Source organism: Molothrus aeneus, chromosome 7, assembly GCF_037042795.1.
Source record: "Molothrus aeneus isolate 106 chromosome 7, BPBGC_Maene_1.0, whole genome shotgun sequence".
Taxonomy (NCBI): domain Eukaryota; kingdom Metazoa; phylum Chordata; class Aves; order Passeriformes; family Icteridae; genus Molothrus; species Molothrus aeneus.
Window position 1 is genome coordinate 29,772,206 of NC_089652.1, and position 247,795 is coordinate 30,020,000.

General features: G+C 45.5%; 9 protein-coding genes across 13 annotated transcripts; 4 read left to right on the forward strand and 5 right to left on the reverse strand.

Annotated features, from left to right (window-relative positions):
• Window positions 1-14,015: 14,015 nt before the first annotated feature.
• CFAP221 (cilia and flagella associated protein 221) lies at window positions 14,016-33,517 on the reverse strand. Its single transcript, XM_066553581.1, has 26 exons — window positions 32,920-33,517; window positions 32,348-32,438; window positions 31,585-31,766; window positions 31,054-31,154; window positions 29,974-30,060; window positions 29,773-29,868; window positions 28,783-28,883; window positions 27,760-27,863; window positions 26,696-26,855; window positions 26,159-26,276; window positions 25,961-26,072; window positions 25,634-25,742; window positions 24,798-24,885; window positions 24,213-24,302; window positions 23,247-23,342; window positions 21,973-22,063; window positions 20,266-20,393; window positions 19,745-19,825; window positions 19,217-19,324; window positions 18,944-19,099; window positions 17,318-17,476; window positions 16,841-16,935; window positions 16,229-16,318; window positions 15,929-16,045; window positions 15,071-15,100; window positions 14,016-14,468 (listed from the first exon to the last, which is right to left on the reverse strand). Exons 3-26 carry the CDS (start codon window positions 31,718-31,720, stop codon window positions 14,345-14,347), a joined length of 2,577 nt encoding a protein of 858 aa, XP_066409678.1. The 5' UTR covers window positions 31,721-31,766; window positions 32,348-32,438; window positions 32,920-33,517; the 3' UTR covers window positions 14,016-14,344.
• A 3,884-nt stretch (window positions 33,518-37,401) lies between these two features.
• Window positions 37,402-59,193, forward strand: SCTR (secretin receptor). 2 transcript variants are annotated; one of them, XM_066553336.1, is made up of 13 exons: window positions 37,402-37,591; window positions 41,093-41,219; window positions 45,415-45,525; window positions 49,439-49,542; window positions 49,836-49,933; window positions 50,917-51,049; window positions 51,879-52,032; window positions 52,122-52,182; window positions 52,719-52,788; window positions 55,426-55,517; window positions 55,616-55,754; window positions 55,937-55,978; window positions 56,992-59,193. In XM_066553336.1, exons 1-13 carry the CDS (start codon window positions 37,550-37,552, stop codon window positions 57,166-57,168), a joined length of 1,350 nt encoding a protein of 449 aa, XP_066409433.1. In that variant the 5' UTR covers window positions 37,402-37,549; the 3' UTR covers window positions 57,169-59,193. The 2 variants fall into 2 exon arrangements, with proteins under 2 accessions (XP_066409433.1, XP_066409434.1); XM_066553337.1 differs by having other exon boundaries at window positions 56,998-59,193.
• A 2,440-nt stretch (window positions 59,194-61,633) lies between these two features.
• TMEM37 (transmembrane protein 37) lies at window positions 61,634-65,756 on the reverse strand. The gene is made up of 2 exons (XM_066553424.1): window positions 65,681-65,756; window positions 61,634-64,874 (listed from the first exon to the last, which is right to left on the reverse strand). Exons 1-2 carry the CDS (start codon window positions 65,699-65,701, stop codon window positions 64,302-64,304), a joined length of 594 nt encoding a protein of 197 aa, XP_066409521.1. The 5' UTR covers window positions 65,702-65,756; the 3' UTR covers window positions 61,634-64,301.
• On the forward strand, window positions 65,700-66,182 carry LOC136559115 (uncharacterized). The gene has a single exon (XM_066554046.1). The coding sequence runs from the start codon at window positions 65,700-65,702 to the stop codon at window positions 66,180-66,182; it is 483 nt and encodes a 160-aa protein (XP_066410143.1).
• An 8,051-nt stretch (window positions 66,183-74,233) lies between these two features.
• Window positions 74,234-77,282, reverse strand: DBI (diazepam binding inhibitor, acyl-CoA binding protein). The gene is made up of 4 exons (XM_066553851.1): window positions 77,215-77,282; window positions 77,014-77,131; window positions 75,228-75,290; window positions 74,234-74,522 (listed from the first exon to the last, which is right to left on the reverse strand). The coding sequence occupies exons 1-4, from the start codon at window positions 77,221-77,223 to the stop codon at window positions 74,449-74,451; spliced, it is 264 nt and encodes an 87-aa protein (XP_066409948.1). The 5' UTR covers window positions 77,224-77,282; the 3' UTR covers window positions 74,234-74,448.
• A 337-nt stretch (window positions 77,283-77,619) lies between these two features.
• Window positions 77,620-113,289, forward strand: C7H2orf76 (chromosome 7 C2orf76 homolog). 2 transcript variants are annotated; one of them, XM_066553969.1, is made up of 7 exons: window positions 77,620-77,858; window positions 80,268-80,420; window positions 82,774-82,824; window positions 86,326-86,363; window positions 86,490-86,571; window positions 92,943-93,034; window positions 113,178-113,289. In XM_066553969.1, the coding sequence occupies exons 2-7, from the start codon at window positions 80,288-80,290 to the stop codon at window positions 113,193-113,195; spliced, it is 414 nt and encodes a 137-aa protein (XP_066410066.1). In that variant the 5' UTR covers window positions 77,620-77,858; window positions 80,268-80,287; the 3' UTR covers window positions 113,196-113,289. The 2 variants fall into 2 exon arrangements, with proteins under 2 accessions (XP_066410066.1, XP_066410067.1); XM_066553970.1 differs by lacking the exons at window positions 92,943-93,034; window positions 113,178-113,289 and adding an exon at window positions 89,577-92,709 and having other exon boundaries at window positions 77,624-77,858.
• On the reverse strand, window positions 98,201-111,647 carry STEAP3 (STEAP3 metalloreductase). Of its 3 annotated transcripts, XM_066553831.1 has the most exons (5): window positions 110,022-111,647; window positions 109,041-109,568; window positions 107,328-107,492; window positions 101,317-101,538; window positions 98,201-100,868 (listed from the first exon to the last, which is right to left on the reverse strand). In XM_066553831.1, the coding sequence occupies exons 1-5, from the start codon at window positions 110,505-110,507 to the stop codon at window positions 100,788-100,790; spliced, it is 1,482 nt and encodes a 493-aa protein (XP_066409928.1). In that variant the 5' UTR covers window positions 110,508-111,647; the 3' UTR covers window positions 98,201-100,787. The 3 variants fall into 3 exon arrangements, with proteins under 3 accessions (XP_066409928.1, XP_066409926.1, XP_066409927.1); XM_066553829.1 differs by lacking the exon at window positions 98,201-100,868 and having other exon boundaries at window positions 101,112-101,538; XM_066553830.1 differs by lacking the exons at window positions 98,201-100,868; window positions 107,328-107,492 and having other exon boundaries at window positions 101,112-101,538.
• Window positions 113,290-153,251: 39,962 nt separating the features above from the next.
• On the forward strand, window positions 153,252-155,243 carry C1QL2 (complement C1q like 2). The gene is made up of 2 exons (XM_066553497.1): window positions 153,252-154,021; window positions 154,453-155,243. Exons 1-2 carry the CDS (start codon window positions 153,383-153,385, stop codon window positions 154,630-154,632), a joined length of 819 nt encoding a protein of 272 aa, XP_066409594.1. The 5' UTR covers window positions 153,252-153,382; the 3' UTR covers window positions 154,633-155,243.
• A 53,053-nt stretch (window positions 155,244-208,296) lies between these two features.
• MARCO (macrophage receptor with collagenous structure) lies at window positions 208,297-218,565 on the reverse strand. The gene is made up of 15 exons (XM_066553720.1): window positions 218,451-218,565; window positions 217,311-217,412; window positions 216,694-216,930; window positions 215,907-215,942; window positions 214,933-214,968; window positions 214,457-214,564; window positions 213,051-213,162; window positions 212,925-212,965; window positions 212,279-212,377; window positions 212,130-212,183; window positions 211,595-211,639; window positions 211,334-211,441; window positions 210,099-210,140; window positions 209,606-209,782; window positions 208,297-209,305 (listed from the first exon to the last, which is right to left on the reverse strand). The coding sequence occupies exons 1-15, from the start codon at window positions 218,563-218,565 to the stop codon at window positions 209,175-209,177; spliced, it is 1,443 nt and encodes a 480-aa protein (XP_066409817.1). The 3' UTR covers window positions 208,297-209,174.
• Between the last annotated feature and the right edge of the window lie 29,230 nt (window positions 218,566-247,795).

Below are 247,795 nucleotides of genomic sequence, written 5' to 3' on the forward strand. Positions count from 1 at the left end.
ATGAGGCTTGGCCATCCTGCTGCTAATTACCACAAACTGTGTAACTACAGAAAAAAGCTGTGCCTTGTATATGCACAAATTATGTGACTGCAGAGGTGAGGCACAAGAATGTGAAAGAATACAAGCACAAGATATGATGGCATAAGAGAGAGGAAAAAAATAAAACTTCCCTTACAGTGAGGAGGGCATTATCCAGGGCTGCTGGAGGTGGCCTAGGTGGAGCTGTCACTTCCCTGGCTCTGGGTACCACTCACATTTTCACACAAGGCACATGAGCACACCCTGGTGTCATCCTGGAGCCAGCACTGGCCATAGGGAGCTGGTGCCACCTGCTGAATATTACAACATTTATAATCTGGATTGAGGAAAAATAAATTCCCACCAGAAAAGTCAAATCTTGCTGAAATTAGACTATATTTTACACACAGAAGAATCAAAGAGCTGCAATGAGCCCGAGACAATTCAGTTTCTTTTTTAAAGTCTTTGTCAAGTACAACTTCTATTGTTGTACTATGTACTTCAATCTCAGAAGCAAAGCCTGTTAAATCTGTTTGGTTTAAATTTTTGCCATTGTCATAACATGAATTTATTAAATTTTTCTGTTTGAACAACTGTTTCTGCAACAGGATTTGTGAGCACACTATATAAAATCTTTGGTCTAAAGTTTGCACAACACATTTCTTGGAGGATAAAATATTTTATAGATTTTGTTTTCAGTTAGTGAAAAGCAAGCAATAAAACCCTAGGAAAAAAATTGTCTTACTATTCTTTTAAATCCTTCTGATTCTGCTAAGTGAAAGAGCTTGCTGGTACAGGCTACTGATAGATATTAGGGTATAAAAATTGCCTTTCAAGTGCATGATGAATTTCCAGAACAATCTTATTAATAATCTACAGTTTAGTCTCTAATCTGCACAATTTAGATCTTGCCATGTATCAAGTGCTTAAAGAACTTGCCTGAGCTCACAGAATCATCTAAAGGAATTTGAGTGCTCAGCCTTCACAAAATACATTGAAAGTGCATCTTGTTTAGCTGGCACCTTCCACTTGAAGGGGTGTTTCTCAATAGACTGGATCTTATGGTTCTTCACAGCTACTTGAAAGGAGGTTGTAGCAATTTTTCTCTTATAATTAAGTGACAAGATGAGAGAAAAGGGTAAGTTGTGCCAGGGGAGCTTTAAATTGTATTTTAGGAAAATTTTCTTCACTGGAAGGGTTTTCAAGCACTGCAACAGGCAGCCCAGGGAAGTGGCTGAGTCACTATCCCTAGAGGAGTTTAAAGGATGTGTAGAAGTGGCACTTTGGGACATGGTTAGTGGTGGGCTCAGCAGCACTGAGTTACTCATTGGACTTGATGATCCTAGAGGTCTTTTCCAATCTAAATGATTTTATGATTTTATGCCTTACCTAATAACACTACCCCTCTTCCACTAGTGTTTTTCACACTCAGGCTTTGAAGAAGTAGTGGATACATTATCTGCTACTTTCTCCCTCCAGATTGAAAGGAGAGAGGTAAAACCTGACACTTTCTGCTCCTCTCTGTCTTCTGCAGGATTCAGATATAATAGCACCTTTAAAGTGCATTGAAAGCTCAGATTTGCCAGAGGATTCTCCATGTCTGTGGTCTGTGCTTGACTCAGCAAGGGACACAGATCACATCCAGACCTACAGAGTGACAACAGGGGCAGTGCATGTGAAACTGTGAGGAATTCTGTCCCCAGTTTTGCCTGCTCAACATCCCTTCCCTGTAATGGATCCTGACACAGGAACATCCTGCCTGCCATCTCCCACTGGGAGTGTGGGCTGCTAAGGACAGCACAGGCAGAGTTTGCAATGGCACACCAGGCTGGCACAGGGCTGGGAATCCACTCAAAGCCTCTTTCCTTGAGCCAACTTCTTGCAGAAGAGCAATGACAGCATCTTGCCTCTCTGTGAGGCTGCATCTCCCAGCTCTGCTGAGCTTCTGCTTAGTGAGTTTAGCCTTTTCAGCTGACTGCACCAAACTGCATGGTGTAGTTACAGAGTCCTCCACAGCACTGGGCACAAGTAAAAGAGTATCTTGGAACTCTTTATAAAAAGAGTTTTTCCCTCTGCACCTGCTCCAGCTCATTGCTGGCAAGTACCAGCCTACATAGAGAGCAAATCAGCAGTAAAGGCAATATTCACCCAAAGGTTATTTTGAAAATCTTGGGAAGTTTGAAAAACCTCCCAAAGATTCCTTCTTTTTGGGAAAATCCTGATCCACATCCCAGATACTATCTCTTCAGCAGTGAGCATGCTGAACTACAAGGCCTCCAGGATCCTGTAGTGATCGTTTAGTGGCCTCTGCTGGCCAGGACTGAGATCCCGGCATCTGTTTAAGTGTCACCAGTCCCGAATCCAGCTAAGAATTACATAGATATTTTATTGGTGACAGCAGCAGAGACAACATCACCAGGACTGTATTAATCATCAGCTGAAAGTTCTCACTGTATATCACTGTTCCACTATAGCTGCTTGTTTTAGGCTTGAAATATTTATGGCAAAAAAAAATCTTGATGGGCACAAATGAAAATCGCTGAAGACAAACTTTGGATGTGACTGCTGCCTTTGGATTTGAAACTGAGTCATCTGTTAAACCTTCAGCTTCATGTGGTGTTGAAGGAATAGCCCAAAAGAAGACAGACTGGCAGTGTGCATGGCTGGGAGTGATCTACTTTTCCAAGAACAGCACTTTTATGGTAAAGATGTGAGCAGAAGTGCTCCCAAAGATATGGAAAATATAATTCTGATTACTCAGCACTTCAGGAAAGATCTTGGGGAAGAAAGAAAAAGTATAAAGCATATGTCTGCTGTTTTCTGTCAGAAAAATAGAGCTGCTTTCCTGGTCTTCTCCCTTAGTGTAAATTCAGTTTTCCAGCCTCTATTTTACTTTTCTAGAGAGTGTAAATTCTCTGCAGCTAGAAGAACATAAAGTTATGATAATAAACAGGCATTTTCCTCTTTATTTCTCTGTGGGAGTTTGCTGGTCTTTCACGGAAGGATTTATCTTTGAGAGGTATCATAGCTCCAGGCTCTTTCACTTACCTTCCAATCTGTTTCCATTCTCTTACAGGCTTGACTCCACTAGTTGCCTATGAAAAGCCTGTTGATACAGAAAACAGAAAGGTTAATTGTTTTGTTAAAAAATGATGATAATGAAACCCCCTCCTCTTCTGCTCAAGAGAATTCCTACAAAATTTGTGTTTCATATACTATAAATAAAACCCAATAAAGTCGTGATTGATTTCAAACTGGAAACACAACAGTAGCACTAATTCTTCTCTCTGTCCAAGTTTTTTTGCATCTTTTCCTCTTTCTGAAAATTAGCTTGGAAATTAGCTTAGAAATTAGATTAGAAAAACCTTTTTTTCAGTCCTGCATTTGTTTCTAATGTGTTTGTTACTACAAAATCTTTTGTTCAGAGGAGCAGGGCAAAGGCCCACAAGTTATAATTATCCCCTTCAAAACTATTCAGCTTTTCCAGGAGTACTGTGTGATTTTGTATGGTTTTTTTTCAATAATGTTTTTTCCTAAAGGGAATTCAAGTCAGACCAAAGTGCAGAAAATACATCCACTGGAGGGCAGGCCTGAATCTAGCAGAATATGCTGGAAAGGCCTAGGAGGAAAGATACCAAAGTTCCATTTTGCTGAATGAAAGCTGTCATGAATCAGTCAGGACTGGATAGTGAAGAACTAGGAGATGGCCTTTTTTCTGAAGGGATTAATGACTACGAATTTGTCGCCTATAAAACAGGCTCAAATAAGAGTTCATGTCTAATAAGAAGGGCCCTAGATGAAGCTTCTGACATAGACTAAAATTAACATTGACTAAAATAAACCTAACATGACAATTATTAGTTGAAGTCAGCAAATCCCAACAGGACTGATCCCCATGGTGCTGATCAGACAACACCAACTGCAATCAGTGGAGCTGAATTCCAGCCTGACCTTGGCCCATAGGCTCCCTGTGCTCCCATGGCAGCACCACCCTCCTCGGGACTTGTGATCTGAGCTCTCTGGGGTGAAAAGTGTCTCCTGGGGGGTCCTTTCCATGCAGTGCAGGCAAAGCAGAGGCACAGGGGATGTGCACAGGCAGGAGTGGAGTCTGGCTCCACCTCATGCTCACAGCTAGACCAGCCCCTGGGCAGGCTCAGCAAAGAACTGCTCTGGGTAGGCACCTGATGCCCTCTCTCTGGACTTGCAATCTGTGCACTCTTTACTGCCAGCTCCCCTGCTTCCAGCGAGGTGGCTGTGCCTCACCGTTAATTACATGTGACTGGACCAAGTACTTCATGCAGTCCTTGTTTCTAGCAAGGACTCAGTCTCAATCACCACTTAGAGATGTTAAACTTTTGACACTCCAGACATAATTTTTGACTTTAAGTGCTATCAAAATCACAACAAAAGGAAAGAGTTTATTTTATGTGGCAGCTGAAGATGCCGTATTTAATGCTGGCTGATTTTATCAACCCTTTGTTTTCTTTCAGACAAACTGAAAACTCAGTTTTCTTTTTGCAGTTTTTATGGGAGCACATTAAATGAACTTCCTCCTTTCATCAGTGACTCACTCCTAGAAAGGCTATTTCACAAATAGTATCTCCATTCCAAAGGAAACAAGCTGTTCCCTCTTACATTACTCAAGTAGCTGCAGACAAACTAAAATACATTAAGTTAAAAGATTTCAAAATGCATTAGAAACATAGCTCAGAGACAGTCAGCCTCATTTCAAGTAGTTTTCTGATGTAATTGCTACCCTTTAATGAAATCAATCAAGCCAAATATTAAAATCAACTAGAAATTCTCAGGGTCTGGCTGGAGACACTTTACAACCCATGGAGTCTCTAAGTTCATAGACGTCTCATAGTATTTAATAGTGGTCACACAAAATATTTAGAGTCTGTGTTAATCAGAATCAGGATATAAATCAGAACAACTCCAATCTGAAATTACTAAAAGCCACTGAGACATCTGTTCAAGTCAACAGCTGCAGTTTTTACATGTACTATAATCTGTTTCCTGTAATGAGAATTGAAGCCTTGCCTGGAGATGTGAATAAGGTGATGATATTGGTGCTTTCATTAGGAATAACTCTGGATGTGTTTAGAATTGAGTTGCTGTGGCTTATTTTATGAAAGAAAACACACTAAAAAATTTCTCAAACAAACAGTTAAATCCCCAAATAAACAGTTGAAAGTATGTTATCTTAAAGGCACGGGTCGGAGAGACAGTCAGGCTTTCCACATAGAAGAAACCCAGAAGTATAATAATAATTTTAAACAAAGATAAAAGAGAGAGATTTTATAAAAATACAAAATATCTCCCTGAAAGTGTTTAGGATAACACAAGAAAATGCAAAACCAGCGTGTTACATGTCAGTCACAGGAAGAAGGTATTTGAAAAAGACTCTTCTGGGGAATATTTGTAAAAGGTAACACTCCTTAAAGCATTCAGAGGTGCAAGACTGTCCTTCTAGCTGAAGGACAGTCCAAGAAGCTGTCTGAGATCTGACTACCATGGGTGAAATCAAAGGACTGGTAATTCCAGTATTACATTGAGTGATTAAAAAAAAAAAAATATTAGGGTCTTCTCTATGAAACTCTAAGATTGTCCTACTGTTGGCAGTGTAAGAATTTACCTCAGGTACACTACCTGTAAGTAGGCCTTCCAAGAGTGTTCCATGCCAAGGAACATTTTTATTCATGACACTGTTTCTGTTACCCATTGCAAGTGCAACAAATACTCAAAGGGAACAAGATAAGAGGTATGCAAATGTTGAAATTACAAAACCAAACAAGAGTCTGGACATATGCAAGACTTTCCAGCGCTAAGCTATGTATAAATGACTTCAGGTTGATCTGAGTTCTGCCTGCAGGTTAAAAAAATAATAGCTCATAAATAGCTATTTTTGTCTCTGTGTCATTGTGTCTGGATTTCTTTACTTTCAGAGGCCTGAAATCAGATTGCAAACATCACCTCACATTTGCATAGTTTAACAGGGACAGACTTGTATATATTCTCTTATCTTAATGATAAAAGACTGTCACAACCTCTTGCATGGTCAATGTGTTCAGTCTCATCCAGTAACTTCTGCATAAAGCCAAAAAATCCAATGATCAAACACAGGCACCTTTTTCCATCACAGATGCTCCCTTTTGGTTTTCTTTATGAACATTTTATCAGACTTGGGATTATTCTGATTTGACGAAGAGACCCTTTGGGAAGATATTTTTCATGTGGGCCACTCTTGTGGTCTTTATTTTCACTTCATCCTTTTGGAAAGCACTTTCTTCCACTATCTATCCCCCGTACCATGAATATTTGTTTTAATCTAGTACATAAAGTCCACCTCAGCAGTGACATTCAATTGTACATCCATCTCCAACTCCTGCAACAAACATTCACTTAAATAATAATCATAAGCACAGCAGTAACTTGTTACTTCTTTCCTCTGAGTACAAGAATAGTTTTACTTCTCCCATGTGAGACATCAGCAGTACACAGAGTATGGAATTTTGATGTCCTTCAGGGTACTTAAAAAATTCTGTCACCATGTTTTGCTAAAAAGGAGATTTTCACTGTGATGTGCTGTATTTACAGGGGAGCAGATAGGATCATTGTGCTTTCCCACTGTCTCTTCCCTGATAATTTTCTACAGCTTGTTGGTTATTTTTAGAGTGATTAGTATAAATTAGTAATGTCCTTCTGTCCCTTTGGGAGTCTAGAACACTCCAGAGCAATAAGCACAAACAACCTGTGGGGTCTGAGAGGCTGAAAGGAGGACTGTCCACAATCAGCAAGCTGCTGTAATGCCTGAGATTAAAGACTCCTTTGTTTGCATTCTGGCACAGCTCTTACTCTCAGATCTATGAAGATATTTGGATGCTTCATTGCCAGGAGCATCAGAGGGAGACAGGACTTGAATTCTTTGCCATCTGCTCCCTCAGCATATGATGCCATCTTAAACACACAAGATTTAATGGAGAACATTTAGCAGCATTTAACAGCAGAACAAAGTAAAGGTTTTCCAAGGGAAGCAGGCTATTGTCAGGCCCCTTCTGTGTAATTCCAGCCTAGCAGGTGAAGTGATCCCTCAGGAACCAAGTTCCACTCTATCACCTTAAATACAGGACTGTGTCCATGGCAAATGTTTAATGCAGTGAGAAACATCCAAACATGAAAGGGCTAATGCAAATGGCATTGATGCCAGTGACACAATGCTCTTTGTTTTCAGCCAAGGCACATCAGAACTGAAATTCAGAACTTCTGAAGACACTTCAGTATGTGGCTTTTGTAAAGCTAACTTTCCTTTTATCTGTCTACTGGTATAAACAATATTCTAAATAATACATCAGGATAATGTATCCAATAATGACTAGAAATAGCCACAATGATCAAGATGTGACCAGGAACTTGTGACCAACAGTGTTAGAGTCTCCACAGGAAATGGCAGAAAAGCAGTTTTAATGCTAATAGAGCTCCCGCTGTTTACAGTTTATTTCTTAGAGAGGTGCTCTGTTGAAGTTTCCTTGAGGGCTGCTACTCCCTTCCTGCACCTTCTTTGGACCAGAAAGCACCAAGGATGACAGCCAGTGTTGAAAGAACCAACACTGACAGACAGAAGGCATCTATATATGTAAACATGCTCACTCTTCAGAGGCTCATTTAATTCCATAAAAATGGGATCTGATCCTAAACCAGTCCTTAGCTGAAGCTTCATCTTGATTGATACTAGAGAAGAAATACCAGTTTTAGGACAACAGCAGTAACAGTAACTGTCTGGTGTTATAAATAACTATTTTGCAGATGATTAAGCAATACATCTTATAATATAAATTAAATCAAGGTTCTAGCTTTCACAGCTTCAGAAAGGGCTTTAAAACTTGGAGCAGAACCTGCAGCTCAGAAACCAAAATTAAAAGAGAAAGAAGTACAGATTGATTAAATATAATTCCAGCATTCTGGATAGCTGTCTTGGGTTTTAAATGTCTGTGTTTGGCATTACTGAGTACACTGGGTAAGATCTGGGCAGCAGTTTTGTCTAAGTGTGAACTACACCAACACACACAAAATCTGTGTGTTCTCCAGAGGGCTGGATCAGTTTGCATCAGCTGAAGCTTCATGGTGATACCCAGGGGTGCTCTTTCAGATCTCCTCTCTTTTTTCCTGCTGGTTAATTGAGTAATCAGGATCACTCATAATGTATGTTATTAGCCACTGTTAACTTTTAATTCTGAAGAACCAGAGTTGCACTCCAAAATGCAGAATCTTCAAGCATGTCTCTTCTAAGGTGGGAGGTCTGACTGCAGCACTAAAAGCTGCCCATGCCAGTTTCAACCAAGGTTGATTTAAATGTGAGCACCATGAGCCAGCCTTCTTGGACACGGATGCTCATGACCAGTCTGCACTGAAGCCTTTGTTACTACCAGGATTGGAACTGTTCAGGTAGGTTGGACCACTCCTCTCAGCAAGTGTGTGAATATCAGTACCATGAATAGAAGCTCACAGCCTCTTTATCACCTGCTTTTAGCAAGGCAAGAATGTGACTATACTAATTTGAGTGACAGTAAAATGATGGATGATGCACTGGGATATAAATCACTATTTATATCCCACTAGTTCCATAAATCACTATTTCCAGTGGCACAGATTAAAAGGGAAGGCTGCAGACAGGAAAACCTTGCTGGGTTAGGACCTCAACACTATGAGGCAGGTTTGAAAGACAACTCATCAGTAGGATTTTCAGCATTTTACAGGAGGAAGGATCCACAGAGGAAGGGTTTATCCAGGCAGCTGGACAGGTGCTTACAGAAGGGATAAGTGAATGACCAAGGTGGATTTTACTGTCATAGCAGACGCAGCTGTTTGTTCCCTTTCAGCTGCTCTACAGTGTTACTAAACAGCTACTGCAAATTATGCTGTGTTCCAGCAGAGGATGGCAATACTCCTCACATTGACACAGAGGGGTTATTAGCAGGAAGAACCAAACTTCAAATCTGAGATTCTCAGGTCTGTATCCTACACAAGGAATCAGAAGATTTTCAGTCACTAGCTCTGGTGGTGGACAGAGTTCAGCAACACTTTGCAGCATCCTGATTTTCCTGTACCAGTATGGAAAACAACTATCTGTGATTGCTGACAGTACCTGCACAGGGACATCTGTTCCTGCTGTGTCACCAGAAGTAGGAAGGAGGTTGAAATGTGATGCTGCCTGCAGGGAAAGGTACTTCAGAGGCAGGGAAGCAAAAAGAGAATTGTTTGAAAGCAATTCTCTCTTGATACTTGATGTCCATTTTCAGGATAACATACAGAGAAGTAATCATGCAAATCCAAACTCAAGGGAAATAAGCCTTGGTTTCTTCATCTGGTGTTCTGAAATTCAGCCAGTAACACATATAGCCAAAATCCCTGAGGTGACACAGTGCATTCTTGTTTTATAGGCAATGCATATTGGATTACTGGAGATTCCACACTGTGAAATTATTATAAACCAGTAATTAGCTGGTAATGGTGATAATTTGGTTCAGAATTCTGAAGCCAAATAAAATGAACTGATTAAAAATAATGCACTGTTAACTTGGTCTCTTGTGCAATTAAAAACTCAGAGAAACTGACTGAAGTATTGAGAAACATAAGGAAAAACTGTAACCATTTAAAAATGTGCTCAGCTAAAAATAGGTTTGGGTCCTGAACTGGAAATTTTAATTCTTTCAAGGCAGAAGGACGTGTTTTTGTTCTTCACCTTGGAGAGCTCTCACTCACTTAAACAGTTTAACCTTTGGATGGTAAAACATGAACATGCTGGAATTAAACCATGCCTGGCACAAGTGAGAAACTCATCAGAAGATGTTTTCTGATGTACCAGTGCTTTGGAAAAATACTTCCTGCAGGTGCTCTGAAATCACCTGGAGTTTTTCAGGAGCTGCTTGATTTAATTTTCAAGTCCCTGCTGTGGTCATACAGATATAATCTGGGAGGTCCCTCATGACCAATTACCTTCTGCAGGTGTTAAGTGGTAAAGATAGCCCTGTCAGATGTGCCTGGCTTCTTTTTTGGCCAAATTCAGCTTTCTTGGAGGACACAGAGGAACACAGCCAATGAATGGCTCAGTAAAGCAATATTTATGGGAGACTTCTGACCAATTCCAGCTTTGGAGAAATGATACATTATTTGAGAGGTCCATAAAAATGAAGACTCAGAAGACAATTCTGACCAAGTCCTTCAGTCTGTGGGAGTGATATGAATGGAACTGCATTCCTGGGAATGACAGGAGGTCCTTCTGAGCAACTCAAGAGACCCTGCTACTGACAATATCCCAAACCACAAGGCCCAGAGAAGGATTGTGTGAGTGTAGCACTGTACTCCTGATGGCTCTCCAGGCCCCATACCAAAGCAGCTACCACTGACCACACTTCGGCAGCAGACAGAGCTAGAGGACGCCAAGGAGGTGCTCAGGCTGGAAGAGCTGATTCCATACCAGACCAAACAGTTGCAGGCACTGGTCACCGCTTAGATTCCTCTCTGAAGGCTTTTTATACTTCTATAAAAAATCCCAAACAAAACATTTTGAGAAAGCTGTCTTATCAAGCTGCATTTGCTTGAAGAAAAGGACTTATTCCAAACAACCAGTGCTGGTACCCAGTGCACACACAGGCTGACAACAGGAGAAGAAAACAGAGGAAAAACTCCAACTTTTAAACCAATTCTGCCTTAAAATAACTTCTATACAAAACCTAGGTACATCAGTGAGAGATGTGATTTTCAAAGATCACAGAATCCCTCATATGGGCTGCTTGGTGTCTGTAAAGGAACCATAAGAATTCATGCACTCACAGATTGCAGAGCAGCACTTTACAATAACATTTGCAAAGAAATTTACCCACACTTGTACACAGAGAAGTCCTTATTCTCTATCCACCCTCCTAAGGAAATGACACCATTTGCATATCCCCCAATAAATTATAAACCTGCCTGCTGTTTTCAGCTAAACAGAAAGAGCAGGAGAGGGCTCAGCAAGAGCTAAAATTCTCCATGTTTAAACAGCTGGAGAGAAGCATTTGAGGTGTTTCCATAAGGCCAAGGATTATGCAGTGTGAGCATAGACAGAAGAAAACCTATGCAGAAAAAAAAACAGATGATAAAAAAACCTTCAACTGAACCTTGGAATAACTGAACCTTGCATTACAAATTCAAAGGTAACAAGGTTTCTTTAGTTTATGAAATATTCTTATGAGCTGAGAATATAATGTCACCCATTTCTTTACATCAGACACATTGCTGTTTTCCTCACAGCCTTCTAATAAAATATAATTAATTTACATTTTAAAGACCTTGATGGGTTTTCTCATCATGGAACAGTAAGTGAGATTAATAATCCTGTTACTGAGCACTTAAGCTCATGGATCATTTCCACAGTAACATCTGCTTAATTTTTAAAATGTACCTTTTATTTGATTTAGAGGTTAGGGCTAATTTATGTAATAAGAGGGAGAGAAAGCTGAAGAGTGAGTCAGTGTTTATTAACCCTGCTAATAGGACAGGCTTTTTCAGGCAAAATGGATATATTTTAATTAGTAAAACGGTTGCATTGTCATTTAGCCAATTAATCCTTTCCAAACAAGGGAAGCAGTAGCAATTTTACTTGCAGTGAATGAAGTAAACTTGGCTGAAGCGGTGCAGCTGGAGAAGATTGTCCCTGCTGGGTATCCAGCACCACTGGCAGTACGGGGGCACTGTCCCGGTCTCCGTGGTTCGGGACAGCGCCTCAGGCAGACGCTCTGTGCTGTGACAGCAGCGGGACCTTGTGGTGGGACATGGCTTGGCTTGTGGTACAGTCAGCAGGAATCAGAGAGCGCTCTCCAGCTGTGGTGAATACAGGTTTATTGGGTACCAGGGTAAACTGACAACCAAAGAGAAGGAGGGAAGGGTTGCAGCAGCTTATAAGGAGGGAGGGACACAGGGGAGGAGTCAGTCCTTGGACGAATAGGGTTTCAGAGGGGAGTGGGATACAAAAGATTGACTTAGGGAAAACCCCAATGGGGATAACTTGGGGTGGGGCCCCAGCCCCTGAGCCAATCACTCGATGCTCTAGCTGGAAGTTTCTAGAGAGTTCTAGAGAGAAGGGTGGGAGTGCCGAGTGACGGACAGGGCACCGGGGAGGGATTTGAGAAAGGGTACATTGATCTCCAAGGCAACTGGGGAGGAGTTGGGATAACTGGCAGCACAAGGGAGGGAAGGGAGAACCAGGGCAGAACCGTTGCATGACAGGGGGAACAGAACCAACTTATACAGACACAACACAACACTTGCCTGCACATTCTGCACATCAATTTACACATTTTGACTTTCCCACTTGCATCAGTAAAAATGCAGCCCTTAGATTCCCTAAATAAGGCACATTTTCCATTATATCCTTTTTCTTCCAATTAATTTTCTATAACATTTCAGTCCTTTTCATCAAACATTGAACACAGAACTGTGAAAAGCCACCAACTGCAGGTTATAATTATTAAGGTTTATGTCCCATTTCTGGAAGTGTTCAGTAGTCAACCAGGGGTTGACTTAAGTGGTCTCATGAAAACCTAAGACTTCAGATTATTCAGCCAAATTTCATGTTCTTAGACACAGCTGGACTGACTCTGATGGTTTATCACCTCCATAACCTGGATTGATATAATGCACAGACATCTGTACACTGCCATCAGTCCCTTTGAATTTTAGAAAGATTTTAGTGCAAGGTAATGGATTTTCTTACCTTCTCCGCACACTGAAACCTGGCCCCTAAAAGCCTTAAAACATAGAAAGGAGGATGACTTCTCAGAAAGGGAGTTGATCTCTTTGAAAGGTTGGTGTCTTTCACTGGACAATGGAGAAGCATGATTAATTTCCATTGGGATGACCAGGAAACTGTTCTGGAGAAGGAAGGCAGGGTGATACTGCTGTAAGAAAAAGAGATTAACTTTGTTTAATCACTGTTGTTTTGGGACACTTATTCCATCTTTACTAGACTAGATATTTAGCTGATAGATAACAGTTCCAAAGAATTATCTGTTTGATTTACCTAAGCAGTGAATTATGAACTGTGAATGCTTTCACGGTAAACTCTGATAATGTTTTTGTCATGGTCATGTTAAAAGACATACACAACTCTTAGCTCATCTCTTGTAAGATCAACTGCTTCCCTCAGAACTCCTAGAAGAAAAAAAGCAGTGTGTACAAGTTCAGGCAGTTGTTTGTAGTTAGAGAAATCTGCAGATATCCAGACCTGCATTCTGAACAATCCCTTGTCAATTAGACAGTTAGCAGAAACTTAGCAGCTTTTTATTTCTTTGAAGTAAGCAGAGATAGTTTGTAGCTAGTATAATACAGGCTATTCTACAGCTTTTTCACCCTGCTTTCCCATTTTCTATCTCCCTGGGCTTTTTACAGCTTGTCCACACTGATCACTCTCTGAAATAAACTTCTTTTCCTAGGCGCTTTAAGTATGCCTGGGAAGAAGCATGGCTCCTAGGAATGTAGTGGGTATTGCTGCAATTTCCATGCCTTTTAGTACAGAAGATTTGTGCTTTTCAGCACAAACAGCCTGGAGCACTCTGTAAAATGAGCAATCAATTCACTATGGATAAAAACAATTTTGTCTGAAGTCCAGCTTGCTGACAAGAAAGTAGGAGACATCTTAGCTGCAAGATGATATGCTGAGAAATCTCCCTTCCTAGGAAATAGACCCAGAGCATTACAGGTTTCTCGTGAGGCTCTGCCGTTCATTCACTCAACTCATGCATGCTTTTGCCAAGACCTGTGCACTGAATTAAATCCCTGAACAGCTAACGAGACTTGTTTGGACATTGTCTTTGCAGACAGTAATGGTGTTCAAGGCTTCCTTTTCCTTAAAAATATCACATGTATGGTTTACTGTCAAGTCTGAGATTTAGCAACTTACCTGCAAAAATTCAAGGACAGGTCATAACTAAAAAAACAAAATCAGAAGATTTTGGTCATGAGGTCTTTTCATATTTTATTTGAAAACTATGGGCTGTAAACTAACTACCAAACTATTTACATGGTAGTACTAAGGTTTTCCGGTCCTTCACACCCCAACAAAATAAGCAGGTCCAAGGATGAGGTTTCTCACTGGAGTAATTATTGTGGTTGGGGTAGTGAGCACAGTGAGAGTCCTTGACAGAGGTGGCATTACTGGTGGTTCTCTTCTCTTTGCATATGAAGTTGCTGACCTCACTGAACAAAAAATAAATGTAGCTGGGACGGGAGAGGCCTCATACATTAACAGGATAAGCAGGGCCAGGCCATGAACTTTGTAAAATTATTTTTATCCCAGAATAAGGGTTTTATTAAGTGCTTTCAGCTTCAATGTCTCCAGATGTTTTCGAATTTTCTCTCCGATCTCACTGTTCTGGAGTTGAAAATGTCCATCTGGACCATTTTGTGGGTCTCTGCAAGAAATTTAAAGCATCATTTGTATTTATAATAATCAGGGAAACTACTTAGGAATGTCTTCAAAATCCAATGAAAGAGGCACTCGTGATTTCTTTTCTCATAATGAACACAAGGTATTCCATCACTGATGCAGAACAGAAAAGGTATTGAAACTGTGGAAAGAACAGTTAACTCTTGGCTTGGCCAGTCAGGAAAGTTAGCCATCTGACAGGTAACACAAACTGACTGAGTATTACATTTTATCAATGTAGGGACACATGCTGTGATTGCCAGAACAAGGGCAGCCACATGAAAACCTAGTTTGCCTTAAGGACAAAAATGCTGAAACTGCTGCAGAGAAGCAATATGTTCTTTGTCGTCCAGTGAAACACCATCCCCTCAATAACAACAAAGAACCTTTCAGTGAAAACATAAAGGATTGGGACTTCATTGTTTGCTAAGAAATTTTTGCTTCCCCCTTTACAGACCCAAAATAATAGGGAATATTTCAACAAGTAAATATCAATACCTGGAGTTCTCTAATATTGAAAATTATTTTAATTTTTTTTCTGAAAACATCTAAGATTTAAGAAAGAAAGAAGGTTATAAAATGACTCACCCAGGAAAAGCACCATCCAGCCCTATATCACTGTGGGAGAAAAAGATCATTCTTTAGTTACTCAAGCTGTCCCAAATCCCCATGTTCTGACAACCAGTGTCATAAAATGTAAAAACCAGCACTGAGTGCAACACATCTATATTTTTACAGCAAATTCTTCCCGTGTAAAAGTAAAGCAGACATTCAAATTCTTGATTTTTACACTTCCCGTGTAAAAGTAAAGCAGATATTCAAATTCTTGATAGCTCTGAAAGTTTGAGGTTATCTTGAACATCCTGGTATCTAAGCCACATCATGACCACTTTAAAGAGGGGACAACTGTTGGACAGAAATGAATTCACTTGCTCCAAGGTTAGAACTCAGCACTTTTACCTGTGTTGCTCTGCATCACTTATCACCCACACTGCCTGCTGAGGTGTGAACTGGGGGAGTGTGAAGTTTGAGCAGAGCAAACATGAAACACTCCTAAGAAAAGCCAGAGAAAAAAGTACCATGCCAAGGGGAAATTCTAAGGGCCCTTTTCTCTGCCAGCATGAATAAATATCTAACCAAAAGGGTCAATGAAAAGCAAAAGTCACTGGTCCAAGAATGTTGAACATCTCTGAGAAAGCAAGCAAACTGCCTCAAGTGTTAGATCATGCTGATATAACCGTAGTCAGAGATCCAGGCCAATGCTTTCTGAAGTAAAATCCAGAGACTGAATTTGCAGTGCAAATTTGCTCAAAGTACTAGGTCTGCATTGCACTTGTGATGGAGCCCCTAAAACATCTCAGTATGACTCTCTATGCAATTCTGAAAAAATTTCTCATGCTTGACTTTAGATTCCATTTCTCTCTTCTTATTTCAAAATATACCTACCTTTCTATTTTTATTGATTGTTCTTCATCTTCTGAGAGTGCCCCCTCAATCTGTGGAAATTCAGCTTTCACCATCTCTGGAGTAAGAATCATGTTGAACTCAGCTTCATCTGTCCCACTAAAATGAATAAGATGATGAACAATTTGCCTTTGTCCTTTTGAAAGAACAGAAGTATGTTTTATGCAAAAGAGACTTTGTGCTTTTGCCTTTGAGGATCTCCTGGGACAGGTTTTGACACATCCATACAAGTGGTTTAGACCCAGTCAATAACAGCATATACACAATAGAGGAGAAACTTACTGGTCAATTATGTTCTCCTTGTCTCTCTCAAGTAAGTCATTCAGCACTGGTGGTAGATCTGTTGGAAGCATATCTGAACTGTAAGGATCCCTGTGATGGAAATTGTATTAGTTTAATGTATTAATATTAATGGTATTTTCATATTTTGAAGCTTCACAGCAGTTGCGGTTACCATGAAGATGATGTACTTTTAAATGTTTGTGGAAAATCTGGCTGCACCAGAAACTGCTGTGATATGAGAGAATGTGAGCCTGAGAGATGTTGGCTACCACTGGCTGCAAGTGTTCATAAGTTAAAGGTTCTACAGACAGACAGAGTTTGTAGCTCCTGGGGTCTTCTAGGACTGAGTCAACAAGCTTTCAGGAGAGATGTTATAGAAAGCCCAGACTGGAATTCTCCTTCCTGGGCTAGTAATTTCTTTTAATGATATTGCTCTTAATCCACCCTTCTAGGAGTTCAGTAGGAGTTTTTTTTCCTGTTGGTTTTGGATTTCTGAGCAGCAATTAATTCCACTTGTAGGCCCACTTATGGGAGTACTGACTGATCAATATAGTTACAGGCAGCAGAAACTAGTGCAGGACAGAGGATTTGTGTTTTCAAATTCTTTCTTACCTAAGTACTGTATTTGTTAATGTGGGAATGTTAGAAAAAGTGGAATACTCCAGTGGTGAGAATTTTCTCCATTCCATTACTCCACAAATCACTTCCTGAAATGACAAGTGATACACAATCAGACCTCTAATACATAATGCTGTGGGGAAAGAGGCTAGCAGGACAGGGCATCTTGGCTGAGAATTGAATTTGGGGAGCTGAATATTTCAAAGATCCTTCCAAGGACATGAAAATACAACAGTGAATACATTGGAAGAGCAAAGAAACACGAAGGCATAAGCAAGAGACATGCATAAAGCCTAAGTAGAATTAGTTATTCTGACCCATCTACTGACTATTTAGGTGCATGCATAATTTATATTTGAAAATATTTTCTATCTAGAATGACTTCACCTTCCATTTTGATTCCTTAGAGCAAGTTCTCAGGAAGAACATACCCAAGATGGGTACTCATACAATAAACCCAAAAGGCCATACCTTGTGATCCAGAAATTTCTTTTGTGTGACTGGAATACTGGATCCTCTGGGGCATTCCTTGGTAACAGTATATTTTGGATGAGGACAAAGATGATATTCAATATCTGATTCACAATAGGCTAAAGGAAGTAAAAATGGCACTAATCCTGGAATGGGGTTCTAAAAACAATGAAGAGATTATTTTAATAAATTGTTCTGAGTACCATAACAAATCTAATTAATGAAAATTCAGTTCTTACAACTAATGTAGTCTCCCCAGATTCACAGCTTTGTCTTACTCTGACTGCTCTGTTTGGTATGATACTTCACTTTCTGTATCTTACCCTCATCCTACAGTGTTGTCTGATTTATTCATGCTCCCTACTGTCTAAAACACAGCAATTTAGCTGTTGTCTCCAAGTCTGGAAGAAAAAACTATTGCCTAATTATTCTGAAATCCATTGCTGATTCCCTGAATAGTTCAGAATCCAAGAAGGGAAAATGGACTTGCTATGGTGGAAGCCACAGCACACATGGCTTCACATTTTGCCATCCATTTCCTTGCATTAGCATCTGTTTCTGGATAAAGCCCAGTGCTGGGTAGTGTGGGATCAAGCTGTGCCTGGCTCTCACACTGCTATGACAGAGGGATGAAAGAGATGCACACAGGAACTCATCAGCACATCCACTGGAGTCCTGGCTGTGTGTGAGGAGGACGAGTGTGTATCATAGATGATATGCCAAGGTCACCAGGCCAGCAGAGTGGGCAGGGCTGGGAGCCAGAGCCACCCACAGCAGGCACAGTGCCATGCTGGGGGGAGATCTGCCTGTGCCCATGCACAGCCCTGCACGGAGCCCTACAGCTGTCTCTGCCTGCTCAGAGGCACCTCGGGACCTCCAGGCTGTGCTGCACTGTGGGAAATACCTCCTGCAGCTGGTGCCACAAAGCACAATCTACACGACAACAGTAAGAGAAAACCCTCCCATGCAAGAGGCAGTGATTTTTTGAATCTCTGTGCCTAACAACTTGGAAATGTAGTTTGGGATGCTGTGAGAATTCTTAGAAACTGTAAGGCAGCAGGATGCAACATGAGCAGAGTTTGACTTCACTTTTCTGTTTACCCAAGGATTAGGCAGATCTGTAGTCACCCACCTGAACAGCAGGAAAAGACTGCACCTATCCTACCTACCTGGGCAAGAATGTGAGGTTACAGATGGACTGAGATGCCAAGATTATGGCCTTTCCTCTAACACATCCAAATGGGGAAACAAATGGAGAAGAAGGAAGTGTTCCATGGTGTTCCCAGAAATCTCGTGATCATTGATCATTTGTGGAGTGTGAGACTGGAAGAGTCTCCCATTCTCTGCTTTCACTGCAATTTTGAATTTTCATCTCTCCTCTTAACTGATCAAAATCCACTCTAAACTGAAATAGTGTCCCTCTCAGTGGGATGAACTCTGTGATTCCTATCCATCAGAGCTCTATGATTCCTATCTATCAGAGCTTGCACCATGAAGGATTATGCTCACTGGATAGCTTTAAAATCAGTCTGAGTAAGAAAACTGCTCACAAATTCCACATCAGGCTTCTGATGAAACACTTCTGTTCCTTTCTTACGTTCTTTACGGAAGCCAACTCCTACTTACAAAAATTCGAAGTGGGTTGCTCTCTCTTGGGTGGACTAAAGCTTGGGGAGGAACCAGGTTTAACAGACTGATATCCCCTTCTGCTGCTTCTTTGTCAAAATCTCTCCTCTGAGAGTCCTGCCCCTCAGGAGAAGGAGCTACTTGAATCAATTCATCCTTTAAAAACACAGACATCAAAGATTTTTAGAGTATAGTAAATCTTTCAGTATAAAACGTTGAGGCAAAATTAATCAAATAATTGTGGAAATGTAGGGTTGGGAGTGACTTTGTTACCTGGGCTCCCTGTCTCAGTGGTCGGGAAAGTTTTACAGGTTTGTAACTTGTAGCTGCATAGTGTGTACAAAATGGCTGATACTTCATAATCTTGCAATGCTGAGGAACCTAAGTGCAAAGAAAAAAGATGTGCTGCAGAAAGTGACAATAATCACTTCCAGTTAACTCATAAATGGAGTGGAACATTTGGCTTTATTATGGACACATCACATCTCCATGGTAAAAGACACTTGGAGCACTCTCCCAGGACATGGTACATAACCAAAACTTTGAGAAGCCATACTTCACCAGGACTTTGATCTTTGAGATACAATAATTTCAGCTGAGGCGATTCATCTCTGTCTGGAGAGAGGGGAATATTGCTGGCTATATATAAGTAAGTTGGTTACTTATGGAAACCGGTGAGCTTTGGTTTTAATAAAAGCATGCTAATCATACAGCCTTATTAAAGCAACATTTTTACTGGGCTGTGCAGAGGCCATTTAACTGCACAGGTAAGAGAAACATGGGGGAGCTATACTGACTCACCTTCAAGTCATAAAAAGGAAGGATGTGTTCAACTTTCACGTCTACAGATTCAATAGGAACTGGGCCAAGAGCATCAGGTGCCTGAAACAGAACAGTATTAAAAACCAGTAATATGGTGGGCATTTTGTTTTGTATTGGCAGCAATCCATGACAGCTAATTGAAAACGTATGGAAATAATTATGCAAATATTTACTTTATGCAGTTTGATATTTCTGTTGTTCTTTCTTGGACTCCAGCATTTCAGTTATTTTTTTCTTTGCTTCTGAAAAATGGATGTTAACTAACTCTGAGCATTAATGTATTGCTCACAATTTTAGGATACAATTAAGAGAATGAAAAGATTTTTTTACTGTTTTCAGCAGAACCCTTAGTAAATCTGAAGTCCTGAATTAATTTGCCAGAACCCTGGAACACCAGTCACACTGTGAAATTTTAATAAAAGGACTATCAGCTCTGGGGCCAACATCTTCAACAAAAGTCTATCTAGAGTGCTGACTAATATTTGAGTTACTGTACCTACCAAATAATTGTGTAGTTCATGGGACCTGTAAAAGGGGAATTCAAAAGGCAATATACGATCTTCACTTATTCTGGAAGAAAAGTCCTTATGTTCTTCACTCTTCTCTGCTTTGCTGAAACTCCTGCTTTCTGTCATGAGTGGAAACCAAATATTAAGATTTTGTAATATATCTTAATACACTGTTTCAGAAATAGAATCAAGCCACAAAATGTATTTAACATTTTCCTAAACCAGGATGTCTAGAAATTTAAATATAAAAAGTAAGGTAATACTTCCTAAAGACTTTAAATGTCACATCTATAAAATATGAGCACAATACCTTGAATAGCAGACAGATTTAATTTCCCCTTTCCTAAAAAGACATCACAGCCCACTCCTTCCAGCATGGTTCACAGCAAGGCTGAGACAAGTCAGAGGCCTCTCTTACACTAAATGTCATTACACCTTCTATTTGCAGCATCCCTGCATCTCCTGCATCCTGGGAATTAAAAGTCCCTATTTGCAGAAGGAGGAAAAGGCCTAATATGGAACAGTGTGTCACAGGAGCTGTCAAATTGTGTGTGTCTACAAGGGAGTGGGAAATAGGAGACTCAAATTCTTCTCTGTCTCCTATTTACCCAACTGTGACTCCCATCCAAAGCCACTTTTCTTCTATGATGTTAAGTAACAAGTCACTTTTCCAGACCAGCACTTTCATTTCCATGTAAAAAACCCAATTGATTAAAAACACTTCTATGAGAAAACAATGAGGACAAAAACTCAACCCAGTACTGGCTACCTGGCAATGTGTCTCATGGTTCCTACTGTCTCATTTCACTGAGTTCAGACATCTTGCCTTCATCACATTCAGGTGTCTTTCCCCCTTCGATCCCCCCTGCATTAAGCTCCTCTCATCCTGTGACTCTCACCTCTTGGGATCCACCTGATCTGTTCATCTCCCTGTCTCTCACACAGTCCCCTCTGTCCTTTCATTGCTCCTCAGGCCTACACACAGAACCACAGAATGGTTTGGGTTAGAAGGGGCCTCTAAAGACCACCTAGTCCAACCCTTCTGCCAGGGGCAGGGACATCTATCACCACATCAAGTTGCCCAAAGCCCCACCCAACCTGGCCTTGAACAGTTCCAATGATGGAGTGAGTATCCACAGCTTCTGCCCTGTTATTAAGTAGATAAATAAAAACTGCAAGGTTCCTAAGAATAGTTGATCACATTTCTTAAACATGGTAAATAATGTGTATGGAAAATACATGTATCTTGAGTACAGCCATTTCTACCTTTTAGCAGGGCCTGTTGCCATAGGACAAGAAGTAATGGTTTTGAACTAAAATAAGGCAGTTTCAGACTAGATATAAGGAAGAATTCTTTTGCAACAAGGATAGTAAAACACTGGAACAAGTTGCCCAAAGATGTGGTGGATGTCCCATCCCTGAAAAGATTTAAGGTCAGGCTGGACAGGGCTCTGAGCAACCTGCTCTCATTGAAGACGTCCCTGCTTATTGCAGGGAGGTTGGACTGGATGGCCTTTAAAGGCCATCCAATCCAAATCTCTCTATGCCTCTACCTTGTCACACTTTATTTCCCTCTGGAAGACTCCTTTATAAGGACTCTGTCTTTATGTTTATATGTAATGCACCTGACACACTGCAGCACGACCTGAATTATCATAGCCCGTGGTCAAAATATCAACTTGTTCTTTTAATCCTTACCAGACCCACAGCCTTCCTCCAGACCTCTGGCCTCCCTGGGCAGTCCACGGAACAGAAGCAATAAACGTTTTAGACGAATCTGTACCAAAATCTGAGAGAATGATTTTTAAATTTCAGTCAAACACCCTAAGATTTACAGCCATAGAAATACTGTATATGTTACACGTGTATTTATTCTCCAGAGCTTACTCAGACATCTCTATTTGAGAATTTTTAATATAGTTTTCTGTTCAGAGAAAGTGGGAAGGAAAGATGCACAATGGATCTCAACTCTATAATGACACAACACAATAAATACAGTTAATTTTTTTAATTTAGTCTTACAGGTAAATCAGATAATTTTTTTTTGGCTAGGTCTTTTGCTAGGTGTTTACTGGCATATACAGTCAGTTTACCAGGGCTATATGAATTTTTGTAGCTCTGAGAATGAGGAGAGTAAACAACAACCTGCACTGTGTTCTTGTCCATACCCTACACAGTAAAAATTAAGAATCCTTGGTTTTAATACCAGATGGAGCCATTTGGTCACCTCTTTATTTGTACAATAAAAAAGAGTATTTAATTTCAAGACCTCAGTATTATGAATAGATTGAAGGATATCCAAACTGGACACTAGAAGAGCAGAACGTTTCCATCTTCCTTGCTACATTAAGATTTACTGAGGAAAGAGCAGTGCTGATGCAAGATAATATTTAAACCAAATTAAATAAGCGATTTTACTGATTTAGTCTTTAGTTTCCAGGTCTATACCTTCCCTATTTGAATTTCTACCTATTGTTTCCATGTTCCCATCATGCACCATTGCAAAGATCCTCCATCATCAGTAACCTCAGAGGAACTGGAAGGTGTTGTTCTCTCCCTCTACTTTCCCTCTCCAGTTTGTCTCCTTACAGAGTAATTGCTCTAAGCCCTGAACATCTTGGTGGCTCTACACAGAACTCACTCCAGCTTGTTAAATTCTTTCTTGTACTAGGGGCCCAATACAGGGTGCAGTATTCTATATGCATTTCCAAATCTTTTTTGTACAGAAGTATTTTATACTTTAAAAAAAATCTGAATTTATCTGCATTTGTTTAGTATCAATTGCAATATGAAAGATGAATTGAATACAAAACTTACTCCAGATCCTTATTTCCTGATGAGGTAGGGGCATATTTATCAAATTACCAAATCCCTTGCTAGCTGTGAACAGTCCTCACATGCTGGTTGCATGTTCTTTTGTGCTGCTTCACAGGTGTCATGCCCTCACACTACATTCTGGTTGTTCACTTTACCTTGTATGCTGCTTGTTGGAATTTCCTGAACATCCTTCTTCTGCTGTCCCAAGGGTCATTATGGAGCAAGTTGAATGTGGGATGGACACTTGGTTGCTGCACAGTATATTTTTAAAAAAGGAAAGAGAAAAGAAAAAGGACAATCCTTTTTACAACTAGATAAGGTAGAACTTTTCTCCATCCCAAGCCATACTTTGGCCTGAATTCGTATGTTATTTCTAAATACTGAAAATGGTCCAGTGAAAATATTTGCATCACTGGCATTTAACCAGAAACCTTCACTGCAGGGCTTAATGGGAGGTAATCACCAAGTATTTGCAGATGGAACACAGAGAATGCAGAGATAACGTGGCATGGTCTGCATCCACACAAATGACCAACACAGACCAGGACTGCAGTGCACTCCATGGGCAGTTGGACAGCAGAGAGAATGGACAGGGGTTCTAACAAAAACACAATTTATCTTGCACAGACATGAAGCTGAAACAGCTGTAAGGACTCAAATCAGGCACCCAGCAAAACCAGTATCCTTTCTCCATAATGGCACATACCCAAAGGAGAGTGAAAGACACCAAAGAGAAGGGCAAAAAAATCTAAGTACTAGAAAGGTTCCTGTCAATCTGGCCTGCAGGTAAAAACTGGAAATCTTGTGATATGCTTAACCTTACAATGAGATATGAGAAAGCTTCTCCTGAGAGATCTTTCAGAAACAAGCAGTACAAATCTCAGGTTAGGCCTGCAGATTTCCACTTGACTCTCATATTAGATCAGACCATTAGAAGATGAGCTGTGCATGTAGCACGGTGCTTGCCCTACCTAAAAGTAAAATGGGAAACAAGGCACTGACACAGAAATAGGAATATCAGGAGGAAAAGTATTCAGTGTCAAACATCTATGGCTATTTGTTAGCTTGGGAGGTGATAATTTAGCATGCATATAGCAGGCTCTAAAAACATATGAACAAACCTGGTCAACATGCCGGGTAACACGTCTGGAGGAAACTTCTACTTCACCCCTCTGAAATTCCTGTTCTATGATAGGATCTCCTCTTTGGAGCTAATTTAAAGAAAAATCACATTAGCACAAAGCATCCAGTGAATTATTTCTTCCATTACAATCAGGGAAACTCACAATGCAACACTCTGGAGGTGTTTAACGAAACACAGACTTCATTCCCTTTTAGGGTGTGATTATTGCAACCCTTAAGCAAGGCAAACAAAGTAAAATAATGTCTTTTCAGGTCTGAGTTTCAATCAAATCTCTGTCCTAATGAAACATGGGTGCAAATCTGCTCACTTGGGCAAATACTGTTACATTTCTGATAATACTTTACCCTTCTCTCTGTCTACCTTCAAAATAAAAACACCCCTGAAAACAGTGAAGCACAGGCACAATAAAGATATGACTGCAGTAACAAGCACAACTAGCAGAGGTTTGCATTGATTAATGAAGAAAAACTGAACATGTAGAGAGCTTGATACAATTCACAGTGCACTACATAATCTTAAAGTATAAGATTTTAAATTTACAGAAAAACCATAAAAGGCTAACCTTGTATTGCTCTTCTTCCCTTTGTCGGCTTTCAATAATTTTATTTTTAAACTCCACAGAGATTGGATCACTTCCCTTATGAACTTGCCTGCATTTACAGTGGAGACAAGAAAAATGCTTCACTTAATGCACAGTTTGCTTTACTCTAAGGCAAGCAGACTTACTCCCCTCTTCCTGAGGTGCCTAGGTGTCCATGACATTCTGTGTATAAGACAATCTCTTATTTCAAATTAATGATTTCAAATGAAACCATCATGTGCTTAAAGATCCAACTGTGTTCTGCTTTGCACCAGTTGATGTACAATAGAATAATAAAATCATTAAGGTTGGAAAAATCCTCTAAAATCTTCGAGTCCAGCCATTAACCTAACACTGCCTAACACTTCACTAAACTATGTCCACATCTATCAGCACTACATCTACATGTTTTTTGAACACTTTCAAGTGTAATTCTGCTCTTACTCCATTGTTCATTTTAGCCTCAATTTATTGACAGCCATGACAAAATCTTCCTTTGGCCTTAAGAGCACAGGATGAGATGCCTGAGAACAAGGTTAGGCAAACCAGGTTTACAGCAGCTTTCTTTTTGAATGGAACAACAAGGCAATCAAAGTCCTCATGGGGGACTACTATGGATGCTACTGAGTCAGCTCTTAAGCAGGAGAGAAAAAAAATAAACAAAACATCAGTAATTTAGGCTTAAACCAAACGTATTGAGACACAAAATGGCAGCATTCTGCACTAGTGGACATTGTATACATCATTCATAAAGGCCTTGGTTAAGCAAATTCCAGTCTTGTTAACATGGTTAATTTACATGGTTAACTAGCACTTACCACTTTAGATGATTTGCTTCCTCTTCTTGAACATTTTGTTTGACTTTTAGTTGAAATATAGCATCCTTCATCTGTCTTGTTTTTTTTCCTTCTTTGCCTTGGGACAGGGCTGCAGGAACATCGGAAAGCCATATCACACCTCAGTCTAGATTGGATTTTTAATTGCAAATAACATCCATTAAGGTAACTGTACCCATTAATACATAAAGCTAAGGAGAGAGTTCTCGCAGAAACAATAGTCACATCACATCAGCAATTCTGAAGCCAAGCTCCTCATCAAGCTACAAATAATGCTAAAACCAAGTTTATGCTGCTTAATTACTTTACCTTCTTTTACATCCTTTAACTTCAATTTGCCTGGTTCCTGAATCAAAACAGTAGCTACAGCATACGGATTTGACAAGTCTGTGGGGAATCTGAGGTTCTGATATTCAATTTCCTATGAGATATAAATTAATAGGAAGAAACAGAAACATGGAAGATTTCCAGCCCAGAAAAGTACTTGTAATTATTATCTTTTCACACCTTTAGTTTTTGAACAGGCTTCGACTGTAGTTGGCTGAACTGGTCTCTTCTCCACAACACAGGTTTTCCAGACACTTTTTTCTCTGGATGACTTTTTTGTTCATCAATATATTCTTTTCTAGATGTCAGAAGGACACATATTCCTTTCATAAGAATTCTCTAAATGACATATAAGTCTAATTTTTTCACAAAAAAATTAAGTACAGTCCAAAAGGCTCAAAGCCCCCTGCATCTTGCAAGGCCTCAACAATAACGAGTGGGAATGATAGAAGCTGAGGATGCTCACATTTCTTTAAGGATATGTAACTTCTCATTATATTTATTTTGAGTTTTTTTATTTAATGTGGATTAAGGATGTTATAATCAAACAGTGTAAAAAAGCAGGTACATGTATCAACAGTAGAATTTCTTCAGTGCATTGTAAGTCTCCAAAGAAACCAATGCTTAAAAAGATCATAGCAAAATGGTATGAAATTCTATTACATTAGTATCTATAGAACTGGGCAAAACCACTCAAGACCAGTCAGCCACACATACATCAGAGCCACATGTGGTATTGATGTTCCTGTGAATACACACACATAGGGTTTTGAGTGAAACTCTGAAATCCGTAACTGCATTGCCATTTGCGCTGTTCCATATTCAAGTGGGGAATACTTCACAGTTACTTTGACTTTTCCATTGGCTGGAATGATTCCTGTGATTAGAGGAGAAAAACAGTAAGAGTCCATATAACATGAGCCCACTTAAGTGTACTGGAAGTAATTCTGGGCTACTTTTTTAAAACAACTTAACTGTTTGAATGGATAGCAGTAGGCATGGAAAATCTTTCTGGTCTCAAAGCATCTTTCAAAAACTATGTCTTGCTGCCAGATAATAGAAGATATTTTGCAATAGCAGAGAGACTTGACAGTAGGGCTATAATATTTCATACTGCTGGGAAAATGACTGCCTGTTTATATGTAGAAATTCTGCACTTGCATCTGCTAGTCTTAAGTCTTTGGCACTTTCTGCTTTCATGGGCAAAGCATTTATAAACATATTCCTCTGAGCTTTTCCAAGCTAGGGGACTCATCTGGATTTGATGCATTACCTGTCTCTGCTTGACCTTATTTCCTTACTACTTATTCCATTATTTTCTCAAACACTTTAATCACCATTCAGATCCCTAAACATTCAGGGCCTTTCCCAACCTTAGTGATTCTATGATACTATGATTACTCTGAGCACAATGGCTTTGAGTAGGAGCTGAAACTTTTTAGTGCTTTTCAGATGGCCTTCAGCCATAGTTTCAGGCTACCAAAATTTCTGACTTAAGTTTTACTGCATGACCCTATTTCAGGGATATTCTTCTGGGAAAATAAAGGCTGCACGGACCATTTGGAACATCTTGGATTTTGTCAAAGCTGGACATTGCCTAAAGAAACTTACAGCCAAGATAGCTATTTGCCATGAGGCTGAAAATGACTGGCAGCATTTACCTGCAAAAGCTTTGCCTGAGGAAGAGGTTTTTTTCTGTACAGCACTGAATACACTGTCACAAGTAACTACACTTAATAAACAGAGATTTAACATTTAGAATTTTAAAGAAGTCAGTCTACCAAATATTGGCTGGACAGTGAAGGCTCTGTGAGGCTGAATAATATCAATGTGGAATTCAAAATCTATGGGACAGCTGCACTGCAGTGGGATAACATACTCCTTACTGAAAAGAGAGAAAGGAAAAATTATGTTAATCAAAGTACAGTTGTTCATAATTTACAAATTGTATTATACACACCACACACTAAATTACCTGCATTCAGAAGGGTGGGTTACTTATTAATGTGAAAATCATAATTTCTCACTGTGCCAAAATAGCAAAATATTTCAGATCTTCATCCCCCCAGGAAATAAGAGTTAAATCTTGATTTGAATGTTGGACATTACTTTCTCCTACCCATACATAATTTGATTATGGAAAAAATTTTTAAAATTACTTTTTGGAGGTTATTTATGCCCATCCTCAAATTCTTACAGACTGTAATATCTAGCAAGTACAAACAATGCAAACTGGAGCAACAATGAGTACAGAACCAGAAATCAGCCTTTTGCCATGGTCCTCCTCATGAAAAACGATGAGAAAAGAAAGTGTTGAAAACTCCAACACATCAGAATGACTGAACTTTAACCACCATAGAAATAACGATGCTGGGGCCTAATTTTCAGAAATCACCATAATTACAACAAATATAGCAAATATACTGCACAACTAGGCCTTAATAAACTGAATCTGCCTTCTCCTTTCCCCCTTCTCAGTTCCTATTAACAACTCTTACTGATTAGTTAATGAGAACAGTCAGTGCTGTATCCATGAAATAGACAAAGGAAAATGAAGTCTAGCTCATTAAATACTTTTAAATACAAGAAGCAAAAATAACCAGCTCCATCTTCATATATGCTTAGTTTGCACAGCATTTATGTTATGGTGAATGTGTACCCTAAACAGTTCATATAGAGAATTATTTTGCAGTCCAGACAGTAGCTGAGTTTCCTAAGGCTTTCAACATTATGTTGTATGAATAGAGGAAAATGGGTTTGGGCATGTCTTGCAAAATGTAGACAAATGTCTGTCCTTAACTCACCTCTGACCAATTGATACATCAGACAGATTTATAAATGATGGAAATTCTACAACGTTCACAGCAGGGTAAGCATGTATGGGAACAACTAGGGTATCATCTCCCTGCAAACAAACAAACAAAAAACAAACAAACAAGTGCAAATATTTCTATCTTACAATTAGTAAATCATAGAATCATATAATGTTAAGAGTTGGAAGGAACTTTAAGGATTATCCAGTCCCAACACCCCCTGCCATTGGCAGGGATACCTCACATACACTGAGCTGACCAAGGCCTTATCCAACGTGGCCTTGAACACTGCCAGGGTTGGGGCAAACACAGCCCTCCTGGGCAACTGCTCCAGTGCCTCATCACCCCCCCAATAAAAAATGTTTTCCTAATATCTAACCTAAATTTCCTGTCTTTCAGTTTGTACCCATTACTCCTTGTTCTATCACTACAGTTCCTGATGAAGAGTCCCTCTCCAGCTTCCTTGTAGTTCCTTTCAGATACTGGAAGGCTGCTATGAGGTCTCCATGCAACCTTCTCTTCCCCAGGCTGAACAGCCCCAACTTTCTCAGCCTATTATGGAAATAAAAAGTTTCTCTAGTAGTTGGCCAGTAAGTTGGCATAAAACATCAAAATTATCACTGTGTTGTACCTCAGAACATTAATATTCTATCTGCTTTCAGTATCTTTCTGTCTTTCCATATTTTATGCAACTTTCTAGAGTTCCTCCGAGCTGCTCAGCTAAGTCATTACCTCAGTGTGGCACAAAGACTGATCTACTGGCAAAGAATAGCAGAATAAGTCATATAATCTTTCTTACTGCTCTGGGATGTTTGCAGAGAAAAATTTTTAATGCTTTAAGTTCAATACTCCAATCAAGACTCACTGGGAATAAATCTGTGTGTCTCTAGAAGATTAACTATACCTTTATCTTTACCATCATGCCCTAATACTTGTTTTATTCCATTACAACTCTAACTATGTTTTGCAATGAATGCTCACCTCACAGTGAATTCGGATGCAGTCATAGTAATACCTCCATTCATCAGGGCAAAAATCAACAGCAACCACAAGGGACAAACCAGGAACAAGCCGGTGCTAGAAAATGACCCAAAACAAGATAGAGGCCATGTAAAAGCTGCTTATATGGCACAAAACCTGTGCTGAGTGCAAAGAGCAGTGTGAGGACTTTCTGGCACTTACTGTTTTGTTGTATTTGATCTGAAAATACATAGTCTGGGGTGGTATTATGTGAAGGTTTACTGCACTGGTAGAAATATTTATCAGCTTCTGCAGAACAAAAGAAAACAAAAACCACAAAGCACTTTACAATATAAGAGGTCAGTTAAGAATACCAATTATACTTTTTGTAAAACCTTCCATAGCAAGAAGTAATAATTTTTACTTTAGCAGAAATAATTCTAAATATGCTCTGAATTTAAAATAAAACTATGCAAAACTTACATCTTGCATTTTTATTCTTTGGAAACAAGTCCCGATTTTTAACCAAGGAGTAACAGTTTTGCTAGAAAGATGCTACTATTGAATCAAATTCTGATGCTGTTTTGTTTATATGCAAAAGGAACAAATATTTTATTTGCAACAAACAATTTATTGATCACTTTTAGGGACATCTGAACCAACAAGAATTACATAATACTTCATGGTTCTGTTTTGGTGTATAACCAACAGACTTTCGGACAGTGACAGTTCAGCCTGCAAAGCCTCCTGCATTTGTTTACTTTCATTACATTCAGAGAACCTAGTCCAATATAACTAGCAAACTCTGTCTCAATACACTTAAAACATGAATAACAAAGACACACAAAGGGAAAGCAGAGAGTTGAAAAGGAAATACCCAAACCATTCACAAGGAAAAGCAATCAAATTTATGCACAGAATTTCCTTTCTCAGAATAAATTGTTCTTGGCAAAAGACCAGAGGTGCTTTCAAAACTTTCCCACCAGTAAACATGTTTGCAGACACAGTGACAGTCCAAGGACATTTTGAAAACAAGTCTCTTGTGGAGTTAAAGCCCAAATCCTCTATTCATAATGTACAAGTCACATATCACAAACACTGATGCAGACATGGGAAACAGGGAGTATGAAGGAGGGTGATGCTTACAGCCTGGTACTCATCTCTTTGTTACCACAGGACCACTGAATTTAAGTGCTGCTTTTAAGAGCACTCCACAGGGCAAAGGCCTCATGACCACAAGGAGTCAACTCAGATTCTGCTTCCTTTTATGAGCCCCAAGGGGATCCCTACTCCAGAACTTACCAGCATCTGTTGGTGATGTTTCCCAATTTCATAACCTCCATAGTGTAACACGGCAGGCTCAGCCTGTACAACCCTGCTCCTCTGATGCTCTGAATAAATCTCTTACAGATCACAAAACAGGGAGAAAAAGAGACCAGAAACACACATGAGTGGTACTTACATTGAAACAGTCTAGTTATGCTATACTGATTGATTATCAAGGAAAAAAAAAAAAAAAACAAAAAAGATTATTTTTTCTTTTAAGCCGGCATGAATTTATAAATGGAAAGTTATGCAACCATCCACTACTCCAGCAGATCCATGATCCTGCCACCAGTTCATCTCTTGGCATCGTGGCTTCAACAAGCCACCCAAAACTTTAGGGTCAGCCAGGATCAGCACAGCAACTATTTCTTTCCTGACTACCTCTTCCATGATTTTGGCTCTCAGGAAGCTGCAATTTAGGCAACAGGATGGGAGTTGCAAAAAAAATAACCAAGTGTGTCCTAGAATTGCCACAAGGTTGGGACCAGTCAGAGAGCAGGAACTTACTTGATTCCAGCAGGTGATGGGGGACAGCAGGTCTTTTTTTAGGTTCCTCCACGAGGCTGCTAAGGACACTGGGAACTTTCTTCAAGGACCCCCGAGCGACTGTGATGTCTGGGGAGGCTGACTGAACCAGGTCCATGTTAAGACACAAACAGGCTCTCAATGGCACTAAAATTCTTCAGTGTCTATGGACAAATGAAAACAATATAATAATCAAAATATCTTCTTTCACACTGGTACTACCTGTTGCTTAAAACTGCCTAAAAACATTTAGGAGAGGGAGCTACATTTTTCCCCTGATGAAGTAGATTACTCTGTGTGTGCTAAGTATAAGGAGAGAAGGATTCCAGAAAACCTTGCTCCCACTGCAAGGCCTAGCATTTTGGGCATCTGTTCTAAGGCTTGCTGGGGACATTTGCCTTTCAGGTCTGTGTATAACATCTCTGTCTTCCTTCATGTCTCGCAGCAGAGAGAAAGGAAGCAGGTACTGTTAATTCCACTATCTGAACTGATTTCTGCAGACATGTTCTTTCAATCTCTCCTGGGTGTTTGAGCTGTTAACTTGCAGATTAATTTTTAATTTTAAATATTAATATGAGGGATAAGAAATCTGGCATTTGAATATTTCATTTGGATAGCATCATCTGGGTCATTTGTTCAGTGAAGATAACTGTAAACACAGAAAGCCACAGGCATTAGAGATCCTGTGTTAAGTATACAGAGTTATCAGAACATAAACTTCTCTAATGACAAGTGCAAATCTTACGTAATAAAGACACCAGGCATGAACCATCCACCAGAAATTATCTTCATAAATAGAGCACACAGAGCCCTTGGCTCTTGTATGAACTGGAGAACTGCATGGAGACAAAGACACAATACTTTTGGAACAAATACTGAATTCAAAAGCTGTGCTGAGATTTTCAGCCCTCAAGCAGGCAGCACTCAACAGTTTTGAAGTGGAATCATTACTCCACCTCCCCCATTACATTTTATGGTCTCATCTCTTGGTATTTGTCTGATTTTCCAGTCTGCTTTAGATCTTTCAGGCACAACTTGAGAGGTGCTTCAAGCTCATAAAGTGCTGTTTTGATTTATGGTTTTGTACAGTTTTAAATAATAAATAAGCAAGAAGCTTAAAATAATGTGCTGCTAGGACCCTGGCCTTCATAATATTTTCCACTCAGTAACACCAAGCACAAATTTTCCACTCACAACAGAAAACCTTCAAGAGGAGCTGCATTATTGTGCACAACAGTAAATTCCTTCTGATGTAGCAAGACCAAACTCAGACAAAAAACACCACAAAAGATTTCTAAACATAAGGATCAAGCTTACATTTTTTCCACTTGTGTTCTTCAACTTTAATTTACACCACTGCCACCCTCCTTCTCCTGGTCAGGATTCCACTTCAGGAACGCAAGGTTGGAAAAGGTGTAGGCAGACATAAGTCTCCTCAAAGGATTCCTGGTATAACCTTTTCAGTAACTTACAGTGATGGTGCCATCAATAACACACTGCGTGTTGCTCAAAGGGCTAATACAGGACAAATCCTTAAGGTCCTGGAATGACAGAATACCTGATGTTCTTAAATTTTCCACCTGTGTCTTTCAAGACTTTGTGTGTGTGTGTGTGTGTGTGTGCGTGTGAGTAGAAGTGTGAAACCCTGGGAGCCCATGACAAAACTCGCCCCAAACGCCCTCAGACCAGGTTATCGCCTCCTCCTTGCCAGCGCTCGGGCTTTCTAATCCCTTATTGCGTGTCGAAGCTCCTCGCACACCTCACCACACCGAAGGACGCCCATTACAGCTGCGAAAGGCTGGAAAAGGCATCGCTGTGCACAACCCGTACCTGCCGCTGCCACGGCCCCCAGCCCGAGAGAGCCCCGGCACGGCCCGGCTGTCCCTGTCAGCCCTCCCGGAGCCCCGGCACGGCCCGGCTGTCCCTGTCAGCCCTCCCGGAGCCCCGGCACAGCCCGGCTGTCCCTGTCAGCCCTCACGGAGCCCCGGCACGGCCCGGCTGTCCCTGTCAGCCCTCCCAGAGCCCCGGCACAGTCCGGTTGCCCCTGTCAGCCCTCACGGAGCCCCGGCACAGCCCGGCTGCCCCGGCCAGCCCACCCGGAGCCCCGCGGCCTGGCCCGGCCCGGCCCGGCCCTGCCCTCACGGCGGCCCCGCGGCGGTCGCTCGGCAACGGGGCAGCCGCGCTGGGCCGCACCACTCGCGGCTGGGCTGGGCAGGATGCCAACAGCAGCACTCCGGCTCCTCTGACAGCGAAAAGTACCAAAAAAAAAGAATAAAAGACACCCCTCTCCCCCCCCCCCTTTTTTTTTTCTACTTCTCCCCAATAAGCGTCGTTTTCAGTATTCTCAGTGTGGCCTCAGACAGAGCAGAGGCACTTCTGTCCCTTTAAAAACTCTCATCTATTAACACCTAAATTGTTCTTACTTGGTTCAAAACAGATTTTGAAAGGTTTATTACAATATTGGTTTTTTTTTAAAAAAACCTCTTTTTCTTTTCCCCTCCCTTCTCCTTTCCCTTCCCCACTTTTAGGCTCTTGCTTTCAGCATTAAAGGACCATCCCTTGGAAAGTACTCCTGGAAACCTTTCTTCAGTGTATTTTTAATACCATCCATAAATGGTATAAAAAATGGGATGAGGGTTTTTCCCCAAATAGGTACAGGAGAGAAGAGAAAGCAAAGAAAACAAAGTTTTCTTCCTTTTTTTTTTCCTTTTCCCTTCAGACAGGTGATCTGGATTAAGAACAAAATAATTTATCTTCAGTTTTTCTAACACAGGGGTAAAATGTGTCCAAAAGTAGTGCATTCATTTTGGATAAAAATGGAAGCAAGAAAAGCTTCAGATCATAAAATTCAGATCCCGGAACACAGTTCCCATACTTAATAAGATGTAATTTCTTATGGTTAGAAAAAACTATTCCTATACTCTTGACATGATATCTTAAATATAGGCTTAATATAGAAAGCCAGAATTGTTTCCACAATGAGTTTTTTTTCTTTCATATTCTAAGAATAAAAGTGTTCACTTTCAGTTTTTCTAACATAGAAGTAAAATAGAGCATATTTCTCCTCACAATTCACATGTACACCAGTCTGTTTGGACAGTGATAGCTGAGTGCAAACCAAAAACCATGTCTGCTTCCACATCAGAGGGTCTAAACATGATGTGCCTCTGGAGAAGCACTCTGTAAAGTCTCCTGGGAAGCAGCAAATGAGTGGGAAAGGTAGGTGAAAAGAGTGGGTTATCAGCCAACAAACCTTCAGATTTCCTTGGGAAGGCTGATATAAATAAAGAATGTTAACCAGGGTTTAGATAGGTGATTCTTGCCTCACTTTCATCTCTGTATTCCAAATGTCAGATGAAAAGTGTGTATGGCCTGATTGCAAGCTGTAGTAAAGTCATTGCAAACAATTCAATTATTTAGCAAAGGGAGGAGAAAATTTAGTTGTTTCAAGCACTAATGGAATTTTAAAGTATTAATAAATAAATATTTACAATCGAAGTTGGTAAGTGTTTGATAAGTAAACAATCCTACAATTAGAATAGCACAAAGCAATTTATTTTACTTACTCCTAAAGTTAAAGTGAAAAGTCTTTTGAAATTGTGTGAACAAATTCAGATGTTTCTTTCCTGGTTCAGATATCAGACTTGAAAAAATTCCAGCTGTGACAAATTTACGAGAGGTATACATAGTAGGTATAAAAGCAAATGCACACAGCTATTGCTTAATTAAACAAACATCTCATTTGGGGTTCTGTGAAATCTTGGTAATAATTCTTTGTAGTCTGCTGCTGCTGTTAGGTTTCCCAGCTCTCCCCGTCTGTCCCACTGGGCTGACATTTGCTATGAGTCAAGCAATGGTTTGCACAGGTGAGAATCTCCCAGGTTTTATTTTGCATCCATCTTCTTTCAAACACTCAGCCTGCATGTGAATAAAGTGGGAGGATCACAAAATATTAATTCACACTGTTGGTGTTTAAATCCAACATTGGCTCTCCAGACTCCTGGGCCTATTTTGGAAAAAGTGCCACACTCCAAAGTACATTCAGAAGCAAAGCTCTCTCAATTACATAAATGCAAGAAAGAGTGCTGGCTTTCAGGGGAAGATGCTTCAATATGAATGGAATAATAAAATATTCCTTCAGCCAAAGGACGAGAGAGAAGGACTTGGCGCCCCACCGAGATGATGCAGCATTGTCAGTGTGGTTTCTTCAGACTATACAGCAACCATTGTCTGTCTGCCTCTCAGACCCCCTCTCAACAGTTTGCTTAACCCTTTGATATTTTCAACCACACTCTGGGGAAGCAGATGTCTTCGAGAAATGAAAATCACTACAAGTTAAGTGTGGACTGGGGGAAGGAAAACTGAAGCATTTGCCATTTGTGGGGGAAAGGATGCTGTGTGAGTGTGGTGGATGAGTGAGACAGAGCCAGTGTGGGTTTCAGCAAATGCTGCTGCTTGCCTGACTGCTGCTCTGGGACTGTGGGGAGAGATGAGGGTGGTGTGCAGGGAAAGAGGGAGCATTGCAACTCATTGATCTTCATGACCACATATAGAGATGAGCTGGAGTCAGGATGGGCATGGAAAGGGCAGCACTTGCTAGGCAGCCCAAATTCCTTCATTTTTTTGTGCTGCTCAGTGGATAACTTGTTTAATCCAATGGCAGGATTTTCAGTGCACAGGCAATTAGCCATATATTTTTCCTAGTCATTGACTTTACTGGTAAACCTGGATCACGTCTGTGTTCTGGGCAGCACTTCATTAAATTTGACCTGTCTGGTGATGGGAAATTGGAATAGGTGGTAAAAGATGTTTTGAGACAAGCTGAGGACTGCTGTGCTTTCAGAAAGAGCCCTGGTACACAGTGCAAACTTTGGCTCTCTTTTGAAGCTGTATTCAGTATTGTGCTAGAAGTGAATGTGACCCGCAAGGGTTTGGAGTGCCTGCCTTGGCAGCTGGGAGCTCACACCCAGCTAAGCACACAGCCCCTTCACAATAGTTTTGCCACAGAAACAAAACCAGGAACAACAAAGAGTGCTCTGCTGACAGGTGAGGCGACTGCCAAGGAACTATCTTTGGAAAACCCAGGATGTCTGAATCTACATCCCAGCAACAAGGTACCAGTGGGACCCAAATGCAATGACACCTTGTAGCCTATAGCATTTGGATGAAATGCAGACTGGCTGTTTCTTCAGATGCTGGATAAGAGGATGAAATCTAGGGAATATTTGGAGTCCTCTCTGGAAGGGAAGAGCAGATTCCCTGTTTATCCTAGACTAGAAGTTGTCTTTGGCTCTGGCAGCTGTGCTCAGCTGGGCTTGGTGGGACATGCAGGCAGCTGGCTCACCTGCAGCAGGGTCTGCCAGCTTCCTGATTTCTGCCTCTCAGGGATGTGTGCTCCCTGTGGGAAGCATCTGCAGAGCTATCGAGAGCAGAAGCAGTGCAGGCAGCCTGAAACACATTCCTCCAACTCGGTTTCTCAGCAGAGAACTTATTCCAGAGCTGTACTTCCCCTTGTCTGTTTGCCCCTGCCATTGTGGGGCTGACATCTTACAGGGCAGTCCTGCTTGGTCCCTTATCATGGGAGCATGAGGAACGATCATTGCCCAGCAACACCCATCGATAACAGTGAATAATAGCCAGGAAGGGAGGCAGACAGCAGTAGGAACATGCTCAAGAGAAGTGCTGTAATTCTTGGGACAGGGCGCTTCTGCAGAGGAGGAGGAGAGTTGCAGGGTGGACAGGAGGGGGGGTCCTGTAACTGCTGATGCTCTCTAGAGCTCAGCAGCTGGAAAGAAACATTGGCTAAGGATGGTCAAAGCTGGGAAGGGAAAAAGGCAAGGAGGGAAAAGGATGAAGTGAAAAGAGCTAGGAGCCACGCTGGAGAGCATACAAACAGCATGCTGACTTCTGATGCATGAGGCATGAAGGAAACAGACTGTGATTGACTATGTGGACCATCTGGGTGATCTTCTGGATTTCAACTGTCCCGGTAGGTGCCCAGATGTATTTATTCCCGTTTGCATGGAATCACTGTTATCTGAGTAATGCTGAGCACCTCTATTTCATGAAGTTGTGGTGTCTCTGTTTAAAAAGATCTGTGTAGAACCTGGGATTTTTTAATTTTCTTCTTGCTTTTGCTGCTTCCTGCACTAACTGACAGTGGCTAGATGACTAGATGCTGGAGTCCTCAGTTTCCCCACCTTTATAAAGACAGAAGTGTTACTAGCACACTTTGACAAACACAGCAGGTGCTGTGTTGAAGGAGAAAAGATTTAACTCCATTCAGAGAAGCTTTACTGATTTACACCAGCAATCAATCCCTTAAGGAGCAATGCCCACATCTAGCAGTGCCTCCCTGGACTCAGATTGAAGGAATGTGAAGCGATGTTTATATACCACAAAGTTTGTCTTATTTTTTTCACCTTTATCACTTTACTGAGATTTATGTGGCAGATTGTCACTGCTGAGCTACAGGTGCTTGGATCAGTCAGAAAGGAGAGTGAATCTGGGCTGTGATCTCCAGGTGCAGCTCAGGTTATTCAGATTTTGAATGCATATAAAACAAGGGGTGAAATATGTCTACCTTGGGTGTGAGAAGTTAGGATAGGATCAAATCACTGTTTCATTGCAACAAATGGAAAAATCAATTTATTTGTCCCAGTAGGGAATTTGGCTCCAACTGTGAGAAAACCTGAGCTCTGCCTAGACATTTTAATTGCAGAGTGGATGCAATCTTCAAACCTTTTGCCTTTTGATCATCTTCTGCAATAAAAATTGTGACTGTGATGATTTTCTTGTAATTTTGGTTTCTTGTTCTTAGTACTACCTAAAGGACTTTGTAAATAGATGTCATTGCTCAGGGTGTCCCAAACAGCACCTATTTCTATTGGTTCTTCTAATGATTGAAAATACCTGTTTTGATTTTGCCAGGCATCTTTTGCTCCTTAAATCCTTAAATGCTTATTATACCAAATCCACTTATTTTAAAATGAAATGGCTGTGAATTCTGGATAATGTTTAGATTCACTCATTTCACACTTTAAAAACTGTGTTAGCTGTTGCTGTCAATGTTGCAGAATTTTGCCTGTTCTAGAGATCTATTAATCACAGTTATCTCTGTTTGGAATGGGATTGGTATCTTGTCTTTTAACAAAATATGAAGAGGGTTTTCTCTCTGTCCTGGTTTCAGTTGGGAGAGAGTTAATGATCCTTTTAGTAGCTGGTGAAGTGTCAAGGAGATCACAACTGTTTCAGGGAACTGTTTAGGAAGAGACATAGAAACGGCACGTAGAGGAGCCCCTTTTCCTCCTCGCTCTCCAGCAGTGGGGGCAGGCTGTTTGCTCCCACTTGTGGATGGTAAACACGAGTGAGACTGAGCACAGCTGCTGGCAGAGTGGGGTTATCCGGCCGCGCCATGGGAAGCGGCTTTCGCATCGCTCCGCAAACATCCGAGCGCGCGCACCCAGCCTGCCCCCTCGGATGCCTGTGTTGGCACACACTGGCTCAGGGACAGGGCTGGTGGAAAACAAGGTCTTTAAACCCACGCCTGGAAGCTCTCTGCTTTCCCTGGGCTTAAAATCCTCTTAGTTGCACATCTATTCCCAGGAATGGTATCCAGCTGATTAGAAGGATAGGGTGGACATCACTTTGTGGGGTAAAACAGTAATTGTAAGGCACTGCCTGTGCTGTACTCCTGCTTGAACAACACATTTAGTGTAAGAAAGTAATGCTGTATCGGATCATCAGGGTGATCTTCACAACTGTGTGTGCTAAAAGTGTGTGGCCTCACTCTAGCTGTAATGAAATAACACAGAATTTAAATTTTTGTAAAACAAAAACTTTCTTAGGACCCACATTTCTTAAAGAAAAACAGTGCCCACACAATGTAAAGGCTTTTTTAAGATGGAGTATTCCCCTGTTTCTGAGATCATTGTTAACATGTTTCCTTGCATTTATTTTTGCACATGTTCAGTATCATCTTAGCAACCCAGACTGGTTCTGTTGGCCACTTCAAATGCTCAGCATTCAAATCCTGGCATCAGAAGAGGGTTTCTCTCATATAAAGTCTTTGCATGTGTGATTCCAGAAAATTTATTACATTGTGCAAAACCAGGTGATTTCTAGTTCATTTATTTCATGACACACAAAGACAAGGGAGGAGGATACTGAAGTTAAACACAAGTTTACACACCAGACCAATTAGGTGAGGTATGATAACACTGCTGAAAAGATCAAACTTTGTTCAGAAATACAATACTCAAAAAATTTCCAACCAATATAGTGGGAATATTGTCTCTAATGTCTGGTAGCTAAAATTTAATTGTAGAAAAGTAATAGCTCTCATTACAAGGTTTTCAGGGATTGTTCTTTCTCCAAAATCTAATCTGAAAGTGATCAGCAATACTACAAGATTTATTAGGTTGAGCAGTAATGTTATGCTGCAGGGTTAACTTTCTTGAACAAAGAACATATAAACAAAGTCTATCTGATAATTTTCAACTAATAGAGCCTGATGACTGGCTTCTAATCTCTTCATGATGCATGTACATACGTATGCCTTTATGTATATGTACATAAAAGTTCCACAGTGAGAATTTATAGAGATTTTGGGTTTATCCATTAGACAGAATTTATCTAATTCATTATAATGGGCATTCACTTACATTCAGGTTTCTTGTGTAAAAAGAATAGACACTGGTAAAAATACCCTGAAAAGGGTAAAAATCCTTTTTTTCTGAACAACATAACTGTTAAGACGTTGTCCTGCAAATAATTTTGTAATGATTTTCAATATTTGTCATTTTAATGGTCTGTAGCTGTTCGGTTTTTTCACTGTTTTTGGTCCAGCTGTATTAAACATAAACACACATTTAATTGCTACATCAGGATTGAGTGAATATTAACATTCCCACACGGTTTTATGAGAAAGGAGGCTGGGAATATATGAAAATGACCTTAGGACAAATTGCCATCTAGGTTCTCATGAAAATCTGGGTGAGATTCTGCTTTCAGGTGGGCTCCTGCAGCTACCAGATGGTAGCAGGGAAACAGGCTTGGGTGGTCTGCCACCAGTGGGCATATTTGGATCACTTTTGCCCAGGAAAATGACTTGCCAGGTGTATGGTTTAACACAGCCATGGGTGAGTGATTAATTCTCTGTTACTCTAGGAGACTCCAGCAGTGTCCTGGATGTTTCTGCAGTCTTTTGGAAGAGCATCCTGTTCATGTACTTAATTTAGCAGAATAACACATTTTTCTCAATGTCAGTAATGTCAGCAAAAGGGAGAAGACATAAACGCAGTCTGTGTTCGCCTGCTGCTACTACAAAAATGAAGACTAAACTGGGAAAATTGTCTGTGTTTCAAGGAAATATTGCTCACAATCAAGTGATAAATTTGCATGGGGAATATGAGCATAAAAAGGATAGATTCTGTTGAGATTTTATAAGTTTTAAGAGGAAAAGTGATTCCACTGCTTTTAAAATTTGTAGATCAAAGCTATTCCACCTGTCTGTGACCTTCTGAGTGTCCTGAAAAGGGAGGAAGAAAAGTGTGTGGAGACTCTTTCCCTGGAGGCAAGGAACAGAACGACTGAAAATGATCTGCTCCTGAGCTCAGGTAAAGGCTGAACAAATGCACACGATAAAACCTGCTATCACATGAACTGGGGGCCTCAAATTCAGATACCCTGGCATCCCTTCCCATAGGAGGTATGCACTTAGAATACATCTCTCCTTTAAGAGCAGAAAAACAGGTAAGATCTGTTACAAGGCTTTGAGAGTGGGATTTTGACCTTACTGTGACAGGAAGAATTGTGGGAACTTTCTAACCCAGTTGCTTGACTGCAATCCTCACAACTAGGGAACACACCAGCAACAAAATCTTGCAAATTGCAATAATGTCTTCTTGGAAAAGGATAATTTAAAAAGTCACCCTGGCAACTGCAAATTTACTTAACTATATTTACCTTAAAAATCAATGAAGACCAGCAGCCAACATTTCAATCACGTGGCTTGAAGGTCTTCATTGCTTCCTCCTTGTTCCAAGTTACTGTCACCTAACAGAGTTCTTGAATTTCAGTGAGGATTTATCATCATACAAAGGAGCTTTTTGGCCTGGGAAAGTTGTGGTACTGAGTCCTCATCATGTAGACAGCTTTGCTTTCACAGCTGAGCAACAGGGGTCATGTGCAAGAGATTATTAAACCTTGCCTGTGAACTGCATGTTATTTCCCCCAGGCAGCTGCTGGGTCAGCATCTCAGAGAGAACACTGGGTGTAGGCAACACAAGTGACTATTTTTAGTGTGTGACCAGCCATCATCACTGAGGATGGGGTTGTGTCACTCACAGAATCCTGCAGACTGAACTGATTCTGGGTGACTTTTGTGCACTGTAACATGGGCAAGGTTCTTACCCAGCATGAGAAGGGAAGGAGCTCCCATAGATGTGCTGTATGCAGGCTATCCTGCCCACAGATAGGCTGCCACGTGGAGCTAGAGTTACTTAAGGTGTTTTCTTAGTTTCAAAGCCTTCCTCTCTAACAGAGAGTGTTGGAGACACAGAACAATTTCACTATGACCTGGCCCAAGGACAGAACTCAAGAGGGAAGGTCCATTGCCTGGTTTCTTAGGATGCCTTGCATTTTTCTCTGTTACTGTTTTATCCCTGTCCCTTGCAGACTGATGGGTGTGAGCACAGCTTCAGGGCAGTACAGCCACATGGCAGTGACAGGATACCTTATGGCAGACATCCAGGTACTCCACAAGGCAGATCTGCATGTAAGAACTAATAAATCAGTATAGTTTATTTCCTTCAGTGAAGAGCAGGTTGGTTTGTCAGACTATTTCTTTTTCTGCTTTGATCCTGTGATATGGCTCTAACGTTCAGCTCTGTGTTTCCTTGGCACCAGAGCTCCACAGCAGATGCAGACAAGTAAAACTCCACAGGACCATGCTAGTGTGTACCTGCAGTAGCATTAGCAGGCAGTACCATTTTACAGATGGTCTTGCTTTATCTCAGTCAAATAGTAGCTTCTCAGCAGAGACTTAATCCAATTTTAAACTGGATCCACACCTTAAAATTCACCCAAGGCCTTTCATTATTGGAATTTTTAAATGGGATAATTCTACCTAAAATTCTACCAAACTCTAAGAGAGGTTTGTTACCTTGGTAAATTAGGGAGTAATGCTTCTATTCTGGGAAATAACACACCTGAAAATACCTCCAGCCTTTAAGGTATCTGCATGCCTGTAGTCCCTGTGGAGAAAACCCCATACAAGGATTTCAGTTTGAAGAAGAGAGAAACAAAGCTGAGGAATTCAGTGCAGACCCTTGGTGGGTCATGCAGGGAGGAATAAAGGTGGCTTTGCAGGGTGTGGGGCACCTTTCACACCTCATCCTTCCTGCACCTGCCCCAGAAGCTTTGACTGGCACAGGCAGGAAAATGGAAAAAGCAGGGGACAAGCTCCCACCATGCCATCTCTGCTGCAGTGCTCACTTCTCTGTGAAGATGGCACAAACAAAGGAATTCATTGCTGGGGAATCAGGCACCAAGTACCTGAGCAGTGAGTGTTTCTTATCCTCCAGCAGTAAAAGGGAAAAGGGACTCTGCCCTTATGGTAACATTAGCTTGGGAAAGGGAGCAGTGTAATATTAACATAACCCAAGTCACAGTTATGGTCTTTTTAGGGCATGAGTGAGGACAAGGAAGTTCTCTTGGGAGCAAGGAGCAGGGCAGAGAAGCTACTGGAGACCTGGAACCCCTGATCATGTATTGCTGCCAGGAGAAAGCTCTGAGTGCTGCTTGAGGGAGATCCCAAAGAGCACAGGGCTCTGTGAGGGAGATGTTGCTGTGCTTTGTCTCCACCCTGAGGCTCTTTATCTAGCCAGGGGTGGGAGACTCCAGCATTTATCCATGAGGACTGGCAAGAAGCTCACCTACAGGAGGAGTAGCTCAGCTGGTTTTTGTTTTCTCTTCCTGGATGGAAACCACCCAACATCATAATTTTGCCAGGATTTTCTATACATTGGGTCTGATTTTTATGATTTTTATGCCCATGGTGTTGACATGAAGGTTCGATAAACCAAACAATGCAGCATGTTAAGTCATAAATATCACCCAAGGTGAAGCTTTGCTTGCCTTTAAACTTTTGCTTTGAAGTAAATCCTTTCCAAGACTTAAAAACATTGGCACAGGGAGGACACCAGGGCTGAGGTGCTGCCCTGGCTGTGAACAGCTCTGTATTTTCAGGGACTAGGACTGTCGCACAGAAGGAAATCAATACATTTCTAGAAATGTAAATATTTTTGTCAGGCTAATGGAGGCTGGCCTTATAAAGCATGAAGTGTTTGAGGAGAGTGCTTGGTCAGCACTTCCTCCCCTCAGCTTTCAGGGAGCATGCAGGGCAGACGGCACAGGTCTGGATACAGCAGGCACAGAGTAGTCCTGACATGCCCCAGTGGCCTTTTCCCCCCTGTTTTGTTGCAGAAACCTCAAAGCAGGCTGTGCTAAAACCATTGACAGGGAGTGGAGGCAAAAGGGAATGAATCTGAATGATTTTAGCCTGTACCTGGGGAAGAGCAAAATAAGAAATGGTAGGATTGCAGTTTCCCTTTGGTACAAAGAGATCAAATGTAGGTCTTCTCCACTAACACTCTGCATCTCAGGCCAAAATTAATCCATGCCAGCATCCAGCACCAGAGCAAGATGTCTAAGTAGAAATCACCATCATACTCTGCTCCACTGGCCACCAGATGAGCTCCCTGATGCATCTCTACCAGCCCTGCCAGAAGGCAATGCAGTCAAGCTGAGGGTGCAGCTGGAAAAGTCTCCCTCCCTCCCTGACTGTGAGAAGGGACCATGACAAGCTCATCCTTAAAATAAGCACCAAACTGAAATGGGGTGAGTCTGGGCAGCCAAGCTCAGTGAGTGGTCTGATAGCGTTGTTCACTTCACTGCAGCCTGAGCACAGTGAAAGAGGGAAGTATTTATGGTAATAAAAAGAAGACATTGATGCTATTCCTCTCTATCCTTTCCCCGGTATGATGAGACTAGTTCAACTGGTTAAAACATAGTGCTCTATAGTGCTAATAATGCCTAGGTTGTGGGTGTGATCCCCAAATGGGCCATTCACTAAAGAGTTGTACTCTCTTTGTGGGTCCCTTGCAACTCAGAATAGTCTGTGATTTAAGTGATCTGTGGTTTAAGCATCATTCTGAAGCTTTTTAAATTCCTAGTCACAGAATCACAGAATGGGTGAGGTTGGAAAAGACCTATGGATCATCTGGTCAAACCTCCCTGCTCAAGCAGGGTCATCCAGTTGCATTTTTTCATATTTACAAAAATATTATGTAAGGAAAACATTAGAATGACTCAAAGTGAAAGCTTTAGAAAGACTGAAAATAAGTTTAAAAATTCCCATCTGATTTCTTTCATCTTTCCAGGGCCACTCAGTAGTTACCAGCAAACAGTTAGGTAGCAAAAGACCTGATGTGAAGTTCAGAATGACTCTAATTGCTATTTGTGTGTCTAGTAGAGACCAGTGGGATCAATGACAAGACTGGGACCAGTCTGGGAGCTTGCTGGGGCTGGTTTGAAGCAATCAGGACCTTCTCTGTCCTATCCAGGTCTCAGCAGGACATGGTCTGTCTCATCCAGCTTGCTTTTCGGAGCACTGAGCATCTTTGTTCCTGTAGCTGCCTTGGTCCATGGGAGATGCTTGGAGATGTCTCCCAGTGTTTCATTGCTGGAAGAAGTTTCATGGTGTTATGTCCCTGGGAGATGCTCTATGGTATTCCCTTGTTGTCCCCCCAGGCAGATGTGCTGGAATGTGGGACAACATGAGCTGCTGGCCTTCATCCACTGTGGGACAGACTGTCAATGCTCACTGCCCTGAATTCTTTCAGATGCTGACTGGGAAAAAAGGTAATGCTAAAATAATGCTTTTCTCACCCAGATGTTTTTTTATTAAACACTTATTTATTAAACACTTTATTTTTTATTTCTTTACAAAGATGCCACACTCAGGTCTGAACTTGAAATTAATATTTTTCCCTCCTGCTTTTGAAGAACAATAGTTACTTAGCAGGTCTGTTTCCCCCTCTAAGGTGAACATGAAAAAGCTTGGAATAAAAGTAGCAAGATCTTTTATCTGTTTCCCCCTCTAAGGTGAACATGAAAAAGCCTGGAATTAAAATAGCAAGATCTTTTAAGTGTTTGTGTTTTCTAGACAGATAGAAAAAAGTGCAGGAATTAAATGCTATCCTGAAAAGCAGGTTTTTAGCATGGTTTCTCAAGGAAAAGTGTTTTCTCCACTCAACTTTTTTGTATTCCTGTCTTTCCCTTTTAATAACTCCTAGAGCCAGTGGCTGGCCCCAGAGAAGCTTGATGGGGACAAAACTTCACACAGCATTAGGTTCACATGAGTTTTGGCAAAACATCCAGCTAGGCAGGCAGAAAAGATCCCTTTTTTTGCTTTCATTAAGAGGAAATCTGCTCTGGAGATTTCTCTCTTGCCTGTGACAGGATCCATACAAGCGACACAATCTCATGGAAATTCAGGTTTCATGGCTCACCAAACAATTCACTCAAACAGAGGTGAGCTCAAGCAATGTTTTTTGTCCTTTTTTTCTGGGATATCTAAGCTAGAAATGAAGTGAATTTTACTCCCAGTAGACTACAGTAATCATGAGCTATTAAGTAAGCCTGCTTTCTGTTCATTTCTGCTTTTCAGTAATGCCGAAGAAATGTGTTTATGTTTCTCTTTCAGGAGTTAATGATTCAAATGAGAAGAGGGCTTTGCATTCTTCAGTTATAGGGCACAGATTAATGAGGTCCAGTACTTACAGAAAAGCAGACAGATTCATTTTATGAAGGGAGGAACAGGAGACAAAGTATTAGATTGTCTAATAAAGATTACATAACTCAAAGGAGAAGCACTTAGTGCTCTTTAAATGAAATCAGACATGAGCCACTCAGATTAAAATAAAAACCTTGCTACTTTCTGTACACACGAACATTGTCTGCCCTTTGAGCCCTTTAAGCTGGTTTAAAGCCAAAGGATAAACTACACAAAGGCTTAGATCGCTGAGGAAACCATCCGTCTGGCATCTACTTCAGCAGAGTGATCCCGGCCCTCAAATGTAGGAACTGAAATCCCTGCTGGTCCAGCCACTAGAGGGAACTGCTCCCTGCCTCTGGCCTCCTCACCGGGGAAGAAAGCAGGAATTTGTACATCCAAAGGTCATAATTACATCTCAGATGTTCACTCCCTGATCTTGGAGATAGTCAGCTTAAACTTTAGTTGCCCTCTTTATCGAGAAGCTGATAAATAGTAATCAGAGTGACAGTGTTCAAAACAGAGCCCCAAGACCTGGTCCATCATCGTTAGCATCTTATTTCAGTCTCTGCATCTGGCATTTTGGGTCAAAGTCAGCAATAGTTTAACCTCATTCTCATGGCCACCTTCTTCTTTGGTTTTATACTGTGGTTGGCTTGTGACTCCAGAGTTTGTTTACTGCTACAGTCATTGCCCTGTTTGAAACAGTTTTGAAAAAGAAAAACAAAGATCTGCTCGCTTCAAAAGAAAAGAAAAGGTTTTCTCTCCTCACCACTTACAAAGCAGATGAGCAGCCACAAATGCCAAAGGCCCATATGTTAAGCCTTGTGGATGGCGCTGAGCTCTGCCCAAACCCTGGTCTCTGTGCCCACTTTTAGACTTGGATTTGCAGCCCAGACTGTCTGGTCCCTTTCTACATAGCAGACCAAAGAAACAAAATTATCTGGAACCGAGTAACAGAACTGAGCATGGTGTCTTAGGCAAGGAATGAAGGAAGGTGTGACAATCATGATGATTCAGAGGCAAAGGCCATATCAGATAGCCTCAGTCCCACAGCCATCCCTTTAGCCAGAGTTCCTACTTGCCTAGGCAATTCCAAAGTACCAGTAAACACCAAGCCAAATCCTTAGACAGATTGCAGACACCCAGTCTGCTCTGAGTGGGGCATGCTGCAGTTTCCCCAGTGTGTGTGTATAATAACCTATAACTCAGGAGCATTGTAAAAATTTTCCTTGTGCCCATCCATATGATGTGCCTGGCACAATCTCTTGTGCAATAGCATGTGCACACCCACACAGAACTTCACCTCCTCTTGTCTGATCTGCTTTGACAGCCTCGAGCACCAAACAGTCACAGGCATGTTTACAAGCACAGTGCTTTGCTCCAAGTTAAGTAAGTGTGTCTTAATAGCTGATGCTGAAGTAGAGAATCTCCCACCACACCACCCCCTTGCTGGGTGCCAAGATAGAAGCACCTTTTGGGAGAGCTGCTTCTTTCCTGTTGTTGCTGCACTGCAGCAAAACGTAGAAAACCTGGCTCATAAAGCAAGCCTGGCCTTTTCAAAGATGCAAAGTTGGAACAAGATGTTCAAAACAGCGTCAGAATAATAGTCTGATAAGGACACACCCAGAGCTCTTTCCACTCAGGGTTCTAAGCCTGTTTGCTGTGCCTTGCAGGTTTACAGAGGTGAGTTCAAATCAAGTGCAGACATGCTGTCAGGTCACCAGCATTAGCCCAGAGGTAGCAGGAGCCCTGATTCTGTCCTGACAATTCCAGCAGGGCTCCAAAGAGGATAAACCATTGCCAAACACTGCTGGATATGCATCTCCCTCAGTTCCCTCAGCACTGCATGGGTGTTTTGCAAGAGCCAGACACCCTAAAGTCCTCATGGCTAAATGTGTGGGAAAAAAATGGACTTTTATGGTGCCCTCTGGAAAGGCTTGTACTAAGAAGGACTGCTGGTTTCACATCTCCTTTAAATACCTGCTAGCATTGCCATCACTGCAACAAAGCCAGGATTTCACTCCATGTTTCTGAAGTATGATTCTTACCAGGCAGATCAATGTGATTAGGACAGTGGGAAGTTGTTTTACTTCTTTGTAAAAGTTTCTCTTCAGCACATAACATGCCTACTAGGGCCACTTTCTTCCAATGACATTGTAAGTGGTGTTGCCCAGGACTTCACACTTCCACTTTAGAGCCAAACTTAATGTAGACAAGTTCAAAACTATCCTGTTAAGCCATGTGCAGCTTGCTGGGCATTCATCTCACTCATCATTAGGAGTCTAAAAGTCAGACATCCCAGCAGAAAAGGGTCAGACAAACTGCCCTTTGTGGATACCAGTATGAAAAATGAGTTGAATTCTGCAAATGTCTATTTTTCTCTGAAGACAACTCCAACGGACACAGTTGGACTCCAGTACTCAGCTTTCCAGAAGCTGAGTTTAAGAGGGGAATTTCTTCCTAACCTTTAATTTGCAAGCAAACAAGGAAATCAACTGTGTAAAATAATGCCCAGTATAGGGAAAAGACTTTTAGTATTTATTTAAATCTTACTGAAAATCTGTGACCATCTACAGTTTTGTGTTCTATTTGGAGCATGACAAACCACAGTAAGGAGGTGGAAGCATTCAGCAGAGTATCAGGTTTGCATGGAGCTTGAATCTGTGACTGAACAAGTCATGTGTTTGCTGATCTTGGAATAGTGGCCAAGAAACACCAGATGTACTGAGCAGTATTATTTATGTTGCAATTTATAAAAACACATCCATCACAATCATCCCTGAGTGGGCAAACAATATTATGACCCACACAAGTACACTGGGCAAGTATCAACAGAATCAGCTCAGCTGCATTTTGCCTCCAGCTATGCAGAGAGCACTGCCTGGGGCAACACACTCTCCTGGCTCTTGAGGCAACCCTACATGGTGACTGAGGACAACAAAGATAAAACTGGAAATGGTCATAACCCATTCTGTGCTTTTTATTGTTACCACACAGGTTTTGTGTACCGAAACTGTACAAGTGAGGGCTGGTCAGAGCCGTACCCAAGACCTGACATTGCTTGTGGCTACAATGTCAACGACACCACCAACGAGGCCAGAGTGAGTCTGAGTGCCATGAGCACAGATCTGCTGCTCTGGGGCCCTGGGGAGAAACACTTTTAGGAGATACTGATTGATGTTGTGATTTAACACAGGTGGGGTTATTGCTATTGGTGGTTTTCAGCATGAATACTTCCTGCAAATGATTGGAAGTGGTTGCTCAAGGTGGAATTTCAGTAGCTGATTTTACAAGAAAATATATTCATTAAGAAGGAGGAAGGATCCTTCATTTGTTATGGGCTGATGTCTACCAGGCAGGCGAGGTAAAGATGTGATTATATGTTCCCCTGCAGCGTTCCTATTTCATGACCCTGAAGACCATGTACACCATCGGATACTGCACCTCCCTTGTGACGTTGATGATAGCTTTGGTGGTCCTGGCCTCCTTTAGGTGAGGAGACCCATCTCTGGTTTGTGCTTGGTTGGGACTTCTGGTCATCTCAGCTGACAAAATCCTTCTATTGACTTCCTGGACAAACTAAAAATTGAAGTATATCTGAAAACCTTTACAGAAATCAGTACAAAATTTATCTCTGAACCTGGTCTCCCAGAAAATGTCAGGGCTGCTCATTATATTGTGCTCTCCTTTTCTTTCCAAATCACAGCTGGATGCATGTTGCAAATGGCATTTGCACCAACTCCCTGATGAGGTCTTCCCATGATTTCAGTGTCCCTTGGGCAGAGTGTCTTTCCCCCTGCTGCTCTTTTCCCCACTTGAGGCTGTGGCTAAAACTTCGTTCTAAGTGCCACTGCACTGATTTGCAGTAAAGTGCTTCAGGTTTCTATTAGCAATCTGACATGCAGCTTATCTTCACTCATCCCTGTAACCTGGAATTTGTACTGTGCTGCTTATTCAGTGAAATAATTTCCCTTACAGTAAATGTCAGGGCGGCACCTCTGGGCAAAGGAAACCCAACTACTTTGCAAATTTATATTCAGGCTGCACAGCCTCTGGACACAGACTATGTGAAGATTTAATACAGAAAACACTGCAGGCACAAGTGCACTGTGCTGGCAGAATAAATAAATTCATCCAGGTGTGAATAAACACCTTGGGTTCATGTTACTACAGAAAGGAGAGAGGGAGGGAGGGATGCTAGAACAAGCATATTGGCATGAAGTCACAATTTTCCTGGCAACATTCAGCTTGTTTTAGTACCCAAGTGGAGCAGATATGACTGTAGCTTTTTAAGGTCTTCTCTAGGATATCCCTCTTGGGAAATGCATTAGTCTTCCTTTCACAAACAGAACAACACTGTTCTTCATTTGTCAGTTTATCACTACTAAGGATTGAAATCTGTTGTTTACAGCCACAGGTTCCTTACATTGGTGAGGAATGTCACTTCACTGGATCTCTCTCTTCTGTTTTTGCAGAAGGCTTCGCTGCACAAGGAACTACATCCACATGCATCTCTTCACATCATTCATTTTGCGAGCCTCATCCAACTTCATCAAGGATGCAGTCTTGTTTTCCTCTGAGGACACAAATTACTGTGGGGCATACACGGTAACCCTCTGCTCACCAGCTTGCTCCACCCCTCAATTTCCCAGCAGGATCCTAGCAGGATATTTAGTGTACAGGGAGGGAAATCTCCATCCCAGCTTTATGTTCATCATGAGGAGTTATGGGAGAAGAGAGGTGTGCTCTGCCCCTTCTCTGAGAACACATTAAATATTGCTAATTTACACTGCAGTGTGAGGCCTGATAATAAGACATGGCTTGCACTCAGACAGTCTGGGACCTCCCAAATTTTGAAATGTTTTTGCTTTTTTCTTTTTATTGGCAGCAAACTATTTTGAAAATTTGGGTGTGAGGAGGGGTGAGCAACACTGTAGATGATGGTGAATGGTTTAAACTAAAAGATAAGAATTAGGGAGAGGAACAAAAATAGGCTTGTTTTGTTTTGTTTTATTTTATCCCACTGGTTTTGCTGGGTATTTGCAGAAAAAAAACATTTTGAAAACATTTTAGTTTGTCTTTATCAACTGCTTTTCTTGGGAAAAAGAAAAGGATTGATAATACATTCATATCCTTCTCTAAGGTGATATTTGTGTTACTGGTACTAGGAAGATAGTAATAGTGAAATTCCCCTGGGACAGTAACCTGAATCCAAGTGTCCGTGACACATTCAGTTCTTCTAGTGAGGCAGTTGATTAATGCATTTAGGAATGCCAGCTCTGCTTTCTTGTCATGTGAACCCCTGTCTCGAGGACACCCATTTAGTCCCCTAATTGCTTTAAAATCTCTATTTGCCAAGATTAATTTACAGCTTGCTATCTCTGCTAGAAGGTAGGAACAAACCCAGGCAGGAGCTAATTATCCTCTCTTTCCTCAGGCTGGCTGTAAGCTCACCATGGTCTTCTTTCAGTATTGCATCATGTCTAACTACAGCTGGCTCCTGGTGGAAGGACTGTACCTCCACACTCTCCTGGTGATTTCCTTCTTCTCGGAAAGAAAGTTCCTCTTGTGGTTCATCGCCCTCGGATGGGGTACTGGTTCTCCCTTCAGTGAGGACAACTGGGTTTTTTCTGCCTTTGGCATGGACTTGTGAAGCAGTAACTGGTTTTTCCAATTGCAGGTGCCCCAGCGGTGTTTGTGGCTGCATGGGCGACTGCTCGGCAGCTCCATGAAAATATTGGGTAAGTGGTGTGGAGTGGGGAAGCTGGCATGCCAGGGGGAGCATGCAGGCCCTGTGCAGGCTGTTCCATGGGATCCTGCTCATTTCTAATTGCTGGGAGCAAGTAAATCAATCAACACCCTGCTGTGGTGGGAGCCTGCATCCTAGTGTGGGTGTGAGTAGAGAGGTACAGCTGAGCAACACGAGGAAAAGCTTCCAATTCCATTTGAGCATTTTCAAGCGTAGGAGGTAGCCTTCAGGTATGAATTCAGACCATATGTTTTCAGTATCTGTATTTAACTTCCTGAACAGTTAAACTTTGTTTCTTTATCTTCTCCCTTTCAAAATTTGAACAGTGTTTGTGCTTTAAGGGAGGGACTTGTTTCTGTCCCGTGCAAGTGGGCAGTTTTCTGTCAGACACGTTGTACCACTCAGTGAGAACAGGAAATTAGTTTTGCAGAAAAGAGAATAGGGGCCTATCTAAGGTGCAAAACAGACTAAACCTGTTTGAAAAGATACCAATGTTTTGATAACTGACTGCACCTTCTATTTTTACAGGTGTTGGGACATTAACACTGATGCCAATACCTGGTGGATCATTAGAGGCCCTATAGTTGTGTCTATATTTGTAAGTCTTTTCTGAGACAACCAGATTCAAACTGTATTTTCAAATACTGTGAAGTCACAGCTCATCTACTCAACATGCTTTAGAAGTGTGTTAATGAACTGATCTTAGGCATGTGTCTGAACTGGTGTGACCCATGAGTTACTGCTTAAGCAACTTCTGCTCAGCAGGACTTAGTAACTAATGCCCCAAAGCTAAATGCACAAGAAAAGCTAGAGTGTCCTTCCAAGAAGCAAGTGCCTGAAGAAGATCAGGTTTCCACATCCTGTTGATTTCACATGAACTTGGCTGTTTTGTGGAAGCTTGTTTTGGACTGTTTCAAGGAAAGCTCCGGAGGAGAAATGAGTGGCTCGACAGTTCAGTACAATTACTTTTGTGTCTTCTGGTCAATGCCTCTCTCAGCAAAGCCAAAACCAACTTGCTTTACATGACCATTGGCTTTTGTTTTCAGGAATGAAAACAGTTCACAGGCTGCACGCATCACATATTAGTGGGCAGCACTGAGGCACTGCTCAGAGAATTAGGGCACAGGCATTGGAAGTCAGAGTGAGCCTGCCCAGTGCAAGGCAGTAGTGATGACAAGAGCAGTTTGGTGTGTATAATACTCAGTACCTGTGTTTTGAGCATTTGCTGGTACTCTTCTTCAGAGCCTTAGGTACCAGGGGGTGGGAGCTGCTGCTTGGGATAGCTCTGCCCGATGAAGATGCTCTGAGTCAGACCGTGCTGCAATGACCTGTCTGAAACCCTCCCCCAAAAATTGGGTTTTCTCAATTTACTGACACCCCAAGGGTGTGAAACCTCAAGGGCTGGTTGAGGTTTCATCTCTGCAGTAAGAAGCATTTGGTTTGCAAAACACAAACTACAACACTTGCACACTTCTCAGAAAGCCAGGCAGCAGAGATGGTGGGTTAACGTTCTGCTCCTATTGACCAGTGAGCAACCTGCATCCCTACAAGACAAGCAGCAGAACGCACAAGTGACTTGGGGTCATGGCATTTATTTTTCTTTATGAAACAACCCTCATGCTAGGAGCCACTGAGTTATATATAAAAGCCAACGAGACCCAGGCAAGACAAAAAGCACAAGCTTAATTTGTCTTTTGGCAGCCTCCACCCGCTATCGCCTCCCAAGTGTCCTCAAATGCTGATCCTGCCTTGTTTAGCTACTGAGGGCAGAAGCCACCTGCGTGACTCTGCAGGTTTTCCTCAAAAGAGGCTTTACTCAAGCCCATAACCAAACCAACAGCCAGATCTTAAAAACCCAGATCTAATCTCTGTATTCCTCACAGCCTTCAGCAGTTGAAAGGGCAGAAAACCAGCACTGATAAACACCTTTGTGCTCCCAGGCTCTCGCTCATTTCTGCGCTGCCCGCGGGCAATTCCTCCGGGCAGGAATCCCAACGCTTCCCCTTCCCTTGTGGTTTTTATCAGTGAAAAGCCCTGGTCAACCTACACGGCTCTTCCCTGGCCTAATGGGTTAAAAATCCCAGCACACCCTGACCTGAACCTCCTTTGCTTCCCACCCCCCCTGAAGTATTTCTTTCCTTCATGCTCCCCACCTCTAGCTCCCCCCAGCTCTACTCCTTTCCTCCTCTCTCCCCAACTTCCGCGAATTTCCATCCCTCTCCAGACTCCCTCAGCGGCCACAGCTGCTCCCTTTCCATCTGGTAACTTTAAGGAACTCAGGCACTAGCTGTGTCTGTCCCATCTCCAGCAGACCCCGTTTTTTAGGGAGACTCACACCCCAGAGTGCTGCTGCCATGCCCCCAGCACGCTGGACCCACCATGAAGAGGATGCACCTCTGCAATGGTGTTTCCCGGCTCAGGGAAGGGTTAAGGGCCAGCCACAGAGCAGGGTGCTGCAGAAGGGACACAGCTCTGCAGGCTGGGCAAGCCAAGGGCAGATCAGCCCGAGGTCGCTCCCCACGGGACAGACAGACAGACAGACACGCTCAGGCGGCTCTACCTCCCCTGCAACTCCCACTCTTTGCCTGAGGGTCCAACGAGCAGAAACAGCTATTGCCTCATCTGCTCCCAAACTGAGCAGATCAGCATTTTTATCTGATATCCACCCTTCCAGAGGGGGAAAATGCAAAAGGAAGAACTCCAGTGTCGATTCTCTCCTCTCCCCACTTTTAACTATTCTGTCTCGTGATCCCAAACCACATGGAGTGTTTTTAGCAGGGAACAAAGAGCACTCGTAGTCCCAGTTGGCAAGTGATAGCTCCAGTGCTGCCCCTTTGCCGGCATCCAAAGTGGGGCCAGACTGTGCAGAGGCTGTCAGAACCCCACAGCCAGGTGTGACAAACCCCATGCTCCTGGTTTACCTGCCCTTTGGTGATTTGTCTGGATAACAAGCCCTGACCATCTCCATAACTAAAGCTGCAGCAAACCAGCAGGGAAAGCAGCCAGCATCCCAGCCCAGGGTGGCCGAGCAGGCTGGAGAAGCAGGAATAGAGACTGGGATGGGAACATGGACTGAGGCAGGCCAGACCCAACCCCTCTATTCTTTCTGCTCTGTCCAAATCCCCCAAAGTGGCTCTGCTGATACCTGCCAGTTACATAAGTGGATAATGGGTTTGTTGTTTGGTGGGTTGCTTTTGTATCCTTACTTTGTTTTTTTTTTTTTTTTTTTTTTCAGATTAATTTCATCCTCTTTGTCAACATTTTAAGAATCCTGATGAGGAAGCTCAGCTCCCCTGAAAAACGGAGCAGTGATTTCAACCAATACAAGTATGTCCCTTACATCCCTTATAAGACATTCAAGGCCACCTGAGCATTTCTTGCTCCTTCTACACCAGCTTTTCCCTTTTTTCTGTTTTCATTCTCAGGAGACTTGCAAAGTCAACACTCCTCCTCATCCCTCTCTTTGGGGTCCACTATATCATCTTTGCTTTTTTCCCTGAGGATGCAAACAGTGGCACAATGGAAATTCAGCTGTTTTTTGAATTGGCTCTTGGATCATTCCAGGTAATATCTGAGAAGCTATTATTTCTTTAAAATAAGAAAAAGAGGTAGAACATATAACTCTGCAACAGACTTGAGTTTCCAATGGCAAAGCCAAGCTGATTTCCCTTGAGATGCCTCATCCCCATTCAAAAGCTGAAACTGCAATCCTGTGACCATGGTTCTTTGGTTCTTTTATCTTTTAGGGCTTTGTTGTGGCTGTACTTTATTGTTTTCTTAATGGTGAGGTGAGTTTCGTGTGTATAACATTCTTTTTTATTGCTGAAGCATGCCTCGTTAATCAGTGGGATACATCCCCCAATGAATTACACGTTTTGTCTGAGGGTTTTCTTCCCAGCTACCTAACATCACTCTTGAAATTCCTCCTAGACCAGGCAAGCTTAGGTAATTGTATGCCAGATGCAAACTTCACCTCTCAACTACTGCAACCCTTTCATAAATCAGATAACATTATTAGCATCTGGGAACTGAGGGTGGGAGCACCATCCCTCACAGTCACACTGACAGCCGATGGTTCTGACGTATGACACCATTATCTGCCACCCCATCCATGGCTGCTTTATTTACTCAATCCTTAGGAGGGAATTTATCAAAAGCTATACCCAGTCCAAGTTTATTAGGATTCTTATAAGGTAAAGCTTTTGGTAGAGGGATTGCTTCCATTATAGTTGCATGACAACTCCCAGGCTTCTGGGCTAGAACTTGCACTCTGAAATGCTGCTGCTGGTAGAGGTGGGGGGAAACATACAAACATACAAACCTGGAAGAAGTAGAGCTAATTGGAAGGGAAAAAAAGGAAGCCAGTGCCTAAGAAAGTCACTTTGAAATAAAGGAGGGTTTTGAAATACTCAGACTGATCTGTCAACAGGGTTCAGAAAAAAGTGGTTTTGAAAAGAAATCTGCGGGGGTTTTTTTGTTACTTTAGAGTGCCAAAATGTCCTGGTTTTATATCTAAAATTAGAATTCTGGAAAATCTAAACCAAACACTTCCTAAGGCCAGCTAGATTCTGTGAACAGTTTCACCTGCAATTAAATAGAAAGTTGTATGGCTGCAACAACAGTATCACTAGAAGTGTCAAGAAACAGGTCCTACCTTAACCCCTTAAACTGGGGTTTAAATAACTAAGCCCAAACCTTGCCAAAGGTAACCCACTCTCCTTTTCCTGTTACCCTGCTTTCTGCAGTGCAGGCCTCCAACATAAACTAGCTGAACTAAGTATTTTGTGATCTTCCTACCTAGGTTCAGCTGGAAGTTCAGAGAAAGTGGAGGCAGTGGCATTTAAGCAAGCACTGGCGACAGCACCTCAGCACTTCAGCGAGTAATGGAGGGAGTGGCTTGACCCAAGAGATGCAGATGGTGAGGTCCAGCCCAGCAGAGCACAGGAGAGGAACCCTCCAAAGGTCAAGTGTGCTGTAATTCTGTGCACCTGAGGCTACCCCCACGCTCAGATACACATGGCTGAGTCCCATGGACTGAGCTGGGAGCCCTGTGTCCATATCCAAAGCGGGACTTGGCTGTGGATCAGAGGTTCTTGGAGCACATCTCTTCGTGTATATCCTGTGCAGCACCATGGTTATTCTGCAAAGCAAAATGGGCCAAAATATTATGCTCTTCCTTGAGTTTCTGCCCACAGTAATTTGTGTTTCTTTCTGCACCTGCTGCTACCTTAAATGTGACCTTCCATTTTCCATGTGGCTCTCCAGCGTATTCCAGGCTAAGTCAGGCTGGTGGTTTTTTTTGATGTTCATTATTTTTTTCTGCTGCAGAAGCTGGGAGGACATTGAATTTTATATGATGAAGGTTACATGCCAGCTTCCATGGGTTTGAAATGCAAAATTAATTATTCCCTAGAATTCATCAAGGTTCAAAGCCTCTCTGTTGTGGTGATGGATGAATGGATGATGGGCACTGAGAACATAAGGCACAACTGAGCTCCAGTTTCCTCTCTGTATATCCATTGCTCCAGTGACAGTAGCTCAGACAGGTTTTTGCCTTTGCCTCTTTTAGCGGTGGAGACCTTGGGAACAACAGTGGTCCAATTTGGATATCTGTATTTTGAATTGGTAACAAAGCTATCACAACATATTCCAAGGGTGACCAAAAAAACTTCAGTAAAATAGCTCATCCTTATTGTGTCTGTACTTCTGAGACTTGACCAGCTTGTATTTGAAGGGAAGAAATGAAAGCTCTTGAGACATCTGAAGGTCAATTGAACTGGACAGTAGAAACTATCTGGTGAAAAACAACACCATAGTGGCGACCAAAAATCTCTTTAGAGTCTACAGTCCCTCTGTGTACTGAAATCTGCAAGGCTGTGCACTGTAACAAGCTGTCAAAAAGTATCTAAGCTATCACAGCTTTATGATCTTAAGGACATAATTAAGCAGATTTCCATGTTTCGAGTAGGGAAGGGATAAAATAATTCATTTGACAAATGAAATCAAATCTCCTACTTGATTTTGTATCCACATTTCCCTAGTTGGGGTGATTTTTGGCTGGGTTTCTTCAAGGGAATAGATGCTTGAACTGAAAGCAAATGGTGTTTATCACTTCTCTCTCCTCCCGATCACCTCCAAGACATTGGCAAAACATGCATGGCATGTCAAATGCTGCCTGAGCAACATTCCCCAATCCCCTCTGCCAAAACTGCTCCAACGAGCTTTTAATCACACCAAATGCCTACATGGCAGGCTTCTGCCATTTTATCAGAAGACAAACATGCAGAGAAGTTCAAAGGATACATTCAAGCTTAAATTACCTGTACTGAAGCAGGTTTTTGAGCGATGTTAGCTCTCTTTGAAACTCTGAGATTCAGGAAAAAAATGGTTTTTTTTTTCACTGGCAGTGCTGACAGTTATCCCACAGCCTCCCTGGTGCTGCAGGTGCTGCAGGCAGCAGCACACGGAGGGCAGCCAGGGGAGGAAGGGCACTCAGCAGCAGGGAGAGCTTGGTGGTTGCTCCTGCCTGCCCTGCCTGGTTGGCTTTCTTGGCTCATGCAGGTCACCCAGCAGAAGGAGAGTTGAACCTCTTTACAACGAGGAAAAAAACAACGAGATGTAAAGCTGTAAATGGCAAGTGTTTCAAGGAATTCTTTAAACTTATATTTTTGGAAATAGCAAGGTTTCAAGTTGGCTTTGTCCTTTAAAAATCAGCCAGAACAAGTGGAAGGAAGAACAAAAGCAGGATGAGTCCCATGACCGAAGGAGAAGTGAAAGCCCCTCCCTGAAGGTTGGAATTAAACATCTCACTTTTTGCTGACTCACCCAAGCCAAGCAGAGCCTCCAAACTTGTCAGGGATTCACTCTGTCCCAGTGCATTTAGCAAGTCAGATACTTCCGAAAAAATGTAACCTTAAATTTTCTCTCTGGCCTAAGAATGAGACCAAGGAAGGTGAAACAACTTGTATGTTCCCTCTCTGAGAATTAAACATTCATCCTTCAAGCCAAAGCAGCTGTTTGTTTTAAATGCAAGTGCCTCCATCCAGCATAACTGAAGAAATACAGATTCAGAGATACAATAACATGTAATTAATTAGATCTGATGCAATTATTGGCTCTTACACAAGCCAGTGTAAGAGCTCAGCCCTGCAGTGCATAGTTAGAACCAGCACAAGACTGGGAGGAGACCAGGCTTAGCATGATACCTATTTGTACAGGGGCCTGCCATATGCCTCAGAAAAAAATACTGCTGGCTTTTATATTTAAAACCCCCCAATTCTAGCATAAATTATTGTTTTACATGGCCATTTTGGTTTTATTCATCTTGCCTGAAATAACCAAGAAAAATTAATTATTCCCAGATTCTGTATAAGATGTTCACTTCAGGCATCAAGTACAAGCCTTGTTTGTATGAAGAGCTGAGTAACTCCATAAAGAACTTCTTGATGTCAGCTGGAATTTGGAGTCCTCAGCTCTTGGGGAAGAGCACGTCCACTCAGGAAGATACCAGGAGCAGGCAGCCCCTGGAGTTATGATGCTGTGACCTTGTCCTGGTTTCTGCTGGCAAGAAAACTTCTTCTGTCCTGGAAGCTGCTGCCAACCAGCACCCCAGGGGAATGGGTTCTCACCTCCCCAATCTCCTGGGCAGGCACTACAAAGGCTCCCTGCACCGCTGGGGACCTTGCTTGTTTATCTGTGCTGAAGGATGCTAGAGGAAAGAGCTGCATTGACATGTTTGTGAGCAGATGAAGAGGAGCAGGAGAGCAGATCTCAGGGAGCAATGCAAAAGCAGGAGATGAAAGCACAGAGGGTAAACACAAACTCCATACTCAGAGAGCCCACCCACTTTCCTGTCATTGCACTTGCTCCTGGGTATTCAATGTAATCTGGTGGCTTTACCAGTAAACAGGACCTGAGCACCACCTTTCACACAAGTAGTTGTCATTGTTCAGGGACACTGGTGACAGCCTCTGGCTATTCAAGCCAGATGCCCCGAGGAGCCAGTTGTCCTTCTGCCAGCCAGCAGGAGCATCAGCAGCCTAAGAGCTGATGAATTTAAGAGGAAGTCATTAATGGATTTTCTTTCCAACTTTCCAACACTGGCAACAAGGAAGTTCCTAGCAAAACTGTCAGAAGCAAAACCCAATAGTTGTTCAGTGAATAATTACATTGTGCAATGCCTGGGGAGCTGAAATGGGCTGTTTCAGAAGGGTTGGTACCGATTCAGTGGGGTTGGGTCCAGAGAAGGTGAGAGGCCTCAGGAATTCAGGCAACACCCCTTTCAGGACACTGCCTGGGGCAGACCTTGTTTTCACCCAGAAAAGAGGCCTTTCTTGCATGTGCCAGCTGTCTTAGAAGGTTGAGAAGAAGGGCTATTATCAGCTTACCACAGGCTCCAGGAGAGGGAAAGAGTAAAGCAGGTGAGGACAGTCATGTAATATATCTTTGTAATCACCTTCCTGTGGCTTGCAAAACAAGCAAGGCTCAACCCCATTCCTGGTGTCCCTACAAGCACAGCTGATGAACGTATTGGAGACTTAAAATCAAAATAACATGCTCTAGGGGACCCTGCTGGAGCAGGGAGGCTGGACTAGATGATCTCCAGTGCACCCTTCCGACCTTAACCATTCTGTGATTCTGGAAAAACACAGTCCAGGCAGGAAATTTCCCTAGCTAGCATGCCCTGTATCAACATTTCCTTATTCTTATCCACAGGCAATGGCTTGTGTACAAGTGTCCAATTAAAGTTAGTAGCTAAGTCTAAACGGCTCATTAGCAAGAAGTGATGTTCATTACCCGGCTTTTAAGAGATGTTAAACTGAGACAGGCCAACGACCTCTCCTGTTGGAAAGAGAACACCAGGTGCTAATTAACTTGAGATTACATAAACTAATTCAGTGGTGTAGCTGGGAAGCTCTTTTCCTGACACTTAACCAAACCTGCTAATACAGTGAGCTCTGAGAAAAACAAATACATTTGTACTCGGATACCACTCCTTGCAGGCCAAACAATCAGAGCTGAGGAAAAGAGCAAGGATGCTTCAGACACGGGGTGCAGTGTGGGAACAGGAAGGTGAAGGACACAGGAAAGAGCTCTTTAGCTGGTAAACAGAGCACATGCAACAGCAGGAAGTCATTAAAGCGCCTACAAGGTTATCTCAAATTCCCACGAAGAAACACAGCTGACTGCCCTTCTTGTTTTGCAAGACAAGAAAGCAGTGCTGGCTTCTTGGGCTGGTGCAGACACTTGGGAGGGAGAAGGAGAGGGCAGTGTGCAGTGGCCTCAGTTCCCTTGGTCAGAGCTTGGCAGAGCACCAAGCAGTCATTTCATCAGTTTAGCTGGGCAAACACATAGAATGGTGCCTGGGAGATTATGTAAAACCTCCCTCATCCCCTTAAATCTGCATCCCAATATTGAAAGATTAAAAGAGTGAATTACAGCACTTATTTCAAACCAGTTTATTTAACAAACTCCAGGAATATTGCTTGACACTTCTAAATGCTTCAGAAAATGAACAGTGACCCACTGCTGCACAGGTTGCTCTATATAAGAATCTCCAAGACAATCAACTCTGTTTTGTATTGAGCAGTACTATACAAAAAAAAAAAAACAGTTGGAAAAAAAAATTACTCCATTTTCCCCAGAGGATTCCCTACCCCCAACAAAAGGCCTCTTCTTCAGCTGGCAGAGGGCATCCTAAAAATCATTCACAATTGCACCATGTCTAGGGTGAACTCAATGGCCAATTGTCCAGTCTCCCTCTAACCCAAGCAGGAGGCACCAGCCTGGAACCCAGTCTGGCTGTGGCTGCCTTCCAAGGAAAGGGATGGAGGCACAGCCTCCTGCTAGCATGAGGAAATGTACACTCAGAAGTGATTTCCAAGTCTGGATATCACCAAAGTGTCACTCTGAAGTTACACTCGTGTTTCTAGACAAGCCATAAACACCCTTACATGTAGGGGAACTGTCCTGCCTGACACGGGCACCCCCAGGAACCACAGCTGAATCACTGGTTAGTTAAGGTACTCCTGGTACACCTGGTGACACCAAAGTGCAACAGTTTGGGACCAGAACTTGCAGGGTCTCTTTGGCCTAAATGGCTCTGCTAAAGCCAAGAGCACAGGCTCACACAAGCAGGTGCAAGTTGAGCCCAGCAGAATGTCTTCAACAGTGCCATTCAGCAAGTCAAAGGCACATTCACACACAGACACAGTCACAGTGAGGTTTTCCAGAGACACAGGCACAAGTCCTTGTCCTTGAGAATGGGCCAAGAAACCCCATCAAAGCCCCAAACATCACAAGAGCTTCGGGAGCTGTCCGGGTAGCACAGCTCTGCATCATGCTGACAGAAAGATGAGCAGATTGATGTGCAAAAGTACAACTGGCACTGTCCAGAGCAAGCCAAGTCTGAACCTGCATTGCAAAATGGGCTTAGGAGTGTTGTCTTAAGAAGTTACAGAAGTCCAAGGAGGAATGGAGACTGTCCTGAAAGCAAGCACAGGAGCACATTCATCAAAGTGTGGTACATTCCAGCTCAGGCACAGCTTAAGATTCTTAGCTTTCAAAGACAAAGCTGTTTACTCATGGCTCACATACGCAGGCTTTTTGACCTCTGTGCTATGATGCATTTGTTTCAGGTGAAAAACTGTGTCAAACTTGTTGCACAGGAAACTAAAACCTTGCTCAACAGACAAGGTACAGGGATGAAACATGTAGAAACATTTGTTCTAAAACAAGGATATAAGCAGCTTCACCGGTGGATACAAAGCAAACAGTAAACCAGAAACCCTGAAATACTCTGAAGACATTTTAACTGTGAGCAACTGAGTGCTGTGTGTTGGACAGGGAGAACACATGTAGGGCAAATGAGGTCTTCTCTCCTTTTACGTAAGACACCATGGAGAACTTCAAAGCTGTAGCAATTTTAGAGATCTTGACTCAGACATTGGCAGGAGGAAGGCCAGCCTTAGTACAATAATTTTGGCCAGGTCTCTCAACATTTCTACCAGTGGTGACAGATTAGAGCTGCACCCATCAGCCCCTCCTTAGGCAATCACGGGCTGCTTCTCCTCCCAGGCTCACTGTTAGTCAGAAAAGGACCTGATCTAGTCAGGAGGATCTAGGGCTTTCTCCTCCCACAAGAAATGCTACAGGAGGCTCAGCTACAGGATAAGCACTGGAAACTGTGATAACCAAAACACATCCTAGAAGCTGGGGTGGTCTCTGCATGGTGTGCCAGCCACAGCAGCCCATGAAGCCTCTGCAGAGCTTGTCCCTCTTGCCCCAAAAAACCCAAGAGCAATGCCCTGTTACCGTAAACTGTGCAAGGGTTGTGAGACAGTCAGTTTGGTTGACCAGTTGACACATGTCCTTCAGGGGTGACAGGAGAGTGGTGACACAAACACAGGGACATGCACTGCTGCCTGAGGAAAGCAGCACATCCCTTCCCTCTACACCTGCATCACCCAACACCTACCCCTGGCCCCAGGTCAGCAACTCTGTCTGAAGTGTCCCCAAAAAACTGACCAAGAACAGAACAGATAAAGGGAACGTGCCTGAAGGAAACAAAACCTGTGACCAGATCAAGTTCTGTGTGCCTTCTCTATTGAAAGAAAAATGAAGAAGTAAGATCCAGTAAAGAGTTTCAGTGCTCCACACCAGTGAGCATGGCCAGGCAGAAATCATCTGTCCCTGAGGCAAAACAAACCCATGAGACACACCAAAGCTGTATCACACTCTTCACAGGCTCCAGAATATGAGGAAAAGTACAGCAGTACCAGTGTTGTGCAAGCCTCAGGTCAACATGTAGGATAGAGTGCAGTCTTCCAGGTCTCTGCATGTTTAGCAGGACATCGTCTGCTTTGATCCACTTCTCCAGAAAACCATACTGCAGGAGCAGCCAGTCCCAGTCTCTGCTTGGCTGGTGCTGCTCAGCTCTCCACGCTAACCAGTGGGTGGGTACATCTTCTACAGGCATCAAGACTGACTCACACTTCCCCTCCTTGCACACAAATTAAGACAGGGCATCCATTTCAAACTTCATTAGACTCTCTTTCTTCCAGTCTAATTGGCAAAGCTGATTACACAAAGGCAGAGGTACATCCCTTGTGCCTAGATTTTGCCTACTCCATTCCTGAGGTGTGTGAGGCTGTTGATGTGAAGTCCGCTGATTCCGTTAAGGAAGAAGAGGAAGGCAGCAATGAACTCACACCAGTATGTCAGCGTGAAGCCTGTGAAGGTGAGGTGATCCTTCACCAGGATGGAGAAGCTCAGAACACCGGTGGCTGACAGCAAAAAGGAGACGAGGATGAGAACGGAACCCATTGCCCATTTCCGCCTTGCATTGGCATCATCACAGACTTGGGACACCATCAGCAGCTCCAACCCAAATATGGCAACCACAACAGCAAAGGACACCATGCTCCTGATGGGAATCACCCCCACGCTCAGCCCCTCCACCTGGGCCAGCCTGAGGTCTGTGACACACTTCAGGACACTGTCATTGCCAAGGGTGCAGAAGTGCCACAGTCCGAAGAGCTGCCCCCTCGCAAAGAGCCAGCGGCCATCGCAGATGGAGATGGACGACAAGACCACGGCTATGGCCACGCACAGGATGATCAGGCTCCTGATGAGCGTCTCAAAGAAGGATTTCTGTGGTCTCCGGTGTGCCAGCAGCTGCTGCACCTGAAAGGAGAGCGTGAGGAAAAAAATGTAACAGAGTTAACAGTGCTACTTCGGGGTGAAATGAAGCCAAAGGGACAAAGCTGTGGGATTCAGCATTTGAAAATATTTACTTGTGCACATCAAACTCCTTCTCGCAGGGGAAGGCTGTACACAGGAGAAAGGAAGGGTGGGTGAAGTTCTCCCAGTTCCCTGGCTGCACAAACAATGCTCCCACGTCAAGACCGGGATCACAAAAGCTCTTGGCTGAACCAGGTCCCTGCCCCACGGTCTCGCGGCACAGCCTCCTGCTGTGGCCGGGCTGGAGGAAGCCACCAGCCCCTGGGAGGATGGAGGCCGGTGGCTGGGACGGGGGAGGCGGCAGCAGCGGGCTGGGGGGTCTCCTAGTTCCCAGCACTGCCCTCCTGAGCTGCAGGCAGCCGGTCCCTCCTCCTCCGGCCGGCAGCAACAGCGGCCCGGACCTCGGTCCTCACCCGGGGTCTCACGGCTCAGCTACCCCTGGAGTTGGGGGGGGAGAGGGGGGGAATCTTCGTCTGCAGCCCCCGCGGAGCCGCCTGGGCAGCGCACTTCCCCTCCTGACCGACACCCTCCAAGTCACCCGAGATGCGATGGAAAGTCGAGCCAAGAGCCCCCAGCCCCCTCGGAGAGCCACGTGCAGCGGGGAGGGGGAGCCGCGGCCCCGGCCGGAGAAGGCGGGAAAGGGAACCGGGCCGGCTGCGCCCCGCTACTCCGGGCAGGGTGGGAGCGACCCCGGCCGCGCAAGGCCGGGCTGCGGCAGCAGCCCCGCGGCGGGAGAGCGGCGGACGTACCTGCGCCCCGATGGCCGTCATGCTGCCGGCGGCGCCGAGAGGCGCGGGCGGGCTGCGGCCGCCGCTCTTTATCTCCCGGAGGGCGGAGGGAGGGCAGCACCCCCCGCCCGCCACGCCCGCGGGGCCGGGGCGCCCTCCGGGCCCCCCCGCGGCTGAGTCAGCAGCGCGGCCCCGACGGGCGGAGCCGGGCCGGGCCGAACCGAGCAAAGCGGAGCGGAGCGAGGCTGCTCCCCTGCAGCCGGCGCTGTGGCCGGGCACGGACCTGCCCGAGCCCGCTGCAGAGCGCGGCTGGCGGGCGGGAGGTGCGCGGGCAGTGGCGGTGCCGCTCGCCCGCTGTAGCCTCACCCCGTCCCGTGTCCCCGCGTGTCACCGGGGGCTCGCGGGGTGCCCTGCCGCCAGCAACAGCCTGTGCTGCCGTGCCGGTGCTGGTGCCGAGCGCTGGGGCACGGGGAAGCTGCCCCGGCCCTGCCCGCTCGCCCGGAGCCCCCGGCAGCGTCTCTGATGGGCTGCCGTGACACCCGGCCCCGGAGTCCCCTGTGGGTACAGGAGCAGCCCGTGCTGCCCTCGCTGCCCGGGCCCCGCCGGGGTTTGTTCCCGGAGCCGCTCGGCACCGGCTCCGGTGCGGCTGTGGCCTCGCACCTTGGGCTGTGTGCGGCTCTTATCGCTACCAGCCTGCTCTGCCTTACATATCTCTACCTGTACTGTCAGCAAAAACCTCTCTGCTCATAAAGTTTTACACCTTAGCTCTTTTTCTCACTCATGTATTGCCATCCTCTAATGAATTACCGACTACCCTACTTTTTTTTTTTTTTTTGTCTGAAACCGCTTTTAAAAAACCCAAGAAAGCTGGGTGTTGCTGTGTCATCAGAAACTCTTGTTTTACTGCCAAAATCTGATTCTGACTCCAGCAGAGTCTGAGGTCCAGTGGACAGCCCCACGGGTCGTTGTTCCGGGCCTCCCTCATATTCACAATGGTCAGAATTTCGGCCATTCCCTTTCTTGCCAAAAGGCGTTGGAAGGATCTCCTTCTCCAAGATGGAGTGGCAGAAGTTATTGTTACTTTACCCGTCTTGCACTTCAATTTCTGAACTAATCATCTGTCTATACAGATTGTCTCATTATTTTAATCTCTATGCAATTTCATAAAGGCTTGCTGTGCTTCCTTTAAAACACCATTTATGTCTGCTGTGATCTGTCTGAGGTGTTTTCTGTAACACTTGCTACCAAGAGTGAGAGTTCTGAACAACATTTACTTTAGTTTTCATATTTTAATTTTAAGGATAAATGTGGACCTCTTTAATTCTCTCCTCCCGCAGAATCTTTTGTTTAAATGTTTCTCTACAAAGTTGTATACAATGTTAGATTATATTTCTATCAGACACAGAAATGAGATTTTCTCCTTTTGCAACTCAAGGCAAATCTTTGCTAAGTCTGTTGTCAAAACTTATCTTGTGGGTTTGTGGTCAATGCTATACCTTGTTTCCTGAATCTGCTATCAGGAAATATCCTGAATCTTGCCACATCCCTTTCATGTTAGGTTCACAAGTTGATAGAGGATTTTTATGAACATCCTGAGCTCTTTATTCCACATGTTAAACAGCATTTCTGCATTGCATGTGCAGACTGGTTACATGCATTTGCTGTTATACCCTTCCACTTCAAAGTTCAAAATTCAACTATAAATATATATATATATATATATATTTTTTTTTTAGCTCAAAAAGCACAAACGGGTCTTGTTGTCTCATTTGTTGCATGAGCTGAATAAATGCTGCTTGCATGTAATCATGTTGAGCAAATGCAGACTTGGACCTGACAAATATACCACCTCTTATCTGGCATAAAACCTCACTAACTTATGCTTTGTGTAACATTGGCTCAATGCTCCAAAGCATTACACAATTTGGCCTACAATTAGCAAAATCATTAAGCATAGATCTGCATTTAAAACATCTGAGTCATCCTAATGACTTCAGCAGTTAAAAATCTTATCTTTTAACGGTGAGGGGTATTCTGCTGGGCAAGATCTTTTTTCCTGTAAAAGCCCATGGTAAGGCTCACATGCATAAAAAGCTTTGATGATTGAGGAAATTAAAGTGGTTACTTTTGGAACCAAAATTGCTCCCCTGTCATATTTGGATTCTTCAGTAAATATACGCCAAGCCTGTTCTTCGAGGAAAAAGGGTGGTAGGGGATGGTACCTTTTCTACAAAGGAGAAATTGCTTTAATGTTTTGTATTTAATTTAGTTTCCCCAAATATAAATGAGAATGAAACTGGACCTGGAATTTTAATGAGCATTGAATAGGCACTTTCAGAGTCACTTTCCCGAAGTCACCCCGAGAGGATGGTTGTAACACTGAGTGCTTCATTTCTGCACTTGCCTGGCTGGAGATACCTTCTGTTGAAGCTGTCTGGGTTTAGAAAGCCTATGAGAACTCTGCACCTTTTTCAAATCTAATGAATTTATTTTCGTTTCTCATTAGAAAACAAGCCAAACATACTATGTGACTTTAAAAGACCAAAAAAAAAAAAAAAATAAAGTGGGAAAATGCCTCTATGCTATTTTTGAAAATCATATGTGAAAATGGTATTTTGCAATAAAAAGAGCTCAGTGCTGTAAAAGAAAAAAACATTTTTTGTCTGAAAAATACATCACCTGTGTAATAACAACAGAAAAAATGACCTTTAAAGCACTTTAGAAGTATTTTTGGTTGTGTTAATGTGGAGTTCTTGGTATATTGCCAGTTTCATTATTTTGTTTAGAAAGTCCCTTTTCTCTATTGTTTAAATAGGCATTTCACATCCTATCCCTGGAGAGAAAGTTTTCGGGGAAATGTGTTCATAAATAATGGAAATTACCAGAGACTGTTGTACAACACAGAAATAGGTTCATCTGGCTCATTTAAAACTATGCAAAGTTTAACACTGAAGAATCTGTTCCATCTTTTCTCCTGCAGAAGGTTCAGGACCGAAATCTGAGTGTCACCAGGGGCTTAGGGAACAATTGCCCAGTTAAGGGAAATCACTTAGAGGTGAAGCTGAACACAAGTGACCAGTCCAGCTTCATCTGACCTTGAAGCCAGTTACTTCTGTAAATGCATTTTACTATTTAATAAAATTCTTTCTGATCACATCTTTAATTCTTGGCATAGCAACTCACCTGGTGAGGTATTTAAACCCTAATTTTTATCAGATCCCTAGTTCAAGATATCTCTGTAGAGAGATGTGGACCTGATCTTTGAAACAAATAGATCTTGAGAATCTTGCAGACTGAGACTTTGGGGAGTGTCCAAGGTCTGTATGGGGGGGAAAAATGTTACCATATTTTTTTGTGTCTTCCCAAAGCAGTTGAGCATGTAGAAAGTGTTATGAGAAGGAAGGAAGAGGCTAATTGTGTCCTGTTGCTGTTCTCTTGCCTTCTCTTTTTCCTGGTGGTAGACTGAAAATTCAGGTTGAAGAAGCTGCACTCAGCTCAGGCTGGGTTCAGCCTAGCTGGGCCAAAACAGAGCTTCTGGAATGGGGCAAAAAGTCAGCAAGTTGCTGGCAAGCTGCTCAAGCCCAGCAGCTCCTGGGAACTCAGACAGTCATCCTAGGTGAATTGTGCCCCAGGCAGCAGCATATCTACCAAAAGGGGGTTTGGGTTGTGCCAAGGCCCACACAGCTCAGACCAGCCCCTTATCACAACTACTTTACCTCAGGATTTCCCTCCCATCGCTGCAAGTTATTGCAGCCAAGCAGACAAAATCATCCTGGCATGTAAAAGCATTAAAGGGGAAAAAGCTCCTGGGCCAGATGGTTTCACTTTGCCTCCTGCCTGGACACCTCTGCTGTGCCACAGGAAGGCAGACTGGCCACCAGACAGGGGCTACCACGTGTCCCTGCAGCCCCACTCACTGCTGGCTGTGCATGAGAGCCCTGGGCTGCTGCCCATGGTGACCATACCCAGTTATGCCCAGCAGCCAGCTCTAGGTCCTACTGCCCATGGTGACCATACCCAGTTATGCCCAGCAGCCAGCTCTAGGTCCTACTGCCCACCCACACCAAGCAGTGCTTGCTGAGGGACTCAGAGCTGGGTTAGAAACATGCTGATAATATGGGACTCCATTACAGTGATTTTATCTCCCAGCTCAGTTAAGTGGAAGAAGAAGAGAGACTTTAAGCGGGACAGGCTTGAAGGAATAGATGTTGTATCCCAGCAAGAATTGTGTTTTCACCTCTGATCAGTTTTTTCACCTCAGATCACATTGCAGAGGTCCAACACTGGGTGCTCAATCATTCTGCTTCATAATCAGCCTTTTTCAGGGATCTCTGTTAATAGTTACACTGACTCAGGAAATACCTCAAAATATTTGCATCTGACCATTCTGACAAATGTCCTTTGAAATATACAGTCAATTAAAAAAACAAAAACAAACAAACAAAAGAAACAACAAAAAAACCCCCAAAACCAAACCCACCAAAACAAAAAAACAAAACCCCAACCAAAACAAACAAACAAAAAAAAAAACCCAAAAATCCCCCAAAAATCCCAAAAACCCCAAAAAAATCCCAACACAATTTTAAGTCTTTAGCACTACTAGAAAAAATTTGAGTCCATATTTCAATACTACATAAGTTGGGGGAAATAATTCAGTTTCTCAGCTGTCACATACATATTTTTTCTATCAGTAAATAGTCATATCAGGAGATTTAAAAGTAGCAAGTACATTGAACTGGTTACTCTGTCTCCCAAATTCAGAACTTACTCAAAGGAGCAGTGTTTATTAGGAGGAGATGACATACCATTGCCTCAGCCTTTTGGGAAACACAAGTTGGTGCCTTGCACATTTGGTGGGGACAAACAAGGTGTCTGCCTGGCTGTACTGGCCAAGTAATGCAATTGTTTTTCTTTCCAGGGTGTAGAACGAAAGTGGTGATGCTTCTTTTGATGCAGCTCATAAATGTATCTGTACTGGGAGTAGCTGGGAATGAAAGTTAAAAGATCACTGCAGACAAGCTCCATGTGAAGTCTGTATTCTAAAGATAACACAACTAAGCTGTGTTTAACTTTCACAGATACCTTGATTCTAGAAGAAATACAAGCTCATTCTATAAATGATGAAGACCCATCTAAAATGGATTGATGGTATTTGCACTTTAAGTGAGCAGCTGATTGGCTAATTCATAGATTGAAAAGTACTTCATAGTCTTGTAGGGAGGAGAAAAAAAATTAGATTTTATTTTTATTCCATTAACTTTTACCCTTCTGAGTTTATTATTGTGAAGGCACTCAAATGTCTTCCATCAATGTAGTATCAACTTGTCTTACTTCTACACAGCTTTGACAACTTGGAAGACTGTGTAACCTACTTCTGGGGTGACAGCTGTGGTATTTAGAAAACTGCCCCAACCAAAATACACTTTCTGTTTCCCTAATTTATAATCAATCTCACAAGATGGCTTAGATGGTCAGTCACCCCAAAGTAGTATTGCCCAATACTCTTTGCTCTGAACGCTTGGGGGAAGAGCAAATATTTTGAACAGCAGCAAATGCAATTGTCATTTATTTTTAGCAGTATCAGCAGGGTCATATAAGTTCAAAGGTTAAAATGCTTCCATCATGAAACAGGATCATTCCAGATGAGTAATGAAGAATTTTGAGTCAGTTACACACTGCAGTCAGCCTTGGAGGGCCCTTTAGAGTGAAAAAATTACTTCACAGGGTTGAAAAATCTGTTATGGGCCTCAAGCAACACACCAATACTGATTTGTTAAATCTGTGCTATGAGTGTTGCACCTCCACATGTTTGTTAAAAGCAAGCAAAACCCATCAGAAAGAGATTTCCAAGGAAAACATCATCCCCTTTCTTATCTCTACCTGCAGCGGGTGCCAATCAGCTCTGTGTGGCTCTGTGCAAGAGCTAATCATAGAAGCGTGATAGCAGGAACACTGCCTTATCACACACAGAGTTAACATTTATTATTGCCACATCCAAAGTCCAGGTTCTGTCCTGCACACTGCAGACTCAGCAGAGCAGGGCTGAGTGTGCGTGTGCCAGCTGGCCTCTGACCTCCTGCCTGTTGGGCTGGCTTCAGCGCACGTCTCCTTCTCTCCTCCTTCCCAAGCTCTGCAAGCATCAGGATGTTGCTGGCCTTTCTTTGATCTAACAAAGAGGAAATAGCAGCAACTCCCTGAGCGGGTGTCAGAACAATCCCCTGTTTTGCAGCACTGCCCAGCCATCAAAAGAATCTGATCCTCCACCACAAGTACTTTGAGCAATGGCTCTGGATTATATTTTGGTTTGAGGCTTGCTGCTTCTGTTTCTGATCTCAAGGCTGTATATGATAATGGTTGTCTACTTTTACCACCTTATTAGTTTAATAAAAGCAATCACCTCTACCTACAAATCTGTTTGTAGATGCCCTCAAACCACCACTGCCCTAGTGTCACTGCTGCCCAGGTGTTATTTATGCAGCCCAGGTGCCTCACACACTTTACCTGCAAGCACTGGGTGGTCATTAGGTCAGCAGAATTTTCAGGCAGCCCAGCATCCTTACACATTTACAAACATTCATCCTGCTGCTAGACAACGACAAGGAGCCCCTTAGCTCAGCTCAGTCTATTTCAACCATTACTACCCATCCAGCCAAATTTTGTGTTGCTGCTTCTTGTCACAAACACTGTGCACAGCCACCACCAGTACCTTTCCTTCTGCCTTCGTGCCTTCTGTAGCCACTGATTGCAGAGCTATTGCCACATCTTCAAGTTTTCAGCTTGCTCCTGAAAGACACAGTTGATTGCCAAAGGGCAAGCTAAATAGTAAGACAACTGATGTTACTTTCTCAAGGACGGTGAAGCTGCAAGCAGAAAGGTGATACTACAGTAAAAAATTAAGTGTCCAAATAAAGACAAAATTCTGTCATTTGTATTCCTTGGCAAATAGCATTATTTGTAAGCCTGGCTAAGAGCAAACCCTCTCTGGGATAAGCACTTTGTACAAAGTGATGTTTTCCTAATGCTAAAGGTGTAAGAAAGGAGAGCAGCAATGTAACAATTAATTGTCACAGGGGAAACGAATCCAAATGAGGACTGGGATATAGAATTTGCTACCCTCAGCCCATCCTTTAGACCCAGCTCCACTACTTTAGCAGTCAAAAACTTTGAGTGCACCTGTTTTGACAGAAAACATGCTGGCAAAGCACAGTGTGCTCACAGTGCATCAGCTCCCAGCAAACAAGAGCAATGTGGGAGCATTTGCTGTGAGCTCTGTCCTGGTAAAGGTTGGCAGAATCCTTCAAAGGTAACCAGCTTCAGAAAATACAGCTGCCAAGATGCAGCTGTAGAAGATGTAAAGTTTCGGGCTAGAGAAGAGGTAAAAGCATTTCTCATGGTGAACATCTGCTCTTACCTCTCTCTTACAAAGTGAATTTAATTGAGACAACCTTAAGTAACAGAGGATAGAAGAACAGGTAAAAAACCCCAAATGCTTCTTTTACTTACCCAGAAGAACAAGGACAAACAAGAATAAACTGCCTTAATTTTTTTTATTTTGCTCTTTATCCTAACACATTTTAAAGGACAAAAAGCAGCTCTAAGAGCATTTCCCATTAAAAGTAGTAAACGTGAAAGTTAAAAATTTTGAAAGCATGTGAAGTAATCACTAAATCTACGACTCACCATGTGTAACTAGCTACAAAACTGTATTTACCTAGACAGATACATAATGATACTTTTCACCCCTATGTAGTTCCATAAATCAATTGGTTATCTGAAGAGTGCTTGAAGTCCTCACCTATTCAGATGCTAACCAAAATTATAATGCCTTATTCCTGTATGAGGCTGTGATTTCATTCTCAACTGCTCTATGCTGGAATAGTTCAATGTCACATTTTAAAAGCGAAATCTTCCCTTTCCATCATGAGCAGCTCCAAGAGACTACAGTAGGCAGACCAAAACAATGAGCCTACTAGAGACAGTCACAACTGTGTGTTTTGTAATTGAACTTTTGCTGATGATCACTAAGTCTTTCTCTTTGAGCAGCCTTGCCAGTGTTCAGCCAGTCTCTAGGGACTCACCCTTCACTGGAGCCAACTGCATGGCAACATCAAATTGATTCTTTTGCTTTTACAGCATCAAGAGGATCAACTCCACTGCCTCTGGGATCTCTCCTTGCCCAGAGAAGGCTTTGTGTTCAGCATTTGCCTTTACTCTAGAAGCCCAATGTCGTTGTTGGGAAATAACATGTCCCAGAAGTGTTTTATGAAAGATGATTTGGCAGTTGTTGACTAAGTCTCTGAAGGCTCCAGGCAATAAGTATCAAGCACCTTGTTCCTAGCACACACAGCATTAGAGATAACCTTTTCCAGATGCTCTGTGATGCTCCAGCTGCTGTGGCTGTCACTCACCGGCCCGAGAGGAGTGGTTTGGCCAGGAGCCGGCGGCGCCCGAAGGCAGGGGACCGTCCCCCTCTAGCGGCACAGGGACGGGGGACGCGGCTCTGCTCGGCGGCACTCACAGCGTGAGCTCACCGTGAGCGCAGCTAAGGGACCACCAGCACGCACACACAACAGCTAAAGTACCAAACGCACTTTAATGAGTTCCAGATTTTGTTCCCAGAAGGAATTTATACCGTGTCAGTACATTAGCCAGGTACATAATTTCTCCTGAACTACAGGCATGAGGAGAACTATGACATACTAGGTATCTAAGGTTACTCTTGGAAACCAGTTTTCCACATTAGAAATAAGGCAGGTTTCAGGCGTGCATGTAGCTGATTTATCCAGTCCTCAGATGCCATATTTGCCCTTTAGTTCTTCCACTTTTGCTATATAAGCTTTCATTGCATCTTCTTTGGACATTCCTGAAGGACAGAACACAGGAAGCAGTCAGATACCTTCCACCTATTAAGATGCCTTTTAGAAGGCACAATTCCTTGCTCTAGTCTGTGCCACTGGAGAGCAAAGGAGCCAGGAAGGCCACTTGGCTGTGAATCCACTGCTAAAGTTTTAAACAAATGTGTTTTATCAGTCATGAAAACACAGTGCTTCCAAGCAAAGTTGTTTTTGCACAGACAGCAACTAACCAGTGTATTAGTTCTATCAATGCCATTGACAATTATCACAGGAAAGCTATTCCTTAAAACACCAGAAAAAGCCCCATTGTCACAGATCAGACCCCTTATTGGGCTCCTTATTTAGAGCTGGGAGCTCAGTTGTGTCTTCCACAGCTTTCCTAACTGGAAGATGCATAACAGCTGGAGGGAGAGCTCAGTCTCTGGGTACTAGGAAGGAAAACAACTTTAGATTTCTGCTGCTGTTATTGTTCTTTATTTAACATCTTAGGCCAGCTGGACATTTTGCACCCTAATTCCCTTTCACACAGGCCATATTTTTCAGGATTACTTCTGCCTTGCAGAGGTAATTAAAATTTATTATCATGGCATTCTGAACTTCTAGAACTCTTGTATTAAAAGGCAACATTATCCTGTTTCTATCCTGAACTACACGTGTCTTTCTGACTAGTTTGCCAGGGGTAATTTTATTAATTTCTTTAATCAGACACTTACCTTTCAATGCACTCCAGGCATCCCACTTTGCTTTGCCTTTGAAGTCCAGCATACCAGGGCGCTCTGAGAAAGGCAGGATGAGCAGCAGGATTAGTTTGTGTGATCTGGCTGTAGGTAATACCCACTCGAAGGCTTAGCTGGCTCTTAGCTGTGACTAAATACCATGGCTCATCTCTGCAGCTGTTATTTGCTAACCTGTAGCCAGGAGATCACCTCAGGGGAATATGTTACAACATCGTTGGTGAGGATAGAAATAGACTCTTTCAAATTCCCTTGAGACAGCAGCATTTGAGCAGAAGAGCACCAAGAGTGCTGTCATTTGGTTTAGTTGAACTTTCTGAAGAGCCTGCTGTCACATAAGAGCTGTCCCATTAAAGAACACCAGCTCTAAAGTAAAGCAGACATACCCTGTGGTCCATTACAGGCAGAGACACAGAAACAGGCAGCTGTTTGTAGTAACACACAGGTTGGAACTCATGCCCATCAAGTTAATGGTGTATTTCTAACCTATAGTTGTGCAATTGAAAACCCTGGAAATTTAACTCACTTCACTGCAGGCTGTGGTGTGGCCAAGCAGAAAGTGAATGACATGTATATAGTTAATCTTTGTGCAAAGTCCCCTTTGTGGCTTTACTTCCTCTCTCTCTCTCTCTCTCCTTAAAGAGAATTCTTAGAACTCACAAATGGGACTGGGCAGTATTCACAAACAGCCTTGTGCAGCCCCCATGGCACAGTGACCTGTGGCTCCAGTTGGCAGCTCCACTTGTCTGCAGCACAAACCCCAGCAGTCACCCTCCCACAGGCTCCTGCTCGGGCCAGCTCACGTTGGCTGCTGCTCCACACGAGTGCAGACACTTGCAGGAATGGTGCCATATCCCCAGCACTGCTTCACCCTGTCGAGCACTAATAATGCTGATGCCCAGCCACACCAAAAAGACCACATCTTAAACCCAAAGTAAATTATTTTCTCCCTCACGCTGCCAGCTTTGGAAAAAGGAGATTAAATTACTTACCATTTCCTGTACACTTCACTGCCAGCTTTTAAATCAATGGACACTCAATAAACTTTGCCAGCTACTGGGTTAGGAGGCCAGCACTCCAAAGAAATGACCTTTTCCCTTTCTAATTCTAGCTACTCCAGCCTTACACAAGGTCGATAGAGACACGCTCCACTTTAAATGCTATTCCAAAGGCTGAGCTGCTATGGACAGCATTGTAGTGAGAGAAGTAGGCAGAAACATTTTGCACTGTGTACTTGAAGACATATTTTTGGTACAGTCTTTCTGAAGTATATTTAATTGCAGCTCATATAAAAGTTTTCTCCTATTCTTCTGGTTTTGCTTTCCAGCACTATTTTTAGCAGTCAATCCAGTCTAAATAAACTCAAATGTGTCATCCCCTCCAGTATTTGCAATTGCGTCCTTGTATTGCAATTCCACCCTTGTATCTCTTGCCTTGCTGTTTAAATCTGTATAACCGAGAAGTGTTTGCATTAAAGCAGCATCCCTCGGCCTGAGCAGCTACTCGCTACCAGAGCTCTCCAAAAAACCCAATCCCAATATTTGCACACAGCTAACGCAAAGCATTCTCAGGCCCTCACTGCACGGAGCAGACAGCGGCAGCCGGGTTAATCTAAAAACCCCGAATTGCACAAAGCCTTATCGGGTCAGGCAGTGCCCTCCCGCACGCAATCCCGGCCAAGGCGGCTCTGAGGCACTTGCGCTGCGCCGCGGGACTGAGGGAAGCGCAGAGAGGGAGAGGTTTTGCCTCCCGGGCCGGTGCCTACCAGTGTTCACGTCGCCCACCGTGGCCTGTTTGTAGTGGCTGTAGATGTCCAGCATCTCCTGGTCCGTGGGCTGCGACTTCAGCTGCTTCACCTCCTCGGCAGCCTTCTGGAACGCGGCCTGGGGGGAAGGCGGGAGAGGGTGAGTGAGGGGAAGGTTCGCGGAGCCCCCCCGGCTGCCCCCGGCCCCGGCGCCCCCCGCACCTCGCTCATTGCGCCGAACCCGCCTGGCCCCGGCCCCGCCGCTTCTGCCCCGCCACCCTCGCCGCGCGCCCGCCTCACCCCTCGCCAGACCGGCCGCCGGCCAATCGCAGCGCCGCGGGCCCCGCGGGCACCAATCAGCGCGGGCCGGGGGCGGGCACAGGGCGGGAAAGGAGCCAATGTGGAGGCGGCACGGGTGCCTCCCGTTCATCAGCGCGTGAGGAGACAACGGCGGCGCGAGGGGCGGGGGCGGGGGCGGGACAGAGCCCTCTCAGCCAATCGGACGTCTCAGGGCTGCCACCGAAAGGACGTGATTGGCGGAGCGGGTGGGCGGAGCGGAACCCGGAAGTGGCGGCGGAGAGCGGTAATGGGCCCGGTGGGGCGGGCGGTGCCGGTAGGGCCGGGCCGCGGTGGGGTGGGTGGTGGTGCTGCCGGTGTTGCTGCGGGTCTGGGAGGTTCCTCTGTCCCAGAGGAATACGCCACCAGCGCCTCCCACCTGCCTGCTTGTACCCATGGAGGCGCGGGGTAGTGCACGGTTCCAGCCCTACGTGCGATCGGTTTGAGTAGTAAATGTGAAAATTGGCGATTTCTGAATGAGCTCCTCATTCTGTGTTCCCACAGGATTTCTCCGTGCTGCTTAGGAGCAAGTGAGTTGAATGCTGTGCCCTTTACTGCCCCCCCAAGTCACCAGCCCATGTGGAATAGCACCCAGAAAACATCCATCTTTGCTGTTTAGTATAAATCGAGTTATTTCCAGGTGCAAAGTACGCTTTTTTGATTATTTGTGTGGTGTGTGATACATACTCATTTAAAATGGAATTGGAACTCGGGGTTATTAGCCAAGGTGATGCAAAACCAAGTTGCCTTGTGTGGTGGAAGGTCTTTGCCCTGTTCTGCAGATAGTACTTGATGAAAATATTGGTAGTTAGCTTTGCCAGGCTACGGCTGGGATAAATAACAGCCAAGGTTGGTATGCACCTGCAGGATGGTGGGGCACTTAAATAACCCCACAGCAAAAAAAAAAAAAAAAAAAAAAGACACACAAAAAAGAACATTTGGGGATGAATGGGTAAAAGGTTCCCTGTCAGGACTAGAGGTGGACTCTGAGATCCTGCTCAGGATGGGAGGTGCAAAGGTCGTGCTGATGTTGGAGCACATGGCCTGCAGTCCTTGCTGGTTGCTGCAGCAGCTCTGGCACTTCAGCACGTGGCCAGGAAGCTGAGGGATGCCCAGCGCCAAAAATAAAGAAGTTTGTCAAGGTAGAAAAGAACTTAGCTTCCTGTGGGGTGCCCAGCGCCAAAAATAAAGAAGTTTGTCAAGGTAGAAAAGAACTTAGCTTCCTGTGGGGAGAAAAAAACCTGATGGAACAATACATGGGCTTGTTTGAAGAGGGTTTGGGGTTGCCAAGGCTGGTCTGTTTTAGGCTCTGCTCTCTAGTATAAGCCCATAGAGCCATTCTAGTGACCGACTATTATAAATTAAATCCCTAATTATGCTGTAGTATACCAGGAAAATTATTTGCCTGTGTATGTGGTGGTTTTTCACTTTTCCTGGGGAGGTGAAAATGAGCATTGTGTAGCAGCTTAGGCATTTTTCAGAGTATTACCCTCTCTCCATCACAAGTATGTTAAAAAAGTCTTTGGGTTTGTTTGTATTAGGACATTCTTCTAGAGCCCAGCGGGTGAAGTCTTCAGTCACTTAAAATCCATACAACACTCTTGCATTTATCTATTGAAACAGAACGACCCCCATGGCATGGAGGAATGATGAGGAGGACTCCATCTTCTCAGAAGGCTAATTAATTACTTCATTATACTATATTACTCTATATTATATTACACTATGTTACATTACATCTAAACTGAATCTGCCAAGCACTCAGCCCTGCTCACACTGCACAGAATCTCGTGACTGTCAGCCAGCAGTCCCGACACACACACACACACACACACACACACACTTGGGCTTGACAGGCCAAGGAAACAAAACACCATCACTTTGGGTAAACAATCTCCATATTGCATTCTACTTTGGCACAAACACAGGCACAGCAAATGGTAAGAATTGCTTTTCCTTTCTCTGAGGTTCAGAGAATGTGAAACCCAATAAATATTCTCGGGAAGAACTGTGCCTTGCTTTTCTCTGTGAAGAGAAATGTGGCTACATTTATCCACAGCGCTTTTGCATGTTTAATGGGGAGTCTGGTGTGGCATTGCACAGCACAGGTACTCGAGTGTGTGGTGTGCAGGATCTGTTTGTTCTGAGACCCTGTGGGGATCACAGCAGTGAAATCCTGAAGGGCCCAATGCTGTTGGATTTCTCACATGTTTTATTCTTTACATGAGGCCTGCCTGCACCTCATTTTCCAGCTGTGCTCGTGGGCAGAGGAAAGGCAGTAATCTTGGAATCTCTGCTGGTCACAGTGACCCCGAGATACATTAGAAAGTCTCTTTTCCCAGCCTGGCGGTCAAAGAAGGAGTCAGAGCTCTTCATTTCTCGGTCTCAAGGTTGTTTATTGTTTCTTATCTATAAAATTCTTTCTCCTGTCCTGCCGAGGTCCGTCCAGCAGGACAGTTCCAGGCACTCTGCCTGCCCCCGGGGCGGTGTTATGTCTTTATACTAAAAACTACATGTACAATGTTTACAATTACTTTCCAATACCTATCACCTATGTTAGACAGTGAGCTTCTAGTCTAAACCAATCTGTAAGTGCCAACATCACAGCAGAAGATGGAGGCCAAGAAGAAGAAGGAGAAAGGCTGGACACGCCCAGATTCCTCCATCTTGCCCCCTGAACTCCCATTCTAAAAACCCCAAAAATCTATTTTTCACCCTGTGATAAATTCACTATCATTCTACTTAAACTTTCATGGCTTGTAATTCTTCATTATAAAGGTTGCTAATTGTTTTTTCCAAGGGCTAAATCAAAGGCACAGGGGTCTTGGGCTCTGTGCCAAGGTCTCTGAGCCCCCTGGGCAGGGGCTTGAGTCCTCCAGGGCAGCCAGAGGAATATCCTGGGTTCCGACACAGTAATTCCTCCCTTTGATGTTTCCCAGGTCATTCAGAGCTCGTTCTGATGTCAGCAGAAGGCTCCACCATCACGGTTCGCCTGGTGCGCTCCTTCCAGCACCGCAATTTCCGGCCCCTGGTGTTCCACGGGGTCCCCTTGGAGCAGACAGTGCGGGAATTCATGGCCTTCGTGCGCCAGGGTAAGCCCTGCCTGCCTCCTCTGGCTCCTTCACTCCCAAGTGCTGCTGTCCCTCCACCTTCTTGTGGAGCAAATGGATGGGAATGGCTCTGGTGGAGACGCCAAATTTGTGTTTGCGTCCCCCGTGTGCTTTCCTTCCTTGGATGAAAGGTCTGGAGTTAATGAGAGCTTCCATGGTCGGTGTGCCTTGCTTGAGTTTGGCTGGACTTCTCCCCCATGCCCAAATCCCCACTGTAGGAGCCTCGGGGGGTGGAACAGACAGAGATGAGAGATCTCTGCAGCCAGGTCATGGAACTTGGGGTTTATTGCAAAGGGCCTGGGTGCAGGGCCCTGCTGGGAGCTGCCAGCCAGAGCTGGAGCAGGCACGAGAGAAGAGAGGGGTAGAGAGTATGAGAGAGAGAGAGAGAGGATGAGAGGGTAAAAGGGTAAGAGGGTATGAGAGCAAGGTTCCCATTACAATACAATAAATCTTCTTCTGTGTTGAATATTCTAATTCTCACTAACCAATCTAGTACAAGATACAAATCCTATAGCATTTACATTCAGCCTATAAGAATCATTACATCACCATACTGTGTTACATTTTAAACCCTAAAAACTACTCTTTGGACCCCATCTGCTAATCTAGGAGGGTCTGCTCTGACCCTTGGACCTGTCTGCAAGCAGAGGGTATTGTTTCATCAAAAGGAGATCGATTACCTTCAGTGTGCCCACACCATTGTTTTCCAGTCATTCAGTAACTAAGGGATCTCAAAGCATGCTTTCATTTCAATCTCACTTATAGTTTCTATATTCTCAAAATCTTTTGCCAGGCAATCATATTTACAAGGCTTTCCTGTTTCATCTTCCCCAACACCCACGTTTAGTCTAAAAGAAACAAGGGCATTGCTGCATTTGGCTCAGTGCCTCAGGCTCATTGAGGGGTGCTGTCAGGCAAATATTCATCAATTAATAGGAATAAATTAATAGAATTTAGAAAGTCTTTGATGCTAACTACGCAAATATGTGGAATGTGGGAATGCAAGTCTGTTTGCTATTTGTGAGAAAAGAGAATCTTGAAAATTTGTTTTTGACACTGTGTGGTCTCACAGTGCATGTTTGTTTCTGAGTTTCTGTCTCCATCCTGAGCTTTCTGGTGCAGATTTACTCATCTGTGGGCTTTCTCTTTTATAAGCCTGGTTGAAAGTGACAGTGAATCTAAAAGTTAAGTACTGCAGACCAGCACACACAGTGACTTGATCATTAGGGTGTTACCCTTAATCCTGCAGGTGTATTTCCACACACCTCAATGGAGACATTCAAATGGTACAAAATAACATAATTTGTTTGTTTTGGGTTTTTGTTTTTGTTTTTGTTTTTTTTTTTTTCCTTCATGAAGTCAGCTTAAACAAGTCTTGAACTGTTATATTAGGTAACATTTGAGCAACTCCTAGGACATTGCCCTGGGACTCACGGGTGTCTTGTGTTTGGCAATTTCCATACTTCTAGACAGTGATAGGCATGGCAAGGTTTTAGGATGCTGTTGGAACACTGCAAGCACTTTCAGAACATATGGCACAGCTGTTGCTGTGAACAAGAAAATAAAAAACAATGCTAGGAAACTTGCTTTTGATATGTGCAATATTGCAACTTGCTGTTATTTGAGACAAAGCCAATGCTTTAAACAAGACTTAGAACCCTGTTCCACAGGGGTGCGAAAGCCCTGCTCCTTCCTTTACAGTAATCTGTTTTGAAGAGGCAGTTTAAGATAAATGGTTAAACTACTGAAGAAATGGCTTCATCCACCTTGCTGCTGGGCACCCCGCTGGTGGCTGGGCCTTCTGAGTCCTGGTTAAGTCACAGGGAGCACTGGCACCAGAGAAGGTGTCAATGTTCCTGCAGTTTCCTATGGGCTGTGTCCTGCAAGCAGCTAAAGAGTTAATTTTCTACAGTTTGGCTTCCTTTTCGTGCTGTGTTTACCTGAGGATTCAGTTCTGGGTGACAGTTGTCAACTGTTTGTATAAGGTAAAGAGAGATGCTGGGCAAACCATTGAGAGGATGTTCCTGGCAGATTTCTGAAGGATCAGACTCCTGTGATCACACCCTAATTGCACTGACTCACTGTCCTCGTGGGGTGTTTTGTTCAGAGAGACTTCATGCTCAAATGAACTTACTCACATATGGAGTCACTATAGAATCTGGGCCAAAGGCTGTGTTTTAGCATTTGATGATCAAACAACTCTCCTATGTTGCAGATTTGTTTTGACTTAAAGGCTGCCCAGGGGATGCATACATTGCACAATAATGGAAAATGAAGGATTGGAAATAATTAAGAAAGAGAACTTTGTTTTAACTTTGTGCTTTTATTTTAATAGATGTGTCTTCAAGATCAGGACTTCCTCCTCCTTTTAAAAATTACAAGTATGGTAGGTGGTTTTTATTTTTCTTGTTGTAATTGCCATCAAATGACCACATGATATTTTACACCAGCATTTATACAACTTAAAAGATAATTGCTGTACAATACTAATGTTGGTGCCAGTGCCTGCCTACATTTGCAACTCTGTCCAGCTCTTGTAGCTGGAGTTATCCTGCAGAACTTGACCATTATTGTGAAAATCTGTTTTAATCTTTGAATTAGGCTGCATGGTTTACATTATTTGCTATTGTGAACTGATGGGTTTTGATATTAATTTTTTATTACTTTTTTAAAGTGCCTTTTAACTCTGTCTTTACCCTAATGAGCAGCTTGTGGTCTCAAAACACTTTGAAACTGTAGTTCTCTGTCTGCTTATGTACTTCAGTATCTATTTACTGATGGTGAAGCAGAAGCTGAAGGCAAAAAGTAGAAAATGCTTGAGTCTTATATACTTAAATAGCTTACACAATATGAGAGAAACAGGGGAACTTTGCTCCAAGTAGATATGAAAGCTCTTAAAGACAAGCTGGTGGTATGAAGTGGCATGATGTGAAATTTAAGCTGACTTTATCAAAGCTATATTTATATTTCCTTTTTGTGCAGATTGTTGTGAACATGTACAATTCATCTGCTTGGGATAGAGAAAACTTTTTAGACAGACTGAGTTACATCCTTTTTTGGAGTTTGTAAACTTGGGTGTCAGTCACATATCTTCTCCTAAACCTGGCAATTCTCAAAGTTCCCATGGAGTTTTCCTGCAAGTGATCCTCTGTGTCCCATGTTCTTGGAGTTGACAAACTCCTTCCTCTATGGTCATTCAAAGAACTGAGTGAAAAATCTACTTAATACATGTGAAAATAAACTCTATTTGCCTATTAAAAAAACCCAAAAACCAAAGGATTTCATTTTGTGCTCTTGCTGATGGTGAAACAGAAAGTGGAAATTGAAGGTAGAAAAAGAGTTAGGGATTAAGATTGATTATATAATCAGTGGCAGGGACTTAAATGTTTTTATTATTTTTAATGTGTTACTTAAGGTCATAACATCTGGAAGTGCAAGTTTGAATTTGGAGATGCCCTTCACCCCATTTGTGGCTTTGGCTGTTTGAGGGGTTCCTGTCTAGAACTGCTGCTCTCAGTTGTATCCCTGGTGCTGCCTATCCCAGCTGCTTCTTTCATCACTTGGAGATCAGTTTAGCTTTTCCCAAGACGTATCTGGTGGCTGAGGGCCTGATTATGCCCTGTAGGACTGAGCATAACTTTAAAACCTGTTGCACCAGTTACTGGGAGCCTACTCTTACTGTGATGGTGCTAACTGCAGGAAAATTTTCACACAGGAAAATCAAAGCCAGGTTCCTCACCTTCCCCTCAGGCTGTGAATCATCCAGGTTCATGTTTTTGGCATGTCTGCTATCTCTACAGTGCTCTGCTGTCTTTCCTGTGTTTTTGTGAGGAAAGGGCAGTGAGACTTCTGCAGTAAAAGCCAGACTTTTCCTCCTGTTTTGTTTGGCAGTGCCAGAAATCTCAGTTGGATATGGTTGTCTCTCACTGTGCCTGTTTCAGCTTCCTTCCCTCCAGAATTCAGCACCACTTTGTTTTAACATTATATATAATGCCATCACATTTTTGCTCTTGGATCAGTGCTCCAATTCACATCTCAAAGCTTCTGACTTCCATTTTCTCTTCATTTCTTTGTATGGATTATTCTGGATCTTGGTCTAGAACTTTTTCTGAGTCAGTCTTATCTTAGCACCTTGTCACCTTTTCATACCACAGTATCTTTTCACTGATGCTGGCAGTCTGGGTGCCAGCTTGTTCCATAAGCTGCTTCTCAGTTTTATTCCTTTCATCCATGAATGCAGAGCAGTATGGCAGGTAGTTCATAAAATCACTTAGAAAGTGGTATCTTATCAATTGCCATGATAGACCTATCATCAGAAAAGGCAAGATAAAAACTTGGCAGTTTTCAAGTCCCTGCCATTGATTGAGAGGAGATGAAATAGCCAAGGCCAGTCAGAGGATTTAGCTTGTGGGAAGAGATTATAGTTTAATCTCTGTAAGAGAGTTAAAGAAGCCATTTAATAGCTCAGATGAGCCCATGGTAAACTGCTGGGTGCCAGTGGTGGAGTTCTGAGCCAGTAGAACTGAGACGATGCTTCAGGGCATGACTGGACAAGGACTAGAGAAAAGGGAATGTACCAAAGTAGACAGAGGAGCTTAAAACTAACAGGCACAGGCTGGGTTTATTTGCTGTAGTAGAAAGGTTTCATGGTTGCAATATATTTTTTCTGTGATTGCTTGGTCTTTTTGTAATGTTTCTATGCAAGATGGGTCCTGGTAATTGCAATTTAATGTCTGTCTTGCTTCTAATACCACAGTTATTACAACATGCCAGTAATATGGCAGTGACCAAGCAGTGAGAATACAGAGTACTTCTTACCTTATGTAATGTTTTAGATAGTGTTCAAAATGGGCCAGAATGGAATGGAAGCAAACTTCTGAGTGGGAATGTGATCTCTGTTATTCTGAACATCTGAATACTTGCTCTGGTAATTTGAAAGTTGGTTTGGCCAATAGTTAATTTTGCTGCATCCTTCTCTTACCAGACTATTGCAACATGTAATGTTCACTCAATGCACAAAACTGAATTAGAACAGTAGATGAGCAGACAAGCAGAACTGGTTTTTCTTCTTTGCTGGGAAGATATTGATGTGTTACTCCAGATTTGTTCAAACACAGAGTCTTCAATTTTTTTTTATTAGTGTTGAATGGCTTTAAGCTGTTCCCTCTGGATCTTTGCACTCATCCAGTTGCTTTAGTGACTGTGTTATTTTCCCCTGTGTTTCCCTTCTGTTAACGAAACCCTGCCCATGTTGCCAGGAGAAAGTGGCACTTTTAAAAAAAATTCTAAAAGCACTACACTACACAAACGTAAAATAAAAATTATTGAAGAGGGTGTAGCATTAAAGAGAAGAGGCTGTAGATGTTAATGTAAAATGAACTTGCTTAATGAAATTTCTGCTGTCGATGGTGGGTGTTGTATACATGTGAAGGAAAATTTCAAAGGATGATCTGAAGTGATCTGGTTACTGTCTTAATTACTTGCTGCCTATCAACTTAGCTGTAGCAGTTGACAGTGCATAAATGCTGTTGGTCCTGCCCCAATTGCATGTGTAAAACCTATTAAGTTAATACACCCTAAGTGGCATTTAAGTTGATGTGTTTTGACTGGCAATTGAGATGGTCATTAGTTGGTTATTGTAATTCAGTCAGCAGACAGAAGCCCAGTCGGATGTGGTACCTTAATGCTGCATTGACTGCTTTAAGGCTGTGGCCACAGAACTGTGAGATTAAGATGTTTTCTCCTCTTTCAGGTTGAATACACAAAATTGTAAATAACAAAAGATTTTGAAGCTTCCCCCTTTGTTTGTTTGTCTTTCCCGAGTACAACTTGCTGTGTTGTGTGCTTATTAAGCCTTGTTTTAGGAAAACACTGTTTTTTCTTTCAGATACCATGAAGATTATTCACCAAGCACACAAATCTAAGGTAAGATTACTAGCTGTGTTCTTCCCCTTTTGCATGCTTTGATGCAGGCAGATCTCTGCACTGTCAAACAAGACTGAAGCAGAAGAAATTCTTCTTATTTTTGTATTCTGGTTCTCTGATTTATAGACTGGTGAGCTTGTAGTGAGTTTGGAAGATGATGACAAACTGATTTTGAAGGAAGACAGCACGCTGAAAGCAGCTGGAGTAGGTAGGAGTGCATTTGTATTGACTGAATATGCTGTTCCTTGTGGTAGCATTAAACTGATAGCTGGCTGATTATGTTTGGACAGGCTGCTGAAAAGTAAATGCTATTTCTGATGCTCTTTACACGACTTGGTAATTATTCAGGGAAGCATTATTCAAATCATTGGTCTGAGGGCAGCAGGTATCTGCACTCCAAATGTTCAGAATGCAAATTGTGATTTTTAGAGGGTATGCTTATAATTCTGCTGAGAGTAATTTTAAATGATTGACAGATAGGTTATTAGTACCGTGCCTGCTTGGTCTTATCAGTAACATTTAAACTGATGTTTTGGTTAGAAATGTAAGTAGTGGAACCAGCATGGAATAATGAAATAAGATTAGATTTGTTTAATGTGCAGCATACAGTGTCTGATAGCCAGATTGCTCGGGAAAGCTGGAGCAGTATCATTTAGAGAATGTGCTGAACATAGCAAAGAGTTGAAACTTGACCTGATTTCTCACATTTTGACAAGAGACGACATATAGGGCATGTCTTTTGGTAATAATGTAAAGAAATGTCTGTCATGATAAAATTGATGGTCCCTGGATGTCCTTTGGGCTTCTCATAAAAGTGGCTGAGTGACTTTGTGGCAGCAGGGTACTTAGGGGATGTGGTTGCATTCCACCTTGATATGGACATTTGCTCATTTGAATCTGATTTGCCTGGCTGGAAAGCTTTAACTGCCTGAGCTCTAAGTGCAGGGGCTTCACAGAGGAGGCTCCCTCCTGCTCCTGCTGCTCACTGATTGCTCCCCAGCTACTGAATGGGATTTCTTTCTCCTAGGTTACTTGGCTCTCCTGTTCCTGTGATTTATTTTCTGGTTTTAAGTGACTTGGGATGTCTCTTCAGTGTTTTTCTCTGGTTCCAATATACCTTTCCTAAAGGTCTTTGAGTGTTCCTGTAATATGAATCATCGCTTTTACTACACACTAGGTCTTTTTGTCTGCAGGAAGGGGGAAAAAAAAAGAAAAAAGAGGATTACTGGCACCCTTGCAGATTTGTAATTTAGTTTGCAAAAGATTCATTTAATCATGATCTTTATCTGTGTGAGGCATAAGAGACAGTGCAGTTCAGGAGAGGGACTGATGACAGTGCCAAATGTTGAATTAGAAATAACAAAGCTGTCTTCTTTCAAAAAGGTATGGATGGGTATTTGTACATATTATCTGCCTTTGAAACTGGGTTTGTAGCTACAGCAGTGAAACAGTTGGATGTGATCTCAAAAAAGATGTCAAAACATCAGACTACATGTTACACTGAAAGGAAATAGGAATGCAGAAGCCTGTTCTGTGTCTCTGTACAAAGAGAGGGGTGGTTCATTTAGGGCAGAAAATAATTTAAAGCTTTTTTTTGTTTCTTTTTTTTCTGAATAACAGCAGTTATTAGTCATTAGTATATAGAGGATATTTGTGATAGAAGAGGGAACCCATTCTTTGGAAAATGCAATGTGCCATTATGCCATTTTGAATTTGGAGATGTTTCAGTGTATCTTGACGTGAAGATTAGCTAAGTTAGGAGTGAGGTTTTTGTAGTAAAATCTTCAAGATTTTTCTCCTTCAACAAGAGGTAGAAAAGAGTAAGCCAAGGAAGTGATATCATGTATCATGTACCACTGGTCTTCATTTTGTACAAAACAATAAATTTTGTATGTTTTCTTTAAATCAGTGAGAAGATTTGAAATCTCCTATTAAGATATGATTTTTTTCAACATCTAGTCTGGCCAAGGTGTACTAGAAAAAAACAATCAGAATCACCATTAGAAAATCTGGGAAATTCTGATACATGCAGAACAGTTTTCCTAAGCTGCAGTTGATTGCCCTTGGCACTTTACAGGGTTGGGCTAGAGAGTTATAAATTCTGAGGACATTAGATAAGTATCCTCAGGAAAGCCTCTGTAGTAGTGATTATTATTACAGTTATTATCCAGTCAGCAAAGTTAATGCTTGCAGTTTTTTTTAAAGCAGGGTGTATGTAATAAAGTGTTCAGTATTCATTACAAATAATCTTATCTGTTTTCTAGTTGAGATTCTAAAATCCCTTCGACTCTTTTTTGTTTCTTTTTTTTTTTTTTACAATACAGGCAGGCTTCATTAACTTGAGGTTTAATATAAAAAACGAATGTGGAATTTATTGGCTCAGCATCTTAAAGAATTTCATGTTTAATAATTGTGAAGGCATTCCATCAGATTTGTCTCTGTTCTGAATTAGTAATGTTGCTGACTTACTGTTTTAGAAGAGGAAGTCCTTGACCTACTGGGTTGAAAGAATTGTGACTGTTCTGAACCTTTGTGGGTCCTCTAGCTCTGCCATATCCCCTGTGAATAATTAGAGGTATTTGAAGGTATTGCTGGAGAAGTCAATTTGTGTCTTTCACTTTGCATATTGTCGAAGCCTCATGAATTAATCATCAGCAGGGCAAAAAATTCACTTCTTCACACACATATTTTGATGGGTCATGAGGGAGAATGTAAAGTGATCTGTAAAATATTCTACTGATCCTCTAAGTATTAAATTATTATACCTACAGGCTAATTTAATGGGAAAAAGAAGTTTCTTTCTCCCTTTCCTAACAGAAAAATGCACAAAAAAGAATGTATCACGCTTCATTACTTTCGTAGCATTTGAAGGTGTTAGAAATGCCATCACCTAATTTGCTGAATGCTTTAACAAACAATTCTGAAGACTGTGTTAAACAAATTTTGAGGGGTCTTATGTACATATTTCCTTCTATATTTTCATGTTCTTGATGGTTTTGTTTGTTTGGGGTGTTTTTTTTAATGAGATTTAACAATCTCTTTAATACTAGCAACATTTTTCAAAAAATATTATGAGGAAGAAAAAAAAGTGGGTGGTGATTTATCATTGTCTTTGACCATAAAGTTGCTAATTGTCTTCTAAAATTCTAAATAGCTGGCTGTTGGTGGTTCATTTACTGGTGTGCTAAATATTTAATTTTTTATTTCTTCTAGCAAATGAGACAGAATTAGCATTCTTCTGTGAGGAAGATTACAGAAACTACAGAGCTAATCCTGTTTCGGCCTGGTGAAGATCCCAAGAGATTGTTTTGTTTTCCCATACCTGTTGTAAATTTTCCTTATTCTGCTTAATGAGATTTTTCTTAAAGATCAATAAATCCTAGAGGATTTCTTTGCAAACAGTGCAATTCCCTTCCTATAGAAATTAATTTCTGTCAATATGCTAAGACTGAGAGAGGAAAAACTGGGGGACATAAATGACTTTTTTCTTCCTCTCTTTTCTTTTTGCTGTGCTTGGCTCTTGAGCCTCAGGCAGTGCCATCCCTGACCCGTGACACAGGTTCTTGGTGTGATCCCTCAGCACACAGTAACTGCATATGGAGGTTATAGAATGCACAGGATGATCCCATCACAGTACTAACTTCTACTGAAAATGAAGTGAAACCTCCTTCAAATGAAATGAAATGTTTTATGACAGAATCACTGGGTATTTTAAAGAACTTGAGAAGAGAATCTCTCGGTTTTAAGTCACAGCTTTACTTCTCTCATTTTATGTTTGGTCTCTTTTGTTTAAATAGTGCAGACTGGCCAGTGTTTCATGCTTTTCAGTGGTGAATGCTCTCCATTATCCTCTCTTCCAGCCCTCTTTAGCATGCTGAAAGGGACAAATGTCTGTTGGGAGGCTTTTGTGTCCACAGACCAGCTCGCCTGTTTCTAGCTTCACTTCATGGAGCCACCTTTACATGGGGGTAGCAGCTCGAGTTCTGCCAGGACATCACTGTGCCTAAGTAGGGATTGGGCATTTTTCCAAGTGGAGTGAAAGCTCATGGGTTCAGTTTTAAGAATAAAACCTGAATGATTGCATTTTTTGCAAGGAGAGGCCCAGCCTGTGAGCTGCATGTCTTCAAGACTGGAATTGATTCCTTTATGCTTTCCATGAGCCAAATACTCTTTTACTATGTGTTTGTTCTTGGTAATGCTGGCCTTTCCTACTACATGGACCAAATTAAGAATAATAGAAAATAATCATGCATCCAATAAGGTAGATATCACTTATGAAATGCTTTTCAGGGGGTACCTACATGGGACACTGTGCCCTTAAGCCTCCCCTCACTGAAAGAGGGGTGATGCTGGCTCTCTGCCTTAGCAGGATTTTTGGGCTCTGCTGAATTGAATGAGACCTCGCATGCAATTGCTTTAGACCTACACATCTATGCTGAGCTCTGGGTGAGGGCTGACAATGCTATAGCCATGAGAACTTCCTGGAGGAGTAACCCTGCCATTTCCTAGAGCTTTGATTATTGTTTTTATTGACATGTGTGGTTTCCAAAGTATCTAAGTAGAATTTCCTTTTGTTTAGATGTAGGGCCAAAGAACCCTCTGTGTCTTGTTCCCACCTCATTTTCTTCATCCATACTGACAACTCCCTGGTTTAGGCTGTTTTGCTCATCCACAGCTTTGCTTCAGAGTTTTATTCTCTAGTGAAAGACCTCTACCACTTTCTCAACTGTGATTAAATTATTGTATCTTTATCTTGTAAGAATTCCCGTGTCACTGAAGTCACATATGTTCTCCAGGGATGTAGATGCAGCTGTTGCAAAAGCAGGGGAAAAAGTCAAGGAGGAAGACACGACTTGGAGGGGAAGATATGAGGGACATGGCATGGATACTTAAAAAAAAAAAAAAAAAATTCTTTGGCAAAGTCCGAGCCATCAAAAGGCATGGCATGTCATCAAGTGCCGGGACAAGCACCAAAGATTCCTCTCTTGGTGCCCATTGAAATCGCAAGATTCCGTTTCCCTTCCCGAAAGGAAATTTCATTTGCTTTCGGGAAGGGAAACGGAGTCTGGCAAATCCGAAAAGAAAGGCTTACAAACACTCTGGAAAGGAGATAGGATCAAATGAAATGCAATTGAAAAAAGCCCAAAAAAGCCCAGAAAATCGGGAGATTTAGCATCTTAAAGAAATGGTCTGTGAGGAAAGGAGCTGCATTGCAAAGGACCAAAACATGCCAAAACTAAGCTCACAGATGTTGCAAAAGCAGGGGGAAAAGGCAAGGAGGAAGACACAACTTAGAGGGGAAATATGAGGGACATGGCATGGATACTTAAAAAAAAAAAAAAGAAAAAAAAAATCTCACCCAAAGTCAAAGCCATCAAAAAGCATGGCATGCCATCAAGTGCAGGGACATGCACCAAAGCTTGCCAAAATTGATCCCCGCTGAAGGCCAAAACAGAAAAGAAGGACTTACAAACACTCTGGAAGGGAGATACCATCAAAGGAATTGCAATTGGAGGAGAAATAAATGAAAATTATGCATTATGTATGCCCTGATCAATTTATGCCTTCTCTTACGTTCTCTTTATGTCCAGGCAGCCTCTCTGTTGCTGGTGCCTGCTCCCCAAACATGGGCCCACCTTCAGCACTCTTACACTCTGTCATGTTTGCAGATTTATGTGGTTAATGCAAGTTTGTGCTCATCTTCTCAGACAGTTCAGGCTGATGCATTGCACTCCGGACTATCTCATCTTTGTTCAGCCAAATTTACCATAAGGAAGGAAACTTTGTAAGAACAGATAGTGTACCAGAGACATCAGTGTGTCAGGCTGGCCTGCCAAGGCATCTAAATGGTGTCTGTCAGCACATGCAGGCTCTCACACTGAGCATGACTGAATTTGGTCTCCAGCCCTTCCAGACAGATTTGGATTAGTTTTGTGATCCCTTTTCTTTAAAGCATTTGTGTTTGAAAGAGTCACCACATTTTAACAATTGTCCTTTCTGGGCTTGTGCAGTTCCAAACCTGCAGTGTCACATCAAGGGTGGTACAGTGGCAGAGCAATTCTACAGCATCAGGGAGAAAAACTAAATGTTCTACTGCAAATAGTCAAGAATGAATGTGCTGGCACTCCAGATTAACTTCTCTCTCCAAGGGAAGAGTTAAACTACTGCTTTGTGAGCTCAGTTCACTCTGGCAATGGCACTTCATTGGCTTCTTTCTCCAGCAGCACAGTGGAGCCTTTTGTAATGCTCTCAATGGCCATACTTGTAAACTGGTTTCTTCCTGAAGTGTTTTTCTACTGTGTTTATTTATTTATTTATTTTATTAAAGATTTTTTGGTGACTTTCAGTAATGCTTCTTTCTAGTAGATCCCACAAAACCACAGATAATAACTGAAAACTTGTTAGGAACGTGCTGTTCCAACTTTTTTTTTTTTGGTGGGATATGGTACAGACTTGTATCAAAGTATGTTTGGTTACAGGATTGAGTACTGAATGAAATCTCTGAACACTGGCTAATAAATTAGTAAAAGACTGAGATATCTTTGCCCATGTTGTTTTGAAATCCTCTTTCTGTTGTAGGAAATCCCAGAGCCAGTACTGTGGTTTGTTATCCTGGCAGAAATCATGAACTGCATTGGTTTACAGCTGCTTTTAATCAGAGCTGCAGTGGGGTAAGTCATTCTGCTTTGCCAGTGGTCTTAGGCATTGTGGGGTTAATAAGGATTCCTGTTACAGTGGGATGTTCTTGGAACCATTCACCATTTTTTTTGTTAAACAAAAGAGCAATATCCAGAGAGGAGTCTGAAGTAAGATAAAATTTACCCTGGGTATTTACACTGCAGTAGGGAAAGGCAGTCAAACTGGAACCCTGGGGTGCTGTGTCAGGCTTGGCTGTTTCTTGGAGAAAAAAATCACTTCAGAGAGACTGGAGTTTTGATTAGGAGGTGTGAAAGCTGAAGAAGAATAGAGGAAATTCTGAAAGAAATTATCATGAATAGGAAGAAGACATAACAGTGTAAGTAAATAAACAGCAAAATTTGCATATGCAACACTCTTGGTGCAGAGATACCAGAGCAGTGCTGCTTTCTGTAGAACTAAAGGTATAAATATGGTGCTTTTTCATAATTTTGGAACTGACTTAATGAACTGCTCCAATGGGCATCTTGTTTTTTCTGGCTTTGTCACATTATACTTTCTGCATCCAACAGTTTTAATGATTTTTTTCTGCCCAGAGGTAGTCATGTTGCCTATTGAAGAAGCAAAGATTAAGAAAAATCTGCTGACATGGACAGTTGAGTTGACCAATGACATAAAGGAGAACTCAAAGATCTGATAAGCACCACTTTTACAGTTAACTGCTTTATCTGATGTAAACATTGTGACTTAAAGGTGATCCAGAAATATACTGTAAGCGGTGGTGTTTCTCCTTCACTCCCTGGCAGTATTTAACATCCCCTGACAGATCACTTACTTAAAAATGAGCCTGCAAGTAGCAGTCCAAGAGTTCTCACAGCCATGATGGGACATCCATGGCCTGTCCTTGGGAAGTAATAGCCACAGAAATCCAGAGCGTCCAAAGATCAAGAAGATAAAACCAGAGCATAGGATGCTCATTCTTGGTCTCCTGTGACTGGTGGGATCCCAGATAGAGAGTGGGCAGATGACTGGAGGCATCACAAAAGCCTGAGGCAAATGCACACTTTTGTTTATTGAGCAGCTTGGACTGAGCTCAGGCTTCCTGGCTGGCAACTGATCCCCCTTCCATTGCTTCCTTTCCATAGAACTGCTCGGCACAGATTTGCAAGTGATTAATGAGTCAAGGAAAGCCCAGTAGACAACTTTTGTTGCTTTTCATTTTATCAAGATATTGACTTTTCTCTACTCCCCATTTCTTATTGAGTCAGAGACACAGACACAGCTTCCAACGTTTCTCCAACCACTTCCCTTTGCTTCTTGCTGCCACTTCTGGTTTGCAGTGCCTTAATGGTGAGGTTTGCACCTCATCTGATATGCAATAGCAGCGTTTCCTGTGGCAGTGAAGGCACACTTTTTAAAATTTGTTTATGAAAAAATATGCTTTGATAGGGAGACTTTTTCTACACTGTAGCTAATAGTGCACAACAAAGGCTCTTTTCTTGCTTTGCAGGAAGACTTGCACTGCAGGACAGCACTGTCCTCCAGTCAGTGGAAACAAAATTGTTTTTATCATAATGCTTTGAATCTTATAAGGAAATGAAGGAGTTACATCAGGAAAGAAAAAAAAAAAAAACCAAAAAAACCAACCAAACAAACAAAAAAAAACCAAACCCAAAACGGGCAGTAAAAAGCCAAGACCTATTGCCACGAACTCTTTGTCTGCAGAGAAAGCCACCAGATGTCAGCACAGCCTGTTCTTTGCTTCTCTAAAACCTCTGCAAGCCAAGAGATGTGTCATGTTTATGAAAAGTGCTTATCTGTGAACTGGTTTAGCCTGTGAAATCTGTGCTAGGGTTCTGGTGATGAAAGCTGAGTCTTTCCTTGCAGAAAGTATTTCTTTTCATATAAAAATCAAAAAGCGGCAAATTGAACTGGTTTCAGTGCTTAAATTCCTCTTGTTAGAGAGCATCCTTTGCAGAGCCAATTCCCAGCGTATCTAAATCTTTGCATGCCGTGAGGAGGCATTTGCAGAACATTCATTTGAAGAATTGTCTGGAAAAGATCAGTGTTAATTTGCTGAGGTTTTGTAAAGTAGATTTTAAGTATGCCTATTTCTTTTAAACACAAGGAAAACCATCTGGAACAGGCACACATGCAAAGCAGAGCAAAACATCTTCAGCAACACAGCTTAAACACACAACAAATGTATCCTCCATGCTTCTGACCCTAAGCTCCCACTATTTCCTCCTTGTAGTGCAAGAGCTGAGGAGAAGCTGGTACTGCATTCTGCAGGCTGTGCCTCCTGAGCTGCCATCAGCTGAGGTGGGATGTGAGTTTTGGAGCCCAAATCCAAGCTCTGTGCACAGCTTTATGCTGTCAGTGATTAGAGCATGCATAGATGCTGCCTGGTTAAAAGGCTAAATTTGAATTTTTGCAGAGGGACAAGGTGTGACAGAGCTTTCTGCAAAGATTCCCATCACTTTTCTTGCAGCAGTTTACAGGTGCCAGGGAGGTGTCAAAGAGAGGGAAGTTAAAGTGGCAACTAGAGCCTGGGTGACGTAAAATTTCCTTCCTCCTTTTTTGGGCTGCTTGTTTAGCTCCTTTCTTCTAGCCTCACACACTGGTGTCATGTTAGGGGTTTGCCACAGCTGCTTCTCAATTCCAAACTACCACTAGGACCCTCAAACACTGCTCACATTCTGGAGGTGATGCAAGAGAAATTGCAGCTGTGCAGTCTTGGGCTGTGTGCAGGGGAAGCCTGTGGTGTGCAGGTTGTCTGGGAGGTGTTATTCTTGCTTCTGTCCCTTCTGCACAGCACTGAGTTCTGCTTTGCTGGGGACCAGGACCTGGTCTGGAAGCTTGGCACACATGGCAGATAGAGGAGAGCTGGGTGTTTAAGTGTTTTATGTCCCTGTAGATGTGGTATTTTTGATCAGATATGGATTGTAACTTCTGTTTGTTACCATCCTGTCCCTCTGATACCAGTAGATTCATTCCTTTGTAGTGGGACAGGAGCAGCTAGCCAGTAGAGTAGCACTTTCAGCTGGTAGTGAATACATTAAAGGGCTCAGTGTGACAGATTAATGTAGGAATTTACCTTTGTCTGTCCATTCTTGCCTTCTGGCAGGTGACTTACCAGGTGTTGTGTACCAGGAATGTCAGTGAGAACTGTAAGAACTGCTGCTGTCTGCCCTCATTCCACACCTGAGTAGGTTTAATTCTGCTTTCTAACCTAAAGCCAATGGAACATCTTCTTTAAGAACAGTTTGGGAAGCCCCTTTTCTTCAGTGCAACATGATTTTTAAAATGGAAGGCATGGTGTTGGTCTGATTTCAACACTACTTTGAAGTCACATCTTTGTCTCTCTGCTTGTGTTTGGGTGTTGGTCTCTTCCTTCAAGTTACCAGTGACAGGACAAGAGGAAATGTCCTCAAGTTCTGCCAGAGGAGGTTTAGACTGGATATTTTTAAAGATTTATTCACCAAAAGGGTCATGAAGCTTTGGAACAGGCTGTCCTGGGGAATGGAGTCACCAACTCTGGAGGCATTTACAAGACTTGAAGGTGTGGCACTTGGGGACATGTGGGACATGAGGGATGGGCTTGGCACTGCTGGGATAACGTTGGACTCAATGATGTTAAAGGTGTTTTTCTGTGCCTCTCTGATTATGCCCATCCAGTTAGAGGGCATCAGCTGGCTTTGGAGTCAAAGAGCAATCTAACCATGATAGCATTATATCCCAGCAGTTACCATCCTGGCCATTTCTTCACAACTATTCCCCTGCCCCAGCCCTCCCAAATCAAGTACAACTAGTTTTGCAGAACACAGACTTGAATCTTGCACAGCAACTTTGTCTTCTAGAGTGCTGAACAAGACAGCTACTTGAAGGCAGACATCTGGCTGCAGACAGCTCTTTAAGGCAGCAGGAGCTGAAGGTAGCTAATTGTAGATCAGATATGGGAAACAGGTAACCAGAGTAACTAACTGGCTGAACAGCAGCTGTAGTGCATCCTCCAGTGCTGAGATTTCTAAATCTAAAGCAGATTATCTTTCTAGGAGGATGCACTCGTGCCACTTTAAGTCTCTGAAAGGTTTCAGTAATACTATGGCTTGTGGGATGTGATCCTCCTGACTGGCTCCAGACAATGCTTATTTTTAGTCTTTGATTATGAATGTCCTGCACATGCTCTGCTAACAAGAGCTGTCCCTAATCATAGATGGTATCTGTGTATTCTGTGCTCAGCTTTAAAATGTGTGTGGTTCTCACAAACACAAAAAAAAAAACCCAACTCGTGCAGAAATTCTGCAAAACTGATGCTGCTTATTAAGGCACAATAAATAGATCAAGAAAACTGTCCTAGTGTAACAAATCTCATTCCTCAAACCCAAGGCACAGTCTGCAAATCCTGCTAGCTCAGTGTGGGAAATTTAGAGCTCAAGAATAACACCAGGTTTTGTTGCTGATTGTAGCTGTGCTGGCCATCTTGGAGAGACTGAAATATAGGAAATATATTGCACAGAGGTGCTGAAGCAGGTGCATCCTCCTGAAGATTCAACCATAGTCTGATATATCACTTTGTGAGTAAATCCCTTAAGAGCAAGAAACCAATTGCACTGTTTAAAGCTTCGTATTATAAAACTGAAGGAGTGTACCTGCAGAGGTTAATCTTCAGCTCAGGAATTTAAATGAACTCATTAAAATCAACTTACAAATTAGCTCATTAAAATGCAATGCTGCAGATCCAGAAGTTGGTTGATCTGGCATGCTACTTGTATGAAAAAGTGACTTAAGAAGCAGAGAACAAATTTATAGTATTAAAACTCCATCTTTCTTTGCAGTTCCCACCTGGAACACCTTCCTTGAACTCTGTATCAACAGCACTTTCTATTTAGTGAATTAAGCTTGTTTGATCCTGTGCTACAAGTGCTGTATAATATCAGTAACCCCCTGTAATGAAATATATGTCTGCACACACTTGTGCCCTCTCACACTCATAGGAACTCTGTAATTGAGCCCTGGCACCACGGGTCACAGCAATGATCATTTTGTTACCTTGATAATGAGATTCTACAAGCTGCTGGCTGTAGTGGGTTTTATTTCTTAGTGATTAAATTCTAGATAATCACACTACTCTACTACTGCCATTAAAGTAATGGTTTTGTTTGGGGGGAGGCAGGAAAAAAGACTCACACGAGCTCTGATATAATTATGTAGATCTGTTCAGAATATCTTTATATAACTACAGAGGCCAGAGATTAAAACTGGCCTTACTCTTACAGCTCTTCATTTGGTTCTTACACATCCCAGAGGCACATAGTAGGCAGTACAGAAAATAAAAATACAAAGATTTTTACATTCAAGCTATATATTCTGCAATAAGATACATATTTTTGTGTGTGTGTGTACATATATACAGAAAGAGAGAAAAACTTCAAGTACAAAACCAGTTAAATGGTAAATTTTAGGCTAATCTCACTGAATGTCCTATGCACATCAAAAATGCTTAAGGAAAAGATAACTGAAAAATCCCTTACTTTCATTTTCAGCATTCCAGAATCAGAAGAAATGACTCAAACTGTTGTGTCCCATGTTTTAAGGACCAGATGCAAACAGAGGGCATCATGTGAAATGCTGTTCTGCATTTTAAAGGATTTGTTTTGGTTTTCAAAAGGGATGGTGGCTGGCTGGCCAGTCTGTTGGCACAGGCATTACCTGGAGACACTTGACCAGCTTTTTTCTTTAGATGCTGTAGAGCTGCGGTAGCTGTGGGGATTTTGAGCTGGCTTGTCTGTCCCTTTGGGCTTGTGTCCATCTGAAAAGCACCATGCTGACTCAGTGACTGCCCCTCTGCTCATGGAAACTGTCCCTTTGCCATGGGAAAGGGTTTGTAGGCATGGAAGTCTTGTAAACAAAGCGAGGGTGCAAACCTTCTGCTGGGCAGAAAGGTGAGTCTTTAACCTTGCAGGACTCAAAATAAACCATTCTTTTCCCCTTGAAGACAATGCCTGCCAGCCTGTGTAAGGCTCTTTCTCTGCCTCCTAATCTTTTTTGGCCACCAGACAGTAGTCTTGCCTGACCTAAAGATGTGAAAAGAAACCTAGATGGGGGAAAAAGGCATTGAAATACACCATAAAGTGTGTAAACTGGTGCTTTTATCTTGTCTTTGCTTGATGATGAAATGGAAAAGAAAAAACCAGGCTTGCTCAATCCAGTCTTCCCTCAAGGATGAGTTAAACTGGAGTGGGTGGAATTATATTTAGGTGAAACTGTCTCAAATCCATGTGGAAACTTGACCTATCACCTAACCAGAAATAAATAGTGTTGGGTTATCAGTCTGCTTGGAGAGTGATTTGGTGAGGTGCCAATCTGGGCTAAGTTCTGGATGTGGATGGGGAAACCTAACAAACTCAGCTTGCTGAGGGGGACTGTGGTAAGGAATGGTACCTTCACCATGTTGTCCAAACCCCACGAAGACAACAACAACAAAATCACCTTATTATGCAATCTAGGCTTTCCCCTCAGAAGCAGCATTTGGAGATTTTACTGTAAGTGTTAGGCAAGAACTAACAGTCAGTATCATCACTGGCCACATGAGCAATATTTGGAGAATATTACTCACTGTAGTTACTTGAGGCTAAACAGGGAATTCTTATGAGTCTCTGTCTGTGTAGAACTCTTCCAGGTTATGGGTTGTAGCAGGGTTTATGTGCCCCAAAGCTGATAATTCCTCCTGCCCTTTTGGGGGGAACAAGTACTTCCTTGTCCCACAAGCTGTACCTCATTTTGGTGCTGACAGCTCTTGTTTCTCAAAGCAACACTGAACACTAAGTGTCTTTTCCTTAACTGTAGGAAAATGAAGCTATTCCAGGCATGTCCTTGTACCTGACCTTACTGAGGTAGTCTTCTTGTGTCATCCCAATTGCTTGCTTCTAAATGAGCTTTAGTGAATGGCTGTCCATTCACTGTTTGGTGATTTGGATGTCCAAAACCTAAAGAATTTATCAGAATCATAAAGAGTAAGAACTTCATAGAAAACAACAGGTGAAACACGAAATTAGGACAGAAATCTTCTTTGCCCTGTGCCCTGTCCATAGTGGGTGTGAAGTCAGAAGAGCATTTCAAACCTGCTTTGTGATCTAGCAAGGGACTTTTTAAGGTGTAAGGCAATTAAGGACTGTGCCCAAAATGTACATGTTTTCATGTTGTGGTCAAGACTTGATGATCCCTTTGCAGGACTGTTCAAAGATCTTATTATTGCTACTGAAACCAGTGGGTTTAGAGCTGCTGTTTTGTTTGCTTAAATGGGAATGTTCAGGTGACAGCCATTTCTAAAAGCTTCACCCTATTATTTGATGTAAGGCCAGCTGGAAGGCCTTGGTTTTCTCCATGTAATTTTGTGAAGCAGCAGGCCTTTCCAATAATTATCCTCGCTCTATTTCAATCAAATACTGCTTGAAACTTTGGCTCAGTGTAACAGAGAACATGCAGCAGTAACTGTCCTCTCAGAGCCAGCAGTGCAGACCAGACGTCTGGTACTGGGGATGTCTCTCTCTCAAATGCTTTTATACTCCTGGAAAAGGTGCTTTATTTCCTCAGCTTATAAACATGCATCAGGCACTGCTTCCAGGACCAGAAGTGCTGGCTGTATTTGAGAGAACAGGGATACTGGGCTTACTGTCAGATTTGATGATTTTAGTAAAATCTGCTGTCACAGTAACATGAATATAGCTGTACTGACTTGTCCACAGAGTTCACTGAGGAGAACAAAACTAGATGCAATTGATCTTTCTAAACCTCACTGCCTTGACTGATCCATACACTCAAGAGGCAGGGTATCTTTGCTGTCATAAGCTCCAGAAAATCTGTGCAACCTCGTATTAAAAAATAAAGGCAATGAAATTTGTGAGAGCAGCTAGGAAAGCAACTGAGAAATACTGGTTTGGGGAGCTGCCAGGCAGCACTTCCAGTGACTGATCTGACTAACAGAGTCCATCAGTTTCCATGTATATTAGTGCTGCTAGCTCGGCTCTCACAGTCACTTTTAAGGCAATAATTGTCCTAGCAAATCAATATAATTTAACTACTACTGTCTAACCTAGTTTGATGACCATCCATTTTCTAAAGTCACCAAATTTTATTATTTTATCAACAATACCATTATACCAAAACATACATATATTTAAGAAAAAGAAACACCTTTGAACCTAGAAATGTTGATAGTGCTTCGAAATCCTCAAAGCTGGGTCTGTTAGACATTACTGGAGGTCTCCCCACTTGAGAATTCCCCCGTTGCGCTGGGCAGCACAAATTTGACATATCTGCCCTTTTCCCAGCCCCTCCTGATTCTCAGAAGTCTGTGCTGGATGCAGGGCAAACTGAAGATGACTCTGGCTATGATCACAGTGCATGGGACCAGCAGGGTGAGGGTGTAGGTCGGGGGCAGGTAGAATTTGTACTGGTTCTCATCGAAGGCCCTCGACCAGCCGTACGTGAGCGTGTGCAGAGTGCTGATCACCAAGGCAATGAATCCAAGGGAGGACTGAAAGGAAAAGAAAAACACACCAGTTAGCAGAGTGCCTTGTGCCTGGCTGTCTTCCTGTATTTCTGACATCATTTTCTAAGTGTACATGACACAGAGGAAGCAATGGGTATTCCTGTGTTTCAACAAAACATGTCTGGAACCCTTTCCTGGGGAGAGTGCCAGACTGTGCTTTTCTTTGTCTAATCAGAGGTTAAGTGTGACATTGGAAGCTCAGGCAGGAATTTCCCAGAAGGTGCTGCCAACTCAGCAGAGAGGAGGGCTCCTGCATCCTGTGAAGCAGCAGCCCCCAGCCCCAGCCGGGCAGGGGGGCACAGGCAGCTCCCAAGGGCTCCTCCCGAGCTGCAGCTGCCAGCTCTGCCCTGCCAGCTCTGCCCTGCCAGCTCTGCCCTGCCAGTCCCTGGCTGGCTGAGGCTTCTGACCAGCAGCATGAAGCAGCAGTGATGTGGCTCTGGAGCACAGCTGGCACTGCTGGAAGTGAGTGAAGCCACAGCTCCAAGCAGAGCAAAGACATCTTCGGGTGACTGGTGTCATCTACAGGAAAATGAGATTGTGCAGAAGTGCTCTGTTCTGAGGAGAGCAACAGCCCTCAAGGGTTTCCTCCTCTGTCTTAGAGATCTGTGTTGGTTCAAAGGCTGTGTGAAGAGCCCTTTATCCACTCAGGGAGGCAGCAAGAACACAGCCCCTGTTCTACAGGCAAGAACTTCCCCCAATTACAGATGAGATCATGCTCCCAAGCACCCACAGAGACAACACCTCCTCCTGAGTATTTCCAGCTCCCTCTGAGGGTTGCTCTCAAAGACAGGTTTTAAACTCTTTCCCTCATTGAGGGCTTCCTGCCAGCATCAGAGGTGGTGGCTCCTGAGCCTGCCAGCTCCCACTGCCTGCTGGCACGCAGCAGCCCTGGGCACTCACTGTGTTCTCCTCTGTGCAGGCCTTTGCTGCTGTATTTTCAGGAAAAAGTGCAGGTGGAGCATCTTACTCTGCTGCCCTACTTTGAATGCTTGGTCTAAGCCTGAAATAACAACCAAATTTCAAGATGCCTAGACAGGGAAAATTTTGCTAATTTTAGTTAGTCCCTAACTTAGGGAAGAAAGCCTTTCAAAGCCAAAATATCTGTATTGGTGCAGAGATCAGCAAGAAACACAGTCTTCCTGAAGATATGTCCAGGAAAGAGGACATGGCAGGGAAATGAGGAACCAGGGCAAGATGGGAGGAAGGACTCATCATCTTTTGAAAAAAACCAGTTTCATCCAAAGAACTACTCAATTCATAGATTCCCCTTCCATTTTTGATTGCTGTGAAACAATTTAAAAACCCAGGCAACTTTTAAAAATGTACCATGTTATTACCAAAAAAACCAAACCAAGACTCCTCTAAACTTCAGAGCTAATCTTTTAAGCAGCTGAGGGGACTGGGCAAGGGAGGGAAGGAGAGCTCTAAAATGTGCTACCAGATCTAGGTACTTCACTTTATCTATCTGGCAGTCATGTGGGTGTCAGTGAGTCCTGCCAAGGCAGGGTAGGACTCCTCTCTGTGTTACAGCTGAGCATTACTCAAGGTCATGCCAGGAAGAGGGAACAGAGCTGGGAACTGAGCCATAGTCCTGTGTGCAAGCCCACACTTATCCTTTTTTTCATGTCCTTCTTACCAGAAGCTGTGTCCATGTCCTAAACCAAAATGGTAACAAGCAGCAAACCCAACAGGGTCAAGATTAGTTGCATTTGGAAAATTAGGGAGTTCGCTGAAATATGCTGTGGTCACAGTTGAACCTAACAGCAGGACCTGACCCACAGATCATCCATCATTTATAGTTCAAGATTCTCTCCAACAGGCAAAAAACCCCCAGGGTGGCAAAAGGTTTGAAGTACCAGATTAGGACTCATCTGGCAAAGCAGGGCAGGGGAAAGGGGACAGAGTGAACCCAAGAGCAGAAGCTTTCTGCCCTGGGCAGGGGGTGCATTCAGTCAGCCTGAGCAGGGCTCAGTGCATCTCTGCTCAGGCAGAGATGTCAGAGCTGGAGATAATTACCTTGAGCCTCTACAGTTTCTCTTTAAACAGCTGCTGGGACTGGGGGAGAGCAGGAGAGAAAATTAATAGGACAAAAGGTGACAAACCATCACAGGCACTCTGTGACTGACCCACCTTTGTGTGTGGATGGTGGGGATGAAACAAAAAGGCTAACTGGCTACAAATACATGGCAACAAACACATGGCTAAGCTGTTGTGGCTGGAGCCAGGGCTGGCAGCTCCTCTGGCAGCAGCGATGGGCTGATCCACTTTTACACAAACGAGGAGCTGCCTGGGGTGAGCAGAGGGGCTCCCACTGCTGATGCTGGCTGAAGCAGCCATGGCTGCACCCCCCAGACAGCTGGATACAGCAGGTCTGTAAGTGCACAGAGCCCAGAAGTTTTAGTTTTGCTGATTGGAGCCTGGCTCAGTGTTTACAGCTCAATATACCCTCAGTGTGTCACAATGCAGAGCCTGCTGAGCAGCCCAGGGGGCCGATTTGCCAAAGTGCTTGCTCTGGTACCACTCCTGAGCTCTCATTGATCCTCTCTATGCAGTTCCTGGCTATGAAATCTTTCTGGGTTTTGTTTTCAACAGTGGCAGAGGCTTTTTTTTGTACTGTCACAACATGGGGAGTGTGGGGCCATCAGCCCTACAGGGTGTTAAAGCTCTCTGAAAGGTCCTGTATGAAGACAGTATTTTCCTGATGCAGGTTTTGCATGTATTTTCTATTCTGCATTAATTCTTCTACCTCCCCCACTTCCTTGGTGCCTGCAGGCTCCCTGTAACACCTCAGCAAAGCTGATCCAGTCACCTGTGGCTCATTTAGAAATGCTTGGGCAGCACTGAAAGCAAAGAGCCCCTTCCTGACCCAGATAAGTTTTTGACTTGTGCAGCCATCAGTACTATGGAATTATTAGCTCAATGGAAGCAGCTCTGGCCCCTCACACTGCCTCAACAGGAGGGTTAGAAAAGGTCTGATTACAGATTCTTTACATCTTATGCTACATGAACTATGAAAGAAACCAGGTCAATTCAACCTTCAAATTCCACGAGGGCTTCTCAGGATAGGAAGGTAAAGGCAGTCATACACATTTTTACTTCTCAGGCAATTAGAGTTGATTTGTAAATCACTGGGGAATGTTAAAAATGTCTGCTATAAGCTGAATTACATACAAATCATCCCTGTTAGCCAGTGTTTCAATCCCGTACCTTTTCTGTTAAAACTGGACACACAGGGGAACTGTGTATCCAATTTAACTATATTTAATTGAAATTTGAGTATGTACAGGAGCTACTGTGAAAATTAACCTTTTTTCCTATAATTCTGGCAACAATACAAATGGGATTTTCGACCTGTCAGGCAACAGATGTGTATTTTAATACTGTGGCAGTATATGGCACTAATACAGGTGTACACACTGGCTGCTGGAAAATGTCAGACTTGGGAAGTTCTGGGTAAGGAGGAGACTAAAGTGACTCCTGAATTTGCCTCACATGTGGCTTTTGGTACAGCATCTCTCAAACACCGTCCAGTTCAACTGAGATGGGAACAAATTGCTGCATTTTCTGAAAGGCATCTGGCTGGGGCATCTGCATTTCACCTCTTTTATGCTGCAGAAGTGCTAGAAATCCCAAATATTTGAGAAAGCAGCCTCGTGCTTCACCCCTTGTATTTACACTGTGGCACTGTGCATTAATTCAGGGAGGCTCACTCTGAGCTATGTGAATGCAACCTCAGGAGCCTGGAAGCAGTAGCTGTGGCTGCTCTTTTAATTTCCTCGAGAAAGGCACCACCGACTTATTGAGGAGTAAATAATTTAAAAGATTCCTAATTAAAAAAAAAAAAGTAATATGGAAGCTAACATGCCAGGAGATCTGTAACCTGCTCTTTTTACATGGTATTTCCACAGAGAGGCACAGTACCAGCCGTGCCTCTCCTGCCTGTGATCAGCTGGGAGCTCGTGTCACACTGTCACGCTTTATTCCATGCAGACAGAAATAGAGGTGAGTATCTTTCCATGAACTAAGCCAGCCAGTTCCCATGTGGGGCAGCCAAGAGCTATTTTGGAACTGACCATCATGAATTTGTCTGGTCCCAGTGCTGACATAGCCTTGGAAAGGCTGGGAAGGGGTCCCAAAGGGCAGATGGGACAGTCGTGTTACACGCACGACCTGCCACGACAGTGTTTGTGTTACATGACACAAGGCCAGCACCCTCCAGGACAGCTGCCAGGCTGCCTGGGGAGCCAAAGGGAAATGCAGGGACTTTCAAAGCCTCCTTCCAGGCTGCAAGGAGATACTTCCCTTCGTTTGGGATTCCTGGTATGAGATGTGCAAGTCAGGACTGATTTATCCGGTGTCCCAGCAGCTGCAGCCGTCCCCTGAGACACGGTGGTGAGAATTAATATGCTCCCATTGTCCAGTCTGAAACAGAGGCTTAAAGCCAGTCTCCCTTCTCCTTGAGGGATGATCTCTTGGGGTCAAGCTCTCCTGGTGCAGCTCTTCTACTCAGTGTAAATAATTACTGGCTAACCCACAGCAAGAGGGGAAAGAAGACAAACTGGATTGCTCGTGTGGTGATTAGGGCACTTGTGGGAGAAGCAGGGGAGCAGACTTCAAACTCCTGCTCTAATGAATATTGAATTATTTATATACCCCTGAAGAGCTTCAGCAGAGCTTAACAGAGGCTGGATGATAGATATTCACCTCTGCATCCCTGAGCCCTGCCCTCCCCTTTGGAAGGGTTAGGTGGTGCAAAGGGAGGCTCCACAGGGGAGCTGCAGGGGAACGGGGTCCTGGGGGGGCTCACACACCTTGGGTGCCACAAGGGTTACAAAGCCTGGAGCATGCTAAGCAGCCCTGCTGTAGGAGGCACAAATAACAAGGGGTTTTAGGGCTGTGGGATATGACTGTGACACAGTGAGTGAAATCTGGCCTCAAAATTGGCTTTAATGTGCAGGGGATACTTGAAAGGTTCATTCTCTGGTATCTCCATTAATGAGCCCTAAGCCTGGCTCCAAATGCATCCCTGAAAAAGCTGCAGCCAGTGAATACAGTGTCTGTGAAAATCCCAGGGGGTAGACTCAGGTCACCAAGGGAATTTGGCCCTTGGGAGCTTGGCTATCACTGCAAGTGGGAGGAAGGCTCCTAAACCACTGGGGAAAAACTAAATCTTTTCTGCAGGTTTTAGAATTAGCCATGGCCTTTTCATTGAAATCATACCCAGCTCTCTGTGCTGTGGGCTCTGGCAGGTTACAGACCACTCTAAGCCTTTTTGAACTTATCTATTGAACACCTGGGTGCATGCAAGCTCTGCCAAACCTGTTTTTCCCCTGCACTGTCCTCCCAGGCTCTTGCCTTTTCAGCAGCTCACTCTCCCTGAACACAAGGGCAGATCTGTGTGCTGTAGCCAGCTGTGCCCACAGTGAGTTCCCTGCCTGCTCTCCACAGCCTGGTGCTGTATTTTCCCTTGTATTCTCCCTTCTCCTGAGAAAAGCACCTTCCTTTGACAGGACAAGCCCTGTGTGAGAGCAGCAAAGCCCCAGGACACACCACAGCCCTCTGGCCCTCTCTGCCTCTGGGTCTCACCCCCTGGACCCTGGAGGGGTCTGTGGCTCTGGGGTGCATGGGGAGGCTTTGCTGCTGACACCAATGCACAGCTGCCCTGCCAGAGCAGGATGTGCAGGGAAAGCAGGTCAAGCCCTACCCTGTCTGTGTGAGGGCCTGACTCTGATTCTGCAGAATCACTCTCTGGCATCAGCAAATATCGACTTTACCTGAATGAAACTGAATTCCCTCCAGTTGAGAGAGTTTGCGATGGATGGAAGTGAAGTGATGGCAAGTAACGACAGCAAGCCCAGGGCAATTATTCCAACAGAGATATAAATCTCCATCCTCCAGACTTCCTCCTCTACCCAGATTGTCATCTTCTTCTCCATAGCCTGGCATGACAATGAAGGTTTGTTAAAATGGGGCGCTTAGGGACAGAGGAACTGAGTTTTATCTGTTCTGGTTTTGGAAGCAGGTTTCCTGGATGAGCACTGGGTCCTGTTCACACCTCCAGCACTATTTGCCTGTTTGGGAGATGTGGAAATGCTCTCTTATCCCAAAGCCATTTGGCCAAAGCTAGACCTGATTTGAAGCCTGCTGGGAAGAACTGCTGAATGCTCTCAGCTCCCATGCCTGTAACCACAGCAGCAAGCCCCAAAGTCACATTTGGAAAGATAATTACAATGAGAACTCAGTTTCAAGCCATGAAAACAAATAGAGATGCTTGAATATGCAGTAGTCTCCTAATAACCTTTGTTTTAAGTGCATTTAGGGGGGAAATTGTTCATGCTAATGGAAGGGAAGATGGGTTTTATACTGCATGGCAAAGAGGAACATTTAGAACCGTCCTCTTTAGCCCATTAAATGGGTTTAATTCACTAAACAAAGATGTTGCTAGAAAACAGGAGGTAGAGGGGAAATGAACACAGGATGCTTGCCTGAGATTAATGTGCAACTGTGGCACTTGAGAAGAATCTGCTCAAGGCTGGAGCTGAGAGGCTGGGAATGGTGTTTGATGGATGCTCTGAACAGCCACTGCTGCCCAAACCAGCCATCCTGCTCCCCTCTGCCCCCACAGCTCCTTCCCTCCTTTTTGGGACAAATATTTAGAATCACTCAGCCAAATAGCCCAGCACAGAAATCAGAGGGGTTGTGGGGTAATCACTTGATCACATTTCCCCTCAGCTGCACAAAGCCTGTGCCATCCCAGGAGGGAGCAGTGAGGAGCCGTGAGAAGCCAGGGGCAGGAAAGAGCAAATCCCATCTTCCCATGGTACTACAGAGCCAGCTGAACTGCCTGAAGGCAGCAATCTCACACTGGATAAACACTGCTGAGAGTGTCCATAAAGCAATAAAGTCCCTTTCCATTTCCTTGTTCTTATATAACTGGCTCTTCACCACCATTTTGTTAAACTCCTGCAAGCACAGGGTGATGAGGACACACAACCCTCTCTGGGTTATGACTTGGTTACTCCAGCAGGCACAATTATGAACATCAGTGTGAACAAACAGGGATCTCCCAAGATTTTGGGAGCTGAAGGGAACTCTACTTCTCCTACCATTGGATTTCCCCTCGCCTAGCCTCTGATCTAGTATCAGACACACCAGTGCCAGGCAAGGCTGGTTTCAAAGGCTCGTTGGTGTTTCTGGGGAGCAGTGGCACGGGAGGGTTGACCCTAGCCCTAGCTGTCACTGCAGAGGGAGCTGTGTATCCAGGGAGGTGGCAGCTCCTGAGCACAGACAGGCGAGTGCTCAGTCTGTGCTGTGCGGCTGACCTGTGGGGGAAGCGCTCCTAGAGAGCTTTTTCCCACTGCCCCACACCTCTGGAAAATGAATGAAAAACCCAAGATATTAGGCCCACCACCCAAGATGTGCATGAGTTCAGCAGACCCTTGCAGGTGCTGGCCTGAGGAGCACCCCCTCAGGCCTGAGCAAGTTACCTGCTTGACGGCCGTCTCGATTAGCAGGTAGCGGTGGGAGCGGCGCATGGGCAGGCACAGGCTGTACACGGCGTGCAGGGCTGCACAGAAGAAGCTGAGGAGACCAATCTGCTTCCTGTGCTGCAGCCACTGGTCCAGCCAATCTGGGAAACGCCTGTACTTGGTGCCGTAGTAGAGCTGGGAGCAGGCTGCCAGCACCCCGGGCAGGTAGACCAGAGACAGCATGACGTAGGAGACGCACGGCAGCGTGGTGTTGACCACCTCGATGGGGATCTTGTACAGCTTGTTCTTCTGCTCCCTGATGTAAGGGTGGATGACCTGCCGGATCAGGTTGTAGGTGAAAAAGCAAAGAAAAAGCCCCAGAGCCAAAAAGATCGGGATTTTCCAGGCTGGCAAGAGGCGCAGGGGAATGTTCTCGATCTCACAGGCTGATGACATGCAGCCCATGTCCACGGGGGTGAATCCCATGACTTGAGCAATTTCTGCTATGGTGTGCTTGGCTTCTTGGTTATTTGAGCAGATCAGAACCTGCAACGAACAGAAATACACGCATAGGGTAAAGAAATCAGGCTGCTGGGATCGAGTGCATCCAGAGGGAATCTGTGTCACAGGGAACCCATGTTATTCCACTGAGCATCACAATTCCTGAGAGGATTTTTGAGAGGGATTTACCATGGCTGCCAAAGACCTCTCTCCTGGACAGGTTTCCTTTCATGCATGTACCGCCAGTTTGTTTCACTGGCTCTGTTTAGATAAACAGACAACTGAGTAATACTTTTCACTTAGGCAGATGCTCCAAGGACTACACAGTGTGAACTGAGTGAAGGTACTTAATTTCTGAACAAAGAAATGCAGAAGCTAAGGGGTGGTCTCTGGATGCCACAGCCAGCACTCAAGACTCCTTCTCCTGGAGCCTAAGGCCATTTGCTGATGCTGCCAGACCTGAGCTGGGATTTAGCCCTTGCTGGAAGAAAACAATACCTGCTTATTTCCATCCCTGGCACCCGACTGCAGCGTCCACGCAGAAACCACATTAAAGGCCTTTACCACGGTGCAGGCTGGGAACAGGGAGGCCAAGTACTCGGCGTTGGATTCCTTGTGATGGTTGATCTCCGTGTTGTTGCTGACATCCACCAGGATCTTGCCCACCAGCACATCAGCCAGGTCACAGAGTGTGGAGTAATGCTCCCTGAAAATGGCCACAAAGATGACATCCGCTTTCTTCACGGCCTCGGCCTGGAAGGTGACCTCTGCTGCAGCAGGGAACAGGCTGGCTTTCCGCTTGGGGTTGCGGCTGCCCACCACCACCCTGAATCCGGAGCGCACCAGGCGCACGGCCAAGGAGCGCGCGAAGTCCCCGCTGCCCAGCACGCCCACCGTGCGCCCGGCCGGCGCCACAGGGGGGCTGCGCTCGCCCGCCGCGCTCCCGTGGCCCAGCAGAGGCTTGGCCATGTCTCCTCTGGACATCCTGGCAGGAAAAACAAGGAGAAACGCAAATTCACTGTGGAGCTCTTCCAGGGACCCAGACCATGTCTGGGGTCACGGGGAAAAATGTCACTTAGGCTGCTCGAACGTGGTTTTGGTCCCAGGATCTATTTGCCAAACCCATCAGGAAATGTGCAGTAATGTACAGGCACCACTGGAGGGGCACAAAACACCAGGCTGGGTTGGAAGGTGAAGGCTCTTATAGAGGTTTCCCAAGGTTGTGTGATCCAACACCTGCTGGATGCACTCATCCATCCTCTGCTGTCCTTCATGCTGGCATCTCACTCTGCAAAGCCAGGCCAACACTGACAGCAATCAGGACCAGAAACTCTGAGATTCCCATGGAGCTACCAGATATCTCCTAAAGAAGGGGTCCATGAAGATCCCTGAGACTACATCTGGAAAAGCTGGAGGGGTGCTTCTGATTTGCCAGAGCAGAATCAAGGCAGAAAGTCAAATTGAAATGAAATTGTCCTGAAAGTGGTAAATGAAGAGAGTTTCAGCCCTTGCCTGTCCCAATATTTGGGTCTGGCAAGCACTGTTTGCTTCAGCTCTTTAATGAGTAATGAGAACTTACTCGTGACATTTAAAAAATATATTAAAACATGATGGGATTTGCTCATGGAAGATCTTGATGAGCTTTACAAACGTTAATGAATTTTGCCCTGTAACAGATTAGATATTGAGGGCATGGAGGGGTTTTAAGCAGATCAATGAATTCACAGGCAGCACAGCAGCTGAACCTGGAGGTCAGAAGAAACTTGGGCAGGGAACTGCCAGACTGCTCATGGGCTGTGTCAGTGGCTCAAATGTGCCTCCTAACTTAAGGGACAGCAAATTTACCCTAAAGGAATGGCAAATTCCTGAGGGTGAGATTTTAAGAGGGCTCAGAAGGCAGGCCATGGAACTTACACACCAGGACATCTGGCTTTTGTACTGGCACACTGCTAGAGAGTATAATAAAGACTGTAATTTACAGACTTGTGATATACTGGGGATGGAGAAAATTGGTTTTGGTGGAGTGCAGTCTTGCCTTGTACCTGGTCAAGTTCTTTCAAAGTGAAGGTGACCATTTGGATGGGGTGACCTAGTCCCTGGCACAGGTGTGTTTTTCATAGGCTTTTGGAAATGTGCTTCACTCAAGGCTCTTCTGGGATTGGCACAGCAGTGGTGCAAAGGGGAAGGGCACTTCTGCATGAATAGGTACCAATGGGAAACAAAGGGTGAGAAGAAATAAATTATTTTCATAATGGGAATAGGTTGCCAAGGGATTTCCCTGAGGATCTCTGCTGTTCAACATGCTCATAAGTGATCTGGGAAAGGGAGTGAATATTGACAAGATGGTACTTGTGTGTAGTGATCACAGAATGGTTCAGGTTGGAAGGGACTTAAACATCATCTACCCCTTGCCATGGGCAGGGACACCTTCTACTCAACCAGGCTGCTCAAAGCCCCATCTAACCTGGTCCTGAACACCTCCAGGGATGGGGCATCCACCAGATCTCTTTACAACCTGTTCCCATGCCTCACCACCTGTACACTAAATATTTTCTTCCTAATATCTACTCAAAATCATTTAGGACAGTCAATCTTTCTTGTGAAGAATCTGCAAAAGGATCTCCCCATTCAAAGTTCCTGAGCACCAAAGTTCACTACAGATGCTAGAGAGACATGTCAAGAGCTGCCTGTGGGCATAAACTCCCCTAACCATATATACACTTTAAGGAGCTGTTAATTTGTTAAAACCACTCAGAAAAATGATCAAAGGGTCACATTACTGTGAAAACACCAACTTAGAGGTCCCTGGCAGACAAACATCAAAAACAGCCAAGTTACTGGAGGAGATCTCTCACACAGCAACCAGGATCTCAATCCTGCTCCTCAATGAAAACCTGCAAAACACCTTCAGCAGATGGACTTTGAAACTAAAATTCACTGTCCTGGGTACAAACCATCATGGTTTCAGTGACAGTGCTGTTTCTATGGCAGAGATCTGTCTGCTCTCCTTGCCTCTCACCATGCACCACCTTATCCCAGAGACCCAAAAATGCTCATGGAAGAAGTGCCAGCAGGGGGAAATAAGTGCCATAGAAGTGCATGGTGATTTCTTCCCCTTCAAAACACATGTCCACTGTATAAATATAAAGATCAAACAGCATACTGCGGTTCTGCTTATTCCACTGGAAAAAAAAAAAAAGGGTGGGGGGAGAAAGGGGCCACAGGGATGACTTTCAGATCTCTGTCTGCAAAGATACTTTTGTTTTTTTTTTTTTTTCCTGGTCCCTTATCAGAAGCTTTATCACACACTGCTTTACTTTTTAGAAACCTTGCTTCACCTAAATGTACCCATGTCCAGAACTATTTGTTCTAGGGCCAATGCTACTGTTCAGAATAATTAGCTTGCTCACCCATAACCCCCTCCCCTTTTCCACCACCTGTGCACACAAAATATTACCCCAAAATAAAGAAACACATCTCTGGCTCACAGCCATGGGGGGAGAAATTAGCATTCAGGGTGACAAAGTGATTGTTACCCACAGACTCATTTCATAATCAATTTAAGGCACCTCAAAAGTTCTCTCGGTGGTCCCACTGGGATGTAAATGTTGCTGCAAGCAATTTTTCTTATACTGTGTTTCCTCTGTCCTGCAGCTGCCACTGAACATGTAGAGAGATGTTGGCAATGTTTGGAGATAAACATCTTTGCTGTCTCCAGTTATTTTGATTAAAAGGGATGACAGAATTAAACAGCCTTTGAAGTCAGCAGGAGAGTTACAAAGTAAGAAGACTCAAAATGTTTTCTGTGAATTTTGCTGTGATTATTTCAGTCATGCTGAAAGCACTGGTGGGGCTTTGGAGCAGGACTCATCCCTGTTGCCAGCCCATGGACGCATGGTCCCTGTTGCTGGCTGCTGCCTGTGGGTTGCATTGCTGCCATTGCCATGCACTGAAATCCTCCTGAGAAAGGAGGGGAATATGCCTCTTTCACCATGAACACATTTCACTGAGACAAGCACTGTGGTCTCTCCCTAGCAGATGCCTGGCAATGGACTGTCTGATTAGGCAACAGCTTTTCTTCACTTCTGTATCTCTGGGGAGCACACAGAGCCCCCCTCCTGCCACCACCCCTGACTTACCGTGCCCACACTGCTTTTTCTGCACCTATGGACATGTCACCTGATTGAAATTCTCCCTCCCAGAGCTAATTCCCCACAGCAAGGCCAACTCATCCAGAGTGGGTGCAAAGCACCATGGCCAGGATGCTGCAGAGGAGGCCACGAGTGAATATCATGGTGCTTAGACATCTTTAGCACCTCCAGACTTACATAAACCCCATTTATTGATGCTTGTCAAGCAAACTGCATCCCTGTTGAATTGTAGCACGAGCAATTCAAGGAGATCAGTTTCTTACAAAGGAAGCTACAAGATGATTTAAAGCACAGCCCAGTGGGAATAAACAAACTCCAATTCTAACTGGGCAGCAGTTCCTCATCTAAATTACTGAATGCAATGTACAGCTGCCCTTCAGCTCAGCTGCTAATGACACCCTTACATCACTGCTGTGTCCACTGCAGCACACTTGCTCCCATGTGCAGTTCAATGACTACACCTGCTGTTAATTGCAGGGCAACAGCATTGATGGGCAGTGAGGAAGATGTGTTCCTTTATTTTGGGGTAATATTTTGACTCTGCTGGGCACTCTACAAGAACTGTCCAGAAGGCAACTTCTGCCCCAAGGAGTGGGATCAGACAGACAGCAGCTGCATGAAACGAAGCAGCCAAATCTCTGTTGACCAGGCAGAGGGAGGGAGGGGTTCTCACAAAAGAAACACAGGGATAATCCTACATATTTTACACCTGAGGCTTGGCAGAGGCTGTTAGCTTAGGCTCAGTGCCAGGCAAATAAGGTTTTTCTGCCTCTCTGCCCACACTGAGAGGCCTCACTCAGGTTTTGCAGCAGGACAGCCGTCCTGGATGGAGCTGGCCTGCAGGAGCCCACTCAGGTGTCCCTGGGCTCACAGCAGAGTCAATCTGCTGAGCAGATCATCCCCCACAGCCACTGGGGAACAGGCACACTTGTTATCCTCTTTCAACAGACGTCGGGGAAGGAGATACTAACAATGATCGGACTCCAGCAAGTTCGTCTGGGCTTACCTAGATATCTTTCACCACGTCTTTAACAATGAGACCCATCTTCTGCGGCCCCTTTCACATCCTCTGGTTAGGAGGATAGCCTAGCTGGTTCCTGTAATTTGCAGTGCAGAGTACACCCTGAAGAAGGATGGACCTGTGGTGGCAAGGCTTTGCTTCAGTTCTGGACAAAAAAAACCCTCAAGATTCATTTCAATGCCCTGGTATTCAGATTTATCAGATAAAAGACAAGTTAGTTTTACCATAATTCTATAAAAAGGCAGTGTTTTAAACATATCAAACTCTGCTGAAGAATATGGCAGCAATCTCATACCGAGCTCCAAGTGTCCTGTCCAGGGAAACCAAACTGGTCCCTTTTTGCACATAAACTCATCTTTGAGCTCAGCCTCACATACTCAGTCTGCACCACCTTGGCTAAAACCACTGCTTTTCTGTCTTCCCCCAAAGTCAGTGTTTGTTTAGACTGACCACAACTGAGTCTCCATAAGCTGTGGATTCAACCCGTGCAGGTCATCAAAGAGCCTGCTCTGTGCTTCAGCCTCTGCTTGGGTGCTACTCGAGATAAAACACATGATTATAACACACATTTCTTAACAAGCACATGGGTTGAAACACCAGCAAGGCTCACGAGGAATCAAAGGATGCAGCAGAGCCTTTGGTCAGGTCTCTGCAGAAGAGTGCATCATTTCCCAAAGGGAAGCTCCCTTAGGGCCCTGCCAGCCATGGCTGGCACCAGCTTAGTCCCACAAACACACACTCCAGGGACAGACCTTTGAACCATGAAGCCAAAGCCCTCCAGCCTCTGTTTGCTGAGCATCTCTTGCTGTGTTAACCCTCCAAAAGCCCCAGCTGGAGAGGAGCATTCAGCACCTGAAGCATTCCACTCAGGTCTTGCTCGGAGCAGAAATACTTTTTCTTTTTTTTTTTTCCTTTTTTTTTTTCTACTGCCATTTTATTTCCAGGGAAAATCAAATGTTTAAGTCTCTTTCCCACACATACAGCATCCCTCCCAGGAGCAAGTGCCATGAACCTGAACCTGTTGGAACTGGAACAGATTTAAGTAATAAAAGAGCTTATCCAAAGCTGCTTTAATCTCAGCTCTGGTGCACATTTCTGGAGAGCTTGCAGTCCTGCCCAGGCTGACTGGAAATGACTTCCCTGGCTCTGCCCACAAGAGAAAGAGTCAGGGAAACCAAGCCTGCTGCCTTTTTGCTTGCCACTTTTCTTCTTTCTCCTTCCAAAGCAGAGTTACCTCCCGAACGGTGCAAACCAGGAACTGGCAAAGGATGTAAATCACCCTTCCAGAAAAGCCATACTGCAAACCCAGCTGGGCTGCCAGCCAGGACATGAGAATGAGGAAATGCTGGGAACTGGGCTGTCCCTGCTGCTGTCCTTCAGCCCAGGGGCACACGGGACAGGGATGGGGGCTCTGCTCCCCATGCCCCTGCTGCTGGGGTGGGGAGGAGGGACAGGGACCTGCGCAGGGCAGCTGGTGCTGCCCCGAGCTGGCATCACTGCATGCTGAGCATGGCACTGAGGGCAGGGGGACAGACTGCTGTGGGCTCGGGGACTGCTGTGGGACACCCAGGGCCTGCTGTGGGCTCAGGGACGGCTGTGGGACACCCAGAGACTGCTGTGGGCTCAGGGACTACTGTGGGACACCCAGGGACTGCTGTGGGCTCGGGGACTGCTGTGGGACACCCAGGGCCTGCTGTGGGACACCCAGGGACTGCTGTGGGCTCGGGGACTGCTGTGGGACACCCAGGGCCTGCTGTGGGACACCCAGGGACTGCTGTGGGCTCGGGGACTGCTGTGGGACACCCAGAGACTGCTGTGGGCTCGGGGACTGCTGTGGGCTCAGGGACTGCTGTGGGACACCCAGGGCCTCTGTGGGACACCCAGAGACTGCTGTGGGACACCCAGGGCCTGCTGTGGGACACCCAGGGCCTGCTGTGGACTCAGGGACGGCTGTGGGACACCCAGGGCCTGCTGTGGGCTCAGGGACTGCTGTGGGACACCCAGGGCCTGCTGTGGGACACCCAGGGCCTGCCGTGGGCTCAGGGACTGCTGTGGGACACCCAGAGACTGCCGTGGGCTCAGAGACTGCTGTGGGACACCCAGGGCCTGCTGTGGGCTCAGAGACTGCTGTGGGACACCCAGGGCCTGCTGTGGGCTCAGGGTCTGCTGTGGGACACCCAGAGACTGCCGTGGGCTCAGAGACTGCTGTGGGACACCCAGAGACTGCTGTGGGCTCAGGGACTGTTGTGGGCTCAGGGGCTGCTGTGGGCTCAGGGGCTGCTGTGGGCTCAGGGGCTGCTGTGGGCTCAGGGACTGCTGTGGGTTCAGGGACTGCTGTGGGCTCAGGGACTGCTGTGGGACACCCAGAAACTGCTGTGGGCTCAGGGGCTGCTGTGACCCCAGACCTGCTGTGGGGCTCCAGGAGTCGCCACACGTCCCCCTGCAATTGTTCTCCACCCTGATGCACTTTGCATTCACATGTCCTCATCCCTCCTCCTGCCCCCAGGCAGCTCTTTATCTGATTATCGCATTATCAGGTATTTATCTGCTAAAACCACTTCCATAAGCTCCTGTAGAGCCCCTACTCTCTCTCCTCTTTATCTCTCAATCCAGTTAACCTTATCCCTTCCTTTTTTACCCCCAAAGGACATGGCAAATGATTTGCCTTCTCCTCTGCAGACAGACACATTCTCTATTTGGAGAACAGGTTTCACATCTTCCTTCGGTTTTTCCTGCACAAGTGAAACTCAACTCTTTCATCAGAGCTGTTATTTACCGAATGTCCAACAACCCAGCCTCTGTTCCTTGCTCTCATTTTTCTTGGAGGATGCCCAGAACTGCATTTTCCAACTGAGCCCCTAAAAGGCACCACCTGGAGCAGAGACGCTGCTTCCCCAATGTACCATTTCTCTTTATCCATCCCAAGAGGACTGTTTGCTTTTGCACAACTGTGTGCCCCTGTGAACCCATGGGGCACAGTGCCCCTGTCCTCTGGCTCCTGTGATCACTGCCTGGCTGGTCGCTCACCCGGTGTCCAGGAGGTCAGTCAGTCCTACCACACAGGACAGAACGTGTGCCCTGTTTTTTTCAACCAGCTCTCCAGCTTGTCACAATCTTCAATTCTTAGTCTCTTCTCTAAAATGTTTCCAGTCCCTCCTAGCTGAGTGTCACCTACAAATTCAGTATCTGCCTCCCTCTCCATCACACACTAATGAAAACATGGGCTGACAGGCACTGACCCTCCCAACTCCATACACCCTCTGGTTTATACACTGAAAAAAAAATTTAGAATGTTGTTTTTGGAAGCCAGCAGTGAAGCCTAAGGCATGCCCATGCCCCTGACCACAAGATGTTCTTCACCAGGACCAAAATTCAAAAACAGCTTTCAGAACAGGGGAAAGTAGAGGAGAAAGGGCTACCAGAATTTCCCACAGGGACAAAATAACCTCTTTTTCCCACACAAGCTCAGACATTTTGGCTACAGTTCTCCTCTAGAACTACACCACTTTGCAGGGACAGTTTCTCTCTCCAACAATAAACTCTCCATTTCAATGCTGAGCAGGAAAACTGCCTATCTATGATAAACAACTAGAAAACAAACCTTTGGCCTGGTTTCATCAAAACTATGTATTTTAAAGCAGTTACCAACCAGTTCTTCCATAGATATCTTCAACCTTTTCTGCCCCAAATTTGCCTCCATTTGTAGTGCCACTTCTCTGCAGCAAAGTCCTTGTCTCAAGAACTTCTTCTGCTCTTCTGAAAAAACATCTTGCTCTCTGTGCCCACTGTGTTGACAGAGTAATGAGAAGCCTGAGAAGGACCTACCCCGTGATAAAACATTATGAAATGGGAATCTGAAAGTCTGGGAAATCCTAAGGCTTCACTGTAAGACCATGGAAGGCAGAGACCTGAAGCAAGAGTTTGCTAGAACAGTGCTGATGCTGACACGCACATAGAAGCTTATCTGGTTATCTGGCTGATATGAGTTTGAATGAGAAGGTTATTTTCCCAGCTTAGCATCTCACAGTTCTTAAATTACATAAAAGGGTGATTTATAACAACTTCTGGCACTGTACTTAAGTCTTGTATGGCTTCTCTTGCTTTTTTGGGGGGTTTTCATTCTCTTGCTGCTCTTACCAAGTTGACAACTCAGTGACTCACCCATTTCTGAGCCTTCCCCTCCCCAAATGTGAGAAGAGCAAGAAAGCAACCCAAAGGTGGAAGCTTCTCAGGTAGATCTAGTAATTCCCTACAGCCAGACATGGTGGGTGGAGGTGTTCCTGCCTAAAATGAGCTGGGGCTTCCACCCTTCTCCAGGCCTACAGAGATCAGGCAGGACCTGATTCAGCAGTCACCACAGGGAGCTGGCAGGCTCCAGCTCCCTCTTTAAAATCTCTTTGTTTCTTTCCAGGAAAGGCATGGAGGAATTGTGCTGAGCACGCAGGGAAATATTTGTTTTGGCTATTTCCGTGCCACAGCGCCTTTAGAAGGGTCTCCAAGATCAGCACTCTCCTGCCTTCCTGACTTTGCTTCACCCCTGTCACTCAGAAGATGCACAGGACCACACGGGGAGAAGATGCCTGGGAGGCAGTGTGGGGTGGAAGGAAGACACAGCCTATGGCAGAGGGCCAGCCCATCTCCTGCTGACCTGTTTTCCCCCTCCATGGAGCACAGGCATGACACACAGTACAGAGATAGCTCTGAGCCAGCCCTGAATAAGCACAGTGGTGAAAAGAGGAAAGGTAGCCAATGTAGGGCCATGTACTGCCTCTACTGATTTTCCCAACAGCTCCTGGGAGAGGGGCAAACACAACTGGCTGACCAGGGATATCTTTGGGGATCCAGATGGGTGGGAGAGAGATGCTCTTTGCTGGAAGTCAACTCACTGCCCTGCCTTCCCCTTCCTCTCACACTGTTTGCCTTCAGTCCAGCATCCTACACAGCAGATCCAGCTTGCTTCACCTTTTCCCTGCCCTGACAGGGGTCTTGCAGGTGAGCCCAGAGAGATAAAAACATGCAGTGTGAACAGTATGCCTCCCCCCAGGACCCCAGTCCTCAGTGAGACCCACGTGTGGCTCCAGGGGCTGCTGTGACAAACACCACGTTTCACCACGGTGCCAAGCTGCACTGGCACAGGTTCTGTCTTGTATTTAACCCTAGCATAAGAAGGATGTGAACCCGCTGGAGTGAGTCCAAAGAAGGGTCACAGAGATGCTCAGAAGGATGGAGCCCCTCTCCTTTCAAGACAGGCTGAGAGAGTTGGGGTTGCTCAGCCTGGAGAAGAGAAGGCACTGGGAAGACCTGAGAGCAACTTCCAGTACCTGAAAAGAGCTGGAAGAGGGACTTTTTACAAGGCCTGTAGTGGTAGGACAATGGGAAGTGTCCTTACAGTCATGGAAGGCAGGTTTATATCAGATATAAGGAAGAAAATCTTCAGTATGAGCGTAGTGAGGCACTGGCACAGATTGCTCAGAGAAGCTGTGGATGATCCATCCCTGGAAGTGTTCAGGATTAGGTTGAACCAGGTTTAGAGCAACATGGTCTAGTGGAAGGTGTCCCTGACCATGGTGAGAGCTGGAATGAGATGATCTTTAAGACCCCTTCCAACCCAAACCACTCTGTAGCTCTATAAGCTATTAGTGCTTGCACATGATCTGCAGTTGGTATCAGGCTCCTTCAGTGGCGGACATGTTACCTACAGACCCCGATTCTTGAAGCCTACATTCTGTGGGGAGCTCTTAGGACATTTTTTCCAATGAATACAGTGATGTATTCATACTAAAGGAAATGCACGTGTTGCCACAACCAAGGCTTTAGAGAGGAGAACCTGGAAGAACGGTGGAACTTCTGCCTCTGTACCTTAAACACCAGGAGATCGAAATGTTTAGGCCCCAGCGTATGTAAAGGCCTTTGGAAATGTGTTGGAAGCTCCCACATCACTGACATACTTTCAGAAGCTTTTTACTTTCAGTTAAGTGACAGTTCACTTAAACTTAGATGAAGATGGAAAGCTGCTTAATCCACTGTAGGTCTGCATAAGAAAACCTATGAAGAAGCAGTAAATTCAAATTTGAAAATAGCATTTTCTTCCATTACAATGTTGACAAAAAGCTAACTCTAATCAGTGATGGCAAACTTATAGATAACAAATTGGTGTGTTTTAATTCCTGGTGTGTGACATTTCTTATCACAGCTGCCACTGCCTTTCCCACCTCTCAAGAGAGCTGGCATGGCTGGCCTACTTCTTCCATCATCGGAAAAAATGTGTTTCCCCTGAATCAAAACCTGCTTCTATTTATGGGTGTGATGTTACAAGGTCATAGTCAAAGCATAGTTCTTAACAATAAAAAAGCAAAACAACCCAAAACAAAAATAAAAAGCAAAATAAACAACAAAAAAATTATTATGCTGTCAAAGAGCATGTTTTCCTGGGATTTGATGTGGTTTTGTTAAACACAGACTTGTTGAGTCATCAACATTTTCTCCTTTACAATCACAGAGAAAATCAAATATGTGCAGTGACTGTGGCATCTTATATTACTGTACATTTGCTTCATAGCAAATGTGATTTTAGAAGAAAACGAAAGCTTGATGCAGTATTTAAATCTTATTAGTCCTGCATCTCCTCAGCTCACAGGAGTATTGATGCTGTAGGCGACAGCCTTCCTCTCCTGCTGTCTCTGGGTTTTGGTTTCTTGCCACAGCAAGGCAATTCTCTGTGTTAGTTTTATTTAGACTGCTCTGATTGAAATGATCTGGGGTTCTCTGTACCCCTCTGCCCAGCTCAGGCATTAGGAACACAAACACTCCCCCAAGCTCCCTGGTGTCCATCTGTCATTGACAGATGTTACACCCTGGACAGGGCCACGGGACAGGGACAGTCCACCCCAGCTTTCATCACCTGTGGGATGCTCCTGCTACAAAGTCACCTCTACAATTCCTTCACAGCTCTCATCCCTCTTTACTCTTATATGGATCAAATGCTGAAGTCCCTCACAAAAAGCATCCAACCTTTGTAGCTTTTACAAGAAACCCCACAGCTGCTCCCTGCTCGCCTCTGAGGGATCCTGGGCCCTGGCCAAGATTTTCCCCAAGTTTTTGTATCTCCGTGCTGATTTCTCTGTGGCTTGAAAGAGCCACTCACCTCAAAGCATTTAGCGAGCTGAGAATGAAAAGTGAAACCTAAGCGCCAAGTGCTGCTCCCTGAGGAGAACAGCGTGAACGTCCATCCATCCTTCCTTCCATCCTTCCTTCCATCCTTCCTTCCATCCATCCATCCATCCATCCATCCATCCATCCATCCATCCATCCATCCATCCATCCATCCATCCATCCCCACTGCGCTCACGAGGACCGCACCACTCGGAACCGGGAACCCGACCCGTTCCGGGGGGTTTGTGCCCGGTTTGTGCAAGGAACAGGGAGTTTCCCGCAGCCGCACGGATGTGTCCAGCAGCCCGGGAAGGAGAGCGCTTCCCGCGGGCAGCCCGCACCGCAGCCCGGCGGACCTGCAGCCCCCCGAGCTCTGCCGGTGACCGCCCGGACCGAGACACACCGGCCCCCGCAAACATCTCCGCCCGGGGCCGGCCCCAGCCCCAACACCAGCCCTCGCACCGAGGGGTCCGAGAGCGCCCTGGGACCGTGCCCGAACCCGGGGTGGAGCGGGCCGCGAGCAGCCCCGCTCCCAGCCCCGCTCCCAGCCCCGCTGCGGGGATCCCGGGCCGGGCTGTGGCGCAACGGGGCCCGGCACCAGCGCTCGGCGGCGGGGGAGCCCCCGCTGACCCGGGACATTCCTCCCGATAAAGCAACCCCGGCGCCGAGCCGAGCCGAGCCGAGCCGAGCCGAGCCTCCCCCGCCCTGCCCGCCCGGCGCAGGCGGTTCGAGCCCCGCTCCGGCTGCTCGCCGTGCTGGCGGTGCCCGAGCCCCGCCGTGCCCGTCCCCCCGCGCTCCTCACCTCTGCGGCGGCGGGAGGGCGAGCGGCGCCGTCCGGCAGCGCGGAGCCGAGCCGTGATGTCAGGCCGCGGGCTCCGCCCTCTGCCCATGTGCCCGCCGGGGCCGCGGGCACCGCTCGGCTCCGCTCGGCACAGCCCGGCCCAGCACAGCTCGGCACGGCACGGCTCGGCACGGCCCGGCACAGCCCGGCCCAGCGCCCAGTCCGGCCCAGCCCGCTCAGGGTGAGGGACCCCCAGCCCCGTCCCCGCAGCGCTGCCCGGGCGTCACTGCCGTGCCCCGGTTAAACACACACGGGCAGGAGGGCATCGCTGCCGGGGCGGCCGGCCCGCGGTGTCCATTACAGACAGGACTCGAAGGCAGACCTGAATTCTCTATTTATAAACGCATTTCAGAGCCAGCCCGTGTCTCATTTTAATGGGCGGGTGCGGCTTGTTGCGCCTCTGCCTCTGCTATCAGGGGCCGCGCACTTGTTCTGGAAAGCTGTGCCGGCAGGCGTGGAGCAGATAATGAATGGTTCTGCACCCTAGGAGCTGTCCTGCTGCGAACACCCAGCACTGCCGCACGGCCCCGCTCCCATGCACCGGGACAGCGCGCTCCCAAAGCTGCCGGGAGCTGGCGCCAGAGGGAGAGTCTGCAGGAAAAATCACTGGGGTAAACCCACAGGGACTTGAAAACAAATCCCTCTGGACCTTTGGTTTGCTCACTCAGTAGAGGAGAGCAGGGAAGGGACCTGAAGGGGTTGTCTTATCAGCCCCAGCCGTGGGGAGGCGGCTGCAGTGTGTGTTCGAAGCCCGAGCAGAGGACGTGCAGCCCCCCTGAACCCAGCCTGAAGTGCAGTCGGGAGGGTTTTCCTAATCTTTGCCAACTGCCATCCCCTCTGTGTCCTCCTTGCACATGGGGTATGTCTTCCTGGGATGAAATGAGCCCCATTTTTTTCCTCTCTCCCAGGCAGGCTGTGATTTTAACTATCTCGGCCCATTCTCACTGCTGTCCTGTGCAGATGTCCTCTCTCTCCAGTCTCTGTGCTGCCTGCAAACAGGCCCAGATGCCAGCCAGGACTGCCCCAGTTTGCAAGGGCACTTACCACCTCTCACATCCATGGGGTGAGAGATACAGAAACTTGCAGATATGGGGAGGCTTTAGCAAAGATGTGGGATTGCTGGGGAAAGTTCCCGTTGGTGACTCCCAGTGGCTGGATGCTGGATAAGACAGAGCTCCAGAGGCTTGGGATGCTCAAGCAGCAAACTTTGAGATTCTGTGAGTTCCCTGGGTACTGGACAACACTGGAGAGGTGTGAAAACCTATTGGCATAGTTAGGAGAAGGAGGATCATTGGGATAGCTGTACTTCATCACCCCTCTGCAAAGGCCATCTGTGACAAATGCATCTGGTAGAATGAGATTACTCCTTAGCCCCTTCCTGCCTGTAGAGGCCCCTGCCTCCTCATGCCTATCATGGTGATAATTTATATGCCACGATCAGATCTTTGTGGAGAGTGAAGGACAGAAATCATTGAACTCTCCTGCACCTGCTCTATCTTGTTACCTGCTCTTCCACATTATGTAAAGGGCAAATTTTGCCTTTAAATTTACTTACAGAATCCATAGTCATTGCCTTGTTTGCCTTGCTCATTGCAATTCATCTTACAGATTCCTCTTTGCTCTCTCAGGTCTCTGCACTGTGTGGGTCTCTCCCTGTTCCTGTTTCCCTGCATGGGGCAAGGCTGCTGCCAGGGCAGTATGATCAGTTCCCTGAGTAATGGGAAGCCTCTGGAAGTGCTGAAATCTGCTTCTCCTTTTTTAGATTGCACTTCCTTTTTTGTAAATTAGCAAACTTTTCACCGAAACACCTTCTGCTTTCCCACCTTATGTCACAGAGAACAACGAATACCAATTTTATACCCGTTTTCCTCTTCTCAAGCCTCTGGCTAGTCCTGTCCACCTGTTTGCTGGACAGTTTGAGTCCTGCAGCCCCATTTTTTCTGCAGCCATCTCAGTAGGCAGCTAGGGCCTCCCCAGCTCCCAGACCCTGACTGCCTTTATTGGTTGCTCAAAAGATTCCCTTGGGATCCATGTTTCTGATGAGAGATCTGATGTGGGCTTGCAAGTGGGCTTAATTTCTCTTCTACCCAGAGAGACCCAATGTGCCAGGATTGTGCTGAACCTGGCCAATGTTTCTGGGTGTATTTCTGGGGTTCTTTTCCCCTTTTTCCTTGCTGGTCCTGAGCAAGGACTTTTCTCTGTCTGTTCATCTGGACTGTTCTTCTCCCAGCAATCCTCTTTCCTGGCCCATCCCTCTCTGGTCAGAGCTGCAGCTCTCTGGCAGCACCATCTGTGTCCCTGTGCCCAGCTGGCTGCATCCTGCTGTCCCCTTAGCCCTGATACCATCTGCACCCACCCTCCCTGTCCTTCCCCTCCATGGGGACAGGGAGTTGCCTTGGATCTGCTCAGGGCTGGGGTTGCCAGGCTCCCCCAGTGCTCGTGTGCTGGCACAGCATGGCACCGGTGAGCAGATGAACCTCAACAGCTCCTGGCTGCCTAGCCAGGGATCCATGGGGAGTCCCCACCTCCCACACTGTTTTGAGGGGCTGGAGCCATGCAAGGTGACAGTGTGGAGGGGTGCACCAGGCCAGCTCAGTTCCTGCCCACACCCAATCAATAAGGGGGTGACCCAAGGCTTTACTGCAGTAGGACACAAAGGCAGTGGTCCTTGAGCCTCCCTCCTGTGCCCCTTGTCCCCTGCCAGCTCCCTTGGGTCCATCATGTGCCAGCCCAAGGGCTGCTGTGCACCCAGAGGCCACGGGGATGCAGAAGTGCTGGGCAGCAGTGGCTGCACCTGGGCAGGTGCTGTGACAAAAGCAGAGTTTGGGGACACCGCCTCACCTGCCACTCTCAATGTCATACCCAGGCAATGGCTCAGCTTCACCCTGAAATTCAGGGGCAAAAATGGCAAACTTACCACTGGAAAACCAGACCTATTTGGTGGGGCAGTCAGTACAGGTAGCTCCTCCTCTGGCTGTCCCAAAGCTGTGGTTTGGGCTGGATTCTGCTGTCTTGGTACCGTTTGGGTTGGGAAATTGGGTTATCAGCACAACAGGGTTCTGTCTGCTCTGGACTGGCACATGGCCCGGGGTGCTGAAAATGCCAAGCTCAGAAAGGAGCTGAGAGGCTGGAACACGTGCAGTGTACATGTACAACAGAGGTGCAATGTGGAGATAGCATGGTTAATTATTGCCAGAGAGTTACTTTGGCATGGCTGTGAAACAGAGAGCTTGTGTAGGGGAATGAGCTGGGGACTGCAAAGGTGGGATGTGGGCAGCTGTGATGGCTCTGTGAAGTCAGAGATGGGGCCACAATGTCTGTTGGGTGAAGGAGTGGTAGCTCATGCTGTCACTCCCCCTCTCTGGGGTTACCCAGAAGGACTGGGAGTGATGCTGACACCTGACAGCTCTGGCTGAATCCTCGTGGAAGTGCCGGGAGGGAGCAGGCAGAGGGAAGCAGCCTGGGGGCAGTTTTCAGGCATGACAAAGCACTGCTGTGTCCCTCCCAGAGCAGGGAGGGATGGACTGTCCCCCACAGCCCTTCTCCCAGCTGAGATCTGTGTGGGGGCCATGGTGGCTGTGTGGTGCTGAGTCTGGTGTGCAGCACACCAGTAACATGTAACATCAGTAACACCATCAGTTGCATGTCCCCTGCTGGAGATCCAGAAATGCCAGTGAAATACCTGTTTTTTTGGACTGGGCTTTTGAGGTGAGCCCTGGAATGTGAGTGACTGCACAGCCGTGCCACACACTTCAGCCCCAGCATCCTCCCTGCCACGATGCTCAGCGGGATGTCTGGGCTGGAAGTGCCCATACAGGGCTGGTGCACACCTGGGCTACGCTGGATGCAGCTCCTGGATGGCCCCACTCTCCCCCTCCCTCCTGGGGTCTGGCAGCGCCCCTGGGGGAGAACAGTTAACGTGGTGCTACCAGAAAACAGCCTCCTGCTACTAATCAGCTCCCGGCAGGTTCTCGCCTTCTCAACTGCCTGGCTTTTCGGGGAAAAGTGTCATTTATCGGCTCTTCACGGAGGAAACCTGTTAGAGATGCTTCCCGCTGGGGCCCGTCTCCGCCTGTCGTGCAGGCGCCACCTAGTAGGAAAAGGAGAAAACGGACCAGAAATCGAGGAAGGTGCATGTAGAAATTCAGTTTCTCTCTGGGAAAACTCGTTAATGCAACAGAAAGCTGCTCTGGGGCTCGGCTCTAGGGCTGAGCCCGTGGTTTGGGTATTTGCAGCAGAATTCACTGCCAGGAAATGATGAAGTGTGGAGATGCCCCAAACTGGAGCACAGCTTGTCCAGCATGGGTCTGGATTTATTTGATCTAAAAATAGACTTTGACATATAGAATAATTTCCAGGCAGCCCCTTGATAACACTGTTGGGGCTGCATTTGATTAATTAGCTGTATGGGTTAATTGCATTATGCTGCCTTCTGCTCTGGTGGGTGACAGATGCTGCTGTTTTGAGCACTGAGGTCATCCCATCAGCTGGAGGCTTTACTTACAGCTGGAAACCTCTCTCTGCCATCCCTGCATGTACAGTTCACATTCATGGAGGCATTCATGGTTTTACCACAAATCCCATACTGCTGCTGTCATCTTCTAAGCGTCACATGGATTTTCAGTGTGATTTCCCAGCCCTAGAAAACCTCCCAAAATCAACCCTTCCCAGGGTGGAGTAAATGGGGGAAAACCTCCCAAAATCAACCCTTCCCAGGGTGGAATAAAACGAACATAAACCAATAATTTCCTTTGAACAGAGAAAAAAAAAAATCATGATTTTGTACCAATCTTGCGATTTTTGCGCAACTTGACTCCCCCTTTCCCATGTGGGGAGGTGATAAATGCTGGTGTCTGTTATCTGCTGAATTCCTGCAGGCAGGCAGTGTGTCCCCTGCCATGGATACACAGCTGCACACCCCTGTGCAGCAGCTCTCTCCTGATATGTGCATGCTGTGGTGAGTCCTGCTCGAGGGATGTCACCCTCTGGTCTTTCCCCTTCATCCCCCAAAATATCAAGAACCAGAGGCCGGCCAGGGATGCTGCAGTGTCACCCAGGTCCTGGGGGTTCACCCTGCCAGGGACTGCACAAGCATCCTTGCCCTTTGCCTAGAGCACAACCTTAATTCATCTCCACTTTCACAGATAAAAGCCTGGATTAATTAAAGAAGAGAATGGAAAGCACTTTGATTTCCAGAACACCGGAAACTCCTAATTATCACGGCTCCCAAAAGCACTGCTATAATTAAGGGGCTCTCACTGGTGCCACTGCAGACTCAGTTTTTGCAGGGATTTACAAGTGGCACCTACATTTTTTTGCTTTTGGTGAAGTACAGCAACTGAAGGCATGAATTCTGGCTCCAGGTGCATCCCTTAAATCAGCCAGAACACCACTGAAACAGCATCTAATTCCCTCATGGATTTCTTATTAGAAAACCAGAGTCCCCAAAGGCAGTGTGTTACAGACAGCGTCTGCTCTCCAATTATAGTCTGATTATACAAAATAATAAAACTGGGGGCCTTTTTTTCTTTGCCTGCTGTCTTTCTGTCTTCAAAATACACTTGGGGGTTGTTTCTGGCTTTTTTACCATAACCAGCATTTATTAGTATTTTATTAGTATTTAAAAAAGGTAGTGGAAACTGAATTTCTCACCTGATCTCTGGTCCTCTGGTTCCTGTAACCTTTCCAGAAGCACTGAAAGCATCATGATGACACTGATGGTGAAACAGCCAGACTTTGCTATAGCATGAAAGCAGCAAAACACCCCTAAAGCAATAACTGAGTAAATCCCACAGGAGCATTTCCCCTGCAAATGCCAGGTCTTGTGCTGCTGGGCAGGACAGGAACACCTTTTGCCCTCTTGTGTCAGAGAACTGGCCAGGTAAAGATGTAGTTGATAATACACATCACCTCCATGTGCAGAGGTTTATTCTTGGGTTGCTGCTGCTGCTTTCCTGTCTTTATCCTGAAATGGGATAGGTTTGGATTAGATATTAGGAAGAAATTCTTTTCTGTGAGGGTGTTGAGGCACTGGAACAGATTGCCTGGAGAAGCTGTAGGTGCTCCATCACTGGAAGTGTTCAAGGCAGGCTGGATGGGGCTCTGAGGCAGCTGGTCTAGTGGAAAGTGCCCCTGCCCATGGCAGGGGGGTTGGAACAATATGATTTTTAAAGTCCCATCCAACCCAAACCATTCTGTGATTTTATATTCTATCACCTCTTCACTAAGTGTTGTCTGAAGTCCGCTCACTGCCAACAGTTTTCTTGATGAGTGTCAGCTTCACCACCAGGGTGGTTCTTCTGCTCCCTGGGTGCTTCACAGATGTGCAGGAAACTGTCCTAAAAATTCTCCTTCCTTTTGTCAGCTACTTTCCCTGCCTGTTGAATGGCCCTGGTTTTACCCAGGTCTCTCCATCCTGTCCAGAAGGTGCTGTCTGACTGCAGAAGCCTCACGGGACTGCAGAGCTGGTGCATGGCTTGCAGGAGGGATGGGTTTGGGTCCAGTATTGAGGCAGTGAGCTGTGCTGTGTGTCTGGGGTGCTGAGCTGCAATGCACTGAATATCAGACACGAAACCAGCAGTTCTGAGCTCTCCCAGGTACTTGTAACCTGTGTTTAACACCATGCTTTCCATGGAACACTTCCTCTTCTCCCTTTGGAAGGGGTAAATGCATAAAGGCTGTGTTTGAAGGGATACTTAAAAGCAGAGGGATGCTCCTGGACCTCTAAGCACAAGCTTTTCCACCTCCACCTGCTGATGGAGGAGCCTGGCCCAGGCTTACTGCCCTGTGACTCTGGGTTTCCTCCCTGACCATGGGAAGCACGAGCATCCTGACATCAAGCAGAGGCAGGTGACCTGTAAAAAACATGTTTTCCCTCCCAGCAGTGTTGTTTTAGTAGCCATCACTCATGTATGGGCAATGCAAATGTGATCAGATCAAACCATGGCTCTGCTCTGATCCCATTGCTGGAAATTGGTTTTGTTAAGCAAAATGTTACCAGCTTGGGAAAAAGGAAAAAAAAAAGGAAAGTAAAAGGAACAAATGCAAAATTTGAAAATTTGCTTGTATTAGAGATGCAGGGAAGCACTGGAAGTTAGGGAGATCACAGACAATTGAATTTAATTGAAAAGAAATGATTAACTAGAATGAGACTTGAATATGAAGATCTAATTTGAATTAAAGAAACAAGCTGATTGCCTGAAGAAAAAAGTTGGAGGATTAAAATTATTTTGTATAATATGGGTTCCAGTATAATGGGTTTCAGCACTGCTTATATAGGATAGATCATAAATAAAATCCCCAACTCCACCCTCAAAGTGGTTTTACCATCAAAATTACAGGGGTTTTTTTGAGATGGTCCCAGGGAAATGGGGCTCTTACTTGATCTCATGGGCTTCGGGGAAATTTGAGTTATGGATGATAAATGGGAAAGCTTGATCCAAGACTTAGAGCTTCCCAGCATCATCTCAGATCTGGCAGCAAGGCTTACAGCTCCCACCTTACAGGGAGGGGAACAAAACACAAACCCTGGGAGCAAACTAGAGGCCAGTGACAGGTGGACCCTTTCCTCAGGAAGGGTAGTGGAAGGAACATTTCCAGGACTGTCAAAGCCTGGTGCAAGTGGCTCTGAGCAGAAGCCCCAGGGGCAGGCAGTGCTGGCAGCTCATGCTCACTGCTCATGTCCAGGCTCTGCTCCCACACCAACTCCTGGAAGCAAAATCAGCAAGAAAATAGTTTTAGGGAAAATGAATAGTCTGTATTCACATCACAAACAAGAAAATTATATACCAGCAAGTAGCACAAATGGGAAAAATAAGAGCTTAATTTACAGTAATTTTGTAGAGTTATAAGCATCTTTATTCCAAGGGAGTTCTCCTCAAAGCAGCAAAATGGTTTAGTGCATCCCCCTGCAGCTTTTTTAATTTCCACTTGGCTGCTGCACCCTCTGCCACAGCATTTCCAGCCACGAGCATCCTCCTCCTCACTGAACAGTGCCTCAGGCCACAGTGACACCGCTATGGCCGTGTGCCCCTGCTCCCCACAGGCAGGCAGGATTGGTCCTCTCTGGGAGGGGGTATCTGGGAGCCCATGGGAGGCCCCTGCCTGGCTCTGTGCTGGGAGCAGCTGGGCGTGCTGGGCGCTGTGGATGTGCCAGCAAAGGTCACTTCCACGTCACCCTGTGGCATGGCTGGCCAGGACAGAGCTGCGGGCACACTGGCTGGCACAGAGCCTGGCCAGGGGGCTATCAGAGCCCTCATCCTGGGGGTGGGCATGGGGATGGGGGACAGGGAGGGGATTCAGGAGGATGGAGAATTTGTTGGACTCTTTCCAGATGATAATTTTGACATTTTGTTGTCTCTTGAGGATATTGAAGTAGGAATAAATGCAGCGTCAGTGCTCATTTGTACTGACTGTCACTGCCAGACTGGGGGCTGACCTGAGCGTGCTTTTAATGCATATTTAATGGTACAGTGGTCTCTTGGCCCCATCTTTGGCTGCTGCACACCTGCACTTTGAGACCACACACCTGAGCCCATCACAGTGTGCCCACTGCCTGCCCTTCCTCACCCATCCCTGCCGTGTGCCTCATTGCCAGCCTCCCTCATCTCCCCCAGTCCCTGCCCCACCAGCATCTGCTCCATCCCAAGGAAACACAGACAGGGATTTATTTCCTCCAGTACTTCATGGAAGAACATGAGCAGGGTAGTGCACGTCCTGCAGGCTGGTCTGGTAGCACATCCCAGAGCAGGTGATAACCTGCCCCACACCCCAGGGATTACCCCAGATATCCTCTGCCCTAATATTGTGTGAGGATCTCATTTCTGAGCAAAATCCAGCTGTGGTTTCATTAAAGACGCTCTTGCTCCTTGTGCTGAATATTTAATTTAGCACAAGTGTGTGCGTGTTGAGTTCAGGGTGTTGATTAAGCATGACTTGAGATAGAGGGAAATTAGTAATATGGGAAAGTGCAGTCAGTATTTCATGGCAAAGAGTAATTGAGCTAACAGTTGACATATGGAGTTGTGTGGGCAAACTAATTAAATTTTACATCTTCCCAAGCATTTGTGAGTTTTATAAGTGTTTGATTTATATATTAATTAAACCTCAGAGTGAAATAAAGAGGACACAACTATTTATACTGCAAATGTGTCCATCAAGAGGAAGGGCTTTAATGTATTTTCAAGCAGATGCTGAAGTACCTCTGTGAGTCCCCAGCTCAGCTCAGTGGTGACATCCCCTATGGTGTCTCTTCCTCCTCTTCATTATCAGGAAGAAGCTCTCTGCTTCTTGGTATCTCCCTGATGGGCTACAGACCACAGGTTTCCCACTGATCTGGACACTTTGCAAGTAGCTAGTGAGAAATCTAACACATTATTTAAATATTTTTCTGACCCATTAGTAAAGCACCAGAGGTAGTTATGGCATGTCCTGGGATGATCTTCTGAGGTTTTCTGGAATTGTCTTATTTGCACTATTTTATATTTAAAGGGAACTTGCATTGTGTTTATTTGCAGGTGGACAGAAGGACATGTGGAACATTCATGGTGGCCAGCATTGTTTTCAGCCTGGTTGATGCTCTGTGGAAAATAGGAGTTCTGAAGTTATAGGATCAGTTGTGCTCCTGGGATCTTGGGCATGGAGCTGGGAGATGGTATTTAGGTTCAGTGACAGTGAGGAGTCCTAAAATGTGCAGCCCTGGCCCTGATTTTTCTTTTAGGCTGTAGTGCACTCCCCACACTGACACATCTCTCTGGAGGCCAGCCACATCTCCCAGGTCTGTTTGGGTGAGCTGGGAGGCCAGTGCTGGGCTGGTGTTGGGGCAGTCCTGGGAGGTGCAGGGCTGGCTGTGCTGGGCTGAGCTGAGAGCCTTTGTGGAGCAGTTTAGTTTATTTGAGTGACCTTGTGTGAGTTTAGTTCCAGGGCTGAGTTCCAGAGCTTGGGCTGCTCCTGCCCAGGCTTATTGCTTCAGGGAGTGTCCCTGCTCCTTTCCAGAGCTGCTTCTGCTAAACTGCCTTTACTGCCATGAACATTTTATTCCTGTGGGTTAATGTGCCTGTAAAGCCCTCTGATTCCCAAATAAATGAAATAAGGAAGTGCTTCTATTCTGCCCTGCAAAGATGCTTCCTCAGCAGCACAGGTGATGGGGCCATGCCAGAGAATTTGCATCTATTTCTATATCCTGGCTCTGAAATCCTGATCATGCTAAAAAATAAATTTACCTTTTATATTTGCTATTATTGGCTATTATTATATTGGCTATATAATTGGCTATTATTTTTTCCCTCTTTTGAATGGAGAAACAGGAGCTGTTCATAAGATTTAGAAGACATTAGGTTTTGATGGGATAGTGGAATTACACCTAAAACATGGGTATTAAAACTCCCTTGAATTTAGTAAATTATTCAAGTGTGTAGCATATTATAATCTACAAATGCTGTGAAATAGATGGCAGCTATGTTAGGAGTCATTCTGCGTGCCACCCGCTGTCCCACCTGGCCTCTGTGGACTCCATCAATCTTGTGATGGCCAATGATCCCTGTTCACAGTGTCAGTGATTAATATATTTGCCCATTGGAGAGGAGGAATTACAAAAACTTAGTGTTTGTGTGCAGTTAGAAGCTGTGGGGACAGGGGCAACAGAGACCAGGTTGGAATGAAAATGGGAGGGAGGGAAAGGCTGGTGCTCAGCATCAACTACTTCTAAGAATTGGTGCTTTGTAGTGCATCTTCCCCAGAAACCCTGAGAGAAGGAAGATGGCACAGGGGGCCGTGGTGCCTCCTGCAATGCTGCACTGCAACATCTCAAACCCTGGAAAAATGCACTCCACTGCCAAATATGAGCTGCAGGACTAAACAGGTGAAGCAGTGTAAAATCTAAGCAGCAGCCTCTCTCTTCTGCTGCCACTGATGTTGAACAGGCATATGCAAGGCTGCTCTAGGATGTCCTGCATAAGTGCTGTTTGTCCTGCTGGAGCAGGCACCCGGGCCAGTGCTGCAGCCCTGCCCTGCCCAGGACTGGCTCTGAAGGAGGTGGGGATGCCCATTCTGGGGCCTCTCTGCTCCTCAGCATCCCTCAGCCCTGGTGGCATTGCTTGACTTTCTGTGCATAGCCCCTATGCCCCGAGCTGCTTTCAGAGCAGAGGGGACTGGAAGAGTTGCTCCAAAATAACATATAAATAGGAAGTGAAAGGTCAAGGCTTCCCACAGAGTAATTTTGCTCAGAGTATCAGAAAACATAAGGGATGAGAAGGCATGAGGACTCATGGTGATCAGCCACTGATCAGCTCCAGGTAGCACAGCCCTGGCCCTGGGCAGCCTTCTGGTTTCTGTTTCCTCTCTGGTTTTTGCAAACTGCCCTGTCAGACCTCACTTACTGAGAAGCGCCATGTGCAGTTTTTAAGATGCCGTTGGCTGCTCCCTGTTCCTCCTCCATCCTAATGTGAAATCTGTCATTGCACTCTATCAGGGTGCCTTTCTGCCTGCATCCTGTGTGAGCTCCAGATTGCTATTGATAGGTGGGAGAGCCACGACAATCTTGAGGAAATTTGTGATCTGGTCCTGGCATATTTGACAGATAACACTCCAAATACAAATGTCAAAACGCATTTAGGTTTTTTCCCTTTTCTAACTTGCCCTGAAGAAAATGCAAACACTTCTTGACAGAATCAGTTCAGGAGCCTCCTCTAAGCCAGGCCTTGAGTGTTAGAAGAATCTGCCTCTTAAAGCCATATAGATCCACTGCTGCTGTATAAAAAATATTCTTTACCCTGAGGCAGAATTACTTAAGAAAATCCTGACGTGATTAGACACCACTCTCTTCTGAGAAAAGAGTAACTATACTATTAAAGGATAACTGAGATGCTGCATAAACTGACAGTATTTAAATGACTCAATGTCTCAGGTCTGAAACGTCATTTGGCATGAGGGCACAAGGAAGGACTTGAATATTTTCTGGCTACCACTGTGCAGCTATTCTGTAACCTGAATATGATCTGCTGGAAGCACTTGCAGGTGCTGTCACTGCCCTCCACCTGCTGACATGAGGTATATTTAGGCTCTGAGTTTGTAAAATTTATAAATGCAGGCTTGAACAATTTATAACAATTAATAAATAAGTAGCTTGCAATTTTTGCATATGCTTTAGCATGCAGGAATTCCTCTTGCCTTAAATCAGTGTAATGATGTCAGTTAAACAATTATCTTACTTGTAGTGCCTAAGAGCCTGGCTCCACCACTCTGTTCAGTGACACAGTTTAAACACAAAGCCAGGATCTATATTTATATGCAAATATCATCAAGTTCAAGCTTAAATCACAATATTTTTGAAGTCAAGATTGCGTGTTAAATAATACTCCATGCATGTATGTAATTATATATCTGTGGTGTAAAACCCTTCAGATTTCAACCCCAAACCACAGCAGGCAGAAGGGCTGAGCCCAGAGCCCGTGGATAACCACAACCCCCCTGGCTTGTGTAGATTTTGGGGGGCAGTATGAGTATTTTGTGTTAGCTCAGAGCTCCGATCCAACCAGCTTTGATAGCTCTTGGGAATATGTGTGATTAACCAGCCCAGCCACAATATGTCACCAGCACTTCACACAAACAGCTCTGCTACTGCTGGAGAGCAGGCAGAGGGAAAACATCACATCCTGCAGACAGGGAAGGGGAAAATAGCATGAAAGGACAGTGAAGAAACTTGAGAGGAAAGTGATAAGGGACAAAATGGAGATAGGGAAGATGAGGTCAGCAGCAGGTTAGGTGGAGCTGCATGAGTCCTGGTCCCTGGGATATGCTGTCAGCCCAGCATTGGGGATTACAGGCTGCAACTTAAAACCACTCATTGCTTCAACTTTGCTTTCCATTTTGAAGGATTGTTTTTCCTCCTGATTGTATTAAGCCTTGCCTGTTTCAAACTGAAACTACTCAGTACCCTAATTCTCATTCCCAGTGCTCCTCTCCTCTCCTCTCCTCTCCTCTCCTCTCCTCTCCTCTCCTCTCCTCTCCTCTCCTCTCCTCTCCTCTCCTCTCCTCTCCTCTCCTCTCCTCTCCTCTCCTCTCCTCTCCTCTCCTCTCCTGCACCCAGCACTGGGTATAACCAACAAAAAAGCTGTGTCAGAAATAAAATGCATGAAAATAATGGAGCTTCAGCAGCTCCATGCAAGTGTAGAGAAAACACATCCTGATGCAATGAGCGTAGAGCCCGGATAGAGCATGACCTTTGTCAGGGGCTAGTAATCATTCCTGGCAGTGTTTGCTCATGAGGATTGGGAAATGTGGGCAGCCCATTAACCTGTGCCACTCAGGATCCCCATGGCTGAGCATCAGGAGCACGGAGTGACTGAAACAGCTCTTGCAGCTCTCTGCTCCCTGTGCTGGGTCTCACAGCACGGACGGGGAGCAGGGGATTCACTCGAGGTCTCCTGGGTTTGAAACAGAAGGGATGCAATGCAGCCCTATCCAGGGCTGTAGTGCAGCTCCTTCCTTCCCTTCATGGCTGTGGCAAACTCATCAGGCCATGCTGCTGCTTGGACAAGTGGCAGGGGAGTCGGTCAGTCCTTCTGCAGACACCTGGAGCTTTGGGGAGCCCAGCTCCGTGTGTTTGCGTGAGCACTGTACATGCTGATACCACTGGAAACGCAGCTGGGGTGATTACCGTAATATATTCAGAAACAGAAAAGAGGATGCATCTCTTCATGGATTTGCTGTCTTTTTGCTATTGGGTTAGGATTTAAGACTCTTTAATTCCCAATTTATAGGGTAATATGCAGTTCACCTATAGATGTGCTTTAGTGTGTTTCAAATATACCAGTTTGTGCCTTTATATGGAGAGCAAAGCTGCCTCCTCCAGGAAGGGAGGAGGAAACCATTTCAGTCAGACACTTAAAGGCTTAAATCAGCTTGCCTGCCACTATATGAGTTTGGGGATGTTGAGGAAGTGGAGGTGTGATGTAAAAGTATGGTATTCAGCACGTGTAATACCAGGAGAGTCTCACTGGGGAGTGACAACCTTTTCAGCCCACCCCAGCTGGGATGCAGTTCCTCTGGTCAAACCCCAGGAGACCCAGCAGTAAGGCTGGGGTCTTGGTAGCTGGAGGTGAAGGCTCAGCCAACCAAATTTATCATGTAGTATAGCCTGAGATGTGTAAAGATGTGTTCTGGCTCTATTTTTGTATAAAACTTTTTTTCTTTAGTATGAGCTACATAGTAAAATTATTTACTGGATAACAAAACAGCCAACACAGGAAATAAAACCATACAGAATATTCATGCTGTGTGATGCTAAGCACCTGATTTAAAGGCTTGGTGTCTGAATCTCTCTACAAGTGACTGAGAAAGCTGTTCCCCCAGAGCACAGCAGTGTTGTGGGTGCTCTGAATTATCCTCCTTTTCTCTCTCACTCTGCAGAGACACTGGTTGCATGTGATCCCTGGAGGGAGGAAGGTCGCTTCCTTGGTATCCAGGTGGATGCCCTGGTTTCACTGTTTCTGGACTATTTTTAGTTGTGTGCACTCATGCTGATACCCAGCCCTGCAGGCTGCCTGCTGTGCAGGCTGGGTTGGTGGGAATGTGATGGGGTGTCTGACATGGGCTCGGAGGGGCTCTGTGCTGCAGAGTGGGGATGTCAGCCCGGGAGCAAAGCCAGCTTCTGGCTGACCCTGCCAGAGAGGTAAAACCAGAGCTTTATGCAATGGTGTGTGCAGCATGCCCGGGCCAATTAACTTGGAAAAGGATTACTGGTATGCCACTGGGATGCATCTGTGACAAGTTCAACCTCCATTGGCCACTGCGTAAAGCAGTGCTGACGCTAATATGCAAAAACTCCCAAATTGTCATGAATTAATAAAACTAGGAGCAGGAACTCCCTAAGGGTAATTGAAATACTTAAGTCAGCATTTATTTAAGGCTGACAACTCTTATGGGCACTAGGGAGAAGGAGAGGAGGATTTGGGACCAGGATCCCTGCAGTGGGGACATGGGGTGGGAACGGGAGGCACAGCTTCCCAGGGAGGTTTATCAGGAGACCCTGGAGGATATTGCTGTGCTACAGCAAAGTGCAAGGCAGAGATGAAGAAAAGGCAATGACAAATGTGAAGTGCTTTGTTTCTGTTTTTGTGTCTGTGTTGAGGACGGGTTGTGCAGCCCAGCTCTCACTGCAGAGCTGTCGCTCAGAGGGAGCCTGGAGCGGCTCCGTGTTGAGAGTGACGCGCGGCTGGTGCTGCTGCCAGCCTTCGGACACGTCACGCTCTCCTGAGCAGCCATACAGGGCTTTGGCTTGCTTAAAACCGTGTTCAAGTCCAGGAGAGCTTCTCCAGTGCTGGCTCCACAGCAGGATTCTGTCTGTCAGTGGCATGTTGCAAGCGCTGCTGGTGGATTGTGTTTACCTGCGCCCAGCTCCCTCCCACCTGCGGCAGCATTTTGTGTGCTTTTTGCTCCTCTGTCCCCTCACTGACAACCAGTGTGCCAGGAGGCAAAAACACAAGGGGAATTGGACCACAAAACTTTTGGACCTCTCCTCCTGAGGGTCCTCCTGTCAGTTTTGTCCCAGCTCTGTCTTGTGTCTGCCTGACTGTGGGGCTGAGCCTGACCTTGTGGAACTAAAGTGGCCAGTCAAGTGTCATGGTCCCTGCCTTAACTGAGGCAGGTCCCTGCCTTGGCTTTGTGTCCTGCCAAACACTGCCTAAGTCTCAAACTCTGTGTGAACAAAGATGTACTGAAACCAGCCAAGAGGACTCCACACTCCACCTGGGTGTCAGCAAGCAAGCAAGACTTCAAATGGGTCTGGGAGCAGAGCAGCAGGGACAAGATGGACTTGATGTGAGGACCTGATCTCACATCCTTGTAACAGCTGAACTTCAATTTTACACTTTGTTGTACACAACTGCTCCGTCAGATCAACAAGAAAAGCCCAGTATATCCTTTCAGCACCTTTGTTCTACATTTTTTGCTGCTAATGGGGAGAGGAATTGAGGGGGGATTTCGTGGTGGCTCTGCAGGCTCAGCAATGCTGCATCTGCAGCAAAAAGCCCCTTCCATCCCCATGTGGGGCTGTACCACTGTGCCAGCTGCAATCCACAAGCAATTAAAACTGCTTAGTAAGCAGACAAATCACTTATTACATTTTCCACCTTCTTCTTTTCCATTTTTATGTCTGTTGAGCAGGCAAACACAGCTTTTGCAGAAGTCCTGAAAGAGAATTTTAAAAGCCATCCTGCCCTCTCATTTGTTTAAATGTGTTTGTAGTGAGATTCTGCCAGTGCTGGCAGACAGAGAGGATGAGAATCCTCCAGGGATTTTCCCTAAATGACACTTTCAAAGTCAGATCTGCATATGCACTGCATCAGACACCATTTAGAGAGTACATGTAAGATCCCAGTTAAAAGAATCACATTTGCCAATATTTTCCCTCTGTTTATTCTGGGTCAGTGTGCATTATAGAAGAGGCAGAGAGGACCATGTTGCAGAGTTTGATGGGATAATGGCAAAGGGAGAACAGACGAGTTCAGAGAGATGGGAGATGCTGATGCTGTTTTGTAGGACAAGGTAGGATTTGCAGAGCGTCATTCAAAATAATTGTGAAAAGTATAACTGAAATGGTGGAAGCAGAACAAATCTGAATGTGCCTTTTTTTGTGGCAAAGCACTATTTTCAGCTAACACTGATTTGATTTGAAAGGGTGTTTCAGTGGAGTGAAGAATAAATGAAATTGAACATTGTTTTCAGATTTTTCTGTGATACAGAGTGATGTAGAAATTAACTTTACCCTGTTCTAAGTAATACAGACTGTGATGTCTAGTTAAGATGTCTAAACATGATAAAATTAAGCTTTTCACTGGATTATAACTTTACTAAACATTAGCTCTTTTAATGGAAGTTTTTCAGCCTGGAGTTGGTACAAACATGGTAATTTTATATTTGCTTATAGGTATCAATGAAAATTTTCAGCTCAGAGAATATATTCTTGGGAATAAATTTAGAGAAATGCAGGTAATTAATCCACATTTTAGAAGTTGCTATGGATGTTTTACCTAGAAGAAACTCCATGCTTTGGAGGGGAAGCTCCAAGTTTGACAGCAGGGATGATCTCCAGGTGGTATCACCCTCAGTTACAACCCCAGGCTGGGTGAAAAAGTGATAAGCCTGAAAAATCTCAGTCACATGAACATCACAGAGAGACAGGGCCCCCTTGGTTCCCTTCCCAAGGGCTTCTGCCAGCACCCAGCAGAGCCTCTGAGTGCTGGGGGTGATGGGAGACACCTTTACTGACCAGGCTTTCCCTGTTCCTGCTCATCCCACAGGGATGCTGGGCACAGCCTGGGCAGTGTCTGCTGGGGCCCCTCACGTTCCCAGGGTGAGGGCTGGACCTTGCTGGGCTGCTGCTGTAGGGAGCTGGGTGGAGTGCAGTGTTTAAGGTGTTCAATCAGAGATGGGGGTGAGATTGGTGTAGGTGACAGACCTTAGGGTGAGGCAGAACCACTGACAAAGCCTGAACCAGGGCTGGTTCCCCAGCAGGATGCACTGCATTTAGCTCATCATCATCCAGAGTGGCAAAATCTGGGCTCAAGAACTCCAATTCCCCTGCCTGCGATCTGTCCCCATCCTGAACTCTCCCTGACCCGTGGAACTAGGACAGTTCCTCATCAGGATGATTTAAAAACCCTTGGCTTTTAAAAACCAGAGGAAAAGACACAGTGCTTCACTTCAAACTCATTTCCAGGGGCAAGGTCTCCAAAGGCCAAAGACTCTCTGCCTGGTGCCATCTGATTTCCTCCTGCATTAGCATTACACGCTGGGATTTGGGCTGATGCACAAGTTTCTTTTCCAAGATGCCAGCCTTGGTTGGGGCTGTTTTGCCTAGTTTTGGGATGCAGGCTGGGATGCCAAGGGCAGTTCAGCCAGCCCCATCTCTTCTCTGCCAGCCTTGCAGCAGTGACTCTGGGGAGAAGTTGAAGCAGATTGAGGTGGTGCTGGAAACACCAGAGCAAGGTTGGCTGGAGCTCATTTATTGCCACCTCCAGTTCGTAACCCCAGCTGACCTCAGGGGGTGTTTTGAGGTTGCATTCATTAGTGTCTGTAAGAAATTAAGATGCTTCAGTGCTACAGCTGTGGGAAAGTACAGGATGAAATTTGTGCAGGATTTCAATGCACTGAATAAGATGTGTAGACTGATGAAGAACAGAAACCTGTTTTCCAGTGGATTTGCACATTTTTCTCCCTCCATCCACCTCCTCCCCTGTGTGTGACACTCCTGGTGGCTGAAAGTGGCCTCCTTGGTTGGCCTGTACTGCCAGAGGTGGTGTAACCCTTGGGGACTTTCTGTCTCCTCTCACCAGAGCACTGATTTCTGCCTCTCTGATTTTCATACACTTGTAGGAACTTAATTTTTGAAAGGCATTGTCACAGTTTGGTTCAAGCTGTGCCTTACCCACTGATGGAGAGACAGTGTGGTTACTCAAGTGTCATTTCTTTTTTAGTAACCTGGATAAATATCTTCCTCACCACCAAGGAGTTAAAACCATCCTTGTCCCGGGTGGCTCAGGGATGCCTCAGGGAGCCCTACAAAAAGTGTTACTTTGATGTATATTTAATGTAACATATACAACAAGGCTAAGCAGGAAAATTGCAAATTTTTTAATGCCCTTAATTACATTTTTAGCTTCACTTTGGGGTCAGCTAATACCACCACAAAGCTGGTGCCCATTCAACAGAGTCAAGCAGATGACTTGAGATTGGGCCCAGTGACTTAAAATAATTTTACTCCTGAGGTAAACAAGAGCAGAATAGAGCTGTGAAAGTTTATAAATAACAAGAGCTGGGTTTTGACTAAATCTATAGTATTTTTTTTCTGGCATTCACCTTGCATATATTAAGACATTTCCATAAATAAGGAAACTTAATAAGCCTCAGAAAGGTTAGACTGTTTCCATTGGATTTTATGCCTGTTGCATAAATCCTACCCAAGTAATTCCAGACTTTGTGTGGACATAATTTTTTTACAGCATAAATTCCATTAACACATTGATGCCATATGTGCCATATATTAAAACAAGCAGCCTCCTGCACTCCCAGTAAATCACTAAATCACTAGCATCCATGCCTGCTTCCCAATTCCATCAGCATGGATCTGCTTGGGCAGTGTGGTGGTGAGAGATCCTGTATGGAGCCTCAAGGCTGCAAAACCAGCCTGCCTGGGCTACGTCCCTGGCTGTAGTGAGGCTCTTCCATGATAAAAGATGATATCCTTGCTGTGATCCCATGATAAAGAGGATAACCCCATTGTCCTCTTCTCTCCTCTCTTCTCTCTTCTCTCTTCTCTCTTCTCTCTTCTCTCTTCTCTCTTCTCTCTTCTCTCTTCTCTCTTCTCTCTTCTCTCTTCTCTCTTCTCTCTCCTCTCTCCTCTCTCCTCTCTCCTCTCTCCTCTCTCCTCTCTCCTCTCTCCTCTCCTCTCTCCTCTCCTCTCCTCTCCTCTCCTCTCCTCTCCTCTCCTCTCCTCTCCTCTCCTCTCCTCTCCTCTCCTCTCCTCTCCTCTCCTCTCCTCTCCTCTCCTCTCCTCTCCTCTCCTCTCCTCTCCTCTCCTCTCCTCTCCTCTCCTCTCCTCTCCTCTCCTCTCCTCTCCTCTCCTCTCCTCTCCTCTCCTCTCCTCTTCTCTTCTCTTCTCTTCTCTTCTCTTCTCTCTCTGTTGAAGTTGACACTAATAACCTGGGATGCAAAGAATTGCTTTAATTTCTAGATGTTCTGAATATCCTGAGAATTTGTAAAAGAAAATTATCCTCTTTATCCTAATCAAAAGCAATTAAAAGTACATTTAAATAGAGCACAGATCTGTGCTTAATTCCAAATGTTTTGCACGTACAAACAACAGGAGTTGTTACTAACTCTTCAGCAACAGCAGAGCCCCCATTTCGCTGTCACAGGTGCTTTGCAAATTCAGATTTTCTGGCTGGAATACTTTACCTTGGTAATGGCCTGTGCAGATCAAAACTCCATCAAATAAGATGAAGTTTCATTGCTTGCCACAACCAGTGCCATGATTTAGCCCTTCTAAATATTGGTCTACTCTGCACAATAGGAGCAGTGCAAAATGCCACGTTCTCAGTTACTTTGCCTTGCAGCCTTGGAGTTGATGCATTTTACTCATTCATTTCACATAACTATGTCCTTGCCATTTTCCCTTCCTTTGGCCAGAGCTTTTGGCTTTCAGACAATTCCTGCAGACCCTGCAGCAGTTGTGTCACCATAAGATGTGTCACTCAGACTGGGAGCAGTCAGGTTTGAAAACCCACGAGCTGCCTGACTCGCATCTGAGGTGGAGCAGGCAGTGAGTGAGCAGACAGCAAGAGGGATGCAGACAAACTCTTTTAGACTTAAGCAAGGCTTAATGCAGTTAAAACCAAGCCTTAGATGTGGCTCTTGATAATGCTGGTAATAACTTCCTTTTTGAGACTTCTAGAAAGAAGTGGTCATCTCATTTTGTGATAAAACGGGTGTGCAGAATGAATGGTCTCATTTCCCCAGAAGCAAAGTGTGATAAGGAAGGAGTTGGCATATCCTTTTGGGGTAAAAAAAAAAAAAAAAAGAAATTGTTAATTTCTTGGGACAGGATCCATCTTTCATTTCTGATTTTGCCTAACACCCTGCACAAAAGGGTGCCCATGTATCACAAGCTTCCTGGCAGCTACCAAACCATGTGATCCAGGGGTAAGTGACAGCCAGCACATACATCTGGGTCTAGTACTACTTAGATCACTAGTAAAGGCACTGATGATGGGATAGGGAACACTAATTAAACTTACAAGCACATGGTGGCAGCTGGCAGGCTGGAGGAGAGGCTGAGAAGTTCAAATAGTGGCAAATCGTGAATTGCATGAGTAGACCAGAATGTCTTTCAGATCAGAAAAGATGTGAACCATCAGAGAAAGTCTAGGGGGAGAAGTGGGAATGGACAGAACTCTAGGAACAAAAAGTGATGAAGAAATGTGGAATAGACTGAGCATCTGGAGTGTGGACTGACCAGGGAAGCAAGGTGGCAACTGTGTCAAGTGTATGAAATATAGAAAGGGAAGGAATCACCTGCTTTCTCTGTCCATGGTGGATAAAACAAGGAATTGGAGGCTTAAACTGCAGCAGAGAAATTAAGGTCAGATTGTTATGAAATTTTTTTTGTGTATAGGAGAGATTATGAAGAATTGCAACAGATTTCTTGAGGAGGTTTAGATGTTTCTATCCCTGGAGAGATTTCCATGTGTTAAACATTGATCATACCCAAAGGCAGAGAAAGTGGTAGAGTACCCACCTTCTGGAGATGCCATTGACCTTCTGCTACTGGGAATTACAAGAAGCTGACCTTGCAATCAAGGCAATGCAAGAAAAAAAAATAATTCAGGTTTAGATCTCAGATGTGGCAGGTTGCTTTTGTCAACCTACCCAGAGAGACAGTAGTGTCTCAGAAGCTACCCAAACCTAGGAGTCTTCTTTCAAGGTAGTTTGTTTCTGTATTCTAGGAATTCTTGGATTTACAGAGAAATTAGTGTCTCCTGTCACTGTTTGAGGTCACCATTGAGGACCCATTCTCAGAGCAGAATTTTGGGTGTCATCTGGAATCAGATCCATAACAGTCAACTTTGTATTGATGACAATACATGGCCAGACATCTGTGATATTCCCTTTTCTGTCTAGCAGGAACTAAAACAGATGGATTGAATATTTCCTCCATCTACAGCTTTGTCTACAGAACAAGAGTCAGTGGGCTTCAGACCTACCACACAGGGTGGACACTTCTGGCTTGCAGAAGTCCATTACCTCCCCCCAGGCTTTTATTCCACACCATGTGAGATGTGGAGAAGGGCTTGCAACCCTGCTGCCCTTGGAGGGAGGTGACCAGCCGCTCCTTCTGTCACTGCCTCTCCTTCTCCTGTGTCCCTGTGGTCTGCAGTTGGCCCTGCTTGCTCAGGAAGAGATGGCTGGAGGTGAGCACTTGGGGAGGGCTCTCCTCCTCCTTCCACCTGTTTTTCATTCCTTGACTCACTGGCTCTCAGCCGTAAGCAGTGACGTGACAGCTGAGTCACGGACACACCACCTGGATGCTGTCAGCATCAATCTCTCTTACAAGGATCATAGAAGAACAAATAGAGAAGACTCTTAGGGCTTCTCATTCATCTTCCTGCCAGTGGGGCACCGAGCCCTGCAGTGCAGTCTCTGGCTCTGCCCAACCTCGCTCTCAAAATCCCAAGCCATGGGATTCCACTGCCCTTCCCCAGGAGCTGCTCTGTGATTCAATAAACATCATTACCAAGGAGAGCACTGCTTTTCCACTGTTATTATTTATGCTAAGTATTCCTAATGTGAGCAAATAGCTTCTTACTGATATCCACGCTGGAGGATTTTTTTGTTTTCTTGTGAAGAAATTCAGTAAAGTTGCAAAATCGGAGATGAAATGTTTTATTTGTGCTCTGTTTAACAGTTTTAAGGATGTCCCTGCTGCATGCATTGTTGTACACAGTGGATGAGAAAGCCCAGAGATGCAGCCCTATGCCCTGAAGAGCTTACACTTTTCATTTAAGCAAGATACAGTGACTGAGAATGACAAGTAACGAGAAGGCAGGACAAGAGTCATACGATAAAGGTCAGGATGTTTCTAAATAAATCCTATTGTCATGCTTTTAATTGGGTTTATATTGAAGACATCATACATGGCTACATATTTTTGAGACAATTTCACTGTGTTTTAATGAAACATTTTTAATCTCAGAAAGTCATCTTGCCTACTTTGGTTTGGTGCTTATTTAAAGCTTCATTTTTATAGAAATTTATGTTTTTCCTCTCACAGTTACTCTTTCAGCTTGCCTAACTTGTCACAGTTAGCCTGGTTATTAATTCCCTGGGTGTCTCAGAGGTACAGGAGGTTTCCTGGCTGATCCATGCCACTGGACTGCTTCTCCTTGACCTTTGTCTCCAGCTCTCTGTCTCCTCTCTGCAACACCCCAAACTGCTCTTACTCCAGAGGTGGCAGTCAAACCTCTTCACCTGTTTGCCTGAGAGCAACAAAGCACCTTCTCTCTGCACAGACCTTACAGCTCCTCAGAGCAGCAGTGACTCCTCTCCTGGGCACCAATAAACCAGAGCAGAGCATCACAGAGCCAAACCATCTGCCCCACCTCCTCCATATGCCCTCTCCAGCTTTTACACCCCACTCAATGTGTGTTTCCTACAGCTGATGGAGGTGTAAAGCCAATTCCTGCCATCTTTAGCTTTGGCTTTCCAATCCACACATCTTCCTCTTCACACTACTTGATTAGCAGAAGAGTACATTTAATTTTGGGGGATGCAGGGTAAAAGTCTATCATGGTAACTCAATGTTATTCCAACAGATGTCCATTCAATGCCATCTGTCCCACCTGTGGTTTTGGCTATTATTTCTTACTAATTTTAATCTTGTCTTCGCCTTAAGGGGACAAATTCTTTCTGGTACCTGACTGCAGGTTTAGCAAACTCCCCAAGGGAAGCCCAAATGCATTTCAAAAGCATTTTTAATGTGTGTGTTTCATCCTGGTGAAACCAGCTGTCCATGCACATCAATTCCCTGCAGCAATTTTTCCTTTCATGGAATGGAAATATTCAGCGTCATGGTTGGGTATGGAAATTTTGCTGATTTGAGACAAAGGGTCTGCTGAAATGGACTGAATTTAGTACTCTGACTTTCCAGCCTTCCTTAACTCTTCTGAAGGAAGTCATGAAGGCTTGAGAGCTGAGTCCTGCTGGGAATTTCAGAGAGCTTGGAACAGAGATGGGTGATTTTCAGCTGGAGAACCTGCCAGGGGTTTGGTTTAATGCACACACACTTTGCTGAGCATCTTAGCCAAGTGCACACCTTGTACTGAGAAGGCAAGGGGAGAATCTCTTTCTTCTACTAGACCTCCCAATTCAAGTTAAAAAAATATGCTTAACTATGACTTAATTGTTTGTATTTTGTGTGGAAGGGCCTAGCTCAATTAAAAAAGCAGATGCTTATTGTATAGATAGTGCAGAGTTATTGCAGCAGTCACACTGGAAAAGCATTAGTTATCTAAGAGACAAACTGAACAAGACAAATCTAGAGCCAACCTGTTTCTCCTCAAGCAGTTTGTAAACACATGCTGAGAAGCAGAGAATTAGGAAAGGAGAGTTGAACTTGCTCTTGCTATAACCCAAATGCAGCTGGTTAAGGGCAAGCTTCATTTTAATTTACTGTTTCTAAGCAGGACATCATTCAAAGCTGATGTTTACAGGTGGTGATGCTCATATCCTGCTGTTTCTTCAGGTCAGTTTTGTTTCTCTCTAAACCTACTCTACATCCAACTGAAGACCTGCTCTGGCAGCAGGGAGCTCCCAAACAGCTTGGAGCTCCTTTGGTGTTTCTTCTACCACTTTGGCTGCTGGGGCCAGGTATCAGCTGCTGCTCCCAGTACGGTTCCTAACAATTTCCTGGGCACAGGAGCAGCCATGGATTCTGGGACCAGGCATCTTCAGCACCAGCTTTAGTCATTGTCTGAGGTTGCTCTCTTCTCACAGTATTAATCTAATCTTTGATGCATTAACTTCAGAGTGTGACCCTGCAGTGAGAGAAGGCAAGGGCAAAAGTCCCAGTGGGGCAAAAGTGGGAAGCAAGGTTCAGTTGCTATGATTGATTATTTTTTCCAGAAAATACAGGCTGATTTCTTCTGAGTTTGGTGAACAGTACCTATTTTGGGAATATGAAGGCATTTGGCTCTCACTGATCCTCTCCACACCTTTCGGTATTTCTCCAAGCAGTGCCCTGAAGGCAGCTCTGGGGTTTGTAAGCTGCTCTCTCGTAAACACTCAAAGGTATTTGTCCAACAGAGGGAGAGCCAGCTTCCCTGCACAGCAAGTGGCTGTGGCAAAATGCAAATAGCAGCAGTTCACAGGGATCGATACACCCAACACAGCCCCGGCAGCTGCAGGGTCTGTTTGGATGGTGTGCAAGCTTCTCCTTGAGCAGGATCTCTAATGGACACTGTGCTGCTACAGGGGGGTGATTCTGGCTGTAAGGACAGAAATTTCTGCATTGCTACAGCAGCTCAGGTGCCTGTGGGCTATTGCAACTCTGCCTTACAGGCACTCAGATAAGAGCAGCTCCCCTCCTTGTTCCATGTATAAAATGCTTTTGCTGCTGTGCAGGACCTCATGTACTCATGGGGTCCATCAAATGGGAGCTTTGTGCTCTTAAGACAAGTCCTACCGGAAACCCTGGCATAGGTCATAAAGAAGTGCACAATATTTGTGGGGAATGATGGCTGCTAGGCCAATAAACCTAACCATTTCTAAACGTCTCCCTCCATTAAGCAAAAATAATCAGTGTCATTACATTTTATATTTTGTGAATGAAAAGAATAGTACATGCATTCTGAACATTAACAGATCTGAATGTGCTTTTAGCAAGAAATGTGAACATTTTAATATAAGGACTATATGTATTATGTTTTACTAGCTGTTGAATACACCAACTTCCAGATAGCTAATTTTGGAAATGAAAAATAGCACATGATGTGATAAAGACAATGAATGAAGCACTTCAGAGGATCAAAATGTAATGTTATCCATAACTTCCATCAATTAGGACAAAAGACAGCAAAACAAAGCTACACACTGGGATGGATGAGGTATTGATCTAAGGGTACTGTGCCTTTACTCAAAATAATCTTGATTTCAGCTTCTTAGAAGTATTTTACCATGGCTCAGGAAGTCCTTAAGCCATGGATTGATGGAGATTAAGAGAAAATACCAGGAAACTATGAGCATAGACTTACTTTGATCTTGACATTTTTGCTAAATAGGGTATCTGAGCTGGTATGGCTCTTACATTTTCAAGCTAATGGCCAAATCCAAAAAGTTGCTAAAAGAAGGAACTAAAGCAGAATATAAATATCTAAATCCAGCATTGAAATCAAAAGGCTCTCTCAGCTCCAGTCCAATCCTAGAAGCACCTGACTCAGGAGGTACCTCCTTCAGTCTCCAAGAACTTCAAGTGTACAACAGTCACCTTGCACCTGTGCCTGGAACCTCCTCCTCCTCACTGGGTCTGAATCCTGCTGTATCCTGCCAGGGTTACAGATGGTTCAGCTCTGGTTGGACTTGGAACAAGCCACATGCTTGAGTTCATGAGCTCAGTTTGTGCTAAGGATGTGCAGCTGAGAAGGTGAAAAAAGAAAAGTAAACCTGAGAAAAAAGAGAGCAAGTGCAGAGGAGTCTTTAGTTCAGTAGTTGGGATTTGGTCTTTCAGGTACAGGAATTGTGTCCTCCTGGCTGGAATTCACAATCAGCTTCTGGGGGAAGACTGAAACTCCAGATCAGGTAGGTGCTCTCACCTCTAAACTAAAAATTATACTCACCTTTGATCTTCCTCTTATAGCCCAATGAATTTTTAATTCTTTTTATGCAAAGAAGATCAGGTTCAGTATAAGGGCACACAGTGCTCTCCCCTGCTCTCCCCATCTTCCCTGGGTATCTTTCACCCTGGAAGATTTCTGTAGCTCTCCAGGGAACACAGGTTGGTATTTCTCAGGCAGCAAATCAAGCTAAACCCAGATCTCCTCCTTGTCACCCTGCTGACAACCTCCCTGAGAAATAAGATGGCCAGCTGGGGCTGCAGGAGTGTCCTGTGTTTGCCTCCAGATGGACAGACTGCCCATGTCCTGAAAGGTGGCTCAGCCCCAGCGACAGGCATGGTTTGAAAGCTCATCCCCGAGCTCCTTCAGTCATCAGATTGTTTTCTTTCTGTCTCTTGGGAGAGGGCATTTTACAGCAGAATAGATCCTAGAGAACAAGCTGGAGAAAATCCAACTCACAACACCCAGCATCTGGAATTCTGAGACTACTCTCTTGGAAGATGGGAAAGAGTTTTAAAAACATGTTCCAAATCTGGTGAATGGGGAAACACTGGAAGAAACATCCGACCTCCCAGGCTGGTGTCCTCGCCACTGCCTTGTATGGATGTAAGTGCATGCAATAGTTGAGATGCCCAATCCAGCAGATTGTCTGGGATTACTGTGGAAAGTGGATCTGATGGAGCACAACATCTCTTGAAGGTTACTAGCAACCTGAGGTGGGTGGGTGATTGTCCCTTGAAGCAGAAGTTAAGGAATGGAAATTCTTGTGCTCCTGAAATTTTGGAGCTTCAATGCAAAGTGTCTGTGTTCTTTGCTTGTCCAAATTTGGGAACTGTGTCTGAACTGCCAAGTGCTTCCCTGATCAGTCAGGTTCCCATGTCCTTACATCACACCTGAAAAAGAAGTTTCAAGTTAGATCCACACAAGCTTTTACGGGCTTAAAAATTGCTTTGGCCAACAGCAGCAATCACCAAAGCTCCTGCTCAGCCAATGTCTAATGCAGAGGTCTGACAGCCTTTGTGTTTCACCAGGGATGCCCTGTGGGTGCTTATCCCTCTTTGGGCACACCCAGAGGCACCTGAGTCTTGCCAGCCCTGAGCAGCCAGCACTAGAGCACCAGCCTGACTCACTTTTTGGAAGAGGTGAAGTGCCTGACTCTAAGAGGGGCCTTGGTACTTGTCACCCCAATTGAAGACAGATACAGATACATCCCTGCAGGGCTGGCAGTACCTCAGACACTGCCTCATGAGCCGATTTGGTAATTGCCTGCTCCTTGTACTGCCGTGGTGCATCCCGTTGCACATGGAAAGCAGGCTCCCAGCAGTGCAGCAGCAGCCTGTACCAAAACTGTAACCTAAGAGTTCCCAGGTACCTTTTTGTGCCTATATTCCAAATTACTAGTGTAGGTTCAGTAAATGGCACCAGCTGCCTCAAGGATCACAAGTGCTGCATCTTTGGGGACAAGATGCATTGCATCAGTCAGGCAATAACTCCAGGTCTCCAGGAATATAGATTCTACTGGAATTATACATTAAAGTCACACTGTGTTTACCTTAAAGCAATCTGACGAGGGATTAACTAGGTGATCAGTCCATCTCACCACATCACAGAGGAGTAATTAAATTATTCCCAAACAAAATTGCTAGAATTTGACACCTAATCTAACTGCTGATATCTCTGTAATCTTTTCTTCTTACTTGTTCAAATGCTCAACCCTCCTTATTAAGATCAGTGCCGATTTTGTCCTGCAGAAAGTTGGAATATATTTCTTCTCCTTCATCTGTCCTTGTTGATCTATGGGAATAAAAGACCCCATCACATAAAATTATTCTGGCTTTGCAGAAGGGGCTGGTCAGCCTGTATTGGAATATAGTTCCCAGTACCGGTCAGCTCATTAGAGAAGTGAGTTGCTACAAATTGGGACGTTGCAACAGAGCCCAAACGATGCAAGAACTTAATTATTCAGAAAAGGTTTGGAAAAGCTACGGCGTGGCTTGCTGCCTTTGGAAAACAGGAGATTAAAAAGCCACTTTAGGGGGGTTTGCAGAGCTCCGGGGGAATAGCAAGGATTCACATACACGGGAAGAACAGAGCGAGTGACAAATACCAGAACAAAAGGGAAATTAACAGAAGCTTAAGTAGGGATGAGCAGCAAAGCAGTGTAATTTATTTGTGAATTTATTTGTATTTAGCACAGTTAATATATGGAAAATTATACTAAACCTGGAACAGAAACAACTATTAGAAATCATTTTACAAGGCTTTAGACACGTGTGGGAGTTTAATATAACTCTGGGGGGTGCAACTCATAATTCAGAGGAGAGGAAGAGGACTTACGTCTTCCTCACAATCTCTTAAAACATTTAGCTCCATTGTGATACGAAATGGACATAGTTACTTTAATCTGACTATCCATACAATTCTCAGGGAATGGTTTTCATTTACAAAATTAATTTTCCTTCTAGCTTCGAGTATATAAGAGTGGGTGAAAATAATCAGAGACACTCGAAAGGACAGGGCTGAGCCTTGATCTCAGCAACAGCAGAGCAAAGCCCGAGTAACTCCAAGAAAAATTCTGGATGCACGCAGGGATGTAACCGAGATGAGATCTGGTCCTGAAGTGCTGCACTCCGGACAGAAAAACCTTGATGTCCCCTTCTTAAATTTCAAGAAAAACTATCAAAAGAGTCCCAAGTCCTTTTGGGGCATTTCCACAGTTCTTGGAAGAAGCCTGCATGTCCCTATTTGCATAGGATGCCTCCAGGCCATCCGCTTCAGCAGGCGCTGGATCAGACTGGGCGGCTCGCTCCCTCGACCTGCAGCTGTGCCGGCTGTGAGACCAAACACGCTGCCTTCAGCTCGGCGAGCCCGCTGGGAATTCACCCTTCCAACGCACCACCGGGGGAGCGTGCGACACCGGGATGTCGCCCTGAGGCAATCTGTGTAATCCCTGCATCGCTCTTGTCTTCCCTCCCAGGTCGGGCGCTGAACCCGCCGCTCGGAGACACGTGGGTGAGATCCCAGCTTTCTCTCCAGGGGAGATCTCCGCAGGCAGTTTACGATGCCAGAGCTCCCGCTGTGCTACCGGCGTTTACTCGGAAAATCACAGGCAATTATTCACAGTTTTCTCGGGGGAAAACCCACTTGATTTGGACCCGTCATTACGCAGGGAAAGTACAGAACACCGTGCTGTAACCTAACCTGAACTCTGCTAAAGGCATTTCTTCCTAGGGCTCCCTTTTCACTTGGCAAGCCTTGCCTGCCTTTGGAAAACCGGGACGGGTGTAGCGGACCCTGGTTATACTTGGATGTGTTGAGGAGCAAGATGCACCCGCGATGCTGTCCCGCTCGTCTCTGGGCCGCCGAGGCAGGACGCGGGGAGCCTGAGGAAGCCGCGGGGAACGCTCTGAGGTGACCTGCTGCCTGGGGGGCTTTCCCCGGGCCCCTCCCGCAGAAAGCTGTGCGTGTCGGCGGCGGCAGGGAGCTCACCCCGGCGGGACCGGGGCTCCGGCCGCCGTCCGGGCATCGCGCAGGGGCCGTCCCGCCGCGGGCAGAGGGATGGAGGGACGAAGGGATGGAGAGATGCAGGGAGGAAGCACTTCAGGCGGCAGGTGAACGGGACAACGCGAGGCGTCCCCGACCGTCCGGGTCTCAGCGGGGCGCAGTTTGGGCGGCACCCGCAGCGACTCGGTCGGGGACGGCGGGGCGGGCGCGGTCTCCCCCCGCAGCCAGAGCGCCCGGGGACGTGCGGGACGCCCCGCCGCCTCTCCCCTCCCCTCCCCTCCGCCCGCCCCGCCCGGGGGGCCGCCCCGCCACCGGCGCTCGGCGCGGCGAGCGAGCGGGCGGGCGGTGCCAGACGGGCGCCCAGCGGACCGCAACGACGGCGGCGCCCCGGAGCCCCCCAGGCGGCTCCGCCCCGGCCACCCGCAGGTGGGTCCGCCCTGCCCGCGCCCCCCACGTCGGGGCGGGACCGAGGGCTGGAGCCGGGCGCCCGCTCGCCGAGGCGACGCCCCCCGCGCCCGCCCAGCCCCGCCGGGCTCTCGGCGCGCCGCGTCCCCTCGGAGCGGAGCGGAGCGGGGCGGCTCTCGGCATGGCGGGGCTCCCGGCCGGCCGGCGGGCGGGCTGAGGCGGGGGCCGGGCGGGGAGGCGCCGGCGGCGGGGTCTCACCGCCTCTTCTTGCCGTCCCCCGCAGGGAGCGGCCGGCCCCCCGCGCCACCATTGCCTCGCACGGCAAGGAGGACCTGCTCGCCGCCGCCGCCCGGCTCTGGCAGCGGAGGAGGCGGCTGCTGGCCGCCGCCGGGCTCGCCCTGGCCATGGCCGTCGCGCTGCTGGTCGCCGTGCCCCTGCTGCTGCTGCAAGCGCCCGCCGACACCGGCGCCCACTACGAGATGATGGGCACCTGCCGCATGATCTGCGACCCGTACAGCGGCGGGCGGCCGCCCGGGCCCGGCAGCACCGCCGCCGTGGAGGCCCTGCAGGACCTGGGCGCCAACCCCCCGCCGCCCTTCGTGCAGGGACCCAAGGGGGAGCCGGGCCGGCCGGGCAAGCCGGGCCCCCGCGGGCCGCCCGGGGAGCCGGGCCCGCCGGGGCCGCGGGGCCCGCCGGGGGAGCGGGGCGACGCGGGGAAGCCGGGGCTGCCCGGGCTGGCGCTGGCGGGCGCGGGCGGCGGCGGGAGCGGCGGCGGGGCGGCGGCGGGCGGCGAGGCGGCGGGCGGGCTGAGCGCCGCCTTCAGCGGGCCGCGCATCGCCTTCTACGTGGGGCTCAAGAGCCCCCACGAGGGCTACGAGGTCCTCAAGTTCGACGACGTGGTGACCAACCTGGGCAACCACTACGACCCGGCCAGCGGCAAGTTCACCTGTCAGGTGCGCGGCATCTACTTCTTCACCTACCACATCCTCATGCGCGGCGGCGACGGCACCAGCATGTGGGCCGACCTCTGCAAGAACGGCCAGGTGGGTTCCGCCGCTCCCCCGCCCGTCCTCCCCGCCCGGGGTCCCCCGGTGTCCCCCTCCCATCGTCCCCGTCCCGCGGGCGCGGCACCGGGCGCCGCCGCTCCCGGGAAAAGAGCTAGCGGGAGCATCCTTCGCGCCGTCGGGGCGGGGGGGCGCCTCTAGAGCCGCGAAGAAATCCGAACTCCCGGCTTGCAAACTTCTGTGCCGGGCTGGGGAGAAGGAGAAGCGAGGACAGAGGCGGAGGAGGGAGGACACAGGGTAGTGGAGGGGTTTGGAAAGAGGGACTCGGGGCATTGATGGTGCGGGCTGGGGGGAACTGATGGAGGGGCCGTAAAAGAGGAACGTGGGGGACTGATGAGGCTGCGGAGGAGTGACTCGGAGGGCTAATAGAGGGGCAGGGGGGCTGATGTGCCCAGCGGCTGTGTTGGCAGGTGCGGGCCAGTGCCATCGCCCAAGACGCAGACCAGAACTACGACTATGCCAGCAACAGCGTGGTGCTGCACCTGGACTCCGGCGACGAAGTGTACGTCAAGCTGGATGGAGGCAAAGCACACGGAGGCAACAACAATAAGTACAGCACTTTCTCTGGCTTTCTTTTATACCCCGATTAACACACAAGTGACACGACACAACTGGCCCCGCCACTGGTGCACATGGGGCTGTTTGGCAATTCCATACCCCCATCGTGCTGCTGTTCCTGCTGGTGTCCACTGTCTCCGCAGGTCACTTTAGCTTCATTATCAGTTTGTATGTTTTTATTTTCACCCTTGTGGAAACGAAATAGAAATGAAACAAAGTGAACCCCTTCCTTACTCTCCCCTGTTTCTTCTGACCCCCACTCTCCCTTTGTCTGCCTGAGTGTTTCGTGTGTCACGTGAGGAACTTGGCAGCTTGAAACTCTGAATGGTTCCAGGAGGGTTTGAAAGAGCCCAGAGTTTGGACTGTGTCACACACGGAATTTGAACAGGTCACATTTTTTCATCAATAAGTATTAATGACAATGATGAATTTTCAGATCGACTATTCACGAAGTGGGACTGGATCATAACTGTTTTTTCCTCTGCTGCTTTGTATGGGGTCAAGTGTAAACTTTTCTTTCTGTGCAATGCAATGCTCGTGTGAATGATGGTGTCATTAACGTCAAACCTGTTTCTGTCTGCAAAAGAATTTGGTCATTGACCGCAGCCACCCAAATACCACATTAAATTATGTTTTTAGACAATGCCTTCTTGCTTTTTGTCTCTTCCAGTGCTACAAAGCAGCACTGTGGTGGTGCCACAGGAGGGGGGGGGAGTAAAGGAGGGCGTCACTTTGGTCCCTTATGTTTATAGTCATATTTAAAGTTAGGATGGGGTTCCTTGTCTAACTTTTGAATATGGTGCAAGGGGCATGGGAAGAAGGAGAGAGCGAGGAAAAAAAATTTCACCTTTATGCAGTTTTGTGAAAAGAAGGCACACAGTTATAACGAGGTGAAAGTGGGGGTGTGGAGTGAATCTCCTAAACAGATTTACTGGGTTAAAACCTGATCCAGAGGTTAGCAAAGTACAGGAAAAGGAGATTAATCAGTTATTATGGAAAGCCATGTTTCTGTAACATGCTTGACAAATGTTAAGAAGGCAGCAGGGGACAGAGTGGCTAAACTCAAGAGTTTGTCTAAACCCTTGCACTTGCAGTATGTGCAAGTATGGGTTGGAAACCACACCTGACTGGGCAGTGCCTGAGAAGGGCTGGGTGAGAAAATTCTCTCAGGACTGATGGATTCAGACCATTCAGAAGGGTTTTCTCCTGATGGTCCTCTGTAAATCCCAGCCACCCTTGGTCTTTTTTCAAAATGCACAGGTGTAGTGCATTGGTATGCATCAGTAGTGCATGTGGTTTTTTAGCCTTTGGTGGAGGGGGTGCATTTGTCATCATCACCCCAGTGGGTAACCTCCTCAGTTTGGGTAAATTGGGACTGCTCTGCTGAAGCTAGGAGAGGTAAATTGATTTACAAAAGCACTTACTTTCATTTTACTGTATTGTCATTTCATTTTTCCCTCCTGAAAGTCTTACCTCCCTATCAGCTCTCTGCCCTTCCCAGTGTTAATGCAGTTTCACAGACCAGAGAGACAGTAGCTGGTCTGAAACAGCTCTGCCCAGGCTGGAGCTTTGCCCCTGCCCTGATGTTGCAGGAGGAAAGGGAGCCACAGTCAGATGGACTTGTTCCAGCCCCACTCTGGGGCAGCCCCATGATGACCAAGTTCTCAGAGTCACTCCTGTCTCCTACCCAGTCCTCAGTGGGTATTGTCTTCTCCTTGGCTGGAAGGGGAGGGTCAGAGGGAGAAGGCAATTCCTCCATCCTGTCCTCAAACATCCCCTGCTGGGGGAAGCAGAGTTCATAACCAGGTACACGTGTTAGACACTTATCAATCTCTTATGTCTTGTCGATTTGTACTATTTAGAATATGATTAAATCCAGTGTCTGAGACCATCCAAATGAAGTATAATTGCTATGGATCCTCAATTCCCACCGGATCCGTAATCCTTTTTGACTATTCCTCCTCCCTCCTTCAATGAAATGGAGCTTAGACACAAAGCCCTTGGTTTAAATTTCAAAAAATTAAAATTGACATGCAGCAGCATTAGCAGGAGCCAGGAGGAATTCTAAGGAGGTGCCTGGGCTCTGCTTTATCCTTTGCATTAAGAAGCAATTTGTACTTCTAACAAAGACCCAACTGTTCCCCCTTGGCAAAAGGGCAATGAAGATGCCTTGCAAGGGAATTGCTGTTCACAATACTTAAACAAATTTGAATCTTAGATTTTTAAATCTGTATTCCCTGGTGGAGCCTGCTCCTCTCAATTCAAATGCAGGGCTGGTGGTGTGTGCCTGCCAAGGTGTCAGTAGCTAAGCGGATGATGGATTGATGAGGCAATGGGAAGACACAGGCTCACAGTGGCAGTTTGCCCCGACAGTGATCTATGTATCTGCACATTATCAATGTCATGAGGAGGCTTGAACCACCCTCGCTAGATGTCTCATTTTCCACTTATCTCTTATGTGCTAATTATCAGGCTGGATTATTCCCCAGGACAGAAACAAAAAAAAATTGCTCATCGCCCCTCCACTGACAGTTTACACAATCGATAGAATGAGCGTCTCCCTCAGCTGCTCACAGGCTTTTTTGTTTCCTCTTCTCATTGCAGGGTCTTCCGAGATTGCCTCTGTGGGGGGTTGATAGCTCTCACCCAGCATCTGCTTGGACAGGTTCCTCTGTCCCAGTCATCTTGGTGGGAGCTCAGTGTGTGGGTTGTGGGGTTTTTTTTCCTGAAGTAACACAGGGAAAAGCAATTGGGAGATGAAAAACTTCAGTGCTCAGTGGTGCAGTTATCCAGGAAAGCAGAGGCAGTGCTGCGGATGGGGATGGTGGTCCCTGTGCTGCCAGTGGCTGTGGGTGACAGCAGGGTCACACACAGTCCAGCAAACAGCCTGAGGTGGCCTTGTAACCCTCTGGGCTTCCACTTGAGCTTCAAGTGAGTCTTCCTGCCCTTGGGAATGGTCTGTGGGTCCTGCACGTTTCATGTCACAAAGATAAGGGCTTGTTTGTGAGGGGGATACCCTGGTCCCCTGGTTTGAGTGGGAAGAGGAGGATTAAAGTGTACTCAAGGGGCTGGCTTCAGCTTTCTCTGGGACTGGCTTTCCCAAATGACACTGCATCTCAAACATTAGTTAGTGTCTGCTCTGGAGGTCTGACACCTCAGAGGCGTTACTTACTTGATGAGTTAAGCAAATGTGCTTTTAAGAACTGGGACGTGATCAGCTGTGATGTGAGTAGGGAAAGCCTCCAGAAAAGAGTGGAATATTGGAGTTTTAGACAAAAGGTGCTCTCTGTTTCTGAGCCCAGCCATGTGCTTAAGTTAAAATCATAATACAAAACTTAAATCAAAGAAAAAAACAAACAGTTTTTTCATGTTCATGCTGTCAAAGTAGCTTAGATACTGCACCAGCAAATCCTTGATCTTTGTGCTACCAATGTGAAACCTTAACCCTTAACCCTGTGCCTGGTCAGCACTGGCTACGGAAGAGATCCCTGGAGGAGAGGTGAGCAGGGAGATGTTGAAGCACACAAACATTGTGAAAGGGGAAATGGGGATGCTGCTGAGAGCCCTGAGGGGTTGCCAGCCCCCCCATGTCTGTAGTTGTTCCCTGGAGGAAGATGTTCAGCTTACTCTGCTCTACTGCAAGCGAGTGGATTTGTGGCCGGCCACTTGTTTTCTGCTGTCTTGACCTTCACTGGTTTGGGAAACTCCTGGCAAGTCTCTGGGGAGGTGGGTGAGGAAATGCTGCTCTGTCTAGGGTGAAGAGGATGAGCTGCTGGTGCTGTTTTCTCCAGCCATGGTACAGAGTTGAGGAATCCATGCTGTGAGAGCAGCTGGTGTCGGGTGTCCTGTGCCAAGAGCGGTGCCTCTGTGCTTTCCAGGATCTCAGCTTGCAGATTTCCTCCTTGATGCTCATTCCCTTGTGGAGCAGGGCCTGGGTCAGTGGGGCTCCCTGTCCTGCAGCAGCAACAACAGTCCTGTGTAGGGTTCTCCTTTTTCCCTTTTGCTGTAAGAAAAGCAAAGTGTTGCTTTTTGTGCCTCCTGTCTTTACACACATGCATTGAGCCATGCATTGGTCTTTGTCTTGCTGCTTTTGAAACTCACTCTGGGCATTTTTCTTGGCGATTTAAAGCTTGTTTATCTCTTTGCTTGCCTTCTTCAGTGGCTCACAGTGCCTGGACAGGTTTAATTTGTGAACTCAAAAAGTGTGGAGGATGGGTTTTGGTGGGTACTCATGTTCTTTTTCTGTTTATGCAACAGGCTAATTATATTAAGGGGTCTGTGACAATAGAGGCAAAATGGCATATAATCTATTTCAAATCTGTGTTAAATACTTTTTTTTTTTTTTTCTTTTGGTAACATGCTATTTTTTTTCCTTTTTGTGATTGGACTGAACTGTGGGAAAAAAATCCTGGTAAAATCATGCGTCTTAGTATTGTCTCTGGGATAAAGGAGCCTGTCAGAATAAAATAAAGACTAACTGAATCTTCACTGACTTTGAGACTACAAGAAGTTTGGTCCTTTTTACTGTGAAAGCCTACGTGATGCAGAGACCTGGAAGATTAATTACAGACAAGAGAGGTAAATTGTTACCATGTGCACACCCTGTCAGTTTTGGGTGAGAGCCTGCTCTTAGCTGGTTTCACATTTAATGGCAGAAAGAGGTTCAGCTTGCCTATAACTGCAGGTATAACTTGTCTATAACTTGTCTATAACTATAAATGGGACCCATTTCTCTAGACCAAGCCTGTGCCAGTTCAGAAGTGAATCCCTTGGTCACAGAGCAGGTGTCACAGCAGCAGTGCAGGAGATACTTCACTGTTCCTTGAGCCCACTTGCTCTTGAATGAGCTTCATTTTTGAAAGCTGTGGGGGCATCGCAGCAGGGGCATTAAAGACTAAAGGGGCTGAGCTGCTGGTTCCTCTCTGTTTAGGATCAGTTTGTTAATTGCCTCAATGTTAAGTTTCAAAGAGGCCATCAAAGGGCAGGGCTTGTTCCCTGGATCAGCCAGGGGAACGGGAGCATTCCCTCCTGGGTGACAGGCTGAGGCTGGGGTAGGATTTGGTGTTCTAGGCTTGGATATACATTGGAATTCCCCTTCTTTCCCCCTGCATTTCAGGCTGAAGCCTGGAGAGCTGGTGGTTTCAGGTGAAAATGCCAAGCCACTGTTGTGTCCTGGCCGCTGACACAGAGTGCTCAGCAGGAGCTCCCAAGGTTTTGCAGAGCAAAATTCAGAGGGGGCTATGAGTGATGATCCTTTTTCCTTGCAGAAAAAGCCCCAAATGCCCACAAATTGGGTCCTTCCAATTATAAAATAGCCTGAATTAACCATTCAGTTGTGTGGCACAGCTCTCTCTATATCCTGATAAATGGGAGTAGATTTTCTTCACAGGGGCTTATGACATATCCCTCTCTGTGCATTTGCTCCCATTGTGAGGTTTTTTTTTTGGCATGAACTAGGGTAGAAACAGAAAAGGCTTGCTTGATCTGTATGATCTGCTGCCCTATTAATGCAGGATTATTTCCTCCAGTGCTGTGTGAGCACGGTGACACAGAGAGCATGGCTTGCCTGCAGCCTTTGACTGTGCTCCTCCCAGCGAGGGCACATTCACATGATCCTGGCTCTCCGTTTTGCTTGCAGCTGCCAGATCATGTCTAGAAAAACAAACAAAAAAAAAAGTATCCAGCCCCAGTCTTGAATGCAGCTGAAATGTTTTCTTGGTGACATTTCTCTTTGTCAACAAATTGCTTATCACTTAAGTGTTGTGTTGTGATCCCCATCCCGAAGAGGAGAGATCTGCTGCTGAGAATTGGGGGGGAGGAATGCTCAGGAGAATAACTTGTTTGAAGATGTGAGCCCAGGCTTTATGAATGATGATTCTTTGTCATATCTTAGCTCTAAGGTGCATTTTCGGTGGTATGATAATGCAGAAAATGTTTTAAGTCCTTGGGGAGGAAGCTGCTTTTCAGGTGGTGTCTTTCTCTTCCCCCATTATTGTAATGCTGTTCCTGAAGCTTTGTGTCAGTCATGCTGTGCTGCAGCATGTGAATGCTGGGGGTGATGGAGATCACATCCAGGTGGATCTCTCTGTTTTGTTTTGGTATACAGTTGAATTCTTGACATTTGCTTCCCATTCTTCTAGCACCTTATTTTTCACAGGGCTGTGCTGCTTGGGAGCCCAAGGGCCAAAGTTTGCTTCCAGGTGCACTTCTCTGATTCTTTTCACACTTAGTTTTCTTCACACTGGAGTCAGAATTGATCCTTAAGTACATTACAGGTGTATCTTCCCTCAGATTGCCAGTGAGGCAACTGATTAAGTAGCATTTGGGGATGTAAGATGAATATCAATTTTTGCACCCTAGAGGTGGAAATGGTTCAGGTCCATTTTTTTTGTCCTGCCCAGTAAGTGTCACTATGTAAATGCTTTCCAGAAAAAACACCCTGAGAGGGCAGGACAGCTCCTTTGCTGAAGTCTAGCAACCTGCTGAGGAAGGAGAGGTGTCAATACCTTTGAAGCTCAGCTTCTCCAAGCCCCTGCTGAGGGCATCGCTGCAGCTGAGAGAGCTCAGATTGTAAACTTCAGCCTCCCCTCTCAAAAGGCAAAGCATCCTTGAGGAGTAACACTGCTGCTATTTATCAATTTGTGTGAGAATGAAGCCTGAATACTATTAGAGCTGAAACACTAATTAAGCCAATAAATTCCTTTGTCTTTTTGGGTGTGTTTGCAATTAATATGCAAAATCCCATTGATTCCAGCAACTCCATAATTCACGATGCAGTGTTATTACATATTGACGTGGTACCCTGTGAAACATCCAAAAGACACTGCTGTGCATAGTAAGGATCCTGCTGTGCTCCCAGTTAAACTGTTACAGGCTGGGTGAGTCACAGTGCTCCACCAGGTTCTTCCAAAAGCTTGGCTGTCAGTGGAGGGGGTAGGAAGACCACACAGAAATGTGTCTCTGCTGAGCATACGCTGTGTCTCAAGGGCTGTTTGCACTTTATATTGCTTTAGAATTACAGTGGAAAAAAAGGGAAAGATGTTCCAGCTGATGTTCAAAAAAAAAGGTTGAAACTGATGCAAATAGAAACAGATCGTAAAGGAAATGTGTATTTGGATCAAAGCAAGGCAGTTCTTAAAAGCTGCCTTAGCTTTAATTTGCATCTGATGGGGCAATCTAAATAATCTTTCCTCAAGGTTTGTTCAAAGCTATGAGAAGGGAGACGGGACAGGAAGGCTTCTGAGAGATGGAACACTTTCTCTCTTCCAGGGTAACATTGTTTTGGCATCCTAGGACAGAACAAGAGTCCTTGACCACTGAACCCTGAGGTGACTCTCTGCCTAGAACTGCCTTTTGCAGCATCAGAATAAGTTCTGCCCAAATATTTTTCAGCATCCTTCCCTAAAGCAGCACAATCAGGAGGACACTGCAAGAAATGATTGGCTCTTAGTCTCAGAATATATAATTGAGGGGGCTGCCTATATGAGGCTTTGTTGCTGTTTTTTCTGACATTGGGACTCCTTTGCATCCCCAGGTCTGTGACAGCTCTGCTCTCAAGCTGGAAGGGCTCAAGAGAAGGGGTGTGGTTGGTAGAGTAGATATTCTTCATGGGGTTGGTCTGATCCCCATCATCCCCATGCTTTGGTGAAGCAGGAGCCAGGTTAAGCTTAATCTTGGGCTGGGGTTTAGTGGTGGTGATCTTTTCTGTTGCTGTTTTCATTTCTTAGGAAATTATTCGATTTGGTCTTGGCATAATCAATAAACCTCTGTATTGATATGTGAAGCCTCTGGAGCAGAGCATGGTATGAATGTGCTTTTAGTTCAGAACAGCACAAATCAAATACACAGTTGTTGAATTAATTTGTGGTTGGTGTTTTCTGATAGCTGCAATTCAGATTTGCTCTTCCTGTTCCCACTGCCATCCTTCTAAAGGCAAATAAAAGAAAAAAAAAGGCAGTCAGGGTAAAACTGAAGCAATTGTAGATGCATTTGATCCCCATGTATGCAGAGGCTGCATGACAGCTTTAGAGAATGGAAGATGAACAATATACAGGATGCTATCTCTGATTTCAAAGACAGCATGTTTGATTTCAGGCACAACAATAAAGCAGAATTCTTGATAGCTTGTCCAAGCTAATTTTCTTCTGAGCTAGTGCACTAACTACCTACCTAACCACAAGCTGTCCTTTTCCTTTTGCTTTTCTATTAGTGGACTAATAGGATTGCCAAGCTTTACTTTCTAGATGGGTCTTAAATGGGAAGCAGTTTGTTTCATGGAAGAAAGATGTTTGGGGAATCAATTTATGCCAGCTTGTAGCCACCGGAAACCTCTGTACTTCAGCAGACTTTAAATTGAAAAATGGAGCTTGCTCTTCATACTAGATTTCTCAAAATACTTACTCCAAGCAATAGAAAAGCAAACTTGTCAGGTAGGCAGGGATTTTTTGAGGTATCTGTATGTGTTTATCACTTGGTTCACTTCTGGAAATCTTCAGGTGAAATATGGGAACCTGAATTGCTTGAGAAGGTCAAACGAGGTGAATGTAACACTCCCCTCTGGCCTAAAAAAAAATCCATTAATTGTGCTGTCAAAGGAAAGTTTGGACAATGGCAGAGCTGACGACTTAAAAATTTCTCTTAGCACTTACAAACTGGTGGTGGGAGGGAGTAAAAGTGAGAGGAGTAAAATGATTTTGGGGTAGGATTGAGCAATCATCTGTGTCTGCAAAATGAGGTCCATTTCTGTCCTCAGACCTTTCTACAAGGGCACCTTTCTTCTAGGGGCAGGGTGGCCTGGTGATTTCTCATGTGTTTCCCTGTAGGCTTCTCTGTGGGTGGCAGTTCCTTAGGCAGGCATCAGAGCTCACAGCAGGTAATGCAGGGAAAACCATGGATTTAACAGATGTGAATCTGTCTTCTTCCTTTCTCTCTTTTATTCCTCATAAATAAGAAAATTACCTGCAATTGTAGCAAATGACTTTCAAAACAACTGTGGAAATATTATAAATATTGATCATAGGATTTGGTTGAACACAGTGAATTCAAAGCCTGCTGGGTGTTGTACCAGGAGACCAGTTATGGGTGGCACATTGCCAGGAGGAACAGTGCTGTGTGGGACAGTGCCCAAGTGTGTCCTGTGCTCTGCTCTGCTCAGTGCCATTGTTAGTGCTGGGACTCATTAAGCAGAAGACCTGTCTGTTGAATTTGCAGATTGCATAAAGGCAGAGAAAAGGATTAACCTCAAAGTGGCTCTGACAAAACAGAGGAAGTAGATGTAAAAATACCAGGAGAGAATTAGAGATGCAAGTTACCTCTAACCTGGAGGCAGTCCATGGCATGGACATGAGTTGGAAAATTAGAAGAGATGGTCCTGAAGGACAAGAGAGGAAGGAAAATGTGTTATTGACATAATTTTGGATAGGAAAGAGTGGGAGCCTTGAGATGTAATAGTGAGGTCAAACAGAAGGGGAAATTTTTGGATGGTGGGGCAGGAGAGCAGGTTGCCTGGGAAGGCTGTGGGTCTCTGGCACAGTAGGACTCAGAGTGCACCAGCCATCCATCAGATCTAGCTGTAACATAGCTGTGTCGGGGTGGGGAGCTGAGCCAGACTCCTCAGACCATTTGCACTATTGATTTTCCATCACCCTTCCTTTCTCTGTGGATCTGCAGAGATATATACACCCATCTGCCTGCCTGTAATAGAGCCCTCAAAAAATGAAGTTTGGTGTGTTTCTGTGCCCACAGCAACTCTCTCTCTGCACACCAGAGTGACTCCATCTCTGTTAGGTCCATTTTGGAAGGGCAGGTGGAGGTTCATGGGGTGATGGCACGTGGGCAAGGTGATGCTGGTGGAAGGACTCTTGCAGGGAGCGAGTTCCTAGAGCTAAGCCCTGTTATCCATAGCTCCAGACTGCTGGAGCTCATGATGTCCAGGATCCCCCCACATCCTACTGAATGACTGTGCAGAGGTGTTCTCACCACACTGGGTGATCCTTTGGCATAGTTTCTGCAAATCTGAGCACATTGGTTCTGCATCTGAGCATGTTGGTTTTACATCTATGGTAAGAAGATGGAAATATGGACCTGCTGATCAGCAGTCATCTAACACTCAGGTGCCTTTAAAGTTCATGAATAAGAGAAACTGAAATACCTCTGAGCTCCAGGAGTGCTGTGTGTATGTACCTGATGCACCAGCACCCAGCTCCATTCACCCCAAGCAGAACTGAACACTCAGTGTTTTCACTATAGTATCCCACACTGAGTGAGAATGCCTCTGAATTTTTTACTGTTATTTTTTTAAAATCTGTATAATCTGCAGATTATATGTTTAAAAACATCTGTCAAAACCTCAAGTATTTTCCGATGTAACTTGCCAATGGTAACTATGTGAGTTACCTGCAGAGGTTTATCTCAAACTGCAGAGGTTTATCTCAAAGCTCTGTATCCCTACCACTTAATTTTCCTCTTCCTCTAGCCCCTTTGTCCAGCATCTCTGGCTTTGTGGGGGCTTTCTGAGGTCTCCTCTTCAAGTCCTAATGCACTTCCAGGTGTGTCAATCCTACATGTGGAAAATACAGTGTTCATTGAAAGGAAACTTCGAGGTGTAAAAGGAAAGGGGATGACATAGTCTGGGCATCCTGCTTGTAGACTTTTTTGTTTTTCCCTCCTATCAGCTCAGATTATCAAATGGAACAATGATAATATTTTTTTTCAAAAGTAAAAAGAAACCCCACTGTAAAAACATCCATGCTTTTCAAGTCTCATCTTGAGTTTGCTTTGACTTCATTCACAAGGATCTGACTCGCCTTGTTTCCATCCTGGGCCAGAGCTGCTGTATTTAAGCCTCCTCAGGACAGGGTTTACAGTGGTGGTGCTGACTCACACTTCATTGAGAGTCACAAACTGTGACTCCTGTGATGCATCAGCCACCGCCAGACCCAGACCTTGTGTCCCTCGCAGCCGAGCAGGGCTGAGCCCGCCGCGGGAGGGTGTGGTGCAGGAGGAGGTGGATGTGGTGCAGGAGGATGCGGTGCAGGAGGACGTGCAGGAGGATGTGGTGCAGGAGGAGGTGGTGCAGGAGGATATGGATGTGGTGCAGGAGGATGTGGTGCAGGAGGATGCGGTGCAGGAGGATGTGGATGTGGTGCAGGAGGATGTGGTGCAGGAGGATGCAATGCAGGAGGATGCGGTGCAGGAGGATGTGGTGCAGGAGGATACGGTGCAGGAGGATGTGGCTGCGGTGCAGGAGGATGTGGTGCAGGAGGATACGGTGCAGGAGGATGTGGATGTGGTGCAGGAGGATATGGATGTGGTGCAGAAGGATGTGGTGCAGGAGGATGTGGATGTGGTGCAGGAGGATGTGGTGCAGGAGGATACGGTGCAGGAGGATGTGCAGGAGGATACGGTGCAGGAGGATGTGGCTGCGGTGCAGGAGGATGTGCAGGAGGATACGGTGCAGGAGGATGTGGCTGCGGTGCAGGAGGATGTGCAGGAGGATGCGGTGCAGGAGGATGTGGTACCATCAGCTATTGCTGCCCTGGCCTTTGGCTGAGCCAGCATCACACGGTGGGGCAGCCTGGGATGTGTGACAGTGACTGAGATGAGGTCATTGGGAAGTGAAATCAGATTCAATTGCATTAGAAATTCATGTCACATAAAGCCAGCGGAGGTACTGCAGAACTATACATACATCTGCTTAATATATTTATTACATATCCTCCCAGATTGATTCTGGGCTTAAATTAAAAGGGAAAAAAAGAGTTTATTTTTCTTCTTCTCTGTTACTCATCTGGTAGTTTTGTGGTATTTAACTCTTCCTCACTGTTTGATTGGATTTGTGAACTTCCCAGTTGTGTCAATAAAGCGATCAACAGAGGGATGGAGCTAGACTTGGCACAGGGATGGAGTGTGGCAGATTTTCCTGCTCAGGTCTGGTGTCACTTGCAGTCACCAAGAGCAGGCTGGACTGACCCGTGGGCAGCTCATCTGTGCAGCCCAATAGTAGCACTGGTTAAAATCTGGCATTAACAGTGTAGCTTTGAGTGTACTTCAAGGCTGATTGGCTTGCAATATGCCAGCAGAGTACAGGTGCAAAAGCAGTCTCCAGCCATGCCTGCTTTTTGTGACCAACAGAGGGTTCCTCCTCCAGCCTCTCTCTGGGATATTGTTCTGCCTTGCTCCTGGCTCACAGGGACTGCATTTATTTTGGTGATAGCAGCATGCAGGGCTGTAGAGCTATTTGTGACTCATGGAGTTATCTGGACTTTATTCAAAGGCTGCTGGAACACAATCCTGAGTAATGTTTTAGGGGACCCTGCCTGAGCAGGGAGGTTGGACAAGATAACCTCCAGTGGTCCCTTCCAACCAAAACTGTTCTGTGCTTCTGTGACTTTCCCCCTCTATAACTGAAATAGACCATGGCCAATATGTGTCTCTAGGAAGACAAATCACCCTTCTTTGGTGGGATTACTCATCTCCCCTCCTCCAGGGCACACTTTGTCCTCTGTGCTCTGGTGCCTGTGAAAACATGGCTGGAGCAGGGGTGCCCAGCTCCCTGCCATCACCCAGGCCACAAGCTAAATGTTGTATTTCCAATGCTCCTTGGTCTCATCTTGCTGGAGACTGGCTCAGACCTGCTGAGCCTGATGTGGTGACTTTGTATTGTTTCCTCCACGAGTTCATCTGCTTCCCAAACCATGTGCAAGGCTGGTGTCCACACCCCTGTCCTGCAGTGATGAGTGATCTGTGCTGTGCACAGCAGCTCCTCTTTATTTCTATCTATCTATCTATCTATCTATCTATCTATCTATCTATCTATCTATCTATCTATCTATCTATCTATCTATCTATCTATTCTCTCTGTCTATCTGTCAGTCACTTCCTATCTCTGTCTGTCACTTCCTGGGCTGGGTCCCTTCTTCAGTCCAGTGGGACTTGGCTACTGCCTCTGGGCTTTCCCACCTTTCTCATGCTCTCCCCTTTCAGCTCCCATGGAGAAAAGGGAATCTCTAGGCATGGACCTAGAGAGCAATGCAGGTCACTTTGCTCTGTGTTTGGGACCCCTGTGGTGCAGGTGGTCAAGCCTTGTCTTTGCAAGTACTACAGTGCCTCTGAAAAACATGTCTGGAATGGAGAAGTGAGAGTTCTTCAGTGTCAAATAACCACACTGCAAATTTGCATGTTTTGGTGCAGTCTTTGCCACCTGGGAGCAGCCACAGGAGTGGGATCTCCATGGGACAATTTTATTTTAGCCTGTGCAGGCAGTGGGAGTCCAGAGGGTGAGGAAGTGAGGCTGTGCTGCAGAGAGGGTGAAACCTTGGCAGAACTCCCACCTTCTTCAAAAGGGATCTGTGTGGTCTGCTGATTAAAATGATTTTAATGCAAATCAACATTAGCCTGTTCCACATTGCATGGAGAAAGGAGGCAAAAAAAGAGAATGGTTTGACATGGCTCTTTTAGCCTTCTGATTCTCAAATTTTGGTGCAGAGTGAGGAAACTTCTGCTAATAGCAACCCTCAGGGTAAAGCCTTTTAAAAATATTCCTGGTAGGTTTTTAGCCAATTAAACTAAACCAGAGAACCCCCTGCCCCTGTGTTCAGCAGTTAAGCTTAATGAAGGGTATCTCTCAGGTCTCATTTCATCCTTGATGTCACCCAAAAATTAGAGAGATAAAAAACATACCAAAATTGAGGCAAACCAGTGTAATCTGGAGAGATTAGAGCTGTGAGGGTCTGTGACCTGCAAAAAATCAGAGTGCAAAGTAAACAATGCTCTGTGAGAGGAACACTGATGAACATATGTGGGGATGGGGAAGAAGAGTGCATCAGGCATTACCTGCTGATGCAGACACCCACCAGACTTGCTCGTGTAGTGGTTTGTGCACACACTGACTGGGCTCAATGGTTTTGCCCCCAGCTGCTGTCTAAGAGGAAATCTTCATGCTGCCTCTGCCAAAGCTTGGTGGACAAAAACTTGTGGCGGAATGATGCATGGTTAGTGTGAGTGCAAAGAATCTTATATTATCTTATACTTCTTGTTCTACCTACACCTGAATGTTAATTTTTGCTTTCTCTTCAAGGCAAGCTGCTAAATGCAAATTACCTCTCCACCACCAGAGAAGCTGATATGATGATAATAAAAAATATACAGAATAAATGATGCTAAGCACTGCATTATTCTAGAGAGAGCAGGGGAAGGCAGAGGGCACTGTAAATGTCCTTTATGTACATCCCTATGTAATCCCAGTGGTGTAGTGCAGGAGAGGGCACAGAGCCTTGGGGTTCACCCAGGCACTTCTATAAAATAAGATGCAGCAGTGTGTGTTAGAGCTAAGCCATAATTAAACACCCCCACGTAGTTTAAATGAGACGTGCACATTTAGAAGATAGTTTTTAGCAGATCCTGTCATCATCTGACTGGCAGAGAAAACAAACAGCTGTGGCATGTACTGCCAGCACTGTTTGCACAATGAGCATCGAGGGTGCATGGGCTGTGGGTCCAGAAGTGTGTTGGGCTTGTGCAAGGATGTCAGAGGGTTTCAAGCTGGTGCCTTCCACTCTCCTTCCCTGTCCTGGTGGGTGTAACTCACCCCATGTTTTCCCTCCACCAGGGCAGGGGGACAGAGGGCAGCTGGGGCTGTGGTCCAGAGCACCTTCACTCACCAGCCACATTCCTCTCCTGAGGGGGTTGGCACTTGGCAAAGAGCAGCCAAAGCCTGAAGCCTGCAGCTGCTCTCACTGTCATGGCAAGGATGCTGGAGCTGATGGTTGAGGTGCAACTGCCTGATGAAGCTCAGGGCTTGGCAATTGTGAGTGACTGAGCCAGGGTGTTCTAGAAAGCAGCTGAACCAGGGTGTTCTAGAAAGCAGCTGTCCCATCAGCTGGGAGTTCACCCCTCATGAGTGGGGCTATTGAACTGAAAAGGCAAATGTGTTAACTTGAACCTCCAGGAAGGTTGTTTCCTCAAGGCTGAGCCACTGGAGCCCGTTGGAGCCAGACTTTGAATTGTTACAGCAATGACAGGATTTGCACATGGTTACCACCCATCAGGTGTGAAGAAGAAACTTCCAGCTGAAGGAGCAGTTGCATTCCTGCCCAGCTTATCTAAGCTGTTAAATTGCTCCAGCTTAATCACAGGGAACTCCTTGAGCATTTCCAAGGAGAAAGTATCTGATGAGAATGTGCATAAAGCTCTGGAATTCAATTTCAAGCCAAAAATGAGGAAAGAAATGTTTACCTACCACACTATAAGCTCCTCACTGTAAGACTCAAAATGGCTAAACACCTTGTGGAAGTTCTGGCAGCCTGTTCCAAACATATTGAAGCCTGCCTTTTTGCTCCATCGAGGAACAGGAGGCCATCCCCTGTGCACTACTGGGGTGCTGACCTGCTGGGACCTTGCAGAGTTTGGGACAATAGGCTTTGACAGGGTTATGCTCATTATTTTTACAGCCTTGAAGAAATGAGCAGTTCCTCTGTAGGATCATTTTCTTTTTCTCATCCAGTCTTCTGCAGAACCCCTGCAATAGAAACCTGCAGAACGAGAGGCACCCCCTGAAGTCACCTGGCCTCTTGTTCTGCAGCTTTCTGCTGCAGGGACTCTGCAGAAGGTGGGATGGAAAAAAGGCAGGATCTGTCCAGCAGTCAGCTGCCTGATGTGGCAGCAGTACCCTTGGTGCTGGGGGAGCACTGTCCTTGCCTGCAGAGACAAGAGGGAAAAAAGCCTCAGTTCCCAGCGGCAGTGCTGGAGATGCCGGCCAGAGTTAAGACTGGCTTGATGGCTCCTGATGGGAGCAGGACAGGAGCCTGGAGCTGGTTTAACTGTGCCTCTGCCATTGCCATGGTGGGTTCTTTGTGTTCTTGAGATGTTGTGAATTAAGGGATGCTGTTAGGTTGCCAGGTGGGGTGGTCTGGTGAGCTCATTGCATTGCAGCCCTGTGGCTGCAGGGGATGTGCCTCCCTGCCTTGGAGCTTTGCTTCAATATTTACAGAACACAGTGACACATGTTTAAAAAGCTTCAGCTGGAATGAGCAAGACCAAACACTGCTGTGGGAATGTCACTGTGTTCCTTCTTAGAGACAGTGTGGGGGGCTGGCTGTGGGGCACAGAGCTCTTTTGGCAGGACAGTGGTTTGAAGGGAGGCTGAGCCTGTAGCAATGGATCAGCTTTGCATACGGTGGAAGTGGGAGATATGGGAGGGAAGGGATGCTCAGGTCTGTGGTAGTAGTGAAACATGAAGCCAAAACCCAGCTTGAAAGATTTTGTAGGAGATGTCCCAAGAAAGGCAAAGACCAGTTTGGAATAGAAAGTGAACGAGCTTTGGGTCTACCAAGGAGCCTTTAAAGATACAGCAGTGCACTCAGACTGGGAACAAGCCCTGTCCTGCCCAAGGGGATTATCCAAGGGAGCCCTCAGAGCCACCTTGCAATAACTCTTTGGTCCCAGCATAATCATTGTTATGATTATTCCGTGCTGGGAAAGCTTGATTTTCCTAGGCATTAAACAGACGGATGAGTAAAGGCTGGTGTTAGATAAACACTTCCAAAAGCTGTTATGGATATTCTAATGTTGTTGTGGTCTTCTTTTCCAGCTTTCTCTAAAAACCAGTTTGGGGTGCATACAGATGCACAGTGTAGAGCTTAGTGTCTCTTCAGAGAGGGAAAGGGACCAGTTCATCACTTTGCTATTCATTTCCAAGGGCAGGATGTACAAACAATATCAATATTTATTAAACAGCTTTGTTTATCCCAGGTTTGTAACAAAGAAAGTGACTTAGATTGTGGTGTTTGTCCTCTTTTCAATGTCCTACTCATCACCTGGGTTTGCAAGTTTTTCTTAATGCATACATTATTTCCATGTTTTGAAGACAGCTGTATCCCAAATATCTTAAAAAGGGAAAGTGGCACTTGGTTTTTGGTTGCCTCAGTGGTTATATCATTTCTGCTTTTAAGAGTCCGTGTCTGTGATAGACAGCAGCTCTCACTACTCAGGCTTACAACAGAAGCTTTGTTGTCTGATTTTGCCCTTCCACTCTTCCTTCCTTCCCCTCAGCTGCTTTAAATAAACAGGGAAGTTTTAAGTTCAATGAGACCAGTACATTCACAAAATCTGCTCCTGTGACTGGCTTATTTTTTTTCACTTCAGCTTAAATATGATTTCAAGTGACATCAAGAAGAAAAATATTCAAAAACCCTCAAAGCCCACTTACAGCATTGTGAAAGTGCCCAGCCAGCAGTTTCCACTGCAGCAGCTTTGCTGGAGGCTGTTTGCTGTGCCCCTTGCTGATGGGCACATGAAGAGTGCAGAGAGGGATTTCTAAACATCTCCTGCACTAAAGAAGTGAGAATTTAAATATTTACTCTTTTTTAAAGATGCAAAGGGTCACTCCCATGCATGGGGACTCTGCCACTGCTTGTTGCATCCTTACACAAGACAGAAACACACTGTGAGGCATGGTGCTGCTGCCTCTGAAAGATCGGGACTGTGACCAGCTGCTCCCTTTAAATTAATTTTCCCAAAGTCAGTCACAACATGAGCAGAGCGATGATCCTGATGACACTTCCCGAACAATTAGCACCGGGAGCGAGGAGCACCAGAGGACTCATGCCATGTTCTGTGCTGCATGTCTTTGGTATAAATAGCCTGGCTGGAGGATCTTTTGCCCAAAATTATGATGAAAGGGTGATTTTATGTTAATTCAACATGTCAGTTGTGTTTGAAACCAGGGACACCAGAGCTTTCTGCTCTGCTTCGATCGGGAGCAGTGGACTGATTAAACTAAACATGGGGCGACAGGAGGGTTGTTCATAGGGGGCTGGTGGGCACAAGGGCTTGTGGGGTGGGCAGTGTTGGGCAGGTAGCTCCTATGTACTTCACAAACTGCCTGCTGTGTCCTCGTGCGTGAGGAGAGGCCATGCTCTGCATGTGTGGATGCAGCTGGGATAAGGAGCACTCCTTCGGAACTGTGAGTGACCTTGTGATGAGGCACCAAAGGAGACCTCAGGGCTGTCCCATCAGGAAAGGTCCAGGATGACCCACCAGCCAGGTGGGTTGAAAGTTCTCAGCAACAGCCTGGCTCCGGCTGTAACTGCTGACAAGCCCAGCAGTGCCTGTGGTTTGCTGAACTTGGTCTTTGCAGGCAGCCACAGTGACCTGCTGCTGGTCCTAGAGGCACTGTGTTTGCAAGAGGACACTTGGCCATCTCAGATCTCATTCCTGCACTGCATTCCTCAGGCAGAAGTCTGTGGAAAGGATGTAAAGCCCTTGGGATGGAAAATACTACTTACAGTGCCAGGAGTTTGCTGAGTCCTTGGCAGAGGTATGGTCCTTACTACATAAGAATTAGCACCCAGCCAAAATGACTCAGACTAAAACTCCTTCAGAAAATCCCTTAGTGGATGATTTTATACTCATTCCCTTTCTGTGTTTTGACCAGCTGTGGGCCAGTGGAAGGAGAGAAGAGAAAGTGTGTAAACCAGGGAGAACATCACTGTGCCCAAGGCAATGTGCTGAAAAACTTGAGAGCAGTCACTGAGAAAAGTGTCAAAAGTTGCGTGGGCAGAGATCCACAGTGATTTGTGTTAATTAGCTAATGAGTGGTCTGTTGGAGTCACCCAGACTTACAGACCCCCTCAGCCTTTTCATAGAAAGACCAGTTGCAGTGTTGAGGTCAACAGTCAGGGTCCACCCTAAGTGGTGGCAGCATATGAAGTACCTAGAGAAATATCCCAAAGACTGAAGAATGATAGCAAAGACTGGCGGAAAGGCAGCCCTCACCTGCTTGTGAGGCCCGTGGAGGTTTTGCTTGAGTCACTCTAGTGGGGAGAACATGTATGAATGTGGAAATTGGCTGTGGTGTGTTGGAGCTCAACTGTTCCCATCAATGGGGGCTTCTGGCTCATGTTTTTAAAGCATCTGGTCCCTCCAGCTCATCTTTTCAACTTTATTAAGAGATGTGCTTGTGCTTCCCCTTCTCCCCAATGCGTTACATTTTCAGATCAATTTTAAAAGTAACCTCTTTAATATTGAATTATTCCTGATCTCTATTGTCACTTCTAGCTGATTAGTTTAAGGACTGTGCTTGGTTTGTTTAATAACCTCTTGACACTAAACAAACAATCCTGAAAAGGGAACAATTTGCAAAACAGAAGGAAAACAAATAACCTACAAGGGCATCCTCTTCAAAATAGAAAGACTGATTACATTAAAATGGCAAAATAATTCCGGACATTAAAAGAATGTATATAGATATTGGCTTATCTATATTCAAGGAAGATTTGAAAACACTGCAAAGTTAAAGTTTTCATTAGCAGTACAGTGAAATCTCTCAATTAGGATTCCTGAAGCATATTAAATGGTATTTAGTTTCTAACTCAATGCATCATTTTCTGTTAAATAATTGATCGTGGTGCAGAGATTGTGTTTGTGTAGTTTAAGAAAGCGATTAGACCAAAGAACATTTGGTAGGAAAGTTGCATTGATAACTGCGACACTGCTCCAGCCGTGCTCTGGAGGTGCTCTCACAGCAGGGCTGGCCATGAGGTGGGCAGCTGCTGGGCCTGAAAGGACTTGGGGCAATAAAAGCTGTACTGGACCACAAGGAACTCGTCTTGAACACAGTGAGGAGAGCCTGGTGCCTTCAGCGACTCAAACTGCCCAGGGATGAGACACGGATGAGAGGAGGGAGAACCCCTTACCCCAAAACCACAACAATGGACACAGCAGAGGGTAAAAGGCTGAAACTCCAGAGATGCTGGGAGAAGACCTAGTAAGGAGCAATAGGAGTCCTGGCAAAGGCCAGGTGTAATGAGGTTAGTCTGGAGGGCAAAACCATCACTAGGCTCTGGCACCTCTGTGACCAGCGCCTGAACCTCAAGGCTGTTATTTTTCTATGTGACATTAATTTACCCTCTGCCCACTTGGTGCCTGCAGTAGAGGAATACTGTGATGTTACACCTCTCTGTTGCCACAACACAAAAGACTCAGTCTTCAGAGGTGTGCACTTAAATAATATTTGAAATGCTTATTTCAACCTATCCCTCAGCTGTGTTTGGACTAGGAAGGGTTTAATCTTCCTTTGTGGCTCTGCCATGACTGGCATGGTGCAATTGCATTGCATGCACCAGAACATGGAAGGTTCTGGTGGAATTCCCACTTGTCTGAGGTTAAATCCAAGATTTCTGTTGTGCCCTTTATGTGGACAGGTCTCCTTGGAAACTTGCTGCCTAGGTGAGCAAAGCCATCTTCTGGGTTGCCCAGACACCACCCAGTTCTTCAGGGCTTCACCCTGTTTTACGAGGTATTTAGGCTGATTGAATGGCACAACACAAAGCCCATAATGTCTAACCACCAAGACTTTGGGTAGTTTCTCCCCCCGCTCAAGTTTTTAATTTTGATTTGCTGATATTCTTTAATGAGATGCAATTACAGTTTCAGTGTAGTAGGTAGGAGGCTTTATATTTGTACCGCTTTGTAGTAAAGACATAATTACTGCGTTTATGAATCAAATCCCTTTATGTATAATAAATACTTATTAAAACAGCCACTGGCAATTTTACCTCAACATGTTTCTTCATGAAGTAGGATTTATTGCCTATATAAAAATGCCAGTCTTCCCTGGATCTCCCTCCCCTGCAATTGCTTGGCTTGCAGAATGCCCGTGCCTGGTTCAGAGTGGTTCAGAAGGTGAGACATCCTGCAAAGCCCTTAAATAGCCATGCGTGTGCGTGCACAGCTCGCGTGCCCTCAGGACACCTTTGGGATTACTGCTTGTGCTCCAGTCATATCTCCTGTCTGTCTTGCTCAGAGTGCTGGGAGCACACTGTAGATGTCATCTTCATCTCAGCCAAGTTTGGGGCTGACTTGGCTGTAGCCTCTGCTGTACCACCTCAGCCAGAGCAGAAGTGTTTGCCCAGTTTATTCTGTGCACTGAGCAGGGACAAGTGGATTGGTGCTTCAGAGGAAATGTCTCCATAAGTCTTTAAATTATTCAGTTTTGTGCAAAAAGGTGGGTTTCATGCAACTGAAGAAAGTTTCCATTCAAACACAATTTTTTTCAAATTCAAGTGTTTCACATTCTCCTTAACCTCTGACTGGTTAAGTGGAGTGTCTGCCCCATCTTTAGGGGGGAAAAAAAAGATGGGGTGGGAGGTGGGAACACACAAAGTAGGAATCTGGGAAAGACTTGAACATGGTGAGTTGTTTGACACTTCAGAGACTGCTGTCAGAAGGAAGATTTGATTCATGGACTATTCAAACTGTAGGGAAAGGCAGCTTTGATTTCTGTAGACAAAGGTTCAGAGTCCCAAACAGTTTAAAAGGAAGGCTGGCAAGGCAAATCCTGCAAGGTGTTGCCAGGAAGTTCGTGCCAGATTAATCTGATTTGTGTCTCCTTGGCTAAGTTAACAAACACCCTCAACACAAGGGCAGTAAATCTCCTCCCTGAAAATGTAGTCTTGAGAAAGTACTTTGCAAGAAGTCATTGGTGAAACTAGAAAAGTTGTTTCTCAACAGATGAACAAATAAAGTTGATAGGGAATTCATTTACAGGCAGACAGCAGCAAGCAAGGAACTTAATAAACATTTTTCTCAAAGGTAGGTCTTGGGACAGATTTTCATTAAGGACATAAGGACATTTCTTTAATGGCCCAAAAAGAAAACATTTTGTTTATTTCATTAACCATTGCGGCACTTTCAGGAGATCTGGTCAGTGGAGAGCAGAATCACAGAGGTTTTTTTGTTTTGTTTTGTTTGATTTTTTTCTGAGAAGCAGCAGAAATGGAATAAAATGTTGTGAGAAGTGCACGTTTGGACACTGGAGACCATGCTGGGAGCTTGTGGTACACACTGGGAGCTAGGGAGCTAGTGAGGACAGCCACCCTCTTTGGTCCAGTTATCAAAAAGGCAGCAGGGTAACCTAAGGATGGCACAGACTTTCCCCAGATACAGTAAAATGAGACATAATTACCAGCACACAAGGTCTGTACAAGTCCTTGCCTGGAATACTGCATATGTGGGTCACACATCCTCAAGAAAGATGAATTTACCCTGGAATTCAGAGAAAGACTGATAGAAAGAGAGCAGAGGGGAGAGTTTATCCTGCAGAGGAGGCTGGGAGTGCTCAGTGAGCAGGGACAGGAGTTCTTGTCTTTGGGTGCTCTCTCTGACAAAGACACGGGGGTGCAGAAGGAACTGAGTTAGAGGACAAAGCTGGGTGAGAAAAAGGATGGATATAATATCATATAACTATACATGAAGAATGAGGGGGGCCCCTACCAGCAAAAGAGCTGGGTCAGCTCCTGAAAGGACGTGAGGAAGGGCACAAAGAGCTCCTGGCTTACCACAGACACATCCTAATAGCAGGGGACAGTAATTCTGGGTATCCCTTTGGTCATCAAGTCACTCTTAATGAGCCCCTTTATGCTCAGTCCTTCAGAGCCAACACATGCAATTTAGGCACACTGTGAAGGTCCTAACGTGCCTGCCCTAATTTATCCGATGGCTGTTATTCCTTTTTCATCAATAAGGAATAATGACACAATGAGGCCCTGTAGTTGGATCATTAATTAGAAGAGTTTTCACCTTTCAATTAACAAAAGCCAAACAAAAGCCTCCTGGATGCTTTTGCTGCAGTCCTGGGGGAAGGGAAAGGCAATCACCCCACACAGGTAGGGCAGCAGGGGAGTTTCATTGAGCAACAAGAGGTGCCGTCTCCGGAGCTGATTGATTGGCCCAGGAAGCTCATTTAACCTGATATCTATCTTCAGGACTAATCAGGCGCGATGAATAAAAAAGAAGGCGTCAAGCTCCTTAGTAAGAGAAGGCTGGCGGCTGATAAACAGATAATTACACAAAGCAAAGCTGTCACAACAATAAATGTGCATTGGCAAGAAGTGACCTCTCAACGTGGGAAGCACAGAAGAGATGAAACCTCACCATCATCCAAGAGTGAGGGGAATGAAGGCAGATTTACCACATGGCAAATGGCGCTGGCGTTTGTCACAGGAGATGTGCAGAATCTCTGGACACTGCTTCGGCAAGCCCCAGTGCAGCCGGTCGGTGCTTGTTGTTCAGGCACTTGATCTGCAGTTTTTTTCATAGAATCCCTGGTTTGGTGGGGAAAGGACCTTGAAGATCATCTCATTCCAACCCCCCTTTCACAGGCAGGGATACCACCTGCTAGATCATATTGCTCAGGGCCCCGTCCAACTTGGCTTTGAACACTTCCAGGCATGGGGCCTCCAAAACTCTGGGAAACCTGTTCCTGGGCCTCAGCACCCTCACACTGAAAATTTCTTCCTCGTATTTAATCGAAAACTTTCTCCTCTTGACCTAACACTGTCTGCCTGTGTAAAAGCTGCTCTCCCTTTCTATAACTGCCCCCTTTAGGTACTGGAAGTGTTCTAAGGTCTGCCCACTTCTCCAGGCTGAACACACCAGCTCTCTCAGCCAGTCTCTGTAGCTGAGGTGGTGCAGCCCACTGGGCATCCCCATAGCCTCCTCTGGCTTCAGTCCAACAGATCCACCTCTTTCCTGGGCTCAGGACCAGACCTGGATGCAGTGCTCCGGGTGGATGTCTCATGGGACCTGGCAAACCCTGGAGTCATTGGACAGACCCGGCCGGGAGAGCTGCAAAGGGCAGAGCTGCCTTGCACCTCTCCCGGGAGCTGGCACACTCCTGCTTTCACCCGTGTCCTTCCTCGGGAGCACGGGAAAACCTTGGGGCCTCAGTGGGTGTCCCTTCGGGCATCCTTCGGGAAAACGCGAGCCAGGGCAGGCAGAGGCTGATGGAGCTGCTGGCCGAGGGGCTGCCTCACGTTTCCGGAGCCGGGCTCTCTGCAGGGGACGGACCGGGCCTGGAGGAGCTCCAGCCCAGGGTGCCGAGGGGAGCCGGGCAGCGCCGGGAGCCGCACCCAGCCGAGCTGTCCGCTGCCCTCCTCTCTCCACAGGGTGGCAATGCTGCCTTCGGCTCCGGAGCCCGGCCCGCCGAGCCGGTCGGAGGCTCCTCAGAGCCCGGCCCGCCGAGCCGGTCAGAGGCTCCTCAGAGCCCGGCCCGCCGAGCCGGTCAGAGGCTCCTCGGGGCCCGGCCCGCCGAGCCCGTCGGAGGCTCCTCGGAGCCCGGCCCGCCGAGCCCGTCGGAGGCTCCTCGGAGCCCGGCCCGCCGCCGCTCACAGCGCCCGCGGAGCCGCCGCGGCCCGGCCGGGGCTCCCTGCGCGCCCCCCGCCCTGGGGACAGCCCTGGGGACAGCGACACGGGGACAAGAGGTGCTGCTGGCCCCCTCTGGCACCTCCGCTGCCTTTTCAGCATCATGGGGTGCTCCTCGCCCGTATCTGCACCTTTTGGTCCCGTCCCTGGCCATGCTCCCCTCTCTCAGTGCCCATCTCCCCGGGGTTCCAGCAGCGCACACTGGGTGGAAGATGTCCATAGGTGGGATGTCTCTGGCGTGGTTCAAGACCTGTGCAAAACCCTCATCACACACTTGGAGGGCAGCAAGATACTGGTGTTTAATTGGGCTTTGTAAGTATGTGTGTGGCTCTAATTCCAGAGCTTGCAGAAGCTGCGAGTGGCAACAGAAGGAGCTGCTGAATAGCAGGCATTAAGTAGATAAATATTAAAATTGTGATGTAAAGGCAAGCACTGGAAAGGCAGGTTCTACGGAGAGGAGCAGCTCGGGGAAAGAATTGAAATGAATTCCTCTGAAGCAGCTGCAACCATTTGTTTGTTACAAACCACATATCTCCGCACACATGAGAGGATGATGTGGCCAGGCACAAGCTCACATCACTCCCATACCCAAAGGTGAAGCCCTAAGACAGACAGAAGCTCTTTGTGAGCTGAGCAGAGCACTGTCCCCCGATGAACAGCTGGAGCCCATGCCAGTGAGCAGGGCTGGGACCCCACAGTGCTCCTGTCCTCATGACTCAGGAGCAGCTGCGCCCTGGGAAGGCGTCCCCCAGGGTGTTCTTTTTTATAACCGGGCATTTGCAATATGCCAGCCCAAACAGCAGAGGTAGGTGTTGTATTTTAAGGCATGCACAAGGCTGAGTAAGTTGTGTACATAATTGTTCTCAAGACTGAAGTAAAAATTCAACCCCATCTCCATTTCTGCCACAACAGGAGAGCTCAGATATGTCCTCTAACGATGTCATGTGTCAGAATTTCTTAATGACACTTTCCCCTCTGATTTCTGCTTAATTTGCCCCCTCTCCTTCTGAAGATCACTCTCTTTTTACATCCCTCCAAATAAAGAGCGTTTAGTTAGCGGGGAAGAAAAGGCTGCCATTGAAGAACTAAGAAAAGCACTGGATTAATTCTCTGCCTGCAGCTAAACTGAGAGTTCATCTCCTAATAGGCCATTTCAAAGCAGTTAGATTTACTCTTTTAGACTAACCATACTGTCTGAACAATATTTTATGCCTGTGTTAAAATATAATAGGTCAGAGAGACAACTCAAATGTCAAGAGTAGATAGTGCTGTCAAAGTAATTTGTCTTGGGTAATGGATAGAGTGACATGACTTTGAAACATTCTGAGAAAGAAATCATTCTACATTTGAATGGATTGTTTCTTTCCCTTTAAAAAAGCCAAGACTGTATTATTTAAATCGTGTCTATCAGGAAGTCTTTATTTTCTGTGAAAATAACATTGGTATTTCTAGTGGTGGGGACATGGCACAATGGGACTTTGCAGTGTTTGACAGGGGAATTAGGCAATGCCAGCACAGTGCTCCCAGAGCATCCTCAGACCACCCCTCATGGAACCTTGGATTCTTGGGGGAGTTTGGGAGTGGGTTAAAAAATTAAACCCAGTGCTCAGGGAGGCAGCAACACTGCAACTGAACTCAGGGGAGATGCCATTCAGCCAAGGTGTTTCGAGGTCCTCTAAAGAGTGTCAGTGACACTGGCAGTTTTTCTTTTCCAGCATTAACCATTTAGGTCAAAAATGTTAATAAAATGCAGGGGTAATTGTCACAGGTCTCCCCATGGCAGAAATGTTATTCTTACTGCTTATAGATTTTTAGAGCTTTCATCAGCTTCCTCGTAGGCAGTCAGTGAATACATTTATACTTAAGGGATATGGACGACCTGTTATCTAGTCTTGTCATTTGTCCAAATGTTCTGGAAGAAAGGCACAACTTAGTTCTTTGCTAAGAAAGTCTGTGTGAGGACTTAGAAAAAGTCAGAAAAGTCTTAAGAGAATTCATTGTCTTGTGTTAAAAAGATAAAAAGGAAGTTGGTAGGGTCTTATTTAGCAGAATACAGACTAAGTAAGATTTTCAGCATTTATTTAGTCCCTTCACACCACCGTGCTAGGTGAAAGAATGATTGAGAAAGGAGCCAAGAACATTTATGTTCCCTTTAAGGTCTGTTTCCACTGCAGGAATAAATATAACCAGCTAGCACAGCTGACAATCACCTTGTTTGGTATCTTCCCCAGTACTTCATTGCGCTCTCCTGGGCTCATGCTGAGCTGTTTCAAGGCTGAGGGGGTTCTGCTGGGGCAAGGGTAGGGTCAGGGTATTATCCATCCATGGGGTTGGGGATTGTCCTGCCCTGGGATCAGAGTCTGGGGCCATCTCAATCATGCCCAGGATGGGAAACCTCTTTAAGGGCACATAAGCCCCTGCAGGTCATAACAAAATAACCACATGATGTGTAAACACTTCCTTTAGCAGGAAAAGAGGCATCTCATTTGGAAATGGACCCATACAATCTCAGTGTTGAATGTTATAGAAAAGCACTTGTCATTGTAACTCTGCCTGATGGCAGCGTGGTGTTTGGATGGGGACCAGCTTCCCCAGGCAGGGAGGGAAGAGCTCCCATCCAGTGGTGCCTCCCCCTCGGCAAAGTGTTTGCCAAGCATCCAACACTAACAGCACATTTAATTCCCCACCTCCCACACGCACAGGTGTAAATGACCATGAAAAACCGCGGGGCTGTAGCAATAAATGGCCCAATTTGAAGGTTTTCCAGGAACTTTCCATAGGAATGTAGACAGGCAGTGGTGACATCCTTGTTTTATGGAGGAGCAGACTGAAGCCTGGAGAAAGACTTGCCCTGTTGGATTTAGAGGCAGTCTGTGGAAACAGGGTGTAGGTGTAGCTAGGGAGTCTCACGTTTTAGTGACAGCACTGACACTTGTGGGCAAAATGTCCCTTTTCAATTGCTATTTTACTGTCACTTGCAGTCATTTCTATTCAAGGCATGTTATTAGCAAATCTTTGGGGAGCCCCCTGAGATTTTTGGTTGATAACTAAAAGAAACTCCTTTATGTTTGTAATGATAAAACAAAGCATCAAGTCATTCGAGTTGATTTTACCCAAGACATTTCCTGAATTATTGCTCTTTCACAGCTGTCATGGGCTTGGAGCTTTCAGAAGCCCATTTTGTTTCTGCTCGTAGCCCTTTCATCGTCAAAGGCTGGTGCTGTACCCCTGGGTTTGCTTGTGCAGCTCAAAGAGGAGAGAGCTCCTCAAAGTTAAACAAAAATTCCTCACGGTTAATGAACTTGTCTAATTTTATGCAGAAAATGCTAGCATCTCTCCTTTTAAAACTCACTCCAAATTCCAGGTTGATACCAATGGGGATAGTTTAAAAAGCATCTCAGACTTGGATGCGACTCCCTTTGACTTTCAGCCAGACCTATACAATCTCACACATTTTCAGGGGGGAAGATTTTCAGCTGTCAAAGTCTTTTAGGCAGCATCACAAACCCACCTGGCTTCTCTTCAGTGCTGTGGCCAGCCAGGAAAAATCAATGACTCTCCACTTAGCTGTGTAAATCCAATTTACTGTAATTACCCATGTAAGAAAAAGATACGGCTCTACTTTAAGGTTCTCCAAAGTTGCTTTATGATCTTCCTGCAGTATTTTATCAATGTTCTACTGTTTTTTTTCCCCCCACACCTTGAGCAGTGAGTGAATAAGAAACTAAAAAACCCAGCAAATAACCCATATACAAAAAGGCAAATAACCCATATACAAAAAGACAAATAATGTCTCTAAAATGATTAAATTTGTTTGCAGGTGACTGTGTAGAAATGCTCTTGCCTAGTCTGAAATCAAGTTGACCTAAATTATACAGTATAGATTATTGCATTTAGAATAATAATGGTGTGCTGGATATAGTGGAGTGATTTTAAACCAAGGGCGTACAGCCTTTGCTGAGATCCAGATGGGTTTCTTAATCTGATTTATGATGCAAAATTTAGGTCAGGTGGATTGATTCCTAATAGAGACATAATGAATCAAAATTTCTAGAATGGCTTTATTTTGCACAGAGGTGTCAACATGCTGTACGTCTCTATTTGTGCACTTGGCGTGTAATGATTCTCTTGCAAAAATCATAATCCATCAAGTCTTCCATTCAAGAATATCAATCAGTGCCAGGAACAAGACTATTTTAGCCAGGAGTTCTCAGTCATTTTGTTTTCCTCTTCATTAACACATAAGGTGCTGTGATATTTAAATTGTGCTTTGACATGTAATCATTAAATGTTTGAAAATGTCTCATTCTGTTTTTGTTGCCTCATCCATTTGTTTACACTGAGTCCTTGTTTTGCCATTGTTCCTGGGGTTTTTAGTATACAATACCCATATTGTTGCCTTTAATAGCTGCAGGCAGACCCATCTCAGTTTTCTGAAAAGAAATTTGGTTTCAATATTAGAAGGCTAAAATTAAAATTAATTATATATTGGTTCCTGCTTCGACAGAAATGAAAACAAACCATTCCAAACCTTTCTCTTAACATACCTATCTTCGACATAACAAGCCAGCATCAAGATAATCATCATAAAACTTGTGATGTAAACATGAATGTAGATCCGTGGGATCTTCTTACTGAGATTTATGTCCTATGTATTTTCCTGTGTTATGCTTTTTTTTTTTTCCTTTTTTTGTGCAGAGTGAAAGCAAAGTTACACGTTTGAGCCACTGTAATTTCTAACCTTCTGACAGTGTTTATCTGTTGGGCAGCTTTCTGGCTACATGTGAGGATCTGATACCAGGGTTTGGGTTGGAAATACAGCAAATCCCTTACACTCAATAGCAGTTCTGGGCAGGGCTGGTGTGACGAGCTATAGTTACATACTATAAGTAGGTGTACCGGCATGCTGTTACTTATTATGGTTGGAATTAATTGCTATAAACAAGAACAGGTACTTCTTTCTATTTTTGCTGAAAAACAATGTGAAATGTTTAAGCCAAGACAACAGCCTGGTGGAGCAAGGAGCTATGGAGTCACCCATGGAGAAGCAAAGTCTTCCCTAAAGAGCAGGACTAGGCATCCACATTATTTTTTTATTTGGTCATTGAGTAATGAAAATCAATTTAAAAGAAGATTAAGGTGGAGACCTCTAGAAAGCATGTTGAACTGGAGTCTGGAAATGGCACTAATACTTACTGTGCTCCTGACAGTGTGCTGCTGTTAAAAAAAAAAAAACAAAACACTAATAGTATGGCAGAGGTTGTTCACATGCTAGTTTCAGCCAAAATTCAGCTCAGTGGCGTGATCACTAATGTCCTGCTTCAGCCTCCACAGGCTACTGCTATCAGCCTCTTCCCTGAAGCATCCTCTGGCATTACACAGATGGTCAGGGACTAAGTGAGGGCTGGAGGTGATCTTCATATCTCTTTTCCCTGCGTGAGAAAATTGTTGTTTGCAGAATGATTGGAGACCCTGGGGTACAGGAGAGCCCCGTCTCCATTTCCCTGTGTGGAATCATCGATGGAAGTGCAGCTTTCCCCATGGTACCCTGCCATTTAAACAGGCTGAAAACAATGGGCTGCTGTACTAAGTGCTATTTGCCACGCTGGCAAATGGCAGCTATGGGTGGCTTCTGAACTGTTCCTATCTTTATTGCAACCCCCCACACAAATCAAACTGCCCAGCCTTGCGAACAAACTCAGACCTATCTATCCCCCTCCAGCACGTGGCAGGCTGAGATGCTGCTCGCCTCCAGCCTTCCTGCAGATCATAGTTTTTTCCCCCCCATCTCTTATAATTCTGGTGTGCAACTGAGAAAATTATACCTCATTTCTTCCTTGGTGTAAATTGATGCAGCTGCCTTGGAGTCGGAGGGGCTGTGCCAGATTGTACCAGCCGCGAGCTTGGCCGGGAGCCAGCGCTTGGCACAAACTTGCTGAAAGCTGTGTACAAACAAGGCTTGTCACTATGTATGTTATTGCCCTTTTGTTTAGGATATAAATATGTCCCATATATGCCAGCAAGCCTCTCATTTGCTATTTCAATGGAGAATCCTGTAAAACAGCTGTCATGCTGTCTCCTGTCAAATCAGTTACAGATGCATGTGTCCTTCCCCATAATAAACAGGTATGAAATTGTCTTTATGCACTGCGCCAGCCCTTGTCACCAGGAATGCAAACGAGGGAAGCTTGGAAAAAAGAATAGTCCTGAAACCTGGTGCTCTGATGGAGCACCATGAAAGTTACTTAGACCTCTTCAAAGAGACTTACAAGCAGAAAATTTTGGGGCGTGAAGTAATGAACTAATGCTGATGAGTGTAGAAAAATGGGGTGAAGTCCTTGGTAGTCCACAAGGTTGCCTTTCTGCACTAGTTGTAGGTGCATAGTGACAAAGCAGCCCTTGTCCTGGCCCAGGCTGCAGTGGAACACTGGGGAATGCTCCTTCCTGCCTCCATCAAGATGCAGAATGCTTTGAGAATAACTGCCTGTGCAAGAATGTTCCACTCTATAGAGGAAGGAAAAGAGATGGGCAGGATTTCAGTGTTATGTCTTTTATGACTCCTGGACCCATTACATATGTTGTTATTGTGAGGGGTGGCTGCTAATTTTTGACTGTTTTTGTCACTGGCTGACTTTGTGCGAGAACAGGCCACCAGACCTCCAGCTCTGAGGAACATGAAGTATGTTGGTATTCAAGGGACCCAAAACATGTTGGGGTCCTTGAGAGAAAATTGTGCCCCACCCTGTCCTTACCACAGGGCAGTATCATTTTGGGAGGACCTGAGCAAGGCCGGGTCATGTGTCTGAGTGCTCAGCTGTTCCCTCACCAGAGTTTGATAAAAAACCCCAACATGACACATGTCAAAAGCCACTCAAGCACTCACTTGCTCTTACACTCAGTGCTACCCATGGGAGAGTTGGTCTTCAATATGAGTGGGAAATTAAGATCAGTTTACAATTTCTGAACCCTTTTGCTTCTCCACTTAAATCCTACCTTTTATGCCAAGTGTTTTGGGGCAAACCTTCTGTTTTTGATGAAGCGGTTCTTTCCCAGTGGCTGACATTGGTGCTTCACATGAATTAAGTGTCAGACTGTGAAAATCTCCCATGCACAAATAGAGCTAATGAGGCAGATTTGCAGAGATGAGGATCTGGCCATACATTTTATTCACGTTTTCTTAGGCCATGTCTCTGAGGTGGATAATCATGAAGCTGACAGCACCAAATAAATTGCCTATTAGCTATTAGTATCTTGTTTCATGCAATAACAGTCAAATCTGCTTACATCTGACAGCAGCGTGCCAAGCTTTGGGAAGCTTGGGGTATCCATCAGGGATAATTTTTTGCAAAGACTCAGTAGGTCAAAAACAAGTAGTTGGGGTCACACACTGACAGCTGGGGTGAGGAGCCTCTCAAGACAAGGCTGGAATGCTGACGTTGTTCTTCACACTGAGCATGAGGAGAGCAATGTCTTACAGCCTAGAGATTCTGCAGCTGATGAATTACCCATCTCCTCCCCACTTCAGCAATGTGCTGTTAAAATCAAAAGACTCTTATGAAATTGTGTTTGCACTTGAGCCAAGGATGTTGAAACTGTGATCTACTCCCAGGACCATTGGTCATACAGCAATTAGTGAAGTGCTCCTGGGCATGGCTTACCACCTGCAAGTCAAACCTCTGAGACAGGATTTTGAACAGGGATGCTGAAAACACAAGTCCAAGGAGAAGCCAGAGTAAGAATGACTGTCCTGGAGAGTATTTCTAGGATTTGTTACAGGAAAAGATAAGTTTGAAGACATTTTATTGAGGACTGAAATGTTATTGGTTATCATAGAGTCACAGAATGGTTTGGGTTGGAAGGGACCTTCAGGATCATCCAGTTCCAGCCCCCCTTCCCTGGGCAGGGACACTTTCCACTAGACCAGGTTGTTCAAAGCCCCATCCAACCTTGCCTTGAACATTTTCAGGGATGGGGCATCCCCAGCTTCTCTGGAAAATATGATCTGGTGTCTCACACCATCACAGCAAAGCATTTCTCCCTGATATCTAACCTAAACTTGCCCCCTTCAGTTTAAAGCCATGCCCCCCTGTCCTATCACTACAAGGCTTTATGAAGAGCCCCCTCACAAGTTTTCTTGTAGCCTGTTTAGGTACTGCAAGTTGCTCTAAGTTCTCCCTTAAACTTTCTCTTCTGCAGGCTGAACAACCCCAACTCGTTCAGCCTATCTCCCTAGCAGAGATGCTCCAGCTCTCTGAGCATCTTTGGGGTCTTCTCTGAACTCACTCCAGCAGGTCCACATCCCTTCTGTGCTGAACAAGAGGTGTTTTGTTTTGGACTCCAGTGAATGAAGGTTTTGAAGAAGTTGTTACAAGTCTTTAGTGAGGTGTATGGTGGGTTAGATGTGGCCTCACAAAATCAGTGGATGCTGATTTATTGGTGTGGCTGACCAGAAGGGTGCTGGTTGCTGAACAGACCAGAAGCTTAAGCCATACAGGGAGGAGAAACTACTGTGCCTCCATTTTTGACATTCCCAGTGGATGTCTGGTTGCCAGCTCAAGCCCTTTGCATCCAGGCTGTGCCTATGCCCTACGTGCAGTTTCTGTGCAGCAGCTACAAGCAACCACCTCTCCATCACCTCTTGGTGTTACATTATTCCTCCAGCTTCCCCTGCACTCACCTTTCCTCCTCACCAAACAAATGCAGCTTAATGAGCCACCATGGAGTTTCCTTTGTCAGTTGTTGGTGTCCATCTCTTCCCCTCTGTAAATCTCCCTGTTCCTTCATGTTCTTCAGTACCTCCTTCTTCAGATGGTTCCACTCCAAAATAACCACTTGATGGTGACCCGAGGTTGTGGAATCATTGAATCATTAAATTGGAAAAGGCCTCTAAATCACCAAGTCCTGCCTTTAACCTCACCCTGCCATCACTGAGTGCTGGGTGCTTCAGCCCTTGCTCTCACCCTGCTTGTCTGCAGCTGTCTCTGCTCTTGTGCTGGAAATCTCTTTTTAGTCAGTGCTTGCTGAGAGTCTGGCATGGGAAGCTCCTCATTTCTGAGCTAAAACTAACACATCAAACTACAGCTTTGATTGCAAGTGTAAAAATACCCCTTGTCTGCCCCAAGAGCAAAGGGTTGATCTGCACGTTTCCCAGCAGGTGAAAGGGGGTAAAATAATCCTTTTTTTGCGCAATTTGGGGTGTGTGAGTGCAGGAGAGGAGCTGCTGAGCACCAGGATGTCCCTCCCGACTGCTGCCAGGTTTGCTCTCAGGCTTGGGAAGCTCCAGCAGGGCAGGTCCACACCTGCACCTCACCCCCAGAGTGAACAGAGGGGATTTAATCCATCACTGGCTAGGCTGAGGAAAGAAGAGGAATTCAGGGAAGGAATCAGAAGGCAAAACAGCTCCCAAAAAATGTTTTGGAAATTTTCAGGAGTTTGATGCTCCTTTAAGAGTATTTTCATTTTGTGCAGACTGCTAGGATAGGATAATTAGCTAATTAGCTAAACATAATGTCTAAGCCTTTTTTTCATCTTTATGCCAACTTTATTTTTAAACTGCCTCCCCTCTAGCCAAAAATCCAGCCATTTCTCAAAATCATGTTGTGATTAATATTGGTCCTCATTGTAATCAAGAACAAAAATCCCCTTCATTACACTGTGGCCAAGGTTTCTGCTAAGAGGATTTTGGTCAATGTTTTTTCAAATTGCACATTTAAATAAACATGAGTTTTTATTTTAAAAAGCAATCTGGGCAAAAAGTAATCCTATTTAAAATGTTATTTCTGTAGATGTACCATTTACAAAACCCTTTGTGGAAGGATCATTCTTGATTTAAAAAAAAAAAAATCATTCTGATTTAAACAAAAGAGCCTGGAGAGAAACTGGAATTTTACTGCAAATGTTTTATATAAAAGCAAAGATTTGCCCTCACCAAATGCTTCCAAACTTAAACAAAGCAAGCTCAAACTTCAGCACAAAAATAAGTTTTTGCTCCTGTTTGTTTTGACTCCCTTTCTGGTTGATTTATTACCCTCGGCACCCCGCAGCACCATCTGAGCAGTCTTTCATTACTCTCCTCTTTTCTTTCGGACATGATGAAACTTTCTGGCTCCTTGCTGTCCTCCCAGCAGTGATGAACATGGAGCAGGCTCCCAGCTCTGCTGCCAAACACCCACCTTCAATGCTTCTGCTTGCTCTCATCCTGCTTCTGCCAGCAGTTTGTGTTGCACTGGTGTGTGCCTGGGAGGATGGGAGATGGCCAGGAGCGGAAAAAAATAATGAAAGGCAGTCAATTAAACAATTAAAAATTAGTCCATGCACCAGGCCTTTCCTTCTGCTTGCACACCAGTTTATTAAAAAACAAAAAAACCAAAAAAAAACCCCAAAAACCCTAACCAAAAAAAAAGAAAGGAAAAGAGAGGGCTTCTATGTGCAGTGGCCACTGAAGCATGGAGTGGTTTGGGTCCTGGGTGAGCCCAGACTGCTTTTAATCATGTATCTATGTTGTTTTCACCCCAGCTGGTGCTTTCCACCTTCATTTTTCACCTCTCATCCAGGAGTTGAAGACTCAGAGTCTAAGGTAGTCTATTATGGCATTCTAGTACACCAAACCCCATGGTTTTTGGGTTTTTTTTGGTCCAGCTTCGCGGTGATTGTTTTGTCCCACCTTGTCAGGGTGACCTGCTGCAGCACCAGAGGTGTGCCCACGCAGGGCAGATGTGTTTGCTCTGAGCCTTGGGGGTGAGCTCTGGGTGGGGGACAGCTGGGGGTGGCATTACCTGCTGCCAATTACCATGTGTGGAAAATGAGAAAGTCAGGCTCAGGCATATTTGTGTAAGCACGTTCCGATGTCTGGATGGATCCTTCATGAAACAGCCACAGGTGTTCCAGCCTGGAAGTGCCACAGGTCATGAAATCCAAGGCATTTCCCAGTTTTTCCTTTGTGGCAGCCTGGTTTTGCCAATGGCTCAGTACAGTTGATTCTCCCATTAATGAGGCTGTAATTAGGCAGGGCTAGTTGGGAAATGCTTTTTCTAGTCCATCAAACATACTGAGATCTTAAGCATTGCCCCATCCAGCAGTGGCTTAAACAGGAGAGGTTACAAATTTGGTTTAATTTGCATTTTTGGGGTGTTTTAAAAAAAATTTTATGTTGGCAGTCCCACCTCAAACACCAGAAAATGCCCACAGCTTGATGTCTGCCAAAGGAGACCCTGGGCAAGGCAGAGGCAGACACAGAGGAGTGGCTGCAGAGAAGATTCTGCAGCAAAACCCTCATCATAGGGTGAGTCACCATGAGGTGCTGAGACACTGGCAAAGAGAGCAGCTAATCCAAAAAGCCTGGAAATGTGAGCTCAGCAGACTGCACAGGTTCAGAAACCACAGATTAAAAATCTCTCTCCCAGAAGAACATCCCCCCTGTTCGTGTTTTCTGGAGGCAGGATGACGTCTAACCTGATTTTGGAATGCTTTGTTTTGGCAATATGAGGTCTCATTTCCACCATCAGCAGCCAACATTTGAATATGTAAATTATAGGGTATAAATTAAATTAGTATTGTGAAGTTCAAAGGCATGTATTGCCTATTGCATCATCTAATACTGAGATCTTGCAGGCCACCAAGTGATCCAGATAACTGAGTCCGTGCAAAGGCTGTGTTTTTGTAGCCTGTAGTAACCCAACCAGCCCTTTTTCTAATCTGGCTCAGTGTCACTGAAATTATGAGAATGTGTGTGGCTTAAAAAAATTATAACCCACGCATGAAACCAACAAACTTTTAACTGCAACCCAACTTCATGCTTCTACTGATTCCAGTGAAGCCAACAGCGTCGTTCATCCATCAGGAGAGACACAGGGAAGGGTAAGGGATGACCAAGGGCATGCAGGAGTTTCCAAATGACAAACACTAAACAGACTGGGACTTTTCCTCTTGGGAAATAAATGACTCTGAGGGAGATGAGCTAGAAGCTGTGATATCTTGAAGGTGATGGATGGAGTCACCAGGGGATTATTCACCATGTTGTTGAACACAAGTATTCACTGGTGAGCAGCAGGTTCAAAAGAAACACAAAAAAAATGCTCCCTAGTGCTTCCTCATCTGATTCCCAATTACACCAAGCCCCCTGTCTGCCTCCATGGAAACTTTTGTGCCTCAAGTGGTCAGTCAAGTATTTTTTCTGTTGTTTTCAGAGTGAATAGAAGGAGCTGCTCTGTAACAGGAGAGGTCGACAAGAATATGTTGCATTAATGGGTACTTAAAATTATTTAAGCCACCAAAATTTTTATCTTCTGGCTGTGCCCCTCACTAATCTGTAAGCCCAAAAAGAAGGTGGGCAGCTCTAGCACACCAGAAAGCAGCAACACCTGGTACCTTTCACTGTCTCACTTGCCAGTCTGGAGCAATCAGTCAACTGCTTAATAAGCAAAACACTGGGAACCTTTGGAGGTATTTTTCTTTGTTGTTATGAAAAGGTGACACACACAGCTAAGCAGCACTGACTGCCTTCGTGCTGCTTTATATGAATGCACATAACCACCTGCGACCTGCCAACCCCTCGTTTGTCAATGGGGAGCAATCATTCAGCCACTTAGCAATTGCCAGGAGAAAGGCTCTGAAGCTTTCCAACTGAAAATTAAAGAGCAGCACTTTGGTGAGTGATTGCAATCCCCTGACAAAGCATCCTGGAATCTGAAAAAAAGCTGTGAATTTTTGTATATATCTGTAAATAATCGTCGGTAGGTTTCTTCCATTTCTCAGCAAGCCGGGTTAATTCTTTAATTAATGGTCATTAGGGATTTAGAAGACAAATGAGTCATTCATTAGCTCGGTGTCCAAACTAATGAGCAATAAATGCTTATGAAGGACATGATTTATTTAGCATTCAGAATCTGTGTCATTATGTGGTACCTGATGAAGATGCTAAGGAGCGAGGCTGACCCCTGCCTCGCAGCCTGCTCTGTGGGACCACACAGATGCTGAGTTTGGGGAGCTCCCAGGAAGGCTCTGCAGCCTTCCTATTACTAACAAGGTTTAGCTTAGACAGCTGGGACTGAGTTTTCTCCTAATGTGTGGTGTTTCCCTAGAGGCTGAGTCCAGGAGGATGGCTCCTGCCTATGTCAGGTCACATATCTGAGACCTTCAATACATATATTGCACTACCATGGGCTGTGTGACCTTGTCCCAAAATCATTTTTGGACTTTTCTTCGGTACTGTCCAGACAAGCAACCCAACATCTGAGGAGAGAGCCTGGCTGTGCTGCTGCCCCCATTACCATTCTGTTTTGTCTGTGATCTTTCAAGAAGGCTTTCCACCCACCCAGCCTTCCTTTCCCACAGCTGAGATAGCTGTGTAATAGCACAGAACAAAGCTAACACACCAAAATGTCAGAAGTAGTGAGGAAAAAGAATCACAGAAGTGCATAAGTTACAGCTGGTCCTGAGGAGAATTTACTCTGCATCCTTTGTGATGCAAGCCAGGAGACACAAGCTGGGTGGCTGCTGCACACACCACAGGGTCAGGAGTTGTAACACTAGCAGGTTGTGAAAGTAGGTAAAGCTGGATTGTAGATGGTCTTAGTCACCAGTCCAGGCTTATAAAACCTGTGGAGGGTGGCTCTCTGCCATAGGAGAGGATTTGTGGTCAGGGAGCAGTACATGTCATGGGTGCTTATTTTGGAAAAGAAGCTCCTGACTTGGTGTGTGCTGGTGCTTACTAATGAACCTTGTGGAGTTGCTCTCAGGTGGCTCCTCTGGTCTCAAGCAGACATTTTGTGGACCAGACAGATCAACTCCTTTTCTTAAAAAAAAGAAAAGATCATCATCCCCCTTGGTGTCTGGTGGGGTAAGAGTCTGTGCATCTGCCCTGTGACATTTCCACTGCTATCCCTCAAAGTTCTGAAAGCTGGGCTTTTAATTAAGGCATTTTTAAAAGATAGATGTCATTGAAGTATGCTGAAGGAGACAATTAAAAAATCTGAAAATGAATTAAAAATAAAAGGAACTTTTCAGATGTATGATTTTTGGCCCAGGGGTCATCCGGGGCACAACTAATTACTGCAAAGACCAGGGGCAAGACCTAGGTGAGTTCATTTTGCTCCCCAACAAGCTCCACTGTGTCCCTGATGAGAACAGGGAGTCCTCAGGCATGTGCTGCACATCACTGGTGCTGCCCAGGGCTGGGAATGGAGATGGGAAACAGCCTCACCTCATCTTTGTAGCACTACCACACCTGTGAGGGGTTTGGAGTTGTTGCCAGCAGAAACAAGGTAGACAGGTGACATCTGTGTCACCTCTGTGAGGCTGCCTGCAGCCCCAGGCAGGGTTTGGGGGATCTGGTGTGGGCAGGAATTTGTGGCTGCCCGTTTGCCTTCATTTGCTCGGGCACAGCAGGCACACAGTGGCTTCTCCAAGCTCCAGTGTCTTGAGAAGGATCACTGGGGAGGCCAAAGGTCCTTCTGGCTTGGTCATGTCAAATCTCAGCTTCTGGACACTCACACATAAGTGGCAGAGTACTGCATGTGTGGGATGGAGTGATGTGTCCCTGCAGATGTGCTTTAACCAGCCCCATGAGCTGTGCTGGGCTCTCTGAGCTGGCCCTTCCCTCTTCAGAGATGTTGAGTTAATCTTGTCTGTCATGGTGGAGTGGCTCAGATCCCATCCAGGAGCAAACAGTCTGACATTTAAATAAGATAACCAATTTGTGCCATTGTGAAACATCAGCACAGCTCAATTTATGCCATTTAAGAAAGGCATTTATTGTTTCCTTGAATAAGCAGTAGCAGAGGTAATGCATTCTCCCTTGCTGTTTTTTGAAGGAAGTTGTAGCCCTCCTTAATGTGTGACCTTCAAGCTCCACAGAAAACTTACAAATGAAAAGCTCCTGTGAGTAATCCTGTTTGTAGTCAATAAAGCTGCATTCTGCAGAGGTTGGGTGTAAGTTTCTCACCTCAGAATAGCAGGTAATAAACTAAGGGTGGGTTTTTTTAACTTTTAATTAATGGATTATTTGGCATTCAAAAATCCTCCCTTAAGCCTAGACTCTGAATTACACTATTGCAAGAAATGTTTTTAATTTAATTGGAGAGTGGTTCTTAAAGACTTGGCTCTGGCCATGGTGGGTGCCTTTTGTCACAAAGCCAGACCTTGGTGATGCTGTTTACCTGTGAGGTTACGTGGGAGGGGGAAACCCGGTGTGCAGTGTGGGCAGCAATGCCTGTGTCCTTTGCAAATGCTTCTCATTAATTTACCAATGAATGAGAAAGTGGGGGGAGAATGGGCATTTTTCATGTCTTCCTGCTGCTTCAGTCAACTCTCCCTGTAAGAAAATCTCTTTCCTGGCAGCTTGTAGAAGTTCATAAAAAATAAGTGTCAGAAAAGCAAGTTTTATGGTGGGGGCTGCAGCTGCTCAGTCTTGGCAGGTGACCTCCAAGGGCTCAGCAGGACATTTGCCCCCTCAGCCCGGGTGAGCACCCAGACAAGGCCAGGCTGCTGGAGTAATCAGCACAGATAATTAAAGAGGTGTCCAGGTCTCTTGGTGATTAAAGAGAATTTCTCTATTTGCCTGCCAGAGCATTGATTCCAAACCTTGGCCTCTCTCTGGACAAAAGGGTTAGCAGATCTATTGCTTTTTATGTGGTTTTTTAATATGGGGGGGGGGGGATTGTGAACTGACCTGGCCTGCTCACTCTGCAATATCAGGGTACAAGAATCCTCTTTATTTCCTCTAGCAAACACTCATTGCAACTTTATCTTAGCATCTGCACAGCCAAAGCAGCTGGGGGCAGACAGATGAGTCCTGGCAGGGGAATGGGTCTCCTTGATGAGTGTAGCTGGGTGCTCCACTGAAAACTGGGACTGATTTGGCTGAGTGATGAGCCTTGGAGAGCTACAATTTATTCTTGTGTTGAGTATGACTGTACACCCACCCAGAGGAGAGGCTGGCTGTCCTATGCCCACGTGGGGGCTGAGGGAGACTCCTACAGGGACATGACTCATCACTCACAGACCTTCCAAAATCTCTGTGTCAGTCAAGCAGTGGCTGCAGCCTGGTGCGCTGATCTGCCTGTAAAGGGATGAACCAATTTCAGCTTTCCTTTTGTTTTGGAGAGACCAGGCTTCAATTGCAAGGAAATAACTTTTCCCCATTAAACCACAGATCTAAATAATTTTCATCCTTCTATTTACATTTATATATTAGGAATAGTCTTCATCTCTCAGCTGATCACTAGACCAGCTGTCCCTGGTGCACAGTCACAAAACATGAACAAACCCTGAGCCCTTGGCAGAAAACAGGAGTGCTGAAACAGCCTGAGCCATGAAGCAATTCCTAAAGGCTGAGGCTGCCTCATTTATGGTCAACATTTAAGGCTAAGCTGCAGAACGTTTTGAAGAATGGTTTTCAGGATGCTTTCCTGGGGGCTCTGGAGCACAGAGAACAAAATGTGCTTCTGCAACGTGGCCCAGAGCGAGATCTCTGTCTACTGCATATTTCTTGGGCCAGGAGTGATTTCAGAGTCCTTTAATGCTTGTTCTAGTTCAGTGGTGAGGAGGTGGGAGGACAGGACACAGGCAAGAACAGGTTGGGTTATTGATCTGTGATGGACAAGATGTGATAGATCATTTTGATCTATCCTTAAAACCAACCCAACAATCAGTGAAGCAAACAAAACCAAACATGCAAAATGGTGCCCATCAGCAGTGGCTAAACCAGCAGTCCCACTGCTCACGGTGTGCTGTACCAGTTTTTCATCAGAAAAAAGTGATTGGTATATTTTTGTAGTTTTCAGAATGTTTGGTTTGATGAAAATCACAATGCAGTTGGGATTGTTTCACCCGTCCTATAACAGTCAGGTCAATCTTGAAGTGAACAGCAGGACTCCAGAGTGCAAAGTCATCCCATTTTGAAAAGGGAGGTGAGAACAGAAAATTATCAGATTGATTCTTGAGAGCATTGAAATATTTTAATAGCTTAAATTTAAGCAAATACTTGCCTTAATATTTCTATAGTTGAAGGTATAAACCCCTATGTAACAAATCTTTCGAATTGCTAGGACAAAAAAACCCCACCACATTGCCCAAAAATTGATTTTTCCTGGAGCTGCCATTCCTGTCACCATTTTCCACCCTGCCAACATGAAAACAAGTATTCTCCCCTCTAGGCAAGGACAGTAAGATGCCTCAAAGGTTTTTATTAAAACTTTGAATCAAAGTAGTTTTCAAAGTTGCAGAGAGTCTTTATTTATGGAAAACTCAAGTCAAGAGAAAACTCAGGTTCTTGGAGGATGAGAAGAAATATGGCAATTTGGAAAAAGATCATTCAAGTTTCAAAAGTGGTCTCTTTTAAATAAACATCAGTTAAAGAGCCACCAAAAAAAAAGCCAAACAAACAAAAAAAAAACCCAAAACCCAAAAAAACCCCAAAAACCAAAAGAAAACAAAACAAACCAGTACAAAGCAAGGGCTGTATTTCAAGGCCTGCCAAGACAGATACAGCTTCAAGGCGTTGTCTTTGCTTCCTGAAGGGTTCTCCCACCTGCTCTGCTTTTTGCAGAAGCTGCTTCAATGGGCTTCAAAAAGACAGTTTGTGGAGGAAGATCAGGCTCAGGGCTTGTACTCCCACATTGGCTCCAGAATCACCTCCCTCCTTTAAATGGAGTCTCTTGGAACGTGGGAGATTCCACCTGTGGTGAGTTTTGAGCCTCATGCTGGCGTTTTTGGGGAAAGATTCACAGGAAAACCAGTTCCCCTCTTTCAGTGTCTATTAACTTCAGGAATCCAGGCTTCCTCCTGCCTCAGATGGGTGAATAGCTGGCTTTCATTTTGTTTGTATCTCATATTAACAAGTTAAATGTGCCATAAATGGGTTAGAAGTGATAAACCCAGCACTTTTAGAGGAGGAATTGGGACCATATTCCTGTGCCAAGAGGACCACTCCAGCAGTAAGGATATTTTAATTGTGTCACAGACATCCAGGGGCAATCACAAAGCTTGGGGCAGGTCTTCTCTCTTATTTGGGGTGAAATAGCCCAGCTGCTGTCTGTGGGATCAGCAGGGGCTCTTGGGGTGCTGAGATCACGTGAATACCCCACAGTGCATTGCAATCACTGCAATGGCACCAGGAGGATGCCGCTGCTAAATAAATACGACATATTTCAAAGACACAGAGGATTTGTGCCTTTATGCTGGGTATTTCTAACATGCCTGCAGTGAAATTGGTCATGGGTCCCAAGGCAAGGGGAGCATGTCACAAAGTCCCAGCCTTGTGGGCAGAGGATTTGGCCCTGAGTTTGGAAGCAGTGTCAAGGCTCATTAATGTCAGGGTGTCCTGGGGCACTCTCCCACTGAGGGCAGGAATACCTCCCAGAGCAGCACTGCTTACAGTCATCAGTGGAGGTGAAAGTCTTCTCTGTGTTAAGATGTCAGGCCAGAAGGAAACTCACCTTTGGTCAAAGCTCAGCCAAAATATTCCTGGTACAGGTAAAACTTAAGTAAAAATAAATTTAGGCATTACCTGCTTAAAACTTGCACAAGGCAAAACCCGGTCAATATTAATCAATGGGTAGGTGTTAATTAGTGTCTTGTTTCCCAAGCCAAACACCATCAAGTTGGTATACCACTTTTAACCTCACTTGCAGGTAAATGATGTTTGGTTGCCCTTTTACCCGCAGTGCTTTGGGTATAAATGAGCAGCAGCTCCCGGCAGACTCCAGTGAAAGGTTAGAGCCGCACACAGCATCCGGGATGAGCGCTCGGCAGCAAGGAACACTGCCTCTGATTAATTGGGACAAATCCTACTTTGATGGGAGCCCAAAAGGCACAGGGGCAAAAGCAGTTGTTAATCACAGTGTCTGCAGCCCAGTGTTGTGTGGTCCGGCGTGGGAAATATTGTTATGACATCAATATGCATCTCTGGGATGGATGAGGCGGAATCCGTGTGATGCTTAAAGATACCCAGGAGAAAGTGGGAGAGTAACAAGGGGCCAGACCCTCATTTAAAATCTTTTCAGGTTGTGGATTGTCAAAATATCTTGGTAGGATTTTGGCAGCTTTGTCACTTCCCCTCCCCTGGTGCTCAGCTGTTATTTAATTATTAACGTGCGTGGCTCGGGGTTGTCTTGGCAGGTGGAAGAAAAGTCTCTGTTAAAAGTGATGGGAGTAGACTTGAAAATCTCAGCCTCATGGTTGTTGTGTAGGACCTTTTGGAATAGTATGAGAAGATAAAATGTCATGAAAAGCCGGATCCAAAGTCTGTCAAAGTCAGTGAAGTATTTCCATCACTTTGGTTAACTCCAGGCTGATCCCCAAGAGTGGTGATGAAAGAGGGGAGTGGAGAGATGTGAGAGCAATCCCAGCCGGCCTCCACTCCTGTGGATCATGTTCATTGCCTAACACTAATTTCAGATTTGCCCCACTCTGGGGGACTCGCTGGCCGCTGTGTCTGCTTTAGCAATGCTACAGACCCTTCCCAAGGTACAGCCTCCAGCCAAAGGCTGCCCCTTGCCAGGGACTTCTCCTGCTGCAGTAATGCCTCTCAGGCTGTGATTTTAATGACGTTTTGATGCTAGCAGGAGCAGCAGTATATGGATTCACACCAGCCAAGGAGCGTGTCTTCCTTCACCGAGGGAATGGGAAAGACTTTTTTCAGCAGAAGATACATCTGCCTTCAGAAGTGCCAGCAAATTCTTATTAGTGGAGACAAGATCTGGGGAGAGGTTCCCTCCTTGGATGACATTTTGGCAGTTCTCGGAATATTTTCCCCTTCTGCAATGAGCATGGCATTGGAGATGTCTCGACCATCATCATTTCAAACAGGAATCTCTCTCATTGTGATTGGCGCACTTTAAAATCTTCTCATCTGTGAAACATTTTCCCCTCTAATTTTGGAAGCAAAACTGCTGAGGCAATTAAGTCCCCCCATTTATCTTTTCTTGGAGATTTCTGTTCTCTTTCTGTTTTATCTTAGTCTCAGCAGAAGGTGCCATATTCCAGCAAACAAGGCAGAAGGAGCTCGTTAGGTGTGTTTGAGCACCGGGCAATGTATTTGTTAGAAAAAGCAGTTTATGCTTCTAAGGATAACAGAGAGGCATCTGTGCATTCATTCAGCAGCAGCATAAGCATGCACCTCACGTGCAGTAATGGTGGCAATTGAGCAGCAAGGGAGGGATAGCAGACCCCAGGGGAAACTCCCCAAAATTTTACATTTATACCCTGCTATGAGTCTTTTCACTTGCCAGCCTTTTTTTCACACTGATGTGGCAAGGGTAAAAAAAAAATCTCCAGAAAACCAACTGAGGAGAACACTGCAAAATTTCCTGCTCTTCCTTTAATTTCAGAACAATATCCTCATTGTGTTTACATCTGTACTCAGTGAAATATATTGCCAGTTTTCCAGTATTCCCTTCCAGTCTGTTACTAATCCCCCTTATAGTGTTTTCCCAATGACAGATGGTTACCATTGACAAAGTTTCTAGAAATTAGCTGGGATGCTCAGAAGTGCTTATTGGCAGGGTGGGTACAGGGACATTAGGATTAAATTGGTTTCAGTGTGGCACAAACACAGAGCTGGGTGAGCCGAACTCCTTTTTTTTGGCCACTTCTGCCTGGGATAGATAAGGCTGCTTTCCTCACTGTTGGGACACCTCTAAATTACTGTGGATTGATTATATGCAAACTTGATAACATCTTTAACACTCACTTTCCCTAGAAATGGTAATATTTTTGCTTTTAGTTTTGGTAGGAAAACAGAAAAAAAATTGCATTTTGGCTCAATCTCAAGTTTTTGGGTTTTTTTTAAGCTTGTAAAAAGAGTCTCTTACTGCTCCAGTTCTCATATCTGCTGTGCCAAGATTTTTCAGACTTGATATTGTTGGAAAAGATACCAAATTTGTTTTTTTTTTAATATAACTTTGGTCAGGGGTTTTGTTTGCCTTTGCCCCAGGGCAAAAGGAATTTTAAGTTTCTTTTCAAAAGACTGTTTCATCACTCAAGGTTGATGAGCTTAACATCTCAACAGGCTGGGAGTAGCACAGAAGATACACAAAAGATAATGACCATCAGCTCCAAACATCACCCCTGGCATGGTCAGAGACACCTGGTCAGGGAAAAGAGAGATGAGAGAACCAAGAATGAGAACCTAATTAACATCTAAGGTCGATAACCAACAGGAAACCAAATACTAAGAACTGTGTAACTTGGGACCAATGAACATTGAACCAACAAGTTTCTCTGGGCTTTGACTCTATAAGTATCTGAAAAATCTGGTAAAATTTGTGTGTAATTTAATGATTTTCTCTGACAACCCAGGCTATGTGTGGGTGAAATGATTTCTGTTGCACATCCTGGACAGAATAAAGTAATGCCTTGATTCTCTAACACTGAAAATGTTGTTGGACAGTTTTTGTTTTTCCCATAGTTTCGGTGACATTATGAACTTTCTTTTGTCCTCAAATTTGACTTGATTGTGGTTACAAATACTTCTGAAGCCCAAACTCTAATTTCTAATCTCTAACTCCCTGAAAATATCACTGTTTTCATAATAATGTGGCATTTTGATGTTCTGTTGGAGGTTCCCTGCGTCTCTGCTCTTTACTATGGGGACAGTTAGGACTTTCTTTTCCTCTGACCATTTTGAAAGCTGGATGTTCCTCTCATCTTTGAACTTCTCTACTTTCCATTCATGTACTGATCATATCACCTGCCAGGTAACTCCCTCAGCAACCCTCAAAGGGCAGATGGGATGGCTCAGACCAGTATTTACATATTTGACTTATTCCAGTGTACCTAAAATGCTGCTGCCAGGACAAACTCTCTTCTGCTGCATCAAGAACACAAAGGAAGAAAAGTGCCTGAGCTCCTTTCAGCTATATCCACTTAATCTGTGCTTTTAATGGAGAAGAACTTAATATTCTTTGATTTGCACCTTTTTTTCCCTTGACAGCTTGCAATAACTTGGGTGGTCCTCTTTCAGACTGCTCATTCCTCCTGATTTTAGAGAGAATTGTAGTGCTCAAGCTTGCTGAAAATGACTCAGTAAGGGATTTTACATGTTCACCTCATTCAGGAAAAATAACTATGGGTATAAATGGTTTTGACCTCACAGAGGTCAAACAGAGTTGAGTTTATTTACACCAGCTGAGCACCTGAATGAGCCTATCCAAACCTGACAGTGATCTCTTCCTTTCTCAGCTGTGATTAAAATATTTTCTGTCTTAACCAACCTTAAAGGCCTTAGAGGCCTGCTCTCTGCTCCATGCCTCAATGTGTCAACATTGCATTAGTTATTTGTCATGAAAGACAGACGAGTTTGGGTTTTTTTCAATTCAACAAGACTTTTGCTGATTAACAGTATCAGTGTTTTCAGATACTGCCAGCTATCATGGTCTTGTTTGAAAAAGGTTGAGTATTTGGAAACTAAATGGCAGAAATATGAACAGAGCAGTACATACAGGTCTGAAAACAGATTAAGAGTTAAAGCCTTTGAAACAGTACATGATTTTTCTTTCTTAATGTGAAAATAATGGCTATCATCTGGTTTGTAAATTCATATCAGATGAACATCTTGGAACAGTTAGAGCTAAAGAGCAGAAGATGTACAACTGAATAGAAGGGAAAAACTAAAACTACCCTCTAAATATAAGGGAAGGGACTCACAAATACTTCATTAGATAGGCTGTGGTACTTGATGTTAGCTGGGGAGCAAGCCCTTCTACATTGGAGAAGGAATTTCTCCTCTCCAAATGGGGGCACTACAATGTAAGAAAGATATTAAACTGTTAGAGAGTATCCAAAGGAGGGCAGCAAGGACGGTGAAGGGCCTTGAGGGGAAGCCATTCGAGGAGCAGCTGAGGTCACTTGGTCTGTTCAGGCTGGAGAGGAGGAGGCTGAGGGGAGATCTCATCACGGTCTGCAAGAGAGCATTGTGAGGGAAAGAGGAGGGGCAGACTCTGCTTTGTGGTGACCAGTGACAGAACCTGAGGGAATGACATGAAACTGTGTCAGAGGGGCTTAGGTGGGATATTAGGAAAAGGCTCTTGTCCCAGAGGGTGCTTGGGTTCTGGAAGCACCAAGCCTGTCAGAGCTCAAGAAGCACTTGGATAATGCTCTCAGGCACATGATATGATCCTTGGGGTGGTCCTGTGCAGGGCCAGCAGCTGGACTTTGATGAGCCCTGTGGGTCTCTTCCAACTTCAGGGTATTCTATGATTCTATGAAATATGTCTCTTTAAAGTAATTTGGATGAAAGCTCTACACAGCTCACTTCTGTGCTTATACTTCAACAAAATTTTAGCTTTCTGACTTTGCATCTCTGTTGCCAGAACCCATTTCATCACTTCACATTAAGTGGAGGAATCAGGATCCTTGAGAGCTTAATGGCACAGAGAAGAAGGATGGCTTGGGACTACATCCATCATAACAGGGCAAGCAGCAATAATTAGGGTTAAACTGCAGAAGTGTCAAGGTGGGAGAAAGCTGGAAGCAGAGGCGTTGATGAAATGCTGTTGTCGGCAGTTTTATATTGCCTTTGTGGCATGTGATTGAAAATTACTGTGCTTTCTAATAATCAGTGCAGCTCGATTTAAAATGCCTTGTTTAAATAACCATTTTGGAAGGAGTCCCTACTGTTTTCTGCACTAGAAAACTTCAGGATTCCTAGCCTTAGGCATGCTTTTCCTGGCTGCCCAGGCATTTGAGGAAGGACGCACTATTCCTGCCGGGTCTCTCACCTTCATCCCAGGCTACTGGGCAGCACACACAACCCACCATCAAGCCCAAGAGTACACTCACCAGGAGCTAAGCAGTGTTTTAGAGAGCTGGGCAAAATAAAAAAAAAAAAAAAATCAAACAAAATAGGGCTGAATTATCAGCAGTAACAAATCCATGTATTTCCCCAGTTATCAACAGAGCGATGTTGATTTATACCAGCTGCAGATGTGACCTGGGTCACAACTCTCTGCTTCATCTCCCGTGCTGGGTGATGCTTGGAGGCCTTTTGCTGAAGTCTCATGGCTCAGGACCCCTCACTGAGCTGGGCCCCACATGTTTACTGAGGACTGTACATTTTACCCTCACATGCTCAGTGTGCTGAGCCTGTCCCACGGGATCACAGCACGTCTCCCCCAGCAGGTCACAGCTGACATGCTGGCCAGTAATGGGAAGTGGCACTGTGCATCCGGGAGCAACAAAAGGAAAATGTTGAGAAAGTGACTTTTTTCACATTTCCCAGTCTGTGATGTGTAAAGTCAGAGTGTGCCAGAGTGTGTCCAGAAAAGAGCTTCTTCTGCCCTCTTCATGCCAGCTTGCACTGGGGGAATCAAAAAGGCTTCTAAAGCAAATAAACTGGGAGCAGGGGACTTCCCCACCCTTAATCTTACTGTTTAGAAGTAAAAACAAAGGAGAAGCAAAGGGTGTTCTTCCTTCTCTCATCTACCCCTCAACCACAGCCAGATCCATTTATAGTCTTGTGCAGCTCTTTCAGTCTGGTTGAAATAAGTGGATTTTCAGAGACAGGGTATTTCCCTTCCCTGCAGCATTGCTGTAGGAGTCTGTCCCTGCTTGTTACTGGAGAAATTTTATAGCCCTGCAAGTTGAGTCAACAGTCTTTACCCAAGTGTGGAAAAAAACACCCTTGTTCTTTTAGCCCTGGGATCCTCATCTCTCAGCCCTGGGTAATTTGGGTTAGTTGTTACTCATGCAAACAGTGCCACTTTAGTTTAGTTTGATCTCATTTCCACCCAGAAAAGAGTTTGAGAGCCTCAGAAGTGTGCTGAGAGCCTTCTACTCCCAACGAGCTCCTTCTATCACTACTCTGTAAAGTCAAACATCTCCTTTAAAATCAGAGCAAAAACAGAGTCCCAGTGTTCCTGTGAGCCACAGTTATTATGGCAAAAGCCTTCCAGAAATACCCTTTCAGATGCTGAGCAGAAGTAAAACTATCAAGGTCACCTCTGGCTTGATCTTGGCGTGTGCTGTACATTCCTCATTTCTCTAAACTCTGGCAAGGGCATTAGCATCCCTTTAGGGATATGCTCTTGCTTGGAACAGTAAGCAGCTCTTCCAAAACCTGGTTGTGGGCTTGTCCCTGCCAGGTGAAGTTAATTGTGCTAAGGAAAACTTATTTTATCTCTTAAGCCTTGTGTGAGCAGCCTTGAGGCAATAGCACTCGGTGGCTCCAGGACCTCAGGTGGCTCCTGGTGTCCCAGCACAGGTCAGGAGTGGAGTCACTGGGAGAGAGATGGCACATTAATTAATTAATAAGGCAAGGATGTGGTGCTTTATTAAGGAATACAATGCTTTCTCTGCTTTCAGAAAACTTTCAACCAAGGTAAGGCACCTTCCTAGAAAACAAGCTGTATTTTCCAAATGATGTAGAAATCCCTGGGGGAGTTTTTCTGCCCTGTACCGTGCAGAAGATCAGGTGGGATTATTACAGTGATCCTGCTGGCCTCAACATCTGTGAAAGTTTGCTGCAGCTCCTTTGAATAGTTACTCTGCTTAGTAGGAGGTGACTTATTTTTTTTTTTCCTGTTGGCATGTTATCAGAGGAGATCACACTAATTGTGTATTTATCTAGAATTATAGTTATGAATCTGCTGTAATAAGGCAGTAATTCATATCTTGAGTGATTTATGACCTGAGCCTGCAAGCCCTCTGAATCCTTTGACTCCACTGGGATTTCCTAAGGCAAGGTCATTGCAGAATTGTTCTTTTTGCTGCTGATACCCTGACGGTGTAGAACCAGCACCTTCACAGCACCACTTATTTGTTAGGATTTATACAAAACAGGCAGACCCAGAATAAATGCAATTTGTATACTATTTTCTTATTCATCTCATTTAACAGCTCCCAAAGTCCTCTCCTGCCTTCCTCTGCTGGGGTACTTAGGTGATTTGGGAGGAGATTTAGGAGGCAATTCTTCTTCACTCTGGAACTTCTGCAGTTAAAATTCATTTAGCTCCAACAAAGGAGAGCAAAAAGGAGTGTTTATAGTCCCTGTGAAGTAATTTTAACCTAGGATTCAAAAGACAAAGACTGTTGTTGAATAGCAATGTTTATTTAGCATTTTAGCATTTAAATCTTTCTCTGTTTGGATGTGTCTTTCCTATTGAACTGGAAGCATAAGTTTCACTGTTTGCCTGCAAAACTCTTTTTTTTTCATCTCACACTGAATCCCCAGAAAATCCTCAAATATTCTTGTAAATCTCAAAGATACTAAGGAGTTAGCCCCCCTTCCTCCCCATTTAGACCTTTGAAGGCTGGTGTGACTAGAATGATTTTGGAGTTATAGTTCAGAGTCGGAATAAAAAATGAAGGGAAGCATTTTGCAATACCGTAGCTTGTACAATAACTAATTACTTATAGATTTTAGGTCACATTTGAAAAAGACAAATACTGAAATAAATGGATAATCACTTGGAGCTACCATTAACAGTTTGTTTAAGCACTTTGGGTTAAAATCAGCTCCGTGTCACAGCAGAGCATCTGCCTGCATCAGTGCATGGTTGTGCCAGTGCCTGTGAGAGCCAAACTGGCTCCTCTGCAGGATCAGAACCACTTGGAGCTCGGGCTTGTGCACTGCACTGGGGGCTTGGTTGGGCCTTTGCTGGACCATGCTGGTGGGAAGAGTTAACCAAGAAAAACCTGACCAGTTCTGACACCAAGTGAGACAGAAAAAAGTCTTAGGGTTTTGAGGCCAGATGCTGCCCTCCACTGTGATGTTCAACAGAAGAAATGAGGAAATGTGCTGGCAGATTTGTGGTGATGTGATCTAAAACATCAGAAGACTTCAGAAGAGAGGGATGAAAATGCAATTAGTGACCTATATATGATGGGATGAGTTTAAACTTTAGATGTAGCCTACATGTGTATTAAAATTGTTGCCTGTCATATGAATGTAATGCAGAAAACTAATTCTTTTATTGCATATTTTAATACAATGTCTTAAACACATTAAATTGCCTTTTTTACCTCTGCAGCTGGAATCATCAATAGTTTTGCTAAGGAGGTGTGTTGTGATGTATTCAGCATAAACTTCAGGCTTTGGAACCCTGGAGAACTGGCTTTTAGCTGGTACACAATTTGCTTTTAGCTGGTATACAATTTGCTTCTCAGCTTCTCTCCCTTCCCGTGGGGCTTGAGATGGGAAACCTCACTACAGTTGCTTCCCTGTGAATTTTGGGAAATCCTTCCAGCCACACACATATCCCACAATGTCTGGCTGTTCCCCATCCTTTCAGAGATGACAGAAGGCTCAGTTTTCTCCCCAAAAGGAGAAAACTCTCAGCTTGGCACCAGATAGCCTCTCTGAAATGTTCATCTTCTTAGAAAGGTAGTGTCGGATACATTGGAAATGCTGGTTTAGGGCTCCAGAAAAGATTTGTGTCCTCAAGGGTCTTTGCTAACTTACTTCATAAATACATGTGGGCCAGCAAGATGGGACATAACTACCCAAAAGACCCCAATTCATCCCAAACATCTTCATATCACGAGGAACAGTCAGGAATGGGGATGGGAGCATCTGGAAATAACATCATTCCTAAGGGAAAGTGTTCCATTTTAATTAATTGTATCCCTTTTATCCACGACAGTGTAATTGCATTTTGCTTAACTAAGTCTTTTTAATTGGTGCTGGGCATGAATGATAAGCAAAGCTGTGCCACTCCTTGTTAGCTGTCACAGGCAGCTCTTTCAGAGCATGGCAGGATGGTTGGAGGGCTTTGAAGCTGGGGTGGAACAGCTGGATCTGGACATTTGGGAGGGACAGGGTGTGGCCCCACAAACCAACCTAAAAACCTCAGGGCTGCCCCTGTCTGTAGATGCAAAAGGATTTTTTGTTGCTCACCAACCACCCCATGGTGACTTGTGACACTCTTCCTGCTCCAGTGGACCTTCTCTTAGGCTGGAGAAATGAACATGTGGGGCATGAGTGCCCTCCAAACCTGCTGCACAGGGATCCCAGTGCTGAGCTTCAGGCTCCAAATGCCACTGCTGGCACTTGTGTCCTGACCCCACAGGGGTGAGGCTGGGGATGAGCTGTGCAGCTGTCCCTCCTCTGTCCCTCCAAGGGGACACTACTGGCAAAATCTGAGGGTTTGCCTTAAAAACTGTATTTCTAGCTATTAAGGAGTGGGGAGCAAGACCTGTACAAGTGTCACAGCTGCCCAGCAGTCTCTGACAAACCATCAGGTACAAGGGGCTGCATCACAGAGACCTAAACCCACCTGCTCTTATTTTGCAAAATCCCTTTCTTGGATGACTGGTTGGCCCCTGCTGCAGTTACTGAGGACTGAAACCACCACAGCCTGCCTCATTCCCTCAAACCAAGCACCCCACCCTCAGGTTTTGTCTCACTGTGTGTGCTGTCAGCTGTTCCACAGGATAAAACATTTTAGTCCTTTCCTATGACACAGGAGGACATCACAGGCACCCTCTGGATGCATCTCCAGGCCTTTGTGGCCACCACTGCCTTCCCACTCCTGGGATCAGAACATGGAATGTTCTGACTTGGAAAAGACCTTAAAGATCATCCAATTTCAAATCCCTGGGCAGGGACAACTTTTACTAGACCTTGAACTAGGATGCTCAAAGCCCCATCCAATATGGCCTTGAACACTTCCAGGGATGGGGCATCCACGGCTGTTGTGGGCAGCCTGTGCCAGTGCCTCGCCACCCTCACTATAAAGAAGTATATACATAAAGTAAAGAAATATCTATTTTATATATAGATATATATAATATATTATATATAAAAATATAAAAATATAGATATAATATATATTATATCTAATATATATATAAGTGTATATATAAATATATATATATATATATATATATATATATATATATATATATAAAGTAAAGAAATATATATATTCTATATATGTATAGTAAAGAATTTTCACCTGACAGATTGTCTACACCTAATCTCTTTTAGTTTAAGGCTATTCCCCCTTGTCCTATCACTACATGCCCTTGACAGAAATCCGTCTCCAGCTTTCCTGCAGGTACTTGGAAGGCGCTCTCAGAGCTCTTCTCCGGACTGAACAGCCCCGACTCTCTCGGCCTGTCTTGCTGGGAGAGGTGCTCCAGCCCTCTGAGCATCTTCGCAGCCCCTCTGGCTCTCTCCGGCAGGTCGATGTCGCTCCTGTGCCGGGGTCTCGGGGGAGCGGAGCAGAGAGGGATGCGCGGGATCCCGGCTGTGCGCGGGGGAAGGCGGCGGGGGCGCGGGGCAGGGGCAGCCTCGGGGCCGATGATGCCGGGGCTCCTCTCCGCAGCGGCCCTTGAGCTCCCCTTAGTGCCGGCAAGGAGCATTTGAGAGCGGCGGCTCCGCGGCGGGGACCGGCCGGGTGCCCGCAGGTGCCACCGCATCCCGCCGGGGCGCGTCCGGCGCTTGTCCTTGCAGGGACACCTTTATTCATCCAAATCGCATCAATCGCGTGGGATCCAGGAAAGGCCAGCTCAATATTTTCTCCCTAATATCTACAGGTGTGTGTGTGTAATTTTATTTCTTTATCTAGTCAAGCATTTATTTATTTATCCATTTATTTATCTATTTTTATTTCTATTTAACACCGATTGATAGCTTATTCATGCTTTGCTGTATTTTTTATTTGTTATCATTTCGCTTTACTGGAACATCTAATTTCTAAAGGCAAGAAAAGCTTAGCTTTATACACCAGACAAATAAGGGGTATTGCTACTGGAGACAGGTTAGGAAATGCTGACAGGGAAGGCAAAGGACTTAGCTAAGGTCAAAAACAAGTGCTGTGCTAAACCAGGGTAGTGTGGCACCTAGATCCCAGGCACTTATTTTTGCACTTTAATGTGTGACCAGCATAGTTTCTAAACAACATTTATATTTGCATGCCAGAGAGATCATCTGAGGATTTCTGAGCATCTGCTGTCTTGGGTGTATGCACTTCTCTGGGGGTTTTAAGCTTAGATTCACAACTAGTATTCACAACTGTAGCATGATGAAGATGGACTATCCAGCTCAGCTGCAGTAAGGGCAGGTTTCTGCACACTGATCCTCTTCTCTTACTGCACTAAGCTAACATGGACCACCCCTCCCCTCCTCTGTGGACTTGAGGTCACACACGTGTGACCTCCTGCAAATGGGCTGATGCCAGGTAGCTGGAAAAGCTGTGAGCTGGCTCACATGCCTGAGCTCCAATTGTTTTGTGACAGCTGGGATGTTTCAGGTTACCTGTGGGTCTTGCAACTGTTATTGATTTGTGAAAAATTCAACTTTCTTTGTCAATATTTCTATGACCTGCTAAAGAGGCACAGTAGCACAGCCTGATGAAACTGGGTTTGCATCATGAAGAGGAGCTTCATGGAGAGCAGAGGCAGCAGCAGCTCCCAGGACAGACTTGGTGTCCCATCAAGCACACTCCACCCCAACATCCTCATTGTGGCTGCAGTTATTTTCACCCCAGCCACGCTTGCTACAGTCCGTAATTGACATTTCACTCCCTGTGCAACTCACATCATCAAGCCAAATTTGTCCGGTACCTTTGGAAGATTAAACAAACAAACAAACAAACAAAAAACCGTTGGATGGGATGGGAGAGAGAGGAATATGCCTTTTTTCCTTAAGAGAGCCCTGTGGACAGTCGGTGTGTGTTGGGTTGTGTGGTTGGTTTGTTGGAAATGAAGCATTTGGGCACAGTTCAAGCAGCCCTTGACATGAAGCTCATCCCAAGAGGAACGAGGAGATCTCTGGCTGCTGGGGCAGGTGGCCTTGCTGTGGTGCTTTCTGTGTGTGTGTAAGCCCCATGCCAGGCCTGGGGGGGTGGGCTGCTGTGGACTCACCTGCTGGGGCTATGAAGAAGGTGACGGCCCGGCTGAACCCCAGCATGCGGCAGACGACGCCGGCCTCGCGCATGGACCAGCCGTCGTCACAGATGGTTCCCCAGGACCCTCTGTAGAAGATTTCCACACGGCCCCTCCTGTCTCCTCCCACGATTCGTACATAATTACCAGGGCCAACTGAGAATTCAGAGGAGAAAATACCTCTATGGGTCATGCAGGCATAAGGAAAAAGGCGCTGACAGACAGAAGCAGTGACCACCAAACCAGAGGGATGTTCCTATCCCCAGGGTGGGGCCAGAGGTTTCTGGTGGCCCAAATCCAAACAATTTAAGAGCCTTCCTGCATTTGGAGACACCAGGCTGCAGCTCAGAGCACAGACTCCTTGGCTCTGTTAGCTGCAGGTTAACCAGCATGAGCAGAGGGGTATTTTGGCCCTGATCTCAGGTAGCTCTGATACCAGATGGCAAGTGAGAGAAGAAGTAAAATCCAGTACCTTCTCCTTTTTCACCTTTGCTCCCTTTCAGTCCTGAGGAACCTGTTTCAAATTAGAAAAGCAAACATTTGACAGTTGCTTGTGGAAAAATCTGGTTATTATCTAGTTCTAAATACTTGTGTGAGTTAGAGATGTCCAGACTCCTCCCCTTGTAGAAAATGAACACCCTGAAGTGACCAAGGGTGTGTAAAAGAAACATGGCAGGAAAAGTAGGATAACATACTGCAAAATATTCCCAATGTGCGACCCAAGAAAAGGGCCACTTTCAAAATCCCATATATTGATTCACTAGTGGGAAATGTATCTCATTCCCACTGTTACCTGTAAAATGACATCTCTGATAGACTTTGGCATCTCCAGAAGCAGGCATGGTATCTCCAAAAGTACTTGCAGGAAGACCTGCATCCTGGGATTTGATCTCCAGGGAGAGCAGAAAGGTGCTCACAGCAGTCCTCCACATTTCTGTGGAGCATCTTGGTCTTGAGGGTAGGGGTGTTTGAAATAACCCATTGAGCTCTTTCCCCAAAGCTACCTCCAGAAAGCACTCATTGCTGTCTCCTTCTGGGGACCAGGAGATGACATGCACCCACAGCACGGAGCCAGCCCAGTTACACTTCTTCCATCTTCCAGATGCAAAGCTCCAGAGGAGAAGTGCATGGAGGAGCCCCACACAGAACCTAGTTTATTTTATTTCTGAGGATTCTGGATGAACAGTTAAAAGAAAAAAGTATCTGGAGCACTGTTTGCTTCCCATGGGCTGTTGTAACAACCGTTTGTTTTTGTCTTTTTTTTTTACTACAAATCCTATGTTTTTTTTAAACATTCTGTGATTGGAAGGGCAGGGGGTTAAGGATGGAGAGTAGCTGTGGTTCTGGCCCTTTTGAACAACTTTTGTGTCCTACAGTTAGCAAGGTGTAGTTAAATAGTCTCACTGTTAGGTATTTCCAATAGCCTCACTATTGCATGTTCCTGAGTGTTTACATGGGATTTATCCCAGGCACAGGGTGTCTCTGATGTCTCTGAACAAAGCAAAGAGGAACGTGGGTTGTTCCAGCTTTCTGTGAAATCAGGGATTTGAGAAAAATCTAATGCTTCTGTGTACTTGCATGTCTTTTGACACACCTCCCAGGGTGTACAGCTGACACCCTGCACATTCCTTTGCTAGGAAGGCTGATCTGCAGTCCCAAACCCAAATGTGCCACCAGCTCCACAGACCCTGTGGCACGGAGCCTTACCAGTATATCCAATCTCTCCCTTGGCTCCTTTTAGTCCTGGCTCTCCTTTCAGACCCTTAGGGCCGTAATCCCCCTTGGCTCCTTTTTGACCAGCTGGGCCTGGGGTGCCTGGGTGGAAAGCAAAAAGTCATTGCCTTTGTCCCTTCCCAGGGAAAAGACATGGCAAACATTTCACATTGATGCAGAACAGTGGAATGTGGCACCTAAAGTTCCTTGCATCGTCATCTTTGTATCAGAATAAATCATGCTGTGAGAGTTTACCTGCTGGGCCCTGGTCTCCCTTTGCTCCCTTTTGCCCTTGAGGTCCTAAGATAATAAAAAACAAACAAACAAACAAATATTTATGAACTGATGCTTATACATTTATAAAAGCTTACGCAAAGCAGTATTTACAAGTTATTTTAAATCATCAAGTTTTGGTGTCTACACTATAAACATCTATTTCTGAATCAGGTGTCTTATTTCACATCCTAATCAGTGCAGGCCAAGTCAAACAAGAAAACACAGGGATGGAGAAACATCTTCTCCTGAAGTTCATCTTAAACTGCTTCCTTGTGCATTTTCCATTTATACAAAAATTCAGGCACCATCACCCCTCACACATATTACAGATGGCAGAACCAACCCTCTGGTGAGCAGTCAGCCCCAGCAGCCTGGCAGAGCCCCAGGAGTGCCATGGCATCCTGGGATGCACTGGGGGTCCAAGAAAAAAAGAGCTCTGCTCTTGGTGATGTAGTTCCCTTTGTGGTGTCTGCATGTGTGTTTTTGACCCAAAACCTGTTTTATTCTCCTTTACCTGCTATTCCTTGTTCTCCCTTTGCACCTTTGAGTCCAGCAATGCCTTGTGCTCCTAAAATAAAAAAGAAATCAGTAAGAGTGAACCCATCACACAAAGTGAGGCCAGAGTAGGAGGGCAATGAGTTGTAGGTTTGAGCAGGGCTGTACCTGGGCTACCTTTGGGGCCCTGGTCACCCTTTTCCCCTTTCTGACCAGGTCTGCCTTCAGGGCCAGGACTTCCAGGAGGTCCAAGTTGTCCAGTTGCACCTTGAGGTTGAGTGAAAGCAGCACAAAATGAAATGTCACACAACACATGAAGGAGATCAAAAGACAGACAGCTCAATCACCAGCCCTTGCACACTGAGCTGAGCCTGTGAAGGCAAAACAAGCACTGGCTGTCTCCAAATTGCAATCCTGGCAGTGCTAATCTTAGCAATGCAGTCAGGGGTGATCTGGAGTGAAAGGCTGCATGGAACCAAGTCCTGGCTGACTGCCAGCCTTGAAATGCAGAAGTTCTTCCCAAAAGAACAGCCAAGTTCTGCCCTTATGTGTGCACAGGTGCCAGGAAGGAGGCCATGGCCCTTCTTTCCCTCTCAGTCTCCTGCACAGTGAGCGGGGCCCACAAGAGACAGCCAAGGCTGCTGGATGAGTTTGGATGACATTGAAACATTGGCACAGTTTCTTCATCTAATCATCATCTTCTCTTACCCATGCTGGGATCTAGACCAGCTGCAGCTTTCCTTGTCATGAAACACCACATTAAAGAGATCAGAATTATGCCTCCACAAGAAATGGCACCTTCTGCACAGCTTACCTGCCTCTCCTTTCTGCCCAGGCGGTCCAGGCTTCCCAGGGCTCCCTGCAATGACATCCTGGCATCAGTGCAGAGCAGCCCCTCCGTGGGGCAGCCCTGCACCCTGTCCCACTGTGCCCTCTGCACTTACCCTGGTCACCTGGCACTCCTGGGAATCCCTGCTCACCCTTAGGACCCATGATTCCCGGGAGCCCGTGGTGCCCCTTCTCGCCCTTGTCACCTTTCTGTCCTTGGGGACCTATCAAACAGCACAGCACATACATGTAAATTCAAAAAAACCCCAGATATGTTGTCTCTGCAGCCTATTGAGCACCTCTGTCTGGCCTCACCAGCAGCAGGGTTTGGCCTCACACCTGCATTTGCCATTCAGTGACACTGTCACCATAAAGCTGGGGGAGGACAGAGCTGGCCTGTCTGATCCACCTCTGGCTCTGTCAGCCTCCCTGGCCAGATGTTTGCCTGGCCTGCTGTTAAAGGCTTGCAGAGGTGCCATGACAACTCTCCAGTCTATTCCCCGAACTATCACTCCTACTGGAATGTTTTCTGCTCTAGTTAAATATCCCTTACTGCATCTGAATGCTTCCCCTCTGCCAGACACAGTGGAGATACAGGGCAGCACATTCCACTCTTGTTCTTCCAGAGAGTTCTGTCATCTCCCCTTAACCTTGTCTTCTCTGAACAAGTGATCAGCATGCTCCAAAAGAGCTGAATTACTTGAAAGTGCCTCATTTGAAGACTTCTCCTTCATTTTTCTGCTCTAGAATTATCCCAAAGTCCTTGCCTTTTGGTATTCCTCCTACAATCCCTCTTCTCTCCTGGAGCATCCTGTGCTAATGAGAGCATTGGGGCATTCAGGAGCTGATGGAAGATCTGAGGAAGCTCTTATCAACCTGTCCAGCTGTCCTCCCTGCTCTGCACCACACACATCACCTGCTTTCTTTTCCTCTCCTTCTTTCAGCCCATGTGAGACCCCTGAGGAACAGTCATCCATAATTCATGCTACATGGTACAAACATGTGGCATAGCTCTTCTCCTTCAGGTGTACAAAGCCAGGCTTGTGTAAGATGCTCATAAAGCTCTCAGAAAGGGGTTCCACTAAAATGAGGATTAACATCCACATGCCTGTGCATATAAATTACATTGTATTATTTCATACCATAGAAATCCTACTGCAAACATCACTGCTTTAATCTAGGATAGGCTGATAATTGAATATCTGTGGCTTTCATTAGACAAAGGTCACTCTGTAAAGAGACTCTCGTGGTGCAGAATCAACATTTTACGTGGCCTCTTCCCCCAGCCCTCCTTTGGGAGATTTGCTGAAGCATGACATGAAATTAAACCCCTTCAGATCAGTTCAAGTGTCCTGTTTATCCAGCTCCCCCACTGACCGGCAAACCACGCTCAGGACTGCTTGGGTTTTTTATGAATACTGACCAATGAAAACTTCTCCTGGTGTTTTATGTAGAATGAGTTTAATAAGAAATATGTGTGAGAGCATTAAAAATATTAAGATAGTGAAGAAGTCTTACCTGCAATCCCCATCTCTCCTTTTTCTCCTTTCGCTCCTGGATAACCACTTGGGCCAGCAGGACCAGCAGCTCCCTTGCTCCCCTTTTCCCCCTGGGGTCCATCTGTGCCTGCAGGGACAACACCATTCTTCTGATGCTTCGTGGGGTGCCATTGTAGTCAGTGCCAGCAGCAGGACACCCACCACAGCTGTGAGCCTGAGCCAAACTCCATTCTCTGTGCACTTGAGGGTGGTGCTGGTGACAGTGGGAAATTGGCCCACAGTGACTGTTGCACGCTGACTTTTAAAATAAGATTTTTTTTTCCAGCTAAGTTTTGCTTTTGCTCACATTAGCTTTACATAGGCTTATTTCCTTCAGTTCCAATGACATTCTTACTCACTTACACCTTGGCTGAGGACGAGATTGCTCATAAAATCATCCATAAAGCCACTTTATGTTCATCTACAGAAGTAATTCAGGTGACAAAAAAGCCTTACCTCGGTCTCCCTTTGTCCCTGGTGGTCCCCGTAACCCTGGGATGTAAAATACATATATCAGCTGACACACATCTACTATTCATAGTAATGGCTAAGAAGGAGAGACAAATTTTTTAATCATCCTTTGCTCACACGATTTCAGTCACCAGTGAGACCAATCTTCAGCTGGCAGGGACCAGAACAACCACTTGAGTAAAGTCCTTGGAGCTCAGCTGAGTGCTCAGCTGGGCAGGGGCCAGCTTGTCTTCCTGCCAAGCCCAGCTCATGGGGACCATTGGGGAGATCTTTCATGAAAATGCACTGAACAATTGGGCTCTGATGTGTAATAACACTGCTTGGCAGGAGGTGCTCTTTCAACGTCCTAAGTGCAGCCAGGAACATATGAAAACACAATTTTTAATTTTTTTTTTTTTCCCTTCAGAAAATCTCTTCAGTGTAGCCAAGAAGTAGGGATGGATGAGTTACAGACCCGACCTAACAAGGGTTGTATCTTAGATCATCATCACAGGATCATGGAAACTGTTGCCTGGCCCAACCCCTGCTCCAAGTGCAGCCAGCATAGATCAGGACCTGCTGCATCCTCACAGTCTGGAGATATTTACCTCCTCTGGCAGGAGTAGTCCTACCCAAACCCCCAGGCACCCAGGGCAGCAGCTTGTGCGTGGCTGTGGAGGGCAGAACTTGCTCCCAGCTCATTCCTGAGTCTGTGCCAATGCTTTTCTAGGGACAGGGTGGGCATCGACCTCTGTGGGAGCACTTGGGCTAGCCAAGGCTCCTGGAGGATCAGTGAAAAGCCTCCACACAGGCTTTACACCTGCTTTTTACAGCAGGTCTCCTCATGACCACTGGCTGTCTGCACACTGGGTAGGGCCTGGGTCTGGAGACTGAAATCCCAAATCCTCACTTCAGCTCTCTTAGATGAAATAAATAAGAAGAGGAACAGAGGAGAAGTTGTGACTCGGTTACCGACATACCTGGTACTCCAGGATCTCCTTTGCGTCCAGGAGGCCCTGAAATAAATATTTAATGGATATTTTTCAGTAGTCAGCAGTCAGTGAGGAGCACAGCAGTATGGGATTGAGGTGTGGGCTGGAGACACAACCCTTCTGGAGGGCACCTAGAATCCAAATCTACAAGTCACAGGAGGGAAGAGGAGCCCAGAGCTGCATTTGCAGCTGCAGGGGGACCTGGGGGCTTGCACAGGGCAATGCTCCAGCTCCTATAGGTGCTCCCGTGTGATGGTGTTCACAGGGGTTTTAGGATGAGCGAAGAGACGAGGATCTGACACCATGTTTCAGAAGGCTTGATTTATTATTTTATGATATATATTATATTAAAACTATACTAAAAGAATAGAACAAAGGATTTCATCAGAAGGCAAGCTAAGAATAGAATAAGAAAGAATGATAACAAAGGCTTGTGGCCCGGACTCTCTGTCTGAGCCAGCTCACTGGGATTGACCATTAATTAGAAACAACTGCATGAGACAATCATAGATCCACCTGTTGCATTCCACAGCAGCAGATAATTATTGTTTATATTTTGTTCCTGAGGCCTCTCAGCTTCTCAAGAAGAAAAATCCTAAAAAACAGATTTTTCATAAAAGATGTCTGTGACACTCCCTTGTCTGGAGTTGACTCCCATCGTGGGCATGGGACATAACTAACTGACAGGGAGATTGAATCTTGCCCTAGTTATTGGATCATCTAAACTGGGTTTTCAGCCCCACTAATGCTGCAGAGCCAGCATGGAGAGCCATACCTGCAACCAGGGTGATGTTGCTCATCCTCATCATCAGGTTTGCATTGTTGCTTTTAATTATGGTGATTTCCTCTTCTAAGCTTCTCCTCCAGTTTTCTTCTTGTCCCATGAGAAAGTCCTTCCAAGTGGAGCTTCTCGACAAGGCCAGATGGTTGGCAGAGTAGTGCTGCAGAATCTCTTCTGTATAGGAGGCATTTTGCTCCTGAAGTTCCAGTATCTCTCTCTGCATCTTAAACACTGAGGAAACAAAAAGCCCATGCAGTGAATATTCGCTGCCCGCTCTGGCTGGGAAATGGGTGTTTGGCAGAGCAGCTCCCCAGCACCTGGGGGGGACACGGGGAGATAAAGACCACCCCTGTTTGACCCGGGGAGGTGCTTTTCATGTGCCAGTCCCTGCTGCAGCCAGGAGTGCAGCTGGGAGCGCTTTTGCAAATGCAAAGCACACACACACAGGGTGGGGGAATCGCTCCTGCAGCCGCTGCTTTGCCCGGCGGTGCTGGAGGAGCCTCTCGCTCCCTCGGAGGTGTCAGACCTGTGTGCTCATCCCCACTTGCCCCCAGGCTCACCCAGCAGAGCTCTGCTTTGATGCCCAGCCCATGGGGAGGCTGTGGTGTTACCTTTGTACATCAGCAGCCCCTGGCCGGCCGTCAGCAGCAGCAGGTAGATGCTCAGGGCAGTCCGAGTGCAGCATGTGGATGCCTTTTTCTGGCTCCGAGGCTCTAAAAACCAAGAGAGGAAGGGTAGACACTCTCCCACATTTCTGCCCTACAAGCTCTGCGTGCTTGCAGCCTCTCCAGGCCTGGCCACAGTGCTTTCCAGAGGTGTGGAGCACCTTGGTCCCTCTGTGGGAGCAAGGCAGGCTGCCTTCCTCTGCCCCAGGCTTTGCACTGCAATCTGCTGTGCCATCTTTTCCTTTGCTAATTTAACCAGCTCAGCTCCATCAAGACTAAATCCAGCCTATATCTGTGTAAGTGTGGTGATTTCCCCCTTTCTGCACCAATAAACTCCCTGTTTCCAGTTTCCATCATTTTTACTTGTCCCAGGCTGCCTTTCAGAGTGCTGCTCAAAGCAATCCCTTCTCCATCCAGAGCACTGCATACGTGTGATTCCAACAGTGATGCATGTATACATCAAAACAAATGAAAAATCAATAATAAACTGAACTGCAGAACAAATTGAAACAAGTCATAAGATGTAAAATCAATCATTACCAGCAAGTGTAAAGGAAATAAATGGCTTTGTTGAATTTTGGCCTTCAGGGAGAAAAAAAGTATTTCAGAAGCATTGGTAACTACGTCAGACATTCAGTAAGTTACCCTCAATTGAGGTCTTTATTTTTTTTCAAAGTAATGTAATCAGGAGTTTAAAGTCTTGGTATTAAAAGAGTACAATATTTTAATTGGTTTTATAATAGAATGGCTTACTCAGCAATGAAGCTTTTATATTCAGCCAAAAATTCATAAACTTACATTTTTATATTGAGTCTGGTGATTTTAGTATCTTAACTATTACACATGAAAGTCTTACTCAAGCAAATTAGACATTTTCTAAGACAGGAAAATAACTGATTTTTTTCTGATGCTCAGCATCAGTTTTTGGCTAGAAAGGATAGCTTGACATACTTCTACCTTTAAATGGCTGTTAATTTACTAGCAAAATCACTGCAAAAAGCATTTAATATGCAATATTTCATTTTTATGTGTTGTTTTAGACCAGATAAAATCCATATAAATCCATTGAACAAAAAGAAATCTTACCACTTATCTGAAAGGTTGTGATAGCAGGTGAGGCAAACCCCATCTTTTCTGAAATACTGCAAGAGTTCATATCACTCGAATTTCTGTCTTCCCCGTATTTGTCTGTAATTTTCATGACAAATTTCTTGTGGCTATCCTAAAGCCATGGACAATAAAGAACTGGAGGTACTTCTTCTCTGCCTCCTGATTTGATATGCTTTCTGATTTGTATTTCCTATCTGCTCAGCTTTTATAGACTGCTGAGAACTCTGATGTGGTAATTTGAACAGTTCCTCAAAAAATCCCACAGCTGAGATGCTGAGCTGCTCTCGTGTGCTCAGTTGGAGTCCAGGGAGCCTTGGGAAGGATCCTGAAAGATCTTCAACCTGGAGCTATTCAGCATCTCTGCATTGTGGCAGAGCTAGGCATGAGATGGACATTTTGTTTCTAACACAAGTAATCCTCCTCAGGTAGCCAAGAAGATTCCATGTTCAATGGTAGCTTGGCCATCACTCTCCTGGGAGGGGAGGCTGAGGACTTTGTCACAGTGAAACTCACAGTAATGTGCACCACGGTGACACCTCAGTGGCTGTGTGAGACAGGAGGGAAAGGACCAGGAGGAGTTGTAAAGACAAGTGAATGATGGTGGGATGAGGGGTGCTGAAACCCAAAGGGGTTTGGGATGATATGGAGAAGAGGCACTTGCAGCCTCCTTGAAAAGGTCTCTCCAGTTCCTGCTTCCTCCCTGATGAGTTTTTCACACCCACCAACACAATTCCTACTTCTTCACCATTTCTTTGCCCTCATCCTGCCAAACTCCCCCTGGCATTTGGCATTCTGATGTCTCCATTTGTGCTGGGTTTGACTTTTGCAAAGCAAAGTGACTCACCCAGGCCCACAGGCAGGAGCTGTTGGTAGGAGCCGGGCAAAGCCCTCCTCATCCACGCTGCCAGCACCAGCTGCTGCCCTCTCTGAGGTGCAAGGCAGTCACTGTCACACCTCCTGGTCCTGGGCTGCACGTCTGGGTCCATCCCTGGGGCCGTGTCCACCCCTGGGGCCGTGTCCATCCCTGTGTCCACCCCTGGCTCCTCACTGCTCTGCTTGGCCATGGAATGAAGTGTGGCAAGGCTTCAGGTAGGGCTGAGCTGGAGATCTGGCAGTGCAGAGTGAAGCCCTCTGTTCTGCATCTGATGCACAAATCTCTGAAAGCCTTAGACCACGAATATGTGGGGATTTTTAAATCAGCTTCTGTGTTCTCCTTTCAAATGTGCTCGTGCAGCTGTGACCTGGTTTGTCCCCAGGAGGGAGGAAGAAGAATTCTCCATTTTTAAACATTCTGCTACACTCTGTGTAGGAATTGGGATAATTTGCTTCCTTGTGAAGGTCTCAGATATCCCCTTGAATTAGGGAGGCTCTAGAGGTTACCACCAATCAGCTGAGCCACTGTAAATGCCTGTGCATCCTCTCCCATCACGGCATCACCTCCTCACAGGAGTAAGGGCTCAAATCCAGCCCATTTCTGATGGTTCTGGTGGTTCAGCTGACCACTCTGCACAAGCCTGGAGCCATCTACTCTTGCTGGGTGATGAGCTGGGAATGACTGTGCTTGTGCTGCCAAGTGGATGTTTATAGGGGTGGATGTGATTCAGGTGCATGCAGAGAGCAGATTTACAGCAGAGAGACTTTTAATAATACTTCTAGTCGAATCCATTTTATTTCAAAGTATTAAAAACAAGCTGGCAGACGTAGTTCTCAAAAGCCTGCCTAAAGACAAAAGGTGCAATGAGATCTTTGTGCCCTCCTTCCCTGAGAAAGGAGCTGAGGGATAAGTTTTCACATGATTCATGATCATGCTGTGGCCGTGCCACTCTCACTGGCCCAGTTGGCATAGGTGTAAAAACAGGGGTAGATTCCATTAATCTGACAGCCCTGAACTGCAGTGTTTTGGGTTTTGAAGTCCAATGCTCCACTTTTGGGGGGAAAGTCATGAGCTGCAGTTGCCTACCCAGCTGGTGAAACCTTCATTTCTATTTGATGCAGGCTCATGCAGCTCTGCAAGCTGCCACATTCTCATTGCTCAGCTGGGCATTTAGCTGCCTGGGAGGTTGTGGTGCATTTCTATCTGGATGTCAGCCTCTGCAAACAGGCAGCAGATCTCCCATGAGGTGCTGAGGGTCTGGGCCACGCCCTGGTGCCAGAGATGTGTCCCAACATGCTGGCTCAGCCTCTGTGTGTGCTTCCGTCCTGCTTTCTGCTGCCTTTCATTTCTCACTGCACCATCACTGACTGCAGCAATAGGTTGACTCTGATTTTGCAATCAGGACAGGAAAAAAGAAAAGAAACTGCTGATTCAGTGCAGTCTCCCTGGGTTGATGTTCTGCTGAAGCAATGGGGTTATTTATAGATAACAGATTATGGGACATTATGGGACACGTATGCTGGGCCTCAGCCTTACCCTTCAGGCTGTTTGTGAGAAAGCTCTGGTTCCTCTCCTCCTGCTGCTCATCCTGCCTCCCCTGACACTCAAGGAAGAGCTTCTAGTCCTGCAGCTCATCCCTTTCCTTCCTACATTCATACAGAAGATGCTCCTCACATTCTCACTCTAAGCGTGCACCAACATATGAACCAAGTTTTATAAACTGACCACAGCTGCCTCAAAGTCACGAGCATGGGGGAACTGCTGGTGCTGGGAAAAGGAAGTGGCCTGGAAGTGGCTGGTGGAGCAAAAAAGTCCCTGGCCATGCCCACCACCTTTCTCATCTTCCATCACTGTTGTCCTCTGCAGGCATTTGCCACCACCAAGAGCTCATGGCAAGGCAAAGGGATGCAGCACCAAACTCCAGCCTGGAAATAGCTGAACACATCGACAGCCTCCCAGCAGTGGTTCTGCCAGGGAGCTTGGGCAGACATCAGCCTCCTCAGCATAGCCATTTATCCTGAAAAAACTGAAGCTGTGCTTCTTTAAAGACTTTTTTTTCCCCCTGTGTGAGATGTTGTAGCTCAGAGGTGTTTCTCCCACCATTTACCCACAAGATGTAATTTTCCCAAACTCATCTATTTGATTGCAGACTGTCTCAGGCATAAATGTGCAGCATTCAGGAGGCTTTCACTCCTCTCCAAGGAAGTGTATGGCATAAACAGGGCCAACAGTGGGTAGGCTGATGCAGGAACCTTCACCATTTCTGCTGTTGCCTCTAGATTGAAGTGAGGGCTGCAGCCAGGCAAAGTGACAGTCTGCCCCTTATCCTGATACCTGCACCCATGTTTCTGCAGATGGGTTTCAAAACATCACAAAGTAATCCTGCCACAGACCACACTGCCCTCCCACAGAAGAAAGCAAGCAACTGTGGTTTGATCTGTGACACATCCCATGCCTGTCCACCACAAAGCCAGCAATGACCAGAGCTGTACAATTGCCTCATCACAACCTTGCTAGTAGACTAGCTTGTTTCTTTTTTTTTTCCTATTTAATCGGATTTTTCAGTCTTTTGTCTTTTTGCAATGAGCAAGTTTGATGAATTTTGACATACCAGTTCTTGTGGTGGATTTACTCCAGCCATCAGCCAAACAGCCACCACCAAATGTGGTCTCAGTCGTCTTTTGCAAAGGATGGGAGAAAATGGAAGGTGAGAAGACTTGTGAGTTGATATAATGACAGTTTAATAGGGAAAGCAAAAGATGCACTTGCAAGCAAAGCAGAAAGAGGAACTCATTCTCTACTTCCCATGAGCAGGCAGATTGGCAACTGCTTTTGGGAATCGGGGTCTCAGCATGCACGATGGCTTTTTGAGCTGACAAATACACAAACCACAAACCTCTCCCCTTCCTCCTTCCTCCCCTGAACTTCTAATCTCTGAGTTTGACATCATACGGTGCAGAATACCCCTGGACTCAGTTTGGGTCACAAGCCTGGCTGTGTCCCTTCCCAATCTCTTACCCAATCCCAGCCTGCTCCCAGGCTCAGTTTTGTACAAGCTCTACCCACCCATAGCCAAAAAACATCCATGTTAGCAACAAAACATCTGTGTTAGCAGCACTGGCTTAGCCCCAAACCTGTGGCACAGCACCATACTGTGTTGGCAGAGCTCTCAGTGGACAGCGTTTATCCTAAAATACATTGCTCTCCCCAAGGAAGGAGCAAGGACTCTGATGCCCGTGGACTTCAGGAGGCACTGCTGAATCCAGGGGATGCCAAGGCAGGTTGTGGGTGATCTGCCCACCAGTAGATCACGGAGGTACCAGATCTGGGATCTCCCTTGTGAGTGTCCCACGGACTGCCCAGCTCAGCCCTTGTCAGCATCCCCTGAAAAAAAGTGTATCCAGCTCTGAGGGCAAGAAAAGGTGCATTAGATAGAGATTTTCTGAGCAGAAATGAAGCTGAGGCCAACACACAAGTTCTAATGCCAGGGCATTAAAACAAACCTTGAGTCTGGACCCATATGGGACCCTCATTGTGAAGCTCCCCACACCCCTGCACAGCCAGACCTGTGCTCGGGGGGTCTGGCTGCTGCAGTAGCACCTGGGTTCTTCTGGGACTGTGGAGAAGCACTTGTGCTAAAGCAATAAAACCCCCCGCACTGCCTGGCTGACATTTCTCCTTTCTAGCTTGATGTGTTGCTTGGCTTTGTTGTAGAGATTGAAAACAGATTTTCTTTCCCTTCTTTGAGTTATGTTAATTTGTGTTTCATCAGAACTTGCCTCTTCTCCTCCTTTCCTTTTTTTTCCCCCTCCTTTAGGCTGGATCCAGCTGCACCATGAATTCAAGGAACCACCTGTAAAATATTTTAATGACTTCAACCTGCTCTTTGAGGTGAATTAATACCAGGGCAGCCTCTGCAGCACAGTGAAATAGTCAGGTTTGGCTAAGCAGGCCACCCTCAAAGCTGAAAAATATGTTCTGCAAGGCCGATGTGCCTGACAGGCAAGTTTGTTTTCAAGGTCCTCGTGCAACATCTTCCTCCTCACCTCAAGAGCATTTGTCCCTTATTCAGGTAAGAGCTGATCCCAAGGACTGGATGAGACAGGCTAAGAAACAGAGGGGTAATGAGACATCACAAAACCAGTCACATGGAGGGTGGGTTAGATCTGCTCATGGTCTGCTACAAGCAGCACAATTATGCTGAAGGGGGGGGGGATCTCCCAGAGCTGCTCTGCATTTAGCAGCCCGGTTCTGTTCCCAGATCAGCTGCTCCCTAAGGCTCCTCTTTTCTGGAAGGCTTTGCTTCATCACATGTTTTCCACAAGGCCAAAAAGATTTCTCTAAGCACAGCTGAGAGTGTAACCACATTCCCACTTTCCTCCATCTGCTGGGCTTTTAAAATTCAAGGTTCATTTTTAATTTGCTAAGCAGCTATTAACCATATCAAGTGATGCTGCAGGTGCTGTTGTGGTCCTTTCTGCCCCACAACCAACCCAACCAGGCAAGGAGGTTGGGTTAACTTGCCCTGATGTGTTTTTCAGGAAAGTCTCTGGGATTATTGTGAGGCTCAGGGTCATGGTATTTTTGGATATTAAACTAGTCAGGTAGTCAGCACATTGTTCAGAAGGACATTGTTAAAGAGGTTTATTATTGAGTATTGTCCTTGCACTGGGGCACATCCCAGCTAATTGCCTGCACATCAATGTGTTACTCTGGATTTATCTCAGGGTAAACATATTAAGGAGCTGATACTTGGGCTTCCACTAAAGGACACCACGGGATGGTTTGTCTCTGATAAGCTTTCTGGCACAAATTCCCATGTCCTGAATGCTACTGGCAAACACTCCAGCTTGAAAATCCATTAACCTGTAACCACCCCATGCCCCTCATTCAATGAATGTGGAGAGCAAACATGTGTGTGAGCAGCTTTATACACAGACTTGAGACCATCCCTGACAGCATATTTCCATACAGAATTAACTCAAAGCAACTGTCCTGTAAAACATGTGTGCAGTGCTGGGCATTAAAGCTCAGAGCCTGAAAATGCTCCAGCCTCCTCTCTCTCCAGGCTCCTTCCCTGCCTCTCAGTTTTCTGCTGTCCCTAGAGAGCAGCAGCCATCTCTGCTGTTCAAATCATCTCCTGTAATTGCTCTGGTGACACTGGGTGCTTCAGAGACCTGAAGTCATGACTTTTCCCCTTGAATTTCCTTGCTTCATCTCTTGCCCTCTGTTCTGATGTCCCTTTGCTGTACTTTTGCACATCTTCCCCGGGTACTGACGTGACAGCATAGCTCCTGTCTGCTCAGCACAGCTCTGCAAAAAAACTCCATTCCCTTCTGGTGACTCCTGCTTGCCTGTGACAGCCACGTGTGCCTGAGCTTGCTCAATCTCCTGCTAGGAACTGATAAACTCCGGTGTGAAACTTCCAGCATCAGCACATGGGGGGAAAGCCACAGAAAAGGAAAAGGTGCCTTTGTTGGGAGCTTCATTGCCACCCTCCAAGGCACAGCACCCACCAGAAACCACAGTCAGTTTGCAATCACTGCATTGCTCGCCACAGATCTCACCTTTAGCCCAGCAGGGGTTGTTTCCCCCTTAACTAGAGCCAATAGCTGATTGATGCCTCTCTATTATGGCCTTTAGCAATGGTAACTAATTCTTAATTTATTCTTTTCCTTCTCCACTGTTTCTCAGCATGAAGGTGTTTGTCTCAGGAGGTGTCTCAGGGAAAGGGAACAAGAAACTGGTGAAAAATGGCAGGAGTGGAGCAGAGTCCCTCATCAAAGTGGTGAGGGGCTGGGAGTGGGTTGGTGTCCCTGGGGCCAGGTGGATCCTGTCCAGTCACCCATGTGTTAGGGCTGGAGTGTGTGTTAAACCTTTGGACTCACCCTGTGCTTGGAAGGCAAGCGTCATTTCTGCTTCTTCCCATGCAGAAACAAAAGCAAAGCCCTGGGTCAATGCTCTCCTCAAAGCATCTCCCAAAGTGGGATAGTGCCAGTAGCAGGAGTGACTTAAGATGGTATAAAAAGAGCAAAAATAATTACTTTTTGTTTTCATGCTTTCAGATGCTTTATTTCTTTTTAAGAAACTGAGTGCAAGTGTCCAAATGCCTGGAGAACTACACGATGCTCAGATCCTGCCAGTGGCTAAATTGCCTGAGGTGTGGGCAGATTTTTCTAGGGAAAAAAGTAATTTTGTTCTGACCTTCGGGCTCTCTGCCTCTTTCTATAATCAACACACACCTTGTTTTGGGAGCTAGCTGGGAATTCCCTTCCTTCTGCTACACTGGCAATGACAGATCAAGCACAGCTGAATTGCTTTGATTGCTTTGATGAATAAAACTTGAATTTGCCCCACAGCCTTGACTCTCGCCTAATTCCAACATCTTGTATTGAACTGGGTTTTTTTGTTTTTTTGGGGTTTTTTTTCTTTTTTCTTTCTTTTTCTTCACCAAAATAACTGGAAGCAGTGGGCCTCTAGGATTCTCACCTTTGAGTTAGGCTGGAGCCTTCAACACCATTAATTCAGGAGTACTGCTATTCACACATGCCCATGAGTGTTTGAGCAGAGTTTTGACAGAAAGCTGACAGAAACCATGCTCTTCTCAGTGATGCCAAGCACCAGGACAAGAGGCAGTGGGCAGAAACTGAGGCAGAGGAAGCTTCACCTGAATGTGAGGAAAATCTTAACTGTGCAGGTGACCGTGCACTGGAACAGGTTTAGAGGAGGTGTGGAATCTCCCTCATGGAGATATTCCAGAACCATCTGGATGCAATCCTGTGCCATGTGCTCTGGGATTAATGACCCTCCCTGAGAAAGGAGGCTGGAGCAGATGAGTCTCTGTGGTGCCTTCCAACCTGCCCCATTCTGTGATGCTGTGAAAAGGGGTTTGCATGGCACAGCCCCTGCACATCCCCTGGTTGAATACAGAGATGGTAATCACCAAAAAAAAAGGATGGTTCTTAATAAACTCCCTCTGCTCTAACCACCAGGCAATCTGGCAGCAGGCACAATTTAAGCTGAACCAAACATTGAAACCACACATGTATATGTACTTTAAAATAAACAGGAGAGGAAAGGGAGAAATCAGTTAGAAACAGGCTTTCATTTTGGTCAAATATTTAACTCCAGCTCAATAAAATAGTGATATTGGCTTGCTGTTATTTGACTTTATTAATGAGTTGGATATCTTTAGTTCAATACAGCATTCCTGATGGCATTGAGAAATTCTACGTGGAAGCCACTGATTTCACTGTTGTGTTCAGATGAGCTGAGCTGGTGGAAATGTCCACACTATAGACTGGTTAACTCAGAAGGTGTTGGTTTAAACCAGCTGCTTTTGGGATGTCATCTGGCTTCAGGTCAGACGGGATCAGGGAGAGTCACGAGAGGACCTTCAGTCATGGTGATGGGCAGAGCATTTCTGTGTCTGGTGTTGTTTGGTGGGGCAGGGGAGCAGGAGAACACTGGCTAGCACAGCCCTGGAGCTGTGATGGCCCCCAAAGCCTCTCTCAAAGCCACCTCCTCAACAGTGCTGGGGCCACAGAAGAACAGGACTGGTACCCCAGACACCCTTTCACTCTCAGTGAGGATCTGGCAGAAGCCCTGGCTGACTCCCCACCACGTTCTGGGGCTGAAATCCAGGGGCCATGAGTGTGCATGGGGCTTGGGCTGAAATCCAGGGGCCATGAGTGTGCATGGGCCTTGCTGTGTTTGCCAGCACCGGACTGGCAAAGGTGGAAAAGGGAGCTCAGCCCTACCAGAGGATGCTAAGCCAGGCAGGCTGGCCCCTGCTCCTCTCCCAGCCACATCTGAAAGGCTTTTGCAGAGACCTCGTGACTGAGGCTTCAATACTCTCTTCTTGCCAAAAATATTAGAAAGGCGTGGTAAGAAATTAGAGCTACAGGTGTCAACTATGTGACAATTGCAGTGGATTTCTGGCTTTCTAATTTCTTTTTCTAATTTCCTAATCAAGTTGCACCAAGCAAGCAAGCTGGCAAGCAGCTTTCCCTGCACTGTCAGTGCATAGCTGAGTGAATTGGACCAAGGTGCCACATGTTAATCATTATGGGGTTTTGTCTGCACAACATCAGTCTTGCACAGATCTTATGAAATCATACCTTTCCCATTAAGTGCAGCTTGAATTGAAAGGGGATTCAGATTGACTTGGCATGAGCTTTTGTACAGGGCTAAGGTAACCTGGGAGAGATGGCCCTGCTTTAGGTAATGAAAAAAAAATTGCCCTGACTTCTCTTCTGTGGTGCATTGAAAAGCCTTTGCCTAAGGAGTGTGGATTGATGGAGAGGTCTGAGGTGGGAAGAATATTAAAAAAGATGTCAACATGCCAATAAATGTGTGTGCCAGAAATAAATGCATTATATGTTAGTCCATCAGGACAAGCTAAAGAAAGGTGTTATTTTCGGGAGAGAGACAGTCTGGTAGCTCACATCATTAAGAAAAAAAAATGATCAAAGCAAAAATGAGCTCAAATTTCCAACTGTCATGTCACCTTCAGAGTTCATTCCCTCAAGCAGTCAAGGGATATTTGATGAATAAGATCCAGAGGGGATCTCAAAGCTACAGAGACTCTGGGGTGTACATTTTTCTTTAACTGTCCATTGCTTTCCCTCCATAGGTTACCTGAAGCTCGGGATCAGAAGTGGCCTTTGAGGATTTGTCTCAAAACATTTCCCCAGACCAAAAGGAAGACTAGCAAAATCCTAAAGCAAAATGAAAAGAAAGTGGATCAAGGTCACAGATTTAATTCTCCAGCTTGAGCATGTGATAGATCCAGACTAATGACAAGCAGATGGGAACTCAGGCACTGGCCTAAGTTGGCTGCCTTTTGCAATAGCAGTAGGGCTTAGTCTATAGTGCAGCATGTTTCTGGTGGAGGCAAGCTGGCTGGGGAGAGAAAATCATTGCACCTCCTCACAGAAAGCTGAGCCAAGAAAACTTTTGTTTTAGGTAGTGTTTTGTTAGCCTAGCAACGTTGTTGGTAGAGATGATCCAGCTCTGCTGGCAAGAAAACATCAACTGGTCCATGCAAAGGCCTGGTGTGATGTCTCCAGTGGCATGGCCTTACCAGGAGGACATTTATCATGCCCACAGCCTCTTCCTTGGTGCTCTGCGTGGGGACCCTGATGCTGGGAGTCAGCCTGAGCAGCTGGAGGCAGGAGGAGGGAAAACCCACAGTGTCCTTGTCCCTCAGCTCTGACCCCTGGAACCAGCACAGGCAGTGGGGCAGGAGATGGGGTCTTTGGTCTGGTCTGTCATAGATAAAGCCCTCAGCAAGGATAAGTCCTAATGCTTTTTGGCATGTGAATAATATCCCTGGAAAGCTCTCTAGAAGGGACCCATCAAGGGAAGGGGACAACCATCAGCAGCTCATGGTCAGTGTTGAATTGTGTAGCCTCCTCTCAAAGTTCAAGTTCTCAGTGTACCAATGAGGGCCTTTGATATTCATTTGTCACACAGCATAAAAAAAAAAAAATAAAATGAGAAATATTTTAAAAAGCCCATGTGGAGATATCTCCTGTCCTAAGAAATAAAAACATCCCTGTCCTGTGGCAGTGCCCCAGGCTGGCAGCAAGCTCACATTACTTCATTATGATATGTTGCATACACCAAATAGCAGGGGACAAGCCCCCTCCTTTATTCTCACAGTCTGGAGTGGCTGTGTCTGCCTTGCAGCTGTTCAGAGCACATATATCAACACGCCTCAGCATCCCAGCACAGGCAGAGGTGCTGGAGGTGCAACCCTGGAGAGAGAAGCTGCAGTGGGGAGGACCTAATTTTACCCTTAAGAGTGCAAAAATTGTCTTCTTCCCTTCACAGGCTGATTTCCTTCTCTTTAAATCCAAGTTTGGTTATAGTTCTCTGTAAGGTGTTTCCCCTAAAAGCACCAGCTGCCCTTTTTTCTCCACTCCAGCTCTTCCCTGTAGCCATCCTGCAGCAGTGCAGGGAGCACCAGCTGCTGTATTATCAGCAGCAGGACTCTGAGGGCATTGAGGGGAAAAATGCTGGGAAACGTCAACACCTCTGAGAAATCTGGTCTTGTGCATCCCAGGCACACAATCCTGCTCTCCTGCATTCATTTTTCCCAGTGAAAGGCCCAGCTATACCTCCCATCTCTGTCCTGGGCTGAGGGCAGAGCAGAAAATCTCCAAATGCAAAATAATTAAAAATACAACTATTTTTATAAAATACAGAATATTTGGGGGAGAAAAAGAAGTGTCTTGTACAGACTGCTGAGTCACCCAGTGCTGCAGGGAAAGCCCAGGAATGAGCCTCCCAAGGCTGTGGCACCCAGAGTCATGGTTGTGCCAGGCAGACCCAGGGAAGATGCAGGTCTGGAGCATCTGGATACAAACCCAACTGGGAGCCCACAAATGAGAGTTTGCCAGTGTTCCTCCTGGCTTTGATTAAGCTTATTGTCATTTTGGTCAACTCCCACTCCCCTTCCCTCCCTCTCTCTGTCTTTTTGCCCTGAAAGTCTGTTTAGCAGATTGTTCCCAGCTCTCAAAGATCAAATTTTAATTAAAGTTATTCTGTGGTTTTGAATGACTAATGACCTCTTATCAGGTATTGTGCTACAAATAACAGGAGAACGACCTTCCCTCCCACTCTTCATTAATACACTTTATTTTTTATACTGCCTGCCCTGCCAAGACTCTTCTTGTCTCAAAATAACATGAGAATTGAAAACCTCATTGAAATACATTTCAGTTCAGTGCAAAGGGCACAAAGAGGCCCATGGATGAAACTTCACCTTTAAAGGCCATCTTGAAAAATCTGGCTATGGAGGGATAGAGCTTCTAACCCAATTTTCTTCAAAGAAAATTCAAGTCCTGTTGGATTTCTAACACCAAGATCTGGCTCATGGCAGTTTCTGTCCATCATTGATGACAAGTGTCAGGTGCTGCCCAGGTAAGTGGGGCTCAGGTTTGGGTATCCCTCAGTCCTCCGTGGATTATAATAAGGCAATATGAGAAAAACATTTCTCCTAGAGCTTCAGAAAGGACAAGGATTTAGGATTAAAACAAATCAGTAAAAATTCCAATTTGTTTATATTCCTAGCTTTCTCCTTGTTTAGCTGCTAAAGGTTTCGATAGAGGACAGGGTCTCTGTGATCACTGTCCTGGGCCCCTGAGCCCCATGTGAGGAAGGAAAAGAGCTGAGATGAGCAGAGGCCATTGGTGTAGCCTTTGCTAAAGTGTTGGGATCTGTCAGAAAAAATGATACTGAGAAGTAAGAAGAAGAAGAAAACTCCAGAGAACACAGTTTCTTTTCCCAGTGTCAGTTCTCTGTTTGAGATGAGGGGTGGGTGTGCTCCCTCTGGCTAAGCGGCTCCGAGCTGCTTGGCAGCACTTGGCTGCTGGGAGCAATTAAACCTTGTATTCCTTCTGTCCTCCTTTCTTCTTCTCATCCAGCAGTGCTGGAGATTAAAGTTTTCTGAAGTTTTGGTGAGTATCTGAGCTGGGAGCACGGGGCACCTCTGCCAGGCTCCAGAGCAGCAGCTGCTCTGCAGTGATGTTTCCCTGGGGGAGCCCATCACACATGAAGACCCCCCTACTACAAATTCGCAGTGCTATGATGATAAAAAATTAAAATAAACTAGTAGAACTGTTGAACAATTTTTTTTTGTCTTTTTGAAACTGTCTTATAAACAAAAAACAAAACCAAACCCAGGTGAGTTCATTGTGTAACTCCTCCCCTACAAATGACTCTCTCTAAACACCAGTGACAGCTTTTGGCCATAGGTGACAACTTGGGCTTGTTTTCAGATATTTGCTTGCTTTGATGAGAAGTCTTGCCATTTTGCAAACTTTTTGTCAAACTCAGACATAGGCACATGTTAAAACCAGACATTTTCCAAAGAGCAGTCCCTAACTGTGGCTTAGCTCTATCCCACTCTGTCTGAGCTGAAGGAGAGCTGAACTTGCTGTTGTTTTTCACCAGCTTTTTACCTCTTTCTATATGAAATGCTCAGCCTGCTCATGTACACACAGCAGCTATGCTGCAATTTGCTCTGGGTTTGTGGCTTTTTCCTGGTACACCTCCAGCCCAGGGTGGGACACCTCAACACAGAGGATGGAAACATCCAGGGGCTTGGATTTTCCCTTCTTGATGCCACAAAGACAAAGTGGGCATTCCCATGTTTGACAAAGGGGTATGGTGGACATTTTAGGGAAAATTGTGATTTTTTGAGCAGTGTTTTTGCTGCAGGGCTGGTGCTTGCACTCACCCACCTGCTGGTGCTGCCTGGACACAGCGAGGAAGCTCAGCAAAGCCACCTCTGGTTTCTTGGTCAGCCCAGCTGCAAGGAAGTTGCACCAATTCCTGTTCTGCTTTGTGCCAGTGGGCTGTGCTGACACATTTCCATTATTGATTCTCTGTGCATTTGACAGTAAAACCTCCACATGGCAGCTCTAAGCAAGGGAGCAATAACTGAGCTTCTACAATAATGATAAGGTCACTGCAGTGGCCATGACACAGGCAGGTTTTTTCTGCCCTCAGCATCTGATCAAGCCAGAGGCAAAGTCCTGCCTCTCCTATCAGGTTTCCTCAGAGACTTGCTCCCAGTGGGATAGCCCCAGGGCTGGTGGAAAACAAACTGTTTGGGTCTGCAGAAGCTCCAGGTCCCTGGGACTGGGGAGCTGCAGCACTGTGACCACTCATGGCAATGCCTGGCCCTGGGAAGGACAGGACCTCCCAGGCATGGGAATCCTTTCAGGCAGGTCTGTGAGAACCCAGCAGGACTGAGGGTGTCCTTTCTTTAGATGAGCTCATGGGATCCCCTCCTGAGCAGAAATTGCAGCTGAAAAAGCACCTTTGATTTTTCTGATCTATATGGATTGCCTGGGATAGCTTTACAGCAGCCTAGCAAAGACATTCCAGCTCCTGCCAATGGCATTAATTCCATCCCTGACTGTAGGGTTTCATACCACACAAGTGAGAGAAAGAATAGAGAGATGAAGAATCAACTGCAGCACACAATGCTTCATCTGGGGATGGACAGCCCCAAAGAGAAAGCAGCCACAGATGAGCACCTCCATCTCCTCAGCTATGGGGAGATAAAATTGCGTGTAGAACTGAATTTCTTCCTTGTTTGAGTGTAACTTTTCTGTTATGTCCCAAAAATAAAACCCCCAAACTGTGGACACTTTGTGCCTGTGAAAATATTCATGACCTTTCCTCATTCATCCAATTCACTTGTTCTTGCTGTGGCCAAGCTGGAACTCCATTTGCTTCCTCTAAGCAGAGCACTGCCTTCCTCTTCTGTCAAATATCAGCTGCCAGTTCTTCATTTGAATTAAAAACAGCCAGGAACAGTAGTAAATTATTGCAGAACTCCTCCACTTTCTTTTTTTGAGGGCTTCAGCCTGTGAATCTGTGGACCATGTCGTGGAGTCCCTGAAAGACAACTAAACAAAGACAGTGAGTGGTCAGAAGGTTGAAACACCCACCTCTCACCAGAAAGTGTGGGAAGAAAACCTACTTATATAGAAGAACAAATCCTATAATAAGCACTATTCAGTCCAATTCAGCCCCTCCTTTGACTGCAGTGTGTGAGTGAACACATTGGCTTAAATGGTCTGAAGCCCTACTCAGCCCACTGCCCTGCTTGAGGATTGCCAAAAAAGTGAATGCCCAGGAAAGAACAGAAAAAAGATATGTAAGAACATATTTGAGATGTTTCCCAACAATTTTCTGAGCCTACATTCATTCTCAGCTCAGGGATTCCCTGAAATGACTGGATGTTACTTCCAGGTATTTGCTATTTCTTGGTGTATTTCTTTTTTTCAATGAACTCATGCTGCCATTTGCCATCTACTTTCTCTGACCAAGAAGTCCCAGCTAGTTTCCCCTGCTAGTGCTGCTGTCCCCATGACTCTGCGGTGCCCAGCTGCTCCATGAAGCCTGATTTGAGGGGCTGCTTTCACTGTTCCTGACCTTGCTTTAATACTGAAATTGAATCAGTTGGTTAAGCAGAGCTGTGGGTTCATGTTTACCCACACATCTTTTCTGAGGTGTCCAAGGTTGCTGCTGGACTGGGGCTTTAGGAAAGGCCATGGCCCATGTTGTGCAAAGTCCCTGCAAGCCTCACTGACACATGAGCAAGACTTAGGGCTTTCCCCCACCCACTCCTAGCCCAGCAAGAGGCAGCTCTGTACAGAGGTAAAACACTCAGACAAAACCTGAGAGTGATCCTGCAGGCAGAGGGACGAGGAGCTGGGGTGTTCAAGGCAGGGGGGCTCCTGGGAATCAAAATGGGAAAGGGTTAGGGCAATGTAGGAACTAATAGAATTCAATGAAGAGGCTGAGACATCTCTAATGGTGTCAGAAAGCTCCAAGAAGCATGTCTACATGGGTGATGACTGGGGAAAACTCTCCCCAGACACAGGGAATCTCTCTGCCAAGCTTCATCCCTGGGGATATAAAACAAGACCTGCAGGAGGAAGATGTTGAAAGCACAAAGGCAAAAAAGTATTGGTCTGGGAGGGTCAGAAGATTATTCCTGATGTATGTTTGTGCTATTAGCTCTTAAAACTCAGACATTTCCAGCCCTCCATGGATAACCTGTCCTAATGTGTAATTACCTTTGCAATCAGAAAGGATATGTTTTTTTTTCCCAAATGCCTAAGAAGCTCTGTTGCTAAATGTTCAGAAGCTCTGTGGCTAAATGTTCAGATCACTCCTTTTTGTCCTCCCCTGGGTAGCTATGGAGAGCCACTGAGAGCTGCCCTCTTCCTAGTAACATCTTGCATATTTGATACTATAATCAAGATCCCAGTTCTCTTTCCTAGTCAGTCAAATACTTTGTTAGCTCCGAGAAGAATCACAGCTATTGTTTGCCCATGTTCATTGTGCCAGATGCCCCATTCCCAGCTGGTGGGAAGGATCCCTCTTACCCAGCCTGGGATCTTCAGGAGCCTGTGGGATGCAGGCAGAGCAGGATGGCAGGTGCTGTCAGCAGAGCTCACAGGCACAGCCCTGAGCCTGCCACACTTTTGCTGGCACCCCTGGGAGCGGGAGTTTTGGGGCAGGAAGAGATGGTCAGTGTGCAGGAGGGAAATGCATCTGTGCTGCCCACTGACTGCACTCTGAAACTTGTCTTTTAATGTGTTTCAGGAGCCATCATCCACTGCCTCTGTGCAGGAGTTGCTTTCACTGTGGCATCTGCCTCTGGAAAACGAGTAATACTGAGAGGGAGCATAGAGCACTAAGCTTTCCAGCCCAGCTGAGTCTCTAGAGGAAGAGAATCCCTTAATTACTTGAAATCCATCACCGTTCTTTGACGGTGGTGTCACCTTGCTCTTGCATGAAAAAAAACTGAGGCACATCAGATTTCCCCTCTCTCCACAGCACTGCTGTGTCACCCCAGCCTCAGGAGCAGCCTCTGTGCTGGCTCTCCAGGTGATAGAAAAGACTCTGGGGACCCCACAACCAAACCACACTTGCACCAACATTTTCTAAAACATTTAATGCTGGAGATACAATGGGGGGTGACTTGCTGGCACATGAAGCAAGCTCTGCAGGGCTAAGTATACCTCGCTTAGTCTACCTTACCTTGCCTAGTATTGGCTTTTGGCTGTTAGGAACTTCATCTTAGACAGAGATGGATGTGACTAGCCCGGCCCGGAGCCACTGCCGTTCAGCATTGCAGCATCCCCACCTTGTGGTGCGCGCCGGAGCCTCTGCAGGGCTGCGGGGACACCCGGCCCCGGCTGCACTGCGAGCACTCACTGCCAGACATGCACAAGCTCTGCCTCTTCGTCTACAGGGGCGCTAAAAGGTATGGCAAATTCCTGGATAGATGGGGAAAGTTTATTCGAGTTTTTTTTTTGGTTTTTTTTGTTTTTTGTTTTTTTTTTTTTTTGGTTGTTTGTTTGTTTGTTGTTTTTGGTTTTTTCTTTTTTTTCTTTTCTTTTTTTTTTTTTTTGTGTGATGTTGCTTAAATCTTTCCTTCTGGAACGACAAAACCTTTGGTTCAGATACCTAAATATCTACCATGAAAATTCAAAATATCACTACGGATTTCACAGAGGTGTTACACAGCTAGCCAGTACCTGCTCCTTGGCTGCTTATGCAAGAAAGGGTCTCAGAGGTGATGTGGGCTTTACTGAGAGCATGTTTTGCAAGCAAAAGAAATGTAGCCATTTGTGAATCCTCAGTTAGTGCTGTGAGTAGATACTGGTCTTCAGAAAAAAAATATAATTCTAAATCATAATGATTACCAATTGTCTCTATGAAATAATCCATCATCTGTAGTAAGGTGAAAGTGTTCCTGGAGGGGTGGTGGATGTCCCGTGCCTGGAAACATTCAAGGTCAAGTTGGATTGGGCTCTGAGCAACCTGATCTAGTTGAAGATGTCCCTACTCATTGCAGGGGTGTTGGACTAGATGACCTTTAAAAGGTCCTTTCCAACTCAAATGGTTCTATGGTCTCCTTTTTGGAGTATCAGCTCAGAGTAAACTTGACTTTTTTGTCAAAGACCCAGATATTCTTCAGTCTCTGAGAGCATCTGCACAAGGATAACTTCAACAGGTCCAATGCTGTGACTTCCCTGGCACATGCCCCATGACCAATGGGACAGAAAATGCTCAGCACCTCCTTCAGAGGGGGAAACATGGGTGGGAACTCAGCATCCTCCTTCCCTGTGTTATGGTGAAGCAACTTCAGTCCTTTTTCCTTTGAGGAAAGGTGACACAATATTGTATCTTGTAGAAAAAAAATATTTCTGCACACACTGTCTATAACAGACCCAGGCAGACGCCTGGTAGCCCCAGGGCTGCATTTTCTACAGCACTCTGCAGCACTCTCCAAGCAAGAAGAACAATTTGTAAAAGTATAAAGCCATGGGTGACTTTGAGTAGCTCAGAGTCTCTTTTCTCCTGTGCTTCTTCCTCGTGTGCCAAGGAGTGAACGCTATTCACATCTGCTGACCGGAGGAGCTGATGGCTGGAAGGAGCAGGAGGCGACCTCCTCCCTCCCAGCTCCCTTCTGCGGCAAAGGGATGATGATCCGCAGGGTCTCTCTTAAAAAGCTTTTCTCCAGGCTCGCTAACTTTGCAACCTGCTGATGAGTTAATGTGAAACAGAGCCCTGGAAAATGCCGGGAGCGAGAGCAGCAAAGCATCCCGGGGGTGTGGGGTGGATAAATCACGGCCGGGAGGGCAGAGCCGGGCTGCGGAGCCACAAAGGCTGAGCCCGCTCCGTGCGCCCGGCCCGGCTGCTGCGGGGCTGCCTGACACCGCTCTGCCTTACGAGCCCGCTCTTCAAAGCATTCCTGTCTTTACTGTCGAACGCACCAAATGTCTCCCACAGCTGTTTAGTTGGTTTGTGAGCCTTGTTAAGTGCCGGGTTTATCATAGCTTTCCCAAGGAATGCGCGCTCCCAACAAGTAGCTGAAAGATATTATCTGGTTCAGCCAGCTGAGGAGCTCAGGCTCCTTGGAGGCTGGCTGAGAGTGTCCAACTAATTTCTTTACTGGACAGTTGATATGTTTAATTGAACTTGAGTGTTCTGTGGTCTATATTCTGCTGAGAAGAGAGTTTGAGAGAGGGTCTCAGCATCATCACCCTCAGAATGGTGGAAAAGTACCAAGTATTGCTTGGGAAGCTATTCAGGTAGTCATAGCTCTTCAAACATGCAGCCTTTAATCAGTATGTTTATACTTTTACTTAGCCATAAAGTGTTCAGTATAAAACATATAAACCATAAAGAAATGGCCACCACCTAAGTCTTGTCCACCTGCAGCTGGCAGAGCCCCTGCCCAGCCTGACCTAATGCTTCCTGCACCTTGCATCCTCCCCATAGTATAAGCCAGAAAAATATTCCTTCAGTGGCCAAGGCTGCATCCATACCAGGATTGCTTTTCCCATCAGAGCAGTATCCAGGCATGCTCACCCTTGCAGGTCAAGGCAAATGGTCTGCAGCCCACTCTGGGATTTGTACCCTAGCACGCTTCCCTGTGGATTAAACCCTGCCCAAGCTACTGGATATTAAAGTTCCCTCAACAGCATTAAGCAACTCTAAGCTTTCTTTGAAGTTCACTTTAAACATCTCTCAAAGCCATAATGGGTAATGTGAAGGTGAGATATATAATGGCCACAATAACCTTATAAAGCACACAGAGGGACAGCCAAAGCACTCGAGTTCTGTGGAGCTCCAAGCTCTGAGTAAATGGGCTTAAGGGCCTGCCTCTCTCATTTGCTTGTTCAGCTGATTGATGCCACCATAAGCTCCCCATCTGCAAGCTCTCTGGGCTCTCCATAAGCTGGTTCTGTCCATGACATCCAGTTAATATTATTAATTATTGTCTCTCTCTCTCCGTGGAGAGCAATCCTCTCTGAGTCACACTGAGGAGAGCCCTTCCCTCACTGGCAGCACATGGGCAGAAGCAGAGAAAAGCAGGGAAGAGAACTATTAGAGAGAAATGTGCCAAAATGGGGTTTCCCATACTTTTTCAACTGATAGGAAGAGGCTTGCAGAAAAGTGCTGTGTGTCCTTGGATGGAGGATACAGGACAGCAACTAAGCAGTGATTTAAAATCCTTCACTGGAGGATGATAAAATTACAATATGTAATGAAGAGGTGGAAAAGTACCAACTATAAGCTGGGAAATCCTACAAAACAGATCATGAGACAAAAAGTAACTCTGCTTTGAAAGTGATGATGCAAAGTGTAGATTGTACAGCACACTGCAAATTGCAGTGCTGCCTTCATGTTTCTGATATGAAATTCAGATTCAGAGACATAGATTTGCATTAACTACATAAACTGCAGCAAACTGAAGAGAACCTGAAGAACTGGATGGCAATCCAAACTAAGACCATACTGAACTCCAGCTGAAAGGAGAGAGTTCAAGGGGCAGGGACACACACTTGATTTTCAGCAAAATTAAAAGAGAAAAAATGCTTTAAATATGTAGATATTTCAAAATATATTCTCTGATCATGCTTTTTCTCATTTCTCTTGATGTGAGTGTTGGTGGATGGCAAACAGCCACCAGTTCAGGGAAGATGCTGTTTTGGTGGCAGTGTAGGGCTGGGCATGGCCCCCAGCCAGACCCTGTGCCCAGCCCTGCCAACCCAGAGGACATCTTCCTGAAAGAGTGGTGGTGGAACTGGAGGCATTATGGTCTGCCCTGGGATGGCATCATAGGCACCACAAGTTTCTTGAGGGGTTAAAATTAATCTTTTAAGTCACAGCATGGACCACCTTAAATGAAATAGGGCTGTTCCTAGGATTTTTTTTTAATATATGGATTAAAATAAGAGGAATTGAACTGTTTTTGATAACTATTAAACATTTCACATCATCCTAAAGTCTTCTAGAGTTACAGAAATATTTAGGCCTCCTTTCAGTGGTCCTAGCAAACAATTCTATTGATATTAAAAGGGAACTACATTCACTGAGTCCACTCTGCTGGCCATGTCCCACACAGATCCTGTCTTTGAAACCCATGGACCAAGTTCTTCCTTGGTATAAGAATTACAGAAAGAATCACTTTGATTTGATGAGTCAAAAGTTTACCCAGCATCAGACTGGGCTGACAGTTTCATTTCAGCAAACCAAGATTATTTTGGATATCTGTTAAAATGGACTGACTGGTATTCCTGCTCCCATGTATATACACACATACCAGACAATAATCTCCTTAACAACCCACAGATGAATTCCTCAGTTTATGAATCTGCCAGAAAACACATAATTTCCCCCATCAAGGAATGTTGCTTGGCACATCTTTAATATATCACTTACACAGCCCTCAATCAACCTAAATGATTCATCTAGCAACATGTCTGAGGCGATGCTCCCCGTGATTGAATGGTTTATCCTCACTGAAAAAGCACACACCATTCAGTCCCACATATCAGCTATAAAAGTTATTAATAACCAGGAATTACAGAGATAAGAGTCATGAGGCTGGCTTTAGCCTGGGTGACAGCAGCTGGCCCACTTGGAGCTCCATCAGTAAAAATCAGCCAGAATTTGCACCCGTGGGAAGAGATCAGAGGCTTGGACTCTCAATACCAACCCATGCATCATATTTTATGTTGTGTTTTACAGTTTATCAGCCTTCAGATTAAGATTTATTAGTGTTGCCTTGCTGTTCAGTAGTTGTAACTCATGACATGCTTGGTGCCTAGCAGTGTCTGTGACAGAGGGGCTGGTTCTTGCTTTGGACATTGCACCAAACTACAAACCCATGCAGGAAAACCACCTCAAGAGCAAAGCAGGGAGAGCAGCTCTCTCTCTCTGTCCTTTTCTTACATCTGTGAGAGGCCAGGAGACATTGTCCTATCTGGTGTGGACTGCTCACAGCCGTGGGTGAAGGGATCCATGTCCTGGCCTCTCGTGGGTGTGCCAGGCTGTGTTATGGGCTTGGCCACCTCTTGGATGGAGACACTGATGATTAGCTCAAGGACAGAGCACAGCAAGCTGTCTGAGTCAGCACAGCCAACACATTGTCCTGGGCACTTGGGAAGTCATTTTTCATCTGTGGTATCTTGTCTGCTCCAGGGCTGGATGAATTACACAAGGTTCCTTGGACACGAGACAGGCCAAGTGGGGTTAGAGCACCATGTGATCTCAGCTACAGTTCCCAGCCAGTGTCCTGATGTTGTGCACAGACATGGTAACTTGGGTCCTTCCCAAAACATTTGTTTGGATGTTCTGAGACTCTCTCAACATTGTGGCCCCCCGCCATAGGGTGTTACATGGATTTAGATAAGAAATCTCCATAAATCTGTAAGCAATGTGTCTTCTGCAGTAAATCTTTCTTCTGAGTCAAGAGTGAAGCAGTCACATTATATTTCCTTATTTTGCAGTCCACCTGTTGCAAGGAAAGTGCCAAGAAAATTATACACCAGTGGGAAAGTATAGATAGCATAGATGGCTTGGACCCAACAAGAGTCAGTGTGACTATGGGATACATATTTAAAATCACCCTCATTTCTGAAGCTTTCTTTGTGCAATAGGAAGGGAATCCCTGTCTGGATGGAGACAATAATCTGCTGGCTCAGACACCATAGCTGCTATCTCCCCACGGACAGGGGGGAGGATTAACTGGGTGTTGGAGAGACAGATCCTGTGCAGCGTGGCACCACAACAATCCTTGTGTGCCTGAGGCATGAGGAACAGCCTTCATCTCCTTGCCTGAACCTGGCTGCTCCCTCCTGTGCTCCGTGGCCATGAGTGAGGAGTTGGCTGGCAGCACTGCATGTGCTCAGGGGCACGGGGCTGCCCATGCTTGCTGGAACAAGCCACTCTGGTAGACAAAATGATGGGCTTGTTGTCTAAACAAGAGCTTTACAAGAAGAGATCTGCTGACACTGGGTGGCTTTCTTTATCTTCTGAATAATTACTGCTAATTCATTACATTTGAAAATATTTTAAAAGCCAGCAGTTCTTGTTCACTGCAGTCTGGGACTGTGCTTTCACATCACCGTCTGTGCAGTCAGCATGTGGATGGATGGGACCTACACTGTCATGGATTCAATCCTCATATTTGTTTCCTACCTCCCTTTTCCAAAAAAGATTGCCTTTCACACCCCAGTGGTGTTCATCTCTCCTACTTCAGCTGAGAAACTGCTCCTGGAAATCTTTGCTGCAAGGGCTGGAGAGGGCTGAATGCCTGCAGGACACAGGGATTCAAACCATCCCCCAGCCATGTGCCAGCACTGCCCTTCCCCTGCTTCTCACAAAAGTGCTTTTGCTTTATGCTTCTCTTTGTAGCATTGTCATCAAATGAAATAATGAGAAAAAAAACAAAAAAACAAACAAACCAAACCTAAATCCAGCAGCCAAACAACCCTGGGCTTCATTAGCTGCTGAGGTACCAGTTCTGGGTGCTGCCCTGGCAGCAAACACTGATCTCCTGTGGCAACACCAGGCTGGGAGGGCTCTCACACCAGTGGCACCTCTGCAGAGATCTTCTCTCCTGCAACTCCGGTGCTTACACCCATAACCTAACATGACCTCTATGTGAGAGGCAGTCACACAATGCTGAAAATATACATTGAGGGTGGAAAAAAACACCACACCTCACTCAGGGTGCAAATAGCAAGCAGCCTGGGAAGCAGCTTTCAGCTGACCAGCCCTGCAGGAAGAGCAGCGTGCTGGGATGTGGAGCAGCTCAGCTGTGATAGCTGGTAAGAGCCACAAGATGTCTCTGGAAACCAGCATTTGGACAAAAAAAAGGCATTAATAACCCCAGAAAAGGGGCTGGGCTGTTTCCATCTGCAGTGAGCCCTGAGCCCTGGGATATGTGCTGCTCTGAGCCTGTACAGAGGGACAGCCCCATTTGCTAAAGGTCCCTCTCCACAGCAGTTTACTCCAGGTGACAATTTGGCCCATGCGGTTGCGCACGTGGCACTTCCTTAATGCATGGATGAGAACTGTGGATCTGTAAATCACTGCTGAATCCAAAACTGTATTGACTTCTGAAGTGTGGGACAAACAGCAAAGAGTGCACATTGGAAACCAGATTAAAGAATTATCACAGTGCAGCAGAAAACAGGAAAAATGGGGGCAGTCCTCTCTGGGAGCCCTTCTGCCACCTGATTCTGCACACCAGAGCAGTGTCTGCACAGCTTTGGGTCCCTTGCAGCAGAGCCTGCAGCTGATGGGATCCCAGCACTGGCCGTCCCAGCCCAGAGCAGCGATGAATGATCCCTTTCTCCCTTAGGGTCCTGCTTCTGCTGCAGGTCACTCCCCAGAGAGCTAAAGCAGACACTTTCAGCTCCTGAGATGTTTCCTGCAGGCAGCATTGGCCTGGGTTTACAACCTCCAAACTTGCCAGCTCCTGTGGAGTTTCACTGCCTGCACCGTCAGCCCCAGGGACTGATGAGCACAGACAAAATCCCACTGTGGCACACCCACAGACAGACATTATGGGAATGAACTCCCTGTCTCTGACACAGGGAAAAATCCTGTTGAACGTGACTCAGAGCTCAGCAGAAGGCCTGCAGGTTCTGATCCTGCATCCCTGTCAGTCACTCGGGAACTCCTCTCCCTTTCACCAGCTCCTCTTGGCTTCCTAGTAAACAGCTAGAGAATTGCAGGGTGGAAAAGGCCCATATAAGTGTAAAGTTGTTATTAAGAAATAGGCAAAGCACAGTAACCAGTGACTCACAAAGTTTAATGTGAGAAAACAAAGCTATCCTTCAATGGACCACATAGAGAGACAGCAATTATTGTAAACTGGAAAACCTTTTTAACATCCAACTAAAAATGTGTGGCAAATAAAATCCATTGCCCACCAGGCTCAGTGATTATAAGTATAATTTGTTTTAGGATTTGTTTTTCCTCTTACAAATCATAAGACAGTCATTTAAACTAATAACAAGTGAGTTATAGGGATAATGGGATTTTTAATGAGCTGTTTCTGGTTGGGGGTTGCCTTTGCAGAAACTCATCCACTACATTTCAAATGCCAGTATTTAGCACTGAGGGATGTGGTGAAAAGTCCATTAGTCTAAATCTGCTTTAACTGGAGGACCAAACTTTGTTCTTGCAGTGTGTTTAGAAAAACTCTCCCAGGACTGTGCTATCATTATATCACTTTACTCGAGGCACACACATTTGGACAGAGCAGAATGAGAAAAAAAAAAAAAAGATGTAGTCAATATCTCTGGCATGATTAGATGAAGAAGAAAAAAAATTAAAGATGATGCTGACAAAGCCTTCCCCTTCATTGTACAGAATAGGAATTTGGAATTGTCCTTGCTAATACACTTGTGTAGTATTTAGACGTTTTAAAATTGCTATTGTGGAAGATCATTAAGGTTTAAGGGGACATTTCTTGATGACATTTAGCTTGCCTTCTACCTCCTGGTTTGTCTGAAATGACTGCTTTTTTTGGTCAGAAAGTACCAATTTCCCTCCAAAGCATGCTGTAACTCAGAAGCAGAAGACCTGCTCCTGAATTGCTACCCATGCAAAAAAATGCTTGCCCCAAAGGACCAAAATCCCACAGCACATTTAATTTCCTGCATTAAAAAAAAAAGCTGTGGTCCTTCATTTGAGATCTGTGTCTCCCATGATGTCTGGGCTGAGGCCTCAGGCGACTGAAGGATGTTGTGTATCCAGCTGAAAGAACCCACCCCAGCCCACAACCACCCTTCCCAGAGCCACGGCTTTGTGCAAAATGACAGAGAGGGTAAAACGGCGAACGCCAAATCTCCTGAGTGAAAAGGAATTAGTAAAACCCCATATTCATGAAATATTGAGAGCTAATTATATGTGCATCGGAAACCTCTGGGGGAAGGGAGATGGAGGCCTTTCATTAGACGGTAACTGGAACTTTTTCATCATTTGTCTAGCTCAGGAATGTGAGGCTGCTGTCTGGAGAGGGATGTGGGATTTGACTGCAGGGCTGGGTGTGCAGGTGAAGTGCCATGCTAGCGAGTATTTCTATTGTACTCTGGCACATCCTGGAAAGGGCTCTGAGCTGCAGCAGGTCGGAGGGGCTGGGTGCTCCAACATCTCCCTGCTCCCACATGACCTCTTCACTCCAATGCACTGTAAGGAATTGTTCCCAAATTATATTTTCTTCCTCTCACAAATCCCCCAAAGGCGTCCAAAGTCCCATCCCTCACTTGAAATCTGGTCACGGCTTCTCCTAGAGGGTGGAAACCCCAGTCTACACCAGGCTGTCTCCAGAAAGTTCAATTTCCTTGCTTTTGACTTGCTCTCTGCTTTTGCAACCGACACGAATGGCTGCTTATTGCCACTGCACCATGGTCCAAACTCAAGACCAAGACCAGAAGCGGTGAAGACGAGGGCAGGTTTTGGTGCTGGAGCCAGAGGGAGGCTCGCAAAGGCAATCCCGCTCCGTGCCCGGCAGCGTGGGCGGGGGATGTAAAGTGTAAGAGTGGGGAAATTTCTCTCTCGAAGTTTTGCGGCGACTTTAGCCACAAGGATGCTCGGGGAAACCCATCCCGGATCTCTGCTTTCTGCCCCGTCTCCCTGCTGCCAGACCCCTGGCCGCACCCGCGGCCCTTCTCCTGCAGCCCAGTTTATTTTCCCCTCGTGATCTCCTGGCGATCCCCACTCCGGGCCGTGCTCGGGGCCCCGCTGAGCCCGGCCACCCCCGCGGAGCCCCCGCACCCGCGGAGCCCCCGCACCCGCGGAGCTGCTCGCGTTGCTCCCGCGGAGGCGGCGGCGCGCCCCGGCCCTCGTCACATAAATCAGCATTAAACCCATTCCCCCCTATGATCCCCGGTGCCACCATCTATTACTCCCCCAGTGCGTTTTCTATTACCTTTTGTTAGAATTACACAGCCGGAAACTTAATTTACCCCGAGCTTTAAAGACAAATAAACCCCGCAGGCCGGTGGCCCAGCGATATGCCTGTTTACTCGCGCGATCCGTAGATTATTATGAATTGTTGTGATTTTCAAGCTGCTGGTGGTTTAAATACCTTCTCGGCTACTCTTCCTGGCTGGGAGAAAAAATAAATTCACCCACTCTTCCCGAGCAAGGGCCAAGGAGCAGGAGACCATCTCACTTGCGCTGGGATTTATTTACTTTTGCTATTATTGTTATTATTATTATTATTGAAATTTGGAGCGAGCGAGGTTTTCAATTGCTGAAATAATTGCTTGGGAGAAAGGTTGCTTAATCTGTTCATACATTATTGACTCGGGCTCCAATATTTGGCTTGCTGCTTTTTATCGCAAGAAGATCACGTACGAGAGTCTTTTGCATAACAATTTTTAAAGAGGACACATCCTTATATCAAAAGTGGACGTGACTTGAATTTTGCCTGCGTTTGTCCCTAAAATGACCCAATTCCGGTTACTGCCACTGGGCAGCAGTAACATCATTTCTCCAGGCAATAGACTTATTCTGCTTTACTCTCTCTGCCCCTTTCCCTGTCCCCCACCCCCAAGCCAACACGTACTTTTAAAGCTGATTATTTTGTCTTGCTGCATTTTAGCACTACACACACTGTTTTCTCTCCCTGGGAACGGATGAGCAGAGAGGAGCAAGCCCAGCTCGTAGGAGCCACACGGATAATTAAAGCCGAAAGTTCCCAGGCAAGGCAGAAATAGTGCCTTCAACGAAATTTCGCTGTGAGCCGCCGCAGAGAGAGCCCAGCGCCGGTGTCAGCGCCTCCAACCACCTCCTCGAACATCATTTCCCCGATGAGGATCAAAAGAGCCCCCCTCTCCCCCGCTTTTTCCAATCGAAATGGTGCTGCTTCCCAGCCACACTGGTCAAGTTAGTTCCGGAACAAAGGATGACAAAAACACAAAGGATTCTCTTTCCCCCCCCACCCTTTCTCCCCTTCTCAACTTCCCCGGTGCCTGCACACCGGCCCGGGGCAGGCCGGGACCCTCCCTCCGGTGTCGCCTCCCGGGTCCGGGGCCCGTCCCGCAGACATGGCCCGGCCCTGGGGGTGGGAAGTGACAGAACGGGGAGAGAAATATTGTGGAGAGGGGCATGGGGCTCGGTTCCTCCCCAAAGCACCGACGGGAGAGAGCCCTGAGCTGCCTGCCGACCGGAAGGGGGGAATTGGTGACATCCATGTCCCCCGACACCAGTGCTGTCGTTTGGACCTCGGGGTAAAAATCCTAAAGAACACCAGGTCTTTGCAGGAGAACCCCAGCTATCCCTGCAGGCAGGCGCTTGGGGAGGGCTGTGCACCTGAGAGCCGAGGAGAGGACTCCGTGCGGGACCATTCCTCCACGCCAAGAGTTGGGCAAACTTTCCACGGCGGCGAACCCTTTGCTCCCGGGCAGGGCACAGGAGCGGAGCTGGCAGGAGGAGCCCCTCGGGGCGGCCCTCGGGCAGAAGGGGAAGCCGGGGAGTAGTGGTGGAGGGAGGAGGTGCCCGTGTGCGATCTCCGAGCTAACGGCTACAGCCATTTGCACACGCGTGTGTGCGGGGCGATATTCCCCCACACGCCCGCTGCACACGCGTTCAGCTGCACAAACGCACCCGCAAACCCTCGCAGGCAAATACAGAGGGTGCACAAGGGTGGGAGACACGGCGGGGCTGCGTGGAGCTGGAGGCAGACAGCCCCTGCCCCTACAGCCATGGGTGGGCGCCAGTCCCGCGTGTGCCCCTTTGTCACCCAAATCTCCCGAATTCCGTGAAGGGAAAAGCTTTACTCCCACGAAGAGGCAGCCCTGCACCCACTAGAGCTGGGAAAAGTCTCGGGGGTGTCGTTCCCAGCGCGGGGACCCGGCACCCTGATGGGGAAGGGAGCCCCCCCTGACCCGGCAGAGCCCCGCGGAGCCGCCCCGGGCCCGGGCCCGGCCCCGCCGCCTCCCGCGGGGTCGGGCGGCGAAAGTTTTCCCGTCTCTTCCCGGGGCTCCACGGCTCCCGGAGCCGAGAGGGAAGCAGGGCGAGACATAGGTGGGAAGAACTGGAGGAAATTGAAAACATATTTTAAAATGTAAACGGGTCCGAGGCAGCCCGAGCGGGCGTGCCGGTGACTAAGAGCACGGCGGGACCGGGACCGGGACCGGCCCGGCACAGCAGAGGCGGCTGCGGACCCCAAACCCTCCGCGGAACTTTCAGCCCCTTTTGGTAACGTCTTTAGCGAAGGGACAGGGGTATCTGTCCCGAAGTGGAGTAAAGCAGCGCTCAGAAACATCCACAGTAACTTAAACCAGATTGTCAGGGAGCAGCCGGGGCCGGAGGCAGCCGCCGGAGCTGCTCGCCGGGCAGAGGATGCCGCTGCCCTCCGCGGGTGCTCCCCCGGCCAGCCAGCGAGGAACATCTCCGGGAGCTGGGACCTTGTGAGACAGCCGATCCAGGTGACTTGTGCAGCTCGCAGCGAGGTAGGGTGGGCTGCAGATGTGGGTGGGAGGCGGGAGGGGGCTTGGGAAGCAAATGGGAAGGGGTTTGCAGCCAGGCCACTGGAAAGCACCGAGCTTTCTTTTCTTTTCTTTTCTTTTCTTTTCTTTTCTTTTCTTTTCTTTTCTTTTCTTTTCTTTTCTTTTCTTTTCTTTTCTTTTCTTTTCTTTTCTTTTCTTTTCTTTTCTTTTCTTTTCTTTTCTTTTCTTTTCTCTTTCCTTTTCCTTTTTCATTTCTTTTCTTTTTCTTTCCTTTTCCTTTTTATTTTCTTTTCTTTCTTCGTCCTTTCTCCTTTTCTCTTTTTTCTCTTCTCTTTTTTTCTTTCTTTTCCCTCTTATTTTATCTTTTTTCCTTTTTGTTTCCTTTCCTTTTTCCCTCTCTTGCTTCTTTTCTTCACTTTCCTTTTCTTTTTCTCGTTTTCATGCACTTTCTTATTTTTTCTACCTTTTCAGGTTTCTTGACTCTCTTTTCTTTTCTTTTCTTTTCTTTTCTTTTCTTTTCTTTTCTTTTCTTTTCTTTTCTTTTCTTTTCTTTTCTTTTCTTTTCTTTTCTTTTCTTTTCTTTTCTTTTCTTTTCTTTTCTTTTCTTTTCTTTTCTTTCCTCGTCTTTTCCTTTCTTTTCCTTT

Coding starts and splice junctions, on each gene's coding strand:
- CFAP221 (XM_066553581.1), bottom strand. CDS start 31,720: ATGGACCTGGTTCAGTCAGCCTCCCCAGACATCACAGTCGCTCGGGGG. Junction 24,886..25,633: donor GAAGCAAATCATCTAAAGTG/GTAAGTGCTAGT, acceptor CTGTAAATGCAG/GCAAGTTCATAAGGGAAGTG. Junction 16,319..16,840: donor TTAACAAATACAGTACTTAG/GTAAGAAAGAAT, acceptor TTTCCATCACAG/GGATCCTTACAGTTCAGATA.
- SCTR (XM_066553336.1), top strand. CDS start 37,550: ATGTGGACCATCTGGGTGATCTTCTGGATTTCAACTGTCCCG. Junction 52,183..52,718: donor CAGCTCCATGAAAATATTGG/GTAAGTGGTGTG, acceptor CTATTTTTACAG/GTGTTGGGACATTAACACTG. Junction 55,755..55,936: donor TGGCTCTTGGATCATTCCAG/GTAATATCTGAG, acceptor TTTATCTTTTAG/GGCTTTGTTGTGGCTGTACT.
- LOC136559115 (XM_066554046.1), top strand. CDS start 65,700: ATGCTGCCGGCGGCGCCGAGAGGCGCGGGCGGGCTGCGGCCGCCGCTC.
- TMEM37 (XM_066553424.1), bottom strand. CDS start 65,701: ATGACGGCCATCGGGGCGCAG. Junction 64,875..65,680: donor TGACGGCCATCGGGGCGCAG/GTACGTCCGCCG, acceptor CTCTCCTTTCAG/GTGCAGCAGCTGCTGGCACA.
- DBI (XM_066553851.1), bottom strand. Junction 75,291..77,013: donor GGTGGGCGACGTGAACACTG/GTAGGCACCGGC, acceptor TGCCTTTCTCAG/AGCGCCCTGGTATGCTGGAC. Junction 74,523..75,227: donor TGCCTGGAGTGCATTGAAAG/GTAAGTGTCTGA, acceptor TCTGTCCTTCAG/GAATGTCCAAAGAAGATGCA.
- C7H2orf76 (XM_066553969.1), top strand. CDS start 80,288: ATGTCAGCAGAAGGCTCCACCATCACGGTTCGCCTGGTGCGCTCCTTC. Junction 80,421..82,773: donor CATGGCCTTCGTGCGCCAGG/GTAAGCCCTGCC, acceptor TTATTTTAATAG/ATGTGTCTTCAAGATCAGGA. Junction 86,572..92,942: donor GCTGAAAGCAGCTGGAGTAG/GTAGGAGTGCAT, acceptor TTTCTGTTGTAG/GAAATCCCAGAGCCAGTACT.
- STEAP3 (XM_066553831.1), bottom strand. CDS start 110,507: ATGTCCAGAGGAGACATGGCCAAGCCTCTGCTGGGCCACGGGAGCGCG. Junction 109,569..110,021: donor CCAGGGATGGAAATAAGCAG/GTATTGTTTTCT, acceptor TGTTCGTTGCAG/GTTCTGATCTGCTCAAATAA. Junction 101,539..107,327: donor GGGAATTCAGTTTCATTCAG/GTAAAGTCGATA, acceptor TTTTCCTTTCAG/TCCTCCCTTGGATTCATTGC.
- C1QL2 (XM_066553497.1), top strand. CDS start 153,383: ATGGCCGTCGCGCTGCTGGTCGCCGTGCCCCTGCTGCTGCTGCAAGCG. Junction 154,022..154,452: donor ACCTCTGCAAGAACGGCCAG/GTGGGTTCCGCC, acceptor CTGTGTTGGCAG/GTGCGGGCCAGTGCCATCGC.
- MARCO (XM_066553720.1), bottom strand. CDS start 218,565: ATGAAAATTACAGACAAATACGGGGAAGACAGAAATTCGAGTGATATG. Junction 216,931..217,310: donor GGGGCTGCTGATGTACAAAG/GTAACACCACAG, acceptor TTGTTTCCTCAG/TGTTTAAGATGCAGAGAGAG. Junction 215,943..216,693: donor CAACATCACCCTGGTTGCAG/GTATGGCTCTCC, acceptor TATTTATTTCAG/GGCCTCCTGGACGCAAAGGA.